General features: G+C 42.7%; 3 protein-coding genes and 2 long non-coding RNA genes across 28 annotated transcripts; 2 read left to right on the top strand and 3 right to left on the bottom strand.

Annotated features, from left to right (window-relative positions):
- Positions 1-5,829: 5,829 nt before the first annotated feature.
- On the top strand, positions 5,830-80,555 carry LOC310699962 (uncharacterized protein). Of its 3 annotated transcripts, none has more exons than XM_083488702.1 (8): positions 5,830-5,983; positions 61,103-61,196; positions 61,831-63,575; positions 69,139-69,235; positions 69,611-69,815; positions 71,022-71,650; positions 74,940-75,085; positions 76,551-80,555. In XM_083488702.1, exons 3-8 carry the CDS (start codon positions 62,023-62,025, stop codon positions 77,344-77,346), a joined length of 3,426 nt encoding a protein of 1,141 aa, XP_083344828.1. In that variant the 5' UTR covers positions 5,830-5,983; positions 61,103-61,196; positions 61,831-62,022; the 3' UTR covers positions 77,347-80,555. The 3 variants fall into 3 exon arrangements, with proteins under 3 accessions (XP_083344828.1, XP_083344826.1, XP_083344827.1); XM_083488700.1 differs by having other exon boundaries at positions 5,839-5,983; positions 61,049-61,196; XM_083488701.1 differs by having other exon boundaries at positions 5,839-5,983; positions 61,049-61,204.
- On the bottom strand, positions 79,474-85,911 carry TSN (translin). The gene is made up of 6 exons (XM_083491432.1): positions 85,742-85,911; positions 84,820-84,913; positions 83,303-83,399; positions 82,874-82,989; positions 81,751-81,830; positions 79,474-81,092 (listed from the first exon to the last, which is right to left on the bottom strand). Exons 1-6 carry the CDS (start codon positions 85,805-85,807, stop codon positions 80,856-80,858), a joined length of 690 nt encoding a protein of 229 aa, XP_083347558.1. The 5' UTR covers positions 85,808-85,911; the 3' UTR covers positions 79,474-80,855.
- Positions 85,912-98,707: 12,796 nt separating this feature from the next.
- On the bottom strand, positions 98,708-100,113 carry LOC310701248. The gene is made up of 2 exons (XR_014522956.1): positions 99,995-100,113; positions 98,708-99,131 (listed from the first exon to the last, which is right to left on the bottom strand). It is a non-coding gene; the product is annotated as an uncharacterized lncRNA (long non-coding RNA).
- A 40-nt stretch (positions 100,114-100,153) lies between these two features.
- Positions 100,154-260,725, top strand: CLASP1 (cytoplasmic linker associated protein 1). 22 transcript variants are annotated; one of them, XM_083488418.1, is made up of 43 exons: positions 100,154-100,397; positions 124,602-125,092; positions 147,748-147,826; positions 149,352-149,455; positions 151,434-151,525; positions 151,775-151,850; positions 157,488-157,585; positions 158,228-158,295; positions 176,195-176,347; positions 177,179-177,252; positions 177,775-177,867; positions 178,824-178,969; positions 179,863-179,998; positions 181,246-181,316; positions 182,675-182,734; positions 185,002-185,079; positions 186,311-186,478; positions 187,592-187,641; positions 189,169-189,222; positions 190,354-190,521; positions 196,414-196,521; positions 198,204-198,230; positions 199,844-200,011; positions 203,337-203,444; positions 208,827-208,889; positions 213,126-213,229; positions 216,480-216,503; positions 218,190-218,434; positions 219,346-219,409; positions 220,144-220,307; positions 222,262-222,340; positions 222,592-222,735; positions 226,196-226,288; positions 228,757-228,900; positions 230,863-230,969; positions 236,153-236,269; positions 243,538-243,688; positions 243,940-244,186; positions 245,145-245,335; positions 247,679-247,807; positions 250,517-250,723; positions 256,579-256,695; positions 258,066-260,725. In XM_083488418.1, the coding sequence occupies exons 2-43, from the start codon at positions 124,898-124,900 to the stop codon at positions 258,150-258,152; spliced, it is 4,851 nt and encodes a 1,616-aa protein (XP_083344544.1). In that variant the 5' UTR covers positions 100,154-100,397; positions 124,602-124,897; the 3' UTR covers positions 258,153-260,725. The 22 variants fall into 22 exon arrangements, with proteins under 22 accessions (XP_083344544.1, XP_083344555.1, XP_083344559.1 ...); XM_083488429.1 differs by lacking the exons at positions 203,337-203,444; positions 208,827-208,889; XM_083488433.1 differs by lacking the exons at positions 198,204-198,230; positions 203,337-203,444; positions 208,827-208,889.
- On the bottom strand, positions 153,789-155,624 carry LOC310701265. The gene is made up of 2 exons (XR_014522965.1): positions 155,487-155,624; positions 153,789-154,397 (listed from the first exon to the last, which is right to left on the bottom strand). It is a non-coding gene; the product is annotated as an uncharacterized lncRNA (long non-coding RNA).
- Positions 260,726-264,348: the final 3,623 nt, after the last annotated feature.

The following is a 264,348-nucleotide window of genomic DNA, read 5'->3' as shown; positions in this document are numbered from 1 at the left end:
GCTCATGGAGACAAATTGGATTCTAAACATGATTTCTCACCTCTAACATAGAGTGGCTAGGAAATACACCTCTCTACCATCAATGTTCTTTTCTTTGTATTATTAAAGGATAGTAAATTGTTACAAATAAGTCCCTTTTTAAAAGACCAAGACAAGACCAAGGACTCAGCTATACAGCCACAAATAAAAGGTTTTAAGTGTGTTTTAAGTGCAATACAGTGGTACCTCTGGATACAAACAGGATCCATTCTGGAGCCCTGTTCGCATCCTGAAGTAAATGTAAGACACGACTATGTGTGTGCGCAGGTAGCGTTTCGCCGCTTCCGCACATGCACGTGGCGTCATTTTCAGTGCATGCGCAAGCGACGAAACCCAGAAGTAATGCACTCCGTTACTTCTGGGTCGCCGTGGAACACAACCCGAAAATATTCATCCCGAAGCTACTTCAACCCGAGGTATGACTGTATACAATGTGACAATAGATGGTGATCCTTATGGAAAATTCAATATATTTTTAAAATGCTTTTTAAAAAAGCATTTTCAGAACATTTTTTATATGTGTGTAGATTCCACCCAAGTTAAAGATTTGATGCATAACGTTTGTTACTACATTGGGACATCACCGCAGCTAATGTCATGAAACAGAGGTGTGGTAGTGATATGATGACACTGGCAGTACAGGACTAATGCATCAGAACAATGAAATATTTCTTTCTAAATTGTATACCTATTGAGAGAGGGTAGCTTTTTATCTCCAGCAAATCCGTAGCTTAGTTACCACCTTAAAGTGAAACTGTGTCAAACTTTGGGCTTTCTCCTATATAATGGACTTATTCCCCCACCACTTCATATTCTAGGCACAGAGTGAATCAGCAATGCTCATTAAAAACAGTGCAGCAATGTGTTCCAAGAGCAGCTTGGAAACAGCTTTGAAGAGCCTAGAGTTTTCCTGCTTCTAGGACATGTGAAAACATTTCAGGAGCTGCTCCTCACTTTGCCCTCGAGGCTCTCTCTGTCTCCATACTGTGTGCCATACCTTTTGCACTGGACTTCCTTGCTTTATGAATTTTTACTGCAGTGCAGTGCTCTATACCCAACTCTTCATAATCATCCTCATTATAGCATCTTTTTATCACAGAGAGATGTTCACAAAGGTGTCCTGCATAATGCATTTCCTCTAAAGAAATGAACCCCCTGGCCTGTGTTAAATAGCTGGTGAATTATAGAGCTGTCTCACCAAAAGTCCATTCATTGTCATGCTAATGGCCTCTGCCACTTACCACCATTGAACTAGATTATGAACTCCCCCTTTGTAATATGCAGTTTGCTAGATAATAGGATTTCCATTTTTAACCCCCCTTTTCAGTGGCTGATTAAAAGTATCTAAGTGTCAGTGGAGTTCACCATACAAGACTATTTATCATCAGCATAAACATGGTTCTACTTCTCTCCAGGGCTGTGTGGTCTCTACTACCATTTTATCTTGGGATTCTGCTCCTGTAAGATACCTCTTTTAATGGATGAAAACAGCTTTCTGCTACCAGCCAGAGGGCTGGGTCAGGGTTGGTTTACTTATGTTTAAGTACAAACACATTGGCTTTTGAGCTCTGCAAACCTCCCAGTACAGAATTCCAACCATATTTCCATTGTTCAATGTATGTATTTTGGGGCTCTATTCATGCACCCCATTTAAATGTTGAAAATTTTAATTGATTTGAGTGGGATTCTAAATTTAATCTTAATGAGTGGTCCCCTGTGAGAGAATAGATATCACTGTAAACAATCTATGTACATATCTCTGTCCAAGCAATGTTTTATCTGTTATTTGTTTGCAAGAAAACCACTATTGAGGTTCCATCATATCACAAAACAATTTAGAAGTCACCTCATTTTTCCTTTAAATACTGTTTGCTGCTTTAGAAAGACTACTATCTTTTGAGAAAGCCGTATTTAGGCCAGAGACCTATTATTAACATGCAGTTTGTAATACGCAGTTTTTACTATAATGTCAGAGTTACTTTCTTGGTCCTTGCCTTAAAGAAGCAGTGAGGAACCTATGACCCATGGACCAGATTTGGTCTGTAACTTATTTAATCAGATCTGAAGCAATATGCATTTTTTGGGCTGCTTAGTCACCCAGTTTTTGGTTATATGCTACAGTTGCCTAGCCTTAAATGATAGGATGCATTGATGTCATTGTTATTTTAGTGACATTATAATGTGACTACTGAAAGTAAGCCTTTTTCTAGCAGGAACTGTGAGAAAGCCACCCAAGTCCAGAAAGAGTGAGGCTATCCAAAGAAGAGTGGAATATAGATGAAAAGAGAAATGAGATTGTGCCCCTTTCTCACTCTGCATTAACTCGAAGTAATAGTTTATCACTTTCCTAGTTCTGAAGTCACAAATCATCAATGTGATTTAAGAATAGTAGATTTGCCTGTAACCTAGTATGAATCATGGAGGGCAGATTTCCTGTTTGGGTTTGGAGTAAAAATAATGCAAGAACGAGTAATTGGCAAATATTACATGATCTGGAGAAGGTCCTGGACCAGTGTCTGGGTGTGTTGGTTGGCTAGATGAGGTGTAATAAAGCATGTTTGCATCCTGGCAAGATGGAGGCTCTGTGAGTGAGAGGTTCCCAGGTCCAATAAATCAGTACAGTGGTACCTCAGGTTACATACGCTTCAGGTTACATACGCATCAGGTTACAGACTCTGCTAACCCAGAAATAGTGCTTCAGGTTAAGAACTTTGCTTCAGGATGAGAACAGAAATTGATATCCGGCGGCACAGCGGCAGCAGGAGGCCCCATTAGCTAAAGTGGTGCTTCAGGTTAAGAACAGTTTCAGGTTAAGAACAGACCTCCAGAACAAATTAAGTACTTAACCCGAGGTACCACTGTAACTTGTCTGTCCTTTATGGAGTTCCACTCCCTGAAAGATCAGGTACATTGTTTGGAGTTGGTCCTACATCCAGCTTTGCCACTGAACGTACAGATGTCCTTAGTGGCTAGGAGTGCCTTTTATGGTTGCTCCTGGACTGGGATAGCTTCACTACAGCTGCCCATGCAACTGTTGAATTACTGTAATGTGTTTTATGTGGGGCTACCCTTGAGGTTGGTTCAGAGGCTGCAGCTAATGCAGAAGGTGGTGGCCCCACTGCCTATGGGGGCAAACTACCACCAGCATATACCACCTTGTTTGCAGGATTTGCATGGGCTGTCAATCAGCTACCAGGCCAAGTTTAGGGTTCTGGTACTGACATCTAAGGCCTTAAACAGCTCAGGCCCAGACTGCTTGAGAGACCACCTTATCCTTTATACACCCAGTCTTTGGGAGAAAAGGCCTCTGCCATCCATGTTGACTTTGTATTTCGTGTTCAATTATTTTTGTTCTGTTTTCAAAAACCATTTTTAGCTTTTTGTGATGTTCGTAAATAATCTTGGTGCACACGTTAAAAGTTATTCATAAATTATCAACAATAAAAGCAGCAATAATAAGGATTTATTTGAGGGTCCTTGTGCAGAGGTCACCCAAGGAGCCCATCAGAGGCCAAGAAAGTTCAGAGCAGAGGCTCTGTCATCTCCGATGCATTCACCTCGGAGTAGCACACATTCTGTGAGGGAAGGGAATAAGCCTGCTGTCCAAACTGGCCCATGAGGCCATTTTAGATTTATTGTACAATTCTGGAGTTTTGATGAATTGAAACAATTTGTTGAATCACATCCCATCCCATCCTACCTCCCACCTTAAGATAATACTGCTTGGCTGGGGCAATGTTGTTACAGTCGAAGGATACAAATTAGAGAAATAACAAATAACAGCCATTCATCTGCACACAGTGCCTCAAGCGACAAAACGGCCACAGAACACATTTGGAAAATTCATCTCGATAAGTGGGGAAGCAAAAGAGTCCTATACGTCACAGGATCCTACAGTGGAGAACCATCACTTTAAACAAACAGGCAGATTATTGTCCCTGAACAAGCAGAATCCTGACATCATCTAGTCATTTGCTCCTGGTACTTCCTTCCTAATAAACCCTGTTTCCCACCTTAATTCAGACCTCCAGTAACTAGAGAACTGTGGTGACAAAGGGCTACCTGAAAAGCAAAGTTAGCACAGGCAGCAGCTTATTTTAACATATCTCAGTGGGCTGTCAAACTGATGTCAGTAGGTTCCAAGCCCAAACGATCCTTTCTCAGCTATTGTGTGAATAAATGCACAAAGCTTACTGAGAAACTACTGGTGTTTTTCTTCTTCCAGGAAACAGAATTAGGTGTATTTATATATATTCAAAGAAATGAAGGATAGATTAGATGTTGTGATAACTGCCTTTGCACTGACAGCAAACTGGACAAGTCACATTGCTCCATTAAAAAAACACATATATTCTGTTTTCAACAGGTGTTTAACACATGCTGTTCTGACACTAATCCATCTCGAGTCTTGTAAATGGGGTAGAATGGATGCATAAATAAAATATTATTCATACTGGGCAACAGTGCCTTGTTTTTGAACAGCCCTGTAGTAAATCAGGCATTATAAAATACAATGTTTTAAAAACACAGTATCATTTTACTCCTGGGGTCAAAGAAAGTATAGTGTTATCAATTGAGAAACAACACTTGGGTCAGGATCGGTCAAAAGACTATGCAAAGAGCTGCATGTGCAGATTTTTTGTGGAGATGATGACACTAAGAATCAGAATTGTAGAGTTGGAAGGACCCCCAATGGTCATCTAGTTCAACCCCCTGCAGAAATGACAGCTAAAGAATCTCTGACAGATGGCCATTCAACCACTATTTAATAACCTCCAATGAAGATGAGGCTACTATCTTCCAAGGTAGTCCAGGCCACTGTCAAACAGCTTTGTCAGAATTTGTACCCTATTTGGGGATTACCTACATTGCTCCCTTTGGCCTATTATGAACCTATTGTGAACCGCCCTGTGATCTTTGGATGACACAAACTTAATATAGTAATAATAATTGCACTATATTCAGGTATATTGGGTTTTTTGCAGAACTGGAAGCTCAGCTGATATGGAAAATAAGACTAAACCTTGACCTAACTCTAACCTGTTGGCAATTCTCTTCACTGAATGTCAGCTCATTCGGTCCCTCATGAAAATCCCATATGACCTTGGCCCTTTGGGACTCCCAAGTCCCAAAAGCATCCATAAACAGCAGTGGTAGCACCTTCAACTTTGAGAATCATAACAAAGAGTCTTGTGGCACCTTAAAAGACTGACAAATTTATTCTGGCGTTGGCACAAGCTTTCTGTGGACCATATACAGCCGCTCCATCAATGCTTATCCTCTTGCCACAGTCAATTTGTTGAAGTCTCTGAGGTGCCACGAGACTGTTCCTCGTTCCCCGCTGCAGCAGACCAACACAGCCCCTCCTCTGGAAATATTCAAGAATGGCATTCTCTGCGCGAGATAACATATCCCTAAATCTTTTGTCTGGCGTTATCTCCGTGGTCATAAACCTGCTTTCAGGGGGGGGGGGGAATGCGTCGGGAGCAAAACGAGCATTTGGCTCAGCGAAGCCCCTTTCGGGCAACCTTGCCCTCCCCTTGCCTTGGAAGCACCCCCTTCGCCCTCTGGAACAGCAGCTCCGTGGGATCCCAGCAGGTGCATCCCTCACGCTCGCCTACGACACGCCCCGGCGAAGAAGCGCCTTCCCAGGCCCGGCCCCCTTCGCCTCTTTTGCATATACGCCGCAACTACCCAATCAGCGCGGGCGCTGCTCCTCTCGCGCGCGCCTCTCGCCGGGGGTTGCTGTGGCGACGGACTAAACCAGAGGCTGTCCGCCAGCCTGCAACAAGCTCGGCAGGGGAGGAGGAGGAGGGAGGAGGAGAAGGGGGAAGAGGAGGGCTCGCTTATCAGCCGCGCAAGGTGCTGCAGCGGCTGGAGCCGAAGACGGAGAGCGAGCGCAACAAAAGCGGCGAGGCGAAACATCCTAGCCGAAGCGCTCCAGGTAAAGGAACCGGGAGGCTCAGCAGGGGACGGCAGGGGAACAAAAGCCGCGTGTGTAGAGCTGGGGCGGGGGATGCAAGGCGAGAAAGGGGTGAGGGGAACTTGCCAAAATGGAAGCGGGGTAGACTGTGGCGTGTGACTTGCTAGATTGTGGCGTGGATGGGCGCTCCTTCTCCGTTTGGGGTTGTGGTCGTTGCTTTTATTTTGTGTGTGTGTGTATGCAGCTTCCTTCCTTGCCTCTATTGTGCGCGCACTGCACACAATCAATAAGGCGCATCCAGGCTCTTGCGGATTTCCCACCCCCCACCCTGCCAAGCGACGGCTGTTTGGTGCGTGAAGGTTTGCAGATCAAAAAAAGGCATTAAAGTTTGGGGACGGAGTTTCATCCGAACTGGGGAGCGAGGAAGCTGAACTGGCAGAGGGGTTGGTGGGGCTGGGTTGTGGAGGAAGGCGTGAAGGCGAAGAAACTTCCCACTTGGGCTTGAAGGCTGTCGGTCGAGTGCTTTGCAGGGTTAAGTTCTGTATGCAGATACTCACGGTTTTGTGCCCGTTGTGTGAAAGGTGCCTGATTCATTTTAATTTGTAATAATATTAGGCTACACCAGAGAACTGTGCATGGGGTTCTTTGGAGTTCCGGCTATCCATGGTGGTTTATGGGACTGCGGTGTTCTGGAAAAAGAACACAAGCATTTAAAATAAGGGCCACGGTGTGTAAAAGGAAGGGGTGCCTCAGAACCAAAGCTGCAGCAACCACTTGTCAGTTGGGGATTCCACAATCATCCACCGGTTGTTTCTGCTTGACTCTGCCATGGTTTTAAGAATGATTTCTGGAAAAGAAAAAGCTGCCACCTTGCATAAACCAGACATTTAGTATTCAATTTAAGAGTCTCCTTGAGTTACTTCTCAGAACGTTTTTCTTTCTCCTTACAAATTAGCATCCATTTCTCATTTCCATGTGATAGTATCTCCACATTTTATGTACTTAGAGATTAATTTATTATTATTATTTAGAAATCCTCATTCTGCCATACCTTGTCTGGTAGGGATTTCATCAGTGGGGCTAGTTGTCATAAGAAGACAGATTTGTGGAAGTTTGGGGGTGATTAAAGGAATAGCTTTGTTCAGAAAGACTGTGTGGAAGGAATTGGTTTCCAAAGCAAACCTGGCTATACTGACCCAAGCTTGCAGGGCTGTAGCATAGGCTTTGCTACAAAGGCAAATGGCTGCGTAGAGTGAAAGGGAGAGCTACAAGAGGTTAGTGAGCAGGCAGTGCCTTCTCTTATTTGCCTGTGTTCTGGTCATCCCTCACTCCCTTGAAATAGCAAGTAAGAACATCATTAAATAAATAGAAACCACATCTTACATTATCAGAGGATCTGCTCTGGTACACAGACCCAATCCTTTTGCTACTAGGTCTGTTACCTGCCAAACAGCCAGCCAGAGCTGCATCCATATCGGAATTGTCACATTGCAGAGGCAAGGCATTGCTTCCAAAATGCATTAACTCCTTTCCTGGCTGTGTCTGATGCTCAACAGACTGTTCCTACAGTCTGGGGACGACTCACCATGCCTTTTTGATGTACCTATTGTCCTCTTATTAATGATTTCTAACATTAATGATAGGCTGAATGAAAGTATGAATTTTTAAAAAACACCCTAGAGGTAAAACGAAGATACTATACAAAGGATGAATTTTCACCTCCTTGTGGAAATTTGCATGCAAGGGTTGTTTAAGTACATGATCATCCATACTGCACTCACCAATGCAAAAAGCACTGTTTCTGTTGGATATATTGAAAAATAAGATTTCCCTGCTTTTATAAAGATTTGAGGGAAATCCAAACACTTTCCAGTTTATTATTAAGATAGCTCAACATCTGTAGTAGGCAAAAATGCTAAGCGTTCTCAGAGCAGTGGGGCAGAAAATGCGTACATTTCTGGATGATTGTTTCCCCATCTGGGATAGCTGATTTCATACTTCTTGTAACGGGAGTTTAAGTGTTCTTTTAAAAAGAAAGAAAAGAGAGCTGCTTAGCATCTCACCCTTTGAATCAGGAGGATGTGACTCATTTTTCCGTTCACCACTCTGATTCATAATATATTTCCCTCTTTCTTTTATACATATGGATTTGAAGCCCCAGAAGGCATTGGCAAGGTCATCTGTTTGAATGCTTGTGGGGAGTTATTTCATTGGATTATTGGAAAATGTCAAGTATAAATAGAATTCCAACGTGAATCTATAAATAACCAGCCAAAGCCAAATCTACACCTCTTCAATTATAATTACACAGCAGAAATTTAATTCACAATTGTTCCTTCAGGCTCGGGTGTTCTTTGCATTTATTTGCTGTGGCACTCATAGAAGAGGGGAACAAAAAGTCGAGGAGAGCCTAAATTCAAATATCATGTCAAAAATGGACTTCAGTGCATTATTTGTTGCATAGGAATCACTCAGCCTTGCCTACTTCATGGGGTTGTGGTGAGCCCTGTGAAAGACTTGGCATGGTAAAATGCCCTATAAACAGCGTTAGTAACAACTTCAATAACAATCATGCTTTGTACCAGTTGTATCTTTGCTGATACTGCTTTTAGATATAACACAATGCATGGCACAGGATAGCGAGAGGTTGTTCTCTGGAATGGGCATTGCACTTGCATAGAGCTCAGCTGTTGTTCCCAATGCAGGTACCATAGCTCAGTGAGAGCACACGCTTGGCATGCTGAAGGTCCCAAGTTAAATCCTTGGCATCTCCAATTGGAAGAATTTGGTAGCAGATGATGTGAAAGACCCTTTCACTTCTGTCAGATGATAGCAATGAGGTCATCCTTGGTAGCTGTGCCCCCCTTTTTTTTACCAAGAATGAGCACCTTGTAAAGTTAAACTTTACATGCCCCCCAAATAATTACTACAATGTCCTATGTGCGTTCTAAAGAATGGGGGTGCAGCCTTGCAGGTGTTGAGGCTGCAAATCCAAGGCCAACAGGCATTGTGGTATCTCTGCATTAGCCTGTGTTATTGCCATTTCCACTGATTCTAAACTGCGGGTGTGGGGAATGTGCACATGAAAATGGCATGGGCAAGCTCACATCATGTCATCCTTCTGAAATAATCGTATATCTCTTATTTCTGGGTCTGACCTGGGTCTCTGTTTACGTGGCATTCCATATTCTGCACTCTTTGAGAACCTGGAAACTGAAGATGTTATTTTTTAGCACAGGCCAGCACAAATACAAGTTTGCATGCCAGTTATAAAATGTGAACACAATTTTCTAATAATACAGTGGTACCCCGGCTTACAAACACCTTGGGTTACAAACACTTTGTGTTGCAGACTCCGCTAACCCAGAAGTAGTACCTCAGGTTAAGAACTTTGCCCCAGTATGAGAACAGAAATAGTGCAGCAGCGGGAGGCCCCATTAGCTAAAGTGCTTCCTCAGGTTAAGAATGGTTTCAGGTTAAGAACGGACCTCCGGAACGAATTAAGTTCGTAACCAGAGGTACCACTGTACTTGGTCTGCTGTGGAGCTTTTAGGACCATTGGTTTTAATGTGGCTTGCTGACAGGGGCATCTCACATCAGATGGAAGTGGGAAGTGCAATATGCGTGCTGGAGGAAGCATATGCTGATGTAGGAAAAACATACTAAGATCTTTTCCCCGAAGCAAAGTGATGGGAAACTCAGAAATCAACATATTTACTCAAAGGTGGGAAATGTTAATGTGAATGAGATGCACAGAATGTTTGAAAGAAGAGTGATTCAGAGCAAGCCAAGTTAAAGAGTTTGCCACCTTATAAAGCATAGCTAACTGGATGACTAATTTATGCAGATAAGAACAGGTGGGTTACCAGTTATTGGGGCCATAGACTAAACATTATTCTGTACCCCTCAACTTTTATGCCCAGTTCAGATGCAAACCCTGGTTTGCCACCAAGCAAACCAAAGCCAAAGCGATCAGTGGATACAATGATATTGAGGACATTTAGCAGGTTTTCATCATTCTTAAAGCTGTACTTTAGAAAAGCGAAAACAAACCCCCAGAAGTATGATCAGCATGGCTACAGCAGATGCATATATTTTGGTCTGAGAGTATTTATTGGAGAGAGACCTTCACTGTGTCCTACTACTGAAGAATATCTATCTGATTATGTGTTCATCTACTCTTCTAAAAATGTGGGGGGGGGGGTTGTAGCTTTATTTGGTTGTGTGTGTGAAATTGCCTAGACTATTAATTGCTTGTAATTGTTTGAATTTCCTATTGCCTTTTAATTATGCAGCCCAAGAGGAAATGGCTGTAATTAGGAAAACACCAAACAGGCTTCTTACACCCTTCAATGAGGCTTTTGCCTTCCTACTTGTGTTGGTAAAGTTATGAGGCTACTGATGCTAGATCAACTCTTCATACTAGAATTGCAGTAAGGGGGCAATAGGTTTTATTATGCAGCAGAGATGATCGTTGATACACAGTCTCAATGGAAAGCTTTTGATTGCTATGGTCTGACTACCATATATGGAGTCGGAATGAAATCTTTCTCCAGATCTGTTTCTTTGGAAAACTTGTAATTTTCCTTAATTTCTTAACCTTGAAACACCTGTATTAGTTTTTAATTCTCACCTAAATAAAAGCTTCTTTCCCAGGACTAATATCAGCTTTGGGGATATGGACAGTTTCTGCAGACTGTGGCATACAGGGGAAAGGGTTTGTTTTATTATTATTAAGGAAAAAACCCTACTCATGCACTGTGGTATTGATTCTTTCCCCAGCCTAATTTTCAAAGTCTTTAATATTTGCATGCTAAATCTTATATGCATTTAACGTCATATATATATTGGCCTTGGGATCAGGTTGCCCTGCAGGCAGTTTTCTGCAGTAACACACTGTAGTGTGCATTGTAGAGGTTGACTTTTGAGGAACAAGAACTTTCATGGGCCCTTCTTTGGGGGAAACAAATGAATCACTGACCTCTCTTACACTGTGCAAGCCTGTGGTTTTCTATTAATCCTTTTTTTAAAAAAAATTCTCATTGATTCCAAAGATCAGGTGACCATTGTCTTAAATATATATGAAATCACTAATGGCAACAGGTCAGCACAAATAGGGGGAAACAAGAAAAAAAGGTACAGAAATATGCGAAACAAGTTTCGTCAGTTCTTTTTTGTGTTCAAGCCTAAGAAAGGTGATTTAAAAAAACCCTCACAAGTTCCTTTAACGACAATTCCATATGCCCATTGTATGTTGGGGGAGGACCTACTTAATCATATAGTTGCACATTTTAAAGCAGTAAATCAAATGATGTGCATCAAAACATTATATATATATAACTGAAAAGGTGTTATTAAGTTGAAAAGGACCTCAAGGGTCACCTCTGATGAAGGACAATCCACTACTTTTCAAGCCAGCCTGCCCTATGGTTGAAAAACTGATCCTTTTGGAAAGCTCTTTCTAAGGTTTTGTAAATCCTTTGCCTTGAAATTTGAATCAATTGGTTTGGGTCCTACCACCTGCAGCAGGGGTCAGCAAACTTTTTCAGCAGGGGGCCGCTCCACTGTCCCTCAGACCTTGTGGGGGGCTGAACTATATTTGGGGGGGGGATGAACGAATTCCTATGCCCCACAAATAACCCAGAGATGCATTTTAAATAAAAGCACACATTCTACTCATGTAAAAACACCAGGCAGGCCCCACAAATAACCCAGAGATGCCTTTTAAATAAAAGGACACATTCTACTCATGTAAAAATCTGCAGGCCAGATTTAGAAGGCGATTGGGCTAGATCTGGCCCCCGGGCATTAGTTTGCCAGCCATGACCTGGAGGGAGAGAAAATAAATGTGGCCTATAAACTATATTACAATCCTTCTATAGTTGAAAAATATGATCATTTTTTTTATATATATATAGTCTCTTCCTGGCCAAACATACCCAACTTTTTCAGCTTTCCTTGTAGGATTTGGTCTCCAGACAACTCACCATCACTTTCGCCCTTCTTTTGACATTTTCCAGTTTGTTGATACCCTTTTAAAACTTTGGTGCCCAGAACTGGTGTCCTAGGTGAGAATGGAACAAAGCAGAATAGAGTGATACTGTTACGTCTCACGATCTGGACCCTATAATTATCTTAAAGGAACCTTTGCATTTTTACTGTGAAACAAGTCTCACTTACTTCCTAGTAGATATTTTATGTAGACAGTTGTGTCAAATCAACAGATGCATGTCAGCTTTCTGATGGAAAGCTAGGCAGATAATTACACAAATTCTAATTAATGCATATGGCACAGAACTATACAGTGTTTAAGAAAATATTAATTTCGGTCATGATGAAGTCACTGCAAACCATTCAGTTATTTTGTTACATTAATACATAGGACATGTAAATCTGACATATGTTTTAATCTGTAATTTTAGTTTATTATGTATACTTATAATCTATGCTTTTAACTGTTGATTTTATTCATTCTGCTTTTTAAACTTGTTTTTAACATTTTTTGGTAACAGTCTTAATGTGTGTATTTTATATTTGTGAATTGCTGAGAGGTTTTCTTCAGAGCTAAGTTATATTCAAATTTTATTAAACAACTAAATAAAATTAAGTTAATAAAATTCTGTATAATATAATAGAAATTGCATGCACAGGAACAATAAAATATATTGGCAGCCTTTTCTAGTGCTCAGATTTGTAAACCTTTCCTAGTGTGAATTTCACTAGGTCTTGCCTTCACAATGATCTGGTTCAGATGTAATGTTAGACTTGGCTTAGCATTTCACCAGTGAGCCTTGGGCTTGTGTGCCCCCCTTCCCTTGCCTCTTCTCTGATGCAGCCACTTGTAAAACATGAAACCACAGTTTAGATTACGTCTGAAAGAGGCCAGCATGTTCTATCAGAATAAATCACCTATGTCCTCATTGAATTTTTTCTGGAGGCAAAGACACTACCTGATGGTACTTTTTGCCACTCAGGTAGTTTAAAGACTATGGTTTAATATGGAGCCAGCAATATATTTGCCTGCAGAATCACCTGTGGGTAGCAAAGTCAATTTTAAGTGCAAAGTGATGCACATTGGGGCAAAAATCCCTAACTTCCCATATATGCTCATGAGAACTGACCTGGCTTTGACTGACCAGTAAAGAGATCTTGGGGTTGTGGTGGATAGCACAATGAAAATGTTGACCCAGTGTTGTTATAGCTGTGAAAAAGGCAAGTTTCACATTAGGGATAATTAGAAAAGGGATTGCAAAACTGCCATCTATGGTGCAGCTGCACGTGGTGTACTGTGTTCTGTTCTGCTGGCCACGCCTGGAAAAGGACATCGTAGAGCTGGGAAAAGGTGCAGAAAAAGGCAACCAAAATGATCAAGCAGCTACAGCAGGCATAGGCAAACTCCGGCCCTCCAAATGTTTGGGACTACAATTCCCATCATCCTTAGCCAACAGGACCATTGTCAGGGATGATGGGAATTGTAGTCCCAAACATCTGGAGGGCCAGAGTTTGCCTATGCCTGAGTCAGAGCAACTACTCTGCAAGGGAATATTATGGTGTTTGGGATTTTTCAGTTTGGATAAAATGGTGTTTCACTGGCGAGGGCATAATAGAGGTCTATAAAGTTCTGAATACTGTTGAGAAAGTGGATAGAAGCCAGTTTCCCCCCTCTTTCCTGAGATCACCCATTGAAGCTAAATGTTAGGAGATGCAGAACTGACAGAAGGAAGTGTTTAAACTCTGGAATTCAGTGCCTGCAAGATGTAGAGATGGCTATAAAAGTTGATTAGACATGGACGATAAGGATATGAATGGCTACTAGTCAAGATGGCTGTGTACTTCCGCCAGCCTCAGAGTATGCCTCTGAGTACCAGTTGCTGGGGCCACATGTGGGAGAATGCCACTGCACTCAGGTCCTGCTTGTGGGCTTCCCATGAGCATCAAATTGGTTGCTTTGAGAACAGGATTCTGGGCTGGATGAGCCTTTCGCTTATCCAGCAGAGGCTCTTACGTTCTTATGAACTCATCATTCTGTAAGCAGTAAACTGCATAATGACATTTTTAAAGACAGAAATGGTGTTCACATCAGGAGCAGGGATTGGAACTAACAAACAAAGTCCAAAAGCCACTTGAGCTTTCCCCCCTCAATAAAAGTATTGGCAATCACTTGCGTATGTTAGTTAAGGTCACAGTTTTGCAGGCCAGGTTGTTGTTTCATTTAGGGCTGAGTGGCTTTCTGGAAAAGGATACTGCTTGGGGGCCTTCATCAGGGTGCTGCAGTTGCAGCTTCCTGTCACATCCGATTAATTCTGTGCCCTGTTATCACTCACTTAGCCAGTGATGCTAATGCAACATGATGGACTCATATTATTGACTGGATTATTTTATTTACAGTCCCATAATTTAGTTAATTGAAATGGAGCGTCTGATTATGAAACCATGGAGTATTTTCTTTCCTCCTCCTCTTCCTAAAGCATTTACGCCCTCTGTCCTTGCAAAGCCCAGAAGACTTTACAATGATGTGTTTTGGCTACTGAGGCTACAGTCTTGTACCAACTTACCTGGAAGCAAGTCCCGCTGAATGCAATGGGACATACTTCAGAGCTGACGTATATAGGATTGTACCGTGAGTGAATTTAATTAAAATATTAATGGTGTGATCTAAAACTAGTTTATACACATGTGCCCTTTTTTCTAGGGAGGAACTCAGCAGTGGCAGGAGCACTTCCATGGAAAGGGGTTGGGCAGGTGAAATCTTCTGAGCAGAAGTGAAATGTTATCACATTTGTGGGAATTAGAGCCAGCTCTGTCATTAGACAGAGTGAGGTAGTTGCCTCAGGTGACAGATAGTTTGGGGAAGCAAGGAGTGGTGGCAAATTGTGGAGGGCTGATCTGTGTGTGCAACGCAAGCTGCTCAGCACCAACTGAGCTAACCTGGGTGTGGTGCAGAATGCTGTCTCAATGCCAGTGTTGACATAAGAGTCAACTGCCCATGTGTTTGGCCTGGAGTGGCAAACTATCTTGGGCAGCCCCTTAGATTAGATCTAGCTCATTTAGAATGAGCTAGTGCTATGCTGGCATTTTATTTTTGTTTGGAAGTGCCCATCAGGGCAAGCTCAAAACATATTGCTGCCTGAGGCAAAATACAAGAAGAAAGCTGACTGGGCTGGCAGTTACCTTTTTTGACTTCAGTACTGGCAATAGGCCAGTGTCATACACCACACCAAAGAGAAGCAGACTAGTTTAAAAGGTGCAGGATAGACTATGTGCCATATACAACTCTGCTTTCAAACAGAGGAACTTGTGGCTGGGGGCTGCCGCTGATAAGTCCTCAAGCATCTGCTGCCTGGTGTGATCACCTCACTCTGGCTAATGGTAGGGCTGGCCCTGGTACCTTTTCCTGCTAAAAGAGGTTTCTGGTGCCCTTTCCATCTCAGGTTTCTGCCACTGTGTCTTCAGATACTCTGTACTAGGAAAACCCAAATGCTGGGTGTAGTTGTACACAGATGTTGCTGAATTTGCATTATGGCATAAAAATCACACACATAATTTGTAAAATTTATTACAACAACCAAGCAGTCTAAATGTTATTCTGACACCCTATAACCTGTAGCAGTACCTGCAAAGATCCCATTGGTCAGCTTGCCTTTGGCAGATGCTGCCAATCCATATTAGAAGTTTCTCTGTGCAAAAACAAAGTTATGTGTTTTCTTTGATGACAAACATATTGAAATTCTTAGGATGCCAAAATCCATGTCCCCTGCCATATTATGTCTTCCTGTAAGTCTTTGGTTGTGTAGTAAGACTTGGGCTGTGACAGTGCAATACTCCATCTAAGGATATCATTTCATAATCACAAACTCAGCCACTGCAGAAACAGTGCACTGAAATATAAAACCTGAAGTTAAAGACAGTTTGTTAAAGGGTGTGTAAAATGATTTTATGAGGTCCAGAACTTATACAGTTTTCTCCCAGTTCGGCATTTTCCCAAATTGAGTACCTTTACTGAGTGACGGTTGACTTGTCCAACCTTTGCCTTTTGAAATCAATACAAGACATAATAACAGCCCTCCTAATGAATGCTGATGCCTATAGTACCTTACTTGACTTGTAAAGGATTTTCAGTGAGTAATTTTGGTAAAGCATCATCTTCTGAATGAGCAATTTGTTTACTTAACAGAGCACGCGGATTCTTATGTCTTAGCAATGCTTGGGGCGTATCTCACAAAGAGCTCCTACACTCCTGATTTGCTGTTTTAGTATTGATGTGGAAGTGCCAGGAGAGCAAAAATCCCCCATACACAGGACTGACACATTGTGCTGACTTTGCTCCCCTGTCTGTACAGAGCACCTGCTGTGCAAGCCCTGCGCTGACAGACAGATGCATGCATGACTGCAGTGCAGATGAGTGGAATATTGGTAAATGCTGAACACAGGCATAGCATTGGTGCTGAGGGGTTTGGGTCAATTCCGAGGAGAAACGCACAGAAAGATGCCATTAGATGTGAAATTTATTAACTACTATATTACTTGAGAATTGTCAGTTGCGTGGAAATTATTTACACTTAGAGCAAAGCATCTGAGATCCTGTTAGGATCTCCAGATATGCTAGGATCGTGTCCCGAGGATATTGGTTATAAAAGAGAAAAGATTTCAGGAAAGGTTGTTTGTGGAATGTGACGCCATCATCACATTGGTTGCTAAGTAAGTACCTGGTGATTGGAACACACCCAAGTAGCAGAAAAGCTTCTGGTGTTGTCAAACACTGCTCAACAGCTGGTCAACAGATTAGCACAGTGAATTCATAGCCCTTCGGGACCAAAGGCCTTCCCATACCAAATGCTGGTTGACCTTGAATCCTGTGAAGGGGTGGCCCACATGTTTGTCATGAGCATCACTGATCATTCCATCCAGTGCCCATGTTCAGCACCAAGACAGGAAAACAGCACCTAAACCATAATCAATTCCATGGAGGGTGTGTTGCGAGACACTCTACTTTCTGTGGACATTGGTATAGTGGGGAGTGAAGTGATCTCTTCCATGTCCGTTCATTCTTGTCTGGCGGCGTAGGCATGGCTATTTAGTGCACGATTCATTGTGATGAAAGCTTCTCTGCCTCTCGAAGGAACCAACTCCGCATGAAAATGGTGCAAAGCACTGCTGAAATTGTCTCTCTCACTGTGTCTGTTTGCAGTTGGGAAGGTTATAACATTATTAAAATACATTAGCTTTAGCAAAGCTCCTTGCTTGTCTCAGTAACATTGCATTAATGTTTGTCTTGGCTTTGGGACGTAAGAGGGTTTTTCTTTTTTTAAAAAAATCCCCTCTTATTACTTTTATAGACATTTAATTTTTATCAAGAGCTGGAACCAAAATCCCTAGATTCCAAATGACTCTGTAAGAGAGCCCTCAGGATCCTGTAATTCTTCAAAGAATCCCACAGAGTTCAGTGGCCTTTCACGCTCACTTTGCATGAATCTGCACTATTTTGGCTTGCAGCTTTGTTAGAGTTCTGGGTAACAGCTCGGTACTGGGTTGTGGTTTTTTTTTGAAGTTTCTTCAAGCAGCACTAATTCAGAAAGCTGACATTTTCTGTGTGGAAGAAGCTTAAGATTTTGAGCATTGCAGCCCTCAAGCGAAGGCTGCCTGAAGGCACTTTACTATGATGGTTCTCCACACTGGAAGCATAATAATTAAAAGTCATTTACTTCAATGTATTGGCCCAAATATGGGCAGTGCCTCCATGATAGCAGATGTAGGGGATGTGCAGTGGTGGTACAGATATATTTAAAGACTAGCGCAGTACACTGTAGCTCAGTAGCTTAAGCCTAGCATGCTTACCAGGTTTTTGCCCTTGGGATTGTGAGTTTAACCCCTCTGATCTCCCTTGCTTTCCTTAGGTGCCATAAACCACTGTTATTACACTATGAGTAAATGCACGTTATGTTCCTACATGTAGAAAATGAGTGTATCGGGGTAAAGACTGACTTCGACATCTCTAGCAGGGATTTTTAGTATGGGAGAGCATTCAGTTGCATTCAGTTTTATCATAATATGATGTATTTGTCTAGGGGACCTCTAAAACATTGTTCTTTGGCCTGTGACTCCACGTTCCAGTCCCTGAGGCTCCGACCCCTTAGGCTCAGGGATGATTCTCAGAAGACCTGCACTATACACTTAAAGCAGTATCATGCCACTTTAAACAGTCATGGCTTTCCGCCAAAGAATCATGGGAAGTGTAGTTTGTTAAGGGTGCTGGGAGCTGCTCGGAGACCCCTGTTCCCTTCACAGAGGTACAGTTCCCAGAGTAGTTTAGCTATCAGTCCCTTTTCCCAGGGAACTCTGGAAAAACAGGGGCAATTGGTGCTTCAAAGGGAAGCATCACCTGGTGTCAGGTGACTGACAATGGGTGGTTCTGCCTACCTGCCAGAAAAAAGTTCCCTACCCCTGGGCTAAGTAGTCATCCGAAAAGGTAAGGGGAAGTGGTCCCTTCTGGTCTTCATGTAATATGAGCACAATTTTTAAACAGTGGGAAGAAAGCACAGTGAAATATAGGGACATTGCATTGGATGCCAGCACGTTTACACAGTTTCAACCCTATGGGCAGCATTCAAACAGGGATAGTGGACGGATTAGGAACTATTTCCTAACCACTGCCCATGACTCTTCAGCTTAGCAAATGTCACACATTTGAAAACCATGAGTGTACATGAAGGAGTGACCAAATAATATTTTGAATATAGGCTGCTCAAAAATCAATGCTTGATTCTGTCTGTGTGAGGAATACGTATTATCTTTCTCCTAGAGTCCAGGCTTTAAAATGACAGAGTAATTTACCCTTCACATTTAAAACAAAGCTTTTGTTTCTAAAATGAAAGGGAGCTATCATGGATGGGTTTTCAAAATTACTGTTTCCAAATAGTTCTCTTACGGACTTGACTCCCACTTGCACCTGATGCTCTATCAGCACCAAAGACCAGTTTCTGCTTGGCTTGCTTATATGCACAGCCATCTTTGAGAGCCGTTTTGATACTTGATACCCTACCAGCATTATTTAACAACTGACAATAAAATCTACATTTTTACACAGGTACATAGCTAATCAGCTTTTTATAAGGGAAATAGCACCTATGGTGTATTGCAGGGATGGGGCCCCTAGACGTTGTTGGACTCCTTGCATTTGTCCCTATTGAATTTCATTCTGTTAATTTGGGCCCAGTTCTCCAATCTGTTAAGGCCACCTTGAATCCCCATTCTGTCTTCTGTGGCAATAGCTACCCCTCCCAGTTTGGCGTCATCTGCAAATTTCATGAGCACCCCCTCACTTCCTTCATCCAAGTCGTCGTATCTAAAGATGTTGAACAGCAACAGGCCCAGACAGAACCCTGCAGCACCCCACTGGTCACTTTTTCTAAGGATGATGAGGAACCATTATAGTGAGCACTCTGGGTCTGGTCAGTCAACCAGCTACGAATCCGCCTAACAGTTACCTTGCCCAGCCCACATTTTACCAACTTCTCCACAAGAATATCTTGGGGGACTTTGTCAAGATACACTGCATTTGTTCTGTGAAGAAGTTGTTTGGCTGTTGCTTGTGCTCAGTGTAGCTGATCAGCGAAGGAAAAATGCCAGTGTGAACACATTCAGGGAGCTGAATAAAGAGGACAGGCCACAAGGACTGAAGAAAACTTTTGTATGCGCTGTTCTGGCAAATAACTCCTGGCAGGAGAGGAATGAAGGTTTTTTTTAAAAGTGTCCTTGTATAAGTGCCTGACCATGCAAAAGCAGGCCTTTCACTGCTCTGGGTATGTTGAGTAGGGGAGGATAGGAAGAATAAGATCAAAATACGGGAAACCTGTTGCCTAACTGGAAGGTTGCTGGAATTGCTTAATTTTGGCTGTGGCGTCTGGAACAGAAAGCTGATTGCTTGTATTCATAGGCAATGCTATCCGAAAGCTTTGGAGCAACAGGTGAAGGAAAATCAGAGATGGCCAGTTTTTGTATTCTTGGGGACCACGATGATCTGAGAGCCAGAAATGTACTTTGTTACACTTACGCAATTTAACTTTCAGTGATGTGGGGTAATTTCCTGGATACCCTTTTTTCCATTTCATAAGCTCATTAGTAACAATGAATTGATTCTAAACTAGAAGAATGGTTGTCAGTTGGGTTTGCGAAAATAAACTTTAGTGTGTCAATGGTTTTCAGTGTCTTCCCCACTACCTTAAATTTAAACAATGTAAGGGAAGGGCATGCTATTGTCTTTATTTGTACAAGCATTCCAATGAACAATACTACACAATATAATATTTAAACCACATTAAGTGTGCTTTAATTCCTCCCCCTTTCAAATATTTTAGGTCAAATACTTGTGTATTGGGGCAAAAAAATGAACATGTGGCACTTTTTTAAAAAAAGAAAAAAACTTTTTTTATTAAATATAAGTAAAATAGACATGCTAAATTAGCTCTCACTATGGCACCAGAAAAAAATCCCAATGCAAATTACCCTGTGCAAATTCAAAACGTTCCAGAAATCTCATATCACTGCCCTCAACACACAGTCAAAGTCAAGCAGCACCACTTGGAACAGGCCCACCCAACTTATCATACAAAATGGGCTGCAAGAGTACTTTAACATGGAACCCATGGGCTACACGTTGTCCTGTTGCATGTGTGGAGGGAGGGGGGAGAGCAAGCTCAGAATTTGACAATTGCTCCCCACCCTTGCCTTGCCTTCCCAAAACTGGCTAAGAAATGCCCTAGGTGTTGGGATGGAGGCATGAGGCTCTTGGGGGAATGTGCCTTAAAAGTGACGTGTTAGTCATGAGAAATGTACCAGGTGGTTTTTCTATTACAGAAAAACTAATTGAGGGAAAAAATAGCACCCCATAGCTGATAAATGTGGTGCTAAATATTAGTAGTGGAAAGATAACAAGCTGAAGGAGGAAAAAAACTGATGAAGTTGACTCTTTATGGTTGCAACTATATGGATTTTTGGGTGGCATTAATTCTCAATGTGTTTGTAAGTCAGATATTATCATTGCATATAATAATAACATATATCATGGTTAATTAGAATGATCAGCCTCTGGAAAAAAAATCTATATCTCATGTCATGAATTATGCAAAAGCATGCTTTAAAAAATAACGGTAATGAAGTACTTGTATATTGATGCTTATCCCATACAATATTTATTAACAAGTGTTTAGCCACACTGACGTCAAAGGGGAAACTTTCGAGATAAGGATACAGAATATAGGATAAGAGTTAAGACACAGACCCGCAAAACAGATTAGAGAAGATCACTGTGACCTTTGGAAAGCAAAAACAATTCATTTTGGATAGCAGAAAATACTCATATTAACTCAGATGATTGCGAATGGCAGCCTGTTTTTAGAAAAATGCAATTATAGCCTCACCACAAAAGAACATTATAGTGCCTTTTAAACCAGTTGTTCCCAAATACTTATGAGGAATCACCAGTAAATGACATAATTTTGCTTTCAGTGCACATAAAGGAAGTCCCCCTGGAAGTGATGGGACTTGACAATGTTCCACTGTTCCCAGAGAGAACTGTATGACACAAAATGGCCGTCCTCGGTGTTTACATTGAAAGCAAGGTGGCAAGGAGCCCCGTGCACTAGCTGCATAGACTTTGGTTAGCTGGGTTGTATCCAGTTCTTTTTGTGTGTGATGATATTCACTAGTGTGGAGTACTGGCACCCCACCCCCAGCACTGGTTGTACACAGCAGTCATCCAGAAATTACTTCCAGAATACAGTGGTCCCTTGGGTTACATACGCTTCAGGTTACATATGCTTCAGGTTACAGACTCCGCTAACCCAGAAATAGTACCTTGGGTTAAGAACTTTGCTTCAGGATGAGAACAGTAATTGTGCTCCAGTGGTGTGGCAGCAGCAGGAGGCCCCATTACCTAAAATGGTGCTTCAGGTTAAGAAAAGTTTCAGGTTAAGAACGGACCTCCGGAACGAATTAAGTACTTAACCCAAGGTACCACTGTAGTTGGGTACGTAGAATCTTCACATGATAGGGAAAAATGCATCCCTTCATCACCTGTACCTCAGTTCGGTTATTTTGCAAAACAGAACAAACTGCTCTTCACCCACGAAGCATCCACGTGGTTGCCACCAGGCTGGCCTTCTGTTAGACCTCATATGCTCTCATTAAGCATCTGCTACTTCCACAGCTGTCCCTTAGCAACACTGTTTCCCCGCTAAGAACTGCCTGATTTGCTAGGCATGGGGTGCCACCCACTGTGAAGGAGGATCTATAGCTCGTGGCCTGCAAGGTGCTACCCCTCGCTGAGTAGAAGGAAGTGCTGAATCCAGCTGAGGTGTTTCAGGGTGTTGCCTGGTGCAGAAGCTGGAGGTTGGGCGATTCACACCAACAACAAGCAGAGTTTTGAAAAGGCTGTCCTCTCCCACTGTCCATAGAAGGTTGTGCTACAGGAATGGAAACCAGCATGGGCTGATGGGAATTTTAGGCCTAAAATACACTTGATGAGCCACTGCTCTACAACCCTGCCAATCAGTCCCTGTTCTCCATGCATCTTTACTCAGATTTCTGCAGTGCCTCCACACCCAGCAGTGAGGTAAGCACATATTCTGGTGCATGGTGCTGCCATTACTTCCCCTGAAAAACTCATGATGCAAAGACTATCGTTCTCCCCTATCAACCTCTATAGTGTAAGGTCCATGTTATGTCTTATCTGAAAGATATTTTATGAACTGTTGCCATTTCCCTCCCAGGGTCTCCATTGCTGCCTGCTGAGATCAGGAAGGGACTATTTTTCACCACCTAAGATCTTGGAAAGTTTTATTTCTCTTTCTAGAACAGATAATGGGGGACCTGTAGCCCTCTAGATGTTGCTGGACCACAACTCCCATCATCCCATGATCATTGACCATTTTGGCAGCAGCTGATGAGAACTGGAGTACAACAGCATTTGGAGGGCCACAAGCTCCACCTCCCTGTTCTGCAGCTGTATGGATTGTCCAAATTGGCAAATGGATGTTGGGTAGTTTTGTAATCTGGTATAACTTCCATTTGGGAGTCTTGGTGTCTACTCTGGAATCTACTGATCAAAAATTAAACGGAAACAAACTGAAGTTTTGAGTTGTATACCAGCCCAAACTGGTGTACAGTGATACCTCTGGTTACGAACTTAATTCATTCAAACTTAACCTGAAACCGTTCTTAACCTGAGGTACCACTTAAGTTAATGGGGCCTCCCGCTGCCACCGTGCCGCCGGCGCGCAATTTCTGTTCTCATCCTGAGGTAAAGTTCTTAACCCAAGGTACTACTTCCAGGTTAACGGAGTCTGTAACCCGAAGTGTTTGTAACCCGAGGTGTTTGTAACCCGAGGTACCACTATATTCTACTTGTTGTTGGACTCCAGCTCCCATCATCCTTGGAAGTTGTAATCTAATGACTTATGGAAGCCACCACATTAAGGAGGGAATCTTTTCCTTTTTTGAAATTCAGGTGCTTGAAGGTAAAGTAACCATTTTCTTTGCATTCCCTTCCCAGGTCCCACTTGGCTTGCTTGGGGTGGCTCAACAGGCTGTTGTCATTCGTTGCTCATTTTAACAACTTGTGCAGTCTGCTGCCTTGTCCTGAAGTAGCATCTAGGCAGGTATAGGTTTCATCCCAGGTGATGTTGGCTGTGGGCATGTTACCATCTCAAAATGCAGCCAGGGTGTTCTTTTTCTCCATTTGGCTCAAAGCTGGTTTGAGGGAAAACATATCAGAATGCAATATTTCATACGAAATGGCAGGATAGCTACAGGATAACGCTGCATGTACACCACTTCCCAAACCAGTGGTGGGAGTGCCCTGGATACAGAATAAATGGGAGTGTGTACACTGCTGTTCTTTCTGGTTCCTCAGTTCCATCAATGCCAGCTTCAGAGAAAGCAGTAATTCTCCAACACTGTGAGAAGCTTCAACAAAAGTTTGAGGCACTGACCAGTAGGACAGTTGTTAAACAAGAGGGCTTTGTTCTTTAGAACAGTTGCTTATTAACACATTTTCAAGGCCTCAAGCTCCTCTGGGAAGCTGCTGTACAAAGCCAAGTAAGTCTCAAGCACTAGGTTCTTCTGTGACCATTTAATGCGCATTAAAAACATACAACCATGCTTACTTGTGAAATATATTTTCAATGCAGGTTCTATAATTATATATTTAAGGAATATTCGGATTGTTCGTTCTTTCCAGGCTCCAGCCAGCTGATTAACAGGAGGTTGTAACCTCCTCTTTGACACTGTAAACTCCTTGGGGGCAGGGGCCTGTCCTCCATGCACATCCGTGGCACTAAATAAATAAATAGAGTTGAGGTCTGTTGGCTTCTGAGGTCAGCCAACACAGAAATTCTGACATAACATAGGGCCCATCTAGACAGACTGCTGTTTTATTTCATGTGTATTCTGCAACATGTTCTTAACACAAAAATAGTGCATTGGTGGTCCCTTTTGTTCTGCAGTACTTCCCCAATGCTACCACATTATTGCTGTCCCAGAGGGGACTACAGTACAACAAATGCAAGCCAAAAATAAACAAGAATATTTGTGGTGTACAAAGTTAAAGGCTTTCAGCAGGAAACAACGGGATAGGCACTGATTAGGAGTGAAGCAATCTGACTGCCCTCAAAAGTTTGCTGGCACAAACAGTACAGAAAGCAGGGCTTCTCTGACTGACTGTGACTCTCTAGTGGGTCTTTCAGACTGCGCTCTCTTCCAAGCCCTTCCTGGAATTGCTTGGGATTGGGACCTTCTGCATGCAGAGCAAATACTCTGCCACTGAACCATGGCCTTTCACACTTTAGGAGCAGAAGAGTTTCTCTCTCGAGACTTTGACCAGTTGTAAATAAATTTGTCTCTGTGCTGTTTTTGTCTCCCTGTTTTGCTGTGGCTGGATCTGCCATTGCCTTGTGTCATTTTTAGACTGAAGTTTGGGTTTTCTTCGACGTTGAATCGAAAGCCAAAGTTTAAGACCTGGTAGTGGGAAGGGTATAATTCCACCCCCCCCCCAATAATGAGTATATAAATAAGAGTGATTTCGCTATACATCAAGTGTTGATGGTGTGGGAAAATATGTAATAAAGGTGGCCACCCAGGGTGAAGGATATATTGGAGGATGTGGCATGAGGTAGATCCAATGAGGAGGGCGCACAGCTGCATGGGTGGCTGTATAGCACAGACATAGGCAAACTCGGCCCTCCAGATGTTTTGGGACTACAACTCCCATCATCCCTAGCTAACAGGACCAGTGGTCAGGGATGATGGGAGTTGCCTGGTATCAGTGGCGTAGCGTGGGGGTGCAGGGGGGGCCAGCCGCACCGGGCGCAACATCTGGGGGTTAGGGTTAGGGGGCGCAAATCCACGGGTTAGGGGGCGCAAATTACTTGCCTTGCCCCGGGTGCTGACAACCCACGCTACACCACTGCCTGGTATAGCAGAAAGAAGCCTAATATTAGGCAAAGGTTTGCATGTCTTTTGCCAAGAGCTGTGAAGCAACACTGCAGCCTTTCTGAAATACCAGTGTGGGAACTCAGCATGTAAATGACCTGAGCTCCTGGAAGATTCTTTCCATGGAATACAAAAGCATCAAGGTTGTGGCGGATGGCAGCAGCCACTCTAGTCCATGTGCCTAGCAGGCAGGAGTTAACGACTTTGCTGTTACATAGAGGCTTCCTCGCTCCTCCTCCTTTTGTTGTTGTTGCTACTGCTGCTGCTGCTGCCCTATTCAGCTACAGCACAACAATTAACATAACGAGGTGAACTGATCTCTGCTGAACCTCTCCTGGAATCCATAGAGTTATTCTCAGATTGAATTTGGCCTGTGGATTTTAATTATCATCCAATAGAATAATGGCAAGGGGCAAGAGGACTGTGATGATTGCATATTCTTTTTAATTTGCAGCAACGCTCTGGGTGCAGATTAGCTGTCCCTGCTCCATGTTTACTATTGATCTGCTTTTGCTCTGCCTCTCCTCTCAGGGGGAGCAGCGTACAATGTGATAAATGGATGGCGGCTTTCACTGCAGCTTTGCTTCAGTCTCTTTGTGGGACGAGGCAAAAATCCAGATTCTTCCACTTGGACTGGTGTAATTCTCCTAGCACTGCAGTCAATAGGTCTAAAAAGTATTATTTGAGTGTATTCATATACTCCCAGCCCAAGATATGCATAGGATTGCACTTGTAAGACTGCTTGATTTTGGGAGATCCTCATCCATGATAACCATTCTCTTTAGCATCACATATTTACATTTGAGAGAGTGGGCAAGGCAGTTCAGCAAATATTTCTTTTTAGAAATCTGCTGATTAATGTTCTTTAAAAGTGATTTTTATATTGATATGATATATTGGTGTTACTAAGACGCATTATGGGTTGCATCATGCTAGCTCCTTGTTTTGTTCACACTGACAGTTTAATATAAATAAAACCTATCTAAAGCTCTGCGTGTACACTGAGTACGTGCAGTAAATACATAAATGGAGGAAGTTGTTTCATACCTCCTGGCCCCATCCCTACCCACCCCCACCATGTACATTCAGAACCACATTGGCACAGAGCCTACACGTGTACAAATCGTACGTTTGTGGGCTTTGTCCACACAACTGTCCTCAAACTGATTGGGAACTTTCCTTCTCTAGTATTCATTTCATAACTGTTGATCACCTCCTTCTATTATGTTTATGCTTCATCTGCCAGAACCAGTATATACATGGCCCATTGTTCCTCCAGATATCATTAAATTTTGTAATTGCACCATGCCACATCAAATGTGGAGGGAACACCAGTTGCCTTGTGTAAGTGTGTGATGTAACTGTCACACAGAAGGCCACTCGTGTCTTTGTTACTATTATCATTATCACAGAGTTTTCCCCTCTACCCATGGCCATTGGTTCCTTGATTTCTACTATGCACAGAACAATCACTGCAAATGTAAAATGTTTGTTCTCTCTCTCTTTATAAAATGCATGTGTGCTGCTCATGTTATCAGTCTGATAAGGGAGATAGAGTGTAAATATATTATTGACTTCTGGTGTTTTGGTTGTTGATTCCATCGTACAACTGACTTTATAATTCAAGGCTTTCTATCCAATTAAAACAGCCTCAGAAATTACAACATTTAAACACCACTGAGACCATTTTATCAGCTGTGATAAATGGGTTTAGTTGTAGCTTTCCCAAAGCTGTTCTGTTTAACCTAAGCCATGGAAGCATGCACATAGTTGCACCTGAAGCTTGGCTTTTACTCCCCTGTTGCTAATTAACTCCATTCGCTTCTGTCCTTCCAGTCACTTCTTTCTCAGAAGAAATTATTTCCCTCTCCCTATTTGCTTGGTTATTCTCCATTATCATGTTCTCAAAGGTATGAGTTCAAAATCCCATGAAACTTGCTTCCTGCACTGCATTTTGGGGTTTGTATATCCTGGACTGGAAAAAGCGAAAGGATGGTTGGCATCTGTAGTAGGTATACTCCCCTAGAAATAAGAAATTATACAAACACCAAGCTTTGTAAACTTTTGTGCCCCAGGTCTACACATGTAGGCTGAAACAATGATTTCCCTCTGTCATTTGAGAGATGAAAATTATCCCTTTGTTTTCCTTTAATAAGCGCCGCTCAGAAAACATGCTTGTTGTCATGAGGCAAAATGCCTCTGTAAATTTTCAGTGGTTGTTTGTTTTCCATTTGATATTCAGCTCTGCGTGGTGAAACAGATCCAGACAAAGAAAATTCACTATTAGGGCCTTTCCACACAGTTTGCTGCGAAACAAATGTACACAATTCTTTTATTGCTCAAGCCACTAAGCTGTTGTGGAGATATTCCCAGCATTCTGCTGATTTCAGAGCACCCTTAATGCATCTGGCAGTTGGACTCTTGGGGTGGGATGTCTTGGTGAGAAATTGGTGCAATTTGAAAATCTGCTTCAAAACAAAACAAAACTCTGTGACCTTGTGTGTGGCAGCTGTGAAAGAGGTGAATTCCATTCTAGAAGTCATTAGAAAAGGGGCTGAAGATAAAAGTGCCAGTATCACAATGCCAGTATATATATTTAGGGTGCAGCTGCACTTGGAATACGGTGTACAGTTCTGGTTGCCTCACCTCTAAAAGGATATTGCAGAGTTGGGAAATGTGCAGAAAAGAGCAACTGAAATGACCGACGGTTTGGAGCTGTTCCGCTGTGAGAAAAGGTTGCAACATTTATAATTTTCATTTTAGAAAAAGGGGCGTGTAAAGGGTGGGGGAACATGATAGAGGCATTTACAGTTGTGCAGGGTGTCGAGAAAGTGGACAGAGAAACATTTTCCCGTATGTGTCATAGTATTTAGGGCCGTGCAAGTAGATAAATAGGTACCGCTCCGGTAAACGGTGTTTCCGTGCGCTGCTCTGGTTCGCCAGAAGCGGCTTTGTCATGCTGGCCACATGACCTGGAAGCTGTACGCTGGCTCCCTCGGCCAGTAAAGCGAGATGAGCGCCGCAACCCCAGAGTCGTCTGTGACTGGACCTAATGGTCAGGGGTCCCTTTACCTTTTTTAATGAAACTGAGTGTTGGGAGATTAAGGATGGCAATAAGCCTCTGAATACTGAGAAATGCAAGTGAGGAGAGTGCTGTTGTACTTATATCCTGCTTGCTTCAAGTTTCCCATAGGCATCTCCTTGCCCACTGTTAGAAATGGATGCTGACTAGTTGGGCATTTGACCTGCATCCATTCTTAGCTTGAAGGTGCTTAATCATTTCCTGGCCAACCACCTTTTCCTGGTGAAGCTTCTCCACCAAGTTGCTTTTACTCTTGCCAGACCCAGGTCTTGTCCCTGCAGTGGTGCAAAAGTGGCTAGGGGGAGGGGAGAAGAATTCCCCCCCCCCCAAAAAAAATGGCTAACAGAGGAAAGGTTAAGCACCTACTTATTTCATACCTTCTCTGCCTCAAATTATTCCATTTTGAGGGCACTTGGCAACAGGTTGCACCCGCCCTTCCTAAAAATTAAAGCAATTATTTTAACTAATTGCTTCTTTTACAAATTTCCTTTTCCCTAAAAATGCTTTAAATTTAGGATGCTATGAACTTGCCTTCTCAAGTGCTGGAGTGCACTTTGCTGACACTTTATTAAATGTGGCAAACAGCAGTAAGGTAGATATCTACCCATCGCAAAGTATTCTCTTCATATTGTGTACATAATGGGATACAGGCTGTAAGAGACTTGTGGAGGGAGGCTACCATGTGGAACTGTTGTAATATAACTGGGGCATATATTTATTGCTTATGAGAGAGAAATAGAGAGAGAGAGAGAGAGAGAGAGAGAGAGAGAGAGATATGCTTCAATGAATAAGTTTACAGTGCTTCCATCCCCCCTTCAATGCACCACATGGTGGGATACATTTATAAGGGCATGAAACCATTGGGGAAATTACAGAGATTTTCATCTTCTTTTGACATTTCTCCATAAGACTCAATCACTTATATTACAAGTGAAGTAAAATTTTGTACAGTCTTTAGATTTGTTAAAATTGTAGACCTTTCAGTTGCAAAACTTGTCCAATTTTGCTGCTGAAATTTTAGTTTGGGGAATACTTAAAAAAAAAATCCTAGCCACTAGCTCTCCATTTCAAGGAGGGGGGGAACCCAATCCTTTAATATGTGTAGACTCCAAGCACATTTGCAAAGGGTTTATAGAAGCCAGCTGTGATATCCATAAGACAACTTTCCATTCCATGTACCATGACAAACTCCCCTCCTCGCTCATATTATCTCGTACTAATTTATTTCTCTTGCACTGTAACGTGTTAGCTGAATAACCCTCTGAGAGAATTGCTTTCCAGAACACTCCCCCCAAACAACTCATTTTTTTATACACAAGCTGAACTTCCTTTTAACAGTGTCATCATTAGTCCTCAGTACTTGAAGAAAAGTCTTAAGTTACTTTGAGTTGTTGCTTTTTCTTTCATGATCAAAAATGTCTGCCTTTTCCAAACTATAAGCTCCTCTGATCATTTCATTATGCCCAGTTGCCCATGATTTGAGGGATGGCGCCTTATTGCTCAGAGGACATGCTGTAAATTATTGATGACTTCCTCTTAGGGGGAAGAAACACCAATTAAATTGTATAAACAGTAGCATTACGTCATGGTTGTATATGACTGATGGGAAGTTCATTGTCTGGTAAACTGGCACAAACACTATGTAAGAAAGATACACTAAGGGGCTTACATCACTATGGATCACTGAGGAGGAATGTTTTCACTTATTGTGAAAACAGAAAGAGAAGAAGTAGGCATCACTTACTGAATTCCTAATCTTCTCATAGTACTCATTATGAGTCAGGAAGATACGTTTCATTTCTGTACTTTGTAAAAGTATTGAGTCATCAAGGTGCTGACATCATACTTTCCTCCCATCACCTAACAGATGTTGCTGAAGTCCAGCTGTCATTGTCTCTGACCATTGGCTGCGGTCGCTGGGGCTGATAGAAGCTGACTGCAGGTTCCCCATCCCTGATCTAAATGCTACACTAACCTTTTAACTCAGTTCAAAGTAGGTATCAGAAACCTGGTGCTGTCCAGATGTTCCTGGACTACAGCTCCCATCACTCCTGACTACTGGGATACTGGCTGGGGCTGATGGGAATTGGAGTCCAACATTCAGATGACCACAGATTCCCACCCCTGAGCTAAAGACTTGTCTTTTAATTCCATTTTTAAAATGATAACCTTGATCCATAGCTTTTCCCAGCTTGGAATAGATTAAGATGTTTAGAAAATGCACATGATACACCTTGGTGAGTGTGTCACAAATCTGGCTGGTCTCACACATTTTTAAAATGTGCTGCTTATAGACAGTGGACATGTTGGAGTAACATTATCCCCAACGTGTTGACTTCCATGTGCAGCAATTTTTTGTGTTTGTGTTTTTAAAATGAGAGCATTCAAATGTTCATTTAAACCAGAAATTGCCTGGAGGTGTGTAATTTTGAAGCAGTTTACCAAAGCAGCAACGATGGTGTATTGGTAGAGGGAATTTGTTGATCTTGGCTCACCGTTTGTGGTTTGTTTTGGGGGAACAAACCATAAGCGCTAGTTCTTCTGTAATACTAAGCCACTGCTCTGGCTTGTATTCCTCTGGCACGGTATAGGGAGGAGAGGGCAGGTGAGCAATGGTTTGTTTCAGACTATGGCTTACCTTTAATTGTCAACTTGGCCACTGCCAGGTGTGAGAGCTCATCATTCTCTGTTAGGAATCCTTAGCCTCTTTCCGTATTATCAGACTACAATTTCCAAGGTTACCTAGGAGAGGGAATGACCGTTAAACCAAAATGAATTTTATAGCATAGCTGTATCTAAACCAAATATTCTGTTGGTATATAATAACATATCCACTGAAAACCTGGTCTTTTATGATGCCTGTTGATACGTTAAAGCAACATCCAATATCTTTGTAGACTTCTTTCTTTTATGTAAGTTGGTTTTGGACATGAGGCAGCCTGGCATAGTTTCTTGAAGTGGTGACTTGCTGAGCTCTTATTACCACAGCAGCTGATGATGATAAGCAGTGAATTATTTAGGAACTGGTTGAACTCCTCATTAAATTTAATAAGCCCAGAGTTTTCCACAGTGCCCTTTCAGGCAGGCTAGGACCACTAGCCGAGGCACCAAGAGGTTCATTTGCCAAATGCTGTTGTGGGCTTTTCGTGGAAAGGGGTAAGGGATTGTAACTTAGCCATAGATAAACAAGATGCAGACCACACCACCACCACTACTACAGAGCTCTAATGAACACTGGTGGTGATCACAATGTGTCTAACATAGATTGATCTAAAAGTTAGCACAGGGAGTTCTTTTAAATTAATAGCATCATTCTGGGCTAAAACTGCAGCTAGCGTAATTGGATACAACTTCCCTGAAGTCAATATAACTTTTATTTCTTTATGGCATTTGTATGTTCTCTGGGTGTTCTCTGGGTGGCTCACAATATATATTGCATTTGCTTTTTGCATATTAAATAAAACATACAACCGTTAAAACAAGGTGTGTGGGGGGACGACGACACACACACTACATAAGTACAACAAAACAGAACTCGTCACACCACCCAAAGTAAAAACAGACTTTGAAAAATGGAAGCCCAGATTATCTAAGTTACAGATAGGTAGCCGTGTTGGTCTGCCATAGTCAAAATAAAAAAATTCCTTCCAGTAGCACCTTAAAGACCAACTAAGTTAGTTCTTGGTATGAGCTTTCGTGTGCATGCACACTTCTTCAGATTCAGATACAGAAGAAGTGTGCATGCACACGAAAGCTCATACCAAGAACTAACTTAGTTGGTCTTTAAGGTGCTACTGGAAGGAATTTTTTTATTCAGATTATCTAAGTTGGTTAAAAGGTCTGCCCAAACAGAAGGTTCTCCAGACCACAACAGCCTTCTCAGGTGAGCCTCCCAGGGAAGGCTCTTCCATAATAAAGGTGCCATTCACTGTTATGCTATTTATTTAGATGCTTTGCTTATGCTGGTCTGTGACTGTAATAAGGTAAATTCATTCAAAATCAGGTGCCATTACTGCAAAGGCCAACTCCCTAGGAGTTACTGACCTCACTGTTTGGCAGGGGTACCCAGAATAGGTGCATGGAAGAGGACTTTAAAGTTCAAGTAGATGAATGAAGAGGAAGGCAAACTTTCAGTTAGCCTGATCCCTAGCTGTTTATGCAGCTGGCAGTCCTACTTAGTTCAGGCACTTCCTCTGGAGCAGGAAGAGCTGCTGTTCCTCACAGGGCAAGTAACGTTCAATTGCATATTATCAGCAAACTGAATCTCTGCTCTTAGCATGACATTCCTCAGGGGCCCCTATATTTATTGTTCACAAAGTGAGCTGCAGATTGCATCTCTGAGGGATGCTACATTTTAAGCATCTCTGGGATGATGAATAGCTATCCATCACCACTGATTGACTCTCATCTTGTGCCTATGACACAGTTGTGGTCATACCCTGCAATGTCTCTCATCTGCTGAAACAGCAACCCATGCTCAATAGTATTGAATGTGCTGTGAGGTCTGCTGTAACCACAGCTGCCATCGGTCCTCAGTCTGAAATCATTAGCAAATAAATCATTTGCAAACCTGACAAGTGCCACATCTATCCCACAGGAGGATTGGAGCCCAGACTGGAAAATGTTTTTGGAATCTGTTTCATTTTTATTTAATTTACACCCCACCCCTTTCATCAGTTACCGATCCCAGTCTAGATGCTGGTGCAGGAGTATTGCTGCAGCTTTCTCAGCAAGTTACCCTAAAAATGTGAGGTTAGGCCAGAATAGAGACTGGATGATATTTTGTACGTATTGCAATGTTGTGTTAAGGCGTCTTTCAGAGGAGGCAATCTCCTACAGAACCACTAAAGCAGTGTTTCCCAACCGGTGTTCCGCGGCACACTAGTGTGCCGCGAGACGTTGCCTGGTGTGCCGTGGGAGGGAGGCGGGCGAGTCGGGCGGCGAGAGGCGGGGCGGCGGCGGCGAGGAGAGGCCGCCCAGCGCGGGGCTCTCGCCGTCTGGCTGCCTGCGTGGCGCTGACGTCACGGGGCTGTAACGTGCCCCACATAGGCACACGCGGTGCGGCGAGCGAGCTCCCTCCCACATCCCATCGCCGCTCGCTTCGGCCGGCCTACTGGGCTGTCGCAGGCGGAAGGCCTGCGCATGCGCAAGGTTTTCGCGCCTTCGGGATTGCCTTCACGCCTTCCTCCTCCCGGGTCCTTGAGAGCGCGGGAAGCGGCAGCGCGAGACCGGCGCTGAGCCTGGTAGGTATTGCGCTTGCCAAGGCAGTCATTTGGGAAATGAAAACTTGCAAAGCAAGCAACCAGTTCAGTCTGAGGTACGTGTATGCTTAATATCCTGTATCTGAAACCTGTTCTGCCCCCTCCCCCACACTTGGTGCCATTTTCATCTACACATGCAGCAGAGTAAGTTGACCCAGAATAGTACCAATTCAGATGGCAGATGGGAGAATGACAGTGCTGAATGCTTTCCCATGTAGAACAGTCCCTGCAAATAAAAACCTAGCATATTTGGAAGAGGGATGCTAGCCTAACCATTACCTTCTATGCTGTTACTATTTTTTTTTTTTTTTTACATAAGTAAAAAGTGACCTTTCCCCATCTGGCATGGTGGTGTGCCTCAAGATTTTTTTCATGAAACAAGTGTGCCTTTGCCCAAAAAAGGTTGGGAAACACTGCACTAAAGCACTCTTAGGGTCCTGAGCAATTTTGGGTGCCACAGCAGAAGAACATGGGAGAAAAAGGATAATAGGCACACATAAAAATGGGGGGGGGGGCAGGAATGCAAGAATCAAGAGGAGAAGAAGCTCCTGTTCCCCTCTGCATGCACATTTAGCATGGTGCATGCATGCCTCACTTTGGGAAACACTGTTCTGCAAAAAGCTTTGAATGGATGCAATTGGGCAGTGACCCCCCGCCCCAAACTCTTGAGAATAAAGTTCACATTGCAACTAGGCTGAGACAAGCCTTCAGAAAAATAATGTTAAGCACTTAATATGTTACGTTTTGCAAATGGCTTCCAGAATTGCTGCCAAGGATACCTATGCATGTAGGTTCTTATACTTGTACAAACATTGCACCCAGCTTGTGGATGTCAGGCAGGACTGCCATGCCCAGTGGGCAGCGAGGGCACAATTCTGATCCTACACACAATGCATGGGGTCTATGTACTTGGAGCCTTGTCTGAACTTCCCTTTTCTTTTCACTGTGTGAAGGTAAACTCTTTCAAAGCTGCATGGTAGCTCGAATTACCACCTGAAAGCTGATACCTAAGAGATGAAACTCTCACATTGATTTTCCCCTTGGGCAGTCTTTGTTCAAATTCACCACTGGATAACACTATTTGACAAAAGAGCAATGTCTGTAGCAAGGTTTCACAATACACTGAGAACAATGCTTGGCGTTCATTGCAAGGGGACAAACAAGGCAAACAATGACTATATTTGGTACCACCATGGATAGCAGTTCAAAATAAAATATTACATAGTAAGCCATCTTTAGGTCAGAATAGCTGATGATAAGCAGTAGACCAAGGCTGCAAACCTGTGCACAGGGCTCATGCACACTTGCTTGATCAGTATATTGATCATATTGTGTACTGATTAATTCCCCTGAGCCCAACAGCTTTTCTCATTGTTCTGCGTCTGTACCTTGAGAAAATCTGATTTTACCTGCTGAACTGGATCTTATCAGATGTGTGGGAAATCCGAAGAGAGACTTTGCTTAACCGAGCTTCAATTTAGTGGGTAAGATCAGATTTTTGCATGGCACAGCCATAGATGGAAGAAGAAAAGCTCTCAGGCCCAGGGAAATGAATTGGTACACAGTAAGATCAAAATGTGGGTCAAGAGAAAGTTTGGATGAGCCCACAGTCAGTTGAAACCAAGGGGAGTTAAGAAGTCTAAGGTTGCAATCCTAAACACACATTCCAAGGAAGAAATGGGGTTTACTTCTGAGTAAATACATGCCTTGGGTTGCATCGTAATTGTTGGCAGCACCCCAAGGCTGCAAAACTAAGCATGCTTACCAGGAAGTGAGGGCTCATGGACCCATATTTACTGCTGCATTGGAAGAAACATCAATTGGGTTTTCTGCGGATTGTTGTTTGTTCCAACTCAGCAGTAAACAGTGGGTTTTCACAGGGAAAGCAGTGGGACAAAAGAATAACCTCTTGGACCTGTGCCTAGAAATCACGGGACAAATGGGGGGAATATTGGGATGAACGGAAGTATGGATGAACCCTAAATCCTGTTTAGGTCAATGGGATATGCTGTTCAAAATTCCTACGTAGGAGCAGGCTGTTCATGTTAATATAGCAGCTCTTTATCCATGCTTTATATACACCATGTGAGCTGTGAATTGATGTTGAAGCTACTTATTTATTTATCTGTCCATAACCACCATATGGGACGCAGGTGGCACTGTGCGTTAAACCACAGAGCCTAGGACTTACCGATCAGAAGGTTGGCGGTTCGAATCCCCGCGACGGGGTGAGCTCCCATTGCTCGGTCCCTGCTCCTGTCAACCTACAAGTCTGAAAGCACATCAAAGTGCAAGTAGATAAATAGGTACCACTCTGGCGGGAAGGTAAACAGCATTTCTGCGCGCTGCTCTGGCTTCACCAGAAGTGGCTTAGTCATGCTGGCCACATGACCCAGAAGCTGTACGCCGGCTCCCTCGGCCAATAAAGCGAGATGAGCGCCGCAACCCCAGAGTCGGTCACGACTGGACCTAATGGTCAGGGGTCCTTTTGCCTTTATCCGCCATATGCCATCTGTGCACATAGTTCTTCACAGAGTTTCTCAACCAACGAAAAGACAGGTCCCTGCCCTGAGTAGGTCACATTCTGCATTTTTGCAGGGGGCTGCCGAGGAGTGGGTGGGAAAGGAGAGGCAAGGTAATAAGAGATGAGTCTTGGCAAATGCAGTTACACCTGCATGTAGTGGCAATCCTTTGCATGCTTACTTGGGGTAAGTGCCACTGTTGCTGTGTGCAGGCTATACCCCAAAGCATTCCCCCTTCAAAGAATTCTGGGCACTGTAGTTCATGTCTTACCATTGCAACCTGTAGCAAATTGCAGTGCCCAGAATTCTTTGAGCAGGGGCCGGGATTGTTCTTAGAATGAGCTTTGAAGGTATAGTGTGTGCGTAGCCTGTGTTCCGCTGGACTTAATCCCTTGGCTGATGTGTACAGGAGGGAAGCATTAAGCTCTGTTTCAGCTGGAGCAGGATTAAGCAGGTAGCAGATCTCGGCAGCTCACACTGTTTTCTTGTTTCTCATTTCGAATTGTGGCTTCAAACCATCACATTGCATGTGGGAAAACTGAGCTAAATTGGGCCCAACTAGACATGATACTAATCAGATGGTTAGCCCTGGTGTGCGGGGTTCTTTATAAAAGCAAAACAAAAAAAAAAACTAGTATGGGAGGCATGAGGGTGAGCTGGGAAAGGACCCTAGAGAAGAGGGGTCAGGATTTTCTACCTTCCATGGAGCCAATTGGAATCCCATCCCGTAGCCCTTCCATTCCCCAGGAGGAGAAGCTCTTACTGCCACTTTCCTCCCATTGTAAGTAGCAAGCATGGGGTGTGTGGTCTGGTTCTGATTGTGACCACAGCAGGGGATAGATGGACCTCTGATCTAATCCAGCAAGCTCTTGAGTTCTTACAGTCACAGCTGCAGCATGATGACTATAAGAAGCAGAAAGAGTACAGCACCCTTTTTGGTGCCTACTTAAAAGCATTTTTTTTTAGGCTATCCAGACATTTAATATGTTGATGTTTTTAAATCTTTTTTGCTGATCATTTTATTTGTTTTTAATGTTTTTAACTGTTTTATTGATAATATTTCTTGTAGACCACTTAAGAGGCTTTCTTACAATCAAGCAGTATATAAATCTTGTTAAATAAAATAAATAAAAAGAAAGAGAAAGTGCAGAAATCTGTGCTTAAGTCTTGGCAGGCAGGAGGAATGTTGTGGGCTTGAGAGAATTTAAGTATTTGGCGCAAAACATTTAGATAAGTAGCCACATTGAGTGTGAGTCTTCAGTACCAATCAGTGATTTCCTCCTGAACACTGTTAGGAGTTTGGGGTGGGGTAGGAAGTTGAGACCCTTCTAACCCTGGACCCAGCAAGTGTTGAAATATAAGCCAAGCTAGCTTCCTGATGAGGTGATTGCCTGGGTGATGGGCCAGTAAGAGAACAAAGGAAAGGGGGCTCTGTGCGAGACGACAACTGGGTGGGGGCCCACCCTTAACTCACAGATAGTTGGAAGGACAAAGCCTGCGTTTAGAGTTGAGTTTGTAGTGATATGGGCCAGAAGCAAAGCAGCAAGCTGGAAAGCAAGAGAGGCAGCAATGGTTCATTTCTCTTTCAATCCAAGGCTGTGGCTATGGGAGAAACAAGACCCTTTGGGGGTATGCATCCCTCCATCGTAGGCTCAGACTGCCTATATGTGTAAGTAAACCATATGTCCTAAAGACACCACAGTCTCCTCTGTGCCTTATTCTTAAAAGAAACAGAAACCCTGGGTTTGTTCCACAAACCTGGAACCCTTGGGATCTTGCACCAATCAGAGATTGGGGTGATGTGCAACAATATTTAACCTACCAGTGGTGTGTCTCTGGCTTCCATTCCAATGGAAATATGTCATCAAGGGGAGCCAAAGTGGAGCAGCTCGCCTGCAGACCTGACAATGGGGATCTTTTTGGATGAATTTCTCAAAGACAGACCTTGCAGAAGGGGCTTTGCCATTAGGGGAGTTTTTATAGTCTGGCCTCTGGGAGCAGCCCATGGAAGAAGACTACCATGCAGTGTGAAATATAGTCATGTCTTCAGCAATCAGTGATATCAGTAGATCTTTATAAAGGAAATGCAGGAGGAGGAGGAGGTCGGGTGGAAGGAGATGCTGGCTCATATGGCTGAACCTTTAATTAGAAAAGGCTTGCCTGTTTTATTAGATCTTTGTCATCTGTATGGAGGTATGAGTGAGAGCTGAATGTGTAAGAGCTGGCTCATTTTCTAAAAAAAAAAAAACATAGACTTTCATAGAGATTTGAAATGACAAGGACTGTGCTGAAAGGAAAGAGGTTTGGAGATTAAATGGGGATTTTAAGAAAATACAGGGATGGGCAACTTGCAGCCCTCTAGATGCTGATGGGCTCAGATCAGCTTCAGCCAGTGGGTGGGGACAACATCCCTGGAGGGACCTGTAGTCCAGCAACAACTGTGATATATAAAATTAACATGACTGGGGGGGGGGGAGTGATGCCCTCCAACCCAGCTTCCACTTTTACCTACACTCATGATGTCATTGTGCTTAGGATGTTGGGCATCCTTTTCGTGAGAGAGCATACCTTATTCCGTGGCTGGATGCCACAGACATCTCCCCACAAGGTTTTAATTGTCCTGTGGTGAGTTTATAAGCAGCTTACGCGTGGCTAGGGATGGCTGTCTGTACCTGTGTTATGTGTGAGATGAGTCTATGCCAGTCTAATCTCACCAGGTGTCATACCATCTTTGCCCTTTTTGCTGTACCATCTTAGGGTCAGTCAAGTCTCTCCTCCTACATACCTGATCCAAACTCAAGAGCTATGGAAACCTGCCGAGACCTGTGCAACCCTAGTTGGAACATATTTGCCTTCCAAGATATTTGTTCCAAACATATTTGATGCCAAGAAGCAATTAGGCATCTTATTTGGTAGTAACTTCTAAAGGCCAAATGACGTATTACATGCGGCCATGTGTATCCATTATTTAACTATGTTTTTCTTTTTTAAAAAAATTGAATGTAGTCTTCATGCCAGTAAATCTTAGAATAGGAGTTTAGGGTCAGGAACAGAAGGACTTTGTAACTTTGTAACTCTTTCCCTCCTGGCTGCTTTATTCCAAATTTTCCCCAGCTGCTTTTTACCCCATGGAGGAAAAGATATGCCTTGTATAGTTTTCCCTATAAAACAGAAAAAGGAAAAAGAAATCTTGCTGTCAGTTTTGAGTCCAGAAACAACTAGAGCAAAAAAGTTAAGAAACGTCTTGTTCCCTTGCCTAAAACACACAATTTTTGAGGCTTGTTTCAGTTAAAACAGAAAGAAAAAGATACACAGATACATATAATGCATCATTTGATCCCAACATTATGATTTAAAGGTCAATTCATTTGAAATATTTCAAGATAAAAGCAAATGGATTGTGCCCAATTTTTATATTGTTTGCCAAGAAAAGCCCTAGTGGTCATTATATTGCTTGCCTCCTTAAATTGTGCTTCCTATTTTGCACAGTTGCTTGTACAGTGGTACCTCGGTTTACAAACACCTTGGGTTACAAACACTTCGGGTTACAGACTCCACTAACCCGGAAGTAGTACCTCTGGTTAATAAGCTTACCTAAGGATGAGAACAGAAATAGTGCGGGGCAGCGGCAGCAGGGGGCCCCATTAGCTAAAGTGGTACCTCAGGTTAAGAATGGTTTCAGGTTAAGAATGGACCTCGGAATGAATTAAGTTCATAACCAGAGGTACCACTGTATTGTGCCATAAAGCATATTGTAGTCAGCCTCCACATCAGCCAAAGAGCTGCTGTGAAATTTCACGTGCTTTCCCCACGTATGTGAGGAAATAGATGGGCTTGAATGTCACTCTGCTCTGTGGAGGGGAAAGCTGGAAGATGGATTGCGCTGGCTTTCATCCATCCATCTGTTCATCTGGCAGGCCTAATGTTCAGTTCCTCGTTGTCCCAGTTGCCTTAAATAATGCTGACCTACAGGATATGGGATGACAAAGGTCATGCAACTCATTTTCCCCTTGCCTTCCTTAAGTGATCATTAAGTTCTCTGAGACATCGTAACTACACGTAGTGGTGACAGCCGGATGGTATTTACAAACAAGGTAAAATCTCTCTCTGATGTATAAAGGTTAAGTTAGGAGCTGCTTCATACACAGGGTTCATCTGCTCAGTTATTTGCCTGTGGCATCTATGCACAGAGATGTGCTTTAAAACAAAACCACAGTCTAGTATTTTGCACTAGGGAATGCTGAATTCTCTGACAAATTGTGCCACAAATTAATATTCATAAGGGTACTTGCCGATTTTGTGTTTGCCAACTGTAGAGGGGAACAAGGATCTATGAAGGACACCACAATCCTGAGATGTTTGCTTTTATATCTCCTACAGTGGTACTCTGCAACAGCCACTGAGCAGAGGCCAAGCAGGAGGGGGACCCACACAGTAGCAGTCAGTGTGGTGGGACAGAGCCTTCTTCCCGACACAGGCACCGCTACGGTGTATCTGGACAGGAATGGGGTTGGGCAGGGTTACCCACTCTGGTCCCATCCAGATGTAAAAACCGTGTTTATTGAAGACAATCTTACTCGGCTACGAGTGATCGCCAAAGAAGAAGAAGATCCAGGTGTACTCTAGCGATGCTGGTGTTTGAAAGGGCAGCTCTGTTCCACCACACCAATAACTACACTGGTTCCTACATTAAGGTTGTAGGAGATGTTGATAAGTGGCAGTGGATTCAGGGAGTGGTTGGTCAGTTGCAATCAGAAGTGGAAGGTGCTGCACCAGCAACATCCTATACCTGACATCTGTATCTTGCTGTGCTGTTACTGGGTGGGCACCTATTCAGCTCAGAGCCAGCCTCTCTCTGTTGCTATTGCCACGTCTCAGCCCCCACCTATAAGAACATGCTGCTTCCCTAAATCCCTGTGGCCAAGTACTACTCCCTCCTCACCTCACCAGCTGCATCTCCCATTGTATCAGGTAAAAGTAAAAAGTATGTCCAGGTTGCCCATCTGGCAGCTATTACCCAATCCTGACCAGTGATGTGAGAAGGCATCAGATTCCATCCCACCCTGTGTTCTCGTAACACGCAGCATTGTTTCTGTTCCACTGCAGTTCATCTTCCGACAAAAACTACATTATTTATCTTGCTGTCCATTATGGTGAAATGTTACATAATTAATTATGCTATTCCTCACCATTCATTTCAATTCAGAAGAAACCCAGTGTAAACTGGGGGTAGGAAAGTCATAAATTACATAGCATTACATACTGTTTGTGGACTGAAACCAACAACTGCAGTGGAGACCTTTCCAAACATTTTTGAGCTTTTCACTCTGATGGTTCAGGGAGATTTTTTTTAGGAGCCAGACAGTCTATACAATGGTAGATAACGTCAGCAGCCAGCTCCCACAATCTTATTGCTGAATTAAAAGGGTGTCTGAATATGTAACCGCAAACAGTGATATCTCTGGAAAACTGAAGGGCAATTTAACATTGGTTAGCTTTGTGGTCATCTCTGAAAGCAGATTTAGGCCATCTATCGTAAGGTTCCCTACATGAGTAAGTAGCTCATTATGCTTAAGTTTCCAAGTAAGAAAGATCACAAGCCTTCTGAGTTCTGGCTCACATGAGCAATTCTCGCCTTACCCAGCAGTGGAGTCATGGAGTTTTTAATTAAATCATGAAGCTAAATAAAATAATAGGAGAGCCGCAGAGCAAAGGGACTCTTGCAATTCCTATTACTCGTTTAGTTCATTGCCTTTGCTCATTCCAAACAATGCCATTCATCACCATTCAGGCAAAAATTACAGTTTGATTGCAGCAGAAGGCAGTTGTTGTTTTGGAGCAAAGGGATCCTGTGCTTAGAGCTGCTTCTGACACTGCAAAAAGGAGCAAGTCTACTTTCTATTTTTTCTACTAGTTTTCCACCTTTTCGTACAACATGAACTAGGTGCAGAGTTATAATCCTTCAGAAATGTTATTGTAAGTGCTCACAAGTGCCAAGAGGGAAGCTTAGTTCTTGGTTGTACCCCTGTAGGTAGGAGCTCCCATGACTGAGATCACCTCCAGCTGACTGTCACTATATTTTGCAGGAGAGATTGAAACACAGGCTAGAAATATAGGTTTGCGCAATTAATGGGGATTAAAGTGCTCAGTCGTCCTGGTGCAACAAATCCATCTTAAAACAACACAAGACTTTTTGCAGTTCGGAAAGTAAAACTGTGTGGTGAATGAAGATTAATGGGAAGATGTGTAACTACCACACAACAAATCAAAATGATGGTGAATGCTCATTGTTGCATAATCTCCCCACTCAAATTGAGCACTCAAATGAAGACAGAGCATATTCTAACTGCTGTGCAAGCTTCAAATTGGGATGAACGCTCAATCGACAGGTAGTCTGGAGGAGTGCTAAGTGTTTCCTGCATACAGAAAACTAGATGTTAGAGAGGAGGAGTCTAGCCTGGCTTTTACCCTGACAGACTAATTTTCAGCATGCAGGAGTTTTATTTATTATTTATTGACAGTGCTGAGGAACATTCTGTCATGGGAGCTCTACCAGCAGTCTAAAGAGGTACAGCCCAAACACACAGGTTTTCCTGTCAGAAAAGGACTGTTGAAACTGAAAAAGCAGTACGTTATTGAGGATTTTTTTTTTCTTGGAGATTGCACTGAATCAGCCTCACCCCATTGATCGAAATATTTGTTGCTCCATCCTATGGCTGCCAATAATTTTTGACTCTTTGCTGTGTGATGTAATGGCATCACAAAGCAGTGTGGGTGTGGTTACTGCAATGCAGCCTCTCGTTTATAAGGCCGATGTTTTCATAGGTCCTGATCCAGGAGATCCTTTGCACATAAATCTGCATGTTAAGGAACTTTTGAATAGCTGCTGCAGAACCCTCACATCTCACAGAAGGTTCTGCGGTGCCTCAGACTTCAGCTCATTGTACAGCAACCTGTGCCAACCTGGCACCCTCCATTAATTTTGGACTACGACTCCCATCAGCCCTTGACTGCCATAGAAGAAGATACTAGTGGACAAATTTGTTTCCCATTATCGGTCTCAGAGGAACACTTTAATAAGGACCTTTGCTTTGTTTGTGATTGATGAAGTTTTCTCCACTAGTTAATTGCAGATGGTGAGGTTTTGGAGTGGGGGGAGGGGAGGAATATTAAAGCAACTCGACTGCACCATGTATTCCAGCAATAAAAGTGCATCCATAGATTTTGGAAATGATATCCTCTGAGGAAAAGCCTTTGATTTTGTAGGACATGAGCAGCTTTGCTAGTGAAGGGATATTGTCAGACAGCTTTCCATCCTCACTAGCCGGCCTTACTTCCTTCCCCATCCCCTGCCAATAAATGTGTAAAATCTATTCTTTTCCATTCTCTTGCTGGATCTGAAAAGAATAGGCTTTTGCCTCTATTCTCTTTTACCTGCTGTAGGCCTAGCCATTGAATTCAGAGATAACCTGGCTCTGTGCTGTGAATTTGAAAAAGTTTCTTTTGTGGCATGTCTTTGGAAGGCTACGATAACTGCCCTCTGATGGACGAGCATGGGAAGCAATACTGGCTTAGCATTTGGCAGAATCGAAGCGGATTCCCCTGTCCTCTTCAGATGCAGGGTTTTTCCATCTCTTGGATCTGACTGCTACTGATTTTGCATTCAGAGAGAGTGCCACTGCTACGAGGGCGACAGCGAAATGGAAGATGTGTCCAATATAAATTGCTTCCCGTTCTATTGCTGCTCTTTTTATTAATTTCCATGCTGGCTGATTTTATAGCTTTCTGAGCCTTTTATTTCCTTTTTCTCGAAGGACATTTCTAAGTATGGAACCTTGTTTCTGATTTCTTTTAAAGGAGCATTCTAGCATTCTGCTGCCATGGCTGAAAGCACAGGAATAAAACAACCCCCATATATTGGAAAAGAATATTGCAGAACTAGCTTTGTGCCTGCCAGCATGTGATGCATTTGCATCAAAAACGTGGGGAAGGGTTGTACTGAAGGAGACCTGACCAGGCCCAAGTATATTTGTGCTCCCCTTTGGCAGGAACCCAACCCACCCTCGAGCTTTTAAAGCATTCATCAATGCACATTTATCTCTCAGTGACTGCTGCATGAAGGGATGGGCATGCATGCATGCATGGGCCATATCACAAGTTGAATACCGTGAGCAGAACTTTTACAAATGCAGTGTGTTAGCTTCTGAGTGACTCTTCTGTGAACAGAAGGGTTCCTATCAATCTCTTGGGACTGAGGTCCAGTGGAGGCTCCTGCTGGAGGAAGGAGAGGAGAAGGCAGAGTGTTCATTGATTCCCATTGCACCAGGTCTCCTCCAACCCTCAACCCTCCACAGCAAATATACAGGAGGTACAATGGGAAGGAGGAACCAGCAAAAATCACCCAATGCCTTTCTTCCAGCAGGTGTGTCCTCAGAGGAGTCTTGTTCGTGAGAACGCTGGATCCAGTGTAATGTTTTACGTTAGAGTGGGTCCACACATTTGGGTGTCAGTTATTAACTAGTACGTATTCAGTAAACAAGTGTAGAGAAATCACGTGCATGTGTGCATGCATGTGTGATGCAATCCACTCCACTCCACTCCACTCCACTCCACTCCACTCCACTCAGGGCTGTCTTATGCATATGCGGTGCTGGGGTGCAAAGATCTGCCCGCCACCGCCCCCCCGGCTGCCCAGTCCCAGACGTGCAGGAGGGCGGAGCCGGCTGGCTGCCTCAGCGTCTCATTGGCTTGGTTGCCCCCGAACTCGCAGCGCAGAGCCACCTGCAGCAGAACAGCCTGCCGCAGTTCTCCGACTGACGGGCTCTCGGCCTGGTGCCCCTGAGAACCCGGCGCCCGGGTGCCCTGCACCCCTAGTGCCTATGGGTAAGATGGCCCTGAATCCACTGTTTGCTTAAGGCTGGGTTCCACACCTCTTTTTGAATCAGGCAGTTTGAGTGCTGGGTTCTTTCAGCATTACTGTTGGGCAGCAATGGGGAATCTCTGGCTCACCAGGCCATTTTGTCCAACTTCCCAAGCAATACCCACCACACTGCATCTGTGGGCGGGTAAAGATGTGGCTCTCTGTCAAAAGCAGAATTTGAAGGCGCTGCTGATCAGCTCATGAGTGTGTGCAAAGGCACAGCAGAAATTTGCAAGCCTTTTAATCCTCACCATAGACCTCATAGCATAGGAAGTGACAAGAAAAACGTTGCAGCTACAGAAGTGGCAACCAGATACCTCTCATCCTGGGACTTGGCTGCTCTTAGGTTGTGTGATACCTGTGTTTTAAGTATCCCTCAAGACTTAGAGCTCAATCCAAAACCAATATCTGCTGGGATGAGGGAGTTTGAATTTGGCAGATCTTGGGCTCAGCCAGTGGAACTTACGCCGGTTGTCCATCATAAGCGATAAACTGCAAGAGCATTAGAGAAGAGTGGATTAAATAAACGAATAAAATAAGTAAATAGCTACTGTGGGGGAACCTTGGGCCCTCCAGATGTTACTGAATGACAATTCCCATCAGCCCCTGCAGGCATGGCTGATAGCCAGCTGTGATGGGAGTTGCAGTTCAGCAATATTTGGAGGGCCATAGATTGCCTCACACCTGTTTTACTAGTATGCGCATGCACACACCCCATGTGCCTACCTGACTGTTTCTCATGCCCCCTGTCACAATCCCTTTTCTATACCTACAGGTTTGGACATTTGCTGAGTGATACCCTTTTTTAAAAAATGACAAAAGTAAGCTAAAAGGCAGAGAGTATCTTCAAAGGAGTTTAGTTAGTCCTTTCAATCCATCTGTGTGCAAATACTGGCCTTTCTCAAAGGGTCCCTGGCTTTTATGATGGCTTCCCTGGAACTTCCCTCTTTCTAAAGTCTATGGGTCAATACAGTGGTACCTTGGGTTAAGAACTTAATTCATTCTGGAGGTCTGTTCTTAACCTGAAACTGTTCTTAACCTGAGGTACCACTTTAGCTAATGGGGCCTCCCGCTGCTGCCGCACCGCCGGAGCACGATTTCTGTTCTCATCCTGAAGCGAAGTTCTTAACCTGAGGTACTATTTCTGGGTTAGCGGAGCCTGTAACCTGAAGCATCTGTAACCCGAGGTACCACTGTACAGTGGTACCTCGGGATGCGAACGGGATCTGTTCTGGAGCCCCATTCACATCCCAAACAGAACGTAAGACGCGACAGCACGTCTGCGCGTGCGCTGGTCGCGTTTCGCCACTTCTGCCAATGCGCATGATGTCATTTTGACCTGCCCATGCGCGAGTGGCAAAACCCGGAAGTAATGCGCTCCGTTACTTCTGGGTCGCTGTGGAGCGCAACACGAAAATACTTATCCTGAAGCGTAATTATCCCGAAGTATGACTGTAATGTCATAGCAACAAGAAGTCATTAAGTGGGACACTGCCTATGGGGAAACCCAATTCTGCCAAGTCTTGGGCTCCTGTTTCAGAAATCCTGAGCTCTTCTGCTCCGTGATCTTCCCAGTTAGCAAAAGATCCTAAAGTCCATCAGCTGTCATAAAGTAACTGTGCAGCCATTTCACAGAGCCATGCTGCTTAACTGAGGGTTGTTTTCCCCCTTTCTCTCTCCTTAGTTCAGGCTCAGGTTTAGGGTGCTCAGTTCCCAAAACAGGCACAGCCACCGTTACACGTAGTGCTTGCCAAAGCAGATAAAAAGCTGTAAGTTTTTCGGAACAGTGCAGAGCTGGGCAATGTGCCACAAAATATGGTTCCTCCAGAATAATTTCATTCAAAACGTTTTCATGTTTAAAAGTAAAATTATGTTCTAATTAGGAGGCAGAACACTTGTAAAGGTTAGGCAGGATGGCAGAATAAAATTACAATGCATGTCTTGCTGCTCCATTTAACTTCTTGCTCCTGATCTTAATTAGGGAAGGCTGTTTTCACCGGCCACGTTACTGGGGGTGATTCCTAGGATCTGGCATAAGAGGCTGCCAGCTGGCATGCCCTCCTGCCAGGAACCCCAGATCAGGCAAAGGGCACGTGGCTTTTTTCCTTCCTGCATCATCCTCAGCCACCAGGACAGGAGGCAGATTTCGCAGTGAGAGTCAAGACTGCATGGTGGTTGCTGTGGGGCATCCTGCTAGCAGCTTCCTTTCCTTATATGGTAAAAATGGCAAAAGAGGAAACAGGGGGGAAGGACGAAGGACTCTTCCTCTTCTCTCTCTCTCTCTCTCTCCTCTTCCCTCCCCTTTCTAGACCAATTTTATCAGGCCACACCAGTGACATATAGATTTAAATGAACCAATTGCAACTCTCCTTTTTCAACAATAGGTTTCTCCTGCCACCTGTACAGCAGACACGTGGATGGGGAAATACGCATTGTCAAGAGGCAGTGACTAGCTAGCTAGCAACGCAGTGTTCTAGGAATTGTGCCCCTTGTGCATTTCACAGCTCTGGCCCCACAAAGTCAACCAATGGGCTTCATAGCTAAATGGGGATTTGATCCTTTTCGACCAGTTCCTAGTCCAGCGCTCTAACCACTGCACCATGCTGGCAACCACACTTCTCTCCCCACAAAAGAAAAACCCTAGTAGTAAGCTGAAGGGCGTGTGTGATTTTCCCCATGCCTGGTGTGTGTATGGAGGGAGGAGAGTTCTTGGGAAGAGCAAAATCTCCTCCCAGCACTGCAGTCTTGATAAAAATGCGCTTGCACGCTCACTCACTCATACACAAACTTTTACTATTCATTTTCTTTTTAAAAACCACACATGGTTTCTAATAATACCGTTAAAGTAGCATCTAATTTACTCTTTTTAATTTCATGCATCAGCAAAACCCTTAAAAGCTTATCTTTACTGTCATACCAGTGTTTAATAGACTTTGGGAGTGATAATCAGTAGGGGAACGGGCTTGCACAATTCTTGATTTGTGTTACCTTAATATTTGTGTGCTGCTTTTTCTAACAACCAAGCTGAGCCTAAAGCAGTTTGCAACAGTAACCAATCCTTAACCAAATAAAAAGCAGCATTTTGATTGCAATAATCAAATCAAATATGCGGTAACATATTATAAATAAAGAATAACATTTCAATAAAAGCAAATTTAGTTCTACAAAAAACTGGCACTTGCTTGCATTTCTGTCATTTTTTGTTATGGTCAACTTTACCCATAGATAATGTCCAAAATAGATCTTTTCCCATTTTTAATTTTTTTTCTCCTTCTGAAGAATTTATTTAAAAATAAAAAAATATTACATATTTCAGCACAATAATTTTAACAAAAATATATCATCAAGCCAGATTTTTTCATAGTTGTTTTTATATAAGTTTATGTTTCTTGATGTTAACCAAATCCCTTGATACTTAACCTTCCTTCTGAAGACTTTGGAGCTTGCAGCTTTGAAGTAATAGCAAAATCTATTCCCACCAAAAGCAGTTGGGTGGATGGGGTTAGTTCGGGAAATCCAAGAAAAGTTTCTTCCAGTAAAACGTTCAGTCTCACTTTTGGGTATTTTTTTAGAAAAAGGGTCAGGTGGATAGAGAAAGATGCACCCATCTGTGCATAAAATCTAGCTGGGTCTTTAGATAGCACCTAGGTAAGCACTGAGAGGAAGACCTGGGATCTTGCTCTGGGGTCAGTCATAGCATTAAGGTTGTCAGATTTTCTGCCAAGGTTGCGGGGGGAGTGGGGGAGTGTAAACTTAGCTGGCTGTGTTCATGTGCCCATGCCTGATATGCCTTTTCTTGAGTCACAGATGCAGAGAGCTTAAGCAGACTTAATTTGTAGGGCAATTCGGATTGTATCAATGATCCTATTGCCAAGAGCACCGATCTATGGCGCATCTCCCAGGTAAACTGCTTAAGGGAGAAAAATACAAGAATGCTGGTGAGTTCTGCATTTCATTAAATTAAACAGCAGCATGCTGATCGAGGTAATCAAATTTTGTGATTATTTTACGATACGCCCATTGCAATTTAAACAAATCCATTACCCAACTTGTCAGAAGGTTTTTTTGTGCAAACAAGCTCCCTTGCATGAGAGACATTTTGGGGAGACCCGGAAGGACCAAATTATATGTGATGTAAAACACTTAATTTGGTGGGTATGTATTTATTTATTTCTAAACCCAACAGCAACAACTGTAAACCATAGCTACCAAAAAGGGGCAGACTAAGAATCGCAACTGCAGAACTCTCTTCCCCACACCATAGTCCCAATAAAAAAATCACCCCCTGAAGCTGCTATTTGCAGTTGTTAAAAGATAAACACCAGAGGTAGCTGAATTGAAGCCCTCCAGATGTTGTTGGATCACAACTGTCATCAGCCTTAGACAGCATGGGCAGTGATTAGGAATTATGGAAGCTATAGTCCAGCAGCATCAGGAGGACACCACATTGGCTACTCTTTATATGTGCTATGCCAAGCTGTGCTTTTAATGTCACATTTAGTTGTCCCTAAGGATGGTAGGGTACCACTTTACCTCATATTTCACCACACATCTGCCACTTATCATTGGTTTTTTTAAAAAAAAATAATCTGTAACAGAATGGTACAGGTGACCACATTCACCCCAGAATAGTTTGACTATCTGTACAGGGTTTTTTTTAAATAACTGCCACAATGTTGGTGTTGTTAAGTTGTGGGTTGACATAGCAGCCGGCACAGCGATTTCTTCAAGTAGCTCTTTATTGTGGTAAGCTGGAATAGAACTGACTGAGAACAGCTCAGCCGGCCTGTATTTATAGGCAGCCGGCTGTCAACATTGTAACCACCACAGCCCAGAGTTCCCGCCTAAAATAACTGCCGCGGACCTGAGTGAAAACTATCTACAGACCTGAGTGAAAACTATATACAGTATCCCCCTGTTGGCCCAGGGTGAAACTACACTACATAACACCCCTCCCCACCGAGATAAGGCGTTAGTTACAATCGTAATGGTTTCCTTATATACAGCACTACGCGTAATGGTTCAAATAAGCACAAAAGCATATCGGTTACATTTCCCATACTTAGACCAACAGTGATACCTGTCCAACAACATAGTCCTTTAAATACGTTGGGCGCTTGGAAACTCTGCCAGACCGCCGGGGACTGGTAGCCAAGTCCGGAGGGCCACACAGTTCTCGCTGAGGCTGTGGTGCGACCCTAGGCGGCATTGGAACCAACTCCCCTGGATCCGCTGCTGTGGGTGGAGCCTCCGCAAGTGGAGTGGTCTGAGTCTGTTCTGAAACGGCTTGGTTCGGCTCTACGCTGGCAGTTCGCGAGGGAGGTGTAGGTGGGGCCTCGCCATCTGTACGTGTCTCTTCTGGAGCCGCAAGCGCAGTTGGGGGCACCTCGGTAGTGTCCAAGTCCCCAACCCTGCGCCTAAGCTGGTCTATGTGCCGTCGCCACAAGCGTCCGTCTTCGAGTGCCACCTGGTACGAGCGAGGTCCAGTGACTCCCACTACTGTGGCTGGCACCCAAGGGATGTCCCCCACATAGTTCCGGGCAAAGACCTGGTTTCCTGGGACAAATGACCGTGGTGCGTTGGCACAGCCTGGGGGTTCAGCCACGGCAAAGTCTGGGTGTAGCCGGTCGAGCGGTGACCTGAGGCGGCGGCCCATAAGCAGTTCAGCAGGACTCCTCCCTGTGGCCGCATGAGGGGTGATGTGTTGCACGAACAAGTATTCGGCGACCCGCTCATGCCAGTCTCCCCGGTCCAGGCGCGCCAGTGCCTCTTTTGTCAAGCGCACCATTCTTTCCGCTTGCCCGTTGCTGGATGGATGAAAGGGTGCCGTTAGGGCATGGCGGATGCCCAGTCCCAAAAGATACCGCTCAAACGTGCCTGACGTGAACTGCGGTCCGTTGTCAGAGACAAGGACATCAGGATACCCATGCGTTGCAAACAGGCCTCGCAGCACCCGGATGACAGCTTCGGTAGTGGTGGAGGGCATCAGGGCGACCTCCAGCCATTTGGAATAGGCGTCCACCACTACCATAGAGGTCCGGCCGTGAAAGGGACCAGCCAGATCGATGTGCACCCTCGACCAGGGTGTCTTTGGCGTCTCCCAGGTGTGTCCCTTAGCTGCCGGTGGTGCAGGCCTCGACTCCTGGCACGCTTGACAGGCGGACACCCAGGCAGTGATGGCATCGTCCATATTAGGCCACCAGACGTAACACCGAGCCAACGCCTTCATTTTGACAATTCCCGGGTGGCCAACGTGCAGAGCCTCCAGGACGCGCTGACGGAGTCCCTGGGGAATCACGACGCGGTCTCCCCACAGCAGGCAGCCGCGATGAGCTGAGAGTTCATGTTGTCTGGTTGCGAAGGGCTGGAACTCCGATGCAAAAGGCCCTTGTGGCCACCCCCTCCACACCCAGTTGAGCACCCGGCTGATGGTGCGATCCTGGGCAGATGCGGAGGCCACAGTGGCAGCCGATACAGGCGCTGCCGGAAGATCCTCAATCAGAAGGAGCGATGAAGCTGGAGCCGGGTCTTCCACAAATGCTGGAAGAGGGCAACGGCTGAGGGCGTCGGCATGGCCCATCGATTTCCCCGGGCGATGGATGAGCCGGTAGTGGTAGGCAGCCAGGAAAACAGTCCATCGCAGCATGCGTGGTGAGAGGACCGGTGGAGTTGGACGATCACCGGCGAGGAGGCCCAGGAGTGGCTTGTGGTCAGTGATGAGGTCAAAAGTCCTGCCATAGAGGTATTCATGGAACCTCTTCACTCCAGCCACAAGTGCCAATGCCTCCTTGTCGAGCTGGCTGTAATTCCGTTCCGTCGGAGATAGTGTCCTGGAAAAGTAGGCGAGCGGTGCTTCTCTTCCATCTGGAAAACGGTGACTAAGGACAGCACCGATGCCAAAAGGTGAGGCGTCGCAGGCAAGGACCAGCGGCCTGGATTCACTGTACTGTACCAGCACACTGTCTGAAGAAAGGAGAGCCTTGACCGCGTTGAAGGCCGCCGTCTCCCGATGACCCCAGGCCCAAGGCGTCTTAGTGCTAAGGAGTCGGTGAAGAGGCTCAGCCACTGTGGCTTTGTGGGGCAGGAACATGTTATAAAAGTTCAGCAGCCCCAGGAATGCCTGCAACTCCGTTTTGTTCTTTGGGGTGGGGGCCTGCTGGATAGCGCGGATTTTGGATGTGGTTGGATGAAGACCGGAGGCATCGATAAGATAGCCCAGGAACTCTACCTGTGGAACGGCGATCTGGCACTTCTCCCTCTTTACCTTGAGCCCGGCCTCCTGGAACCTGGTCAGCATGGCACGGAGGCGCTCGAACAGCTGCTGGTGTGAGTCTGCAGACACCAAGACGTCATCAAAATATGGTACCACGCCCGGAAGCCCTTGCAGGAGACGCTCCATAAGGCTTTGGAAGATGCCAGGAGCCACACTCACCCCGAACTGCAACCGGCGGCAACGGAATGCCCCCCGGTGGGTGACGATCGTCTGGGCTTCAGCAGTGGCATCATCGACTGGCAGTTGTTGATAGGCTTGGGCAAGGTCCAGCTTAGCGAAGACCTTACCCTCACCCAGGGAATGCAGCAGATGTTGGACAACAGGAACCGGATAAGCATGCTGCTGAAGTGCCTTGTTGATCGTGCACTTGTAGTCAGCGCAGATTCTCACCGACCCATCCGGCTTGACAGGCGTGACGATGGGGGTTTCCCACTTTGCGTGGTCAACCGGCTCCAAAACTCCTTGGGCGATCAGTTTGTCCAGTTGTTCGTCCACCTTAGCCTTGAGAGCAAAGGGAACCCGGCGTGGCTTTAGCTTGATGGGGGCGACTTGTGGATCAAGGCTAAAGGAGATGGGCGTACCTGTATATTGGCCCAAGGTGCCGTCAAAAACCTCGGCAAAGTCTTTGACCAGACCCTCAGTCTCTGCGTTAGAGATGCAGTTGATGCCGGTGACTTCCAGGCCGAGGGCATCAAACCAGTCTAGCCCTAGGAGGCTTGGCCGCTGACCTTCGACCACCACCAACCGGAGCAGGCCCGAAAAATCCTTGAAGGCGATCCGGAACCGGCCAACGCCTACCACGGGAATGTCGTTTCCCTGGTAGTCTCTCAGGTGTACGCGGTGAGAGTCGAGTTGCCTTTTGGACACTCTGGGTACCAGTCTTTTGATGGTGCTCCATGACACGATGGACAGGGCAGACCCGGTGTCGATCTCCATGTCGCATGGAGCTCCTTCAATGAGCACCGTGACGTTCAGCTTGCGTCGCGTAGTCGAGTCGGTTTGGCCAATCGTGGTTCCAGACGGGCAGCGGCAGTTGGTGAGAGCGAAACAACTTTCCTTGGCAGACTGGAGTGAAGACTTGGACTTGCGAGTCGATGAAGGGGGGGTGTCAGACGGAGCCGATCGGCAGACCTTAGCGATGTGGCCCCTTCTGGAACACTTCCTACAGATGGCGTCTCTGAATCGACACTTGGCACGGGAATGGTTGCCTCCGCAGCCAGCACATTCATTCCGGTTGGCCCTTGGACTTCTGTTGGAACTTCCTGCGCTCCCGCTTTGTCTGGTGCACGTCATCGTCTTCACTGGAGGATGCCTCCTCACTGCTGGCCTCTTCATGATGCACCGGAACTGGCTCCCTAGCAAGACGCGGGCTGCTGGACTTGCGGATCTCCTGGGCGGAGCGTTCAGCAGCTTCTGAGGCCACAGCCTCCTCAATGGCTTTCTGTAGCGTGAGGTCTGGCTTGGCTAGGAGGCGCCGTTGCAGATGGATGTCCTGGACCCCGCAGACGATTCGATCCATCAGGGCATCGTCTAAGTCTCGGAATTCACAGTGCATTGCAGCCTGTCGCAGGGCGGTGGTGTAGTTGTTGATTGACTCCCCCTCTGCCTGGTTCCGGTGGTAGAACGCATGGCGGGCAGCAATCTTGGACGGCTTTGGTGCGTAGTGGTTGCGGAGCTTCTCTTGGATCGTGTCCCATGGTGTTGCCTGGACTGCTTCAGGCGCAACCAACGCTCGGGCCGTCTCAAACACCTCAGGCCCACAGAGGCTGAGGAATAGGCCCCGCTTCCGATCCTTTGATACTACTGTCAGCTCGTTGGCTTGGAGGTAGCAGTCGAACCGAGCGAGGTAGGAGTCCCATGATTCAGAGGCTGGCGCAAACGGCGGTAGAGGCACAAGTGAAGCCATGATTCCGATGCCGGCGTGAAGGGCGATGGATGGAACACAGTGCTCTAGCCAGAACAGTCAGCTCTGAATTGGTTCTGCCCAGTGATTTCGCTCAGTGATTTCGCTCTGTGATTCAGCTCAGTGATTCAGCTCAGTTCAGAGGCTGGCCGCATCTGGCTGTGCTCTGATGTCCATCCATCCCACCTTCGTCGCCAGTGTTAAGTTGTGGGTTGACATAGCAGCCGGCACAGCGATTTCTTCAAGTAGCTCTTTATTGTGGTAAGCTGGAATAGAACTGACTGAGAACAGCTCAGCCGGCCTGTATTTATAGGCAGCCGGCTGTCAACATTGTAACCACCACAGCCCAGAGTTCCCGCCTAAAATAACTGCCGCGGACCTGAGTGAAAACTATCTACAGACCTGAGTGAAAACTATATACAGTATCCCCCTGTTGGCCCAGGGTGAAACTACACTACATAACAGGTGTCTCTTTGGAACAGTGCTTAATTCTTAAATTATAGGCAACATATAGGTTCTGCGCAGTAAATGGGAACTGGATTGGGAATTGGGCTCTTTTATAATTGTATACTGGTGAGTCTGGCAGTTAGACATTGTACTTAATATGCTCTTTGCTCACTCCCAGAGACAAACTAATATAGTAGAATGATCCATGGCTTTTCTGGTAGTTTGGTTATGAGATTCCTTTTATGTTCTCAAATATCTGATTACTGGAAACTATACTGAATAATAGGTGATGGGTGGATTGCTGTTCAGTTGCTGACCGGAAGGAGAGGTGCAAGCTACCATCCACTCATCTTAGGGACTCCGATCTAGATTTCTTTTCTTCTCCTGAACATAATCAGTTGTATATGGCACAGTATACATACACACTGCATTGCATCAGCAGGTATGGTAGAATTAGAAGTTTATTAATAAATATCCAGTTTGCTTATACCCGTGGATGTTAACTAAAATCCATACATGATAGTAAATAAAATGACATTTTAAAATATTTTATATTTGCTCACTTAGAAATCTGCATGATTGCCATTTTACTGATAGTATATCAGCAGAATCCTGATAAGTCTCAGCTTTAGAATGAAATACTAAAGGCCAGGGTGGGATGAGGGGCTGAATGTGATCAAACTGCGTAATCCAGTGTCCTACTAGGCACTCAGACTGGCTGTAAGCAGTTTGCACTCATCAGCCGTTTTCTGTTTTTTTGTTTTTATTTAAAAAACTTGATTTCTCTCCCACTGTAAACAAGTGGAGAGGATTTAACCATGCCAGCTTGGGGGCATTTTGGGGGTCTGTGAAGGTGCTAGTTTCTTCAGGTCCAAACCTTACCCTGGTTCACCCCAGCAAACTCCCAAATACTCCCTCCTGGCGCAAGAGTGCAACTGTTTTGCAGACTTGTTTTCCCATTCAGTCTTTCTGAGAAGCTTTGGGGTCAGGCACAACCAAAGCACAGGCCAAACCTCTGTCCGAAATGGTGCCTCATTCCCAGCAAAGAAACAAGCTGCTCAAGTAAAATTCAGATGGCGTTACAATGCTTGGATATGGGCGATGCCAGAACCCTGCTGCCTGCTAACCACCCAGGGATGTTTTTGGAGCTGAGACAATGTCCCTCCTACTGATGTTGAGCATGCTGGAGACTTTGCATGTCAACCGAGAAGCAGTGCTTACCAGAAGTGAAGACTTGGAACTACTGGAGAACTTGCTATCCAAATGGCACAGTCATCTTGCCTGCTTTATCTGCAGTTAAAAGCTAACAGTATCCCCAAAGTGATGTCTGAGAAATGAAAGTCTCATGGTGCTGATCCAAAGGTTACAGCCTCCATATGGAGGCTGCCTGAAACCACTCTTCTGCAATGTTGCTCCACAAGAGTGCTGTGAGCCAGGCTGGTGTTTGGAGCCTGAATGCTTTGGAGGTTATTTTAAGGACTGGTTGCACCCATATAGAACCTGCTCATGCCATAGGATCTGCCTCAGAGGTGCTATTGTTCTGGTTCACAAAGATCAGGCTGTTGGGTACCATGGACAGGGCCTTTTTAGTGATGCGCCTGCATCTCTGGAATTGCTTTTCTTAAAAATGTTTTGTAGCCCCCTGTTAGGTGGTTCTTAAATGGACTCCAAAGGCCTTTTAATTTCAGTGAGCATCTTTTGGCTTCTTGTTGCTTGCTCTTATAAAATCTCATTAAAGGTTACATAAGGCTCCTTACAATCCTCCGCCTACCTGCATTGCTGGTGGTCCTATCTATCTATCGAGCAACACACCGATCAACCCACCATGAAGCAATGTTTTTGCTCACCTTGTGCTGTGATTCACATGGAGTTGTGTTATTCAATGGGTTCAACAGCATGCATTTGCAAATGCACATGGATCATTGATGTCAACTAGTTCCATGTGTATCATACGATGACATGACCAAAATTAGTTTGGGGTGGCGGCTGTTGTCTGCTTGGGAGGGGGAGATGCATTAGGAGATAGGCTTCACTCTGTATAACTTCTGTGTCTTGATATCAGATACTTTAAAACATATGTGCTCTCTCTGCTAGATATATAGGTTAAATATCTAGGAGAAGGGCCATAAAATTGAGGGCTCCCTGCTGGATGCTCTTAAGTGATGCTGTTCCACTGCCAATTTACTGCTGAGATTTGAGAAGCATCAATTGTGGGAATTAGAGAGGTACGAGACCAGGCACACTTTATCTGCCCGCTGCTAGCCAATGCTGCAGCAAAGCCAGCTGCTCTGGCCTCTGCTCCTTACATTCTGCTCCCCAGAGTCATGTTTGGCATTATGTCACAAGGTGCTTTGTTCTCTACTAATTGGGAGCTATTATTCCAGGAAGTAGATGATAGAGGGAGGTGCAGGGTAATGTGCCGTGGAACTGCTCCCGCCCCCAGTCCCTTGGGCCAGTGCCGCATTTAACCATGTGGAATGCAAGAAGGGAGCAGGCAGAGGTGTCAACTGAAGTGGAAAAATGCAAGCAAAGCAGTTTTCTCCCAGGCATGGAGTCAACCATCTCCTCTTTGACAATCTAAGGAACCCGCTCTCCAGAATCAAAACGCTATGCTAGCTAATCCCTACAGGAGCAGAGTGAACAACCTGCGCTGCAGTTTTTTATTTTTGCCATTGCTTTAAGATGTGCCCATTATCACTGGGCGCCTGACATACCAGTTCAGCTCAGGTCTGTGGTGATTTTGTAGGCTGCCTTGCTCCTTTTATAAGTCCTTTCCAATTTGTGCTGAAATATTTCTCTCTCTTTTTCTTTCCCCTCCTACCTCTCTCTTCCTGTCTTGTTTGTCTCTTTTCATTCTCCTGATGTTCCCACTAATTCTAATAAAGCTGGGCCAGGCAGGCAAGCAGGAGGCAGACTTGGGAGGAAATAATTTATTCCAGTGAGGCATAATCCTCTAAATATGTCAGATTCTTTGCTGTGGTGCGGGTGGGGAGGGATTTTGAATAGAATAGAAGATGGGCAGCAGCTTTATGAGCCAGCTAAGTACAGTACAGTGTCACTGGAATGGAAGACATTTAAACCTGTTTCAGTGATTTTGGTGCTGGTGGTGTCAAATCTGTCATGTACTAGGTTCAAGGGGAGATGGGGAAGAAATAGTGGTCTGTGGGCAGGAGTCCTGTTGCTTGCCGAGTGCTTGTCAAAGAACAGTGTGTTTGTGATATGTGTGTGTGTGTGTGTGTGTTTAAACAATTTTTGAGTCAGGCGAATTAGCAAATGTTATGTAAGCAATGAGATTTGTTTCTCTCAGGAGTCACGTGGATTGATGTGGCAAAAAACTCTGACTGGTGTCCACAGAGGCTTATCAGCTCCGGCTAAGCTATAGGACTCATTCAAACCTTCAGTTTCTTAATATTATTATTCCATTTATACCCCACCTTTGTTCCAAGGAGCCCAGAGTGAAATACATGGTTCTCATCTTCCCCATTTTACTCTCAGAACAACCCTGTGAGATAAGTTAGGCTGAGAGGTTGGTGTCTGGTCCAAGGTCACCCAATGAGCTTCATGGCTGGGTAGGGATTTGAACCTCAATTATCTCAGGCCTTGATACAGCCATCTTGCAAATTAGCCCAGGCACAATTGCATTCCATGTGAGAAGCTTACAGAAACTGGGACATAATCTGCTGTGAAAGGGTTCTTAAAATCTGAAATCTGGGGAAATGAAGTGACATAAGAGGTCTGCATGCACATATCTACACCACTTGAATTACCCTCATTTGATGGATCACAGCTAAATGTGCGAACTGATTCAACCGAAAAGAAAATTTAGGTGACCTTTCATCTTCAGTGTTCTGAAAGTTCTCTTGTGTGATGACTCATTCAGGCATGGAGATTGGCTCCAAATGTGGTCCAGTGAGGAACATGAGCTCCAAAGTGCATGGGCAAGAGATGTCTGCAAGGCAATTTGTAAGAAGCTAGGTAGTATTCTTAAACTCCTCAACACTCTGTAAGTTATTAGTGATTAGCCTTGGAACTCTACTACAGCAACAGCAGGTATTCAGCAGCTTTTACAAATTTATTGTCAACTGTCCTTGATACTCAAAGCACAAATCACACAGCAAGCCTTGCCACATCTAAACATATCCAGGCAACTTCTTAGGAAGGTTCTTTTCTGGACCTTCTGGTTAGATGGGGGTTCCTAGCTGGTGTCTAAGCTCTCAGCCCCCTTCTGAATTCTATTGTCCATTGCTTGGTTTAGGATGAAGTCCTTTTTTTCTTCGTTTTTCATTTTATATACACACACAAACATAAAACGTACACATTTACTACTAAATGCAACAATGATGAGAAAAAAGGCCTTTCCCTTGCAAGCTCATTATATTATAAACTCTCCACATGCAATTCATCTGACAGACTGGTGTGGTTTTTTGTCAGGTGTATTCTGCAACATGTCACTGACACAGCAATAGTGCATTAGTAGTGGATTTATATTGAACCTTCCACACATCAATCCCCTGTCCAGCTCTATATGCTTCCCCAATGTTATTGCATTATTGCTGCCTGGAGGGGCACTGTAGCACAACAGTCTGGTTTCATGATTAATTTTGATTGATTTTACCTACTGTATGCTTTTTGGAACGTGTATGTATACGGCTTCGAAAGCTTGGTGATTAAGTGGTGTAGAAATAGCGGAAATAAATAAAAGCAGGACAAAAAAAATTAAAATAAACCAGGACTTTTTTTTTGTATAAAAAGTTGTAGGAAATTTCAGCAGGAAAGTTATGGGACATGCTGCGACTGGGAACAAAGCAGTATTTCCGCCCCAAATCTTTTCCAGGTGCAAACAATGTTAAAAGTGGGATCATTTATAATGGCTTGATACCACAACGAGCACACAAATAATAATGAATGCACCATCAACATGACATCTGGAGCAGCCAAGAATCTCAAATTTATATCAGCAACTAAAAGGCTTAAAATAGTTCCAAACTATATTTCTGTTCCATTTGATGGGTAAACAGCAGGGGTTTTTTTCAACGGAACTGAGTTCCGGCACCTTTCAGGTGGGTGGCAGTGCCATTATAAGAGAAGGAGGGAGGCATTCATGGTGAGTACATCTCTTTCTAGAAAAATAGCACTGATAAAAAACAACCAAGTTTTCTCAAAGTGTTATTTTCTGATGTCTTCCTTCTTTTAATCATAGCATTGCAGTAAGCTCGGTGAGGTAATGTGCCATGTTTATTAAACCACTCTTGTTCAGTTGGCGTTATCTGAGTACACTCACAGTACACTGAGTTGTTAGCTTCTTTTTTTGCTGTACTTAGCAGATTTCTTTTCCAATTACAATGTTCTGGGTGTATAACATTTTTAAGATATCCTAGAAGAATTTGCAACAGACTCACTGGTATATTATATAAAAATCATATTTTGCATAATACTAACAATTCCCCCCCCCTAAACTTCTGATTTTCTTTCCACATAGGCACACACATATAGCCTGCTTTATGTTTCCAGCATGTCTTGTGGCATTTGGATAGATTTTTGTGAGGTCAAATGCCATCAGCGTGACTTCTTATTAAAAATAACTTTTATATTTACACAAAGTGATATGCCAAATTATTTGAAGACAAAGAACAGCAGGATAAATTGGACATTTATAAAGTTTTTCAGACCTGGTATAAGGTCTGGTGGGGGAGTGTAGATTTTCTGTTTGGTTTCAGACTGAATGCTGATAGTGTTGCAGCTGTGTTAAGAATCTATTAGCAAATCACTGTGACAACACCAACATGCCAATTCACATAGTCCCAGGAGCATTATTTTAACGTAGTGGGAAAGATAAACACACATATGCATAAGTGCAAGTGTGTATCTGATTATTATTTTTTTAAAAAATAAATTTAAGTCAGAGAGACCATACGTCCTGACTCACTGACATATCTAGCACTTGGCTTGCTGGTGTGTCTATAGTTTGCATAGCACCAGGTTCACACTGTGGGAGAAGAACTCACAGCGACTGCTTCAGTAGCTGCAATTTGCTGGGAGTAATTTCCATTGAATCTATAGAATCGTACTATGAAACTTCTTCACTGACAGATTCCCACCTCTCTCTATGCCAGTGCTGCTCTGTGGTGAGCCATCTTTGTTCTCTGCTAAACGTTCACCTCTCGTGCTGTCTTTATTCTGTCTTTCCTGGCAGATCAAGTTGTACCCTTTGATCACACAAGAAATGCTTCTTTGCCGTTACCTGCAGCCTTCCCCAGAGAGAACAGCAGAGGAGAAATAATTAAAGCATGAAGAAAATCAAGCATCTCAAAACAAGCCCTCCTAGGCTTGGAGAGGACCAGGTGAGGTTGTGAGCGGATAGGAGAAAACAACCTTGGGGAAAACATGGACATCTTATTCATGCAAACTGGGGATGCTCTGCAAGGCTTTACATTATTATATTATTATTATTGGGGAGGGGGGGAGAATCATATTCAGGTGTAAGTACTCTAGTACAAAATCCATATACATCAGAAAGATCCCATGTGGGGTAGTGGTTCATGTAGTGGGCTTGCCTGTAAGAAATGCACATTCACATGTTTAGCCACAGTGAAGTTTTAAGGTAGAAAATTAAGTAATACTCTGCATGCTTCCATGAGGTTCCTGGGGTGGTGATGGGAGAATAATTTCCCCACTCCTCAATCTACCTTTTCACTAACCATGTGAGGTGGGCTAGTCTGAGAGACAGTGATTGGCCTCAGGTCACCCAATGAGCTTTGTGACCAAGTGGAGATTTGAACCATGGTCTCCAAGGTCATAGTCCAACACTCTAACCACTACACCACACCACACCACACAGAGCATGCTGAACAGCTCCAAAGTCGGAGGTAGTGGGTAAGCTTCACTTTTGGTTACTTCTGTGATCGTTGGCTGCCCGTCTTCTCTTTGGATGCTGTGTCTCTTCTGTAAGCTCCTTTTTCTTCTTTGCATCACCAGGTGTTCTCCATCCGCACGTGCTCTCACAGTGGAGATGCGCCTGCTCGTTGATGTGAGCACCCTGATAGCGCAGCCCTGCTGTCTGTGGCTAGGACTCCTGAACAGCATCTGAGCAGTCCGACAACTCCTTCCTCCTCTTGCCCTCTTCCTTCAAAAAGCATCAGCCTGTTAGATTGTCCGCGTCAATTTGCTATGACATACATCAGCGTTGATGAGAGGCAGGAACACTGTCGGGTAATTTTGAGCTGCCAGAATAATCAGCTGTACGCACAACATGGCTTAAAGGATTTCTCAGTTAGCAGCATGCATCCTCTGAAGAACTTGGACGCTCGCATTTTTACTGGGGACTTTAATCCTGTGAGCAAAGCAGACAGCACTGCAGGGGCACATCTGTATCGAAGTGTGGAGAATCTACATTGGGCCACGGGGGCTGATCCGCATTGCCATCCACGCTATGGAAATGTAGACAAAGAATTTGTCGTCCGTTACAAAGGCACAGCTCATTGGTCAAAGTGTTCTGCAGAAGGTACTCCATCCCCCAGCTCACCTGAATGTTGCCGACACTTCCCTCTCGCGTTGGACAGAATTCCACCTGCAGCGCGAGATGTCGCCCTTCCTCCTTGTGCCAAAGTGCCTCCGTGGCTTTTCTCCTCCGTGGACGGGGATGCCAAAAAAACCCTAAAGGAAAAACTTCGAATTCACAGTAGTAAAGCTGCAGAGATTTGCAAGCCTCTCAGACCTCAGGTTTCCTTGAATGATCTGGTTCCAAGGGAATGCTCTGAATGCCGGGCATGCCAGCAATATAAGAACGGTTGTTCGGTGAACTGTTGCACCATATTTGTGCAGCATGCCACCCTCACTCACGGGCCATGGACAGCTCTGGGGAGTCATCGGCCTTGCTTTTCTCGCCGACTAACAAACCCAGAAGACATCAAGCAAGAAGCTCGGAGAAGATTGCAGATCAGGAGACAGAACAGCTCGCCCAACTTGACTCTCCATTGTGCCAGTGATGGCCAGGACATGGTCAAGTCCCAAACGACTGGATCCTTAAAGGGATATGAGGGGGAAGGAGACACCAAAAGGATTTTGGCGCTGAGCAAAAAAGGGGACTTCAAAGAGAGACTCTACATTCCAACTTTTGAAGAGTTCAAGCGGATGAGAATCAAGGAGACATGTTTTCTCGGTGGCAGCGGTGAAGTGTCAAAAGATGTGAAGGAAGGAACCCAAAAGTTGGAAGAAAAAAGAAACCAGAACCCTTGTTCAGGTGCCCAGCAAGTTCTTGCCAAAGAAACGGTTGCAACGATAGATTATTATGATGATGTGTTTCATGAAAATACCCAGAGCACTTCTGGCCTTGTTGGCTATCAAGATAATTCATCTACATGGGACAGGAGCTTCTGCCTGATGAACATGCCTATGGCTAGGGACAAGCGCTATGAGGTGCCAACTTCAGATAGAATCCCGGTCCCCATTTGTTCGAGTCCAATTCCAAGACCACCTCTACAGTCTGCTGCAGCCCTTAGGGAGGAGGGAGGGAAAACTTTTGCTGAAGAGGAGACTCAGGGATTGAATGCAAGACAACTAAGCGAAGTCCTCCACCATGCTGGACAGCCAGTGGTGCCTGAAAACCAGTCTTCTTGCTGCCCATTGCTATTAGAAGCGACAGATATATCCAGCTATGGAGCTAAGCTGCAGAAAATGAAGGATGAATTTATAGGCTCTGCACTGGACCTCATTAAGAAGAGGTAACCGACTCTGTTAGAGTTCTTGAGAGCAATTTCAGTTTTAGGGTACTTAGAAATGCACTTTCAAATTTAGCTGCATTAAGTAATTTATAGAATTTCCTTGCTGAATCAGTATGCTGCAGAGGTGTAATAATTTGCACAGACACTCACGCCATTAATAGCTTTCCCCCTTTTGACCTGTGGGGAGTTCCTTTCTTTGAGGTATCAGGCAGCTGTAGGGAAAGAGACAGTGTTGGGGCTGTGTTAATTTGTGCAGACATTTTCCCATATGCCACTTTGGGAGAACTGATGAAGCTGGGGTTTTTAACTAACTGCTATATCTGATGTCAGGAAGGAGTTTGCCTAACAATCTAGAAGGGTAGTCTTGGGGATTGTGGAGAGGGTGGGGACTCCCTCTGCCTCGTGGGGGGGGGGTGTTTGCTCTGTTTCTTGAGCCACTGAAATGACTGGTCCTCCTTGTTCATTGACACACATCTAGATCTTCACAGGGTGGGTTAATTATTGACTTTGGGCAGAAGGTTGGAGGAAATGTCAGTCATGTGAATGGAGGTGACACAAAACATAATATTAAAGTCTGTGAAAACTGACTTTCAGGTGACTTGGGCAAATAATTCAAAAAATGCTGCCCTTTGTAAGCTATCAATGGTTATGGAGACCTAATATATTGGTATATTTCCTGCAGTGTGTATTTGGGGCAACGTAACAACACAAATCTTATGAGGGATAGTTTCCATGATGAGTTCAAGGCAGAGACTGAATTCCCTTGTTGGAACCATAAGCTTAGGATTCACTATTTTAGGGTCATCATAGGGGTGACTGAATGGCACCCTTATTGGTTTATATATAAAGATTTATGCTATGCTCTATCACATATACATCCACATATCATGATAAGTCAGATTTTCTGGCAGATTGTGGTTTATTGTAAATGAGCAGCATGCTCAATCACTCCCTCCTCATTCCTCCCAGGCACGATGAACAAACCAGGAAGTCTTGGCTTCCCATTACATCCAAGCTAGGAATCATGATTTGTTGCTCCCTAACAAGTCCACATGTCATAGGCCAACAACTATGGCTTAAAGTTTGCTTGTAATTATGGTTTGTTTGTTTGTTACTGATCAACAAACCATGAACCCTGATTCAGATATACTAGGAAGCCAAGGCTTCCTAGTTTCTCTTTCTGGAGCTAGGAGGGGAAAGAAGCAGTTCACAATAAACCAGAAAATCTTATTTATCGATGTGCAAACATGGGGCAATACAAAATTTGAAAATAAAAGTAACAAACAAGAATGAGAACAAGAAAACCATAAACGCAACAGAAAATACATAATATACAGCCTGGTGAAACCCATCAGAGCAGCAAAAGTCAATGAAAGGGGTATTCAAACATTAAAAACCACACAGGAGCTTGGAGACTGAGAAAATGCAGCCCTTTGGTCTAAAAAAATTGATGCTCTCTTGTCTGACCTACATAGAGATTCCATTGTCCCAAGTGCAGTAAAACACCTCCTCCTGCTCAGGTGAGCCAGCCTCTGCTCTTATAAGCCATGGGTTCTCTAAGTATGGGACTGAGATCCATCGCACAGTGTTATTTTCTTTTGTTCACAACATCCCTTTTGCCATAGATGGACTTTATCAAGCTCAGTTTGCTTACATTCAGAGCTTTCTGAAATTAATTCATTTCTATGAAAAGCACAATGGTTATTTCAACCAGTTGCCAAGCTTCTCATGACTTTGAGTCAAAAGCTTATGAGACCAAACAGTTTCCCTTTGAAACTGTAAAACTGAGAGCCATTATTTGCTCAAAACCCAGCTGTCATTTTCTTCCAGAGCTTTAGCAATCTCATGGAGGATCTGGTTTTGACGATGGGAGTTTCTGGCTCAGCGGCAGGGGTGTCACTAGATTTGAGAGGCAACATATTCTCAGGATTTGGCAGTGAAATGACAGGGTTGCAAGCCTTAGGTTCACTTCAGCAACATGTGGTGTTGAGGCTGCTTGAAATTGGGTCCTTGTGGCAGTTGTTCCATGGGGCCAGGTATACATGTGCCTTGCCTTGCCATGTGGATTTCCCCCATGCCGCATGATTTGACCGAGTGCTTGTTGTAAAAAAACCTGTCAGTAATATGAATAACATGGGGAGATCTGGTGTGAGGCCAGTCCATAAGGTGAGCTGCTGCATACAGTCAATTGTTTACATGGAGCAGCATCCTTTCAGCACATAAAATCATAAGAAGAGCACTGCTGGATCAGACCAAAGGTCCATTTGGTCCAGCATCCTGTTACCACAGTGGCCACCCAGATGCCTACAAGAAGCCCACAAGCAGGACATGAGCGCAATAGCACTTATGCTGTCCAGCAACTGGTAGTGAAAGGCATACTGGAGGTAATATAGCGTTCATAACTACTGGCCATTGATACCCTTTTCACCTATGACAATTTTATCATTTCAGATTAAGTTAGCGTTCATTCATGTGAAGTGGAAGACTTCCTGGGTTATTCTTGTCATTGGCTTCTTAAGATCCTGCTGGAATTTTGTGTGTGTGTTTGAATTACATGCAACACATCTGCCCTTTATTTCTGAACTTTCTTCCAAATGTAATTTACTCAGCACATTTATAAGCAGCTTAATGTTTTAATTCTGAGCCTCTAATTTGTAGTGTTTTATCTTCATGGAATAATCTAAAGCCTGTCATGAATTGTAGAGCATTTTTTTTTACTTGAGCAAAAAAGAAATGGTTGAAGCATGATTGAAAGGAGATCCTGATTTATTACCTGTTTTACCTTTTGATTGTGAATTGTGTTTACCAGGCTTTCTGAGGAATCTGACTTCTGAAGACAGAGAAAGATGAAAACCTAGGGCATTATTAATAGTCATGTCAGTGAATGGGCAGGAAATCAGAGCATCCAGTATATAAGGAATTAAATAAAGACAGGCAAAATTTTTACGATGACAGAGAAAGCAGTTAAGGAAAGAAAAGTCCCAAGGTTAAAAAAATAAAAAATAAAAATATTTGGATTTGAGCATATTAAAGTGCATAAAGTTGCTGGGCAAAATATTGTTTTCTTTCAAGGTCAAAACAGCAGCCAATGTCAAGGATGATGTGGGGAAAGTGAGAAGAGGAAAAATTCAGCCATAACAGAAATGCCCAGCTTGTAGAGAAGATGAAGGAATGCCAGATGGCAGGGTGCCTCAAGATTGAAATATTGCTCACTGATTTAAGAGGTGGATAAAGATGGTTCCATAATAAAATCAAAGATGAAGTTGGACCATTTGGGATCTGCAGCAGTGAGGTAGTAAATAGGGTGGAGCCTTGGGAACAATTTTTTTTTCAGTGAAGCAGGCAAATGGACTACCCTTCTCCAAAAACTGAAGCCAGTTACCATGTCTAGCAGAAACAAAAACAATGCCCACCTCATATACTGATCATCCTAGCTTCATTCGAATTAGGCACATCTCTGATTGAACCACCTCAGCCACAAATAGTTGCCGTACCATTATGTACATTTTTCCCCATCCAGAAATCTTCCATTACATTAATTCCTTGCTCTAATACCATATGGGAGAATTACTCTCACCTGGGAGAAAGAGATAGAATAGATGCAAAAACAGTCGGCTAAGAGGCAGTTGAGAGGATATATATAATGAGTACTAATGTACAGATAAGAGCACTCCAGTATCCAATAAATATGGAACTGTGTGTATATGATTTCTTGAATATAAAGAGAAATAACTTACTACAAAGGAAAATTCCCAGTAGTTTTAATATAATTTGCCATTTTGCATATCACCTGAAATACCTACCTACTCTCTTTCTCTGGAAAAGTGAGGTGGTGTTCACAGTTCTGTTTATTCTGCATCCAGTGTATTTCCACAGCTGGTTTGGGAAGCAGGGCACACAGAATATTAGCCACATCTAAATCTTGTAAACACCTTCCCCGCCAAGCGCCACCCAAAACATGCCAAACTCCACCACAATAGCTCCCTTCAAACCTCCTTTCTCAAACTCAACTCAAAGGTTGGTGCAAAGGCTCATGAGATTGCAGTTGCAAAAGCTCCTGGGATTGCTAGCATTTTTTTCTGCTCTTTTCACACCATTTTTGCAGTTCTTGTGCTCTTTTAGGACTGCTTTTGCCTTTTTCTTGCCTTTTTGAAGTTTAAATCTATTTAATTGTTTCCCTGCATCGAGCATATACATGGCCACGCGAGAGTCGAACATTCGTGAGCGGGGAGATACTTTTACTGCATTTTGATGCATTTCCTTTTAAACCAGCGTCAGTTGAGAAATGGAACAAGCTAGCTGCATTCTAAGCTGGGACTTTGTCCACGGTGTGTATAACATTGTTGGGCAGAAAGCGCTGTCATCCCAGTTAGGCAGAGCCACAGAGTTGGAGAACACCGAACTGGCATGGACTCCAACCTCCCTTTTCTTCTCCACAAGGCAGGATTATCCATGCACCAGCTCCTTACAGATCAATTCAGAACACTGTGCCACAAGCTGAAAGCAGGAGTGAACAAGTCACACACCTCTGAGCTGTCTTCATATCAGATACTACAAAGTGATTCATGAAAGTGAGCCAAGCCACAGGAATAATATGTATATAGATATTATCCAATGTCACTATCCAGAGTTGGTATAGTTACTCTGTTGTTTTGTTAGATGATGTAATTTTTTTATTTTAAAAATGCTATATGAAGCAGCATAGTAACCAAAGATTCACTGTATATTTGTGAGAAAATGTGTGATGGGCCACACAGGGAATATTTATTTTAAAAGATGTATTTTGCATTTTTGTATGAAGGGTTGCCTAGAGGGCAACTATCTAGAATGGTATACAGTTCTTTAACACAGGCAGAAGGATACTGCAGTCTCCTGATGATTCACAAGATCCCCAAATGCAATATATCAAATAAGCAAAGCATGCATTTTTGTGTGTGATTGACACCTGGAAATCTTAAACCCCTTCACCCATTCATATTTGTGTGCCGAGTATAGTGAACACTTCAAGTGAGCTACGTAAATGCTAAATATTGTTTCTGCCACCGCTAATCCTATATGTGGGTGTGACTAGGTTTTGTCCTCTCTCTTCCCTCCCTTGGGGCTTGGATGTACAGTTTCCTCATCATTTATGAATGAGAAATTATTCATGGTATCTGATAATTTAGGGGAGCACTTTCTTTCTGATGACAGAACAGAAAGTTGTCTCCTTTCTTAGTGCAAATAAAACAACTAAGAGGGAGAAGAAGCTTAAAGATTTCATGCACTTTAGATGCTGCTTTTATACAGGAATATTAGGGGGGGCAACCCTTTAAATTTACAAACATGTTTCATTAAAAAAGCCACACACACAACCCTATTATCCGCTGCATCAGTAGAAGTGCATTTATGGAATGGCATATGTAAGAGAAAGAAGATATGAGGTGCTTTTGACTCCGCAAGGTAGAAGACCTGTAGAATAATACATTGTAGCTTTCAAGATGCATTTTCCTCTCAACGCATGGAGTTGGCTCTGGACTGCTGTTTGTGCAGGACATTAATTGGGGTGGTGTCCCTTTTTTCACAGCTGCAGTGGCGAAGCTACTCCTGAGCCTCCCTCCAAAGGATTCTGTGAACTTAAGAAGGATGACCTCACTTTTGTGGAGGACTCGCATCAACCCATCGTGAGTTGGCGGAAGGTTGGCGGTTTGAATCCCCGCGACGGGGTGAGCTCCCGTTGCTCGGTCCCTGCTCCTGCCAACCTAGCAGTTCGAAAGCACATCAAAGTGCAAGTAGATAAATAGGTACCACTCTGACAGGAAAGTAAACAGTGTTTCCATGCACTGCTCTGGTTCGCCAGAAGTGGCTTAGTCATGCTGGCCACATGACCCGGAAGCTGTATGCTGGCTCCCTCGGCCAATAAAGCGAGATGAGCGCCACAACCCTAGAGTCGGTCCTGACTGGACCTAATGGTCAGGGGTACCTTTACCTTATTTAAGTATCTCATATATTGTTTAGTAGAAACTTCTCCCCACAACCACCCCTTGCTTTTCTTCCAGAGCTCCAGCCCCAACTGCCGCCGATCAAGTTCTGACATCTCCTACGAAACTTCGGACTGCACCAAAGCTCAACGGGAGTGTCGGCTGCGGCCTCATTTCAGTGATCCGATGCCAACAGATGCTGTGAAGAGGAAACAACTGGAGCTGAAGATTGCTGCAGCAGCACGGCAGCATGCCCAGAAGCGCCGGCAAGAGAGAGACTCCAGTATGCCCCCCTTGCCTTTTGCTTTGTGTGTGATTTGCAGGGTCTGTCCATGTCACTCATAGTTCTGGGTGTGTTTTGACATTAGGTTAGCAGCCATCATTCAGAGAGATAGCCTCCAAGCATCTCCCACTCAACAGCCGTGGATTATGTTTGCAGCCGGCTGTAGCCTCTTATTCCAGGGTCCCTCCAGAGGAGAGGGAATACAGTAGCAGCTCCTCCTCCAGTGTGCTTTCTGTCTGTACAATTCATAGCAACAGCCAATAGCCTGGATTGGGCCCATACAGGACCAAACTGGCTCTTGGCAAATGCAGGAAAGAGGGTATGCAAAGGTAAGGCAGTGTCATGAGCTAAGCTTCAATCTAGTGCTTTCTTTGACTTCATGCATGATATAGCAAAAGGTGAGTAGAACCTGGAACAATTGTTCTGCAAGTATACTGAGCAGATGGAGCCGTCAATAGGTGGCTTCCGCTTGTTCTTTGCATAGTTCATTAGGACAGGCTTGTTCCTTCCAACACACCTGGGCCAAATTCTAAATGAGAGCATCCTTCCCAAGCTGCTGAATTAAAGAGAGAAGTGTAACTCAGAAGCAGAATATGTTCTTTGCATATTGTCAGGTAGACCTGCTAGCTTGTGGCCCATGAGACTAAACACAGTTGTGCATTGTGGCCCACCAGGAATTTGATAAACCTCTACTTTTGGGGGGCTGCAAATATATAGAAGCACCCAGCAAGCAATGTAGCCAGCGGGATATATTGGTGGGTCAAGAGTTGTCTAGGTCTATTTAAAGGATCTCAGCAGGCAAGGCTGAGGAAACCTTGACCAAGGCTTTGGAGATAACATTAGGCTAGATGGACAATTTAACCAGTACAATACAAGGAGGGTTTCTGTGTATTTTTATTTTTTTAAAAAGATGACCTGCTACTGTACCTTTAAGAGCATGCTTAGCGATCAGGTCAAGCTTTTCTTAGCATGAAGAAAAAGAAAATCTTTATGTATGTATGAAAATGCCAGAACGTAGCAACATATCAGTAAGAACTAGGTTCTCCCTGTCTCTGTATTCAGGTACTTTGCAGAATCCTTCCTAGTCACAAGGAGAAAAACACAACAAAACAGGACAAGCTTTTTACTGTTGGATGAACAGGGCTGAGGAACAAAGCAATGGGAACGTTCCACAAATAGATTTATTTTATTTCCCCCCCTGCTCAGGCCCAGTGCTGACGAAAGCCAACCTCAACTACAGCAGCAACGTTGATGAGAACCACGGCATTCTGGGCGGCTCCTTTCGTTCCAAACACCGCTGGAGCAACGTCAGCAGTCTCAGCGCCGACAGCGGCATTGTGGGCGGGAGTGACGAGAGGGACAGTGCCGATGCCAGCAGTGGAGGGGTGCCAAGGATGAGGTCAGCTGAGATGGAGCGGGCGGACAGCGGCATCAGCCAGGTGCTGAGTAGGAAGTGGAGGAGCAAGGCGTCAGAGACGCTGGCATCTCTGCAGGCCTGGGAGGCCCACCAGCCTTGCACCGACTGTGGGGGCAGACACTTCCCGCTGGAGACGGATGTCCAGAACCAGAACAAGAGGCGGGCCATCCTCTGCGAGAAGTGCCTGAAGTGCCGGACGGAGCGGAAGGAGTCGGTGCTGGAGTTTGTCAACACTGAAACCAGCTACGGGGAGGACCTGCGCATCATCAAGGAAGAGTTCTACCTCCCCATGCAAGCTGCTGGCCTGCTAACACAGGACCAGCTGCTGGTGGTTTTCGGCAACATACAGGAGCTCATTGACCTCAACGAAAACTTCCTGGAGTACCTTCAGGAAGAGATTGAGCAGGCCTTTGAGCAGGTAGTGTGTGCGTGTGTGGTCTCAGATATCTTCTCCGTTTCCCTGTGCAGTTATAATGAGCTACTTTTGCCACTGTAGCTTTGTTACTATGGCACCCAAAGGTTGTGCCACTCATTAGAAAGGCACAATGCCTAACGAGCAGGTAAGGGAATTGAGAATGGGTATGCCTCTGTCTGACTCATTTTAGCTGCTGAAAGAGGGAAGGGGCCATTGCTGAGTTTAAGAGCATCTGCATTGCGTGTAGGAGGTCCCAGGTTCCATCCCCACCATCTCCAGGTAGGGCTGGGAGAGATGCTACCAATCAAAGAAGACAGTACTGAGCTAGTTGGTCTGGCTTGGTATAAGGCAGCTTCCCTGTGCTCTTGTTCCAAAGGGCACCAACTTTTTAATTTTTTTTTTTTGTCATTTCAATTGTGTGAGAAAACATCTGCCTCTAGATTAGGGAAGAAGGCCTCAGCTCTGATTGGATGCCCGCAGTCTACCATAAGTCGCCTGTGTTTCTTTGTGATTGACAAGTTACGTGAATTCAAGACCACTTGGTGGATAAGCATCTCAAAAATCCTTTGTGCCTTGTAGAATCACCTAAGAAAGCCCCCTGCAATGCATGCATCCCTATGCCAACCTCCCCCAGCCTGGTGCCCTCTAGGTGTTGTTGGACTACAGCTCCCATCAGCCCCAGCCAGCATGTCCAATGGTAAGGGGTGATGGGAGTTGTAGTCCAAAACATCTGGCAGGCACCAGGCCGGGGAAGGCTGCCTTACCCCGTGAGTCCCTTTGCCCCATGTGCTCCTGAACAGACCAGTCTGGGGCTAGCTTTATGACATGTGGAATTGCCCCTTTAGCACTTTCAATTTGCTGCGCAGCGAGGCCTACCATCAGTTCCAAATATTACCGCATTTCCATTGGCTGAAGGGAAACAATGCTGGCAGGCAGACGGTTGCGCTAGCACCTCAGCAAAGCGAATGGCATTTACACGCCGCTGTGTATTTATATTATGGCCTGTGCTTTATTAAGGGCTCTGAAAGAAACAAAACACCCTTTTACCATGAAATTAATTTTTACAGCAGCATTCAGAGAAGCCCATCTTGCCCACAGGAGAGCAATTAAAAGCGGCTTTGGCTGCCAACAATTGCCGGTGGCCAAGAACAGGCGCAAGGCTAGTTAAATCCTTTAAGTGTTATTTGAGCCACGCTCCAAACTGGCTCTCTTTCTTGAACGTACTCAAGGTTACTTATAATTTGCTGGAACAGCAGTTCTTGATGGTTCATTATTACAGACTAGCACCCTGTGTACGGCACACGGCTCTGCGCCCTGTTTCTGAACTTTGCAAGTCAAATGCGGGAGAGAGTATTATTTTGAAGGCCGGATAATCGCCTTGGGGACGGGCCAGAGCTCAGCAGGAGAACACATGCTTTTCATGCAGAAAGTTCCAGGTTCAGTCTCTGACTTAGCCATTTTTAAAAGGGAGGGAAGGGGAAGGATCAGACAGCAGGTGCAGTGAAAACCCTCTGCCTTAGAGGGCCATCAGAGAAGACAGTACTGGGTATATGGACAAGTAGGCAGGAGAGGGATTTTTCCTGGTGTCGGAGGTCATGTTTTATATACAAAGGTTCAAGGTTTGATCTCTGGCATCTCCCAGGTAGGGTTGGAAAAGAGTCTTGTGTGAAACCCTTGGGGGTCACTCCCAGCCAGCCTGGACGAGGGTCAAGGAACCTTTTTCAGTTCAAGGGTTGTATTTCCTCATAGCTGACCTTCCAGGGACTGCATGCTGGTGGTGCAAGCGGGCAAAAGGTTTGTGTCTTTTTAAGCCAAGATATAATCATCCAAAATGGGGAAATGTGATAATGAAATCCACTGCGTCAGAGATGTAGTTGAACTTTTCAAGATGCTGGGGAGCCAAGGAGGGAAATCAAGGATAATAGAAGAGCTGGGGAATAAGACCAAAGGCGTAAAAGAGATCCTATGAGCCATTTCCAGCTCTGCCAGTCACAATTTTTAAAATTAATTTAGAACTCAAAATCATATATGCAAAATTTGCATTGCACTACTTCGTAGAAATCTGTGTGCATGGATGCAAATTTTAATGCAGTAAGTTTAAAGGGTTCAGATGTTGAGCGTTCTATTTTGACATATATGGGGTTGAAATTTTGGGGGGAATAGGGTGGTACAGTCTCCAGTTTCAAAACCTCAAAAGTGCAGATTTAATCCATGAAATTCAACTGAAATCCAGTTTAACTTACAAGGATGCTGTCTGCTAATGGATTTCAGCAAACCATTTAAGTTGGATGGCATGTTTCCTTAATTATGAATGTTTGTTTTTGTTTCAGCAATAGTGTAGTACTCTGTGTCATAACTGAGCCTCTGTGCTACAGCACCTCATGCTGGTAAAAAAGGGGGAATGGTCTTGCAATAGTCTTTTGTGAAATACTTTTATCTTTTTTTAATTAGGAATCAAAATGTAACAGATTCTAAAAATATACATCAGTAGAGTAAATCATTAAAAGACATGGAAGGGAATAACAACATGGTTGTCAAGCTGAGATTAATCACTTTTACATTGTGTTTGCATACACTTTTAATGTTCTACCAGAGTCAGTAGAAAACCATAAAAAAATCCCTGCTAGATCAGACCAAAGGCCCATCTCACCTACCATCTTGTCCTCACAGTGGCCAATGAGATGCCCATGGGAAGCTCACAAACAGAAGCTGAGTATAACAGCATTTTCCTCCCTTGTGATTCCTAGTGACTGGGCTTGGGCCACTGTTTGGAGAATAGAGTGCAGAAGTTAGCAGTTCCTGGTATAGGTTCAAGGAAAAACGTGTAGCACTTTTGCTTGTTTTCAGTGCGGAAAGAGCTTAATTATTCAGAATGCATTCAAGCTGTAGTTTATGGGAAATGTGGCCAATAGAAACTCACTGTTGAAACAGCTATCATGAGGTGTGTTGCTAACATGTAGTCCAAGATCACCTTGTAATTATATTAGCAGTTGCAGTCAAGGTGGTAGGTCTGGGCTGCATATTACCTGGGCAGGGCTGGGACGGGGCAGGGCGGTGATGCGGTCAGGGCTGTGTGGACACCAATCTGTTCCTCCTGCTGGCATGTCCACACAGCCCTGCCTTTGTTGCTGCCCTGACACACCTCAGCTCCATAAACTGCAGAGACACCAATGTCACCAGCTCCACTCCAGCACATTCGCCACAATTGAATATTAGGCAGGTGGCTTTTAATGGCCTCTGGTACCTCCACGTCTCTGGCTGATGCATTGCCTTGTGTGTTGTGTGTCGGCAGGGCGATGATGACCTCATGACTGTGTGCATCGGTGAGATATTCCTGGAATTTGTCAATATGCTGCCTGCCTTCCAGACGTACTGCCTCCAGCAGTCATCTTCAGTGAACATGCTCAATGCACTGGAAAAAGAGAAGGAGTTACTCAGGTGAGGAGACCTCTTAATCTTGGGTTGGTAGCAGGACCATTCAGAGCTTGTATGAAGCCCAGCATGGAAGTCTTGTTCTTGACATGACACCATAAGTCCTGCAGGCCCCTGGTGGAGCCCCCCAGTCATCCTAGCCCTCCAAGGCCCAGGCCAAGTGTACCCAGCTGTCCCCACCCCCTTGCACAGGCCTGGTAGGGAGTATATGCCTTGGGGCATAGACTCCATATCTTTTCCTAAATGCACTGAGCATTTCTGGGTAGGTAATGTATTCAAGAGATTAACTGGGTGTGTGTTGGAGGGGCGTGTCATCTGGGCAGTGGCGTAGCGTGGGGGGTGCAGGGGGGGCCAGCCGCACCGGGCGCAACATCTGGGGGTTAGGGTTAGGGGGCGCAAATCCACGGGTTAGGCGGCGCAAATCCACGGGTTAGGGAGCGCAAATTACTTGCCTTGCCCCGGGTGCTGACAATCCACGCTACGCCACTGCATCTGGGTTAGTAAGATACAAATTTGTGGAAATAAATGAATTTGAAATGATTGTACCTAGAGATAATAATGAATGGGGGCAATTGTAAGGGGATTAAATGGATTTGGAGAAGGATCTTTTGGGAAAATGAGAGTTAATTAATTGAAGAGGGGACAGATCTGGAGTGGGGTGCAAGATAATTGAACATATTTGGGGTGTCCAATGGGCTTGTTGTCTGTAATATTAAAATTCTGAATTTGCATCTGTACATATTAATTCAGATATGCAAAAAGTTTGTCTATGAGCCTATACTTTTAAGTACTTAGCAACACCCCTTGGAGCAAGTATGCTTTGGGGAGGGGGGGGTTCATCAATGACCAGGCACTTACACCAGGATACATGGCATCAACTAGAGCTGAGGAGTTTACCAACAAAGGCACATCACCAACTGGGGCTTTATCAGAACGATAGAAAGGCCGTGCCCATCCACCTGTGACATTCCCAGTACAGTGTCTGAGTGCTCCCTGCACCTCCAGCCTCCTCCCCAAATCTGTTCTAGAGGGCTGGGGGAACCCTCAGAACAGATTGAGGGTACAGAGGACACATAGGACAAGGAGAGGGTGAAAACATTCCCTGCACTATTGCAACTAATATGCTAGATACTGCCCTGTGTCTACATTTGCATAAATTTAGTAATATTTAACAGCTAAGATATCAACAGCAATTCTATTGAACCTTACCTTAGTGATGCATTAAACAAAGCCTGAGAATGGGAAAAAAATTAAAAATGTTCCTGAGTCTAGCAAATCAAGTAAATGATTTTTCAGGAAAGCAGTATATATCAATAATACTCTGGGATCTTAAGTCATAATTACTTTGTAAATGTTAATTAATTAAAGATAACAATGTCTCATGTGTATGTAAGAATAAGACCCTCGGTGTAAGCTTTTCTGTTTTCCTGTACCTGTTTACAAAATACATTATTTTTTGACCTCCCTGCAGGATTTTCCTCAATGTTTCCCAGAACGACAACACAGCTCTTCGCCGCATGAATCTGCGGTCCTTCCTCATGGCTCCACTACAGAGAGTCACCAAGTACCCACTTCTGCTGAGCCGCATCATCAAAGCCACCACTGAGTACCACCCAGATCACAGCAGCCTGAGGGAGGCCAAAAGCCGCATTGAGTCCCACCTGGAGCACATAAACATGAAGACCAAGCAGGAAGGAAACTCGTGGACTTTGCGTTCCTTCCGCCAGGACAGCAAGAAGAACAGGGAGGTCATTAACATTGAAATGAGGGAAACCGCTATCAAGACTGTGGGCTGGCTGCGGGAAGAAACCCGCTTTGTGATGGAAGGCCCCTTGCAGCTGGCCCAGCCTCCTGATGGGCAGTGGGTCAAAAAGGGCAGCAAGACCTTAAAATTCCAGAACATGCAAGTGCTCCTCATGGTCAACATCAGACGCGCCTCTGAGTCTAGCTTTGAACCCGGAGAGCCGGGGCCTGTGAAAGATGCGGTATTGGTACTGATTAGGGACAAAAACAATGGGAAGTTCAGCTTGCTCAGGGAGCCCTTGAGACTCAGCAACTGTGTGGTCTCTGTGGATCCCGACTGCGACGACACGTTTGAACTCCTTGAGATCAGGCGGGAGTCTTTTGTGTTCCGAGATGGAGACAAGGCACGGACTCACCACTGGTTCAGGCAGATACGGAGGTACTCTCGGGAGCTGGGCTCCTGGAAGAAGCGGCGCAACGCCTTGCCCAACATCATGATAAGCGCATCGCACAATAGGCCATGAAAGGATCGCTGACTGCAAAATGACTTGGCTAAGTAAGCTCAGAAATTTCCTCACGACCTGCTTTGGGTTGAAGATCTCCTTTTCAACAAAAATTGCACCAAGGATGAACTTCACCTGGCCAATTAGCATTGGAGCTATCCATAACGATGTCGTTTTCTACTGAGAATTCATTTGTGACGAGTACCACTTAAATAAGTGTTTCTCAAATTGAAGGAAAAAATGTGCCCCGTTTTTAAGCTTGTTAGATCTTCCATACAACCCAACTTAGAAACCTCATTGGGTGTAGCTACCTGGCTCCTTGCTCCCAACTGAGTGGTTCCTACACACACAGTTGCTCCCCTACCTCCGCTACTCCTCTTCTCAGCTGCTCCCACAGTCCATGGTCTCTAGCTTCAGGTAACCCACAGCAGTCTGTGACTGACCATTCCACCCTTCCGTCAGCAAATCCATGAGGTAGACACTCAGATTGTGGAAATCTTTATAGACCTACTTATCAATAAGACTTACAAAATGCTGCCCCCTCTGTTGTAGGTGCCCCACAAACCCTTCTGGAGGCCACATTCCCCATTTTGAGAGGCATTGCCTGATGAGGTGATAAAGTGAGGGCCCCATGGAACACAAACTGTCAAAAAGAGGCTGTCATCTTGAGAGGAGGTTGGTGTAACTGACTGAGCTGGTAGCGAAAAGGAAGAGTGTTGTTAGTTTGAAGACTGCCTGTTAAGTGTGGAGTGAAAGTTAAGCATGAGCTGTAGGAACATAAGGAGTTAATCTGGCTAGCCAAAATAATCACTTCAGCACAACTTGGCCTAAGGAGAAATCAGAGGAGGCTCGTAAGTGGTAAGAGGAGTGAGATCTAGATTCTGGGTAATGGGAATCTTTTGCACATTTTGTAAATAGGTATAACAGTGAAGACAACAAAATGTGTGTTGTCTGTCTGAGGGCAAATAGGCTTTACCCTGTGAAGACTTGCTCAAGGGGGGCAGGGCGGGCCCTTCAGATTTGTGGCCTACTTGGGATGTCTTCCTCTATGGTAATTAGGGGTTATTGGCACCAGATCATGAGGAGCAGGTCTCTAGAGAGAAAATATTGAGCTAATATTGTTAATAATGTGGGGATCAGATAGGAGTGTGAGATGTCTGACACTGCATGATTGTGCTGGGAAAAAGGAATTTTGACCATATATGATAGACTGGTTTCATTGTGCATATATTATAACAGCATTAGGCAACATCCAGTCAAATTTAGAGCAGTATTAACACAATAAAGGAGAATGTTTAGACAGTATAATTAGCCTCATTTCAGCTTGCTCTCCCAGGAAACATTTAATTCATCCATCTTTTGTTAGCTTATCAGTTTTCTACTTCTACCCTCGTGCCCACGTAGGAACCAGTTTACCGAGTTTTACTTTGCACTGAATGCATGTAACACGTAAATGGAAAAGGAAGCCGAAATATATTCAGAGTTCACTCACAAACATTCCAGAATACCTGTATAATCCTGTGGATAAGCAATACTCTCTCCCTTTACGGATCACTGGATTTGTTTGTAAATGGTTAAAAACCCATTGTAGAAATCCAAGGAATGTCTTAACATCAGAAATCGTTCTGAAATATGCTTCTGTTAACAAGGCTCAATTACCTCTTCTAGTTTGTGATTATTTAAATGATGTAATCTAGTGTATTTCAAAATTTTAATTAAAAAGGAATCCGTTACATTATTGTAGATTAACATAAAATGTTTTAATAATTATGTTTCCTTGCACTTTAATTAACTTCTCTTTTTGTTTTCCATACCAGATCACTCCTATCCTAGTGACACATGAGAATAATAATAAAAAAGAACTCTGTAGAATACTAGAGAACAAAATATGTGGCAGCACTTTTCTATTCTATAGCCGACAGGAAAAGAACTGTAAGAATATTGTTTAGCAAGGTTTTCTGCGCCAGTTGTGAGCCCTTTATCATAGCCTTCCTCCCAAAATGGGCGCTGTAGAATCGCAGTGTCTTGAAAGAAGGGGTTTTCGTTAAAATGAAGAAAATATGACACCTGTATACTAAACAAGTTAGTGTGAATTACAGGGTGCAAGCTTGTAAGAAACATACAAAACAAAATCACAGAAGCACAATATTAAAGAACAGTGTCTTTTATTTACCCACGTTAACAAAGGAAGAATTTGTTTTTCAATGAACTTTTCCCTCACCCATCCCAAAACATAACCAGAAAAAGGCAAAGATTTACAAACAAAAGATACTTACAGCCACTAATATTGTAAAGTACAAATATTTTTCTTATCTTTTGGAGGTGATATTTGTCAAAGGAAAAACTTTAGGGCAAGGGGGAAAACAGATCCTATACAGCACACAATATGAAAAATGCTCAGACAAAACAACACAGTATATTGCAGAAACAAATTTTGCACATATAAATGAGATTCAGAAGATGGATGTTAAATACTAATACAGTGGAGGTAGCACACACATGGAGGTGAAAGAAGAGTGATTTGCACCTGCACCCTACATACAAAAGCTGTGCTCCTATGCACAAAGCAACTCGCCTCCATGTACATGTGTTTAGGATCAAGGTAAGTGTCACCGTTTTTTGTTAAGGCCAAATGCATTCTTTGCTGCATGATGGACCAAGAACGTTATATAAAAAAGATACAATACAAAATGAAGGAAATGTGAACAATGTGTTCAAAGGAACACAAACACCTTCGCCCTGTTATGTAACTACTTACCTCCTTGAAATCTGTGCTCCTCCCCCCACAAAAAAATCACCTAAAACATGTTCCAGGATTTGCTTTTTAAAACTTATATATATACTTGGAAAATGCCCACAAGCAACTGTTCGGCTTCAATGACTATTTCACGTCTCTTCCCAAATGTAAAAATCAGCATGTTTAAGGATACAAATATATGTGTATTATAGAACAGTGACTATTTGAAAACATACATTCCCAACAATATGTCTACTGAACTGATCATCCTAGTTCTGAACTCTTGATTTTATGCAGCAATCTATCTGGTTTACACAGATGAGCAGAAAATGAATGCTTTTTGACAAGCTGTTTACACATCAGCTGCAGCCAAGTACTGAAGTTTTATTTATTACAAAGGAGCCCAGGGCAGCAGTCTGCATAAACTGCTACATGTAAATGACGTGGAGATCCAAAAAGGATGAGGCTTGAACAAAGGCTGTGACGCAGGGGGGAAATAATCCCCATACTTGGTTCTGCAGGGATAATGGGATAGCAACACCTGTAATTCAGAGATGACAGTTTGCTTACGCCAGGGTGACTTAGGACTCCAAGCAGTGCCTGCTAGAGGGGCTTGGGGGGGGGGGAATGAGTGCTTCTGCTTGGACATACTAAACATTCCATTAGGAAAAAACAACAGTGGTATGCAGCTTTGTGGTTCCTCTAAACTACTGCTGGAGAGCTCAAGTTAAAGCTTCTCCTTCATTGGCAGCAAGACTGAGGTAATGATTGCTTCAGTTCAACAAGCCCTCCTCTATTTCTCCCCACCAGCATTAGCAATTGAGTCCTTGTTGAGCCCTCGGATTGACAGGTCATAAACCACCTCCTCTATTTTCTTGACATCGTACTTGAGGCCATCGTAGCGCTTCCTCAGGGAGTCATTCTTCAGGTTGAGAAGGCGGAATCCGGAATCCAACTCGTTGATAAAAGCAGAGATGCGGAGGGGACGGGCGTAGTCTCCAGCTGTGACACTGTTCACTGCCAACCTAGCCTATGGAAGAAAGCAGAATGGTGCAAGATAAGCAGATGTGCACAGACCAAATCGGGCTAGGTAGGCCTTACTGGGGGCCCACAGCAGTATTAACATCTGAACAGGTTACTCAGCACTTTGTCTTCCTTCCAGAGAATAAATTATACTGGCTTTTAGAGCATATTTGATGAAGAAGCCGCAATCTTGCGAACCTTTACTAGTAGTAGAGTCATATGCAACCATAAGCCTCCCTTTGCAGAAAAAGAGCAACTAGAAATTCATTAAAGAAAGAGCCATGGTAGTGCCTCGCAAGACGAAATTAATCCGTTCCGCGAGTCTCTTCGTCTTGCGGTTTTTTCGTCTTACGAAGCACGGTTTTAGCGGCTTAGCGGCTATTAACGGCTTAGCGGCTTTAAGAAAAAGGAAACAAACTCGCAAGAACTCGCAAGACGTTTCGTCTTGCAAAGCAAGCCCATAGGGAAATTCGTCTTGCGGAACGACCCAAAAAACGGAAAACTTTTGTCTTGTGCGTTTTTCGTCTTGCGAGGCATTCGTCTTGCGAGGTACCACTGTATGTAACCTCTAGTTTTGTCCACGCAAGGCCCTGGATATTACTTTCAGTCCAACTAGGTAAGTAATGCTGCATTAGTTCTAAAACTTCTCAATACTCTCTACTTACCAGCTCACTAGCCAGAGTCAACACCCCAGAGAGGTAATCCTCAATGTCCAGGTGAAAGCCTTTCTCTCTTTCAGATTCAACTGCAAAAAGAATGAACGGATTTGGATTCAACTCTGATAATACAAATCATCAGGGTTAGAAGACTCCAAAATGAAAGGAGTGCCAATTCAGGTTAGGCCTTCCTTTTAGGTTAATGGTTAGTTAATTACACCGATCGATTCAAAAACAATTCAAATATAAAATACTAAAAGTGTTCATCCAAAGAAAAAGTAATCTGAAACAGCACAAAGCATCCACGCCCTTCACACAGGATGTATACCCTGGTAGCCACCAAAAGTTCCAATATCAGTGCTGCTGTCAAAATGCCTGGGAGAATAAAACTGAGGTTACCACTGAAAAGGCCCATTCCCTCATTGCCACTCTCTGACATCTCTTGGTGGGTGCACACAGAGAAGTACCTTGGATGTTAATCTCAGACTCTAGGAAGGATTGTAGGGTTACATATCTTAGCCCCAAATCCAAAGCACAGTGGCCGACCACATTATTTACATGCAGAAGGTCCCAGGTTCAGTCCCTAGCATCTCTAGTTAAAAGGATTTTCAGGTAGCAGGGCTCATGGGGAAAACCTCTGCCCAAGATCCTCATGAGTAGCTGCCATTTAGAGTCCACACTGCTGGAGTAGAGCTGTAATCCTAAACATTTAGTAAGCCTCACTGAATATGTGTGGCTTACTTCAAAGTAAATAAGAATGTATAGAAGCTTCATACAATTAATGTGTACACCTAATCTTCCCACATTCCCCTGTCTTTCACTGTGGACTTTCTACCTTTCCAGGGAGCCTGCAACTCTGCCAACTCATAGCTCTCGAGCAGTGCATATATGGACTCCTTTTTTTACTAACAGTTACTAATTTTTTCAGTTAAAAAAGGAACCTTGGCAGAGCTGAAGCAGAGGTCTAGTCTTTATTTCACCGTCAAACTACGTCAAAAGGTTTTAGAAGGAAAGTGACATGTAGAAGCTTTCTGACATGCCAATTTAGGTTAACATTTTACTGAATTTCTTAGACAGGGAGCCTTGCTAAAGCCAAAAGTCATTGCGTTTAAGTGGAAAAACAATTCCTTACTTCCAAGTATTTCTGTAGCAGCTTCCCGAGTCACTAAGGTTTCTGTCTCCAAGTAGACAACAAATGCTGCTAAGAACACCAAACGTTGTAACACAAATCTCCAATGTTCATTAAATCTGCATGGGGGGAAAGAGAAAGTGATTCCTGGCACTTTAAACAGAAGACTCCTGCTGGATCCGACAAAATGCCTATCTAGTCCTAAATCCTATCCTTGTGGTGGTATAATAGCATCCGCCCCGCTTGTGATTCCTAGTAACTGGTATGCTGAAGCATACTGCCTCCAACAGTGGAAATAAATCATAGCCATCCATATTAAAATGATTGGTTTAAAATTGCTCAGTAACAAATGTAACTTTCTATATGGAAAAAAGAATAAAATATTATAAAAAAAGACCACAAAAGGCAGGAGGAAAGTGGACATTTACTAACCTGTAATATTGATCTGCAGGGAACTTGTTTTTCAGAGAGGCCAACTGTGTTCTAACAGTACCAAAGTGTTCACGAGCCTTCTGACACTTCTTTGGTACTGAAATTAAAAACAAACAGCACTTAACCTCGAAAACAAAGGCTAGTTATTGGTTTTTGAGTTTCTTTAAAGAAAACACCCTTTAGGCATAGAACCATGAGCAAAGACAATACTGTGATACTTAAAAGAAACAGGTTTCTTATTTATTTGCTATCTATACCTCCCTCTGAAGAACACTGGTTGTTTACAACATAAAACACAAACATATGCACTATAATAATGAACAACAACCCCAACAGCATTTATATATTTATTAAATTTCTATTAAGTTTGATTCACTGGATCCATCCATAGGACACCACAATCCTATGCATCAAAACTAAGTTCCATTAAGTTCAATGGGGCTTATTCCTAGGTAAGTGGATACAGGACTGAAGCCTAAGTTAGTCATGGTTTAGTCCCACTGAAATAAGTTCATAATGACAGGAGTGGTTCAGCTGCAGCAATAGGTGCCTGGAAGCCGTCACTGTCATTTACAGGGAAAGACTAGGTGGGTGGGTGAGTTAGGGTTCTGTGGATGCACTGGCAGAGGCAATCCAGGGCTCCTGCTAGCTAGCTCGTCTGTACAGCCCTGACCTTCACACCACTTCCCCCTTCCCACCCTCAAAGTAAATGGCAATGACTCTGCTGTGGGAATGTTATTGCAGCCGCTCTGCTCTACTGGGAGATTCATTCCTGCAACTGGGTAAGCTGTCAGATGAGTAGAGGTGTGGAAGCAAATGTGCTAGCACTGCCCACCCCCAATCCCCATGAATTGGAGGGTGGCAGTTTGAAGCAAGAAGCCTGCTTCTACTTGTTTAGGCTCCCCACACCTGGAGTGAACAGAAGGTAAATTGTGACTGAATAGTAATTCTCTGGGTGATCTGAAGCAGATCAGCAAGGATTTCTTACTCAGATGTGTTTAACACTTGCAACAACAAAATGACCCACTAAATTGTACTGCTGAAATGGGGAGGGAGTGGATTACTGTGTGGAAAGACTGTGTGCTTTGCTTAGTTCTGGCCCTTAAAAATTTTCCAGGTTCTGAATTCTTTCATTCTAATATTATGTCTTTTGTACCAGGCTCTGCTCAAGCAGAGTAGAACCCACAAGCTGCCCTGCCCAGTGTGATAGGATATAGAAACCAGACTTGTTTTAAGATTTCACAGCTGAATAAGTCTTTGTTGACTAGTTAAGTGCCCAATAATGAAACAGTCAAATTTAGTGTTATAATCTACAGGTATTGTACATGATTCACTTTCCTGCATTTCCAGTTCACAAAGAAACTGGAGTAGAAAAATGTTTTTCACAAAACACATAACCATTTCACTTTTACGTTACTGAGAGGCATCTTTTATCCTCATCTTCTGTAACCATCCTTTATGCATGTAAACATGTTTGTGACTTTTTTTTCTCAATAGGCAAACAAAGCATGACCTACTGTCCTGAAATCCAGACCCCTGGTGGACTCCTTGTAGCACTGTAAGAATTTCCCGGGCTGTTTGCTCCAGAGTTTGAACAACTTTCCTGATCTCCTGTAAACAACAATAAAATACTCAGAACATGATTGTACAGAAAAATATGCAATGTTAGCACAAAACTGCTGTTCAATTTTGCCTGTCTTTCTCTCTAGTAAATTTCTAGACCTCTGGTTCCTAATTGGGGGGGGGGGGGTCCATGGACCCCAGTAATCCACTCAGGAGATCTGTGGCACCATTCACGTAACAAAAACTACCATAGAGATATCAAACTTTTTAAAAGTAGTGGGTCCATAGCTTGGCTTTTGAAAAACGGGGTCTGCACTACTTAGCTAACTAATGGTTATCTATGAGGCAATTAGGTTGCTACTATGATTCTGTTCATCATACTGCTACTTGTGATGGGTCAGTACCCCATAGTGGATCACACCTTGACCCAAGATGGGTGGCAGTGCTTGCAATCATCACTGGTTGTTGTTGTTGTTTCTCTGTTCAGCTTTGACAAAGAATAGGCGCAAAGGAGAACAAGATCTTTAACGCTGGTGATGCAGGACGGAAAATTTCAGCCGATGCAATTTCTCTCACACTTAGCGTAACAAGCAGCAACAACTAAATTTCCCTCTCCTGGGCCGTTATGTAAATGTTATTACAGGAGCCACAACAGAGACACATAGGGCGGTTTGGGGTTTACGTGACAGAAATGGGTCCCATGCATTAGGCATGCAGTTGTTAAAAGGTTGGCTCCCGCGGTTTGGAAGGTAGGAAAACCAAGGCTCTAGTCCCCGTCATCCGATGAGCAGCGAAAGGGATGGGCAGGAAAGGGATCCCCCTTCCGAGCTCGGGGGAAGAGTCCGTGGTCCTCGCACCGGCGCGACCCTCTCTCACCTCGCGGATATCCTGGTCGGCCGTGAGCACCCCTTGCAAAGCGATGAACATCTCGCTGACGGACATGGCGACGCCGCCGAGGAGAAGCTGCGAGTCGGACGGGCTGCGGGCACAGCGCTCTGGGCACTCCCACCACTCTCCGTGCCGCCAAAGGGACGGGTCCTTCCACACTGCCGTCGCGGGGCTGCCCCGCTCGCTGCCTGACAGGAAAACGCACCGCTCTCGTCCGTGTCCCAGCCCCAGCCCCTAGGCGTCGTTCTTCGCAGGGCAGTCAGCCCCCCGTTAGCTTCCGTGGGGGCAAGTAGACGTGGGCAGAGGCAGCTGCACAGCCTAAGTGGAGAGAGTAAACGGCTCCAAGGTGCTTACTCGTCGTCTTGGCCACATTTTACATATCGCTTTCTACCTGGGGGGGGGGCCGTATAAACAGGGCAGTTCTACGGGGGGGGCGGGGCGAGTCAGGCTCTTGGCCCACCTCTCCAGGATTTCAGGCAGGAGTGCTAAAAAATTGAACGTAGGACCATGAGCGCGCAAGGTGGGTGGCTCTAGCAATGAGGCCGCGGTTCGACAGAAGTAACGGCTTTACATAGAAGTAGGTCCCCCAGTGTTGGGTGGCGCTTGCAATATTCCCCATTGCAAAGGAAAAGCGATGCAAGGGTGGGTAGCTTTTGAGTTCAGCCCCTTCAGGCTGCAGTTCCTATACATGTTGACCTGGTATTATATAGCTCAGTGGGAGTAACTTTGCTGTTTAAACTGCCCCTTGAGCCTCCGTTATTATATATCGCCTTTGCGACGAAAAGAACCCGAAGCTAAATGACCACGTTAGGACACGCTGTTTTAAGACAAACCAAACCTGGCTTGCAGAACAACAAACCAGGCTGGGCCCCCGCTTCCCACCCCCTATGCAGCTCTAACCCTTTTGTGGGGTAGTTGCCTCTCGGGCTGCACGTGAGTTTATTGCTGCCTCGAGATGGCGGCTCCTTGTTAAATTCCAATTTGACGGATGAAATCCGTTCGCTGGATCGATTGAGCAACAGCCGCCCCCCCGCCTCTTGGTTCAGCTTCTACTTAGTCTCTGGTTCAGGCTCAACCGCAGCGAAAGAGAAGGGGGCCTTTCCCATGGCTGGCGCGGGATACACTTTGCCTTATTGAATGAAATACCTTTTCGCATGTTTTGTCTTAAATTAGCAGTAGCAGCAGCCTAAACAGCATCCCATCAGAATTCAGTACATATGTAACAACAACAACAATAATAGCAAGAAGAAGAATGAATTTGGGAAGGAGGCGCTGCTTTCTTGGCTGGCAAAGATAGGAATCACCTCCTTCAAAACACTGGTTTTTAGCTCCAGGTTTGGGATTGCGCGATCGGTGCAATTGACGAGCTGCGGGGCCAAAAGCGACGTCCTCTCTGATTTCTTCTAATAAGAGGGGTTCAGGGGCTCACGGTTGACGTTAGGCGATAGCGAGGGGACGCTCTCTCTTCAGGAGTACCCCTTTCTCCCTTTTGTTATTACAAGACCGCCAAAATGCCGGCCGTAATTACTGGGGATGGGGATAGTGGTGTGGGTAGGCTGAAAGTCTGGCTAGAAACAAATATAACTAATAAAATCAATAGCTCTGCAGAAGAGGGCACTGCAGCAGATGTAGCTTGCATGACAAGCCATGCCTCCTGAAATTCCATTTTTCTACACAGCTCTTAAGGGTTCAAAACCTTTGTCTCCTTTTGCATCAGGCCACCCAACATTTGAACACATATCGATTATGTCAGCTAAAAGCTTGCTTTGTTCTTACAAGCCGAGAGTCTTAGGAGCTAACTTTCTGCGCATCATGCAATGACTGTACAACATATTCAGGAGTTCTTAATTCACAAATTATAATGAGAATGCAGTACTGGATCCAGCTACACTATTATTATCACAGTTTTGCAAGACATAATATTAGGGAAGCTATGTAAATGCTTAGCATTATCACCTCTTGAGTTAGTAGACTCCCTAGTATGTGAAATACCATTTTCTTTTGATGTCTGCTGATCTCACTGAGGCATCTTAGCTTGGTCACAGTGTTGAGCTGGGGCAATATTTTTACCTATTCAATAGTAATTGCTACACTGCACATGCCTTTGCCTTGCAAGTACAAAAAACACAGAGCATGTTCATACAATGAATACCATATTAGAGAGAACTGGCTTGTTTGGTTTCTAACCATTAGCCAATGTTGGGGTCATGTAATGTTACCACCTAGGATGGAGATATAGATCCTGAGCTTAAGTGAATTCAGACTGCATTCAACAGCTTTTAAGCAATTCATAGTACTAGAAAGTAATTTCTACTGATTTAAAGGGTTGCATCTGATAAGTCCTACTCAAAGTCTTACCCTATTATTATAGCCAAAGATGTCATACCAATTTCACAACTCATTGTTTTTTTCTGTTATCTGACATTAAATGTGTTGAGCCAAGTATCTGAACAGGCTGTCACAGACCCAGATCCCATGTGAATCACAAGTAGTCTGTTGTGGATGTGTTGATAATTTTGGGTGAAGTGATCAGAAAACTAGTTTACCATCATCAAATTTAAACCAGGTTGATAGTTTCATGTAACAAAACTCTATTTTTTATGTGAAAGCCGTTGCCAAACAGAAAATCAGGTTCTTTACTGTGAGCATTTAGGTATGTAGCATGTTCATGCAATCTCTTGGGAATTTAAATTAATGATCAAACCTTGATTTTCTACTGTGTACTTCAAAATTTATTTTTAGTATCACAAATCTATGCTGTTGCTCAAGCAATGCTTTCTTTAATCATGACAAATCTGTGTTTTGCTATATGTTATGAAGTGTGCAAAGTTCCAATTATTAAGTCCTTATAATAGGAGAGAGAAAAGCTAGTCTCCATCCATGAATACATTGATACACTAGGGGGCAGCAAGTTTACCAGTTTACATACTTTCTGCACAAATTTTTAATTTCAGTTTTTTTGAAAATGGTACACATCTGTTTCTCATTTGCAGCACGTTTTCTCACAAACATAACTTTGGTAAAAAGAATTCCCACATTTTCTCCTAAGTAATACACTTTGTACTAGAGGGAAGTGTGCGTCTCAACAACAGTGCAGATTGTGGGTGTGGGAGGATCACAAAGTTGTTTGGGGAGCCTGCCAAGCTTCCAATCTCGACATGTTATAAAAAGTTATGTTGCTTCAGGATCTCACCAACAAGGTGGTAATTGATTCAATGTACCTTTGCAGCCTCCCAATTTAAGGTGTTCATATATGTTCTCAAACACACCCTTCATCCAGGCTCTTTTTGCAGCTCCAGCATGCCCCTACGGAATAGTTTTCTGGATTACTCAGTGTTGTAACCAATATTAGTACTACTCGGAGTAAACCAGGGATGGGGGATCTTTTTGGACCAGTGAACCAGATCCTTATCTGACCATAACCTGTGGGCCAGCTTTGACAGGTGGGCTGGACAACTCACTTGTCAATCACTTGGCATCATTATGTCAAGTGCCTGACAGCCAGTTGGCAACTGGGAACCGCAGAACAAGGGTCTTTGCTAATCCTGTAGTGCCCAGCAGGTTGCATTGAAGTGGAGGGGGAAACCTGTTTTAGCAGAAATTTTAATGCAAACTGCTTGGTGCTCTCAGAAAAAGGTACGCTCCCTTCATCCATCGTCTGAAGTGCACCATGCTCCAGCAAGGAACAATCGGTCACTCACTTTACACTCCTGATTGTTACTTTGTAGCCACATTGGTACCTGCCCCAGACCTGACATCTTATACGTCAGGTGTGGGGCAGGTAGGCCTGGTTTAAGAAAAGCAGCCTAGCAGGCCAAATGGGGAGGTTTGCTGGGCCTGGTTTGGTTCACAGGTCAAAGCTTCCTTACTCCTGGAGTAAACCCATTGAAAAGAATGGACATAACTAACGGGTCCATTAATTTCATGGACTCTGCTCTGAGTATAACTTGGTTGGATACAACCCTCAGGCCTCAATATGGGTCCCCACTCTTTGGTTTATCACACGCCTTACTGTGTTGTAGCTAATTTAGACCATTAATCCTTCTGGTATCAATTTATCTTGGTCTAGAAGAGATTCCACATTCTTCTGGCAATATAAAAACAACAATAATTAATACATTGCTCAGGCCAAGCTGTGGAATGAATTTGCTGGCCCATAAGGGAATTGCTTTGCTGTTGTAGTCTTTAGGCTGCCTAAGTTATAAATATGCAGCGCTTCCTTGCTAAGCACATGAGCAGAAATCTGGACACTTGATACTTAACCAAACATAGTTTCCATAGCAAGTGAACAGGCATGCTGTGTCATGACTTCTGCTTCAGCCACTCATAGGGAGATTTTATGCTCGGGACTCTGCTCATCACATAAAAGCCCTTCCACCGAGAATCTAAGCCTATGCGCCATTACTTGTAATAAATCTTATTATCTTCCTAAGGAAACATGTTTAGGATCAGGGTAAGTCACAGTCTTGTTCAGATTTGGAGAGGGATGGTGGAAGATAGAATAAGGTTGTCAACTGTCTTCCATCATGGTTACTTAACAGGTGCATGGCATGTCAAAATTCATTAATAAGGTTTCCCAGGCAAAGCTTCACTTGCATCATTTTTACTACGGGGGGGGGAGGGGAGAGAAATAAATAAAAACCTCTCAACTCTGCTGGTTGTATTTGCACACTTATAGACAGAAAGGTTAGCAACCCTTTTGCTGGCATATCTCGTTTGCCTTTAACAGTGCATGATGGGCGGAAAATTCAGTAGATGATTCTTCTTTGGCATAGTGATGCAGTGCAGGAAGGAAAGATTTGCCAGATGAATCTCTGCCAATTATGCAGCTCTTACAAATCAACCCAGCCACGCCAGGAAACACTCTGGTGACCTTAAGCGAGAAGATAGAAAGAAAGCTTTGCAATTACTGTATATAAACAGGAGGCATGGCTGTGTGAGGAACGAGAGTGTTTAAAACTGGCAAATATTAGGGCAGATGGGTTAGAATAACTTTTGAGCCATTTTCAATCATATTATTCATAAAAGCTACAGTGAGACTTCAGGGTAATGTAACTGATGACCTCCAGAAAATTTACTTTTAGACTAAGGCATGTAACATTGGACTAAGGCTTCTATCTGTGCCTTCAAATGCAGATTACGTAGAAGGGGAAATTGTGCAGCTTGGTGCCACAGTGGTAGAAAAAGCAGAATCAACCCAAATTGTCTCTCATCTACAGCCGTTAAAGAGGCATATCAGCAGTGTCCCATAGTTAACTTCGAAAGGGACCAGAAATGACTCTGTTGGCACCTATCCTTCTTTTCTTTGCAGCATGCTGCAGAATCCAGTTTACTGACAAAATCTGTTAGCTGCTGTAATAAGGGAAACTGTTATTGAACCCTAAGAGAGTGAAGTGTCAGCAAAGCCTCTTCCCCGCCTGGAGAATGCTGAGCCCCTCTTCTGTGCAGCCAGCATAAGAATGTGGAAGGAGCAAGAGCTGTCAGTTATTCATTTAGCCCTGGGAACTGGAATGAATTACTGTCACACCTGCTTTGTCTTGTGGAATCAAAGCCCTGACTTCATCCCACAAAATGCAGCATGCTTCTATACTTCCCAGTGTTTTCAAACAAACAAACAAAAATAATAGTAGATAATAATAAAAATAATGAAAATAACCTCTCTGATTCCGCCACAACTGCACTCAAAAGTCACCAGTGGGTTGTTGCAGTGTTTGGTTTTTAGTCAGAACATGCTTTTATCTACAAGTATTAAAAAGAGATGAATCTGTTTAGTTCTTGTTGTTCCAGCCAAATAAGTCAGATTAAGTGAAAGCCCTGCATGATAACCTTCACATGCCCAAATTCCACAATGCTTAAAGATGCAGGATCCTCTTCTTGACAAAAAACACAAAACCTTATTCCTATAGAAGTGAGGAAGTTCAGGAAGAACACATAGCCAGGAGACCTGCTGTTTGGATTAATGTGTCCAGATACAGAGAAATACATAATTATAAAGAAGAGAGAATTCTAGAAGGTGCAGCTTTTCTAAACTCTCACAACAAGTTAGGCCAGTCAAAATGTACTGCTCTGCTCCTTGTATTCAAGATTCAACTCACTCCGTTTGCCAGCCTTTTCCAGAACTCCCATCTGCCGCAGCCAGCGTGTGATGAGAGTTGTAGTGCAAAACACCTGGAAGGCACCAGGTCAGCAAACATTGCTGTATATACCCTGTTGCAATTCATTTCACCCATAAGTATCAGTAGAGAGGTGACATAATGTACGAGGAGTAGGGTTTGGGGAGGCTAAGGAAGAGAGAAAGGGATAAGCTTCCAGCTGAGTTTTGGAAAGGCAGAATGAAAGAGAAACAGGAATGTCATGCAAATCATGCAATCAGATGCAGAAATGGGCTGGGTGCCTAAACATTTCCTAATTGCGCAGAAGGAGAAATTTCAGCATGCTCAGACTTTCCTCCCTGCTACTTGACAAGTTGGTTTCCCCCGCAAAAGCTCTCCATGTACTTCATTATTTAAAAATACAGGTTTTTGTCATCCTTTGCATTGGGACACACAGTTAAATTCCGATTCCAAAGCTCTAAGAAATATTTAACTGCCATACAGAAATAAGTCAGCAGGTGTCTCTAAACCTGCTTCAAATTCTAAGGGTTGTGCAGCTGATTGATTTTCACAGACATGCAATGGCTTTCACCCCTTCTTTTCCCGAGCACATTATATGCACAATAATCTTTTTTCCTTGTATCGCCGTCACTGGAATTCTACTTTGAATACATGCGCGCACACAACTGAAAGACTAACAGATTTATTGAGGCGTTTCACTGTTGCATTGCATTCATAGCACTTTGGGAAGTAGCTGCAGATCGAAAACCACTAATGTTCCTCTGCAATGTATGGAAGGCCACTCCCTTCCCTACAGGCCCTTTCAGGTGTTCAGATCAGCAGAAAGGCCCCCTTGGTAGTTTGATCGCTCTTGGAAGGTTGTGGGGGGACAGCCCAGGAAAGGGCATATTCCCTGAGGTAGCCCATTCCCTGGGATAGATTTAAGCTTCCTCTCCACAGAGCTGCATCTGGCAACATCTTTTTTACCAAATGCTGAAGACACACTTTTCCATCCTGGCCTTTGACAGTTTAGATAGATAGATGTTTATTCCACAGATTTTGTGTTGCCATAACCTGCCCTGGAGCCTCATGGTGAAGGGTGGGTAAGACAGTCCATAAATAACTAAATAAATAAATAGACTGCCACAAGCAGTGGATAGCAGATAAAAGCTGCTCTTTCATTTGCAGCAATGCCCTGCCATGAACCTTAAGTAAAACAAAAAACCTCCCCATCCCTCCGTGAGGGATGTGCATGCCTCCTTTCCAGCAATTTCGGTTTTCTCTTAAGGGGCAACTAATGATACTTGTGGTGACTTACAAATCCAGGAGGGTAAAGTCTTATGTGCTGTTTTGGCCTAACCGGCTCTCTCCATGTACACCAAGCAAGTACCTTGGAAACCTCTGCAACATCAAAGCAGATTCCGAAGTGGTTTGACACCTGCAGTAGGGAACATTTATACGACCTTGTTCCTGCTGCGGTTGTTTATTCTCTGCCTCCTCCTACCCAATTCATTTTTGCATTTATCAATACAGCAGCCGGACCAAGGCAAAAATAGCATAACAGTAAGGGAGAAGTTGCTCCTGTTCCCTCTGGAAAAGTGAGCCTCTGGAAGGGGGTGGGGCGCATCCTTAAGTAAGCTCAAGATGAACACAGGCGGGGCATAAACAAATTAGAATTCAAAGCATATCCTCTCAGTGGATTTTTTAAATAGGATTACATGTGTAATTAATTAAGGAGGCAGGCCACTTAAAGCTCAATAGCATCTTGCAGACCCCTTACGTGGAAGGGGCTTAGTGTTTTGGGACTGGGTTGATTTGCGTTTTGTGTACCTGCAGTGAGAGAAAATGCACAGCGTTCTCTTTTGAGATATCCTGCTCTTTTTGCTGTTGGAATTCTGGGGATATTCCAAGATTCAGAGCAACATATAAGGTATTACATAGTTAGAAATGACCCATCGATTTAAGTAGCTGCCTCTAAAAAAAGAAATTTTGCCTCCATAATGCGAATTTAAAAGATTAGTCCAGCTTGGTGAGATCATTTCCCAGAAAGCTAGAAGGCTATTAATAATAATCCTGGTATCCCACCCCCACCTCGTTCAAAATCAATTGGTAGAGCCAGAGTCTGGATAGTTCCACCCGCCCTGGAAGCTTTTGCATATCCTAATTTCAGAAGGTTTGCTTTGCCATATTGTCCCTTAAGCAACTCTTTAAAAATACTTCAGAATTGATGAGTTGCTGACTCATACATATAACCACAAGGGTAATGCTTTTAGAGACATGAAAATAAAGACATTTTGTCTAGCAGTTGTTGTCTTTGTTAGGGTAGGGATTTTTTCCCTCCACGTACTTCCACAGTGGAAGTTAAAGCAGCTAAAACGTACCAAAAGTGATAAAGATAAAAGCAGTAAAACTTGCAGAGTCTTCTCACGTGATCAGTTAAAACACACCCTGCTTCTGTTTGAGCCTTTATGCTGCGATAGTTGTAAGGAACCTGTGGCCCTCCAGATGTTTCTGAACTACAGCTCCCATTGGTCAATGGGAGTTGTAGTTCAACAACATCTGGAGGGCCATAGGTTTCCTACTTCTGTGCTAGAAGCTGGTAGCTGCTGTCCTCTGGTTCAAATGCAAACTTTCCAGTTGCCAATCCAAATTTTGCCTCCTTTTCTTTGCCTTGCCAAAACCATTCTATACTCAGTGTTATGGAGGAATGGGTAGGGAACAGTGACGGCAGTGTCAGTGATGGGGAAGACTGGAGCTGGGGGCTTGCTAGTGGGCACTCTGAGAAGTTGGGAGAGGAGCATGACTCAGCTAGCCACAATGCAGCTGCCAGCTAAGATTCTGTATAATTCTCACTTTTCTATGCCAACAGCACTATTTACCTTCCACGTGGAATAGATGGGTGGGGTGCAACCTTGCTGCAGGAGGTTATTCCAAAGTAAGGATACATAAAAACTGAACCTTATCTATTAGAACTATATAACACCACCATAAGAGCCCATATGTTGCTGGTTTTTTCTCTGAGGCACAAAAAAGTCTTGGGCCATCTCTGATTTTAACGTCTCAGCTCCAAATGCTCCTTAGACCACAAGCAAGATTGCTTAGGATACGTCTGGGCGAAACATACACGCTGTAAAGGAAAGTGCAACATTTAATTCCTTAATTATACCTTCATTGCAATGTCATGCTGTTTTGATGTATGAACACTAAAAGCTTTTGTTTAAATGTACATTTAAAACGAATGAGTTTAATAATGTTCATGGATAGTAAGGGTTTTCCCGTTGCAAGTTAATGAGAGATGAAAACAGTAGTAAGGGTTTTAATTAACCAGATGTTTTTTTTATAAACACAATAAAAATGCTAGACTAAAAATGGCTTAACGGTAATCTCTCTTGTTTATATATACAATTTATTTACCATTTTGCATATCTATTTGCTTTTAATTCCTGTTTTTTTCAAACTGCTCTTCTGATTTTTAACTTTCTTTTAAAAGTAGTAGGTCAGCTAGGAACTTACCGGTAGGTACAGAGGCTGCCGATATTAGGAGGCTAAGAATAAGAACTTAAAAGCCACCTGGTTCAGGCCAGTGGCCCATCTAGTCCAGGATTCTGTTCTCACAGTGGCCAACCAGACGCCTGTGGGGAAACCAGCAAGCAGGACCTGGGTGCAACAGCACTCTCCCCACCTCTGACAGTAGAGATAGAGCGGCTGATCTTACGCCATATCAGAAACTGCTCTTGAAATTCCCCTCAGAAAACCTCATGGATTCAGATAACTAGATACACAGTTCTGTGGAATGAAACCTTAATGTGTGTATTATACTACAACTAGGAGTTTAGATGATACTGACATATAAAGGACATTTTTGCAACTTCAGTTACAGCTTTCCAGCTTTTATTCTGTAAAACTATAGCACTTTCCCCCTCAAAATGGTCAGTTATTGTCTTCCTATTGGCCTCCATCACTAGTCTATGCCTCTCTACCCAGAAATCTCATTAAGTTCAATGGGACTTGCTTATTTTTGTTTGTTACATTTACATCAACATGTTCCATTTTAAAATTCCCAGTGTGGGAAAGAACAATACAATCCACAATAGAAACTAACCAACCCACATAACGTAACAAGCAACAACATGATAAAACCATATAGAAATAGGGTAAGAGCAGATAAAAATGGAAACAAAATGGCAGCCAGCAGCCGAGAAGAACAAATCACCTCATTAGTCCTGTTTAAATGAAAAGGGACTCGCCTGTGTAGATAAACAAGTCCCCCTTCATCTGCCCATCTTATTAGAGAAGATGGTCCTTTAGGTAGTATGGTTCCATTGAATTCACTATGACTTCCAAGTTAAAATGCATCAGATTGGACTATACATAATGTTGTTTGCATCTGTCTGTCTCTAGAGACAATGGACTGCACCTTCTGGTGTGAAGTCAAACCACTCTGTTAGCAGAACCAAAGTGACTTTATTGGGGTGCAAGCTTGGGCAGTGTGTATGGAGGTCCTAGGCTGCCCAGACAATCAAACCCCACTTTTGGCCTCACTGATGGTCCAAAGAAAAGCAGAGCAATATGTTTGGCACCAGCTTGACTGCAGGAGTTGCTGGAAGGAAGCATACAAGATGCCATCCAACTATCTTAGGAACTCCACTCGGGATTTGTGTAGGGTTTACTCCTTAGCCTTTTCTTCTCCTGAAGGTATCCCACAAGGCAGCAGAGGTTTAGGATCAGTTTTCCTTCCCAGGGTTGACAATCTCCATCTGCCCCCCACTTCCACATGCAGAAACTGTCTTCTTGACCCTTGGACCCAATGTTGGTCTCATCTGCTCAATCCTTCAGAGCCTGGCTTTGCAAACAGGGGAAGTCCCTAACTCACCAAGAGTTTGAGACCCATAGGCTACCCTCACCTGGTTTAGCTGGCCAGTCGAAGCCATTCCTGGGATGTGGCTGCTGTCACATGCCAGCAACTTTTAGGAGCCACAGATGAGAGCTGAGTGCAGGATAGGGACCAAAGGTGGACAAACTACCCCAGAAGGAGTATGATGTGTCCCCCACCAGAGGTAATACCCCAATTTGTTGCAAATGAGCAGGTCAGCAATATTATAACATTTCTTGCTGCTCCCCTGTGGAATTCCATCATTTTCAGTGAGACTTATTCCCAAGTAAGTATTGCTAGGATGGCAACCTTCATTGATTTTGCACAGCCTTTCATACAGAACTAGCGAATCTCCCTTAATGTGAGCTTGTTTCATTCACAACCTTAAAACTCCCATCATATTACAGCAGGCTTGCCGTTAGGTGGAATTAATATGGTAAGTGGGCTTTTAAAGTGTAGGAATAGGACTTGAAGAGATTATGGTGGCTTGCTGTGTACGACTGGTGAGAAACATGTTAATAAAGGAAGAGGAAGAGCGGGGGAGTGAAAGGAAAGGAAATGAGGTGTGAAAGGAAACACGCTATTTGTGTGTATTGGAAATATATGCAAAGTAGCCTTTTACATTATGACTTGCATGTGTAAGTTATTCCCCCCAAGGTCGGTCAAAGATATGCATACATAGTCCTTGCATTAGGATTAGTTTATAGCAAACTGCAGAGAGCAAAGCCTCACCCTATGCAGAGCAAGCATCGGTCACAAAGGCACCTCTGCTTCCCTTACAGGGTCAGGGGGAGCTTCTTCGTATTCCCCTTTCATCACTGCTGTCTTTCTGCACAGACCTTCTGCCCTTTATGCTCTTCAGCACAGTGAGGTTTAAGTATACCTGAAAGAGGAAGAGAGATGTATTTATTCAGAAGTCCCCTCTGTTCACACTGGATATTGGAATCAGGCCTTTTCCATCCCACCATAGACATGAATGGAGTTGAAATGGGAATATCCAACCATGCCTGCCCCCACTTTGACCATTTCCATTAACAGTTAATGGAGGATGTTTATATTCTGGGTTATTTATATCTGATAAGTAAAATGGTAGTCCACTGTTGCTTTTTAAATAGCTGCAGTCTTCTGTACTGATATTTTTAGGGCATTATCCACCATGATTCCAACATCTCTTCTTCTTCTGAGTAACAGAAGTTATTTCACAATCTGACAGTGTGACACAGCAGCTGAAATTGCCTCTTCCAAGGGGCACTTGATAATACTTTTGTTTAGACACAAATGAATTTCAGAAATCATTCAACCGCACTGTCTATGGTTATTGGGATGTGTGTAAAGGGGATGCTCGGTGCACCATTCACACCATAGTGACATGTGGACTATGAACGATATGGCATAACAAGATTTATTTGAATCCATGCTTTCTTCATGCTGTTGAGCTTGGAAGTTGTGAATAATCAATACACCGTGCTTTGTAGTGAACTGTTGAAAAAAGCTAGGGATGTGTGAAAATATTTTAAGGGAAAAAGTGTACTTCACAGCAACAGGAGTCCCATGATAGAAAAGTGTAAAATTCAGCATACTGTTGTCATTCTAGGGTTTTTTGTTGTTTTTTTTTTTTGAGCAAGGGAGACAGTACTTGCATTTCTACAAGGAATCTTTTTGGCCTTTTCCTCACGTATCTCCAACGTACAGAAGTTGCACAAACGAACACTGCAAACCTATGCATGCCTCCTCAGAAGTAAGTCCTGATTAGGACTGTTGTTTAAATGTTACTTTTTCTGCGGTGGCAAATTACACAATGGGCACAAGGTTATGGCCCTTCTAAGTTAATCACCCATTCATGCAGTCCTCACTTACAGAGATCTGGGCAGAGGATATTGTTACACGACACCCTAATTTCTGAGCAGTGCAAGATTCCAGGGGTATCAGGCACACTTAGCAGGGTCTGTGTTTCTTTTTGGACAATGAGGCACAGCAGAGACTATGACATCTTTATGATATATGGTTTATTTACACATACATACAACCTGAGCCTAGAGTACAGAGCATTCACATGCACCCCCACCCCCCGTTTGCAAAATTGACACTTTTCTCTGTTTGGTTACATCATTCCCCACTGCAGACCTGGAAATTCCCTCCTCCTCTCTGGCATCCTCCATTGCTAACTACCCAGAGTGCAGGGTGCAGGATGGGGCACATAGTCTTAGTCTTGCTGATGGCTTCTCTCTCTGTCTTTTGTTAGGACAATGACTTGGCCATTGCAGTGATTTCCTCTTGATGGTTCTTTTTGATGACTTGGAGCAGAGTCAGCAGAGAGGCAGGCAGACAAAGAGCAAAATGGAAGCATTTTAGGATGCCTCTCTGTGTGAGCAATCCTCTCAGTAAGTTCCAATCGGCAGCGGTACCTCTTAACCTGGCAAATGATGGACAAGGGCTACCATCAAGGAACACATTGCAACCAAGTATAATCACAGCTGCCTTATTATATCATTTAAATGGTTAACTGCTTATTGAAATATAAATTTAAACTTCAATCCATAACTGTTCTTCACTTTTGCAGAATGGTAACGGCAAACCAAATACAAACAATGCATATTTTTTACAGTGAAGCTTCTGAGTAGACATGTATACACATTTTGCAGTTAATCTTTAAGGTGCCATAAGATTCTTACTCCCGCTGCCCAAATACACACAAACAAACACACACAAATAGAAATCTTTTAAAGGCAATACCACTTGAAATGTCTTTGAATGCAGTTTTGTCTGGAGGAGCAGCCTCCCTCACTATTCCTGCAATAGGGCTACCTTCTTTTCTCCTGTGCGTTTAACACTAGGACAACAGGCAGAAATTCAACAGGTAATCAGGAATAATAACGGGGAGGGAAATATTACTTCCTTAGAAGCTTCCCTGTACAGTGTGTGTCTTTAGGACGCAATCCCGCCCCCACCCCTTTTCCTAATTATTTTGAAATAATACTGCATTGCCTTCTTATGACCTTTGACCCCGGAAGGCGAGACCGGCGCTCTCAGACTTCATCTCCAATCCGTAGCTCCGCCCCCTCTCGTCCTCTTATTAATATTAATCAAGGAATGCAGCAGCCGTTTTGTGCACATACGTCATTACTAGAATACGGCTGGCCGACGCATGCGTACAACGCGCGGTGAGCTCATCGCCTCAGCTACACACTTTGCATCCCTCCGCCCCGCGCCTTTCAGTATCGGATTCACGTCACCATAGAGATGCCCCCCCTTGGTTCTATCTAGCCTTTGACGGACCTCTACGACTGTCGGCGGGAGCGTCGGCCAGGGAAGAGACTCGGGCAGCACATGCGTGATGGTCCCTAGAAGAGCCAGGACCAAGAGGCGCATGCTCACCGCATGCCCCTGTGCTTTGGTCTACGGCGCATGTGCAGCACCGCCCCCCCACTCCAGTCTTTCCTAGCGAGCGGCGAGTGCGCCTGCGCGCCGAGGTTCCATTCTTACCAAGCCCAAGCTGCAGCTTTATCGGCAACACAGGGGCGGAGAAGAGCATCAGCCATGCATTGCAGCAGCAGGAGCAGCAGCGGGGATTAGAGGCTTCTGCTGCTCCCATTCGTCTGAATGCCTCTTTTAGGACGTGCAGGAGTCCAAATATCTTTGCGCCCGCCTCCAGTGTCGGCGCCACAGCCTCCGCCGCCAGGTATTCACACCCGCCCGCCCTTGCACTGTCATGTTGCCCGGGATCTGCATGGGCAGGGGGCTTGGAGGGGGAGGGGAGCGAGGGCGAGGGCGGTGTGCGGGTGGGGAGCGGGAAGGGAGAGCATTGTCTGGAGCTGCAGAGCTGGCTGGATGGCGAGCGGGGATGATGAGCGAGAGGGATCCTCTGTAGGTGAAAGACTATGCCAGGGTGGGCGGGACAAAATTGCTTGGGCTTCGCATCTTGGCTCCTTTCTTTATTTTTCAGAGGTCGCGCTTTCAGTCTTCTCCGCATGTAGGATAGGGGAAAGATCTCCAGCGCCGGCACAATGGACGAGCATGATAGTTGTGGGTGGGTAGGTGGGAGGAACTCTGGTAAGAAAGTGACCTGCCAGAGGGATATCCCCCCTGCCCTATTCCCATCTCTCTGAGATTTATATTCGAACAAAGCAAATTCGTAAGGATTAGTGCAGGGCGGGTACATCTATATAGGCTGGGAAGGGTGGATTGGGTGACCTATGGAGGAGCCTCTGAATTTCTCCATGTGTTTGTAATCTACATTGAGAGAAAGAAAGACCAGAGAAATGCAGCTTTTGTTTTATCCCCACCTCTCCCTATTGTGCTTAAATGTGAGTTTAAGGCAAGCCTGTGCTGCCATATAAAAGGATGAATTTCTGTTTCCACCTTAGTCCTGGATATCTTTCCCTAACTGGCTCTTTGGAGATTTTTGTTTGTCGTTTCAGTTTCTCTCTCCAAAATGCGTAGGTATCTTTGTCCTATTGTTGCAGCCTTTATCTGTGTGTGCTAGGTATGTGGATTCATAAATGTGGTGTTACCATCGATTGATAATTCCCAGTTTTATGAAAATATAAAATGAAATGAAACTTCCTGATGCCTTCAGTGGGCACAGCACAGGGGTCAGTTCTCAGAGCATTCATCTCAAAACTTGATCAATTCAGTTATGTGGTTATCAGTAGTGCCTAAACGAAGATGTTGCAATAAAACAATTTGCAAAAAAGTTTAGTTTGGTGAGAGGAACATGGGGATGATTGTGTCTCTTATTGGGCCTCTGGTGTTTCTATCACAGAAACTACTGACACTGTTTTGGAGCCTTTACAGATGATCTGCTTCACTTGCTATGCGATTGGGAGAACTATACCTCTCTCAGGAAGGTAGATGTTTGATCTCTCAGCTGGTGTGACTGTGTATATATGTAGCTTTTTATAGTTGTCAGTTTTGGCTCCCTTTTTTTGTCTATCATCCTTGAGCCATAATGTTTCCAAAATAAGATCTCTTGACTGTCTCCACTCCCCCCATCAACTATAGTAGTGAACACTGTGTCACAACTGTACAGTACAATATACAGAAATTACAATAGCATCTGTTATATAGACCTTTTTTACATCTTTATGGATGAGAAAGATGGCTTCCTCTGCCATGCCATGTTATATGTGTTTTGAAATGATTTTTGTTTCAACTCTGTAAGAGAATAAGTGCTTCTTCAAAGTACCACTCAAACGATAAACACAAGAGATGCTACTGTCTTCCAATGTCATACTATTTAAATTAATCTTAAGAACATTGTACTCCTTTTTCTTCAGTGCATATAACTCCTTATTCTTTAAAAAGAACAAACCTATGGTTCAATGGTGGTGATGGTGGAGTTCCTCTTGAGGCTTACAGCTACCTAGTTCCACAGCAGTCCTGGGTCAGCAAGGCTAGCCCGCTTCCCAGATAAAAGATAGCTGCCCTTTCCCCTGCAGTTCATATGGATTGGATAGCTTATTATTGCCTTTGAACTTGTTCTTGCAGAAGTATCCTATAATCTTACCTACACATCATTGAGTTCATAGATGGAGGGCAGACCATTCTTATTTGTCTCCTCTTAAGTGCAGGGATGGGGAGCTGTAGGCCTCCACATGTTGCTGTACTACAACTCCTGTCATCCCTGACCGTTGACCATGCTTCTAGTTACAGGTAGGTAGCCGTGTTGGTCTGCCGTAGTCAAAACAACAACAACAACAACAATAATAAAATTCCTTCCAGTAGCACCTTAGAGACCAACTAAGTTAGTTATTGGTGTGAGCCTTTGTGTGCATGCACACTTTGAAAGCTCATATCAATAACTAACTTAGTTAGTGTCTAAGGTGCTACTGGAAGGGATTATTTTATTTTATTTTAATTTGTTGACCATGCTGGCAGAGGCTGATGGGAGTTGGTATCCAACAACATCTGGAGGGCTACAGGTTCCTACTCGCTGCCCTCGTGGTACAATTCCAGGCACTTGTTTCCCTCCTCCCCCTCCCAGTCAGGCTTATCTGTGGGCCAGCCCTTGAAAAGAGAAAGGGGTGGGGGGAAAACAGATGGGGTGCAAAGAGAGCTGTGGGAGTGTGAGGAGATAACTGATATGCAGCAGCAGGAGGAAACAGAAGGTTATGAATTAGGATGCCGAGAGAAGAGAGTGAGTGTATGCTAGACATGGTGCACAGAGGAGGAATCTAAGCAGCATGGGTTGTAGATAGGTGGAGAGAGGGAAGAGGTGAATAGAGAATGGGTTGTAGTGTGTCACAAATAGTGTGTGTATGTAGTTGAAGCAATGATGCAGATTTCTTGCTATATTAGCAATGTAGAAGTGGCTCTCAGAGTGACTTGAGTCATGCTCCTCTGCCACAAAGCCTATAATGTGGCTGGGCACACATTGACTGATCATCTGTGTGTGGGAGAGGGTGGAGAGGTTGAAGACAGCAGTGGTGGTCAGCCACCCTACAAGAAACACCCTCTACTCCTTTCATTCATGTTAACTGGGATGGGTGAATGAGGTTGGTATACATGGGCAGGAGGAATCTGGGAGACCCAAAGAGCCCTGCATTTCCCCTCCCCAAATATTTCAGGTGTTGGGGGTCAAAATGTGGAAGAGTATAGGGAAGGGTAGATTATCTGGAATGACTTGTATCTGTAATTCCTGAAAGGAACAACAGTTTTGTCCTCCACCAATTCTATCTCCTGCAGCAGGTATGTCAACTTTTGGGGCTGTGTGTGTAGGAGTGGGCTTAAAATCCTTTCTCAGGTTGGGCAAGGGGCTTAGTTTATAAAAAAAACAACTCTGCATGTGTAAATGTTAGCGTGACACTACTCTTCCCAGCCTGTTTAGGGAGGAGCCTCACCAGAATTGCACTCTCCTTTGTATTTACAGTGGACCCTCTGGATACAAACTTAATTTGTCCCGGAGGTCCGTACTTACCCTGAAAAGTCCATATCTGGAGGAGTTGCTTCTGCTCATGCACGTGGTGCGATAGAGCACTTATGCACGTGCAGCGAAACCCGGAAGTATACACTTCCGGGTTTGCTGCCTTTGTAACTCAAAATTACATCACCTGAAGGTAACGTAACTCAAGGTACCACTGTATTTCTTGCACACCTCTCCTAATCATGTTTCCTCGGAACCAATGTACTTTGATTCAAGTAGGCTTTAGTGTCTGATACGTTTAAGATTGCTGTCTTAGGGGTTTGTTGTGGCAGAAGTGCTTTCCCCCTCTTATCTTTCTTTTCCTGCAGGAATTGAAGGTGTTAGGGTAGAGACTATTCTTCTCATGAGCACATGAAACATATGGAGTTAGACCCAGGATTCATCTAGCCCAGTGGTTCTCAATTGGTGGTCTGCGGACCCCAGGGGGTCCACTTAAACCACCCAGGGGATCCATGGCACCATTCACCTAACAAATACTATCACAGAGATATTAAAATTTTCAAAAGTAGGGGGTCTGCAGTAGTTAGCCAATTGGGAACCACCAATCTAGCCCATGATGGTCTATCCTGGAGGTTGGGAATCTGTGACCTCCAGATGTTAATGAACTCCAACTCCCAACAGTCCTCATCAGCATGGCCAATGGTCAAGAATAGATGGGAGTTATAGTCCACCACCATCTGGATCTTTTGCCCACAAGGCATGTTTATGTCACCGAACTGTGGCCTGTCATCTTATTGTGGAACATGCATCATGACCATGATCGTGAGAATTTCCACTCAAAGCCCCCTTGATTTTTCAAGTTTGGGTATATAGTGTTATATGAGCAATAATTGCTGCAGAGTGGGACAAAGCCGTGTTGAGTAAGTTGTTGGGCCGGAACTAGTGCATTTGATGATTTGAGACTTCTGAATGAATGTGTATCTTTGTGTTTCATGGAGGAAAGGCTTCCTCGATTACTCGAAACACATGGTGGGTTCAGGTGGCTCCAGCATTCCATGGCTCCTTGTTCCACATGATCCATTTTAGTTGGTGAATACTTAATTATGTATCTTTGAGTGATATATTTGCTTGGTTGCATTCAAGTCAAGTTCTGGAATCTTTCATGAACCCTTTCTTGGCTCAAAATCTGTCTCAAATATTGCCTTTTTTGTTACAGTAAACTTGATTAATTGTATTGTGATGTTAGTGTAAAAAAAGACATCTAGCAAAGGTAGCTAACAATAATAAACATTCTAAAACAAGTCCCATTCTAGCTCACGTGGTAGAGATACTCTGGAAGAGTGATCATAGTGGGGAGACAACTGGAAACGCCCACCCTTGAGTTGCGGTTCAGCAGGGATTGGGAACCTATGGCCTTCCCCTCATCCCTATTCTATTAGCCATACTGACTGTAGCTGATGGGAGTTGGTTGTCCAATGAGATCTGGAGCGCCATAAATTCTCCATCCTTACTGTCAAGCACGTAAGCAAAGGTAATATGTTTTTATTCGCTATAAGTAATATTGGAACATAATGTTACTTGTGATAGTCAACCCTTCCAGTTACTACAGTCGAACCTTGGATACCAAATGCCTTGCGAGTCGAACGTTTTGGCTTCTGAACGCCGCAAACCCGGAAGTGAGTGTTCCACCAATCGGAAGCTGCACCTTGGTTTCTGAACGTTTTGGAAGTCAAATGGACTTCTGGAATGGATTCCGTTGGACTTCCGAGGTACCACTGTATTAGGCTTTTCAGTGTTTCTGTACCTTTAGTTGTCATACTGGTATTTCTCCTCAGATTGACAATAATACATTGAATTCGTATGAATTTAATCTCTTTTATATAGTATATCTAGTGTCCCACTAGCATTTATCAGGACTGATATGTAATGGAAACATAGTTCGTAATGCAGTAGGATCATCATGCGTGAAAGAAGTCAGTGGAGGGAGGGATGGGGAATATAAGGAATGAGCTGTCCTTCCTGGGAAGGACATATATAGGATGACAATGATCTCTAGAAGAGTAGCTAGCTTTCCGGTACAATCCTAGACCTGTATACTCAGAAGTACCGTATTTTTCGCTCTATAAGACGCACCAGACCACAAGACGCACCTAGTTTTTGGAGGAGGAAAACAAGAAAAAAAATATTCTGAATCTCAGAAGCCAGAACAGAAAGAGGGAATGCTAGGCAGTGAAAGCAGCAATCCCTCTTGCTGTTCTGGCTTCTGGGATAGCTGCGCAGCCTGCATTCGCTGCATAAGACGCACACACATTTCCCCTTACTTTTTAGGAGGGAAAAGGTGAGTCTTATAGAGCAAAAAATACGGTAAATCCTGTTGCGTTCAGTGGGACTTACTGGTAAGTGAGCATTGTGTCTGTTGCAGCACAAAGAACAAAAGAATCTTATGACGACCTTTGAGTCAGGGATGAGGGGGACTGGACACCTACAAATGTTGTTGGACTTCAGCTCCCATCAACTTCTGCCAGAATGGCAAGAAGTCTGTGATGATGCGAACTGTAGTCCAGCAATATATGAAAAGCCACAGATTCCCAATTCTTGCTTTAAAGGCTAACAAATTATTGTGGGATGAAGTTTCTAAGAGAGGAAGCCTATTATTTATATTCATTGATTTATTACATTTTAAGCAGTTCAGGGTAGTGTACACAGTCTGTGTTTTCCCCTCCCTGCCACTTTATCTTCACAACAGCTATCCTACGCTAAGGATAAGTGTGTGCAATCCTATATGTGTCTGCTCAGAAATAAGCTCTGCTGAGTTAAGGGGGAAATGCGTCTAGGTTCATAGTCTTAAGTGAGTGATTGGGCCACGGTGATCCACTGAGCTAAATAGGAATTTAACCCAGTTTCCCCCAATTCAGGTCTGTCACGGCGCCCACTACATCATGACGGCTCCTACTTCATCCGGTGCATGAGTTCATAGAAGATGACACCCAAGCGTGCTGTGGGTTGGGGTATCTTATACCAAGTGAGATTTAAAAATGAAAAGTCAGTTCAGCCTCTGATGGTTCTGTGCAACACACACACACAGATAAAATAAGCATAGTTGACCGTTTCATGGCGATTGTGATTTTGCTGATAACAGCACAGCTACAAAGATTGTGTTAACACTTGTATGGTTTAACCAGCTTACTGGCATGGGTTCTAATAGATGTACTAATTCATTCTAGATGTACTTTAAAAACTTTTGCTAAAATGGATAGCGAGCAATAACTTATCCATTCTCATTCTATGGTAGGAAACTATTCCCATTTTACAACTGGAGAAGTTGTGGCTGCAATGCTGTGCCTGCTTCCCTGGAGTGCAGTGGTGCTTGCTTTTGAATAAACACATATGCCAGGGCTGGGCCACATGTGACCCTCCCTATGTTGTGGACTCCCAACCCTCATCAGCACCAGCCAGCTTGGCTTCCAGGTTGATCCGCACAGGAAGTGGCAGTTGAACTAACATGATCAGGGATGACAGGGGTAGTAGTACAACAGCATCTGGATGGTACTATGTTGGCTACTCCTGGTATATAATATTAATATGCAAGATGTGCAGAACATCTTGTCCAAGGCCATGCAGTAAGTCCATGGGTGCACAGTGGTGTCATTTTGCCTACAGAATGCTACCTGAGGTGTGATTGGACCCTGGTCTGGTGCAGTCGGCCCCTCCCTAGCTATATATCTCATTGAGGGTGAAAGGCAACATAGTGAACCTTCAAATTTCTATTTAAAATGAAATGTGGGAACATTGTGCACCAACTCAAGGCCCTAGGGGTAGCACCCTGGTGTGTATAGTCTCCCTCTTCTAAATCTTTTACCCTGTCCATTGTTTTGTGCCACTTTTCAACAACTAAGGAAACTAGCTTGGTTCATTACAGCAGAAATTGAACAGGCACTAAAACGCCTGGGTCTTTCTCACAGGTAAGTGTGCACAGGAATTTGGCTGCAGTCCTGCGTACACTTTCCTGGAAGTAAGGCCCATTGAACTCAGTGAGCTCTACTTGTGCGTAGATTGCTATGAGCTTGTACTGTAAATAAATATATTGTATTTCAGGTGAATGGTTTTAGAGCTGGGGCACAAAATACAGTACAAGGCCTCTTTATACTCCAGGCTGCCTAAATAGGGCTTGAGACATAGATGAAATGGTTGAACATTAAAGCATATAGCTCAAATGCAGTGCACCAAAATAGACATTTTTTTGCAAACTGACCAGTAATACACTTTGAAAATGTGAGACAGTGAAGCAAAATTAGAGCAGTGATGAGTAAGTACTCCAGAACAAATGGAAAGGATTGTATGGAACAATCCTGGCCTGACTGTAGTGGCTGCCAGTTAATTTCTGGGCCAAAGTGCTGATGCTGACCTGTAAAGCCTTCCATGGGTCAGGACCTCATTGCCTTAAGGACCAGCTCTCCCCATATGAACTAACCCGGACCCTGTGCTTGTCATCCAAGGCCCTTCTCTATGCCCCCCTTCCCCAAGCAGTTTGGAGGGTGACAACACAAGAACGGGCCTTTTCTGTGGTGGCTCCCTGTCTGTGGAACATTCTCCCTAGAGAGGTTCACCTGGTGCCATCATTACATATCTTTAGGCACCTGGCGAAAACATTTCTCTTTACCCAGGCCTTTGGCCATTAAATAATCAATGACTTGTTAAATGTGTGTGCAGCGGCGGGGCTGCTGTTACGATTATTTTATTATTATGTGTATTATTATGCTGTGCATTTGGGTTTTGTTTTGTTTTTGAAATTTGCTCCATAAATTATGTTCTTAACAGGTCCGTGCAGCGGGGTGGGGGTGGGGGGCAGAAGCTGGGTGCGTTTGCCCCAGGCCTTGGAGGGCAAAGCTGGCCAAGGGGGGGGGGCGCCAGGGGCTTGCTGGACTTACACTGGCATGCCAAGAACAAGCCAGGGGGCCTCAGACAAACTCTGCACAGGTTCTTAATGTTGAACACAGCCCTGAGATCTTTGGATAGAGGGTGGTATATAAATTGAATGAATAAATAACAACAACAACAACAATAACAATTGTATGAAACAACATGCTTGTTATTGGGGTTGATAGCAGATTTTACTGTTGTAGAAATATCAAAAAGATCAACATTTTAAATGGTTATCTAGATGGACAGAATAATCACCTGTTCAAAGGAAAGCTATATTTCAGCCCTCTGTCTGTGCATTTAATGGTGAAGAATAGTCGCCTGGAGTCTTTCTCTCCTGTTCAGTGTTCCAGTCAGGTTCTTATGTGTTCATCTATCACACTGGTATCTAAGGGTCTGCTTGGTTGCCTAGCACTTTTACGGTGTTGGGGGTATTTGTCTGTCTAGCAGACTAATATATGGACAGCCTGCAAAGTCATCTTTTAAACCTCTTAAATCTGCTGTTTACAAGGGAGTGAATGCCCAGTGGGGAGATTACACAGAAAGTTGCTAACTAATTCTCATTTTTTAAAGTGGCAGGACCTTTGAGGCCTGCTTATAAGTCTTTGACAAATTTGTGATAACCACAGTGCGGCCAGAGCTTATTTTTGTTTGTGACATTACTTAACGTGTATGGAGTACTGGTAGAACTTTTTTCTTTTTCTTTCTTTTTTGCTGGCCAGGGTAGTAGTGACGCCTCATATTTTAGTAGAAAAAGCACTGGGTACAACTGTTGAACAATTAAATTAGCCGAGCCCAGCATACATTTTAGTAGTCTGTGTTATAATTGATCAATCTCTTTTTAAATTGTCATGAGGCATCACTGTGGTTATTTGCTCAAGTGCGCACGAATAATACAGGATGGCTGCTTAAGTCTTGGGAAGCCAGGAAGCTTGCCTGGAAAATGCTTGAGCAGTTTAAGTCCTGGAGAAGTCAGTTTTGATAGCCCTGCCTAAAGGGTTCCCTGAACTCTTTTTTTTTTTTAATATTATTTTATTGCAAATTTTAAACAAAAGAAGATCACCAGACATATACAATACCTTCACCAAAAAGTAACAAACAAAAGAAACATAGGTAGACAGAAACATAAACATAACATAAAAAAAATCATAACTGTTCATACATCATTTTTTCATAACTATTTGGACTTCCTCACATCTCCCTTTCCTGCGTTCTCCGTAATGAAATTATAGGCAGCAAATTATTACCTTATTTCAGTTCTTATTTTCTAATTCTCATATATTATGCCTTAGACTTTAAGTATTTTTATCAAATGCCTAACAGCTTGGTTTAGACATAACATTACTTCATGTTTCATCTTTATTTATTAACTTCCACTTATTCTCATATATCCTTCAACTAAATTGCTGGTGCCATGTTGTTTTCTTTCGTGCACTTTCTTAACATTCATACAGCTTATAGGGTTCCCTGAACTCTTGAAGTACCATATATACTTGTGTATGAGCTGACCCGAATATAAGCCGAGGCACCTGATTTTAGGACAAAAAACTGGGAAAACTTATTGACTCGAGTATAAACCGGTTCACCACACCACAAACCTGGTGGTGGCAGCAGCAGAGGAGGAAGAACAAGCAGCCTGAAAAGCCTCCTTTCTTGCCGCTTGTCCCTCTGCCTCTGCCGCTAGCAACAGCAGGCACAGGAGCCTGGTTGGGAGAGGCACAGTGCAGCGCCTCTCCCAGCCTCTCCTGTGCCTGCCCTTGTGAGAGGCGGGCAGCGGCGGAGGGACGAGCTGCTCGCCCCTCCGCTGCCGCCGCCTCACTCAAGGCTTATATTCGAGTATATACGGTAGTCTGCAGACATGTTTATAGGGATGTGTATCTCAAGCAAGTATTGCAATTGTACAGTGGTGCCCCGCAAGACAAACGCCTCGCAAGACGGAAAACCCGCTAGACGAAAGGGTTTTCCGTTTTGGAGGCGCTTCGCAAAACGAATTTCCCTATGGGGTTGCTTCGCAAGACGAAAAAATCTTGCGCGTCCCCGCGGGTTTTTTTCGCTCCCCCCCCTTTTCCTAAGCCGCCTATCAGCTGTTCCGTTGAAAAACCCGCTTAACAGCTGATCACGGAAAGCCGCTAGACCGCTGTAGCGCTAATCCACTAGGCTGTCAATGGGCTTGCTTCGCAAGACGAAAAAACCGCTAGACGACGAGAATCGCGGAACGGATTCTTTTCGTCTTGCGAGGCACCACTGTACAGTCTTCCTTGGTTGACAAATGCCTTGCGACTTGAAAGTTTTGGCTCCCGAATGCTGCAAACCCGGAAGTGAGTGTTCCGGTTTGCGAATGTTCTTTGGAACCTGAACGTCTGGTGTGGCTTCCACGACTTCCAATTGGCCACAGGAGGTTCCTGCAGCCAATCGGAAGCTGCACCTTGGTTTCTGAACATTTGGAAGTAAAACAGACTTACAGAACGGATTCTGTTCGACTTCCGAGGTACCACTCTATTGGATTAGCTGATGTAGACTTCACATTGGGAATAAGGGCAGCCCTTCAAGAAACATGTATGCATGATGCAGTTTCCATCAGGTCTCCTCTTTATTCAGTGGAACTTTGCTGCTTTAAAAAACAAATTCTTAGCAAAGAGATGATGCACGTGGAACTACACAGGAGCATAACAAAGCAAAATGTAAAGTGGGAGAAATATGCTAACAAGAGGCCTGCCATCGGATCAGAAGACACTCTCTGAATGGCAGCATTATTGTGTTAGTTGATTTCTCTGGCCACTTTTTCTCCTTCTTTGAATATAAATTGATATGCAAGTAAGTCATGCTTTGGAGTAAGCCTGCTGATTTCAGTAGGCCTACTCCGAGCATGGCTTGCTTGGATATTGCTCATATACTCGGCAAAATGTGAGCTTCCAGCAGCCCACGGAGGATTGTTTTGAAAAACTGCCAGGTGCCATTGCTATCTCAAGCGCCTCTGGGAATTTCCAGGCTGCAACCTTGGTTTTCTCTCTGTGTGTTTTGAGAAGATGGTTGCTCTTGTTTAGTTTCTAAAAAACAACAACCCAGAGATACAGGAGCTCAGGATTGCCTTCTGTTTTCTACATATGTGGGGATAGCCTATGGTTACTGAATAATGAGGGGGAACTCCGCTTTCCTTGTTCTCAGCTACTTTATTATTTTAGTACCACGTCAAATAATTCAAGACGAAGTCGTGGCTTAAATTAAAAACTAATTTTCTCGCATACAGCCTTTTTGGGGTGGGGTGGGGGTGGCAATGTGAACTATGAAAATTTGTCTATGTTGAGCTCCACCCAATGTCGTTTGCAGCATGGTAATACTTAGTTCCACTTGTTCACACTAATCTATGGTGCAGATAATTAGGTGTCGGATATATGTTACAGATTTAAGCACTACTGCAGCTGTGACACTAGCAGCTAGGAAGTAATTACCATGCATGGAGCTATTTCAAGTCGCTCACTCCTTGTGCATAAGGTATGCTCCTCCAATAGGTCTCATTTTGTAAAAATTCAATTACAGTATGTTGCTAAAAGCACTTTCCTTATGCAGATTTGCTTAGCTGAATAAATCCACACAGGTTATAAAATTCTGCATTTATAATGCATAGTTGTAGGCTTGAAAACCATGGGGTGGGAATGGGCCTGTGGGAATGTCAAGCTCACACGTTCCCCCTTCTTCCCTCCTCTGGTGTGACCATGAGAAAGAGACTGGAAGACTTAGCTTCTCTTTTAGATTAACTGCAATTTCTTATATCCAAACTGACAAACTTTGGCTAACCCTAACTATGCTTTCGTTGAAATAAGGCAAACTAGAAACAATGGATTATGAAGCTAGGCTATTTCAACAAACCATTGTTGAGACTAACCATAGGATTAGGGATTGAACATAATGATGATAATAATTTTTTATTTATACCCTGCCCATCTGGCTGGGTATCCCCAGCCACTCTGGGCAGCTCCCAACAGCATTAAAAAAGCACAAGAAACCATCAAACGTTAAAAACCTCCCTAAACAGGGCTGCCTTCAGATGTCTTCTAAAAGTCAGATAGTTTTTTATTTCCTTGACATCTGATGGGAGGGCATTCTACAGGGCAGGCGCCACTACCAAGAAGGCCCCCTGCCTGGTTCCCTGTAACCTCACTTCTCGCAGTGAGGGAACTGCCAGAAGGCCCTTGGAGGTCGTTCAGGCTGAATGATGGGGATGGAGACACTCCTTCAGGTATACTGGGACAAGGCCGTTTAGGGCTTTAAAGTTCAGCACCAACACTTTGAATTGTGCTCGGAAACGTACTGGGAGCCAGTCTAGGTCTTTCAGGTGTTATATGGTCTCGGCGGCCACTCCCAGTCACCAGTCTAGCTGGTGCAGTTAGTAAAAAATGAAAGCGATCTCCTTGTAGCTGTGCTGGGAGAGGAGAGGGAAAGCTCGTACAGGATCATTTCAGTAATGATAAACCATGGCTCATTGTCATGTCTAAACACAGCCATTGATCTTGGTTGTACATCATGAATTAGCAATCTATGCAAAAGCTGGAATAAGCCCAAGCAAAAACTCATATTCATGTGCTTCCTCCTCCAATGCAACTGGGAAAAGGTAACATATAGACATCATGGCTGTCAGTGTCTACTAGCTAGTCATGTTGGCTATATATGACCTCCAGTACTGGAAACAGTATGCCTCTGAATACCAGTTTCCAGAGGGCATGAGCAGGAAGGTTATGTTGCACTCATGTCCTGCTTGTGGGCTCCCCATAGGCACTGGTTTACCACTGTGGAACAGGATGCTGTACTAGACGGGCCTTTGGTCTGATCTGCCAGGGTTGTTACATTCGAAAGAAGCCAACTTCAAACCATGGCTTATGAAGCCGGTTGGTTTATTTTATTTTAGGCCACAATCTCTGGTTCGTACAACAGTGACAAGCTTGAGATTACTTGAAAATGGAAATTATTGCTGGTGAAATCTTGCAGGCTGAGCAGAGGCAGGGATGAGAGAGTGCACAAGACTCATTTGTGGTAGTTTTAACTTGTGCATAAAGTGCTAAAGCATAGTTTAGTGTTACATGTGAGAGGGCCACTGTGTCAGACTGTAAATAGGGGCAAAGATGTTGTGTTGAGTTTATGGGAGGAGAAAATACCTATGGGAAACATCAACAAAATGGCTTTGTTGAGCAGAAAAGCAGAGTCGTCCAGATGGAAGGCCACAGATCTGTCTTGGGAACCTTTCTAGAAAACAAAGCTTATGGACAAAGCTTTCCTTGAAACTTCTGACTTTTAAAGAAAAATAAAGAAGTAATCATAGCAGGCAAAGTATTAATACATTTGAAGACCCACCTGAGGTTCTACTTTATTCATTTTGTTTGGGCTTGTTTCATAATCTGCCAAAATAACTGCAGTACTCCGCTATAATTAAAGTGGAGAATGTTGCAGAGGAACAATTGTGACATTTGATATCTATTTAAAATGTAAATGCTTTGTAGCAAGAGGCAGTTTTTAAAATCTCTGCATAGCATTAAGGTACAAATAATTTATTTTCCAAGAAGAAGAAGAAGAAGAAGACTTGCCCTCTCCCAGGGATATAGTGTCTCCTATCACTGTCTGGGGTGAGCACACACATGCTGAGGTGGGTGGGTGCGTGCTGGGAGTGAGTGGGGTGTGCCTAAAGCAAAATTGGTAACCCCACAAATTTTGGGCCGTGGCAGCAAAAATAGAATAAAAAAAGGTAGACATGGTGCTGGGGTAGGCAGAGAGGTTCAAACCTCTCAACCCACCACCCTAATAGGACTGCAAGTGGCCTCATTCCTGCAAATTGGTATGGAGAGGGGGCAAGCAGCCCACCTTGCTAGCTGATCTGCATGGGACTATGTCCCTTGTGCATTTGAGAATGTGAAGTGGTCACACCTGCTTTTGGCCACATCCACCATGTAGCTCCTGGAGGGTTGGCCAAGAGTGAGTGTGGCACTTATGCCGGAAAAAGTTGGCCATCCCCGTTACAGATTATTTTTTTGTACAGTGTATTGAACTTCCTGTTACCAATTTCAGACAAAACTTGGATTCTGCCAGCTAGCTTTGCAAAGTTCTTTGTGGTCTTCATGACAGTTCCATGATCTAACCAGTTGTGGTTCCTGCTGCGACAGCAGGAAGCAGGATTTCAGTGCTAGCCAGCTGGCCCATCAAGTGCTGTCAGTTGGCTTCCATCAGATGTTGTTAAATTTTCCATGAAGTCAAGAATGCCTTGTCCGCATTCTTGGTTGCAGTCTGTGCTAGGGATGGAGAGTCCGCAAATTGGTTTGCTATAGACTCTGTCACAAGCATCCTTGCCCTGTCTGGTGAGTGTGACAATGAACATGACAGGGATGAACCCATTTTCCCAACTTGGAGCTTGGGAGAAGGGGCATGGGGCTTGTCCCTACGATTGCACTTAGCTTTGGAAGAGTTCACAACAAAATCCATGAAATCCTGGTTAGCTGCCTGAGTTGTTGTTTTTCTTTTTAAATGAACTGTGGCAATAATATATGCCACAAATGCTTAGAACAGTGTTTCTCAAACTTGGGTCCTTGGACCACAACTCCCATCATCCCTGACCACTGGTCCTGCTAGCTAGGGATGATGGGAGTTGTAGTCCAACAACAACCAAGGACCCAAGTTTGGGAAACATTGGCTTAAGAGTTGACCATGAGTTGTCATAACTTTCTCTGTTTTGTTATTAAAACTACATATGGCTATTATCTGACTGGTCAGATCCCAACATTAGTGGGAAGGCAAAGTTGATAGACAGGCTCCTTGTCAGATATTGGAACCTGACTCCTGTGTCCTAAACTCTGCCCCCTGGAGCACACAGTCTGTTGCTTAAATCAAATGGCTGGGAAGAAAAACCTGGACATGTGTCTGAAGTTTATGGGTGGGATCTGTACCATTTTACATTGCACACAGGTGCCCGACTTCAACATGCCTCTCTTCTGCAGGTCAGGAAGTAGTGAGTGGAGCTGAGGAGAGAACAATAGGGACTAATAGAAAATGGAGAAATATTGTTTTAATTGCAATAGACTTTTCTGTAGGGGGGGAAGGCTAAGTTATTTGTCTGGTTCGAATTAATATTGCTTCATATGAATTGCTAAACTTGAGATCGCAAGTCACATATTTTTGGGTTTTGTTCTTGCTACAAAATTCTCTGTCTCTGATTTGCAATCGCTTATTACAGGGTTGGTGAACCCAGGATCCTTGAGATGGGCTTGGGCTGGCATGGCCAGACAGCAGGAGGCCTGGGCCTGGGAGTTGAAGTGCGGCAACAACTGTAGGGCCACAGGTTCTCCAGCCTCATCCTACAGTGTTCCTTCCGGGGGGGGGGGAGTGTTGTTTGGCCTGCTGTTGGAAAAATAGCAAGTGGGGCCTCTTAAGGCTGGTATGGTGGCCATCCACAGACCCCAGGGTGTACCATTCACACAACTGAAACTACCATAGAGATACCAACAATTTCAAAAGTAGGGGGTCCATAGCTTGGCTTTTAAAAAACAGGGGACTCACAGTACTTGGCTAATTAGAAACTATTGGGCTAGTATATTCATTGTTGCGTAAGCTTTTGCCAGCGCACTTCATCAAATACATGAAGTGGGCAGATGTACAAGAAAATGGGTTGTGGGGTCTGTGTTTTAAACCGAGTGAGGTTTGAAAAACAGTGAGTGCTTCATTATAGATCATCATATAAGATGCTTAAATATACTTTTCCCCAAAAGCCTGAAGAACTATTGCTAGATTTGATGGGAGAGGATATTAAGAAGACAGACAAAAGACTATATTTGTATGCTACGACAGCAGCTAGAGTCATGATAGCTCAAAAGTGGAAAACACAGGAGATACCGACTGTAAAGGAGTGGCAGACAAAGTTGGTCGAGTACGCAGAACTAGCAAAACTGACACATAGAATTCGCAGTCAGGAGGAGACAAAGTACCAAAAAGAATGGAGTAAATTTATGGTTTATATAAGTGAGAACTGTAGAAATCTGAAGACGTTAGCAGGACTGAAATAAATCTTATGTCATGGTTTAGTCTTTTATTAACGAAACTGTAAATTAATGATTGGAATAAGAAAACCTGCGGAAGGGAAGGAGGGAAGTCAATGGCTCTACGGAGCATAAAGTAGGATACATGTAAAAAAACTTGATGTTTTTGGTTTGTTAGTGTTGGTGTATTTAAAATGAAAACTTAATAAATAGCATTTAAAAAAAGAAAGGAAAAAGAAAAAAAGTGAGTGCTGCTGATTTCAACGGGGTAGTTGTTTACTGTATGTATATATTTCATGGTTTTATTATAACCCACTCTGGAAAAGCTTTTCCAGGGAATGGCAGGGTAGAAAAGACTTTTTAAAAAAGAAAAAAAAAGAGTCCAGGAATGCAAGAGGAGCAGGTGCGCTCACAGTATCATGTGGAACACTGTGCATCCGATAAAATGGGGTTTTATTTATTTATATATTATCCCACCGCACCCTCACAAATGCGTGCCACAATAAATCTATTGAGTCTTGAAGGTATTGCAAGGCACTCTGTTTTTAAGGGATTACTGCATGTCAAGAAGTATTCTCCACCCAGCTCTGTAACCAGCCAAATTCATGCATGGGTGGAGCGGGTTTTCCACCAATTTGCCTGCGCCGCAGTAAAAACAACAAAGACTCCTGCGGTACCTTGTGGTGCCACAATAATCTGGTTGTTGTTTGTTGTTGTTGCTGCTGCTGCTGCTGAGAGAGAGAGAGACTTTCCTCACAAACTGTGACATGGTGTGTCCAATAATAGTCCATCTGGCTTAGGGCTCATATCGCGGTTTTTAAGTGCAAGTTATTTCAGAGAAAAGTGTTGAGTAGGAAGGTCTGTGCTTCCAATCCTTGTTTCCAATTTTTGGCAGGCAAATGTTTTTGGGGATTGAAGCTCTTGGCGAACCTGGTTTGATCCTATTCTCTATGAAGTTTGACATTCTAAATAGAAGAGCCTGCCAACCAACCTTGATGCTTATTTTATCCAAGATCACAGCTGGGGTCGCCATGGGGAAAGGACTTTTGCATGTGCATGCTGAGTTCTTTTTCTTGCTTTCTTTTTTGAGTGGTTTGATGCTTTCCCTGCTATTCTCTGTGCTTTGGTCCAGGAAGCCTATGCACTAAGCAGCTAATTATACCTTTATCAGTGCTACCCTTGGGGCTATTAAGTGTGCACTACAGTCCTTGAACTTCTGGTCTTTCTTGTTTGCTTCTCGGATTGTTTTTTTTTTGGGGGGGAACATTATGGAGGATTTGTAGAAAAAACAAACAAAAAACACACCACCTCCAAAACCATTATGTACAATAGTTACATTCCTTGGTCTGCTTATTGTTGCTATGACAATATTATTAAACTGATTGGGTGCAGCAATGGGTGGTGCATGTGTTTCTCTGAGGGGCATAGTGCCCATCTCAGCTCTTTCCCAAATATTGGTGACTCCCCACTTACGCGGGGGTTATGTTCTGGGCCTCCAGGTGCATAAGTGAAGCATGTGTGAGTGGGGAGCCTGTTGCAGTACATACAGCTTTCTGCCCAACAGCTGTATGTTGAGCAGGCTAGCTCGATAGCAGTGAAATCTCCTGTGCGCCATTTTTTGAACCCTTGGAGTCTTTCTTTCTGAACTTTTGGCTCACTGATGCCCTCTTCGGGCTCTGGGGAGGGGCTCCTTGTGAGCCACAAGGACTTTCCAGCTCTCTTCCTCCATTCCAGCTTAGAATTAGTTATTGATTTCCCGGTGCTGCGCGTATACGCCACCACGTATGAGTCGATCGTGAGCAAGTGGGGGACGGGTGCCAGTGGTAGAAAAGCCCATGGAAACTGAGCATCTTTGATGGTGACCTGTTTAGTAATAGGGCCCATCTGCACTATACATTTAAAGCAGTATCATAGCACTTTAAACAGTCATGGCTTCTGTGGGAATGTTGATATATTGATGATTAATATCTTTCCTAACTTGCACTAGCAAGTTTCTTCACTTAGCAGAGTGCATTCCCCCTTTACGTAGCAGAAAACTGGTTGCAGACTTGTGTGAGCCTCTTAAGACAATAAACAGTTCAACCTGGCTTGCCCAGATTGAGATATGTTCTGTTATTCCTGGTAAGACCCCTTTGACCCCCTCCCTTAAAGAATAAAGACACAACAGTCTTATTCATAAGTAACAAAAAGTAGTTTTACTCATGATCAGGCAGAGCACAGTGTGATCCCTGAAGGCAGGCTTTAGGTTTAAAGTTACAAAAATGTACAAACAGGTTTAGCCCATATGGAAGATAACCTAGGGGTGAATCAGTACAGACCAGGTGACTCAGGAAGTTCGCAGGACGAAAGAGAAGATCAAAGAGAGGGAGGTGGCTGCATGACTTGGCCTTTTACCAGGTCTGGAAAGGTCACGCCCACCTACCAGTCACATGCAAGGAAGGATGCTCCAGACCAGGTGTAACAGGAAGTTCAACTGGCTGGACCAAACATTCCCTTGCATGTCCACTCTAGCAAAACAAGGAATGTTGCATTTGACTGCTCCCAGTGGATTACATCCCACAGCTTCCCCCAAAGAATCATGGGAACTGTAGTATTTTTAAAGAATGAAAGAAAATGGACACAATCCTGGGGTGGGGGGGGGAGAGGTTTCAGCCTCCCAGCCCAGCACTCTGATGGGGATCCAGATTGCTCCCTCTCCTGTCATGAGATTTATTAATTGATGATCAGGGAACAGAGAGAGATCTTTGAGTATCATGTGAGAATGTGGGTGGTCATGTCCACTTTTGACTGTACCCATTGCTGGCCTGCAGCCCCTAGAGAGTTGGCGAAGGTTTTTTGCTATTGGGCCAAAAAATGGTTAGCCACCCCTGCTCAATGTAAAAAAGGAAGAAGCATTGGACACCCCCCCCCCCCGGCAATGCAACAAGCATGCTATGTTAGATTTCTCTTCACTCCGAAAATAGCATGGCACCTTGCCATAAAATTTAAGGCAGTTATTTCGCCTTACCTTTCCCACCCCCCTCTTTCTTTCTCAGAGCTACTGTCTCTTGTTGACAAAATTTCAGACTTAATGTACCCCTGGAAAGAGTCCTCAGATACAAAAGCTATTGTGTAAACAGAATAGGCGAAAGAAAATAACTGAAGCTGGAAGGCCATTGGCCTAATGAGCTCAATACAAGGGTTGTACTCAAGTCCTGTCCTAAACAATGAGAGATTCTAGTTGAACCTCCTTTGGCTAGAGTCACTGAAACGGTCCCAAGCAGCCTTACTTGGAGAGCTCTTCAAAGAGCTCTTATTAATCAAGGATGCTTTAGGCCTAGATGTCCACAGTAAGGCTTTAAAGGACAAATGCAGAACAGTACCCGATATTGTCCCCCAGCTCCTGCCCCTGCTTCTTGGGGGAATCTTTGCAGAAGTGTTGCATAACCCATTGGCAGAGTGTCATGGCCGACTCTTGAAAATCTGACAAAATCTGATTTGCAAGGGGTAGCCAACATGGTGTATTCCCGGCTCCCATTAGCCCCAGCAAGCATAGCCAATGGGAAGGAATTAGAAGTAGTCTGGCAACATCTGCAGGGCACAATGTTGACAACCCCTGGGATATAGCATTTATCTGCATCAGGTCATCTTGCCCCCCCCCCCACCTGCAAGCATTCTCTGCTTCAAGAGGTTCCTCTGTTATAGGTTGTGCCACAGCCGCTTAAAACCTACTCCTATAATCTACTTTGCTATTCTTAAGGTTCTTTCCACAGTTTGAATTCTCAGGAAGACAAACACTGCTGTGTTCAGCTAACAAATCACTGGATTCATGCAGCCTCCAGCTAATTTGGTACAAAGTCATAAAGGGATAGGAAGGATGGGAAAACCAGCCCAGTTGTTCTCCGGAAGCAGTGGATATAGATATTGGGGTGGTTTTCTCACATTGGCCCAACCATCCTGAACATACGTTCTTATTAGAAATGAAGGGATAGCTCCCGGGGCAGTTTCTTCCTTGACACGAAGCCCTTGTTTGTGGTCTGGTGACTATCAAAGGGATCCAGGTAGTTGGATGATGTAATACACAGGACAGCCTCATAATGTAAGGTGCAGGCCAAAATTAATGGTTAAGATATTTGAGGTCCAGCTGTTGACAGTAGGCTTTGAGATGCTCTTTTTGTTTATTTATAGTTGCGCAATTGACTGTTGTCTTTTTAAAACAACAACAGTTTTTTATTGGTTTTATATAATTACAAAAGCACTGCCATTTGGCAGTAAACCGTCTTCAAAAGCAACTAGAATAATTATAGGTACTTTAAACTCAGTGAATAATAATAGTCAGGCATGCCATGTAAAGTCCATAAAGTACGGTCCAGAGTAAAATACATAATGTGCTGACTTAAGCCAACATGACCCTCTTTCTGTTAAAAGTAATAGTGTGGTCTTCTCAGTATACCTAACATAACACAAAATCAACAAAGGGATCCTCTATAAAAGTCTGTATCATCCACATCCATTGATTTGCCGGCATCTGGCATCGAGCATGCTCTCTCACATCAGTTTATGTCACCAAATCATATCATGTACTAATAAATTAGTCTTCTGTGCTTTGACCTCCTATGACTCACATTTTTTAATGTCTGTTCTTCCATTATTGCTGTTTCCCAAACCATCTGTACCAGTAGGTAAGATTAGCATTTGAAGGATTCTTCCAGAAATGTGCCATAGCTGATCTTGCAGCCTGCAATAAATGACTACTTAGGTTAATATTGTGCAGATTCCTGCCTCTCTCTTAATTTTGTGTGTGTGTGTGTGTGTGTGTGTGTGTGTGTGTGTGTATTTATGGTTGTCAGAGGATTTTGTCTATGGCATGGGGGGGGGAACCTGTGTCTTCTCCATATGATATTCGACTCCAGCTCCCATCATCCTTAACAATTGGACCTGCTGGCTAGAGCTAATATGACTTGGAGTTTAACAGCAGCTGGAGGACTACAAGTTATCCATCCCTGACCCATAGTGTTAATATCTAGAAAAGGGTGGCTGTGTTCAACTTTAAAGTTTTATCTAAGCCTGTTGTACAACCTTAACACAGTGAGAGAGACTGGCTGGGGCTGATGGGAGTTGTAGTCCAGATTTTCTGGAGGGATGGCTGGCCTAATGGCTGTATTATGAGCCTCATTTTTTCTAATAAGAAAGCCCTTTACCCTTCAAGTTACATTTCCCGAACTCTTATAACCCACAAGTAACATCTGCATCATCCCTGTGTGGAGTACTGATACACTCACTCACCACCATTTTGATGTTTTTGCCCACTTGTCTAGTGCTCTGGGACTTCGTTTTGTGTCTTAGGATTCAGCGAGGGACGTTTGTGCAGAGTCGGTATTCTTTAAAGAAACAGTCTTTTTAGTGAGCCAATTGTTTATGGAGAAGGGTATACATTATCTTAAAGTCCAGCCTTCCCGAACCTGGAGCGTTCCAGATACTTTGGACTGCAGCTCCCATCAGCTCTAGCCAGCATGGCCAATGATCAGGGATGACAAGAGGTATAAGTCCCAACACATTTGGAACTCACCAGGGCAGGGAAGGCTGTTTTGAATAGGCAACGTACAGGCCCTGACTGCTGGAGAAGTTTTGTCATTTCACTGACGGTCGGTGCTCTTTATTTAAAAAAAGGAAAAGAGAACTGCAGCAATGATGACCTAGAAATACAGTCTGTGAGGAAAGACACTTTACTGACACTCTGCTCTTCAGATAAAAGTCAATTAGGATGTATTATTGTACTGTATTGTTTTTGTACTGGGTGATGCCTGTAGGTTTGCCCTGATTGTTTACTTGGCAAGAGATGTGCTTTACAGCTGTCTGATTAACCCCCCCCCCCCCCCCGCTGGCCGCCCTTCTCTTTTGAACTGAGCTTGACCTGTTTTCCTTCAAGTATGCCCTACTTTCTATACATCCAGGAGCTTCAGATGTTATCATTAGGCAGCTTATTTTTCTTTACATTAAAAGGCACCTGCAAATAATAGTTTTTAGGATGTGGGAGACTCCTCCGCCCCATTTTTTTTAAAACCATCCAAGTGGTACTTTTCTAGCCGCATAAGCAGGGCCACATGGGAGACTGAAGTTGAAGGGCTGTGGGGGTTGTGGTGGTGAAGCGAGGAGTGTGTGTCTGCCAGAATTAATGGAGTGTGTGTGTGTGTGTGTGTGTGTGTGTGTGTGTGTGTGTGTGTGTACTGTATTGGAATATGTGTGAGCAAAGATTCATTTCATTATGGAGGGGGAAGGGAACATAGAGCCTGCAGCTGCTGGTAAAGTGATACAGAAGAGTTGGCAGCATTGTCACGGGGGGGGGGGGCGCTCCAGTATGTGCTTCCTCTGCTTCTCTTTAAAAGTCCTGTTTGAAAACACAGGAGTTTTTGAAGACACTGAGACTTAGAGGAGGGACTGCATTTCTGTGTTAGGGGCAGAGGAGGAATGAAGTGCTCTGCCTTGCTTCAACCAGCCTGTTAACTTGCTTGCATGGAATTCCTTTTCCCTATACCTGCCAGGCTGATACTTTAATACAAGGCCGCATTAGAAACAGATGCATAATAATTATAATAATAATAATAGTCATGCTTATAATTTATAATAATATATTAATTACCTGCCATTTACCCTAAGGTCCCAGGGCAGTTCACAGAATAAAATACAGGATAAGAACAAGTAAATAATTAAAACAAAACAGCAAAACAATAATCACCCCTTCCCACAGACACATTTTAAAGGCCTGGTTGAAGAGGAACATTTTTGCCTGGCACCTAAAATATATACAGTGGTACCTCGGGTTAAGTACTTAATTCGTTCCAGAGGTCCTTTCTTAACCTGAAACTGTTCTTAACCTGAAGCACCACTTTAGCTAATGGGGTCTCCCACTGCTGCTGCGCTGACGGAGCACGATTTCTGTTCTCATCCTGAAGCAAAGTTCTTAACTCGAGGTACTATTTCTGGGTTAGCAGAGTCTGTAACCTGAAGCGTATGTAACCCGAGGTACCACTGTATAATGAACCTCCATCTGGCATCAGCGGAGACCTTGCAGATACCAGATTTCTTAGGACACTTTGGCAATTTGCATGACCACTATCTTTGGTAGCAGTTTTAAGGCTGCAGTTGTATACACCAAGGAGAGGGAACCTCTGGCCCCTGTCATTGCTGGACTCCATCTCCCATCATCCCTGATTGTTGGCCATGCTGGCTGGAGCTGAAGGGACTAAAGAGTCCAACAGCATCTGAAGGAACACAGTTTCCCCATTCCTGGTATACATACTAACCTGGGAATAAGTCTCATTGAAATCTGCGGGGTACACTTCTGAGTAACCCTGTACAAGGCTGCACAGTTAGTGCATTCAAACATAGAGGTTATGTTGCGGTAATTCTTACATGAATAATTTTATTGGGATGCGGAGGCCAGGATATGGGTAGCATTCTGGAGGATTGCATGTTGAAACTCTTGACAGTGCGGTATACTTCTCAAAGTTGCTGCTAAAAACATGAAGCTGGCTTCCGGGAGTCATCCAGACTTGCTTTCTCATCCAGACTTGCCCTGTGCTATCACCAATATGCAAAACCTTGCTGTCACTTGCTCTGTGTGTCTGATGCGCGCACAGACAGAACAGGAGGCGACTGCTTCTGTGGTTCTTTCTCCAGCGTTTTTTCTCTTTCTTTTGGTCGTGTCTGATTTCAGCAGACAGCACCCATGGCAAAGTATCCGTCTCTCCATACAGTTGACAGCCAGAAATCCATATTATAATTTGTTGACTGCATTTTTGTTGTTGAACAAAATGTGGGTTTCTTTTTTGTTTGTTTACGTGGTTTTTTTTCCTTAGCAGTTGATGCCCCGTATAACAGGATTAGCTCCTTTTTCTTCTTTGGGGCAGACTGCAGTGCTGTGTGAGACATGAGAATAGTTGCAAGGAATGGTTGCAAGGGAACAGATAGATAAATTACTACTTTTTTTAAAACACGCACACTCAACATGACAGCTTTAAGTATCTCAGCTGGGACTTTATGCTGTTTGGCTGTTTGCTTTCTTCCTAGTTTGCCTCTAACTTTTCCCTCTTTTAAAATTTTCTTTCAGGATGGACTGCTGAACAGAGAAGCATCACAGACCTGGTCCTACAGCACGGCTGGTCCGCTCCCAGCTTTATTTATCTATTACTAGTTATTTTGAATTGAACTTTTAATAACCTGCCAGCTGCTCTTCAGACACACATGGTGCATTGTTGCCATTCCCAGAATCACGTCTTTGAAATCCAGGCCCTTGGTAACCTTCATCGAACAAAGAGGCGACCTAGAGGAGACATCTGCAGCAGGACTTTTCAAACCTGCTGCCCTCTAGCTTCTCCACTGGCTGTGCTCTTTTCCTAGCACAACATGGAGCCCACCATGGAGGGTTGCTTGGTCCAGGTTCTGCAGAAGGATGTTGGGAAGAGACTTCAGGTTGGCCAAGAACTGATAGACTATTTCTCAGATAAACAGAAATCTGCCGATCTGGAACATGATCAGACCATGCTGGATAAAATGGTTGATGGCCTTGCTACCTCGTGGGTAAATTCCAGCAATTATAAGGTAAGACTGATGTGCAGAGATGGGATTGCTAAGTTCAAATGTTGCTTCAACTCTGGCTGGTTCGTTCGCGCAGGCTTCTGTCAACAGTTATGGAACAGAGACATCACTCTTCGCTTTATAGCTTGCAAATCCTCTTGATCCCGTGCATTTCTTGGTGATCTGTAGCCGATGTAACAACACGTTTGTAATTTTGTGGCGTTTCGTTTCTGAAAATGTATACAACCCACACTGCAGAACTCAAAATAAATTAAAAAGAAAAATACACACACCCCACTTGTTACTGATGGGAATAAAAACAGGATCTTCATTACTGGGTTGGCTCAGGGTCCTTGCTTGAAATGGTGAATATTTGCTGGATTTTCAAGCTCCTTTAGAGATACCCTGTTGCTGCAACAAACAGCAACTTGGAAAGAGCCTATGCATGAGGGCATAATTTAATAATGCAAGAAATACAGGAACATCAGCCCTGTGTCACACTCTCTCACCCCACCCCCTTCCATAATGTGCAGAATAACTTGCTGTGGTCCTTTTCCTGGTGTTATTACATGGTGGGGTTTTTAGACACTGCTTTAATTGGGCTACACATTATGGAAGGGCCAGCTATTTTTAGTGGCAGCTTGGTATAATCATCCTAACCCAGCCTTCGCCAGCTTGGTGTCCCCCAGGTGTTTTGGATTACAATTCCCATCAGTTATATTGACTAGGAATGATGGGAGTTGTAGTCCAAAACATCTGGAGGGCACCAGGTTGGCAAAGGGTATTCTATCCTAATCAGCATTCTTCAAGGCCTTCTGCAGGTCTTTCCCATCCCTACTGCAGTTTATTTTAACTGGAAATATTGGGGCTTAGACCCAAGGCTTTCTGCCTTCAAAGCTTTCTGCCTTCTACCACTGAGCTATTACCCCATTTAATGTTGACTAAATACTTGAAACTCACAGCTGAATCTTCTTGAGTGTCAGTTTGTTTTATCTGAGATATTGTCTGAAATGGTTTCATTAGCAGGAGCCGTGGCCTGACTTCTGCACATCAGCAGTACAGTCCCAGGTCAAATGGGGTTCTAGATTGCGTTTGTCTACATTTCACATACCCTACTTTTCACCCATCAGAAGATGATGGTTATCTGGCCAAAGGTTTAAGCCAGCCTTGCCCATGTTGGTGTCCTCTAAATGTTGTTGGATTCTAACTCCCATCAGCTTCTGCCAGTATGGTCAGTGGTCAAGGAATGATGGAAGTTGTAGTCTAGTGTTATCTGGAGAGAAAGTGGACATGGGGAAAGCTGCTGTGAATGGCTTTCAACATGGAGCTAACCAGTTACATCATAAGCCCAAGAGTAGTTCAGAAAGAATAAAACAGGTGGAAAAAAGTGTAACTTTGGGGCTGGTTGTTGTTCATTGTTACCTCAGTGGAGAGATAACAGGATGTGGATCTTTAAGTATTGGTCACTGCCATATGGGCCCTATATATAACTTCTTGGTTATCTAACTCCTGGTGGCAAGTGCTACAGTTGTTAGCAAATAGTTCACATGTGGGTAGTTTCAGTGAAGCCTTAAATAGTCAGTATGAAGAGAGCATGATTTAGAGATGGTATCATAGTTAAAAGATATTCTGATAACAAAGAACATTATAAGTAGCCCCTTTCTTCTATCATAAATTGGAAACGGGGGCTCTCATCTCTTGAGTTGAGAATTTTTTTTGAGGATGTTCAACCCTGAAGGCTGAAGAGAGGTAGCCATAGACACCTCTCCATGTTTATCCTAATCTGTGACAATGACAGAGGGTGTAAGGAATATCTGAAGCAGAGGAAGGTTAATACTGACTAATATTTGGATTCTGTGTTTAACTAAATGATGCAAAATTAAAATAGTGGTGTTGTAGAAAACGAAATTGTTCCATTTGTGCAAGGACTTCCATTTGCACAGCAGTACTTCCCCCTGTTCTCCACCAAGGCAGATTTACAGGTTGTGTGGCAGGAGAGGAGAGGGAAAGGAAGTTCTGTTGCACAACCAGAAGTCTTTACTCAAATTGGATGGCTTCATTGGATACAACCTATGCATTTTAGCTGCCCCAAATTACCTTGTGAAGCGGTCCTTAGAAGTGTATCACTATAAACTACAGTCATATCTTGGATCCCAAACTCCTTGCGAGTCAAAATGTTTTGGCTCCCAAACGCCAAACTGAACGTCCGACATGGCTTCCAATTGGCTTCCTGCAGCTAATCAGAAGCCGCACTTTGGTTTCCAAACGTTTTGGAAGTTGAACTGAGTTCCGGAACAGGTGCCGTTCGACAACCAAGGTACAACTGTGCTCTTAATTCAACACTTCTGATTAAGCTGGCGGGAAAGAGTGCATTAGAGAGATACTGTTTGAAAGAGACTGGCAGGAAATGAAAAGCAACAGCTGATGATAAAACAGAGCTGGGAGAATTATTTCAAATTCCTTGGATTAATTGTAGCCTATCACACAGAGGGTGGTTGCGAGGACAAATGCAGAAGAGAAGAGAAAGCACTCTGAAATTTATAGTTCTACTGAATTCATTTCTAGAGCCACACCTTTGAAAATATCACATACATGTAAATCTACATAATTTGCTAACAGCATTTTCTCCAAATCATATCTTTCCCCCTTTCCCCTTCCCACATGCTCCTTATTAGTTTGGTGATATTTCTGTGGAGACCTGGGATAAAAAGACTTTGGTTATGGCAATCCTAATTAACTTTTTTCCTCTTTGGCCTTCTCTGAAAGTATTCTGGTTGTTCTCAGGCTCTTGTCATTTTCTTTAGCTTGCCCGCTCATACCCTCATGCCAGTCTTTGCTTGCCCTTTCCCATCACTTTCAACTTAGTAACATGCACCCTTTCTTTTTTTACACTACATTCTCCCTTAACCACACCACAGTTGGGTCAGGGCTGTTCTGTGCCTGCACCTACCGATGCAGCTGGCGATACTGTGCTATAGTTGTGCATAAGCTATGCGCCATTCCCCAAGATGGCTCTCACAGCCATGTTTTTCACTCCCCTGTGGCCTCATCTCATCATACTTTGGTAATGTAGGAATGCAGAGAGGATCTGGGACACGGGACAGAGAGGATCAAGTGGATAAATAGTAATAACAAATGCTTTTCCCTCTCCCTCCCCCCCCCCCCCGATTCTGGATTCTGATGATGAATTTGTTCTCTGCAACACGAGATGCTACTAATGCCCCATGAACGGTGGGGGGGTTGGGGTTGGCGGAGAACGTACATACAGACAGAAGCAGATTGACATCTGCATTGTTTGTTACGGGGCATTGCTGGAGGTTTATTTTGCTTTGTATAATTGAGGGGTGGAACAGATGGCTTGAACTTAGTTTAAAGTGGGGTGTCTGTTAAAATTACTCGTATGTAGCAATCATTCAGCTGCTTTAAGAAGCAGATATGCTTTCTGAAGCATGCTTCTTGTTCTGTTGAAGTTCAGTGGAGGAAAGGAAACATGGAATTAGCTTGATGATGATAATGTGAAATGGACAGTGTTGACGTGTTCTTCCGCTAAAGCAAGCTATATGATATATGAACTTGATGAGACCTAGGAAGGAAAGTAGAATCAATGTTGACAGCTGAATAGGACTTGTTTGTTGTGTAAGTTTGAATGGATGCTCTCTTTTATAGCACTCTCCTTATTCCAAAGTATCACAATCTAATAGGACATGGCAAAGGCCCACTATTCCAGTTGCCCTTCAGTTGGACTCCAGTCTCAAAAGTATTGTAGCCCCATTTGCCAACAGTTGTCATATAAATAAATGTAATTTATTTAAGGTCTGCTAACAGGAGGGGGGGCGGGGGGGAACCAAGTTACAGAATATAAAACACATAAATTTGTTGAATGGCATGGGAGGGAAGCATGTTAACGTGAAATAGATACATTTAGGTATTTTGCCCTGGGAATTAAAAATTGGAGCTCCCTGTTGGAACAATCAGAAGAGACTTTGGAGATTGACCAGTGAAAGTCTGTGTAATGGGGTAAATCAGATTTTCTCTAGTCCCTCCTGATACAAAACCAACAGGTGTGATACCACTAAAGCTCAGTAGTTTGTGGGTCAGATATGTTAATATGACCAAGCAACACAGCTGCTATGGGCTGTGTTGCTTTTGTTTATATATGCATATTTTAAGGAGTGAAAAATAATGTTGGTCAATAATCAGGTTAGAAAGTCAAGGTTTGCCTTGTTGACTTAAGTTATTTTCACTTTTCCCACTTTTGTGGCATGAGTAAATCTTTGCATGGGGGAGACAGAGGTTAAGTCAGGTGAGAAATTCCTGGCCAGCCTTAACCTTCTCCACATTTGTGCTGCTTAGCTGTGTGTCGCTGTACAGGCCTCTAAAGTAACACCTCTCTGAAGATGTTAGCACAGCTTTTTTGTTTTTGTGTGTCTGAATTTAGCACAGATGTGCCAGTGTGATTTGCATTTGCGGTGTCTTCTGCAGGGGCTCCTGACCTACATTTTTCCACGGCAAGCTTTTAAAGGTATAATGAGCAAAGCTACATCAGATTTTGCGACAAGAAAACTCCAAACCTTATTTGGGATGCATTTTGATGTTAATGTAGGTAGATTTGCACAAAAGTACTTCATTTGTTTCATTCAGTTCCCTTAACCTGTCAAATATTTGGGAAAGGGGGGGGGGGAGAAGGAAGTGAGAGCCATGGAGTAGGGCAGCTAGTGTACAGGAGCAGCCCTTCCTACAGAAGACCTCTCCTCTCCTAGCTGACTTTATTTCCTGTAGAGAAGTGCAGGGCCAGCTTTCGCATGAAAATTATGCTTTTGGTAACAGATTCTCAAGTGGGCACCCTACTGTGTATGGAAGTCCTGTCATTTTGATAGCTTTTTTGCCTTGGGTGCAAAAATATCTAATGTTCGCCCACTTAATTTTATTTATTCATAAGAGTATTTCTAAACTGGCAACACCCTCTCTCTCCCTCCTTCTCTCTCTCTCTCTCCCTCCCTCTCTCTTTCCTCTCTCCTCTCTCTCTCATATCATCTATCTATCTATCTATCTATCTATCTATCTATCTATCTATCCATCCATCTATCCATCTAACAGCAGTACAACAACAGCATTAAAGCTATATAAAATCATAAAATGCAGAACAGATGACCATCGCAGAACTAAATTAGTTCTCTGAAAATGCCTCACAAAACAGGTGAGGAAATATCAAAATTGTAGGTGCTCGTCTGCTTTCGATGGCAACAATGTTCCCAAGTATTGGTGCCACTACGCCAAAAACATTAGCTTGTGTGGAAACTAAACAAATATTGGACGACTGCGGGATGATCAGGAGGGCTTCTCCAGATTATGGCCACGATCTGGCTGGTGTCTAAGGGACATGGCGGTCCTTCAGGTAACCTGGTCCTAAGCTGTTTATGGCTTTATACACCTTGAACATAGCCTAGTAAGGTACTGGGAGCCAAAAGCTGGGCCACCCACCGCCTTCTGCAGCACCTGCAGTTTTTGAACCAGACTGCTGCTAGTTTTCTGTGGTTTCGATTTGAATTCTGTGTTCCCTAATCCTTTTTCTGATTATGATGTTGGTTTTGACTTGTCTGTTGCTTTGCTAGGTCTATGTTACCCAATATCTAGATATTTTCTGCAGGTACACTGGTATTGCCAGAAAATGAGTATCTCTGGGAGGGGGAAAGGCAAGCAAGTGGGGTTAATGTTGTTCCAATCCCCCCTCATTTGATTTTATTGAGCTGTAAAGCCAACCTTTCTCCTGTATTTTTGCATTGTGGCAAATGTGAACAACGTTGCATTTCTGCAGTTGCTTATGGCAGGGAGTGGGTGTGAGGGAGAGTCAGGGTGGGAATGTTAACATTTGGTAGCTTTCGGATATTCATAATAGAGGAGCAGGGTGGTGGGCAGAATCATGCTTTTAATAATGAGCAGGCCAGACAACAGTATCTTTCAGCTCTTCCCAGTGGCTTGCCAGCATGTTATGAAATTCTAGCCTGTAGGCCACGTATTTCTGAGGGAAGGACAGGAAGGGAAAAAAGAGACCTTGTGTGGAAATATTTAGACCAAAATGTGACCCTTGTTTGCAGTTTTTAATTGGGGAGTGTGAAGAAAGAACACCTTTGAAAAATGTATTTTTAACCTTTGTTTTCTATAAGACGCAATGAGAAGTTCTGCAAGAAAAGGAAGGGTTTTTTTTCCTTTTCTTTTTGAGTTTTACTAATAGAGTTCACTTTCTCCAATGAAAGTGGATTTCAGCTTAGGCGAGCTGTTTTGAGAATATTTATTGCCTTCTGCGTTCCTGCTAGTGACTTTGACCTGTATTGTGCTGTTTTGTCCAAAGCTGACATAAGTGCCTGGAAAAAAATCCTGCCATCAAAACAAAATTGCTGGGGCTTGAGTTTGTTTGCTGTAAGTTTGCCAGATGAAATATGCTTCGTATATAAGTGTAGTGTTACTCCCTCACAATGCTAATCCGGCCTGTGAATTTTTTTTACAGCCAGCTTGGTTATCACCATTGCAATTCTTCTGTGAACTTTAATTCCTGTTTTGCAGAACTCAAGGACAATTGGTATGTGGGCAGCAGCATAAACATAGCCTTGCTGGGATAGACAGAAGGGCCTGTCTAGCTTAGTAGATCAGTGTGCTATATACTAGTTTCCCCCTAACCTGGTGCCCTCCAGATGTGGTCTGATTATTTGAGCTACTGACCGTCTGAATTTTATAGCTATTTACAGCATTGAGATATAAATGATCAGAGATAATAAATAGATTATATGTGCATACCTGGCTGGGGCTGAGTTGAAAATCTGGTTTCCTTGGTTTTTTAAAATAGAGTTTAAATGGATAATCTTACATTTGCTTCTGCAAGTGTTGTTACTACTACTCTGAAATCCACTTTTGGATGAAGGTGCAGTTTTAGAAATTCAGATAGTAAAAATTCAATAGCAGATGACCAAATCAGCAATTATTCTTGTCAAACACAATGAGAAGCACCAAACAAGGTGGCTGGATAGGGTTTTCAACAATAGGGGAAGGGAGCTATCATCATGTTATTTGTCAGGCTTAGGTGCTGATTTAATGAAAAATTAAGGAAACTTCTTAAATGATGTTGCAGAATCACATCTGCATGTCCTCAGAGTTATGTCAGCACAGGAGTGGATATCCAGCACTTCTTGAGAGCTGCCACATATATGATCCACCTAAAGTGGGATATAAGGGATAGTCGGCTATGAACGTGGTTCTGGCATCTTGCATGTCTTACCTGTCTTGACACTGCTTGTTTTATATGAAACTGCTGTACTACAAATTGGACTCCCCATAGCATGCATGGATTATGTGGGCGAGTGAGTGGAATTAACTCTTGGAGAGAGAGACAGCGGGTGTGAATAGGACAGAGTGGTCAAAGGGTAACTGATCCCTGTTAGATGATCTTGAATATGTGTCCTATAAGAAGCGCATGGAATGTAGAAGGAATGGAACAAGTGAGGAAGTGCTGTGCTGCATTTGACTCACAGCCATGCTTTGCTCTTTTTGTTTATATCCCCTTTCAGTGGCAGATAACAAGAGTTGCCTTGTAAATACTATAGTATGTTCCGGTGGAGGCTGCCCAGCCTATTGTCTCTCTATTAAATCTGTTACTTTGATATGCTGAATTTTATTTTATTTTTTGGTAATGCTATCTGTAACATTATCATTCACTGGCATCCCTCTTAATTGGAATCATTTACCTTTGAATCCCATTGTCTGCAGAACTAGTTCCAGGGGTGGAAAAGACTGGTTTTTAAAGGGATAATTATGATAAATCTAATAGAGTTTCTTTCTGCTGTTGTCATAGAAATCAAAAGATAAGGGTTTCTTGTCCTTCTCTCAGTTTTGCTAATTGTTCCTTAATGGAAGACTTTGAATGGCTACCTGCATTGTATAATACAGAAAAGATCTCATCCACATGTTCTGTTAGATAAGGAAGGATATTATTAAATATATATATGCATATATAGTGGCAGATTACCTTTTTTCAGAGTAATCAGTATTTAGAATTATAGCAGCTGTTGGAACACCAAGAATATTGAGGTGATGGAGTGGACGAGATCAATACTGGGTTCAGTGGTCAATGAGGGTAGTTTTTGCATGTGCTGTAGAGGGAAGTGAGGGGCAGATGGGACTCCTCAACCTGGGAAGCTAGCCCATCTAGGAGAAGGTAAACTTTGATCCTAAACGTCCTCTGCCTTGTGGGATATCTTTGGGAGAAGAAAAGGCTAAGCAGTAAACCCTACACAAATCTGGAGTGGAGTCCTTAAGACGGTTGGATGGTGCCTTGTACGCCTCCTTCCAGCAACTCCTGCACCTAAGCTGGTGCCAAATATACTGCTATGCTTTCCTTTGGACTACACCCACGAGGCCGAGAAGGGGGTCTTGTCGTCTGGGCAACACAGGACCAGCCTTGCACCCCAGGTACTTCGGTACTGCTAACTCAGTGGTTTGACTTCACCCCCCGGAGGCACACTCCCTTGTGTCTCGAGTCAAATGGATGCCAACAACAGCAACCCCATGCCCTTTGGTTGCTGTTGAGAAGAATTGGAGCAGTTTAATCCTGAGCGAGCCCTTTTCTTTGTTGCTCATGGGGCACAAACTTTGGGTGCTGCACGTCAAAGGAGTCTTTCTCCCATGGCTGCTTCAGGTTGTGGGTTGCCACTGGTGCCACAGGAAAGGTTGTCCCATTTTGTGGATAGCTTAGCCTGCACTGCCCACGTGCCTTTTCAATGGAGTACAGTGGTACCTTGGTTTACGAACTTAATCCGTAAATAGGAAGCAGTCCCAAGACCTGAAGCGTATTTGCTTCATTGAAAACTGACCAATCAACAGTAACCAGCCAGCATGGCCAACCCACCATTTAGCAATTAAAATCAATTACAAAATCCACAGATTTAACCACAATAGCAATAAGACAATGCACAACAACTGCAGATTAGAATAAGGAGAGCAGCAAGTAATAAAACAGGCTAAACAATCTGCTTCTCAAAGTACAGTGGTACCTCAGGTTACATACGCTTCAGGTTACAGACTCCGCTAACCCAGAAATATTACCTCGGATTAAGAACTTTGCTTCAGGATGAGAACAGAAATCGTGCACCGGTGGCACGGCAGCAGCAGGAGGCCCCATTAGCTAAAGTGGTGCTTCAGGTTAAGAACAGTTTGAGGTTAAGAACGGACCTCCAGAACGAATTAAGTACTTAACCTGAGGTACCAATGTACTGTATCTCCAAGGGGATAGAAATAAAGATGCCAAAGATGCTCAAAAACTAATAGTGTTCCTCTCTCACCTGGACATCTAACCCTCGAATTCCCAAATCTTTACTCCTACCAATGGAGTACCAACAAACTAGGCTTATACAGTGGTACCTCGGTTTAATAACTGTCCGGTTTAAGAACGATTTGGTTTACAAACTCTGCAAAACCGGAAATAGTGTCTTGGTTTGAGAACTTCACCTCAGTCTAAGAACGGAATTTGAGCGGTGGAAGGGCACCAGCAGTCGGAGGCCTCATTAGGGAAAGTGCACCTCGGTTTAACAACGGTTTTGGTTTAAAAACGGACTTCCGGAACAGATTAAGTTTATAAACTGAGGTACCACTGTACAATGATTTGGCTTTCCCTGTTTGCATTTGCCCTGCCTATAGTGTTGGTATAGATTACAGTTGAAAATGGTTTTTCAAATTATAACTTAAAATACTACTTCTGCTCATCAGAGCAGCTGCTTAGGCAGCAAATATATTCTCAGTTGTTCTGACTTTGACCAAATGTAGTTGAATGCAAACTTCTTTTTAAGCATTAAAGGGAAACCCATTTATAAAAATAAGGTTGGCTGGGTACAATTGGGTACATGTTGTATACTTTGAGCTTGTCTATAGCATACAGTAGATTCTATATAGCTGAATACAGTTATTTTGGAGTGGCTCTGAATCTCCATCTTTTCTGTTTGGCCTTTAAACCTGCATGAAAATGGCATGTTTCCAACTGTTACAGAAAACCTTCTATTGTTATCAAGTGCCATGTTCAAATCTTTCGGCTTCCTGCTTTTCAGTACCCGGGAAGGTCCTGATAATTCAACAGTCAGTCTGTGAGCATTTAGAAAAGGATGCTGTGATTACTAAGACCAAGCATGTGTTTCTCAAAAATAAGTCATGCCAGACTAATCTGATTTATTTTTTTTTAATGGAATTACAAACTTGGTGAATCCGGAAAATGCTGTGGACATAATGCATCTTGATTTCAGTAAGGCTTTTGACAAAGTCCCCCATGATACTCTCGCGAGGAGGCTGGTAAAATGTGGGTTAAACGAGGTAACTGTTGGGTTCGGTCAGTCAATCAGCTACAAACCCACCTAATTAGTACTCATTAATGGTTTGTCATCATCCTGGAGGAGCGCTTGAAGGAGCTGGGTATGTTTAGCCTGGAAAAGAGGAGACTGAGGGGAGATATGATAGCAATCTTCAGATATCTTGAGGGCTGTCACATGGAGGAGGGAGCATGCTTGCTTTCTTCTGCTCTGGAGGGTAGGACTCGAACCAATGGCTTCAAGTTGCAAGAAAAGAGATTCCGACTAAACATTTGGAAAAACTTTCTGGCGGTAAGAGCTGTTCAGCAGTGGAACAGAATCTCATGAGAGGTGATGGACTCTCCTTCCTTGGAGGTTTTGAAGCAGAGGTTGGGTGGCCATCTGTCAGGGATGCTTTAGTTGAGCTTCCTGCATTGCAGGGGGTTGGACTAGATGACCATTGGGGTCCCTTTCAGCTCTAAGATTGTATGATTCTAAGAGTATAAATTTTCAGTTCGTGCACTAAAAATTAATGAGCTTCAGTTGTTGCACTCCTCAGAGCAAAACCTGCCTTTAATCTGGCATATAAAGACTGATTTTATAAAAATGGATTTCTTCTCATGCCTTTAATATTCAGCGCACACCTGTAATGAAGTATGCACTTGTCACGAACTTTATATGCGTTGCATGAACGTTACATTTGAAAAGTAGACTCTGTGTGGTCTGATTGGATAGCTCAGGGATACTTTAAAAAATATCCTTCAGATAAACGTGGCTCACTACTAACAGTGGGATATCTCTACAAACAAACAACCATAATAAATGAGCTGTATCTTCCAGATTTGCAGTGTTAGCAAAGGGGGGCTACAAGAGCCCTCCTTTCCCAACCTTGTGATCTCTGGTTGCTGTGGGACTCCAACTCCCATCAGGCCCAGTCAGCATGGCTGAGGTGGCCAGTCCATAGAGCCTCTTCTTATTCATTAGCCATGGCTATTGAATCTTGCAAGCTGGCAATGTGGTTGAGTGTCCCCAGATATAAAAGTTTGCATCACTGAAAAGCTACCTCAGACCAACTATCCTTCCTTCATTTGTGACTTAAGGAACATGGGAAGCTGCCTTTATTCCATTGGTTCAACTAGGTCTGTATTGACTGGCAGTAACTCTCCACTGCATTAGACAAGGACCTTGCCCAAGCCTACCTGGAGATACCAGGGATTCAACCTGGGATTGTTTGCTTCTAAAGCTATGGCCCTTCCCTTTTTGTCCAATGTCAGAATATCTGTTAGCCCACTATTGTCAACTCTGGCCTGGTTCATGCATCACACAAAACCATAGTTTAAAGCAAACTATGGTTTAATGTGAACGAGCAGCACGCCGATGCATGCTGCTCAAAAGTTCCCATGACGCTTCTCCCTCCACTCCTGCTGCTGTCCTGCAGACAAAACAAGCCAGAGTCAGGGGGAAACAAACCATGAGCCTGTTTGTTCACGCTAAACCTATACTTGGTTTAAAACAGCAGCTTAATATGATGTGCAAACCAGGGACTGGAAGCAGCTCTACAGGATCTTAGGCAAAGGTTTTTTGTCCAATACTTTCTTTTTTCCTGTAGATGCAAGAGATTGGATTGGGAACCTTCTGAATTAAAAGTATGATTTCTGCTACTGATTTCCCCATAAGGGAGAATAAAGGGAGGGAACTCAGTTATTGAATGCCGGGAGTAATGAAACTCCCGACCTCAATATGCCATAAATCCTTTTTTCCCCTTTTGAAATGTTCTTGCAAAGTAAGCATTTGTTTACTGTATTAAAAAGCACACGCCCTACAATTCTAACTATAAGAGTCTGTTCACCTAGCTCCCATCACAAACAGACTTTCAAGTTTTTATACATCTTTGATGCTAGATCAAAGGAAAAGCAAGGAAAAAATGCTTTAAAAGGACAATGCTACTAAAAAATATATGATTATTGCTATACAGGATATGTTATGTGTATGTAGTGTGCATATGTGCCTATGTTTTAGGTGGGAAAAGTATACCTTTGCCATCAGATTACATGACCACTATCTAGGGATAGAATTGGGGCTTAATCAATTGATGGCTAGATTGATCCTAAACAGCGGTTGTATTGTGCTTTAGATCAAAGCAAGCCTGCTCCTATTGTGCTCCTGGGCCTATATAGATTAATGCACAGCAGGGGTGTACAAGAGGGACCTGAAACAAAATATTGCAGTGCATCAGTCTCCTCCTGCCAGAAAGTACTTCTGCTCAGAGTTCCAGCTACTCAACCACAACATCCTTCAGGAGTCTGTAAAAAGAGTCACACAAAGTGGCTCTTTTCTCTCTCTCCTCTCCCATGGGTGTCCACAGGAAAGGAGGTAGTGAGAACGATAATCCTCAAATAAGCCATAATCCTCAAATTCTCATTTTTTTAAAAAAGAAAAGACTGTGTTTATACTGCTGTCCCCTTTCAGTGTTTTCATTCCCCAACCCAAGAGAAGTTCCTTCATTTGCTCACACCCCACCAACTTTTCCTAGGTTTCTTTTTCAGCTGCTAACCAACTTCCTTTCCTTGCTTTAAAGGATTTTGTTTCTACATGCTGATTACTTCAACCAAGCATGTTGATACATCCCCCCCCTTTTCTGTCTTTTCAGCACTCAATCACCTGAGTTTGCTATTAGAGGGAGTGGTGATGATCTGCCACTGAATGTTGGTGACAGGACTACTGGTTCTTTGACAACCTGCACTGACCATTCAGCTGCAGCAATGGGTTGCTTGATTACCATGTTCTTTATAAATGTGGTATTATACACACTTTGCACATTTATTCATGCCTGCATATATTCTGACTAGACCTTTCCCATTAGTCTTAAGCTAAACTCTGAATTGCTGAATGAAATACCCTTTTGATTGTTTTGTGGTGAGAAAAGTCCAATTGGATAACGTTTAAGAAGGGACCCAGCAAGGGAAGGAATGGACCATGCCCATAATATTGTATACAATAAGCCCCCAGCCTATGTTCATTTAACTTGTGCACATTTAGCTTTATGCTCTTGGCAACTGAAAAAAAATTAAAAGGGGACGGAACGGAGGTAGGCTTCTGGGGGAAAGGATTTTGGCAATCCTGCCTGCCATTACACCCAATATGTTTTGACTACACGCAATTTTGGCTTTAGGTGTGAATGTCTTTTAACTAGTTCTCCTGCATTCAGTCTTATGCCTGCTTATGTGCATGTGTTCATGTGCTTAAAGTGTGATTAGCCAGATGCTGCTGCTGTTGTTTTTCAAACTTACTCACAGATGCTTACTGTGTCCCGATCAATGAAAGGAACCTATCTATTCCACCTCTTGTCTTCTCATCCCTCAGCTTAATGCAGAAGGTCAAGAAGGTTAAAAATAGACACAGTCAGATTGGAAACTGAAACCCGAGTATAGATTTATTAAAGCAGAGCAATGTGTGCCAAGGGAACAACCCAGCTTCTCATCTTGTCGTCTGTGTTGGGGGCTTTCCTTCTGCATAGTCACTGTATTGTACAAATGAGTGCATGCTTTATTTGTTGTCCACAACCCACACCCCTTTCCCTCGAAGCAAACTGGGCAAGCTTGGTCCATGGTCCAATTTCAAGTGGGTGACATGATGGTAAAGGTGGTAGTAGAAAAAGAGAGAAAAGAGGTTTGGGGTGAAGATAGAGAAGGGTGTGGGGTGGCTGGGTGGGAAAAGAGGGCAGGGTTCCTGCACTTTTAATGGTTTTGTATAGGAGAGGATTTCAGCAGTTGCCCACCTGGTTGACAGTTTCATCTAGGACACAACTATTAAAGGTGTTCTCCCCTCTTTCCCCACTCATCCATCTTAAATGAGAGGCCTCTGGCCTTGTCGGCTGATGGTAGGCAGCCCCTGACAGATTTCACCTGAGGGCATGTGGCCCTTAGCAGAGAAAAAGATCACCCAGCCCCATCTTATCCTGTATTCTACCACAGTATTTTGTAACTGATGAACATGATGATGTTGTTCATTGCTTGGTATATTGAGCTACTGTTAAGCTGCTGTGCTGAATGTGGTGGCTTGGTTGTCAGTGGTTACTGACAAGGGGCATAACCCTAGCACCTCAGTACCCCTTATAAAGCCTTGCACAGTTATTCCCCTTCTCTGTATTGTGCAGATGTTGTGGTATCCCAAGCCATCTACTGGAAGGGCTCTGAGTCTTCTCTTCAGGGTCAGGTAAATGAAGGACACAGCAAAATGCATTGGTCAGAGAGACAAGTTGAGGTCTGTTCCTAGAAGGAAGTCTGGACTGGTGAGCTTTGGAGAGAAAGAGTGTGAGCTGGGAAGGAAGACTTGGGGAACTGGGTTTTGAGGAACAAGAGTACAAACAGAGCAGGGAAGAGGGTCTAGGTAGGAGCTGGACCTGGAGAAAGCCTATGAACTGCTGACAGGAGAGGGGAGTTGTACAGTATAAGGGCAGGAAAGGGCAAACAACCTCAATACTATTGGGGCCCAAGGCTTTTTTAAAACTTATTTTCTTACCAGGATGCAGTGACAGAAATAGCAGAGCCCCACCCTAGCACCCAGAAGGGCTGTGCTTGGAATTCATACGCGACTAATTTCACCTGACAGACGCTATTGTCAGCCGACAGAGAATTGAGAGAGCATTGTACAAAGGCCAAAACGAAGCTGTGGCACACTTCAGCTGAGAGTGTGCAAAAGACCCTAAGTTGGCTCAGTCGCCTATAGATGCCGAAACGATTCAGCCTGTGAGTTTGTGAATAAATATGTAACATGGCAAAAGTAATTTTAGTTGTTGGTTCCTTAAACATAAAAAATCAAAAAATCAGGGTTCAGAAATAATGACTGGGAGATCATAAATAGGCAACTAAGTCAAGTTTCAAGATTGTGCCAAGGCTGTGCCAAGGCTTGGACAAACTGTAGAAGTAATAGTGAGGTCGGTAACGGGTCTCCCTTCTCGTCTCTATCTCTCTTGTGCACTGCTGCTTTTACTTGTTCCACCACAATGCTGCTCAGCAACAGTGCTTCTTGGCTTAAGTATGCTAGCTGCTGGAGGCTAAAAGGAGATTGAGAACCAGAGCTGCATTCTAAACAAAGGGCATTGCTGATCTGGCTGCATGTCTAGCTCTCCTACTGCTTATTGTAGCATTAGAAAAGGAATGTGCACTGGATGAGGACCTGTAGACTGCAGTAACTCTTAACAATAAGCATGCTCCAGAACTGCCATTGGGCCAATACCGCTGGGATACTTTTCTCAGCTTCAAGCACTGCAATGTTTTGCTCTCAAATGCAGTTTGTCACATTTGCTGGAATCAAATATGAATAGAGTGACACACAATATGGTTGTCTCTTGAGAGCTTGGAGGAATGGCACAGCAGAAAGGCAGTGGCTCGGTGACATAGGCCTCAAATAAGTAGATATCTCCAAAATAGACATCTAGTGTGAATTTCTGAACTCTCCTGTCTGAGATTTAAAAGTCACATTGTTAGGGAATTTAATTGCGCTAATGACATTTCAGCTCCTAAAGCAAAAATGTTCTCAAAACAGAGAGGCTTCAGGCTTTATAAAGAGAACTCCACTGACTGGTAAACAGTCAGTTGTATATCCCACTGGTATTGCTTACCCACCCCGCCCCCCATCCTAAATTACTCTCTCTGCACTTCAGTAAAGAATTAAGGGTGATGGAAGACCCTTATAGCAGGGGTAGTCAACCTTTTTATACCTACCACCACTAATGCATCTTTCTTCATGGTAAAATTTCCTTACCGCCCACCAGTGCTTGATGGAAGGAGGATTCAGCTTGTGCCGTAGAACCCCCTACCGCCCCCCTAGAATCCTGAAACGCCCACCAGTGGGTGGTAAGGATCAGGTTGACAACCCCTGGCTTATAGTGTACAAGGCACTCTTATAGCACTTACTGACACTTCCTTCTAATGTTGGTGCTAATTGTTGAGACTCCAATTTTTCTGTATATAATTGTGTCTGGCAATCTTTCCAAATTTGTTCACGTGCATGAACAAAAACTTCACAACAACGCACACTTCCACAATATGTTTTGGGAGAATATTGAGGTGAAGTGGGAGGCGATCCTTTTTATCACGATCCGTTCCCAGATGCTCACGGCTTTGGATGTTCACTAATTGGAAGATAAGCTTAGGAAGGCTGGGTAGATAGAAGAGGCCCAAGTATACTACTTGATTAGACTTAATTGACAGCCTGCATTCCTGAAGTGGCCTTGATTTTAGGAATGTGGGAAACAGCCTTATAACAAGTCAGACCAAACCTAGCTCCATATTGTTGACCAGTGACTTGCTTCCTCTTTCAGGCAGCAGTCTTTCCTAGCCCTACTGGGACTTTGGGTATGTGTGGCTTCTGTTTTTCCACTAAAGCTGCAGCCCTCCCATGTCCTGTTTTTCCTCCATGTATACACCCTTGCTGTAATTCTCTTTGCCCCGCCTCCCCCAACCCGCCTGTAAGGCTGCAAAAAGGGGCCACTTAGCCCAGGTCCTTGATGTGAGTTGTAGTCCAAAACATCTGGAGAGGGTACTAGGTCCAGGAATTCTGACTTTCATTTCACGAGCTAGTAGCAATATTTAAAAATTGTCTTCAATTTTGAACAGTGTGTGAAAGAGCTGAATTGCAAACCAATCAAGGAGATGTTATGCTAACCGCAAGTATTTTAGCCTTTTCACTCTGCACTGTTCGGTGGTAGATTTTTAAAAAGAATCTCAGGAGCCAAAAGATCAAGGACCTGTCATAATAAGAAGATAAAGACATGACAGATCATTCAGGTGAATGTATGTTCTGTTTTATAGTGAGGAATAGCTAGACCAAGCTGCATATTAGCCAGAATTCATTCTTCTGCTATTGCACAAATGTGGGTCCTGTTCTGATTTTTTTTTAAGAGTTACCCCTTAGTGGCAGCTGGTTTGTCACAAGGGCTGAAAATTCAAGACATAGCACATCTGACTTGCTTACATCAAATGATTTCTATCTAATCAAAAAGCCCTATATATGTTTCCCCCCCCATTGTAAGTATATAGCTTGGATTTCTTCATGTGGCTTAAGGGGTGATTTAGCATATTTTGCACCCTATAGGACGCACCGGCCCATAGGATGCGCCTAGATTTGGGGGGGGGGGAATAAAGGGGAAAAATTTATTTCCCCCCCCAAGCGCGGGGCTGGGGCGGAGGGAGCCCGAGCTTCCCCCGACCCCAGCCCCCAGAACAGGCTGTTGCCCACAAGCCTTGCGAGCCCACGGGGAACTCCCGCCGGGCTTGCAAGGCTTGCAAATAGCTTCCTGAAGCCTGGAGAGGGAGAGGGGTCGGTGCACACCGATGCCTCTCGCTCTCCAGGCTTCAGCGAAAGCCTGCATTCGCCCCATAGGACGCACACACATTTCCCCTTCGTTTTTGGAGGGGAAAAACTGTGTCCTATAGGGCAAAAAATACGGTATCTACAGATGCTTATTTTTAGAGCGCCAAATATATGACTTTTGTGTGTGTGTGTGTGTGTGTGTGAGAGAGAGAGAGAGAGAGAGAGAGAGAGTGTTATGGTTAACCCAGTGTTGGCCGTAGTTACACTAATGAACCTGCCTTTTGAACTGATACTTTTTGAGACTGCTGTGGACTCAGTTAGTGGCCTGTCAGTCTATTCTCGATCTTCACAAGTGAGACAATGGTGCTGTATCACTCTTACCTCAGGTTTTGGAAGTAGCTGGATAATTGCTGTGATAGCCTGACCCCTTAGCTAATTTTAAATGCTGATTAGTCAAGGAAATAGCTAAAAAGTCTTAGATGGCTTAACTGTGTCCCCGTTGTCTGATCCTAGAAGCTGGGAGTAGATTTGGGAATTTACCGTAATTGTTTTTATAATTAGACCCTGGTAGGTTCCGCTCCTGCTCTACTGAACTTGTGAAACAGTCAAAGACCATGGCTTGGTACAAATGTGGAGGCTTCTGGGGAGATTGAGCCAATGTCACACTCCTTCCCAGTAAGCCATTGTTTAACCAAGTGTGAATTACCGTAGCGCTTTCCCTTAAACTCCCTGCAAAAAGAAAGCTGCAGTAGAACATTTATCTCCATGCTGTGTTAGTTTTGCAATTTTGTTTGATAGGCTTTTGTTTTTCATGTCACAATGCATTCAGAAGCCTCCCTCACCTGTAATCTGAAGTGCTGCTGTCTACTCAGCCAACTCATTCTGCTGCATGCATAGGCTAGGCTTTATCTAAAGGTCACCGTAGGGGTAAGTGCACCTATTTCCAGAATCTTGATATTTCCAAACATGTGAGATAAACGGTAGTTTGTTACTTCTCCAGCAGCGGCCCTTGATGCAACTTGAAACCTGCATGGCACCAAACAGAGCCTCTTTTGAATGTCTGCTGCCTCCTCCCCTATTCCACCTTAAGGCTGGGACCAAACGCAGACTGCAGGGTTTCACAAGCAGCCAGCTTCCCCCAATGCACACTTCGTTCCCCATCTTCTAGTCCAGTGTTGAGGAATGTTTATCAGCCTTAGAGCCATATTCCCCCATGGGCAACATTCCAGGGTGGGGGGCCAAGGGCCAAAAGGGCAAAAGGTGTAGCTCCTAACCTTTCTGCAGCAGGCTGCATTCCAGCCGCCTTCAAGCCACAGGTTTCCGTCCACACGTATACACACAAAATTCAGACAAGCAAGAGATATTATCACAGTTCACTCTTTTGTTACATTTTTGTTGGCTAGTATGGTCCTGCTCTGAGGGACGCGGGTGGCGCTGTGGGTTAAACCACTGAACCTAGGACTTGCCAGTCAGAAGGTCGGCGGTTCGAATCTCTGCGACGGAGTGAGCTCCCGTTGCTCGGTCCCTGCTCCTGCCAACCTAGCAGTTCGAAAGCACGCCAAAGTGCAAGTAGATAAATAGGTACCGCTCCGGCGGGAAGGTAAATGGCGTTTCCATGCGCTGCTCTGGTTCGCCAGAAGTAGCTTAGTCATGCTGGCCACATGACCCGGAAGTAGTATGCCGGCTCCCTCGGCCAATAAAGCGAGATGAGCGCCGCAACCCCAGAGTCAGCCATGACTGGACCTAATGGTCAGGGGTCCCTTTACCTTTTTATGGTACTGCTCTAATACAGTTCTTGAGCACCCCAAAAACTGCTACCTCTGCTTTTTGTGCCAATAGTGACTCACTTTGCTTTATTAATTCTGCCCCGGGCTTTTCTTACTATATTTTTTTCATATCTCCCCTGAGCTTTTCCAAGTCTCTTCCCGCCCTCCTCTACCCACTTCATCATTACCAAAGCATGTTTTTGAATTTGCTTTTCGAAAAGAGTTCCAACTTTGAATTCCTGAGGGGATTTTTTTTATATATAAAGATGCGGCAGTGCTTTCTTTGGTTGCCTTTCTGCTTGAGACTAGTGTGGTTGCTCTTCCAGAATTTGACTTGATGTTTATTTATTTTTATTATTATTTTGCAAAGATCCCTGTTCCCTTTTCAGCTGAGGTTGAAGTGGCTTTTCTACGCTCTTGAAAAAAACACACGGCCTTATAGTTGGTTGAAAATCTCAACTGAACATTCATTAGTTGAGGTACTGTGAGCTGTCGATTTACCAAAGGAGGGATGTAAAGGTTGGCGACTGGATGATTGGAGGTGTGTGAGGTGTTTCTCTTCATGGTGGCTCAACATATTGAAGCAAGGGATGTTAATTTCCTTAGACTCAATTTGCTCATGGCTTCAAAATCTTGAGGATGAGGAGCGATTCCCTCCTTAAGTCCCTAGTAAACTTGAAAACTGAAAGAGGTAAATGCAGGAACAACCTGCATTTGTACAGAAATAGTGAAATAAGGAGTGAAGCAGAAATAAATTTTTAAAAAACCCATATGCTGCTGGTGCTTATAAACAAAACAATCAATTATGATTGAAGATTATGTTTTGTTTTAGTTTGCTTGGCCTCAAATCCTCCATGTAGTTTCCCCCTTCTCCAGCCTTGTAAAAATGGGTCAGGCATTCAATTCCCCTTTCAGAAATGGGTAATTCTAGGCTGCTGTTTGGCCATGGATGATAAATGTGTTGAAAATGACTACATCACTTCTTGCTAAAGCTGCAGAGTATTTTCCTGCCCTTGCAAATGGAAGTGGATTTCTTTACCCCAGAGGGAGGCAGAGTAGCCTGTATGGTTGAACCTAAAGATTAGATCAATGCTTTGCAAGCCTGAAGTTTTCTCGTTTGCCAAACTGCTCTCTGCTGTGCAAAAGATAATTGCAATTAAATGAGGAAATGGTGCATCTTTTTCTGTCATGATTAAGCATTCCTCATGCTCATAACTCAAAATTGGCGTTGATTTGCTAATTCTGGCTCATAGACTGGTGTCCTCCAAATTGCAAACCTTGAACAGAACAAATGCACCCCATGTATGTTGGGAACACCAATAGTGCACATATTTACAAGAATAATTAATTATAAATATTTCTTGTAGCAAAGGTGCTTTTTCTAACAAAAGATTTTACAAGTGATCTCTAGCATCATCTAGTGGCAGCATTTGAAAACACAATAAAAACGAAAATGCGTGCTGTATTTTCTTTCTATAAGTAACTTTCTAACCATATGGTGAAATGTGAAGAGTTTTACTATACTATTAAAGCTCAAAAAATGCACGAAACTGTCGGGTTCCACTATTCTTTAACAAACTTATAGTAAGAGAGGGTTTGTATCCCACAAGCTATAAATTCTTATTTTACTACTAGACAGTAAAGGTTCCAAAAATTGCACCTCAATGGGGTAGAAACCCCAGGGATGCTCATGTGTTGTGTAGGTGTTAGCAGTACTACTCTCACTAGACGTTCATTGAGCAGTAGCGCAACCCCAAGATAAGGACGGTTAGCGAGCGAGCGCTGCGGCGATCTGGGCGGGTAGCCGGGAAACCTCTTGAGGTCATGGCGAGCGGGTGTGTGCGCGGCTGAGGCCAGCGCGTCGGCGGTCGCCTCACTCGGATGCGGGGATGAGGCTTCCGCGGGGTCCCGGGTTCCGTATTGCAAAGCAAGCCGCTCTTGAGGCCGGTGTTTCCGATTGCGGACTGATACCCACAGTGCATTGCAGCGCTGCTCATTTGCATAGAGGGATTCGAAAGCGACATGGGCGGGGCGGGGGAGGGAAGAGGCGTCCTTCGCTTCCGCTCGTGGCGAACAGCCGGCAAAGCCTCTTGCAAAGGAGGGCTTTTGCTGTTTTGCAGAGTTAGTGCAATCGCATCGTATGCTGAGAGTTTTGGGGTTAATAAAATAAAATACTGCAGTCCACAAACATATTTCTTTGTCAAACCCCAGACGCATATTTACTTGGAGGTAGCAAAGCTAAATGGGCGTTTACTTGTAGATGCATAGGAGGAAAACACGCTGAACGCAGCCGGGACTTACTTTCGAGTAACATTGTGAAGGAATAGTCCGTAGATAAGTTTCCTGCTGCAAACACACAGAAGCCTCTGTGGAGGCTGCATGAATTTGGGGTCTGATGGTTTTCTCAGTTAAGTCGAAGGCTCATTCCAACCCGAGCAGACTTCTTGCGAGGGCTGCCTTTATAGAGTGACTTTCCAGCAATGTGATTTAACAATGAACGGTAATGCCGAGAACTCACTTTTATAGGTTGTTTCATATATGCAACAGTTATTTGTTCTACCCTCTACTAACAGATGATGTGTTAGAAAGAAGCCAGCATTCTCTCAATAAACTGCCTTCCCCCTGTTGGAACTGTTAGCAGCATGATATGTCTACTTGGATGTAAGTCCCATTGAGTCACGTGGGGCTTACTCCCAGGAAAGTGGGTGTGGGATGGCATTCTAAACAAGTATTTTGGTCTAGTACTTGCATTCTTTTTACTATTATTTACACTTCTTAGCCACCTGTTAGCCTCATCCTCTCTGTGACACACACCAAGTCAGTCACAAAATTAGAAACAAAGATAGCACATTATATAGCGCATTAGATAAAAATACAAAACAACAACACAAAGACAAATGCAAGGCTGTACGAACACAGGCAGTAATATAGCTCCTTTAGTTACATAATAACATAATAACTACTGTCCGTAATTATAACAAGTGCCTTATGTCAATTTTGCAGATGGTGAGCAGCAGTTAAGAAATGGTGGTTTGCCAAGACCACCTTGTGAATTTATTAATTTAAGGTGAACTTTTCAATTTGGGGAGGGAGAGGCAGACATTGCCCTACACCAGGCTAAAAATGCATGGCTGTTAATTTACTACTTCTAAATGTTCAAAAGTAGTAGTGTGTAGCAATGCAGCAGCAGGGAGCCTTATTCCATTGTGCTTAACTTTCATGTTCAGTTTGCATGCTTTATGTTTACATCTCTCTCTCTCTCTCTCTCTCTCAGGTTGTCCTGCTGGGCTTGGACATCTTATCTGCGCTGGTGTCACGGCTCCAAGATAGATTTAAAGCCCAAATTGGAACAGGTAAGGTCATTGGGACTAGCTGAGCCAAAAGATGTAGTATTTGATTGCATGCTATTCTGTAATATTCTGCTGGTATTATTTTCCAGCTTGCAGTCCCTTTTCTTAAATTGTTGCAACTATGAAGAAATAGCAGTTTGCAACAACTGTGATTGTGAAGTCTGGGACTTGACTGTCTGCATGTAGACACACCAGAGCATTTTCCTTTTGAGCCGCAGCTATGTTGACAGGCTGTAAAGTGTTAACTGGAATCTGGATTCCAGGTTATATATTTATTTCATAAAATTTATACACCCCTTGAATGTATAATAATAATATTACTAATAATAAAACCTCAAAGCAGTTTACAAAAAGATTAAAACAACAAAATCAAGATTATTTTTTTTGCAATACTTTAAAACATACAAAAGTTAAGATACTAAAACAGATTAAAATTCACACTAGTATTTCTGAGCTGTTGCCTAAACAAGAATATTATTGGCAGGTGCCAAAAAGAGTACAGTGAAGGCACCTGCTTCACAGGCAGGGAGTTCTAAGTGTAGGTGCTGCCACACTCAACAATATAGTTCTTACCAATGCAGAATGGTTATTATGTGGCACTTATACGAGTGCCAATTCTGCCAATCGAAGCTGTCAGGTGGGTGTATATGGGTTCAGGCTTTCTCATAGGTAAACTGGTCCCAAGTTGTTAAGGGCTTTGTAATAATTGTAATAATGACACCTTGAACCTGGACCAGTAGCAGATTGGCAAGCAATGCAGATCTCTGAGCACTGGTGTTATATTCTTTGCTCATTCTTTCTATAACATTTATTGTGTGCCATGGAGTTTAGAATCATTAGTTTGGTGATGTTCCTTTAGAAACTGCTTAAATTGGAAAGCCAATTTATCATTCTCCTGTTTCTAAGCTTATTTTTAGAACAAAGGGACAAGAAGCTGGGTTTCTTGTTGTGGGGGCATTAAATGAAAGCTGGATTCTCAGATTCTAAATTCTGCACCCAGTGTTGCATGTGGAAGTGTGGAAATGCACATGGGTAACACTGATTCTCCATCAGTGGAGCAGATTATAGACAGGGGCATAAGGCCTTGCGGTCTGTGTAAGACCTGCTTTGAACATGACATGGACCGGGGGGAAAGCACTTGCCCATGGCTGCTTCCCATGTGTATCTGGTTATATTTAAAGGCACTTGCTGGCCAATTCACAGGTTTACTTCAGCTGCTAATGTCTGATCATTAAATGCAAATGGGCTAGCACATGTGGCAAGTGCATGTCAATGTCACTGGGAAGTTGGGTAAAGTCACAGCATGCGCATCTATTGATGAGAATGGTGTGGTAGCCTTGTCAGTAGCCTGTTATCCTTGGCAAGTGTCTGTTCCATTAATGTAAGTAGCTTGCCAGACCCACTATTTTAAGACACCTTGAAATATGTGGGAAGGGTTGGGTTCTCATAGAATTCTTCTGTACTTCCAGCTCCGTCTTTCCATACCCCTCCCTTTCCCCCCCTAATCAGCCTTGCTTTTTGCCCTTAGTACTACCGAGTTTAATTGACAGACTGGGGGATTCGAAAGACTCGGTCCGAGAGCAGGATCAGGCACTGCTGCTAAAAATCATGGAGCAAGCTGCTAGCCCTCAGGTGAGTTCCTGGAAATAATCAACTTCAGTATACAAGTAAGCAACTCCCGAGAAAAGAATCCCTTTGAGGTTTTGGTTTATGGTCATTTAGAAAATGCTGCTTTTCAAATAGGCTGAGTGCTACGTATCCATCGTAGGCAGCATCCTGCAGACTGAATTGCAGTGGAATTGCAGTTGTGGTGGCAGCATTTTTGCTCGGCACCCAAGGGCAAAAGCTTTCAATGAACTGTCATGGTCTGCTGCTTCAGAAGTGCAATAGTTAATAATAAAATTACTAGAGGAATTGGAATCTAGAATCTTCACAAAATCTGTATGCAGTTTAGGGAATACACCCAAACCTGTGAATTATTTTGAACCACCTACCTGCCCGTTTTGTTGTGAAAAGCCTTGAAATAAATACGTTGCTGCAATAGATTCCTTCTCCAATTGCTTTCAGCAATATTGCTTTTAACAATAAAGAATGTTAATCCTATATACACTCATTTGGAAGCAAATCCCATTAAAACAAATTTAAAACTGATTTTTATTTTTATTTTACACTCAGTTGGGGGCTATAAATTCCAAATAGTTTTCCTGATTTGGGACCAAGAGGTTTCAAAACAGTTTTGTGGAAGCACCATGCAAAACAGCGGTGAATAAGTTCTGTGTAAACGGTGTGTAAGAAATCAGGTACAATGTTTTTTGGAAAACGCTTGTTCCTCACAATTCACTCCTCAATGAAATTGTTTATAGAGGGCAGGTATATTATATTCTAAATTTAATTATGTTTTGGCCCTCTATCACATTTTGTTTGAACAACTGGCCATCTCTCTACTGAGGTAATACTTTTGGAATCTGTCAGCAGCAGCAGTAGTCACAGTTCGAGTATCCCATTTTAATTCCTTGGAAGGTTGATGGGGAGGAAAGACATGAATATTTACAGTAGTGTATTTTAAAATAATGGTCAATGCACATGTTTTAATGGAAAATAGCCTATTACAGAGAAACAGTGTACACAAAGTAGATACATACAAAGACATTCATCTCCATACTTTGAGAAGACAAATATTTAGCATTTAATGGAGCACGCCATTCTAACTTTAAGGCCCCCTTCATTTGTTACATGTGTGAAGCACAGCTTAGATCTCTGGGAAGGTTCCCATGCGCATAAGCAATCTCTCACAGTTTTTGGTGCTCAGATATCAGGGGACTTGCCCTGTGGTGAGTGGAGCAGCTGCAGAGGCCCATTCTGTGCCCCTTGCAGAGACAACCCCGCTTTGTGTTTGAAACCCTTGAAAGTAGCTGAGAGCTATTAAACACATAAATACAATTTTTGGAGACAGCTTTATCGCTCAGAGTTCAACGGATGCACCACTCTTAAATGACCTACTAGAGCTGTCATCGCTGATGCATCAGTGTTAAATTGGTGGGGAGTACAAAAATCAGTTTTAGGTTTGTTCCAGTAGATGCATCCTGTTTGAAACAAACAAAACATTAGCAGTTCTTTTGGCATGGAAAGCTATTCTCTATTTAAACCAACTAAGAGAAAGTGGTTAACAGACAACTGAGTGTTCCTGTTTACCTAATCTACCTAAAGGGCTGTACTCACTGCATTTGAAATGCTTATTTTATGGGCAACCAAATGAGTCCTAGTCCTAATTGTCTTAACATACATTCAGCTCCCCTTTTGTGGGTAGATGTTCAGGATAGGACTTTCTGGAGAATCACTGTGTGGTGGTTTTGCGTAGTTAGCTTCCTAAGGCAGTATGAGAAGGGGCTACTCGCCCACTCGCCCAATAAAAAGGAGTTATTAGAAAAAACAAAAATTAACAGTTGACTAGTCCCACTCCCATCAATGCCTGCTCAGATGCATGCGAGTAGCAGCCCACACAACCCCCTGACACTCTTCCTTGGATTTTACAAGACTCAGAATCGCAAAACGAAAAACTGCAGCCTGTGTAGGTTAATCTTTCTCTTACTTTCTTGTCTCTCTGTGGCAGTATGTATGGGACAGGATTTTGGGAGGATTCAAACACAAGAATTTCCGGACTAGAGAAGGAATTTGCCTCTGCCTTATTGCAACACTCAATGCGTAAGTTGGAGCTTGTAGCATATTTTGCTGCCATGGGCTACTTTGGGAGAAAGGGCAAGATATTATTATTATTATTATTATTATTATTATTATTATTATTATTATTATTACCCCGCCCATCTTGTTGGGTTTCTCCAATCCACAATTTAATAATAATAAATAATAACAACAATATCCACATTCAAAATCATTTCAAAATACTTAGCACATATTTTGTTCTCTCCCTCCCCCTTCTCTTTATGTCTTTAGATCTGGAGCTCAGAGTTTAACACTGAGCAAGATTGTGCCACATATATGTAATTTACTTGGAGATCCAAACAGCCAGGTGAGTCTGCAATGAAACAAATTTGATTAAATATATTCCCCCAGGAGAAAAAATGACTGTGGTGGATGGAGAAGGTTTTCTTTTTATTTAATTTTTTTTCAGATACAGCCTTTAAATTGCGTGCAATAAATTTGTCCAAGAAATGCTTGTGGTTGGCAGGTGTGTGGAATTGCAAGCTTTGAGATTTCTCATTCATGGATCTTGGAGCGTGATGTCTACCCCTGTGCTGAAGTTGTTGTGCCAGTCTTGAACATGCTTATATAAATGAATATCTAATTGCCTTCAATGAGGGTTTGGTTTCATTTCTGCATGTGGTGTAATTTTGGCTTACGAATGGTGCATTTTGGGAGAAACTGCAGCTTCCTAATGTTTCTGCAGTGCCATAAAACTGGCTGCATATAGTTTTATGGGGCAGTGGGAGAGATCTCAGCAGTGAGAGACAAGGGGACCATGATGTTACTAAGATAAATAATGGAACTCCATGCCAGGGACAGAATTGTGGAGTTTACTCAGTAATCAAGCCTCTAAAATGAACTCACTCAGTATACTATCTGCCTCCATATTCAGATGAGGTAGGTATGATTTTTGTCAACATGTATGGGAAGGATTTGAGTTGCTATGCTATAATAGGGTTGCCATATTTCAAACAGTGAAAATCCGGACAGAAAGGTTATTGAGGCTTCCCCCCCCCCTGGCCAACTCTTGCCCATAGAAGTGGCATAGTTCAGAAGTCTATGAATAGTTTAAAAATTGGCAGTGCTGGTTTTCTGCCTCTGACAGAGGCAGCGGGGCAGATGGAGCACCTGTGGGAGCTTCTGCTGCCTGAGGCAGTGGCCTCACCCTGCCCAATGGCTGGACCAGTTCTGCTAATAGTGCTCCCCCAGATGATCTCAGTGATTGGCTTGGGTCATATCTGGTCCTTATGGTATCCTGGGCCTAAGTTGTTCAGGGTTTTGTACAGTAGTAAAAGAATATTAAACCTGACATGGTAGCATATCGAAAGCTCATTATACTTGAGATAACTTCAGGAATCGGTACCTGAATTTGCTAGGTTTTCTCTTCCCTCCCCATTCCCTTTTCCTTTGCTGTCAGGAGCTATCCTATTTTTTTAAAGAAATCTTTATACAGCACTTAGAAGTTAAAAGGGAAAAACACAACTACTACTAACAGCAAACACAATAATTAGGCATATATCCACGCTCTCACACCTACTAGCTCAATAGTGGACAGATGGTCAACAATGTTCCCCTCCTTTTCTGGCTCTAACAGAAGTGTATCTGAAACATGAGTTTCCTTGTTACCACTCCTCTCACCACTTCTGTGCCTGAATCCTAAGTTGTACCCTTAGGCTAATAGCAGTTCCCTAGAAATGATCTTATTACTTTCCTGCTACTGCCATATGAGAGCCATTTAGGTTGTGTATTTCCGGAAATAAACCACTTGGCTGAAATTAAATCAGTGTTGTACCAATTAAATACATAAGCACTTCTTTGAGCAAGGATTACAGCTGGCCTTTGCCAAGGGGGTTGGACTCAGTATCTTATCAGATCATAATCCATCACTTGCTGCCTGTTCTTGTTGTAGAGTTATAGCATCAAAGCTGCAGAGAATGGAATTTGCATCAGTATTGACCTCTGACGGTTGAAACAATTAAAATAGAAGGGGACCTTGATTTTCAATTGGTTCACTTTTGAGTTAAAGTCGCACTATGCTCCATGAAGGGCTTCTAATCAAGAAATTCAGGCGAAAAGTAGCCTTGGGTTTACTGAGCAGTTTCTTTGGATCCTGGCTATGGCATTTCATAAAACCCTTGCTTTGTGTCCAACACTGGCTATATTTAAAAGGCGACAAATTTAAATGGCCGGTCTTCTATTTTTAACTGCAGATAGCCTATTTTTAGCTAGATAGCACTTAAAAAAATGCTGTGGAGTCACTCCATGAAATATAACATGATTTTAATGACTGCTCTGGTCATAAATTGCACAGTGAGGAAATGAGAAGCCCTGCAGAATTTCTCTTTAGTTCAGTTCAGCATCATTACACAAGTTGCTGTTTCAAACTTGGCTTCCTTGGACTTGAAACATCATTGCTTTTTAAAACAGCTTTCTAGAAGATCTTATTTTTCCCTCTCTCCAGACTGTTTCACTTGCATCTTGTTGTGTTTTCTGTTCAGCCCAGCGGCAAAAGCTTCTTTTTGACCTTGCTTGTAATGGGAAAGAGATTTTCTTCAACTCCATAAAATACTCTGTGCTGCTGCTGCTCAGGAAATGAACTCTGCTGTGCTGTTGCAGGCACAGGATGGATGATTAGGAAGGTGAATCAGGGGAAGAGATGTAAATTTTTATTCTTAATTTATAAACAAATCAGCCGAAATCTATATGCTCTATCATTCTTCCTTTTCTTTTACTGGTCCAGTCAAAGGATGGTCATTATATGTCAGATGTGGGCTTAAAGCAGTTAGGCGGCAACTCTGAGGGTGCTGTTTTATATGTCGTTGAAATTTCCCCCCATTGATTCATTAGCCTCCTTTTTTAGCCATTAGTCCAGCTGTTGGGTAGAATTCAGGAAGTGTTGATTAGACCCACTGACAGCAATAATTGGATTTAGTTGTTGTGATTGATGACAATGTTATTTATATTAGCTGGCTATGCCTTGATCCAAGAGCACCTAGTATAATACTTCATAGGTAATCCTGGTGAAGTTATGGAAGTGTGGGCCTGACTAGGGCCTGACCCCTGGGAGTCTCATATAAGCCGCTTCTCTCAAAAGAAGAGTTAGATGTAATTAACAAACATATTAAAAATCCTTTACGTTTGTTTTCAGTTCTCTTAGTGGAATTTAATATAAACGTAGTGTGTTGATTAACAAACAGTAACAAACGGTAGTGGCGCCCGCCCTGCGGAACGCCTTCCCATCAGATGTCAAAGAAATAAACAACTTCCTGACATTTAGAAGACCTCTGAAGGCAGCCCTGTTTAGGGAAGTTTTTAATGACTGATGTTTTAATGTATTTTTAATCTTTTGTTGGAAGCCGCCCAGAGTGGCTGGGGAAACCCAGCCAGATGGGCGGGGTAGAAATAAATTTTGATTATTATTATTAGTAGTAAAATTTGTTTACATTTGTTTTCAGTTCTCTTTAGTGTAGTTTAATATAACTATTGTGTGTTGATTAACAGGGGGGAAATCCCCACACACTTGCATAAGAATACAAGATCCAGCATTCTGACACCACAGATACCTACAAGAACCCCTCAAGCAGGATATGAGTGCAATACCACAAAGTCATGTTCCCCAGCAACTGATACTTGGAGGCATGCTGCCTTTGATATTAGAGGTAGTATATAGTCATCATGTCTAGCAACTGGTCTCCATAAACATATTTGGAGAAAGATGAAAGAGAGTAAAGTCAACCAAGCACCGCATGTACTTGCTAATGATGCAGAGAGGAAACTCTGGCACCCCTGGCTTTTAAAAATGCGGATGTTTAACGGTCACCTGGCTCAGAGTCTGGAACGATGTAACTCTTTTTCCAGTACAGGACAGATAGGGTCTCTTCCTGGGTGATCTCCAGTGGTCTTCAAAATGGTGTTGCTCCCCAGTTATCACGGGACACAAAAAGGACTATAGTCTCTTTACCTTCAGAGCTGCCTTTCTGCTCTGGGGCGACTTGATTTGCTGTTTGTTTGAAGAGTTAGAAGAGTGCCTCACAAAAGACGGAGAGGTTCATGTCCTCTCGCCGTCAGAAGTTGGTGGAATGCTTATGGCCAGTTGTAGGAGTCCAAGTTCCAGAACTCTGCCGATGAGCAGTTGTACTCTTAGGCAGTGGCAGTTGAAAAGGCATAGGTGAGTTATTTGGGCAGAGGGGAGGGTCCACAACCCTGCCTCTAGGTTCACTCCCTGAGTCTCTGGGCTGGCCAAGAGGCAGAGTCTTCTTTCTCCATGGTCTTCCAACACAGTGCTTCTCCTTTACCCATTGTTGCCATGGAGATAGGGAGATCCCTGAGCCATGCTTGGTCAGGGGGGTAGAAGAGGAGCAATGTAGAAGAGCTGGCATGGGGGTAGGAGGTAAATATAGCTGGTGGGATGGATGTGGTTTAGGCCTAGAGGGATCAAGGAAGAATGGAGGATTGGTTTTCGAAATGCAATTTGCTGTGGAAAGGAAGGCTAGAGAAGGAGAGGTTAGATCTAGTAACACAATTTTTTCTTAACATTTTGTGTGCATAATTCCCTGATTCATTTTGGATCTTAATCTGATCCTAAGATAGGGCTGTCCCTTTGAATGAGTGTTCAGGTCTTTGAAAGAGTGTTCAGTGCTGGCCAAAAGCAAGCAGCCGTGTCAGTTTGTTACAACAAAATTAACATAAAATGAGCCTTTTTATTAAAAGCAACTGCAGTGGAACTGCTGCTCGCTGTGTGTCGTACAAGCTTTCAAGTGACACCAAACTCTTCCTCGAGCTGAAAATACTCGAGAACATCTTTTAAATGGATGGAGGGTGGGAATACATGCTTCATCGTCAGGACTTGAACCTGCTGAATATGAGACCTAAGATACACCAGGAAGGGATTTAAACTGGTATGCCACACCAGTGCCCTCTTGATATGGAAGAAAACCGGCTTCAGGGAGACCAGCAAGGAAACCTTTTTAAACCAGTGGTTCAGAATATAACTTGACTGGTCTATGTACCAGTTTGCTCACTAGTCTTTGTAAACTGCTGCTGTTCCCTGTGATAGATTACTTTTGCTTCTGACTTGCTTGGCTTTAATCCCACTCCAAATTTAAATGAATTGAGCCCTGGTGATTCTTCCTCCGTCTGCAAGAGGTGATGAGTTCGATCTACCTGTAAGATTGAGAAGGATGCCAGCCAACCAAAGGATTGAGAAACTCCAGATTTTTTCTCTAGCGTGAGCCTTTAGGAGACTATCTAAAAGGGGTGGGGGTGGGTATAACACCAGCGGCTCTCCATTTGCTGTTGAATTGCAAGTCCCATCATCCCTGACCATTAGCTGTGTTGGATGAAGCTAATGACAGAATCTATCAACTTCTGGAGGGCCATAGGTTCTCGAACCCTGATCTTGCCATAATATGACTTTAGAAGCTTGTGCATCAGGCTCTGGGTGAACGTACCAGGTTGTGTTGGCATCTGTGTTGGTGGCCAGGTAAAATACATCAGGATGCTATCATATGGAAAAAAATATGTGTTCCTGTTTATATGACTCAGCTGCCAAAGTGGTGGCCTATTATCTACCAGATTTCTTCCTTTGGAAAGTTCAGAGGGGTTTGTTTTCATAACTGTGTGAAAAGCTTTTGTTCTTAAAAAATTGAGGTCAAAATTAGACACGGTCGTGGTCTCTGCTCCTCTCTTTTCCTTATGGATTAGTCATATTATTTCCCTGCTTTTCTGGAATCAGCCAGTGACATGGAAGAGGTGCATTGGAATGAAACAGATAAGTATGAGTGAACATTATTGGGGGAAAGGGGGGGAATTTGACATGAGTCAGGTGCATCTCTATATGTAATTTTGCCTAGACCTGGACAGCAATCTTGACAGTTATATAACAGTATTGTTAGTTTTCCTTTATGGATTAATCTAATTGTGTGTGTAAAACTTTCCCCCTATTCTTTTCTTGGATCTTTAGGTTCGCGATGCAGCAATAAATAGCCTAGTAGAAATCTACAGACATGTAGGTGAACGTGTAAGGGCTGATCTCAGCAAAAAAGGATTGCCACAGTCTCGGTGAGTGAAGAGTTTCTGGTTTTGATGTTCTTATTTTCCAGCGCTCTTCAGTTTCTTCTGCTGCTAAACTCTGAGCATCCTTTGCTTCTCATCTGCTGAGTGTTATAACTGGTTGGACCTGATCCCTAGTGTTCAAAAGCCTTGAGCAAATCGGAAAGATTGTAGTTTGAAAATGATGTTGTTTTGTTCAGTTGACTATAATTTGTACATTACTTGTTTTGTCTGGTAGTCTGACAATCAGGATGAATAAAGAAAATCTCAGAATTATGATGTGGACTTGAAAATTGTGAGATTTGAAAAGGTAGCATCTTTGGGAACATTGTCAGCTGTGCTTAACTATAAGGACTGCACACCTGCTGTTTTAATAATTGAGAAAGCTAAGATTGTAGAATGTACTGAACTTTTTCTGGAATAATGTAATTCACAGCTTGTGTGCCCTTCTGAGGTGTACCCTTTTTTCTTTTTCATTTAACACCTATATCTGACTAATGAAGGAAGAGTTTTTTTCTTTCTTTCATTAAAATTAGCGGCACAAATATAGTTTGGTTGATATCAGCGAACCTTTGCCAAAGTCTGCATTCTCAGTTGGAAGTTTTGCAATGTTGATTGTTCAGTTGTTTTATCTTCCCTCTTGCAAACCAGGTTGAACATCATTTTTACAAAATTCGATGAGGTCCAGAAATCAGGAACCATGATCCAGGGATCAGGTGGTGAGTAGAAATATTGTTTTTGCTTTCTTATAAGATGAAATCAGTGGTTTAGAAAAAATGTACCCTTTATCCAAACTTCAATAAGTTGTGGTTAAGACCTGTTTGAAATTATGAATAACAAGTAAATGGGTTTGTGTTTTTATTTTGTGATTGATGTATTCTATTTTTTTATTGCCATTAAAAACAAAGCATGCAAGTTGCTTTCAGAACTACTGAAAAGGAAGATGGTGTATTTAAAAAAGCATCACATTGGTTAGGCTGGGGCCAAAGCGGTTTTGAACAGAAGCCTGAGTGAATTTTCATTCTGAGATTAATAGCTCTATATGAAAGCAACAAGACACTTTGTGTTAGCATTCATATACTGTATATTCCTATTTTGTGGCTGAAAGTTCTGCAGCTGTAAAGTTATTGATTCAATATTCCTTTTATTTCATGTGTTGTTGTAGCTTTCAGCCAGCCTGGCATAGTAGCAGAGCTTGTTCTTTCAGTATCATATTATTAGGGGATGTGGTCAAATTCTAAAGTGAACACTGGAGAAGCTATGTTGCTAGTAGCCCATTGCTTTCGCCTGAGAGGAAGCTGGACATTGTTCAGAGGTCATCATACGGCTATGTCTGGAGCAGATCTTCCCAGCTTGCGCCTGTTTTCGGTGTAAAATGCAAACAAGCATTATATTGTACATAGTGTTGGTGTCTGATGCAGTCTTTGAATGTCAGTAGATATGTGTGTGATTTAACAATTAGTTTTTTGGGCAGCTGTCAATGTGGGTTGACAGTGACCAGAATCAAAGAGAGTTTAATGCAGTCATTCATGATGTCTTTAGCTCCAATAATTTTATGTTAAAGAACAGAAATATTGCATGCCTTCTAATAAATAGACCGGGTGTTCCTCAGATTTTGGGACCTTAATCTTTCATTTTCTCATATTTGCTGCTGATACTTGCCACAGTTTGTGCTGAGATGCTTTACTTCGCTGTAACATTGAGAATGCAAGTAGCTTTCATCGAACAGGATCTTCTGAACCTCTTTACACCAAGCAGCAAATAGGTTGTTGTGGTTGTTTTGCTTAATGAAGAAATATATTTGCCATCAAACACAATTTTTGGGTTTGAAGGGTCAGCTTCAGACTTTTACGCTTCCATGACCACTATAAGTAAGCTTCAGATCACAGCTGTTTTATACTTGAGGCACCCACAGATTTGGATGCCTTCCACTTTTCCAGAAGCAGGTTCTTTAATTGTAGAGGGAACATGAAGTAGTCAAGATTCCATTGTTATATTTTGGAATGTATTTATCCTCATTCTCTTACATCCTCATTAGAATAATGGTCCAATTAGCTTGATTTACTTTGGAGGCTTATGAATTCATGGGGGTTCAGAACTCAATGGGGGATTATCTGGTGTCTTTGAAGGTCACCTTGGTGAAGAGGTAGCTAACTTGAGAAACAGTAGCTTTCCTTGGACCATCAGTGCAGGCGAATACAGGTGTTTCTCCCCTCTGCAGTAGATCATGATGCCCTGGTTTACAAAGAACATGAAGGGTATATGTATGGTGGCATTACTCCACTCAGATGAAACCGACTGACTTCAGAAGATGTCATAGTAACATGGTGATAGCTCCTTTTGTTCCCTTTGGTGCCCATTGAATTGAATCAGATTTATATTGGATCAGTACTTAGTCAATTATGTACGAATCTCCTCGGGGGGGGGGGGAGTAGCCGTTCTCCCCTTTGCAAAGTTATATCAAAATCTGAACAGAAAGGCAGTGATATGCGGGCTTGTTCCTTATCACTGTTTTTTTCCCAGCAACAACATCCAACAGAGTATCCAAAATCCCAACATAGGTTAATTTTTTTCCAGAAACAGTACTTGAAAGAAAAATTAAAGCAATGGGCATCAAGTAGCTCCTGGTGTGATGTTACTAGCACCAGAGAGTTTAGAATTTGGTAACTGTATAGACTTAGAAATGCTGTTTTCACTGAACAGAAGCTTAATTTTGATCATTGCACCTCTAATATGAAGCTTGCATCTTGGTTTTGTATAAACTAACTATTTTGCTGAGAGAGAGATGGATGTTATATAAACACATCCCAAGTTCTTGGAACTCACCAATACAGTGGTACCTCGGGTTACATATGCTTCAGGTTACAGACTCCGCTAACCCAGAAATAGTACCTAGGGTTAAGAACTTTGCTTCAGGATGAGAACAGAAATCGTGCCCCGGTGGCGCAGCAGCAGCAGCAGGAGATCCCATTAGCTAAAATGGTGCTTCAGGTTAAGAACAGTTTCAGGTTAAGAACGGACCTCCGGAACGAATTAAGTACTTAACCCAAGGTACCACTGTAATGGAGAATTTGCACCCCCCCCCCCCCGGGAATGATGTTGGACTGTAACTCCCATCATTCCCGTCCATTGGCTATTCTGGGTCTGGCTGATGGGAGTTGGGAGTCCAACAACACTCAGAGTGCCACAGCTTTCCCACCCCACAAACAAATGACTCGACCATTCTTTAAATATGAGAGGTTTTTCCCCTCCCTCCTTCATTCAAGTCCATCAGCATTTTCCTTAAATAGATCTTAAGAAATGCCAGCATTAAGTTCCTTATCCACAGGGGCTTTGTTTTTAAGCTTTAATAGTATTATGAATAAAATGCCAGTTGGTGGGGGTAGATTGCAACCTGAAGTGGGCTTTACTTTATATAAGAGGAAGGAGGATTTCATCTTGTGGATATGCTGTTGGTTGCTAAGTTACGAGGAGGTCTTTTCAGTCCTTCGTAGCCAGAAAATGGAGCAAAGCGGCACATTGGATTTCTCAGTGGTTCTTAGCACTGTGCATATTTGTGTGAGTGTGTCTCTTGTTTTACCTATAATTAATCAGTCTCCGGAAGCAGAAATTGAAAGTTCTTCCTTCACCTCAGGGTTTCAAAATTCCAGGCATGCCCATTCCTGTGATATAGTGTGTGGATCTTTAATTAAATATAAGATGCAGGAAGGAGTGTCTTTGGTTATAAATTACTCCATAGAACCAGTCCCTTTCCATGTGAATATAGTTTTAAGGTTGCTGATTCCCAGTCCAGTGAAAATGAAGCACAGAGCAGACACTTTCTATTGGACTTGATGGTGGTGATGATGTTTATGTTCCCAGCTTTAGTTGTTAGTTGTTCTCTGTGTGTTAGCTTTGTGGTTTTGACTCATAATTCAGTTGTGGCAACTTATTTATCATTTTCTCTAGTGCCCCACAAGGCAGCACTCCTATTAGGTGTGTGAGGTAGAAGTGAATAGCAGGACATTTGAAATGCGGTATAATTCATGCTCCTTTAATCAAGAAAGCAGCTGTTCAATGCCAAAGCCAGATCAAATAAGTTGACTTCACTATCCAGAGCTGCAGTTCCAACATAGCGAGAAACAGGGATGATGGAGGTACATTCTTACTTTCAATTTGATGCTGCAACTTCCCCTTTCCAATTAAAAAGAGGCATTTCACCAGTTTCTCCCATTATGTCTAAACCAGGAAACTGAGCTTTGTTTGTTATGCTGATGTGTTGAGTGATGTGTGGAGGCCACACCTGCACTGTAACATTTAAAGTAGCACCATACCATTTTAAACAGTAATGGTTTCCCCCAAAGAATCATGGGAAACATAGTTTAAGGTCCTGAGCAGGCATAGGCAAACTCTGCTTTCCAGATGTTTTGGACTACAATTCCCGTCATCCCTGACCACTGGGCCTGTTAGCTAGGGATGATGGGAGTTGTAGTCCCAAAACAGCTGGAGAGCCGAGTTTGCCTATGCCTGATCGTGAGAGTTGTTTGGAGACCACTGTTCTCTTCACAGAGCTATAATTCCCAGGGTTCCCTGGGGAAGAGGGTTTGCTCGTTAAACCACTCTGGGAATTGTAGCGTGATACAGCTTTGGAATTACAGTGCAGATGTGGCCACAGTCCTCCTGGTTCAGATTTAACAAGGAACTCTGGCTTACTGCAAACCAGGAATGGAGCAGCAAAGATGGTACGCAACAGGAAGAAGTAGCTTGAGGGGACTGGTAAGGGAGGAGGGCTCTGCCCAAATGGCTGTTCCTGGTTTATGAAGCCGGGAATGATAATCAGAACCAGGCCCATTAGAAATTTCAGCATAGGTGGCACATCAAAGGCCATACTCAGGAATGGGATGGAACGCCTAAGGTGAGACAAAGAGAATTTGCTTGCTTGCCTGTACTGACTCTCTTGCAATGTGGAGCTAAGGGAGTTCCTGTGTCTTACAGCCCACTCAACACAAAACACCAGAGACATAAAGCAGGAAGTTAATGCCTGGAAGTCCCACCTTCCCCTTTTGGTACAGTTTGGACCAGGCATAGGCAAACTTGGCCCTCCAGATGTTTTGGGACTACAACTCCCATCATCCCTAGCTAACAGGACCACTGGTCAGGGATGATGGGAATTGTAGTCTCAAAACATCTGGTGGGCCAAGTTTGTCTATGCCTGGTTTGGACTGTGGTGGCTGCAAAACAGTCCTGATTAAAACTCCATTGCAATGTCACCAAACCTCCATTGCAGCACCCAACTTTCTGGAAACCGAGCCCCTCCCTCCTGCATAACTTCCAATACACCAGCAGCGGGTATAACTGAAAAGGTGACTGTGGTTGTTTTGTATCCGTTAAAGCAAGCCGCTTATAAACTCAGAACTAGAAAACAAAATTGGATACTTTTAATTTTCTTGTAACAGGGCAAAAATGTTCTGCTTAGGCAGAGAGGTGTGTAGGTGTGTCTCTGTTCTGGATCTTGCCATGGAATTTATGGGATACTTATTTGGACTTCTGAAAAAAAGCAAATACTAAAATATGCATAACTTAACACTTTTATTGAAAGATGCCTATTTTTTGGGGGGGGCATACTCAGTTGGAGAACTGTGTCTGGTTGTTGTTGTTTTCTAATACAGGATTACCATTCCTGAATGCATTAGTGGCTTCCCTTTGAGTTAAAATTTATTGAGATTTAACTTAATCAGCCAGTGACGGGAATGGTACCCAGAGGGTTCCTTGTGATCTGCATCCGTTGAAATTGGTTAGGCTTTCCAGTGCTCTGGTGAAAAGCATCATTATAAATAACATGTTTTAAATCCCTCTGGTTGCTTCTGCTGGTTTTCTGAACAGAGATGTGAAAGAGCTGGGGGCGGGGGGGGGGGGGGCGCGGGGAGAGAATGCTTCCGTTCTGTTGAATCCTGTTGTACATGCAGAGAGAGATTGTGCTGAAAGGAGCAAGCACCACTTTTCCAACTGCAGAGGAGGCTTTTATTTTGGAGGAGTGTAGCAGTTGTTTCTCATGCTGGGTCAAAGAGGGTGGAGAGTTAACTCCTGTTTGAGTTGATTCTTGCACTGTAGGACTCCTTTCAGATCCATCCCTTGTCTAGCATCACAGGACTTCTGCAGATCATGACTGCCAGCAAAGGTAGGCATTTTGCTTAACAAACAAGCAGGCAGCGTGTGTGTGTGTGTGTGTGTATGCGCTACAGACGACTGAGCCTGTTTATGCCATCAGAAGTTATTTTCTCCTGACAAATGGATTTTTCCCTGCCATCCCCCCTGCTAGAGGCATTATCACCATGTAAAAAGTTTAGGCAAATGGCATCTCTTCATTAGATATGGAAGGGATTTTTTATGCTATTTTTTTTTAAGTCTCTGTATAGGAATACAGGTAAACTGATCTGGAATATTGTAATCATATTTCTAGGGGCAAAATGCCTTGTAATATGTGTGGATGCTTGTTGGTATGTTTGTATGTCGCACGGGCATTAGAAGACAGGCAGATTTGGTTAGGGGAAGAAAAGAAGAAATCAGTAGTACAGTAGCTTATGGAAGGCTAACGGCACATTCCTACTATACATGTTTATTTGGAGGCAAGTCTCACTATATTCAGTGGGACTTGCTTCCTAGTTAAGTGTGTTTAGAATTGCAGCCTTCCTTGCAATAATTGTTTAGGTGCAATACGTTTGGGAAGCAAAAGTGAATGACAGCTAAGAGCCTGCTTCTGTTTTCCTAACAGTCTAATTCCGCAGCAGCAAGAAATGTATGTTGAAGTGGGATGCATAGTAACAGAGCAGAGATGGGGGTTGGGGGTGATGCTGAATCACCTGCAATCTTGTGAAGCATTAATTTGCAGGGAGACACAGACCGCTGCTTTTCTCTTTGGGGGAACCATTTGCATTAGCCATCTTTGACTTAACGGTGTTTGTGCTGTTCTCTCCACACTCTTTCCAAAGACTGGCAGGTGCTTTTCTGTGAAAACAAGGCTTTCTCTGCTGCCCTTAAAAGAAATCTTCTTGGTAAAGCATGATTCACTTGTGTTTTAACAGATTAAACAGGAGGGAGGAACTGAAGTATTGTGGCTGATAAGGGATGCAAGACACAGAACTTTGCTGCCTATCAGTTCCTTTCTGTTGCCTATTTTATCTTGAAGGGATCTGCTCTTAATGTTTTAAGGAGATGTAAACTGGAGCTTCTAAATTGGTTACAACTCTTATCTGTTAACTGTTACCCTAGGCAGTAAAATTATATGATTACATTATCTCAGTGCAGGTGATATTTGAACCTGTTAAAGTAATGGTAGTTAGCTTAATGACGCAGGAAGATAATGCATTCAGGTCCATTGCTTGAAATGGGGGGAAAAGGTTATAGATTGTTTCTTTTCAGCAGGATTAATAACACTGAACAGTTTTTCTAGTATGATTAAGAATCTAGCAGTATAATTAGCTATGAAATAGCAAATGTATTGTTTGCACCAATCACTTCCTTTATTTAATTCCTAGTACAGTATAAAGCTGCTCAAGTATTATGTTGGGTAAGACTGCTGTTAGAACAGGGAAGTGATGGAAATATTCATGACCCAGAGGAAGTTTGGAGAATAAAATAATTAGCATTGTAAACCTTTTGCTTTGCCACTGCTTCAATAACGGTCTCTTCCATCTCCTCTCACTGCACGGCTGCTTTCTTAGGCTGCAATCCTGTGCATGCTTATCTAGTAGTTGACTCTCCTGAACTCAGTGGGACTGACAATCTCTAGGATTGCACAGTTTGCATTTAAGAACAAACCCGACCCTACCTTCTGAAACATCCTGATATCGTAACTTTTGGATTTGCAACCACAATTCTCAGACACAATGCCCCTGCAGAACTGTGTTTGGTGTTGTAAAGCCTATTGGAGGTGGTTCTTTCGTGCTTTCCTGGTTGCCAAAGGATTGGTCGTATGTCAGTGGAAAGACTGATTTCTGGGACCCCCCCCCAATTCCTTATATCAAGGGATATCCATTTCTGAACTGTCGTCATTTTGATGGCAATGCCTTGCGGACACTTTTCTGCCATATGGAAAGTTTATACTGGGGCAGTTAACAGCATAAAAACTGATGAAACCATATCCAATAATCAAAGTGACAGTTATAAAACCAACAGAGCCTAACCATACACTTCCCATTCAAAAGAGCTGGACAAATAAAAATTTGTCCACCTAAACACGTCCAGAGAAGGGGCCTCATGCCCTCTCTTGCACTTGCATCCTCCTAGCTGTCCTCAGTTGTGGGACCATGAGAAGAGCCTCTTCCCCCTCATCATAAACTGCAAGTTGGGACTTAGGGTGGAAAGTGTTCCATCATCCAGTCCTTGAGTCTCAGATCATCATTTAGGGCTTTGTATCCTGGTACCAGTAACTTAAATGGAGCCCCAGAGCTCACCAGCACTCAGAATAGGAGTGATGCGAGCATTTCACTGTAGGATGGCTTCACTTGTTGCAGTTTTCCTATACAGAGCTCATCTTGATGAAGCAAAATGATAACACGGGAAGCCCCTCTTGGTCTGTCAGGCAATACGTAAGAGAGGCACAAAACATCCTGTGAGTGTGTATGTGAATGAGTTAGCCAAACATGAATCCCAAGTATCTTCCTTTTATGCTTCCACGGATTCCAGTCTCTGATATAACCCTGTTTATTGCCATAAAACGCATGTGTACACCACAGTATATTTTTGTTCACCTCTCAGTGTTGTCTGCTTCATCATCTAACCGTCCACATATCATTTAACGTACATCTCAAGCAGAAATGCTTCAGCAGACATGCCTTAGTTTCTACCTAAAAGGCCCATAAATAGTTGGTTTGCTTCATACAGGAGCTATCAAAATAGAGGTCTTATTTTCCCTATAGCAAAGTTGCCTACATCAGCTGTCAATAAAATAAAGTAAAATAAAATAATAAATAATAAAATAAAATAAAATAGAGTACTATGCAGGGAATTGGTCAGGTGTTCCCCAAATCCCAGCCTAGACTTTGAACCACTAAGCTTGCAATCCTGTGCACACTTGCTTAGAAGTAAGCCTCAGAAGAGGGATTTACTTCTGAGTAAGAAAAGGAACTAGCTCAAAGCCAGATGTCATGTGCTCATCCTAATGCATCCAGAATAACTCTTTTATAACTATCTACTGCTATGCTGTCTTGTTTGAGCTTTCTTAAATATGCATGATTATTGTTACATGGTCATTGGCTATGTTGTGAATTGGTGCAAATTCCCATTCTTAATGAATGGAAGCCTCTCTTTTATATAGCGCTAATAGATATAAACAAGTACTGTCTAATGGATGTCTTGTTTGCCTACTGAAATAATTAATCATACCCCTCTGTATCACCAGAGGAATCCTATTGCTGTGTTGTTCTAGGCAAAGTGAATCTCTTCCTTGTTTTCTTCTCTAGGACTAGACAGTAATGAATAATGCTGCCTCACTTTATTTGCATGCACAGTCTCTAGTGAGTTCACTATATAATGCAGGACATTAGGGAGGAACACTGCCAGTAATTCAATTCCACTCCCCTCGCTACTGACCTAGTCTAGGCTATGTGACAGCCACGATCCCATTGTTCTGTGTAACATGTAGTCAGCAAGATCTTACAAAATGTACTCAGTAATGTTCAACAAATGTAGTCCTGCTAAGAAATGAGATTTCTCTATCCTATATTACCTTTTCTCGTAGTTATGTATTACCACGACTACTACTACTACTATTAGTATTATTACTTATTAAATTTGTATACCCCTCTTCATCCGTAGATCTCGGGGTGGTTCACAACGTAAAATTACAATATAAAGACCACAAAATGCATAATAAAAATAAGAACAACAACATGTAGCGTCAAGGAACAAGTTCTGTGGGGCAGATCCAATATTTCCTCTGACTCTCATTAACTGATTTCATGAGGATTAATTAATAACGGAAGTACAAATATTTTAGAGCTCAAACCTCCAGGCTGAGGACGATTCATGGTGATGAGTGTCAGTGACAATGATCCACAAGAATGGATACTGTACCAGACAGACATCACTCACTGGCTTGGAGTGGCTCCGAAAGAAATGTGCAGCAATGATTATCAGTCCTATATTCTCCTAATTAGTCTATCATCCTTTATCTTACTTTCAGCAACTGTAGTTTTAAAAGCAATAGCTAATTATTGAAACAGTATGGATCATTTAATGAGCATGGTGTCATAGAGCTACTTTGGTGCTGCAAATGCAGCAAATATAAACTAATATATGTTTAAACTGACATCTATGTAGTCGTTTTTCATTCCATCCATTGTTGTTTCTGTAAAGTGCAGTGCTATATTGATGATGATGATACTTTTATTATTTATACCCTGCCCACTCTGGGCGGCTTGCAGAATATCTTAAAACATAATAAAAACATAAAGCGTTAAAAACCTCCCAATGCAGGGCTGCTTTCAGATGTCTTCTAAAAAATTGTGTACTTCTTTATTTCCTTGACATCTGAAGGGAGGGCGTTCCACAGGGAGGGCACCACTACTGATAAGGCCCTCCTCTTGGTTCCCTGTAACTTTGCTTCTTCTGCTGGGCAAAAATAGCACAGAATTCACAGGTCTTGTGGAGCAGGTGTAGATAGACCAAGACTTTATTTTACTGCATAGCCACAGGGTAAAATTTATAAGCAGAGTTAACGAGCCCTACTATGGAGGTGCTGAAGTAGATGACTGATAAAGCCCTTCCTATGCACTCCGTAGACCCCAAAAGTAGAGACTTCACATACTTTTAAGACAGTAATCCTCAACACTCCCTTATAAGATGACGAGTCCTATTAAATTGAGTGGGACACAATTATGGGTAAGCAGATGCCTTCACTGCTGCTTTAGTCATTAACATGGGACGATTGCAGATATTGATCAGTCTAAATAACACTTTTATTTGGCAAATTTATAGAGTTTACAGCTTTCAGCATCTTAGATCTTAAGCTCACATGCATATCTTCAGAATAATACAAATGTGAAATGTCTGAAATGTGGGGGGGGGGGAATAATTCAGTGAGCTCATGCTTCAGCATAGCCTCCCTGAGACCAGTGGCTTTAGGTAAATATAATTGGTTACTGAATTTCCCATGTCTTACTATTTAAATAAAATATTTTCTCCTCGAAGGTTGGCCCTTACCTATTTTTTTCCTGGTTCTTGGAGCATCTGTCTACTGGCTGGAAGTTCATGATTACTGTTTGATTCTGTGGTAATAAGCCTAACTTATCATCAGCTCAGGTTGCACTGAAGTTGCATATGGGTCAAGGCATTTGGCTGGAAGGTCTTGTAGAGGTCTGGCTATTGTGATGCTGCTTCTGGTTCTGGTTTCTGTTTTTTGTAATTATGGCTTTTACATTTAATTTTAGTGGCATTTATGTGCTTGTTTTTAAATTATGTTGTGCATTGCCCTGAGCACAGAGTGTGCACAAGTTGGGAGTATTTTACATAAATAAATTTGACAGAATAAAGTCAGCTTCCTTGTGAGTCACATTTTTTTATTTCCCATCACTTAATATATATATTTTTTGAGAAACAAAAAACAGCACACAGGCTAATATATGCAGCCTGATGTGGTATGCTGAATCTTCTGTGTCATAGAGAGGCTGATGCAGTTCTGGGTATGATTAAACCTTCTGCTGTTTCATTGCTGTGATGGAGTCTACTTTATTGTTATTATTTACTTAAAACAAGCTACTAACAGAGAATCTGACAGTGCCTACAACTTTTGCTCCCATAAAGCTACATCTAAAATCAAAGTGCTCTTAACCATCTGTGTTTAAGTCTAGCAATTAGTTTTATGGCTGAAATATGCACAGGAGACAGATTTGTTTGAGAGCTTCCTAACTTTAGTACAGCTTGATGCATTCAACTGAGAGTGGAATAATTGGGGTCATATATAATGGTGCTATGCTATACAGTGGTACCTCAGGTTACATGCACTTCAGGTTACAGACACTTCAGGTTACAGACTCCACTAACCCAGAAATAGTACCTCGGGTTAAGTGCTTTGCTTCAGGATGAGAACAGAAATTGTGCTCCGGCGGCGTGGCGGCAGCAGGAGGCCCCCTTAGCTAAAGTGGTGCTTCAGGTTAAGAACAGTTTCAGGTTAAGAAACGGACCTCCAGAACTAATTAAGTTCTTAACCCAAGGTACCACTGTATATGTATTTAAAAGCACAAATGCTGACCCTGCGCACAAAAAAGCACTTGGTACCGAAGCAGTTTCTTTGGTGGGTTGTACTAAACTATTTGCATTTCTTCAAGATGGTTCATGTTTAGGGATAATCAGTTATTCTACATCTAGCTAAGTCTCGGTTGAGGACTTTATGCCATTTGGGAAGTATGGCTGCTAACATTGAAGAGGCAGTTTCCAGTGGTGATCACACTGCTTAAAACAGCAGTAAAGCTCACTGTGCATGTATAACATATTAAAATAATTAGATATGCCCATGTTCTTCTTCCTAGAAAGCATAACCCTTCTAGTTCCTTCCTGTGCAATTTAGTTTCATAAATTGCATGCAGGACCGGGGGTGAACATTAATATTTCAAAAGAGAACTGCAATCACTGCATTATCAGAAGTTGTAAATGCCATTTATTATGTTCATCCTAGGGAAATGCTGGTGTCCATTTGGTCCTTTTAAAAAGGGAACACAGCAGTATCTTATACTCATCCTTCTCCCCTTCCGCCTTTGCCCTTAGAACTGAAAAAAATTCTGAAGCCTCTCCCCCGCCCTTACATGTATTCAGGGAGAGTTGGTCCAAGTTGGAATGCAATTCTCACAGACCAGGGATGTCCAACAGGTCGATCATGATCTACTGGTAGATCCCCGCAATGTTTTGGTAGATCACGGTCGATCTCTGGCTCCCTTTCATCTGCGTTGGTAAATCTGATTCCTGTCCCGCCCTCCATTGTTGTTTGAACTCAGGAAGGGAAGATGGAGCCCCCTCTGTTTTCATCCATAGTGATGTTTTTGTGAGTGTCTTAACCCCAACTTCCCTTGCCTCTCCCCCCCCCCATGGATCTCCTCTCCTCAAAGAAGCCTGCACCTTAACCCCCCCAAAACAGGGCTTTTCACCTCCCAAAAAAGCTCAAAAACCTTTAGCTGAACCCCTAAAAAAACGGGGGTAGATCACTGCCAGATTTTAATTCTGAAAGTAGATCGCAGTCTGTTGGGAGTTGGCCACCCCTGTCATAAACACTTAGAGGGAAGAAGAATAAAGCATGGCCTTTTAAATCGCCGTACTCTCTGGAACCCCACCAGTCTCTCCATCTCCTCACCCGAGAAGGAGGTATTAATGACGAGGCAGTAGTTTTTGTAAACCCCAGGGTCTAGGGTGGGATTCTTCAAAAGTGGATGTATTACTGCCTGTTTAAGGGCAGTGGGCACTCTTATCACACAAGAAGTGTTCACCACACCCTAGTGCAACACAATCGAGCTCCCTGCCTGCTGCAGAGAGGGGTTACACCCTTGCAAGCGTCCTCCCCACATCATAAGGCTGCAATAAACTGAAACTGATCCCAGAACGAATCAGAAGGCCCTGCGCTGGACTCCTCAACCAGGGTTTCAGCAGCTACAACATCCAAGGCACTGCAGGGCCCAGCGGTTTTGTTTTCATAGGTCCATGTAAACAACTCACAACATGCAAACTGGGTGTTGCAAAGGTCCACCCACTACTTCTAGTCTGACTAGCCTCTGGACCATCCGAAAGAATTCTGCTGGACAGCTCTTGGGGAGGTTACAAAGTAGTTATTCTGCACCTTCACTGCCTCTTGCTAGGTTACATGATTCTGCCTGCCAAGTGTCTGGCCAGGTTCAGAGTGAGCTTTCCACTGCTTGCACTCTGATCATCTCCCAGCCTGCTTCATAGGCCACAGCTCCATAGTAAACCAAGGGAGGGTGTGGGTTCTGCAGCAGTGGGGCAGACCCTTGGGAGGTCTCATGCTCTCTCTCCCCACCCCCACCCCGTCTCACTATCCCAAGGTGAGACCAGGAAAAAAGGTAGAAACCTTCTGCATTTGAGATAGTGGAGTCTGTGCTTGCTAGGCCATTTAGGCGCAGCTGCCTACTCCCTTTCCTGCACTGAAAGCAGCTTGCTGAGTTTGGTTGAGGTCATTGAGGCTTGTTTCCATACAATGTACTTGCCCAAAAAAGTAATTGTAGAAGTAGACTTGTTTCTGAGGGGTTAGAAGACACGGCAACTGATTGCATCGGTGCTGTAATCCAGAATCATGTAGCTGGTTTAAAGTAACACCTTGGGTGTTAATTATTGAAAAACTTTCCTCTGTATACCTGCTTTTAGGATTAAGTTAGCATCATGGGATATTAATGTCCATTTCACTGTAAATGTATGGAATTTTTCTCCTGGGTAATTTGGAAAAATATTGTGTAGTGCTTTTTGGACACATTTTTCAAGGTTTATCTTTGATAGGTAGAAGATGATAATATGAAATATTTTCTTCCTATCAGGAATATTTTTTTCTACATTGTGAAGTTTTAGTGGTCTAGCTTATGTGGGAGTGGACAATTTTCCTCAGTGCACTAGAGCTTTTATGGCATGTGCTCTTTATTCAGTAATCCAGGAAATATGGTGCTAAGGAGCCAATGGTTTGTTTTCAACTTGAAACAGTCGTACTCAAAACCCTGATCAGCCACAGTGGGGCATATTAGTTTACTTTAGACAAGCCCCATTTCATTCTAACCTAACCAGTGGGGTTGATATAACACTAAATGAAAAACAAATTCACAAGGCATTTTGTATGCTATGACAGGCAGGATCAATAATAAACCTAGCTCTTTGTGGAAGTGCCATTCTCTTAAAAGCCTCTTGTGGAAAGCCGCTGCTATCATTTCCAAGATTTTGATTCAGTACTGAATCTGAGCCTGTTAAGTGTGCCACAGCAGTTACGAAAATAAATGTGCCTGTGAGAACAGGCTAATATTTTTCTGATATTGTTGGCATGTTTTCACTGTGTTGTTTGGAAAACAGCTTAGGGAATCCAGTTGTTGAAACAAAAGAACTCTCCCTCTCTCACCAGAAAATGCATGCGCAGATTTGCATGTGCTCTTCACCAGCCTTCCCAAAATTGGTAGCTTCCAGATGTTTTGGACTGCAGTTCCCACCACCCTTGACTATTGACCATGTCGTCTGGGACTGATTAAAGCTGTATTGCAAAACATCTGGTGGATACCAGGTTGTGAAAGGCTGCTCTACACGTTGCTTTAGGGAACAAATCACATTTCTAGCAACAACGTATGTTGAGTCTTTGAAGGTGGCTGCTTAGATATATTTGTTAGAGATGTCTACTTATTGCTCTGGGAAATTTGTGGACCTTTTATCCAAAATTGTTGGGCTAAGAGTCACCAGCACAATTGTTAAATAAACAGATTGCTACAAAATTGCTTCTCCTGAGAGCTCTTGCTTTCCACTGGAAATGGGGAACACAGCACAAAGCCATGGTTTTATCTGAAGAGCAACATATTTAGGACTTAGGTTATGAAAACCTAACCTCTTGCTTGTTAGTTTGTTCTTTTGTTTCAAAGCAAACATTATTTAGAAGCCTCCTGACGTGCCTTTATAGAATTTATAAACCTGCGAGAGGGGCAGTTGTGTGTCCCGTCCCCCCATTAATCAGCATAGATTCTTGGAATTCCTGTCATAGCATCTCTTTCTTCTGATTTTGCCCTTGACACAACCCTTCTTTTAAAAACTAATAATGACAAATGTATTTGTCATGGACAAATGACGAGAGCTGTTGAGACACTCCCATTAACCTTCCCAAGGGATGATACTGGGCTACTGCTACTTCTTGGTAGTCAAGCCAGCCATAGTAGGACTGCCTGCTGCAGCTGCCTCTCAGTCCTAGCCTGTTTCACCCCATTGGAAGGTTTGAAATTCACAAGGATTGACTGTGGGATGCTCTGTCCTCCTCTCAAGTCTCAGTGCTGAAGCCTGGGCTGTTTAACTCCGCGTGTGAAAGCAGAATGCCTAATGAACACAAGGGGCAAGGATTAATTATGTCCTGGGCTTGAAAGCTGCAGTGGTCTGCAAGACAGCGTTGCATCTCGGCTTGCTATGGAAAGCATGAAGGAATGTTGAGGAAGATTATTTGCAAAAGGATTTGTACCCGTAAGCAAATTTATCACGATTTCCTCCTTTTATTTAGAGAAAGTGTGAGAGGGTTTTGTAAGCGTTTTATTCTTCCCTAACAATTGAGAGCAGACAAAGGCCTCTTTACACACAAGACATGTGTCTGCATATTGCTAGTCATCATTCATACCCGAGCCAAAGAATCAGCAGTGATAGATAATCTCTCATCACAGAAAACCATTCACTGCCTTGGTTTATGGCCACTGAAGCCAGTGGAAGTAAAGCTTGTTTGGACTTTAGTGTTATGAACTGTAGAGCCTGAGTGCGGAATCTAACACTTGCTATAAATTATCACTGCATCACCCAACTGTTTTAACTGAGGTTGGATATGAGTTTTACTTTACTGTGTTGATCTGACTGCTTGCATCTTGTTTTCACGAAGTTCCATATTCTGATTTTTGTCTTATTCTTTGTTTCTCTTTCTGCCTTGTGCACATGCTGCTTCAGAATTTGGTGTCTGAATATGTCAGTTTATTGAAACTGAAGGGGAAGCTGGGAAATGTTAGTTTATTCTGGTTAGTGGGCAGAATGAAATGGGTTTTCAGTCTAAGTTATGGGTAAATGTATTTTTGTAACTTTTCCTAAGGGTGCTGGATTTTTATACATTATGTATAAGGAGATATCTTTTTTTATACTGCAATCTTTTGAAAAGCGGTTTCTCTTTATGATATGTATAAAAATGAAATGTGCTTCTCTAAAGAGAAACGTGGACATCAAGCTTTTTCTTGTCCATTTAACGCTAAGGTATAATAAACCACACCCTTGATGAGTGTAGTGTGTGTGTGTGTGTGTGTGTGTGTGTGTGTGTGTGTGAAAGAGAGAGAGAGAGAGAGAACAAGAACAGCAATGCAGTCTTTCTGCTTTCAAGCACAGGTCTTTGCTATTGAAGTATCTGTTTTCGTTTTATAATAAACACGAACATTTCTACAGTTACTTAGTGTATAGAGCAAGGTCTGTTTCTAAGGGGTGGAAGGATGACACTTTCACATTGTTGACGATGTTGGAGGCAATGAAAGCCTGAGGGAGTGCCTCCCTTCATAGGCCTCTATGTCTCTCACATTTCACTTCAGGTTTATTCCAGTACAAAATAAAAGAGCACATTCTTATGTTGTCTACTGAATGAGGATGGACTTAAGCAGATGTATTTGAATGGAACCATTGGCAATGGATGATAAATGTCAGAACATTTTTATGGGCTCATCAAAATAGTTTCACCACACGTTTCCAGTATCTGGGCTCCAAAGACTTGTGAAACTATTTCTAGAAATTGAGGTTAACTAGGCCTTCATTGTCAAGCTATGGGATGAAAACCTCAGTGGGGGGGGGGAGAGAATAGGAGGTAGGGCAGTCACTTCCAGACACCACCTGCCACCTCCAGCCTCCTGGAATGTTTTGAAGATGGGGGTTTTGGATTTTTTAAAAATGAGATAAAACCTTCCTCGCTACTACAAGCACTAAAACTTCTAACAGCAGCAACAATGAGCAGTCACCAAATGTTTGACAGAAGAAGTTAATGCTAGTTTTCTGCAATTCATTTTGGAGAGCCTTCTATATCTGAAAGGAGATCTGAGAAGGTTAATCCTGTATCTGGGGAAAACAATGTTTAATTTCTGGTTCTGCTGAACAACTTGCATGGACTCATCCCCTAAATGTAATTTAAATTGGATATAGGGGCTAGAATAGTGGAAAAAACAAGGATCACTGTAAGTGATTTGGATAAAATTGTGTGAGGAGCTGTTGCTGCTTTCAGACAGGACAAGAATGGGAAGACAATGTTGTTATGTGACAGTTTAAATAAACAAATGGAGTTTTCTCTGCCTTTGCTTAGCTGTCTTTGTGAGAACTCACAACCACAGGATATAGTGTTGGTCAGTAGCAGTCAATTTTAAAGAACATGGAGAGGTTAATATGAATTGTATATATGGTCCAGGCCTGCATTTTCATGATTACAATATTTCTCAGCTGCAAGTCATATCCAAGGAATAAATATTTCTTTGTGCCCTTGAACACTTCGAGCAGTTAATCACAGCCTTAGAGAGAAAGCTGTGCATGATTACTAACCAATCTCTCCTCCTGGTTGTCAGAAGAAATTTTAGTGAAGGAATTATGTTTAATCTCCACATTGGAAGAGATTAGGGTGATAGAATGGAAGGAATTTAGGAGATCGGGAATTCCCCTGAAACAAACTGTCCTTCCTGTAGTTTCTGTCATACGCTTCACTGAAAAGGTAACATATCCCTCTTTTTAAGAAGGTTTTGGAAATTTGGATATAATCTTGGAACTTGAAAGGCCAGCCTTCTGGCGATCGGGTCTGTCTTCTGAATTCTTGCAGAGTGAGTTTGCTCCAAAATGTGAGGTAGAAGCTATTCACAAATTCCTGAATTTCATCTTGTGCCTTTTTTTTTTTTTTTTTTGCTTTTTTTGCAGATAAAAACTTTGATGATGACGACTCTGTGGATGGGAACAGGCCTTCCTCAGCCAGCTCCTCAACGTCTTCAAAGGCTCCATCAAGCTCTCGAAAAAGTGGGATGAGTTCTGCTCGCAGAGTTGGAACAACAGCTCTGGTCTCAAAGGCTCCAGGTAGGTGGAGGCCTTGATAAATCATAAGGCTGACCTAAAACCCATGGCCCTAAAAATAAAATGTGTGTTGTCTTATTTTCTGTTTTGAGTGCCCATCTGAATTTGCTTGATGGACTATAACATTTTTAGGAGGCTGGCTGTCTTTCATAGTTTTGAGAACTATACAAAAGGACTTTTCTTGAATATGATGGGATAGCATCAGGTCAGCATGGTGCTACACAACTAAATTGTTCATAGTATTTCTACAGATTTTCTCCCTATTAGCAGTGCAAAATCAGAATTGTCTTCAAATCTTCATTCATTTGCAATTTGTAGTGGTTCCTATAAAGATAGCACTTTTTCATATCTTGTTTTCCTGAACTGCATGAAAACCAGAATAAGAGAAAGAAATAATTAGGAAGCTGGTTCCAAATGGCACCTACAATAAGCTTTCAAGAGTTTCTGTGCTGAACAATAGCCTCAGCTAATTAATGTTTTAAAGATTTTCCTTCTTCGGCCCATCTGTCCATCTTCATTGTATGTTCCTGTCAAGAATACCATACTTTCATTAATTATGCATGGGTCTGAATCCTTTAAGAGAAAAGGCATCCCTCTAGTTTAGGTAATATTCTGTTATATTACCAGACTCTGTGTGTTATGAGATACACTTATTCTTACTACTTCTAGGTTTCTTTGCTTTTCTTATCCTTAGTAGAATAAGAAATATTTACATGCAGCTCCTTGCACGTCTTGATGGTTTCATCAGCTTGTTTTGCCTGTTATTTTCTAATTTTGTTTTAATATTGTTTAACAAGAAGCATTAAAGCACTCTTTCCTTTTGGCATCTGCCAGCGACTAAAGAAGGAGCTGGTGCCGTCGATGAGGAGGATTTCATTAAAGCTTTTGAAGATGTCCCAACAGTTCAGGTAATAATAATGTGGCTTAATACACACACACACACACACACACACACACACACACACACGGTCCTTCAGCCATAGTCAAGGCTGATGGACCCAATCTTTCTTATCCATCAGTTATGTCTTCAGCAGCCCAGGTCTCAGTATTGTTACTTAGATTATGCTGCCACTGCTCCCAAATACTTTTCAGCCAGCTATGGGAAGGGCAGTGGGTGGAGCTTACTTCAGCCCATGGCCAATGCAAATCCTCTTTAATATTTTCTTTGCAGACAAGATGGAGGGGGGCGCTACCTGACTGTATGTAGAGCAGGGGGCAGCCAACATGGTGCCTTCCAGATGTTGCTCTGAGGCCCATCAGCCGAATCCTGCATGGCCTGTGGCCAAGGATGTTGGGGGTTGTAGTTAAAGTTGGCGTGGATGACCGACTGCAGTTGTTGTAAAGGTTCATCAACCGTAGGAGTTGAATATAAGCTCAGCGTTTATGGAAATAAGCCTTGTATCTTAAGAAATGTCATGTATACTTTCCAGATTTATTCTGCCCGAGACCTTGAAGAATCCATAAACAAAATCAGAGAAATCCTGTCTGATGACAAACATGATTGGGAACAGAGAGTAGCTGCAGTGAGTATTTGTTGGAATTCTGTATGTATTGCAACTTATCTGGCTTGTATTTTACCACTCTTTTGTGTCTTATGTGAGAGTGGACACCTGAAAGTTGTCACTCTGTGGTATGGTGGAAAATAGCAGTAGTCCTTTTATACATACATATTTATGGAAATCAAAACTTATCTGTATGTCTTGGCTCTCAGTGGACAAAGAACTCGGAGTATGGTTTCTGGCCTGGCAAAATCTTTAATGCTCAGTCAGATCAGGTGCTACACATGACTAAGCAAGCTACGGTGTTGATACAACAAGAAACATGCCCTCTTGGGTCCCTTATATGGGAATGGAGTCAGTACAACTTCAGCATGGCAAACCGGCAAGCAAATGGGAATTACTTCCAGAGGGCTGGATCTAAGGTGCCTGTTAACACCTACCTGTACACTCCAATGACTCTGGTGGTGCTGGAGGGGATGCTGAGATTGGAGGTGAACCTGGCACAGAGGTTGGGAGTGAAGGAGGTTCGGTGCGCCTGAGTAACGTGGGGACAGAACGGAGCACTAAGAGCCTGTGTTCTGCTGGAGCCCTCTCTGGTATCTGACACCTCATCCGTAGCTCCCTCCCCTTCTCAAGCCTCTGATACAGCCTGTCCCAACCCCTAGGTCAGCTCCTCTGATTCCCGCTCCCCACCCCTGGTCCAACCACAGTGTCTCTCCAGGACTCATGTATTCTGAACCATTATACCTCAGAAATTCTAGTTTTCTTTCTGGGGAGTGTGTGTGGGGGGAGGGAGGATCTAAAGAAGAAAATTTAGCTTTCAGTTCTCAGGCTTGTAGAAAGAAGTTTGAATAAGCCACATTCCTTGGTGGTTCACACGTCACTTTAAAACCCAGCCAGGTGGGTGGGGTATAAATAATGAAATGTTATTATAAAACATGGTTCATATTAATCTGCAGTTTGTTCTTGTTACCCAACAGCTAAAAAAGATCCGGTCTTTATTGCTGGCTGGAGCTGCTGAGTATGATACCTTCTTTCAACTCCTGCGCCTGCTCGACGGAGCGTTTAAACTATCTGCTAAAGACTTGCGGTCCCAGGTGGTGCGAGAGGCTTGTATCACATTGGGGTAAGGAATACAGTCTACATATTCTTAGCTGTCTTGATAACTGTTGTAACAGGGATTGCAGTGGTTTGTTCGCAGTCCTGCCACTTCTGTTTTGGCAGGATTAGGGGTGCTCTGAGTTAGATTGCTTAACATCCAGACCAGGGATATATGGAACCTCCATATATTATTTGATTCCCAGCTCCCATCATCTCTGACCATTGACTGTGCTAGCTGGCTACAAATAAGGAGGACATTCCTATTAATGTCATTTCTAGAAAGGACGCAGTTCTTGGTTTAAGTGCCTAGAAGCTTATTTTATATTGTTCTTTACGTTTTACCCCTAAGCCAAGTGCTACGCCGTATTATGAACGTACCAGAAGCAGAACTTCTATTTTTTTAAAAAATGGAAAGCTATAATATTGCTTCTAGGTTCAACCAGAGTTCAAGGGGAAAGTTCAAATCGTTGCTTTGGCCTGCTCATCCTGTTGGTGGTAATTCTACATTGGAGTCTGCTGGACTCTAGGGCACATTTAACAGCGCCACTGAAATTTACGAATGTCAAGACAAGATGGAAAGCTTATGAAAAGAATGGGCCTGAAACCGACAGTACTGGAAAAGAAAGCAATTTAGCTATGCCTTCTGGGCTGTTCCCCGGTAGTGTGACAGTGACCTGCGCTAACTCTATCGCTTGTTAAAACACATACAAAAAATAAACCACATTATCTGTTAGAGAAAAAAATGTGAAGTGTTTTGTTAACCCAGTTTCTGGTTATGGTGTTTGTAATGTATTGATGCAATTGAAAGCTGCTGAGAGCTTCTGCTTCTAAGTAGCATATGATCATATTGAACTCCATTTTTTTGTTTTACTGTTATGACATAATTCTCGTGTTGTTGTTTTTTTTGTTTTGTTTCAGGCATTTGTCATCAGTCTTGGGTAACAAGTTTGACCATGGGGCAGAAGCCATCATGCCAACAATCTTTAATCTCATTCCCAACAGTGCCAAAGTAATGGCCACCTCTGGTGTGGTAGCTGTTAGATTAATTATCCGGGTGAGTATCTCTCAAAGCAATTGTGAATCGTGACACCAGGGAATATTCTTTATTTATTAGAGTTGTGGGGGGGGGGTATAAACATTTGAAAAACAAACCAATTAGCATGCTGTCCAGAAGAATCCTAAATGGGACAACATTTGGTAGACAAGAAGACTGTGTGTGTGTTTGTAGACAAAGCGCACAAATGTGCTAATTTTCACAACGTTCCTTCACGGAACATCGCCAGACTGGAAACCAACAAAGCCTAAGAAATGAAGTGATTCAACGGTACCCTCTGGGCTACCATCTAATAGTATGACAGTGAGCTATGCTAAATTCATAACTTGCACAATTCTGATGAAGAATAAGGCATATCATTTGTTGGAGACAAGGAGGGATAGTAATCGTTTGTTGGTGATCAGAACTTGCCCTGAGAAAGCAACCATGCAAACAAACATATTTGAATTCCTACTCTGTGTCTGAGCCTTGTTGATGATCCCCTGCCATTTTTAAATTCAGTTTTGGTTTTCAGTACCTGAAGGAGAAACAAATAAATCCATATCCAGTTCTAAGAAAATATCAGCATTAAAAGACACATAGTTGTATCATCACAGATTCTGTGGAGGCAAAACTAGAAAACTTTTTTAGTATTTTAAACTTTTGTATGTTTTAAAATAGAGTTGTAAATCTTTGTTTTTGTAAACAACTTTAAGTCTCTTCCCCCCCAATCAAGTGGTGTATAAATTTTATGAAATAAATAAAGCAAACAAGCGCAGGGATGTAACTCAGTCCAGTGTATTTTTTTAACAAAAGCATGTGCCAAGAAAAACTGATAATAAATAAATGAATACAGTTTAATGTTCATGATTTATACATTTAAATCCCACCTTTCTTCCAAGCATCTTGAGCTAGCTTGCATGATTCTCACCACAATAGCCCTGGCTGAGAGGTACATAGGCTGGCCCATGGTCCCACAGTGAGCTTTACTGCTCAGGAAGGCCTTGAACTTTGCTCTCCCCAGTTGCAGTCTGACAATATAATCACTATACTACACTGCATATAATTGTTTGTTTTTAAAATATTTATTATTCTTGTAATGGAGAGGAGCAGAGGGACATGTTTGGCACTGAATCCATCCTCTGTGTGTCTGATTGAGTCAACCACAATCTTTTCATTTTAGCATCTACACTTTAGGAACAGTTTTGGGTTTTTTTTTGCTTTCAACCTCTCTTAAGATTTCCCTGTTGTTGCTTTTCGTTCCGTAGCATACACACATCCCTCGACTAATCCCCATCATCACCAGTAACTGTACCTCCAAATCTGTCGCAGTTAGAAGGTGAGTTGTGTTTCCCTCCCCCTTTTCTTGAACTGGTGGCTTAGCAAAATGAAATTTAGTGTTAGAATTGTAGATTTGGAATGTCCTAGAGACTGCCCACAGGACAGGGAGAAATCTTTTTCACTGTTTAGCAGAGGCAGTTTTAGGGTAGTATGTTCGGTTCAGCCACACTTGAGTGTCGGCCCATAGCAGGTGCTGCAACAGTGAGCACAGGAGGTGGGGAGCATCAAATTTTAGCATCACACAGGGTGCTGCTGAAATTTGAGAACCCAAAGTCTGCCACTGCTATTGTTTTATTGCTTAATGTTCGGTGTTTTATTATTTTTTTATATGTTTTGGAAGCTGCCCAGAGTGTCTTGGGCATTATTATTATTATTATTATTTATTAAACCAAGGCCAAATACATGAATTTTAGTTACCAATAAAAAGCTGAAGACCCCTCTCCAAACACAGTGGATACAAAGTCTCTCTCTCCCCCACATTTAGCCCAAGGTCCAAATGCAAATCCAGAAATACGCCAAAATTCTGCAGATCAAATTAACAGTGGAGATGCCCCTACTTCTCTTCCTAGAGCCCTCAATATATTGCCACAAGAAGGGAAATCAGCTAGATCTCTGTAACTGCCAGTTTCAGAAATCTTTAAGCCTTCTAGACACTAATTGTTTCATTCTTATATTATGTGTAGCACCTATCACACAGTAGTTGACAATTGTTAAAAGCATCCGCAGTAAGTTAAAATAAAGTGACCTGAAATGTTCAAAAGTTGGTATTAGCTTCCAACTGGCTTGGATAGAAGACTTCAGTCTTAAGGGTGCAGGGTGGGGATGGAATCCTATCACTTCAACGAGGTAACACACTTAAATTAGTATAAAAAACCCCAACCCCCAGTATTCCCCCCCCCCATCCTAAACACCCATTCCGAACAAGATTTCTGCCCGCATTTGAAATGCTAGTTGATCCCAACAAGGGACATGATCCTCACTTCAGCACTGTATGAAATGTTGCGTGTGGTTTTTGTTCTGTGAGCCCAAGACTTTGGTCGAAACATACAAAAATGTGCTTTCAAGGCAAAAGGAGAACCTTCCACATTCTATGACCAGCCGGAGGGACCCACTTAAAAATAAAATCCAACCACATAGTGATAGGCACACAGAATATTACAGTGACTGCATCACAACTACAGAACTCACATTGCCCAGAAATTTGCAAAAGCCTAAGTATTTTCCAGAAGCATATATTCTTTGGTAGATGTGGCTTTTAGTGACCTTGGGTTAGGCAGTTATGAAGTTTAATGTGGTATGTGTATTTATAAAGATAACCTAATTAATGGTAATTTCCCATATTTGTTCATACCTTAGGCGCTGTTTTGAATTTTTATATTTACTTTTGCAAGAATGGCAAACACACTCCCTAGAAAGGTAAGATGTGTGTATTGTAATAGAGGAAGCATGCTTCCCTCTAACCTCACTTCCCCCCCTTTTTTTCTTTGGTAGGGAGGGAATTCTCTGATAGACTTGGCAACCTTTGGGAAGAGTAGGCAGTCTCCATTGGGCTCCTTACTCCCGCAGATATCATGTGGCAGCAGCTATTCTAGCAGAGGGATTGATGAGAAGCAGGGCCACTCCTTCAGCTCTGTGGGAAGACCAGTTCCATTTAGTGGAACTCTCCCTGAACTGTTCTGTTCCAGCTAGTCCTTAAAAGAACTGCATCACTTTAAGGATTGGTGCCTGAGTTTCCTTGCTTTCCCCTTCCCTCTTTATTCCTTTTCCTCTCTGCTTGTATTACATTTTTTGCATTGTAAATCTGCAGACTAGGTGTGTGTTTATTTATCTTACGTAAGCTGTTCTTGAAGCATTTTTGGCTGAGGAGCACAGTAAAATATTCTAAATTAACAAATAAACAAAAGAGGAGAGAGAAACAAGGGAGCAGAGGAAATCAAATTTAACCAGTGTGTGTTCTAGCACCAGGCCTATAGGATCACTGTTAGGTAAAACTGCTGAGTAGTGTGATATTTAAAGATTTCCAAGCCAGCTTGGTTACAAAGAAGATTTTTCTTTGACCACGTTCAGAAGTTGAAAATAGTTCATGAGTGTTTTATGCTTAGAAGCAAAAGGTAGAGTGCCCAGGGCAGAGAGGAATTTGGTTGCCAGAGAACTGTGTTACTTATGTAATAGCTTATCCTTTTCAAAACATTTGCAGCTAACTTGAGTATTTAGATGAGAGCTGAATTATAAGAATCTGCAGGGGTACAGAGCATAAGGAGATTGTCACAGTAGCTAAAAAGACGTTGCAGTTTTCAGCCAAGTCAGTGAGACAGCATCCACACTTCTTAGCCTTAAAATAGTCCCTAAGGAGATGAGACAGCTTGCATATATTGTATTGTGCTGACAGAATATGTATCTGTCTCTGGGAACTTTAGGCGAAGCTTAGTCTTCTGCTGTCTAATACCTTGTGGCAGGAGAGCTCCACTTTTCAGGGCAGGAGGGGAAGAATCCTAATGCCTTTCTTAGTTCTCCACATGCTGGGTTGAGAGTTAATTTAGCTAAATTTGATATTGCCCATCTGGAATGAAAAGGAGAACAGATTGCCTGGGAAATACCACGCTTACAACTGAATATGGTACGTCTCAATTCACCCTTTCTCAGTGAGGAAGGAGAATGAAATGCATGGAAAAGAATAATTAGGCCTATATTTCCTATCACCACGGCTATATTTTCCACACTGCAAAGGATATTTCACTGGCTCCTTGTCGTATCCTACATCACCCAAATCTGTCTCTAGAGATTTTGTGATGGTTTAATCTCAACCAAACTGACCACTTCCCTTTTCCTCACAGAAGTTGCACATTAGACTCGACCTCATTCCCATGTAACATTAAGCCAAACTATGACTATTAAGCCAGAGGAGCAAATGTGCAGGCTCCTGGAAAGGAGATCACGATCAGCATGTTGCTCCTCTGGTTGTTCTGCCACTGTGCTTTCACTTAGCTAAGTCATGGTTTGGTTTCACACACACTGTCCAAATCCAGGCTCGTGATGTAGTTTTCCAAGGCAAACCATGATCCACAGGACAAACCTAAATCACAATCCTATTTTGGATTACATGCTAAACTGTGGCTTAGCTCAGCACAGAACCAGAACAGATGTAGGAGCGAAGCAACTGTGATCTGCTCTGTGGGAGCTTGCACAGTTACTCATGCTGCGTGCAGACGGGACCACCAAATTGTTTTGATAGCTTTGTTCCCTGAACATTTTGTGCTGTCACATTATCTTAACCAGTTGGTGTCGCAAGCACGATACAACATAGATTATGGTGCCAAAGTTGTTTGTTCCGCTCCCGCCAGCAAGTAAACCCTATTGATTCCCAAATGGCTTCAGCGGCATATGCACATTTTAGCATCTCTATACTTTTATGCTTCTGTGGTTTCCAAGTAACTCAGGATTGACCTCTGAAGAATGTTTCTTGGCATTTTGAATACAAGAGAGGCAAATGCAATAAAGCTGACTGGCACAAGTAAGCAACCACATCCTCAAAAAGGATATTGTGTAGAAATCTGGGCTTAGCAAAGCATGCTGTTTTTATTCTGGCAAGATGGACAAACTTTTTATGGCCCCAAAGTGCAGTGGCGCTGGAGTATCTCCCCCCCCCCCCCGGCCTGATAAATGATGTTGTTTTCTAATCTCAGGCACATATCAGTATTGGCTGAAACACTAAAGAAGGGAATCCACGATGCTGACTCTGAAGCACGGATAAAAGCCAGAAAGTAAGTGGGTGTCTTTTTCCCTCCATTGCAGATTCCATCAAGGAACGTTGTTGTGTGCTATGCAGCTGAATTCAAGGCTATTAAAGTCTGCAGCAGTTTCATGAAATTTGATGTCACTTAGTGAGGGGCAGAATCATGCCTTCAGGAACTCACATGCAAAAGGGAGAGAAAGAGACTACTGTAGGCATGCTATTGACTGTATTGTTCATAATAGCTTTGCCTTGTTTTGGTGTAAGTTGTTTGGAAGATTCATCTATTTTCACAAGAGAGTTGTGTCAGTTTCAAAGATCTGTTTGCTCAGTGGCTCTTTAAAGATCAGACATTTGCATTCTAAGACTTGCTGGTATTTTCAGAATTGCAGTTTGTAATGCCTTTCTCTCTTGCCACCCACTATTTTTGAGGACTTCACTAGAATTCAGTTTTCCCTTATCAATGCTTGATCCCTCAGCCTTCATGGATTATTGCTTGCCTTAGCTGAAACTGCAAGAAAAGTCCAATCGCAATGGTTAAACCCAGTGTAGTGACAAAGTGGTAGGCTATGTTAGTGTATGTTGTACTCCCCATTGAGATATATTCTTATTTTGCAGTAGGAAGTGCAATTATCCCTGAATCTTTATTCTCATTTCCTGTTAATTTCTTTTCCTGCCGGGAACATTAGAACTAGTGTGAAAAGCTAGTGAAAGTTTAAATGTGAACAAGATGCAGGATGCTCATAAGTTGTTGTTGCTGTCATCCTCCCCTAGTTCTGCAGCTGCCAGGTTTTTCATGTTGTCCAAATCTGGGCTCATGGTTTGTTTTGCTGCAAACAAACCACAAGCGGAAGCCAAGGCTTGTTCTTGGCTTACCGCTCACAATTTGTTTTTGAGGAGCAAACCATGAGGCCTGGTTCAGATGTTGTGACAAGCCAGACTCTGCCTCATTTCCCAACAGCAGCGGGGGAAGACCGGAGGAAGAACTTGTGAGCAGCATGCATCTTGTTCACAATAAAGCACAGTTTGCTTTTAACGGTGGTGTAAAGTGTGATGCATGGACCAATGTGTGGAGGCATAAATAATTTATGTGGAAATAAATGGATGTAAATATGCTGGTTTTGATTCCATAAGTTGATCCCCCCCCCCCACCACTGCCATTTTAAATTTTGGCTGGAATTTCAACAGAGCAGCTTCTCTGGAGCTAAAGTTCTGTTGCGCTAACGTCGTGTTCAGTGATTGATTTGAAATTTTATCCTCAGGTGTTACTGGGGCTTCCACAGCCATTTTAGCCGAGAAGCAGAGCATCTGTTCAATTCGTTGGAGTCCTCATACCAGAAAGCCCTGCAGTCTGACTTGAAGAACTCTGACAGCATAGTGTCCTTGCCTCAGTCTGACCGCTCCTCTTCTAGCTCCCAGGAGAGTCTCAAGTAAGCTGTCACAGTGTTAATACTAACAAAATATGACCTTTCCCCATTTTCTTTTTAAACATTCAGTTTCATTTGCTGAATTGGTACCGCTTCTGGATTCTGAGAATTATTGCTTGATTTCATGTATAGGAACTTGATCTAATTGTTCTGATTTCACATGCAATCCAAAATTTAGCTTGTTTGTTCATTTTAGAGTTTTCTACCCTGCTTTTTTCTTCATTAAAAAAATAATGAAGCGGCCTGCAGTAAAACATTAAACATTCACATGATGAACACTTTTAGAAGACATCTGAAGGCAGCCCTGTTTAGGGAAGCTTTTAATGTTTGATGCATTACTGTATTTTAATATTTTGTTGGAAGCCACCCAGAGTGGCTGGGGAAGCCCAGCCAGATGAGCAGGGTATAAATATATTATTATTATTATTATTATTATTATTATTATTATTATTATTATTAACATTTATTCCAAACAAAACCATAATCCAACAGTGTGCCTCTGCCTCTTATCACAGCAGACAGGAATAAATCCCAGAGTTCATCAGTCTACCCCAAACAGCTCCCTAAAAGGCCACGTTTTAATGAAGCATTGAAACGTTGAGTCCATTTTAGCTTCCTTAGGGAGAGCATTCTGGTGTTTAAAAGGCCCTGCCCCCCCGAGCTTCATTCTGCAAGGGAAGCTGGAGTGGGATTGGACCATGTGGGAGGGAACATGTGAGAGAAGGTGGTCCTTGGAATTGCTCCACTCCCAGGTGCGCAGGGCTTTAAAGATGAGGGCCAACACCTGGGATCTGATGAAAACAAAATCCCAAGGTGACACTTTGGTCTGGATCTTCCTATGACCTTTCTCAGCAGTTTCTTGTAGAAGTTAAAAAGCATGGGAGATGGAACCTTCTATAAATAGGGAAGGTGGGCGGAACGCTTTTTAATGTTGATGTTCTTCATCTGTTGGAATCTGTGGACAGTGCAGGCATGCATTGTTGTAATCAATTGTAAATGAATGTGGGGAGGGGAGGGAGCCGCCTAAGCCTCCGAGATAACAATTTTTGGAAGTGTTGCCATTTGTGGATTCAAAGAAAACCTGTTCTTAAATCCATTCTTTCTCCTCCTTTTTAGTCGTCCGCTGTCTGCCAAAAGAAGTCCAACTGGAAGCACTACATCGCGAGGTGAAAATTGAGAGGACTGGGTCTAAAGTGGGAGTGGGAATGGGGCGGTATGGGAAAGGTGAAGCACCACCTTCCCTGCAAATGCTCCTCGTGTCAAGCCGACAAGAAACAGTTCTGCTCAGTGACCCTTGTCAGGCACTGCTAGACAGAATAGGTAGTACTAGCTTAATTCAGTATGGGAGCAGCTGCTCAGAAATGCTGCTACCTTTCATGAAGCAGTCTCAAAGTGGGAAAACATTTTGGGATAAATGGCAACAGAACTCGGAGAGCAGATTAGTCTCAAGATTTGTTCTGCAGGAGTTAATTCTCACTTAATAACTTTGAAGCAACACTTGGCAAAATATTTGAATTATGTTCATCCATGAAGGCATTTTGAGCCAGACATTGTTTTGATAAAGATCATTCTTAAGCTCCTTAAAATCAGTTGGGATGTCTTCGTTAGATTGGCCTCAGTGCTACTTATGACAGACAGCAACAAATCACTAATATATGAAAATTTATGACAGGCATGATACATTTTGCATTAATTTCTAAGTCATCCTTTACGAACCAAGTGCTCTCCAGATACTTTGGTTACAACCTCTCACAGCCTAGCCAATGTGCCCATTAGTCAGGGATGATGAGAGTCATAGACCAAAACATCTGGGGGCCACTAGGTTGGCAAAGGCTGATCTAGACAAATCTTTGGATTCCATATTCCACAAGTATTAAGGGATGCCAGCAGCCAGGCTCCTAGGGACACTGTGAATACTGAGAGTAATTCTCCATTGGTTTCTGATGCAACTCACAGTACTTCATGTCTGCCACCCTGTCCACAAAACGGGTTTCTTTTGAGAATGGAAGAGCTTGAAGTCTTCATTCTAACTTTTCCTAGCTTCATAAACAAATGCCTTATTCAGGTGCTCAGAACTGCAGATGAATGAATGAAAAACTTTTAGACAGAATTATTACAATTGTCAGAGTTTTCCATGGTTTCTTCAGTTTATTTTGAATGTGTTGTAGATTCGGACAGTACAGGACATGCACTACAGTACACACAGTAAATATAGTAACATCATTAGATATAGTAAGCGGTTAAGTTTATTTATACCACTCTTCATAAGAAAACTGCAATCATTTGCAAGCAAAATATTTTTTTAAAAAATGCAACAGCTAACACCCACCACATTCTTCTAAAAGCGTTTTAATCATGTATTGTCATTGCAACAAAAGCAAATGAGGCCACCTTTTTATTTATGTGCCTGTTTCTGTTTGCCAAGAGAAATTCGGTCGTCTTGTTGCAATTTTTGTAAGATTTTTCAACTACATCCTTAAAAATAGGGCCTGCCAACAAATAGGGAGATGAATCCTCAACTATATCTTCCCCACAAATATACTGCCTCAAACTGAATTGAGTATTCCTGTAGTAGCCATCCAGAACGGCAAAGGGTATCTGCAGAAGCCTTATTCTTTTAGTAATAATAAGCTGTAGTAGCAATCTAATAGATAGGTAGCATTAACTTACTCCGTCAAATTTTCTTCTCACAGAAGCTACATCAGAGCAGCAGTATGATTTAGTTCAGAATAAAGATTTGAGTGGAGGTAGGAAAACCTATATTTTAAACAGAACAGAGTCCGGATGGTTCATGTAACTGAGAAACCAAGGTCCACCAATCTAGACCAGCCTTCCCCAACTTGTGGCCCTCTGGATGTTGTTCGACTACAGCCCTCATCACCCCTGATCCCTGACAGATCCTATGGGATCTGTGGTCCAAAACAATGGTCACCACTTCAGGGAAGACCTTAGATTTTTGGTGAGTTTCTGGTTAACACACATATGGTCTGGGTTGGAAGGACCTCAGTAGCTGAGGTTACATACAGAATAGTTAAAACAACACTGGCAAAAGAGTACCTGATAGGTCCTTGAAAGGGCCATAATCATGTTGCCGTTTCTCTGACTGAATGTGAGGGAGATCTTTGTTTTGCCAAATAGGAAGGGAGAGGAGGAAGCTGGATAAAGAGCACAAATATGTTTACTTTAATTTGGTATGACACATTAATTTAAAAGACGTAAAAAGTTTGATTTTAACACAGTTTATTTGTTAAATAAGAAGACTTCTTGTAATAGCAACCACAAGAATTACAGTGTTGTTATACCTCTCTCAGTCCGTTGTTTTTTGTTTTGTTTTTAAGAGGGTGAATTTTGGAAGAGCATTGAACAGATTGCTTGTTTTGTGCTTGTGTGTTGTATTTTATGGCTGGTGTTTATCACTGATTGATTTCTAGCTTACTGTTTTATTGCTGAATTGCTGTATGTTATTGTATGTTTTCATTTCATGTATTCTATTGCTGTGTGTCAGCAAGAGAACAACAAAAAACTTTATTTAGTAGAGATAGAACAAAACATTTTTCAGCTGAACTTAAAACCAAGCTGAAAAAGAGAAAGCATGAGGCTTATTTAAAACCACATTAGAATAGTGAAGGTGTAGAGTTTCATTTCGAAGCGAAGGTTCATATAGTACTTTTCCATTTTATTGGGGGGAAAATTCTTAGGATAAAACTTACTGGAGCATTTTTGTGCCTGAAATTATTCTTTGGGCGTAGGGAAAAGTCTTTAGTCTTAGCACCCCAATTCTCCTGGCAGGAATGAAAAAGACTTGTGCTAAACTGATCTTCCTGAGTATCCTTATCTTTAACGGTGCGTATCTCTCTTCCCACCCCCCTCCTCAAAAGCTTCTACAGTGAGTGCAAAATCTGTGTCTGCATCAGGGTCCCTCCAACGTTCTCGCAGTGACATTGACGTGAATGCAGCAGCCAGTGCCAAATCTAAAGTCACTTCTGGATCAGATGCCCCCTTCAGCTCGGCAGCGGCCTTGCCCCCGGGTTCATACGCATCTCTAGGTAAGCTTATTTGCTTTCCCATAAAGGAGATGAGTGATTTATGTAAGGATTTAGTAGAATAAATGAATGCGTTTCTTAGGGAGTTCCAGCCTTACAGAGAAATAGTTTGGAAAATGGTATATACTGTCCCATGGGGAATAGACTCGTGGATTGTTTACAGAAGTGTTAGCTAAGGGAAATAGGTTTGGCATCTACGGCGCCTGAGCAGTTTATGGAGTGGCGGCGTTTTATTTGACATGATGGCTGTCACTTTCTTCGGCAAGGCTTCTGTGAATTCTGTGAGCAGCCAGACAACTCAGACTGAGCAGCATGAGGAACAAATGTTATTCTCTGGAAAGAATGCAGTAGCTGCAGTCTAGGGAAAGTGGCCCTATTGGGTTGCATTCCACTAAGTCATACTCAGAATAATCCCATTTTCATCAGAGTATAGGACTAACTTCAAATCCATTGATTTCAGTAGGTGTGCGATTGGTATGATGTTGCAGAATACAACCTTTTCTAATCTCTAATATACATTTGTTAGGATTCAGTGCAGATCAGGGGAAACCGCCTCCCTTTTTCTCATAAAGATTAGGTTATTACAGCTTAGTGTGGAGAAAACCTTGTTTAAATGAAGATCAATATAAGTGAGTATGTGGCAAGTCGGGCCAAGATAAAACAGCCGCTAAGTTTCACCAGTGTAAAAATTTGGAGCAGCTGCTAAATTTTGCCTAACATTCTGGGGGAGCAAAGTTAAAACAAACAAATATGACTTGTGAATGTTAAAGGCTGCAGGAAGCATATTTCCGGCATGAAACAGACTAGTTTTTCCTTCAGAGAATACCCTGAATGACTCTATGCTTTAAGTGATCGTAGTATAACTAGGTATTTGTATCCCACTTTTCCTCCAAGGAGCTCAGGGTGGTGTACATATATACTCTCACAGCAGCCCTGTGAAAATAAAAAGATACACTCAGTGTATCTGAAGAAGTGTGCATGCACACGAAAGCCCATACCAAGAACTAACTTAGTTGGTCTTTAAGGTGCTACTGGAAGGAATTTTTTTATTTTGACTATGGCAGACCAACACGGCTACCTATCTGTAACAGCAGCCCTGTGAGATAGGGTAGGCTGAGACTGGTGACTCGCCCAAGGCCACACAGTAAGCTTTGTGTCTGAGTGGGGAGCGGGGATTCAAACACTGGTCTCCTGGGTTCCTTGTCCAGCACTCTACCCACAACACCACACCGTCTTCTATGTGTCCTCCTCTGTTCTTGATTGGTTTGCATGTTGCATTCTTCAAGTGGAAATCTTGTCAGCATGAGCCAATAGTGCCACCACAGAATCTCTGTCAACTTTTGTGGGTATATTTGTTTATTCAGTTACTGCTTTTCCTGCACCTAATCTTACAATAATCCCAATCATTTATTTTTTAAAAAAATTATTCAGTTTAAATGGCAGACTACTTTCATTGACCTTAGCAGGCTGTTCCTTTCAATTGGTTTAGTCTGCACTGCACTCAAAGGGGGCAATGTTCTTCTGATAGTACTTAATCTGTGACTAATTTTATTTGACAGCATCCAAGTAGTTACGACACCTACGACACGTGGGGCTACCTTTGAAGGTGACCCGGAAACTACAACTAATCCAGACCTACATTGGCTCCCAGTACGTTTCCGAGCACAATTCAAAGTGTTGGTGCTGACCTTTAAAGCCCTAAACGGCCTTGGTCCAGTATATCTGAAGGAGTGTCTCCACCCCCATCGTTCTAACCGGACACTGAGGTCCAGCGCTGAGGGCCTTCTGGCAGTTCCCTCACTGAGAGAAGCCAAGTTACAGGGAACCAGACAGAGGGCCTTCTCGGTAGTGGCGCCCTCCCTGTGGAACGCCCTCCCACCAGATGTCAAAGAGAACAACAACTACCAGACTTTTAGAAGACATCTGAAGGCAGCCCTGTTTAGGGAAGCTTTTAATGTTTGATGTATTACAGTATTTTAATATTTTTTTGGAAGCCGCCCAGAGTGGCTTGGGAAGCCCAGCCAGATGGGCGGGGTATAAATAATAAATTAATAGTATTAGTATTATTATAGAGTGCACATCACCTTACCATGGTCAGTTTCTGCAGAAGGGCTCTCTAATGACCAAGTATGCAATGCCTGCATTTCCACAAGCACCTTTTTATTTAAGAAGAACTTGCGGGCCCAGTATTAGGGAAACACAGAAGCAAAGACAAGTGGTTCACAAACAAACTAGTTCTGTATTACTTCCGCTGGTTTAGAGAATTACATTTTGACAGTGTCCCCTCCTCAGCAATAGGCTAATTGTATTTCTTCAGTATTAAAAAAGAGTAGAGCACACACTCTAGTGAAAAGACATCAAGCTTCTCTTTCTTCCCTGCTATACTTAAGTGCAAGGGCAGGCAGTTTCCTTAAGAGCCATTCACACAACCAGCACAAGATCGCTCATATGCACACTTGTGTGAACGAACCATAATGGGTGATATCCAATGCATGTCTTCCTCCGCAGCCCCCCTCCTTCCTCCCCAAATCTGCTACGGAAGGAGGAGAAAATAAAACAGAAGTCCTATTGTGCAATCAGGTTTCTGTTGTGCAAACGGGAGCGTTGGGAATAACACTGGATGTCACCAATTAAATGTGCTGAAAGCATTATGGGGTTATTTGTCAGCAGGTGGAGCTATTGTCATAACGATCTCTGCTTTAAGAAGCAGTCTGGTTAAACGAATGACCAATTTTTTTTTGTTTGTTCATGGTAATTGTATACTCTGGTAGTATAGGCCTCTCTAACAGGTTTACATGAAGTTTTAAAACAATCTTATCAACCGTGCAACACACTTAAAAGCCAGGTGGCAGAAAAGGAAGCAAACTAAAAGCCTGATGAAATTGAAAGGGGCGGGGGGAATCAAAAGAAAGACAAACCCAAGTGAAGACTAGGAAATGTCATAAATGTCTGAGGGTGGTAGCAGCCTTGTGCAGTTACCCATGTATGTATTACGATAATTCCGGCTTCAGGTGCACAGATGTTGCATTTCTGTTTAACTAACATTATTCATTTAATTCAACTGAAACTTATACCTTGTTTTTGTAGCTAACTACACACTGCCCACTTCTGCTGAATATTACTAACTTTCCCTGTTAACCCTCTCATTTTTTTCTTCTAAATTTGCTTAAAGATGGTACTACCAGTAAACCTGAGGGTAAGCAGTCTCTGTGTAACTGAGGTCTGTCTCTGGCTCTTACACCAGTTCTCTGTTATCACCCAAGTGGTCCCTGATTTTCATCTGTGTTCACTGGTGCCTTTGCATGACCTCTTGCATGGTGTTCTCCTCTTACTCATGCTGCTGCTGCCGAGTACCTTCACCTTGTCTCTCAGCTCACCCTTGTCATTAGGCATAATACTTAGTGGAACATTTTGCTTCTGAGTAGTTCTGTGAACCTAGCCTAATGTGTTGAACACTTCATGAATATCACCGCACAACTGAGGGTTTACCTGGTTTTTGTAACTGGAAATGTTGGGCTCTTTCGTTTCCGTAGAAAAAGCTTGCTTAAAAAAAGAAAGAAAAGGGCATAAAAAGGTTATTCTGGTTCTTTGCCCAGTGGCTTTCCTAGGCCTCTGCTTTATTTATTAATTGTGTAGAACTACAGTGGTGCCCCGCAAGACGAATGCCTCGCAAGACGGAAAACCCGCTAGACGAAAGGGTTTTCCGTTTTTGAGCTGCTTCGCAAGACGAATTTCCCTATGGGCTTGCTTCGCAAGACGAAAACGTCTTGCGAGTGTTCCGATTTCCCCCCGCTTCCCCCCCTTTTTCTAAGCCACTAATAGCCTTTTAGCCGCTAATAGCCGCTAAACCGCTAATAGCACTAATAGGGTTGCTTCGCAAGACGAAAAAACCGCTAGACGAAGAGACTCGCAGAACGGATTATTTTCATCTTGCGAGGCACCACTGTAGTAACATTTTAATGGCTAATAGTTTGTTTCATTGTACAGTTCCTGGCAACCTTGAAATTTATTAGCTATGACTGCTTTACCTGTTACTTGATTTTCTTAATGCTTTTACATATTTTAGATGTTTTTAATTGTTTCTAAATTTCTTAAGTATGTTTTTGTTTTATTTTTAACAGTACAAATATTATGGGATTGTTTTAAATAGTGCTGTTTTCTGTTTACCTTTTCATGGTGTTGGAAATAGTTTTGTTATTGCGAAAGGTGTGCTTTCTGAAATAGCGCTGGACTAGAAAGGTAGAAGAAACAGAATGTTTGTTGAAAAGAGAAAGGGGATCCCCTTGGGAAATATAACTTTTTATTCCTTAAAAAAAATCTATCATATTTCTAATGGCAACTGCAAAAATGGCTGACTTTGCTGAATAGCCAAAGCCAGACTGAGCATTTGCATTGAATTTGGTTATTTTTAGACTAACCTGTAGCTTAAAGTGAAGATAGTAGATATAATTACCTTGTGAGGTAGGACAGACTAAGACTTTTAGAAGACATTTGAGGGCAGCCATGTATTGGGAAGTTTTTAATATTTGATATTTCACTATGTTTTTATATATGCTGTAAGCTCCCCAGAGCGGCTGGGGAAACCCAGCCAGATGGAGGTGGGGTATAAATAATAAAATTATTATTATTATTATCATTATTATTATCATTATTATTATTAGCAGTAATCATGGAGTAGCCAACGTGGTGCCCTCCAGACGTTGGACTACAATTCCTGTTATTCCTGATGATTGGCTCTAGTGGCTAAGGGGGAGTAGGAGTCCAACAAAGTCAAATGGTCCAGTGGTGCTGGTGGGTTGGGCTCTGATGGGATGCAGCCTATGAAGGAATGGTACATCTGTTGGTGTCATCTTCTGTTAATTCACACTTTCAGGGCAGCTGAAGCAGTTATGCTGATAATAGTTGAAGCAGCTTTTTCTTGCTAGTGAAGGGGAGGGGGAATAATGATAAAGTTGTAAAGTTTAGTATGGTACATTGCTGTTGCTTTCCTTGTATTATCATAGGAACTTTGGAAGCTTCCTTAATATTGAGCCAGGCCATTGGTTCACCTAACTTAGTATTGTCTGCAGCTCTCCCTGGCTTCAGACGTGGGGCATTCCTGTAGATGTTGGGGACTGGGAGCCTCTCTGTGCAAAGTAGATGCTCTACCACTGAGGTAGAGTCCTTCAGGATTTGTCAGAAAAATTTGGATCATCGTGCTTTGTGCTTACTGATTTTACTGGCCATAACTGGGCTGCAAAACCATTCTTGAAAAGTTGTTCTGCTAGAACATTCTGGAGACACACAGGGACTTCTTCATCCTATCTGTAAAGCAGGAATAATATTACCTAGTCTTATTCAATAATAATTTTGAAGATCAGCCATTAACACCCAGAACCTCCTTATCTCCAGCTCTCTCCCCTAATTTAGGAATGAACTTTGTTGTTTTCCTTTTTCTTGTGACATTTTGATGCAAATTGTTTTGGGTGTTCTATATGTACCCTGTTAAATGCAAAGGGTTGTATCCAACATCATATGTGTGTAAGCAGAACAGGCTTCCACTTGAACAACAGAACTTTACTAGCCTCTCCTCCCCACTGGAGTCCTCTGTGTGCCATCAAAAGTTTCCCCAGAGGATTGTAAAAGCCTCTAGGGCAGGTTTTGGGGGCTGTAGGAAGAGGAGAGAGGTGAAGTCCCATTGGGTTGCACCTAAATATTCATTTCTGGTTTTGATATTGCGGTTTTAACCATATTTCTAACACTAGTAAAATGGGATGCATTTTCATTTTAGTACAAGTATTATGATTATTATAGATTTGTTCATCCCAATTTGAATGTGTCGGTGAGAGGTTAAGATATTTAAAGCACAATCACTTGGATTAATTAACTGCTGCTTCTTTCCCCCCTTTTCCCTAGGTCGGATCCGCACAAGGAGGCAAAGCTCTGGAAGTACCACCAGTATCACCTCATCACCTGCTGACACTCGAGGCCGCAGCCGGGCTAAAGTAGTTTCACAGTCCCAGCGTAAGAAGCCATTTAGCTTTGTTTTGTTGAGGAGGCTTTATATTTTTCCAGCTCGTTTTCATTGCCTGTCCTCGTAGGAAGCACGTATTCCATTCACTCCAGTCAGTTTTGTTCAGTATATATCATTTGTGTGGAACAGCCTTATCCAAGGCTAGGACTCCAGTTCATTATAAAATGGTACACAGATATAGAAATATCAGGATATTTGAGGGCTCTAGGTAATGGTTACCATCCCTGTGTACATTCCCATCCTCTTTCACTATGATCACGTACATTTATCTCCTAATATGCTGATTGAATTGTTCACTTGTGTTTCACACATTCATGAACTCCTTTGTGCTAAGCATGGAAGAATACTCCTTCATTAGAAGCTGCTTCTACTCTGTGGTGTCTGCCTGTCTTACTTGTAAAGGGCTTTCCTAGTCTTTTTACCCCAGAGGAGGTCCACTAAATCAGGCCCTAGCCATTTCTCTGGGATGTCTTGTGCAATTCATCCTGTAATTCATTCGGCATCATGGGAGCATGTCTTTCGGAGAGAAGGAAGGTGGGACTTTGGCTGGATTGGTTGAGTGCTGACACTGTGCAGAAAGGTCTGCATCTGTGATGACTGCTGAAGAAAATAAAATTGATTCCTGTATGTCATAAATAATAGCTGATCCTTTGTTACTGTACTGTATGATCTGCGATTACTGATCAGTTAAGGGGAAGAGCATAGGATACTTGATAATTTGCATCTTGTTAGTCACTCCGATTCCTGATCACCTGGGGCATCTCTCAATTAAGCTGACATGCTGGGTGTGTGAAAATAATTCTAAAGAAGGGATAATGTAGAATGTGTAAAATAGTGATTAGGTGCTTAATGTAGTGTATTTGCATAAAGAGAAAAATGATATTACCAGTAGCATATTCACAAGTTTTTTATGTTGCATGGTATGAGCATTCCCACTGACCCTGACAGAATGCCAGTTCTCCTGATGTTGTGTTTTTTACATTGATTGTTAGAGCCCTAATCTTTGAATCTTGCAGTTCTTTCATTGGGTGCTTGGAAGTCCAGTCTTACTATCCTGCTTGTGAAAGTTGCAAACCCATTATAAGGGATTGCTAGTGAGCAATATAGCTATTGGGGCTGCTCTTGGTTTCTTGATCATTTTTGTTTTCTTACTGGTATCTTTCTTTGTGTTCTAAATCCTTAACAAAATCAATACATTGTTAAGGGGACAAAGTGTTTGGGGTGGTGGAATGTGCTGAAGAAGCTGGCTTTCGGATGATTGATGTGCATGTTGGATCATTACTCATGGACCCACTAGTTATCCCAGTGCAGACATGCTAGTAATTTGTCTGCGACCTGAAACAGCTTTGCATGTCCTGCTACACTGCATCTAATTGCTGTGCAAGGCCAGCTCGTGATACCACTGATGAAGGCTCTGTGCTGGCACTACATTTCTTTTTGCTTGACCCCCAAGTGGTCATTTGCCAGCTCATAAGTGCAGGTAATAGGTGTCTCTGTGGACATGCTGGCAAGAAAGGCCTCTTGTGTAATATACTGCATGGTGCAAGCAGTGATGTGTCTGTCAAAAAGCAACTGGTATTGTGTGCAACTAGCAATGCTTCTTGAACTTTGTATTGTCTCGCTTTCTCTAATTCACTCTCTGCCTGTCCTTTGGTCTGCTCTCATAATCCAGGATCCAGATCAGCTAACCCTGCTGGTGGTAAGGAACCCCTTCTTTGTTTTTTCACTCCTGTTTCCATGTCTGTGCTGTCTTTCACGCTACTGTTTTTAACTATTTTAATATTCAGGATACTTGCCCTCTTTAATCCCCCCAGTGCCCCTAAAATGAGAATTCAGACTTGGACTGCTTTTGGTATACACATTAGGTACTTAGAATACCTGTGCATATATAAAAACATTTCATACTTTCAGCTGCTATGACTATTAAAAACTAGGTGTTCTTTTTTATCCATCAGCATAATTTAGGCTGTAATCCTAACACCACTACCTGGGAGTAAACCCTGCTTAATTCAGGAGGACTTTCTTCTGACACAGCTCTGATTGGGCAGCTTAGTCTTGCTGATGCGTGTGAGATTAAGTTCAGTGTAAATTTTGGAAGGAAAAATTGGAAGTAAGATTTGGCATTTTTGTCTTGTACAGTAGACTATAGAGTGAAGATAAGGTACAGAGACCCATATAATCAAGAGCCCAAATCTTCTGAATGTACATACAAATCAGGAATGTTGTTTTTTATATGGTCTCCAGGTAGTTTGGCATGAATTAGCAGAACAATCTTATGCATGTTTACTCAGAAGTAGGCTCCACTTTGTTCAATGGGGCTTGCTCCCTTTTAAGTGTACTTTAGGGCTTCTGCTAAAAAGACCGCAGGGCTTTTGGTCACCTCTTCAAATGTTCAAATGGAAAACAGAATGCTTTGCGAACAACCATGAATAACTCTTTGCTGGATAGAGGAGGTTTAGAAGTTCTTAAAATAATAAAAATGAAATGTTTGCTGCTTGTTCAGACAACAGAAGCAGCAGCACTGGTTTAAACTGTAGTTCCTAGGTTGGGAAAAACATTCTTAATTGTAGGTTCAATTAAACAAGTATGCAAGATGCCTCAAGATGTATAGAACCTACTTACTAGTAGCAAGGCATTTAAAGATGAATTCACGATCAAAGGATCTTGCATCTAGTATGGTGAGTTCAGTTGGATTTTTATTTTTTTTAACAAGAGCCCACTTCCCAGCATTGCAAAGTGCTTTTGAAACTGAAGGGACTTTTAAAAGTAGGTTGTGTGGTAACACAAGGCAGCCTGAAAGAGTTTTTAAAAGTTTTTTTTTAAAAAAATAATAATAATCCACTGGGCTGCTACAAGACCCTTGTGTGAGCTGAGCAGTTCTTTGGATCCCTTTCTGCCTTTATAAAACCATATTTCCTGATTGGACATGCAGGGAAATTGTGGTTTAAGAAATCAGGAGGTATCCTCTAGTCTGCAGCCTGGGTGTATGAGAGTAGAAAAGAATGGGGGAGATGGAAACAGGGGGCCCTTGAGCTTTATTTCATGCACAAACTGTGGTTTGTAGGAGGGCCTCATTATGTGTGAACCGGGTAATTGTTTAAGGAAGGTACTTCCTCTCAATCCATCATAATTTTGGAAATTCGTAATTCAGAAGTGATCAGACATGTTTATTAACAAATGGGCGGCTTCTGGGTTTACTTTGCTGTTTTAATTTTGTTTTTGATATATTTTTTAATTAAATGGAACCGGGCAGATTTAGTCATTTTGGGTTAAGCTGAATATTTTTGTTTTATATCTGTGGTTCCTGTCTAGCTGGCAGTCGATCCAGTTCCCCTGGCAAGCTCTTGGGAAGCGCATACGGTGGACTGAGCAGTGGAACAACCAGAGGACACCCAGCGCCATCCCCTGCTGAAAAACGCAGCAAGGTCCCTCGAAGCCAGGGCTGCAGCCGAGAGACCAGTCCAAACAGGATAGGTCTAGGTAAGATTTGTATTGGATTCGGTGCAGAACAAAGAGACTGAAGAAACACGGCATGGTACTTGGTATTACCACAATAACATGGTGGCTATGTTGGCCTTATTTAAATGTGCACCCTAAGTACTTTATTAGCGATTTGCATTCTTTCAGAGTCATGCTGACATGTCCACAAAGTTCTGTGACTCCAGAATGAGGAAAGAGGAATCTCTTGAGAGAGCACTTTGAAATGGCAAGGCCATCTTTTCCACTGAATCAGTAAAACTACCACCTAATTCCACACTAGTAGAACTTTAGGTGAAGCCACCTTAGGTGGAGGTTGCCCAGGTTTAATCACAACATTAATCAGAAAATAATACTTTTTTAAAAAAAAAACCAACAACAACCAGTTGCCACTCTCATGATTTAATTCCATCCTATCATTTCAAATGTACTGTCAAGAGCATTAAGACAGAATTTAGCTACTTCATAGTTCATGTTGATGTTGGTGAATGCTAACATTTTCTTTCTCTACCTTCCCTTAGGAAAAAAATATGTATAAATATATATCATGTTGTTGCCTCTGCTTGAAAATTGATCCTATTAGTGCACTGTTTACCATTCAAGTAACTATTCAACTTATTCTGTAGCTTCCCCTCCCCACAAATGAACATATGTAGGACCATTGTGCACATTCCATGGCTCAGTAAAAGCAGCTGTCCAGTTATCAGAGACATCTGATGTTCAAGCCAGGCTGCCTGCTTTCAATGTAAAAAATATGGTAGCCTTGGCAGGTTTTATTTTGAAGGTAGGAGTTCTGGTTTACATTGTAATTCATCAGCATAGAATCATGTCCTGCTGGCCAGAACTGCAATTGAGACCTCCAGATAAACTAGCGGAGTAGAACTGGAAACAGTGACTTTAAAGTCAATATCAGAATTCCAGTAGTAAACAGGCAAGAGTGGAATTGGGAAAGCAGGTGGGACTGGAGGGGGAGACACATACAGGGTTCAGAGCTCAAGATACAGGATAGAATGACAGCACAGAAGGCATACAAGATCTGAGCAGAAATTTTAACCAGATTTATGAGATGGCAAGTGGGGTGAGTGAGAGAGGGAATCAAAGCCTTAGTAGTAATGTGGGATGTGAGGTTACCTCTCTAGAAGAGATCTGGGGACAGGCTTTCTGGTTTATGCACAGAGAAGGAAGGCAAAACACAGACAAGGGAAACAAGATAAAGAAGGACATAGCTATTCTTAAGAAAATAGCAGAGGACATCAATACCAAGCTGATAACCAGGGCAGTCATCACAATGAGAAAACTGTAATTTTGTTGAGAGTCAGTTGATCCAGGAAAACAAACTAGATTCCCATGAACCCAAATTAAGACATCTGTTCAGAGCAGAATGAACTCCAGAGGAAGGTCTGAGTCCTCTTTGGATACAGTGTTACTTTTGTTGTGGTGGGAAAAAAATACATGCAATTGTTATTTTTGCTTATATATTACATTTTCATTTAAATACATGAAAAAATAGATTTATCTATAGGCTAGCAATGAAGCAGAACTTTTTTTAAAAAGGCATTTCAGCCCATCTTAAAATTTGGTCAGGTAGTGGCCTTATTTAAATGTCATCTGTGAAGAATTTAGTATATAGGCAGTTTGGATGATACCAGAAAGCTGAAAATGGATGCCTGTGAATACTCTCTAATAAGCCACGTCCTCTCTAAAGCCATATGGATATTTACAGTGGCATTTAATCAAGTCACCCATCATAGTGCAATCTATATAGAGTGCACCTCCCTGTGCATTTTTCTCCAGCTGCTTATTTTTGTCATGAATAGTTCACACTTGGTGGAACGCTTTCTGCTACTCAGGCACTCTTGTTTATCTATTTATGAACAGAATGGAATTTTTATAGATTTGCAGATTTGTTTCTGCTTTCTCTTGCTGCATTATGAGAATCACGTGTTACAAGCAGATCCCTATCCCTGATCACGGGCACATCTAGGATGAAACTAACGAAGCTTAAGCTTCAGGGCTCCTAATCCCAGAGGGACCCCAGAAGCAGCTATAGTCCACATTGCTTTAAAAAAGTTAATCATGCATGTATATAACATTTCCCTCCCATAACTCGAAAACTATCAGGCATAGGAAATTTTTTGTTCACACCAGTGATTTTAACATGTGAGATATTTCAGCACATAAATTTTAATCAAAATCTGAGGCATAGAAGTTTTTTTTTTTTTTAATGTGGTGATCTGTCATGGAACAATCCCTAAGTTGAAGAAGATCATAGTGGTTACCTAGACCACAATGCTGGTTCCGAAGAGCCCCGCATAACAGTTCAAACCTCAGGGCAGCAAAAATGTAGGTCTGCCACTGTCCCTGTTTGGAATCTGGTTCAGTCAAACTGCACTTCAGTTCACAATTTTATGATTCAGCCTCAGTATTCAGATCATTGTTTCACTGAGCCGGTGGACTGATCCAGAGTTTGCAATAACAGGATGGGTTTGTGGAAGCAAATGATGCACCAGTTGTTTGGTTTTCAGCTTCAGTCCATATTCTTTATTCTCAAACTGAAGGGCTCTGTAGTGTCATACATGACACCTTTCAGTCTTGGTGGTCTCCAGGTGCTTATTTGTATTCTTCTCCAACAAATAACTGGATTTGGGCTGTGCTGTTGAATAGAAACCCAAAGGAATAGATTCCACTTCATGTTTGAGTAGGCATGCCGGATTTTGATGAGAAAAGAAGGGCAGAGAGGAGAGGGAATCCTGCAAGCGTGCCTGCAGCAATGCTGACTGATCAGGGAGATCATCATAATAGCATATTTTGAGAAGGTTCTAGATAGGTAAATGTCCTGCTTACCCTCCTTTGACATTATTTGTCTATTAGTATGACAAGTCTTTGTAAAAGACCTTTTTTTCCCTTTTTGTAAAAGTGGCCTTTCTTTAGTGGTTCATGGCTAAATCCTTGTTGATCTGGTTATCCCTCTAAAAGCATATCTCTTTCCCACAATGTTTCTTTCAGCCTCAGCAGTTTGGCATGATCTCTGTATGTGTAAAGTCTAACCCTCTCTTTTTCCAACTAAGACCTTCTGTCCCTTTACCACTTACACCAACCGGGATTGCCTGCCAGGCAGGCCTCTCAGGTGTGCTGATTTGCAACACAATAAAGCGCAACTTGGCATGCACTGCGGTTGGTCTGTGGCCAGTCAGAGTTGGCTGCTGCCCATGATTTTCCTTTTTTACTAATGTCAATAATGACCAGAAATGTGACTTTCCTGTCTGAGCTTTGTGTCCTCATTAAACTTGTGTTCACCTTCTCTGAAACCCTCCCTGCTGCATGCTAGCACGGAGCAGCCGTATCCCCCGACCCAGCGTGAGTCAGGGGTGCAGCCGCGATACCAGCCGTGAGAGCAGCCGAGATACAAGCCCTGCTCGGGGCTTCCCTCCACTTGGTGAGTACCTGCAGGCGCTGGAGCTTCTGAGGGCCCTTCCTTCTCCTCCCCCTTTTTCGTGGCTTAGTCAAGACATCACTAGGTGGAATGAGCTTGTTTTACTCTCTCTCTCTTTTTTAATTGCAAAACAAAAAACAAAAAAAACCTTCCCAACACTCCCTGTTTCCGACCCTCACTTTTTTCTCTTCCCTTCTGCATGCTTAAATCCTGCTGTCCTTTAGTAGGAAGATCCTTCTGCCTAAAAATAATAATCATTATGTTATAGTTTCCAAGTTCTTTTAACAGCATTTGAGCAACAATGGTTTTGACAAATCCAGCACTTCCGAAAGCAGCCAGCCTTCATCACTTCAGGGAAGAGTGATGCTGCCTCAAAGCATGAGCTGGTGGCATTTAGATCCAATGTAATATTGGCTTTCCCGGGGTGGGGGGACTTAGAAAGTGTGTTCACATTTTCTTTCCCCCTCTTCCAATATGCACTCCATCCTGTGGCTTGCATGCATGCAATAACAAGATTGCTGTCGCAGGGTAACTCCATCCCCCGCTGTAATTGCGTTTAAAATGCCCTGTATTTATAGGGCATAATGGATTCATAATTTCACAGAAGTTCCACGGTCTTGCTTTTAAAATTATGATCCAACAACCCTAGCCCAAAGAAAAACCTGTGCTTCCAAATTAGTAGTGCAACGTCTTGGTTCTTCGTAATGAATGCTTTTTATTGTATTATTAGTTAATTAGTTGTGCGAGATGTTCTGAAGGAAACTGAGCATCCTGAAGCCTTGAAAGGCATCAGTTGATTTTGTACAAGTATTCAGTCTGAATATAAAATCCCATTCCAGTATATTCTACAATGTATGGTACTTGTGACTTGCTTAAAGCAGTCAGGTAGTTTGTGATCATGTACCAAGAGCTGGGTGGTGTTCAGCTAAGTTTTATTCAGAGTAGACCAGTGTGTCGTAGAGCAGGCATAGGCAACCTTCGGCCCTCCAGATGTTTTGGACTACAATTCCCATCATCCCTGACCACTGGTCCTGTTAGCTAGGGATGATGGGAGTTGTAGGCCAAAACATCTGGAGGGCCGAAGGTTGCCTATGCCTGTCGTAGAGGTTGGAGTGCTGGACTAGGAACTTGGGAGACCAGGGTTCAAATCCCCACTCGGCCTTCACGAAGCTCACTGGGTGACCTTGAGCCAGTCACTGCCTTTCAGCCTAATCTACCTTTCAGGGTTGTTGTGGGGATTAAATGAGGAGGGGGAGGACCATGTACAGGCTACCTTGAGCTCCATGGAGAAAAAGGGTGGGGTAGAAATGAACGTGACTAAATTAGGGCCATTGGTTTCAATAGGTCTACTCTGAGTAAGACATAATTGCGTACCACTCTCTGTGTTTCACATTTTAGCACTATATACCCAACACTCATTGGGATTTCATAGTGGAGGAAAGCAAGTGTTATGGACATGATACTGTAACCCTGCTGTGTGTGACACTTGTAGAGGCTAGTTTCTAACATTGCTGATGGGAAAAGGAGTCTTTAAACCATGAGCTTTCAGATCCACATCCAGAGCACAGCTGTAGGCCTCAGACATTGGTGACGATATCTTTTAGAGGTGTCCAAATGTGAGCAGTTTAGAATGGTTCAGTCTGCCATCTTGATTCAAAATGGCATCCAATTGAATCCAAATTTAGGGGAAGGGAAAACGTTCTCCTCACTCTCATCAGCCATCATGCAAAAATTGGTTACTGTCCTGCTTCAGATCTAGTAGTCCTAAAAAAAAGAAAGGTCTGGTCACAAACCAGAAGCAAGGTCCAGAAGCAGTCCAAGGACAAAACACAGGAAGTCCAGTCAAGGCACATCAAGGATGTTGTTCCAGCACTTCCTTCCAGAAACTGGAAGCTTTAACGCATGAACCTTCAGAGCCTTCAGGCACTCCAGCTCACTAGGTCTACACTTAATAGGCTCCAGAGCTTCCCTGGACTCAGTAGCAGCTCAGCTTCTGTTCAGGGGCCCTCTGTGTCTTGTGAAGGGTGTTGGGATGGCTTGAACTCTGAAGGCCCCAGATCCAGCCTGCTCCTCTGTAGTATTTGCTTTGGGAGGACCAGGTCCTTCTCTGAATAGAATTCTTGCAGAAGGAGCCTGGCAGTTTTTATATCTTCATATATGTCCAAATCAGTGTTGTTTTGAAAGGTTCAGTCAATCCATGTTGATTCAAAATGGCATCTGGTGGTTTCCAAACATAGACCGAAACCCGCTTCAGGAACCATCATGCCAATTAAAAGGTCTGAAAGCTTAGAGAACTAATGGATGGACAGACGTCACACAGCTTTCAAAAATATATAGTAGATAGAATGACAATATAACAAAAAACAAAAATTTATTCTACTTGATAAGTGACTATTGCTGCCATAGGTGAATCAGAAAACCTTTCTACTCACTGTTGATAATTAAAATTTCTCTAGTTCAGTGATCTATTACAGCTAAAACAAGGTTAGGGATTTGTGTGTTCAGGAACCATCCTCTCTTCTTTAACTAAGATTTATTAATATTAATCTGAATTCTGGAATGTTTCAGATAACTTTCTAAAGGATGATTAAGGAATGGCTTTAAAAAGGTCTGAGCAAAAACACAAACCCCGGTCTTCTTAGCACCGCCTTGCCAATGTTTAAATAAAAAATTCCTTCCAGTAGCACCTTAAAGACCAACTAAGTTTTAAAGACAGCTCCACCTTTGTCTGCTTCTTTAATTATAATGTCTGGGTTGTTTCTGAGATTATTTATGGCTCTCCTTTCAGCATGGTTTAGATTTTGTTGTAAGTGATGGTGTTAGTGTAAGTGAAGGTGCTACTGGAAGGAATTTTTTATTTTGACTATGGCAGACCAACACGGCTACCTATCTACTACTTGCCAATGTTTGAGAGTGTTTACCCATTGGGCTAGGAGAAGGGGGGCATTTGTTGCTGCATAGCCTGGCAATGATCAATGCAACATGTGGAGCACGGCAGGGAAATACAGGGGAATCTCTATGCATTGCTTAAGCATTTGGAAGACTCTTCTCTTTCCACTGTTGTTCTGTGACTCAGTTCTTGGGCTGCAAAGTTTGCAAAGACACAGAAAACATGAATTTAAAGGAGCAGTTGCGTTCTCTGTGTGTGTGTGTCTGATATTGGAACCAAATATTTATGTTGTTTTTTCCAGTCATATACTGTAACTGAAAACTAAAACCCAAAGACATCTTAGTGGTGCATGTGCATGTATCAAATGTACCATTTTAGAAACTTTTCAACTGTTAATGCAAAGCTGTATGCTTTTCTTACTGTCCAAGTATACAACTGGTTGTACATATTCCTAGCATTTATCATATGCAAATTTATATTTTTTCTTCTAGTAAGGCAAGATAAAAAAAATACTGCTACTGGAAGGAATTTTTTTATTTTGACTATGGCAGACCAACACGGCTACCTATCTGTAAAAATACTGCTGTTAGTGATAATCTAAATCAAAATTCAATTTTAAGAATTTAATAGCATTTTATATAAAATGCAACTATAGACTTTGAAATAGATTTGCTAAATAATGTTAGTACTACCCTGGCTCATCTCCCAGTTTTGCACATCACATTATATTAATAGTTTATTTGGGCAACACAGCAAGCCAGACTCTGACTTGTTTCATATGCAGCATGGCGGCAGCAGAAGGTGGGGAAGAGAACTATGGGAACTTTTTAGCAACAATTTTTCATTTTTCATGTCACATTTAATTTGTATACCACTCATCTATATTACTATGCACAGGGAAGTTTAACAAGCTGAAGGAACAACAAAATATACAAGATCACAGATCTTATAACCATTTATTCCAATAAAATAATTCATAATCCTTTTTTTTATATAACTGCTAGTTCACACAAAGCCACAGTTTGCTTTACACTACGTATAATATAATGTGACATGCAAAATGGGCCCACATATAGATATCTAAAACATCCAAGATGGGATCAAATGGGAGAGTATATGAAATGCAAAAAAAATTAGCAGGGGTTATCCTTGCCATCTCACATCAACCTCCAAATTCTCTGCTCTGTTATTGCTTAGACTCTTTTAGTTGTTAAAGAGAAGGGTGCTCTTTCAGATCCAAAACTGAGTTCAGAACTAGTGAAAGCATGAGCATGCATGCAGTACAACTGCAGGTTGAGCAGCTGAATAAATAAGCGGTGAAAGTATTTAAATGACACTTTCCCCAGCCAAATCTGCTTCTTTCCGCAGCATAATGTGTGACCTCTTTGATTTTTGTATTAATCAATACATCATTATGATACAAACTCTTCATTGTCTTAGATCCAAAGGTAAGTATACTGTGACCAGACTGCTTAACTGTATACGGCTCTATTGGCACTTGTGAATGATTTAAATGACTATTTGTCAGTGCTGGTGCCTTTTACTTTTTGGGTGCTTGGATGTTTTCCAGCCACAAAACTGACCTCAGGACTCTATATTCAGAGTAAAGCCTGTAACTAACATTAATGATTCAAATCTCCTCTCAAATCCAGATTTGTTCTTTTCCATACTGTAGCTGTATGTTGTCCAGACCATATGGTACCCTAATTAGACGCTTGACAGAGCACTTGCTTTAAATGCAGAAGTTCCCACATTCACTGCTAATGGATTCTGGGTTAGCAGAACTGGGGAAATCGCTCTGCCTGAGGAATGGGAGAGATGCTACCCCGTAAAAGGGAGCCTGAATATGTCTATGGTAGCGTCATATGTTCAGTTTTAATACCTGCTTTGTGGTACTGGGGATATAATTTCTGCAGCAAATATATGTCATGAAAGTTATTTCCTTATGTTGTCTTTCCGCTCCTCTCCGGCGCTGTCGGTTTGTCCCTGAACTACAAATTGTCTCTTTATTGACCATCGGTTCACATCTATGAATGAAACTACTGAGGTTTAACACTTGCAAGCACAGTTTCTAAGGATTCATTGCGATTCCGCCATAGGATTTAGACGGACCACACCTAAATCCTATTGCTTCCAAGTTGATCATTCCATGTTTTCACCAGTGATTCTCCTGAACCCGGCAGGTGATTCATGTTTCTCAGCCTCTGCTGGACTGCACGTAACTCGGAAGTCTCAAAAGGGGTCCCTTCTGTTTTTCATGCATCATGCCCCATAGCTGGAGGGGGAGGGTGGGGGGAGGGAGCTTTGGGTGTTGGTCCTGCTTGTGGGGCTGGCACTCGATTTATATGTCCATTCATATGCGATGCCATTTCCTTTTCACTGTGTAACGCCAGTGTTGGTATTAATCATGTGCATCCTCTTTGGACTGTGGCACTTTTCTGTCTTGAGTACATGTGTGTTAATCCTGTGGGTGTTGCCATTCCTTCTACTTGCAGCCTCTCGACGTCATTCCAGGTCCACTAGCGCTCTCTCCACTGCTGATTCTGTTGGGCAGTCAGGTGAACAAGTGCTAACTGCATGAGTCTGCTTCTTAATAGTGTCTCTTTTTATTGCCATTTTAACATTTGCAGTCACGAACGTCGCTATCCATTTAGCATGTGCTTCTTCTTCTTTTTTTATCATCATCACCACCACCGCCGCCATAGGTTTTCTTTTTTTTTCTTTTAAACATGCTTTCGTCACTTTTAAGTTTTGAATGCGTTTTTTTAAAAAAGGTGGGTTGGTTTTTTTGGTTTTGCATACTGTTATTCCTGGAAAGGAAACAATGTTAAAATGGCGATTCAGGGCTTTGTTGATGTATCTTCTATGCATTTGTTCAGACAGATTGCATAGTATTTTGGGGCATGCTGAACAGCAGCCACAGGAAGCGCATAACATCACTTGGAGCTGCAATTTTCTAATGCTCAATAAATAAATGGCAGAGCTGACCAGCAGCAAGGATGTGGCTCAAAATTCAGTTGTACAGTGTATCTCTCTGGTGTGCAAATAGCAAAAGTCAGTTTAATATTCTTTGGTAAATACAATTTTTTTAATGATGTTCTATCCAAGCTTTATAAAACTCTTATTTACTGAAAGGCACAAATCAAGCAATTAGAAGCTTGGGTTTTTAAGCTGGACTGGGTCTTTACGGATTTGCATTAGCTTCTTAAGCCAAGTAGTATAGATTTCTATAGATCATGATTTACAGTGGTGCCCCGCAAGACGAAATTAATTCGTTCCGCAATTTTTGTTGTCTAACGAATTTTTCGTCTTGCGAAGCACGAAATCCCATAGGAATGCATTGAAAATCAATTAATGCGTTCCTATGGTCAAAAAAAGTCCAAACAAAGCCAAATTTGGTACAACAACAGTTTATTAACTGCTCTTTAAAGTCACACATACTGTAAAGAGCAGTTCGAAAATTTAAGGGAAAATAAATTAACTTTATAAACAAAACATGTCTTTGTTTTTAGTCAAAGAAAAAAAGTCGCGAGACGTTTTCGTCTTGCGAAGCAAGCCCATAGGGGAAATTCGTCTTGCGAGGCAAATCGCGAACGGAAAAACCTTTCGTCTAGCGAGTTTTTTGTCTTGCGAGGCATTCTTCTTGCGGGGCACCACTGTATTTGAATTTGTGCTATACATTTGAAAGGCGGCAGATTTGGTAGAATTTGTCTCAAAATGGGTGTCATTGAAAAATTATTTGGGATTTGCCTTGTGCTCTTCTGAAACTTTACTGGAGAACTTCATTCATATCTTTGAAATGGGCTTTAGTACACTGAAAACATACTCTTCCGGAGTGAGGGTCTGATAAGCCCAGAACTTGTCCCAATAGAAACATGTATTGCATCGTCACCCATCTCATGGGTTCTGCCCATTTGCTAAAAGTAGGGCATATGACTGCATGCCACCTTGTAACTTAATGTGAGTTTAATTTAGTTGTTTCTGCTGGGTATTTTAAAGGCTTATGACATGATTTATTTTACCATTCTGATTATCCACATCTTTTAAAAAACTATCTTCCCTTTTCTAATGCAGTCTTAATTTTGCTTGATAACATGTGACAGATAGAATTCAGTTCTGGTTTTTATGAAAATTGTGAGCATTTCAACTGGCACTGCTGGAGCTAGATTTTCACTCTTTACCAACTTACACAAGTAATATTTTCACTTGAAACTTGATTCCCCAGTGGCATGCCTTTTTCCTGGAGGGTGGCCATAACCACACTTGGATGCAAAGATTTCTTTTACTTCATGATTTGTCAAAGAATTGTTCAGTATTGGAGCTCTTGTCAGGGTGGGTGGGATCCTTATGTATTAAATCAAGTTGGTGATTACTTTCTGGGCAAGAGTTCTAGATTTATGTGTGTTTTCTGGAGCAAATTTGGTTGCACATACCTCTTTGATCACCTTCTTCATTCGCATGTCACGAAATTAGCCTAGTAAGCTGCATGTGGCACATTCTGGGGCCAGTTTATCATGTATGAAAGTGCAACCAGTTCCTTGATTTTGGGAGGCAGGTAGCAATAGAAATAATGATTTGCTATGTCTGTGGGGAAACGTCACAGTCCCAAAATTCCTATATACCTTTCAATGGGGCAACACTATGGCAGTTCTATATTTCAACTGTGGATATTCCACAAATAGTAGAAATGTTACCCTAATCCATGACCCAGCTGAATTTCAGCACTTTTAAACCCCATTCAGATTAGTGGTTCATTTCTTTCATTGAAACAAATGAAAGTGGTTAGTTTGGCTGGATCATACACTTCATTTTTTACCTCTGCTGTTACTGAAATGTTGGAAGATTCAAATCTAGGGGTGAAATTCTGGCTTTCAGTGAGACCTGAGCAATGCCACCAGATCCAAAGACATTAAGACATATTTGTAGATTCTCTGAAGCCTCCTACTCAAATAGTTCCACTGAACAGTGGAAGGCTTTAACAAAGGAGGTAGGTTATGGAACTATGGCTATTATATTGCACCAGATACTTATTGATATTTACAAAATTATGGTTGACTGGTACAAATCTTCATAGCAGTGCATTTGGCTTGTCACTTCATATACATTGTCACATTTCCACCAGGTCTTTCTACTTGAAGATCTACTTGAAACAAAACTGATGTTTGAAGCAAGTATTTGTGCTGCTTCTGCAACTAGGTGCATTAAAAAAGGGAATAGTAATAACATGCAGTTTTTATTTCCCTGTAAACATCATCAGTCAATTGCTTTCAGAAAAAGCTTTCCATTAAAAAACGTTTAATTTTCGCATGTAGTCTACTTTTATTTTTAGAAAATGTGCTTGTTGTAAATTTAAAATGCCTTATCTTGGTAACACATTTTGAAAAATGAAAAACTTCTGGTATAATTGCCCCAATGCTTAGAAATATATTGGTTTTGGCCTCTTAACATCGATTCTTCCTTTATGCCATAGTTGATCTGATCTTGCTTGCCTTCCTGCAGACTCAAACAAATATCAAATGCAAAAGTTGAATGCAACTTTTATCTGAGAGAAGATTGCAGAGTTCACAGAGCTCACAAATGATTTTTCCTGTTGAACTTACTCTGTTTATGCCTAGGTTCCTGCGTCAGTTATAGAATCTGCACACCCCCATTAAACCTTGCAAGAAATTCCTATTCATTGGAGATGAAAGCATGGAGCTACTTAAGCAAATACTGTTTCTAATTAGTGTGCCCTAAAATATTTGCATGTAAACCACCTTTTTATCACTTATTGCACAGTTGCAAATTATATGGTTCAGTAGTGCAGATTATCACTGTCCTGATCTAGCAAGGGAAATATGCAAAGACGCAGCCTTCTGCTGTTGCAGGTAGTTCAGATCCATACACTCATCCACTTCGTGATGCTGATTGGGCCCCACTGAACGGACTAGGGATATACACCACTATTCGACATCAGTTGTTGTGCACGGCTAATTGCCTACAACTAGAGTAGGATTGGCATGCCATGTTTCTACGTTACTGTTGCTTTTAAAAAGCTCAAACACTGTGATTTTTATTTGATTGATAACCTACGCTAGCTGTTGAAAAAAAAATCCTTTTGAAATTCATTCTTTCATTATTATTATTATAGTCTTTGTTCTATAAGGCTGTGAAACCCAGATTCAGATGTAATGCTAAGCCAAACCATGGCTTACCTCTGTGTAGCTCATCAACAGTAAGGCCACAGTCTTTACTCTGGAATCCGCATGTTTGCTAGTTCGTGCTAAGCCATGTCCTGGGCCACTGTCAGAGTAATTGTTAGCTATTCTAGAGTATTTTAAAAAGTACACATTGCAGGACCTGCAAAATAAAGAAAAGAAAATTAATAGAATACTAGTGGCAATTTTTCTCTTAAAAACACACAAAACACACGCACACTCGAAAATTTTGTTGTGGTACTCCTGCGTCTTCCTTTGAACAATGAGTGATATCCAGAGGTTGTTTCATTAAAAAGACACCATAACAGAGATCAACTCCCTCCCCTCCGTTTTTCGATAGGAAAGTATTCTGGTGACTTGTCCAATGCTACATCTGGGATCCTAGCTAGCTATGTAACAGGACTCTACATTTTGACAAGTCTGTTGTGGTGCTAAAGAGGTCTGATCATAACAAAACAAAACAGTGCCTGGTAATAATTAAAGCCATGGTGAGAGTTCCCTCTCTGTGTTGGTTCATTCCTGTCCAGCAGCCTTATTAATATTCCAAGGGACTGTGAACTCCCCTAATGATGTCTTTCAATATTGTCTTTTGTGCAGACCGGTTTGGGCTCGGACAGCCAGGCAGGTTGCCTGCCTCTATGAATGCAATGCGAGTCCTCAGCACAAGCACAGACCTGGAGGCTGCTGTGGCGGATGCACTGGTAAGAAGGAAAACACAATGCTACCAACACCAGAAACTGACTTAAAGCTGCCTATTGTACGTACATTCTCCTGTTTCTTGTTTATAACTGTTCCTTTTTAATGTGCATGACACTGCCTAAATGTCTGTCTGGGAGTTTGGCATATATGGAATAAAGTTAGTTAATGCACAGCCGTTCTGCAGAAGAGGCAGAGCTGTTGTGATTGCTGGCATTGGAGCTGAGAAGATTGACACTAGTAGCCTCAGATAGAAGTGAAGAGTTGCAAGCATTAACTGTTTGATCCTAACTACCCTTATGTGGAAGTAAGCCTCATTTATTTGGATGAGTCATATTCCATCTAAATGCACTTAGGAGCACAGGCAAAGTCTCTGAACTGCGGTCTGCTTTGTTCAACAGTTATATGTCATGGTAGATGAGCTGCTTCAGCTGTAAGACATGAAGGACTTGTGTCTCTAGTTCTAGATACAGTGGTACCTCTGGTTACGTACTTAATTCATTCCGGAGGTCCATTCTTAGCCTGAAACTGTTCTTAACCTGAAGCACCACTTTAACAAATGGGGCCTCCCGCTTCTGCTGCGCTTCCGGAGCACGATTTCTGTTCTCATCCTGAAGCAAAGCTCTTAACCCGAGGCAATATTTCTGGGTTAACGGCGTCTGTAACCTGAAGCGTATGTAACCCGAGGTACCACTGTATTTCAGGCTTGATTTCCAGCACAGTAGGTGTCCCTGGTGTGGTTGGTATCTGGGGTCACCCTCAAATCCCCCACTGATGCTCACCAAGGCCTCTGCCCCTCCCTATTTTATTTTATTCTTTTTACTTTGGGGGGGGGAGTGTTTGGTTGGGAAGTTTCCTGAATTTGGGGGGGGGGGTGTTGCCTGCTTTTTTTGCTCTGTGTTTTATGTGTTTGGGTGTGTGTTTAACTCTTTTTGGGGGATGGATGGATGGATGGATGGATGGATAGATAGCTAGCTAGATGGGTGGGTCTGAGTACTGCTGTTACTTCTGTGAAATGGGTATGCTGCAGTTCCTACAACAGTTCTTTCGATTTTCAAATGTGCCTCCAGGCCTGAGAAGGTTGGGAATCTCTCCAGAAGTGTTAACAAATTTTGCTTGGCTCCTGAAGGTTGCTTGGTGCATTTGGAAGGCAAAAAATGAATCTCTTTTCCAAGGGAACTCGTGAGGATTGTAGCTCTGTGAGGGGAATAGGGGTCTCCTGACAACTCTCAGCACGCTTAACAAACTACAACTCTCAGGGTTCTTTGGGGGAAGCTGTAACAATTTAAAGTGGTATCATAGTGTTTAAAATGTGTGGCGTGAATGTGGCCTTAGAAGTGCTCTGCTGGAAGCTCCTCATTTCCAGAAAATCATCCATTAAGTGCATCTTAAGTACAATGCTTTCTGCTATGACTGACACTGTGGGCTTGATTCTAGCTCCTAGACTATGGGTCCACCTATCTCAGTATTTTTTTACTGAATGAAAATGTTCATCCATGACTGACTTTGTTTTCTCACCCACGACTGGAGAGCTTCCATTAGAATGGATAGCTAGCGAGGCCTCCAGTACTTCAGTACAAGCTGTCTCTTGTGTTTGTTAAAGTTGACAGGGAACTACTGGCCCTGAGGTGCAGCTTGTGAATTATACGCTCTCTCTCCCATGCCTCAGTAAAATCATAAATCCATAAAGAAAGGGCTGTAGTGAAGTTGGGGCCTGTATTTTTTTCCAAAATAAATTTTCAGATTACCCTGTCAGCTGAAGCATACACGCGTCAGTTATTTTCATCTGTCTAAAGACTGATAGGGAGAAGGGTCCTGCAGTCTCTGCCCTCAACAAGTATATCATAAAATCAATTCTCCACATGGAACACAGAGACAATTTGTTTCTACTTCAAGGTAGTGGTATTTTGCATCGCCGACTAGCAATGCAAGCCCAATCCAGAAAACCCCAGAACTGGTAAGATAGGGCCTTCTCATACTGAAGATATGCAGAGCAGCAGACCAGTCATCTGACTTATTGAAACCCTGTTTGACAGATACCCAGGTCCAGCTGATGTTGCAGTAGAACAAGAAACCCTCCAAAGTCTATTTCAGTTGAATCCATGCTGTTTTTCTTCTCGTTACTATTGTGAAAAGGCAACTGTTTTACTTTTGGTAGCCAGTCTCCTGCCTTTCTCTGTTTCTCACTGAAAAAAATCCCCTAATTTCTAGTAGTCTTTCTCACAAAAGCAGCATTCTCTGCTCCCTGCCCCTCCACCTTGGTATTTGAGAAGTCTAGATGCTGCTCCAAAAAGGCTTTATCCCACCAAACAAGATTTCAAACAAAGCCCCGCAGGTCAAATTCTGTGTCCTGGCACACACTAATTTCTGTACCTGTAAAAGGAGACAACTGAACCTGGTCAAAAGAAACATCTTTGTTTCTGCCTAGCAAAGGTGAAATCCGTGTACAGAACCAGTCTTGTTGATTTGAAGGTCAATGAAAAACATTGGGATAAAGAGATTTCACATTCAGGGGAAGAAGTAAGTCCCAGCTGGCTATGAGAGAGGGAGGGAGCTCTGGGAGGCCATAGTGCAGGCATAGGCAAACTCGGCCCTCCAGATGTTTTGGGACTACAACTCCCATCATCCCTAGCGATAACAGGACCAGTGGTCAGGGATGATGGGAGTTGTAGTCCCAAAACATCTGGAGGGCTGAGTTTGCCTATGCCTGCCATAGTGTATTTGAACAACTTATCGCTGACTAGCAATAATAGCTAGAGAAAAAATAGCTCTTATTTATTTGGTTTTCTGTGAGGTTAGAGAGCGTGTTATCTCTTCCCTGTCTTGGATTCTGTGTCTGTGGGCTGGTAAGAGATAACATGTCCTCAAATGCCACCTTAAGGAGAACAGAAGCTTAGGAGTGATAATCAGGACTGCAATTCGTTGTTATTGGAGTTGTATAAAAGTGTCAGAATGGCATAGGATAATGTTGGCTTTAAGTGAAGGCAGAACGCTAAGTGCGCATCACCTATGCTTGAATTGAAGAGGACTTAGGTTGCATTGGGAAGTGAGATCAGAAGAGCAATCTGTTTGGTGCCATGCTCTGTGCCCATTTTAATTTTGTGTTTTGCTTGAAGTAAATCTGCCTCAACTTATATTTTTATTTGCTAAGACACATTTGCTTGTACATTTTTGTTGCAAGTGCAATCCCTGCATAAGCTTCTGACATAATTCTCTTATGCTTTCTCCCGCCCTTCAACCTTTTCCTGCATACAGCTCTTAGGAGACTCCAGAAGCAAGGTACTAGTGCCTGACTTTTTGACTTTTTGTTGTTGTTTAGTTCTTTTCCTTTTTTTCCTTTTTTTCCTTTTCCTGTTACAGAATTCGTATGGTGCTGTAATTATTCTGATATGTTAGAGCCCAGGTCTGGAGTCCTACCTATCAAGCTGCGGAATTGGGACCTCAGAAACATGTTCTGTATCATTCACTTAGTGTCTGTGTGTGTGTCAAAGAAAACAAGACTCTTTAATGAATTATGCAAATAAAACATTACTATTATGTACACGTGTATATGCATATATGCTAAATTAAGTAGAGGGTGGGAAAGATCAGGAAATTGGGTGTAATACATAGCTCTGAAAATAATAGTTATTTGATGTTGCGTAGCACAACTGGGTATTTCTAGCAAGGGTGGGAGCATATTCCATAAAGTTAACATTTTTTATTTTTTTTCCTGTGTGCCGCCTTTCCACATTTCAAAACATTCTCAAGGCGGCTTACAACATGAAAAGAATACAGAACCACAACATAGCAAAAGTAGTCATAAACAATAAATAAACTATTTTAAAATACGCAGCCAAACTGAACAGTTTCCACATAAATCGCAACAGGATTTAAAATAAAGATATAAAAAACCAACAGCAACAACCCCCCCCTCACCAAACAACACCCCAGCCCAAGAGTGTTCAGTTCAGCTGGAGTCACTCAGGGCTCTGCACTCCCAGGCCAGGTGGGGAAAGGCCTGCAAGGCAGGGAGCAGGTCTTCCAGGAACACACAGGCAAGATGGTCTCTCATTGGGCATATAGCTGCTATTCTTCATTTGGCATTGCCATCCACACACATTATATGACAATAAGGACTACGTCCAAAGTAAGTATGAATTTTCAAAGTAGCCTATTGCACTCTAGTGATAGCCTCTAGGTTTCCATAAATATACACAATTCCAAAAACAAGAACCTCTCCTAATGCTAATTTTTGGACACCTGGATCTTATGCTGATGCCAGCAGGTGGGGGGGGGTTCCCTGTGCTCGTCTTACACATTTTCTTGGGATTTGAACTTCATTGGGACTAGAGGGAGTGTGCACATCTTTCCCCAATGTATACTTTGAGTAGCTTTTATGGAGTGTGATGTAATCATTTCAGAAATTCATTATCATTGCTAAATATCTTATTTGCAAACCTGGGCTTTCAAAACATTGGTTTTCACTAAACGAAATTTGTATTGGCATAATTATGACTCTTGTTTATTAATGAAGAACCAACAAACACTTAAAACCATAAATATGGCATACTATATAAAATCTGAATTTACATAGGTAAATTTGGAGGCAATCCTTGTTATTTATTTACAAAACGATATCAGCAACAGAATATTTCTCTTTTTCCAGTTTAAATCACTGGCTTGTTAGCTACATGTTTTATCTCCGCAGTTCTTTTCTATATTAGTATTTATGATATCTCATTATCGGTAGTTTCTTCTTCCATGGGGCCTTTTCTGTTATCACTGCTTATATTTTGTCCTTTTTAGGGCAGTCTATGCCACTCTTCACTAAGGCTCCTGATGCAGTTTAATTGTGGTTTAAATGTTTTTATGCCATAATCACCAGCAGGGTCAAGCAGGCTCCTTTGGTGTTAAATTCCTAGTTTGTGCTTCAGTGTGATCATGTGGAGCCCACTAAGTTCAGGGTTAATTTCCCCCCACCAGAAAAAGCCGGTGAGACGAAGGTATGAGCCATATGGGATGTATTCCGATGATGATGCAAACAGTGACGCATCAAGTGCTTGCTCAGAGCGCTCCTACGGTTCCCGAAATGGAGGTATCCCACACTACCTGCGGCAGACGGAAGATGTGGCCGAGGTCTTAAATCACTGTGCAAGTTCCAACTGGTCTGAGAGGAAAGAGGGGCTAATAGGTCTACAAAACTTATTGAAGAGCCAGAGGACACTGAGGTAATTGTTTTAGTAAGTTTAAGAGAGGTATTATTTATTTATTTATTATACTGCCCTTTATTTTTAACTCAGGATTAAGGAATGCCCTTGAGTGAGTGAGTGAGTGAGTGAGTGAGTGTGTGTGTTGTGGAGGTTTCTAAGCAGAGGTTGGATGGCCATCCGCCATGGATGCTTAAGCTGAGAGTCATGCATTTCAGGGGGTTGGGCTAGATGTCCCTTGGGATCCCTTAGAATCATAGAATTGTAGAGTTTAGTGATAATAAAAGGTCCTGCAGCAGAAAAAAAACAAAAGAGGAAAGCCCGATCAGCCATATGCCAAAGAGCAAACAAATAGAGGGGAGGTGATCACCCTAAACTTAAAAGCCCACCGGAATGGCATTTGCAATCTCCCTAAAGCAGGGAAGAGGCTACGTTCTCCTTCTGAGGGAGTGCTGCAACCAAGGGAGCGTTGTGCCATGTAACCACCTGGCGTACTTCTAATACTGGTGGGATGCAAAGCAGGGCCTCCCCAGAAGATCTCAGTGGATGGAGAAGACATTCTTTGGAATATTCCAGCCCCCAAACATTTGTGGCTTTCAAGTTGGTAACCAGCATCTTAAAACTGGGGCTGTGAAGTAAAGCAGTGTAGATTAAATCATTTTTTATTAATATGGTCTTAATTGTGGGCCCCGTCATCAGGCTGGCAGTAGGAGGGAGACTCATTATACTCAACTATCATATAAAATTGGCATATCCTGAATTAATAGCACCACATATTATATTGTTTGTAAATATGACCAATCTTAAGAACTGTATTTCATAGTACCACACATTTTATGGTCGGACAGTAAGTGTAAAATACTTCCTTTCCCGCATTTTACAGATACTTTATGTCAGATCTAAAACATTCTCATTTGGGTTTTGTGTTTCAGCCGAGTTGAGTTGAAAAGACTGTGTGAGATCTTCACACGCATGTTTGCTGACCCGCACAGCAAGGTAAAATCTTAAGTAGATCTTGTAAGATAAACCTGTAATATTTTGTGAATGTACATATATTTTTAAACATTTTGTTGGTATAAAACAAGCTTATTATTGAAACCTTGGTTGTCTCAATCTCTTGACGGCGTCATTATGCTCTGAAACAGATTTGACTTTGTGTGTAATATGTTAAGGCTTCTTAGTGAAGGAAGTGGGGGTATAAAGAAATTATCTCACTACAAAATATTTGTGCATTTCTTCCTGAAGCTTGAGCATTGCAGAAGTAGGGCTCATTTAGGGCAGAACATCTCCTTAATGTGCAGTAAGAACGGTTGTTTCAAAATATGTTACTTGCATCAACACTTAACTCTAGCCTATAATAAAACAAATGTCTCAAACTTTATGTGAATGCATATATTATCTGGGTATTGGGGGAAACTGCCCTAGAGCAGTTGGCTTTGGTTCTCCGTATCTATGTACTAATGAATGGTTTGTTTTGTTGCATGGCCTGTTTTGCGGTGGAATTCACTACAGAGAGTAAGTGTATTCTCTTTCCTCCTCACCCCCACCCCTCCATGTCACCTCTTTTATATGTTTAATATGGCACATCCTGAAAGTTTACAGTGCTAACATTGTTTCTAAAAGTATTCCGTATCTAAAGTAGATCCCCCTTTTTTCTTCTTCTTTTGGACATGTTTGCGGTGTTATTATAACTATTATTCCCCCCCCCCTTATCTCTATATTTCTTATAGGTTTTCAGCATGTTTCTTGAAACCCTGGTTGACTTCATCATTATTCACAAGGATGATTTGCAGGATTGGCTTTTTGTCCTCCTGACACAGTTGCTCAAGAAGATGGGAGCTGACTTGCTGGGCTCAGTACAGGCAAAAGTGCAGAAAGCTCTGGATGTAACAAGGTAGTGTGTCTGCAAATAACAGTGGATGACCTGTGAACCTACCAGCAAGGTGACTTCACCAGACATTTAGACATAATGGTCTGCTTTGGATATAACATGAAATCGTAGTTTAACATCACAGGAAGAAGCCTACTTGGACCCCGTGCACAAGCACACGCTACTTCCTGCTCCTCTGATGCAACCACAACGAGGAGATCAGCAGAACATTTCTTGATTTAAACTAACCACAGTTTGTTGCTGCATCTAGACCATTCTGTGATTAGTTTAAGCCATGGTTTATCGAAACAAGTTAAGATCAATTTGTGGTTTTTGGCTTGTTTTAGTAAACCAGGAATGGGGAATTTGGGCCTCCAGATGATGTTGGATATCAACAACTAGAAATTTAATAAATGAATAAAATAAAAACGATTAAACAATTGATGACCGTTTAAACTGGGGGGGGGGGGGAAGTATTGTTTTTTTATTATTATATGTCTTTTCTGTGTTTTTATATAGTAACCCCCCCCTGTGATCCTCTGATGAAGGGCAGTATAGAAATAAAATGCTCAACATCCCCAGCTGTTGATCAGTCATCAGAGATGATCAGAATTGTAGTTCAACAGTATCTGGAGGTCCAAAGATTTTTGAAATAAGCCACAGTTTAAACTAACTGCAGTTCCTAGTTTGGATGTAGTAAGAGACTACAGCTAATTTCAACCGGGACGTGGATGCTTCCAATAAAATTCTCATGGCTACATTGGGAGAGGAGAGTGCTTACGCTTGAATCTCGGGTAGTCTTGTTTCTCTAACAGTAAACTGGTTTAGCAGTATATCTAAACCACACCATTGTAACACCTGGTACATTTCAGGAGAGAAGCTATTTACTTTAATTTACTACTTGAAGGAACCCTGCCATTCATTGAAAACCAGCCTAAACATTTGAGCCTAGAGGTCACACCCACACCATACATTCAAGGCACTCTTGTACAACTTGAATAGTCATGGCTTCCCCCAAAGAATCCTAGGAGCTGCATCTTCTTAAGGACTCAGAGAGTTGTTGGGAAGCCCCTCGCAGAACTACAATTCCCTGCACCCTTAACAAACTATAGTTCCCAAGTTTCCTTGGGCTAAGCCATGACTGTTAAAGTTGTACAAGAGTGCTTTAAATTATGACAATGGATTCTTGACAGTTTTTCAGCAGCCAATAGTTAAGGTCTATGCTTGGATTGTATAAGTTGGAAGACGTCGTTCACCAAGCACCACACTATAGAGCTTCCCTCCCTTTTCAGAGGGCTTCCATGAAAGCCCAGGTCAAAGAAACAAGGGCTGCATGTAGCAGTGCCGAAAGAACCATCTTTGCATTTTTGCAAAAAATTTTGCATGTTTGCAATTGAGACTCGTCTTTTTTTTGTGTATATTGTTTTTTGTGTTCCATCGCCGAGGCTGTGAGTGGTAAGTGCTGCATCATTTCTCCATCTGAGACAAGATCTTACAAGAAAAGGAAAACTGAATGAAACAGAAAGGGGGGGGGAGAAAACTATCTTTCTAGAACCTTTGTTATTGACTGAACATTAGCCATGTCTGCACACCTCAGTAAACCATAGGTGAATGCAATATGTATGAACAAGAACAAGACACAACACGCCTGGAAGTCACCCTCCCCCTGCTCCTCATCCCACACAGCCTGGAGGATGACTTCAGAAACTCTCATTTCCACTCTCAATTAATTGGTTTCCCATGACATCCAAACCTGAAAGTGGCTAGTCTTAACTATGGTTAGTTTAAATAAGCCAGCTTCAGCAATTATAATTGCAAGTTGTTTGAGATTAACCATAGTTAATCCACAGGTTGCTGATCTAAATACTACAAACCGTGGTCTAGCATCATGTGCAAATGTGGCCTCGTGTGTGCATAAATGTTGTGACTAGTAATGGAATTTGTTGTCATGCTTGTTTTTTTTTTCTTTCCACTCTAGGGATTCTTTTCCATTTGATCAACAGTTTAATATTTTGATGAGATTTATTGTAGATCAAACCCAAACACCAAACCTTAAGGCAAGTAAAAGCTTTTGCAGTAACATTGGGAAATGCTTGTATCTGAGAACATAGTACTTAACCACAGAAAAGTGGGGAAGGTGGTATTTTGTCCAGTGTTTATATTTTAGTGGTGTTCAGAAAATCTAGAGATGACTTTTATATAGCAATTAGTGACCCACAGATCCTTGAATAGGAGCAGGGAAAGATCTTGGGGTTTGGGGAATTTGCAGTGTTCTATCTTACTTACAGAAGTATCCCACACACTTTAGGTAAAAGTGGCCATCCTGAAGTATATTGAGTCCTTAGCCAGACAGATGGACCCCACAGATTTTGCAAACTCCAGTGAGGCAAAACTTGCTGTTTCTAGGATCATTACTTGGACAACAGAACCAAAGAGCTCAGATGTGAGAAAGGTGAGTTAAAGCAACGATAAGGATTAAGTGTCAGAATTTTCTAAGTTAATATAAACCGTTATAAACATTGTGAAATTGAATAGGTCAAGTAATTTGATTTTTGAAAGGCTGTATATAAATCTGTCACCTTAGATAAAGTTTATGGCTACTTGACCATCCATTTTTGTCTTCCATAGCATTATATTAATAACCAGAAGAACTTTGAGCCCTTTTTTTAAATACATCTGACGGATCAAATGGTATCTTACTTTGAAAAGAGAGAGTCGATTATTCACCATCCACAATATTTACATTCCTATTAGATAATAAAAGATTCCACTCCCTAGATAGAACAAAAACAGGATCTAGAAGCATATTTTCGATGAACCCTAAAATTCAGAGAACTTGCTTGCTTGTTTTGGAACATTTCTGCACCATCCACCCCCTTTATCACTTGGTCTGGGATGATTTAAAAAACATTAAAACAAATTAAATACAGCCAGCAATAATAACAGATCAAACAGCATAAAAAGTAGTAGCAACAATAGGAGACAATCTTCACAGAGTAGGTGAAATAATTGTAAGACCTGGGAGAATAGGAAAGTCTTTGTCTGGTGCCTGAAAGATAACAAGATAGGTGCCAGGTGAGCTTTCCTAGGAAGGAAGTTCCACAGATGGGGTGCTGCAACCAAAAAAGACCCTTCTCTGGTCACTACCTAATTCCCCCCTTAACAGTGGGAGGACCCAAAGGGCAGTATGAACAGATGTTACACACACACACTTTCGGTTCATACATAATATTTATTTCATATAATTACAAAAGAGGCACTTTGGAATTGTCTACAATAAGTAGAATACCTTTCTGTAAATATGTGCTTTGCATTACTACAGTATTATGATGTTCTGGCCCCCACCCCCATACTTTTGCACCAGATGTCAAGACTTAAAGCTAGATTATTTGGATTAATTAATAAGATTTCCACAGCAGGGCAGTGTCTGGAACTGTGTGTGTGTGTGTGTGTGTGTGTGTGTTTGAGAGAGAGAGAGAGAGTGTGTTTGTTGTGCTGCCCATCCTTAATGGGCTAATTTACTTGTCTCTGTGTGATAAAGAAAGAAAAATATAGTTTTAAAGCAACTTGCTGGTGAAATACCATTTTAGCAAGGTCTAGGAAGTTTCCAGCTCTGCCAATAGGTGTCACCATTGCTACACACAAGTTGAGAGGAGTCTCACCTTGTTAAAGTTTAGATAAGAAGAAAAAGATACAGCCTGTGGATGTTAGGGAGGATAAGGCAGCAGGTGATAAAAACACAGCGAGAAACTGAAGAGAAAGGTCCACTCAGAAAAACCTAAATGTCAGTGGAAAAATTACTTTATCCAAACACAGATTTCATACAAAAGGCAAAATAGGCATTTGCATGCAAATACAAAAAGCATTAACTGCATAATTTTCACATGGGAAGGAAGCAAATTATGGCTATTTAATTCAATTATAAATGATCTGAAGTCAGTTTTTGTTGTTAACACCAAATTAAAATCAGAAGCAGACAGTGAAGAATTCTAAAGGCGTCTCTTCAAACTGAATGACTGAGCAAAAAAATGTCTGATTAGATTCAGCACAAGTAAGAGCAAAGAGATAGGGGTTATGTAAGGAGGGCTCTTTAAATATACTTATTCATAGAAAAGCATTCTGGAGAAGTAAAAAACTTGCACTTTTCAAAAGAAAAGGGGGGAAAGGAGCCTTTAAAAAGCTCTTTCACACTGGTATTTTAAAATGTCTTTGATGCCATTAGAACCTATAAAGATCTCTCTGTTCCTAAGCCTTGTTTCCAAAACAGTGGCCATCAGTTTTTGTTTGTTTTGAATGAGAAGCTCAAGAGCAATTTTGGCCAGTACATGCGTTCTGAGTTCTGCAAATAATAGTTTTTTTAAAAAATAGGATGAGTGTTGCTTGGCAGTAGATTCTGGGCAGACAAAAGAAAATACTTCCTCACATGGTGCGTAATTAATTTATCTAATTGCCTGTCACAAAATGTGCAGGTCTCCAGTAGCTTAGATGGGGTTTTTTAAAAAAAGGATTAGGCAATTTCATGGAGAATGAGTTTTAAATAAAATGGCCAATGTGGTGTTTTCTCCAGATGTGATCTATTCCCTTCAGGACCATCCAGCATGGCTAGTGGTCAGGCATGATGGAAGTTGTAGTTCACAACATCTGGAGGGCAGCACATTGGCTACCCTGATCTAAGAAAAGCTGTTTACCGTTATATCTGAGTGAAACTTCCATGTTCAGAGGAACTAGACCTTGAATACTAGTCACAACAAGAGAGGGCTTTTTCCTTCCTGCCCTGCTTTTGTAGGCTTCCTGGAGGCATCTGACTGTCCACAGTTGGGAACAAGGTGCTGACAATATGGATCCTTGGTCTGAATGAGCAGGGCTGTTCCATAAAAGTTCCAACGGGGTTTTGTTGGACAGTGTATGTCTCTTGGACAAGTCATCCATCTGCCATTGTAGCTTTCAAAACATGGCAGCTAAATGACAGTCATGGCTGGTACGATGGGAGCCCCACCAATGCATCCATGGAACCCTGACCATGGCCCTGTGAATGCTGAGCCACGGACCTGATCCATCAGGCTCTCCTTACATTCTTATCCAGGTAAGCTGTAGTCTAGCCAGTGCCAGGGGGACAGCTCCGTGGCTCTCCATCACTGTTCTCAACACTACTGCTAGGTGAATGTGCTCTGGAAATTCACGTACCAGGCTTAGGGTGGCAATCCAATCTGCTAGCACTATTGCAGCGAAAGGCTATCTAATCAACGTTCAGGCAAATATGTGGTGTTGCTGGAACACCATTGAGTGATGTGCTGCTTCTTTGCTGCCCCGGACTGCAATCCTATACACATTTACCTGTGAGTAAGCCCCACTGAAAACATTGGGACTTCATAGACATGTATAGGATTGCGTCGTTTGACATACTTGCAGTTTGTATTAACATAGCTCTTGCCTAATACTCTGAGGTTCCTAAAGCTTCTTAAAGCTTGCTTTGGTTTTAGGAGGGAAAAGATTTGTGAGCAATCGATTTGAGAGGTGCAGTATAAAGTCCATGCGCTTTCTCTCTCTCAAAAAAAAGAAAAAATGAAAAATAATGTTTAGCAGCAGTTATTAAGGTGGGAGTAATTAAAGTCTGATAGTACCTTTAAGACTGCTGAGTGCTGCATGAGTAACAGAGGAGAATTCAGATAGAATCCAATGCCACTAAAATAGTAGATGAGATCCCAGCCAAAATAAGATGCAAAAGATCTTAGTGATCAAAAAGCAATTTAAATTTTACAGCATTGGTCTCAAGTTTGAGAAGCACCACCTGCTTTTGAAAATGCAGCCCTGGCAAGAAACTAAAATATGCAACTGCTTTTCTGTATGGGTCACTGAAAATATTGTGCTTGCTTCTACTAAATCCTGTCCCCTTTCCTATTTGTTGACCTCAGACCATGCATAGTTGGGTAGGTGAGGATATACCAGCTAGACCATCAGCCTCATCAGGTCCTGGTGAAGGAAACTTGGAAGAGAAGTGTAAACAGGTAGATTAAAAAGTAGTGTACACTAATCATAAGGTATACTCTCTGTTTGCAGTCCAGAGTTCTAATCTAGTCTACATCATCTGTGGAGAGAAATGGAAGCCTAAAATAAATGTGCAGTGCTGACTGTGTGTGTCTGTGTGCGTGTGTGCAAATAACTTGGCTTGATGTACGTTTCCTTTCACTCAAGAGTTTGAATTAGATGAAGTGTAATCATTACTGTTTAAAAGAAGCTCTGCAGTTAGTTGCACTGCATGATGAGTTCACATCTCAAGGTTGGGTGGAAAGGGACTGAAGGCTCCTGGCGCAAAGTTGGGGTGTGCCTGCTTTTACATCTGCATGCAGCAGGCACACCCTTTGGGTATTAGCCCAACACAGCTCCGCCCTATTACAGGAGACAAAGGCAAAATGACATTTGTCTACGTAGAAAGACAACTTTGGTTATGCCCTTCAGTGGCATTTGAGGAATGGCAATCTCGAGTGCAATAAGCTCCTTTACTAGGGAGAATTTTGGATTCAAATAGATGGCATTGTAATTATTCCTGGGGGGGGGGGGGAACAGACCTGCAGTAGAAACTGGTAGGAGCCTGCTTCAGAACTGCCAAGACAACTGAAAGGAGCAGTCATTTTCCTGTGGCTTTAGGAACAGAAGAGTTAGTCAATTCAGAAATGAGTCAAGAGGTGCTTTGAATCTGCTCTTTTCTAGGACTTCACAACCCTGAGATCTTGCTTGCCTAGGTGCACTACTGACTGCATGTAGGCATCCTCCGACAAACTAAAATTCCAGCGCTTGGATCTGCATGATCTGTCCCGAGTGCTTATGTACTTTGGCATGATTTCCTGCTTTTCCCTATTATTTTATTGCATCTTTGATTTGTCATAATATTTTCAGTTCAGAGAATGTTCTTTTGATGAATGTTCTTCAGTTCTGTAGAAGAAGATGGACAGGAGTGATTTCCGCCCTCTTTCTGGGTACAGTACAGTCAGATTCTCTACACAGCTGGAAGATGCTCTGGCCAGTGGAAGGAAACTATTAGGCCTCTGTAGACAACAGATGCACATTTTCTCTTCTTCAGGTGTGACAGTTTGCTTATGGTGGATGGAAAGGATCACCATTTAAGGACTGAATCTTAACACACCTTTGAACAGCCGGTTTAGACCCTGACAAGTGACCCTTAAGGGCTGACTTCATGCCACATGTAAACAAGAAACGAGATGGCAGTTGGATAGTGAGTGCTGGATGTGGATTCTCCGCTCCCTCCCCAATCAAACTCCAGCACCTGTTGGCTACCGTATTGCCCAAGTTTACTGAATACATCAGCTTTCAGGCCAACTGAAAATGTTCTCATGACCAGAGTAGTCAGAATTTGTAGTTAATGTGTTGAAGCAGCAGTAGCATTTTGAGGCTACTGCCCTAAAACACACACACACACACACACACACACACACTCTTACTAGGGAGTAAAATCCATTGAGCTCAGTAGGATTTACTTCTAAGTAAACATTCTTAGATTGCACTGTGTTTATATCCACATATGATAAGTCTGTTACATGGGGTTTTTTCTTCTATTGAGATATTTCAGATAGACTTCATGTGCAAAAACTGACTGCTCAGTAGTTCCACTGGAGTGTGGAGTGTAAGATGCTGGTCTGGAGTTTAGCTTGTTAAATGCCCTAAAAGGCTTTGTAGGGATTAGTAATTTTTGAAGGTGTGTAACATGAGATATGTATCTCTACTAGGAAAAATACAGCATTGCTTGGGATGTATTCAGTGGTGCCCCTCTACTTATGCATGACTCTTAGAACCAACAGAGGTCTCCATCACCATAATGTGGAGGGAAGTGATGTCCACCTATTTTCCCATCCTCGCTGTGCTTCCCCCAACCTCCAGAGATTTGGGGGGACCCTTTGGAACAACATGGGAGATGGCGCAGACAGCTGCACCAGGGAAGAATTGGCAAAAGTCGCCTCCCTCCCTGTTCTACTGATGGAAGCTGCCATTGGATCCAAGAGCCTTCTATCAAAAAGCGACATACAAGTCTATTTGATAAACATTCTTTCGATGTGCTCTTTTATTTAAAGCACTGAAGCTCCCCTTTATTGTTTGACACCATGGTGGATTAGGTAACCCTGTTGTCTGATGCAGTAAGGCAGTTCTGAAGCCCCAAGGCCAGATAGCTGAAACAAGATATTTCATTGGACTTGGGAAGTAATTTGTGCATACACCTTTGATGCAATTCTTGCAAAACTTCAATGGATTGATCTCATTGTTATGGATGTGCTTCATTGTTATAGATACTGTTAATGAATGTTAATTCCATCTAATTGAAGCTTGTCACAAAACACCATATGTATTAATGGATCTTAATTGCATCCCACATTATTACTGGTAAGACCCTCCTCAACAGAACATACACAGTTTTTAAAGATTGCCCTGGTGTTGATTGGTGGGTTTTTTTATTCCTTCCTAGGCAGCACAAATAGTCCTGATTTCTCTGTTTGAACTGAACACTCCTGAGTTTACCATGTTACTTGGTGCCTTGCCCAAAACATTCCAGGACGGTGCTACCAGGCTGCTACACAACCACCTCAAGAACTCCAGTAACACTAGTGTGGTGAGGCTGTGACATATTTTCCTTAAAAGTCAACTGAGGCATTGATTTATGTTAAGCTGTTGATTAGGCCTGGCCAATGTATCAATATATAGCCCAGGACCAGTATGAGTAGCATATCATGATGTTAGTTACACTTGCTGGTGAAACCACCGTGCTCCTGAGTTCCTCATCTAGCAGCATCTGTTGGAGGGAGTTAGGAGTCTCCAGCTGAGTGAAGCCCGATGCTGCTGAGGTGTTGGGGCTTGCTCAGCTGGGTGGGGGGAGCCCTCCCACCCCCAGCTGAGCAGGGCCTGATGCATTGTCCCCAGCCTGCGAGGCGCTGGGGTGAAAGTGCCTCAGCTCCCGCCGTGAGATCAGCAGCAGTTTCACACTGCGTTTTGCCGTCTGGGGCCAATGCAACTTGCTTGGCTGGTGATACATTGTGATGTTGAAAACCTAACATTGCCCAGCCCTACTGTTGATCTGTTCAGAGCTAAAGCTCTGCCCTAAAATCACACAGCATTTGTTTTACAGGATACAGTCAAACCTCAGTTGTCAAACGTAATCTGTTCCGGAAGACCGTCCAACTTCCAAAACGTTCAACAACTGAGGTGCAGATTCTGATTGGTTGCAAGAGCTTCTTGCACTCAAACGGAAGCCGTGTTGGATGTTCAAGTTCCAAAAAATGTTCAAAAACCAGAGCATTTACTTCTGGATTTTCGGCATTCGGGAGCCGAAACGTACAATAACAGAGGTGTTCGGGAACCAAGGTTAGACTGTAGTACAAAAAATACCTTTTGACAAAGTAGGTATACAATTGTACATAATTGTACAATTGTACAATTTTTCAGTTTCTTTAAATATGGGCTCATTAGTTGTGAGCTTTTATAAGAAGCTTGGCATTGTCTAGATCAGTGGCATTTGGTATGCTTCAGACATGGACTACAACTCCCATCTGGCATGACAAATTATCAGTGTTGATGGGAAGTGTAGTCCACGACACCTGAAGGCTATCACATTGGCTATCCCTGGCCTTGGGTTTTGAAGAATGGCTTCTAAAAAGCAGAGGTGACGACAAAGCTTGTTGGTGCCCAGGCAGGGCTGTGAACTTTAGGGGATCATAATGGTAACCTCAGTAAAGATTTTGGAGCCAAATTATATTATTTGGCTCAGGTTAAAGTCCACGTTGGAGAAGAAGCTTATCCTCACCTTCCACCACTTCCATTGACAGGTGAGGTGGGCAGTCTCCTCCTCCTCCAGCATTCTAATGCATTGCATAGCAGCATGCCAGGACAAAAGACCACATTGGCCTTTGGGTTTTCCCCAAAGGATACTGATGTTGGAATAGTCCTGTTGGAAAACTGCAGTTCCCAAGGGCAAACGCAGTGGCATTTGGCCATTCACTGGAGAGAGGAGGAGAGACCTTCCTCTTTCCCTCTTCCATAACTAGACCAGAGTTTGTCACTACTCCTGTCAGGTGGGGGAATGGGCAGAGTGGTGGATTGTGGTAGGCAATTTCTGAAGCTGGATTGTCCCGAAAAAAATAAGCCAATCTGCTTCTGATTTTTTTTTGGGGGGGGGAGTAGCTTGGCTTATTTTATTTAGAACATATGCATGTGTATATGCAGTGCTTTTTTTTCTTTAAAAAATATGTTTAGGGGTACTCTCATTTTGACTCGAAAAAAACCACCATTTTATAGTTCAGATCAGGAAAAATAAATACAGTAAATGGACAAAAGTACAAAGATTCACAAAATGTTTAGGGGTATGTGTCCCCCCAGAAAGAAGCACTGTGTATATGTATGTGTGTGTGTTCCAACACAAGCCCAGGAGTCATTTATTCCAACAACTTAATTAGAAAAATTAATCCTATTTAAATGACACATTATATGAATGAGGACAAAATGGTTCCGTATTTATTCATCTTCTTGTTGTGCCACATGTTATTTGCCCCTTATCCTCTTTTTTTGCTTGTACACTTAGGGTTCTCCTAGCAATACTGTTGGCCGAACTCCTTCACGTCACCCTAGCAGCAGAACCAGCCCCTTAACTTCACCTACCAACTGTTCTCATGGAGGACTCTCCCCAAGGTAATACTGCAGCTTCATTTTAAAAAAGATTGATAGGTGTCTGAGCAGCTTTTCTGTGTGAAACATGCCTGAAAGGTGACTCCTCAAGAAGCGGCAGTGTAGGAAAATATGTAACACATTTGCCCCGCTCTGAAAGTGGGTCAGGAAACGAAGCTTGTGTCTGTACCTTAATAAAACCCTAAACTTGTCCTTATATGACAGCTTTTGCACAGAGTACAAAACGCTTGTTTATAATAAGATGTCTAAAAGCTAATATAGATGTGGCAGACTGAACTATAGGCTCATACAAATGCACATGCTCAAGTATACATCACAGCCTTCTGTAAAGGGGATTGTATTGTATATTTTTTTCCTACTTCGCTGTACAATTGAATTTTAATAATGCATTATCAGGTTCGTATCAGAGGATGTTACACTGCTTGTAGCTGTAGGTGCGACTGGGTGTGTTCCTTGTGCATTGTAACAGAGAACGTTATGAAAGCTGTGTAACATGGTAGAATTTTGTTAGCGGAAACTATACGCACATGTCCTGATCTAATGGCATAGCCTTCAAAATGTATTTTATTTTACTTTTTATTGCATTATTCCTCCAAGGAGCTCAAGTTGCTGCAGCTCCCACCTCCCCAATCTATTGGTGAGAATCTGAGGTGAGATAACCATGTAGCAAAAGTTGCCCCCAGGTTCCAGTCACCACACAGAGGCAGCTTAAGGTTCACAATAGATTACTGCAGCATATATAGGCTTTTGCAGATACATATATGTACACAAGCAGAAAGTATTTCTGTTGCTACAGCAATTCAAGATGTAACACAGGCTCTGACTCACTTCTCAAGACTGACCCTGACACTACAGCACAATTCCCCCGACTGATGAGCTGACATGCCTTAATCATTTATATAGTCAGCACTGGACTGTTGCTGTAGCAGCTGGCTTGGCTTTCCCCGCTGCTGTTGGCTTATCTCAACCATGTAATAATTTGCGCTCATGAAGTAAATTAACACCTTCCTCCAAGGTCCTCCCAACATTAATATTCACCATAACCCTGTGAGATAGATTAACCTATCCCACTATCATTCAATGAGCTTCACAGGTGAGTAGGATTTAAACCCTTCTCTCCCAGGTCTTAATCCAGCAGCCTAATCATTTCACCACACTCACTGAAGGGGATAGCTGTAACTTTGTTTCCTGGGTTTGGGGGTTTGGTTTTTTCTATTTTAGAACAGGGGAGCTGGTAACACACAGGCTTGAAAGGCTGGCAAATAATTACCAAGCATGGCTGGCAAATAATTACCAAGCATCTGTGCCACAACGAGGTCTTCAGAAGTAGAAGGGTAGACTACATAGATCAGAAGTAGCTGACATGGCGTCCTCTAGATGTTGTTGGACTTCAGCTCCCATCATCCCTGCCAATTGGCCATTTGGATGGGAGTTGGGAGTCCAAGCAACAGCCAGAGGGCACTACTTTGGCTACCCCTTGCGGTAAGTTGTTCCTGTGCTAGAGTGATACAGGGGATAGTGATACAGTCCCTGCAAAGCTTTATAAATAAAATACTAATAAAATGCAACCTTTGTTTTAAACAACACAGTAGCATGGGTATCAAGGGGGAAGGGAGGAACAGTATCACTGTTGTATGCATTAGCCATTAGGTTCCTGTGACACCTGTACTGTCACATTCCACCTAGTAGTCATCACAATTGCAATCTGGGGGGGGGGGTCCTCTTCCTCCCCCCCCCCCCAGCAACCACAAGGGGAAATGTGATTTTCCTGCAATAAAGGTGCTACCTTCAGGACATGTTAGGCTGAATAGCTTGAGGAGCCTAGCCTCAGCTTGAGGAACCTGCATGGCATATTTCAAGGATTTGAGCAAAAAGGCCAGGGACAGATTAGATCGGGGAAAGCAAAGGGCATGGTTGAATATACTTGATGTTTAGATTAGGGGATGTGCTATAGCTTATTGGTTTAGTGCAGGCTTCGTATGCATAAGGTCCCAGATTCATTTCCTGGTATCTGTAAGATTCCTGACCTAAAAACACTCATCTGAGGCCCTGGAGAGCCAGCTTCTTGATGTTCATAGAATACTCCTTTTCCAGTGAAATAAAATTTAGGGACAATTTAGACTAAAAGCACACGAATGTCATAAAGGGCCCTGAGGTAATTGACACCAAATTTGTACTAGAGACCAAATGATTTGCTTCCATAGTGTTCATCACAATACACTCATAGTCAGAGTAAAGTGTTGCAGCTCAGTATTTAGAAACATTTTCAAAAAAGTTTAATTGTCCAAGATGCACATTTTACGCAATATAGATGCACTGAAGAAGCATTGCTAGATATCAGTAAAATGGACAGTGTTGATATTTGCATCATGATGTCACTTGGCTATGCAGTTCTTGTTCTCCTAACCACACACATTTCTAAGTGTGACTCTGCTATTGGGTAAAGAGCCTAGAAGGCAATGCTTTAGCTCAAACATCTTATTGAGGGTTCCATTCTGTACACATACCAGTAGATGCACATCTTTGAGCTGGATTCAAAAAACATATTAGATCAATACCTTTATTAAGGCAACCAAAATATCACCAAACAATGTGCAAACTTCTTCAGGTTCTCCAGAACTCTTAATCTGGCTAGATAGTAAGCAGAGCAAGGGTGTTGCAGAGAAAATCATGGCTGATGGGGTTTCTGGTATTCAGCCAATTATTTGCTTTTTATTTCTGGCCATTTCTGTAGCTTTCCTGTTCATTTTTATAGCTTTCATGTTCAGCTCTCTGAAATGCTTGCTGCATTTTTGAATTTATTTACTGTTTATTTATTTCTAATTGTGTTCTTTTTTATTTTTGTTGTTGATGCTGCTGTCCTTGAGTTTTAAAACAGACAAAAAAGTAAAATCCTGCACCTAGGTCAGAAAGTTGACATAGGAACACAGCCTTGAACTATGAATGAATGAATGAATGAATGAATGGTTTGTAGTAGTGGGGTCAACGTCTTGTATTATTCTTCCGATGCTTTGGGGCTGATAATGCCTGAGAACACTCTAACAAATAATTATTCTTCTGTTTGAAATGTTATTTTCTTGATAGGATGTGGTATTTTTGAATTATAAACCTGTCCACTTGCATGGCTATAAAGTGACAGGATTGGTGGACACTCTCTCTCTCTCTCTCTCTCTCTCTCTCTCTGTGTGTGTGTGTGTGTGTGTGTGTGTGTTTCAAAAGTTGGGATTGAATGACTTTGGATGATTCCCTCACAGGTAGGTGAGATTGGCATCTGTGGAATTTATTGCCCTTTCTTTTCCTTCTCTGTGAACCAGTATCTGCAAGCATAACTGCTCTTCTTATCTCTTTTTCTTGGGTGACTTTCCTTATTCTGCTGCTCAGAAAGAAACTGCTGTGACATGCAATAGAATTATTTCTGACTTCCCATTTCCAGTCTTGTAGCATTTTTCATACACCAATGTGATCTTTACCTTTATAACGTATTTAAAACTCAATAGAAACAAAGTGACGGATTGAATATTCCAGCAACTCCAGAAGGAAATGTCCTGAGATGTTAGGTTCTAGCAGTGATTGCAGGCTCCATATCTAGCCTTCTCTGACCTGACAGATCTCTGTGATCATTAAAAAATGTCTAGGAGACCAGGCTGGAACATTGTGATAATGTTAACCTAACACCACTCCTAACTATGCTTGACTTAGAACGAACCATGGCTTTTAATGTATTTTTAATCTCCTATTGGAAGCCGCCCAGATTGGCTGGGGAAACCCAGACAGATGGGTGGGGTATAAGTAATAAATTATTATTATTATTATTATTATTATTATTATTATTATTATTATTATTATTATTATTATTACTTTATTATTATAGAAAAATATGCACTGTAGTTTTGAAACTACAATTTGAAAACAGAAAGGAGAGGGAAATTGAAAAGGAAAAATGAGGAGAGAAGGAGGGTGATTGAACCCACGAGGTCCTTGCAATCTCCCAACTATAGTTAGGAGAACAGGAATTTTCCATCTGTACTGAATCTCCCTCTCTCCTGCCTTTTAACTTTTAAATCACACAAGATGGAAATGCATATTGGCTTTGCAGTGCAATCTTATGCAGTGCAATCTTGAGTTCAATGGTATTGGGCTGCAGCCTTAGTCTTCTCAAAACCTTAAAGAATCATCATAACATGCATGAGAAAACTCAGCCCAAAAAACTACGTTTAGTCAGCAAAAGTTGATTGGGTGGAGATGGAAAGCAGAATGTAGACCACTCTGATAGGAGGCAGAAGGATAAGAACATCTTTTTGCTTCTATGTTTTGAAGAGCAATAGCTTTGAAGAATGAAGAAGCCACAGAAGCAATTACCATTCAAACTAGAGTCACAAGTCATCAGTGAAAGCTCCTGCTGTTTATCAGGGCCTTGGACAACCTTTTTTTTTTTTTTTTTACAAGGCCTATTCTACTTCAGCCTGACAGTAGACCTGCTAATTTGGAAGGTGTCTTTTTAAAATGTGCTGAAATGGGGTGGATAAGGAGGAACTGTGGGTTTTGTTCGAAGAAGAACTTTCCAGTGATGACAAGTATTTACTGTTCATATGAGTATTCAGTCAGAGGACCAGAGACATAGCTATAATGCTAAGAAGAAACACTGTCCTGGAAGTTTTATTGGGAAAATGGATTATAAGATTCCTCCCGCTGCCAGGTCATCTGTGAATGTGTACATCAGACCTGGTGACCATCAAGCACTTGGCTAGTTGTGAAGTCCTTCTGGAGCCTACATTCTGTTACCCAGGTGAATTTGTTCCAGATGCATATTCAGAACAGCAGTCACCTCAGTATTTTAATATTAGGTGAACAATTGAAAACCACTTCCAGAGAAAGCCAATGGCCAAATTTTCACTGATTTCAATTGCAGGATAGCATCCTGGGTCTATATTGTGAAATACGCAAACAGAAACAACACATTGACTGTCCTGAAATCCTTAAATAACAACGTTGGTTGATACTAAAGATATTACTGAATAACAACATATTTACACGGAGTGTTTCTGTCCGGTTTGTTTCTATTAAGTTCCTCTCTTGCTGAGAAAGCATGAAAAGACTCAGCCACTCAGATTATAGTTTTGTTTTCTCCTTTTTTCTTTTTCTTTTTCTTCCTCCCTTTCTCTCTTTTCTTCCTGTGATCACTGCAGTCGTTTCTGGGGTTGGAGTGCAGATGGGCTGTCGAAGCACCCCCCTCCCCTTTTTCAGCCTAACTCCATCCCCGTTGCTCCTCCTCACAAGACTTTCAGGCGCTCTTACTCTCCCAGGTAACAAGCTACCTGTTAATCCATCTTGTCTGAGGTGTCACAATGTTATTTACCTTTTGTCTCAGGTAGGGTGCTTTCCAAACAGATAGGTCTTGGAAAGGCAGAGACAGGCAGCAGCTCTTTGCTTTCTACTTTTTATCTGTGGAGAAATCTCCACTTCTCAGTTCCAGAAGCTTTACCTGTTCAGCCACCACACCGAATTGTCAGAAACCATTCCTATCTCTTCCTTCATTCCTTCTGCTGGAAGCACTGCAGTAAAGGCAACGTCAGGCAAGCAAGTTTCCCAGGGTAACACACCTTAGCCCACTTCCCCGTTGTGCAGAAAAGCCTGGGGTAGAGTCTTGCGATAAACCACCCAGAACACCAGAAGCACGGGGAACGTAACTGAAACATAGATGAGTTGCTGCTGGAGAATTACATTGCCTTGACTACCAAAGGGGAAAATGGGTTCCTGGCATCATTGGGCGGTGTTGGGAAATACCATGTTGTCTCTCTGCATTTAGTGTTGTGCTTCCTAGTCTTTCAGCTGCACCGGGACTCAGTATTCACTTGGGTACATAGGGGCTGGATCACACGTTACATGGCATGTTTGCTGCGTGTATCCTGATGTGGGTGGGGGCAAATGTCTGTGCATCTTAGGCATGCTGGTCATGACATGAACCAGCTTGGCCATGGCTTCCTGGCATGTATTCTGCAACCTGTGGAGAAGTATATATCACCCTTTCGCAATTCAATTTGCCATACAAAAGGCAAGCACTGTTTTGCTGCATTAAATGTGAATTGGCCCTAGCTGCTGTATAGACTGTGCATAGTCACTAGCCTCAGTTAAATTGGAACCCAGTAAATAAAGCTGGGATTCCGCCAACTGGGATTGCGGCGGCTCCCTCACTGCTGGAGCAGGCTGGGGAAACGGCACAAACTATTCCCCATCTTCAGCATGGGTATAGTAGCTTCTGGCTGGATCAAGGCAAGTAAGATTAGCATTCTGTTGAGCCCCCTTTTTAACTTGACAGTGCCTCCTCTCAAATTACACCGCTTTCTGAGGATACACACTGAACTGAATGCTTGCCTCAATTGGGGAACAGCCATAGCTCAGTGGTAGAGCATGTGCTCTCTGTGCAGAAGGTGCAAGGTTCAATCCATGGCATCTCCAGTTAGGGCTGGGAAAGTCCCTTGTCTGAAACCCTGGGATGCTGCTGCCAGTCAGTGTAGACAGTACTGAGCTAGATGGAGCCAATGGTCTGGCTTGGTATAAGGCAGCTTCCAAGGTTTCTATAAGCATCCAGCTCTCTTTGCAGAATAAATGAACAATGAGAACACTGGAACAGATAGATTGCATTCCCAATTAGTTTACTGGGCAAAGACTGCAGTAGTACTGTACTACAGATCATCCATTTGCCATTATGATACATTCACAGGCAACAGCTAGGAATATGAATAGCAATGGATATGAAAATGGGAATGAGGATTTTCACACAGGTCTAGATTCTGTCAGCCTGTAGAGAAAGAGAGGGGGATTGTTGATATTTAGAAGAACTCTCCTTCACCTTAGGGGCCAGTCCTGGTTAACTTTAGGGAAAATGTTAAAAGCTCCAGAAACTGGTGAGCTCTGAATCCTAAAGACTGTGTTTGTTGGAGGCTGTGGCAGTTGGGAAATAATATTGTGACATCTGTAAAAGCCACGCATTTCTCCTCATCTCTTTGTTCACTTTGTAATTCTTCCAGTTTTCTGCATGAATCATTGTTTTCTATCTTGTATGATTGATGGGATATATTTGTTCTTTGTAAATGGATGTTGTTCCATCTTGCACTTCTTTTTCTCTCTCCTCGTGTTATCTGTGTATCATACAATTCCTGTACTGCCTAAATGTATTTTATTGCACATGTGGTTACTCTTAAAAAAACAATATTCTAGAAATTGCTTTTCTTCCTTCCTTCTTTCTTCCTTTGGCTATTTTGTAACGATTCATTCTTAGGTTATAAAAATAGGTTCTTCCCTTGTGGATTTTGGATGCCACTGATATTTTAAGGCTGCAGATAAAATTCCATTCCATGATACAAGTTGTATGACATAACCCACACATTTGTGTAACTGTGCTCCACAGATGTTATTGTTTTAGAATAGAAACTCTGTCTGAATTAACTCTATGAGCTGCTTTAGCTACTAAGTGTTAGTAGGGGTGGTTTGTTTGTTTTTAATAGCCAACATCAACCTTGTTTTAAAAAGCCCTACTTCTAAAATAATGTCACCCCACCTACTTTTATTCTCAACAGACTAATAAACGAACTGATGCAAATAGTGTTTCCAGTAGATGCAGGCTATTATTGCGTGCATGTGCAACAGTATAGAATGCGATAAACAAAAATCCTGCCTTGCCCTGAGAGGCTTATAATCTAAATTTAGACCCAAGGAGGAAACATCAGGGAGAGAGGCACATAAGTAGAAAGAGGAGAGCCAAGAGAAAGAGGAGTTGCAAAGGATGCGTGTGAGTGGGTGTCAGTTGCTTATTCTTAAGTTTCCTATGTACTCTATGACTATGGGGGGGGGGGTTATACCAGAAACGTCACAGAAGGAGTGGATTTTTAGCTACAGCTGGAAGGGGAAGGGAGGTGGCCTACTTCTTCACACAGAGCATAGTTAAACTATGGAACAGCCGCCAACTTGGATGGCTTTGAAAGAGGACTAGGCAAATGCATGCAGAATGAAGCTATCAGTGGCTACTAGCCACACAGGCTGTGTTGTGCCTCCACTGTCGGAAGCATTATGCTTCTGAACGTCAGTTGGTGGGTATCACAGGTGTGCATAGTTCTGTTGCTCTCGTAGACAGCTTGCAGGCTTCCCATAGGCATTTGGCTGGCCACTGTGAGAACAGGATGCTGGCCTGATCCAGCAGGCTTGTCTTTTGTTGTTGTTGCTGCAGCTCTGCCAGTGAGTACTGGGGAGGACCGCTCCCCCTTAAAGCCCATTTTCCACCTTGGGCCTGGGGGCAGACCCCATACTCACCGCCACAGCTTATAAGGCTCCAAGGAGGCCTGGGGGGGGGGATGGATGTTTAGTCGGGTTTGGGAAGTTGTTTAATTTTGGTATGTTTGTAACTTTTACTGTTTTTGGTTTTTATTGTTTTTTGTTTTTTGTATAGGTTTTAATTTGATTTTAAGGGGAGGGATCAGGACTGCCTGGGAGCCAACAAAATGGCTGGGGCAGGTTCCACGGGGGGGGGAGGGGTGCACTGGGACAACCGATCTCAGTGACCATGGGCAGGAGGAGGAGTTACGCTAAGACCAGACCATGTCATTACCGAGGAGGCAGGTTAGTCGTTGTTTGAGGACTATCCCTGCCGCTGGGTCTGGTCTTGACTGGACGGATACTGGAATCAGCAAGGGATACCCACATGACCTGAAGGTGCTGCTGTGCAATGCCAGGTCAATGATTCATAAGACCACTGCCATCCATGACTTGATCGTTGGCCATATATGAGAATGGATGAAAAAATCATTCAAATTAGAGACCTAAAGATGCTACAGTTGGAGGAGCTAAGTGTTAAGAAATCATTGTGCCAGTAACAAGTAGAAAATTTCTAGAAGGTTCCAGAGTTTTTTCCTTGAATGTATGGGAGTGGCACTCTGAGCTTAATTAGCATCAGCTAGAAGTGCAAATAAGAAGACCACAGGCATATGCCTGTTCCTGTAATTTATGAGGTGCTGGAGATAAGACAAGACTTTTGTTTGAAAGTGTAGTGTTAATTGCTGTTTATGTTAACAGTTGAAAATATATATTGCTAACGTAATGCTTGTACCCAGTCTGGGAATGAAATCTTCCCTGTTTAGGGAAGTTTTTAATGTTTGAAGTTTTATTCTGTTTTTAATGTTCTGTTGGATGTTGCCCAGAGTGGCTGGGGAAACCCAGCCAGATGAGCGGGGTTGTTGTTGTTATTGTTGTTGTTGTTATTATTATTGTTGTTATTATTATTATTATTATTATTATTATTATTATTATTATTATTTATTATCTCTTGACTGAGACTTCACAGAGTTTGTGCGTCATCTTTGAAACAACAACTTTGACATTGTTCACGACTTCCGTGAGAGAGAAAGAAGATAAACTCTGCTAAACAGTTTAAAAGAGGTTTTACCTAACCACCAGTGTCTGCACAGTGAAAGTGTGTGGACGGTAACCTCTAATATTAAGGTGGTAGTTGGGGTCTTGGGTGTAGAGCAGCCTTGGGTATAGTGAGCTTGTGAAAGCCCAATGAAATCTAAGCACTGAATGCCCAAGCCCTTAGAGATGTGGGACTGGATGAAGGAAGTAGAGATCTGGAAAGTGAGTCTATGTTTGAATGCCATACAATTTGATGAAGCTGCCCAAAGCCAGAACATAGAGAGATTAAGAAAAGTCCCAAGAAAAGGGGAAGGGATGCTGCTGAAAAGTTGTGATGGGTAGGAAGAGAAGCAATCAGCTGTATGAAAGGCAACATAAATCAAGGAAGGTAAGGTCAAAGGCTGTGTACACACCATGCATTTATAGCATACTCCTACCCTCAAAGAATCCTGGGAACTATAGTTTATCCCTCACATACCTTCTATTCCCTGCACTCTTAACAAGTATAGCAATCAGGATTTTGAGTGTGTGCTTTAAATGTGTGGTGTATACGCAGCAAGAATCCAGAGACCTTCAATTTTGCTGGTTAGAGAGAGATGGTGTAGAGACTGCATGAGCAAATAGCACGTTTCAAGACTTTGGAGGTAAAAGATGGAAGGAAGATTGGTTACAGAATGAGCAATTCTTTCAGAACACGGGAAATGGTGGCACATTTGAATATGATAGAGAAATAACTGATGTAGAGAGAGAACTTGATTTTGTGGTAGACTGGATAGAATAACGATGCAAGTGCTATTATAGGTAAATCCTAGATTCAACCATTCCACAAAATCATCCTAGCAAGACTTTCACTGTGGGTGGTGTAGACAATGCCAGGATGAGAAGCCCTTTATTTTTGCCATTTTCAGAATGTAAGGAAATTGATTCTTTTGCAAAAAATGTAACTTTTATGTATCTTCTTATCAGTGAGTTGCAATCACATTTTCAAGTGGTTGAAAATTATGTTGTTGAAACTGATGGTGTAGTTGAAACTGACAGTGCAGTTGAAAGGGCTTTCATATTTGTTTGTTTTTCCACCACCACTGGCAGATCTTCCTTCCAAGTTTTTCTTTGTTCAGAGATTAGGTGTTGCCTTATGCCTGCTTTGCCAAAACACACCATGGACATTCAGTTCTGGTAGTGCTACTTGGGCTGGTGTTGCAGAGTTAGTGCATTGACAGAGGTCCAAGGATTGTATCTGTTCCCAGTATTCATGAAGCCCAGAGAACTCGGGAGACATAAATCTTGTCTTTGGTCCGCAGTTCTTTGAATCCCTTCCAGGAAGAGAAACTTCTAGACAATTGTCAATTGCTGAAACCAGAACGTTGTTCTGGTGAGGTGCCAGGCAAAATATGTTTCCATTTTGCGAAACATCCATTCAGCAGAGGTAATATGTGATGGGAGAATCTATTTGCCAGTTCTTTATTTCAGGCACATTTCTTTGGATTACACTATATGTGAAGGGGGCAGACACTTTTGTTCATTCACAGTGCTGCCCCCATCTTTATATAAAGCATCTTCTATTGAACCCTGACTGGAAACACAGGTAAAGTGGGGGAGGGGGAGCTAGGGTTCAGATCCTTTGCCCATGTGCATTTATTGTTGTAAAAAATGAATACATGTACACTCTGCTTTATAGGTGAACAGCGCCCACCCATGAATGTTTTCCCCATCATGTCTAGTTTGGCTCTATATCTTTCCTAAGTTGAGGCATACCAGTGAAGAGAGAAAATTGCCATCTTTCACCCCTGTTTGGAAACGATGGGATTCAGTTCTCATTCCTTTCATTTTAGCAATGAATAGTCTCCAGCCCAAGAGTCATTGTACATAGCTGGTTCACACACAACACGAAGAGGACAGTATAGTGGTCACTGTGCCTGGTCCAACTACTGTGAGCTAATCCATGGTTTGGCTTAGTGTGTCATCTGAACCTGGACTGGTTGTTTCGCGCACTCCAGACAAACCGTGAACTAAAAGCCCAAGCACATGATCTGGTTACAGATCATGGCTTGTATGAAGTGAGACAAGCCATGAGACAAGGTTTAAATGGCATGCTAAACAAAATGATGACTTAGTTCACACCAACAGGATTGCAGGAAGGTCATTTCCCTTGCCTTGCCTTGCTTTGCAATGTAAGATTGCAACCACCAGTGTGCCCTGCTTTCAAATGATATTCATAGTTACAGGGTTGTTATATGGAATGGTGGTCTGCTGGTGTCCCTGGTAATATTCAGTCACATATACTCTGGTATTTGGGGCCAAAGTTCCCAGTGAGCATTAGGGAAAAGCAGGGCTTTGCTGATAGCTCCCCACATTTCTTGCATAAATCCATTCCAAGTATTATATTGACGCAAACTGCATTGGCATCAGTGATCACACTGGGCTACCTGTGACAGATCTGGATGATCCAAAGATGATCAAGTATCCAGTTGGGCCAAAGGGAAGCTGTTTCATATCTGATACTCCAGTTATGGTAGTAATAGACTTAAGCCAGCTTAAAATTTAGGTTAAACTAGCTTTCCTCTGGATATAATCAATTTATGTTAATTTAGATAATTTGACTTTGGTTTCTTGGAAAGCACAAGTAAAAGCCCAAAAACTAGGTTTGTGTATTTCATACATTGTCCATGGTGCCATAAACTTTTCAGTTTCCATTATCACCGATGTGCATTTTTATTACTAACCATTTACCATACTTCATTTATTTGGAACTAGGATTGACTACATATGCTAGAATGCTCGAACTTCATATGGAAATAATTGATTTTGATGTGCCTTTTGGTTGATGGTAGTATGAGATAATGCTGTTTAAATTTTGGCTGAAATTATTACTTTTAATTATTTCTAATATACAGTGAAATTGCTTCACTGAAAGGGCTGGTTGAGTATTCATGTTTGCCATATAAATGTAGTATCACAGTCAATACTTAGTTTATGTTTGCCAGGTTTATACCATCCACAGCCAACCTCTGAATCCCTGTTTTGGGGTCCTGAGTTCATGCCTTGTGAAAGTTAGCATAAGTTTTGAAGCTGAATTTCAGATCATGTGTCCCCAAGTGGGCTATATTATTGATCAAAATCAAGAAAACCACTCTTCGTTTTTAACATTCCATATGTGTTTGATCTTCAGCATGTTGGATTACGACACAGAGAACTTAAATTCTGATGAAATTTACAGTTCCCTTCGTGGAGTCACAGAAGCAATTGAAAAGTTTAGTTTCCGCAGCCAAGAAGATCTAAATGAACCAATCAAGCGTGATGGAAAGAAGGACAGTGACATTGTAAGTAGGCTTCTGGGGAGATGAAAGGATGATGTTGATGAAAATGGTTAGCAAAATGTCGTGATTTTGAATAGTTTTCCTACAGGGAAAATATTTTCATGCCGTTTGACTTTGATAGTCCAATGCCCTTTCTTAGCATTGAAGTTCAGGAGTCAAAATCTTGCAGCTTTTGCTCTCTTTGCAATCTTAGTAACTGCATCTAATGTAAGTCTTGCTAGTCTTAATTGCCCTTGTTCTCCCTGTTCCCACAGGTTTCTCGAGATGGCTGCTTAGCCTCACCAGCCACTGATGTGCGTGGAGGCAGTGATGTTGTGGAAGGGGGAAGGATGGCTCTTGATAACAAAACTTCCCTACTCAACACCCAGCCCCCGCGTGCATTTTCGGGACCCCGAGCCCGGGAGTATAACCCTTACCCACACTCGGATACTATCAGCGCCTATGACAAGAGTGCCCTTAAAGAGGCGGTGTTTGATGACGATATTGATCAGCTTCGGGACGGTTTGTTTTTGTTTTCTAAATTCCTGGACGATCCCCATTCTTGCTTTAAAATATGAATATTCCTATTTAATTGGTGATGAAATGTACTGGAACTTGCTTCTTGAGTTCAGTTTCCATCACCTCTTAGCTCATCTCTGCTAGAATATGCAAAGACAGTGAATAATATGAAGTATGAAACTATTAATTGGGAAATCCTAGTCTTTAAAACTATAATATGAATATGTTCATTGGGTAAACTTAAGTGTTTGCTTTAACATTTACGGTCTTTCCCCCTCATCACTTTGACAGGATAAGGCTGATGGGGTGGGAATGACAGGAATGTCATTGTTATTAGAGCCATTTCACATTTTCTGACAGCCCCTGGTAGTAGACCAGTATTCCATCTCTGTGTTTTAGCTTCAGCACATGAACTTGCGGGGGAGACAATGCATCCTTAAATAGTTGGGATCATGAGCCTGGAGACTGTACCTGGAGCCTGGAGCCTACAGCAGTCTCTGTGTGTGTTTGAGTCAGGGCCACAGCTCAGTAATAGAGCACAAGCTTTGCATGCAGAACATTGTGGAGCCAACCCCTCACATCTTCAGGTAGGGCTGGGAGAGACTCCTGCCTGAAACCATGAACAGCCTCTTATGGCCATTGTAGGCAGTGCAAAGATGGATGGACCAATGGTCTGACTTGATGAACCCCCAGAACAGCTCAAAGTGGAAGGAGAGGGGAGATTATTCTATCAGGCTAGCAGAATGGTTTGCACTGACCGAAGAACATTTGCAACCGCAATACTGAATTGCTCCCTAAGTATGTTAATGTTATAGATCAACGTGTATTGTAGCCAAAGGATGAGAGATAAATCATATTTATAGACGCTGTGAAGAAACAATGTGAATCTGTCTTATCCTCAACCATTTGCAGCAGTAGGTTCTGATTTGTCCTCATTGTGCTTTTCCTTTTCCCTTCTCAGTGCCCATTGATCATTCTGATTTGGTAGCTGATCTTTTAAAAGAGTTATCCAACCACAATGAGCGGGTAGAAGAACGGAAAGGGGCCCTTTTTGAGCTACTGAAGATTACAAGGGAAGACAACCTAGGAGTTTGGGAGGAGCATTTCAAGACCATTTTGCTGTTATTGCTGGAAACGCTTGGAGACAAAGATGTAAGCTATCAACATAGGATCCAATATCTTTTAGGGATCTTTCAGGTGACACACATTTTCTACAGCAAATGGTGCCAAAGGGTGATGTTTTCCCTTTATATGTGGCTATTGTTTAGATGGAGTGGCAATACTGTGGTGGTTTGCTATCATTAATGTTTCCCAGAAATTCAAAGAAACTGGAACTAGCTGCTTTGGACGGGCTTCTCCAGAATACCTCAGACTGCTTTAAAAAAATGGTCCAAATCTGGTTTCCAGCCCCCACCCCCTTAAAAAAAAAATTATCCATGTGTTCTGAGCAGCACTGGACAGTTGAGTCTCGCTGCTTTTTAAATTTCCTGTAATGCCTTCAAAGTAGCCTCATTCTGGGGCAAGATGTGAAATCAAATTGGCAGCCCCCAGCGTTGCTCCGCACCTTTCTGGTTGCCACCCCTGCTGCCAAGTAAGCCTTTTGGAGGAGGCGATCCCACCAGAGGGCATTTTACCCAGGGCTCCCTCAGACCTGGAGCTGCCCACACAACTAGATAGGAAGCTGAGAGAATAGGGGCAGATCAGTATGAACATGGATGGTTATGAATGCTAGCACTAAGGAATAGCCATGCCTTTTAAAAGCACTGTGTGATCATTGTTGCCCTTTGGGTGAACACAGTTGCTACTGCCATAACTTCATTTGTTTAAAAGATTTCTATCCTGCCCTTCAGCAAAGCCACCAGGTCAGTTTGCAAGAATGAGATGATGAAACAAATAGAATAATAGAAATTTCATTATCCTTCGTTCTATTTTCTTGTTTTATGAGAGGAAGTGGACATTCCAGCCTCTGAAATTTTCAGTTTGGTCATCACATCTTACCAATCGCCTTTGGGTTTCTGAGCACTGTACCAAAGCAATCAATGGAATCATTTCTTAGTTGTTGAGCAAAATGTAGTGGTGTCACCCAGCTTGCCTTGACAGCAGTATAATACAGCAACTAGGTAAACCAAAGGTAGCCAGACTTTAGTTTGTTGCACTTGAGGATATGGTCTGAACTTACAAAGGCCCTTGGCTTACATTTCACAGGCAAATAACTGACAGCATTCAATATTATGCCGGCTGGTTTCCATCTCCCCCACCCCCTGGCCTACCACCACAAAATAAAAACTGAAACACTAGCACTTCACCACTGAACATTTACTCAGTTGATATGAAGTATCTGAAGTAGTGCCCATGGTTTTACCTGTTTGAAATGCCATCAAACTATTATTCTGAAAGCAGCAGTTTGTTGCATGCCAGTTATTGTTTGCTATTAGTGTCTACCAGTTATTGTTGTCATAGATGCGTCAGAAGATTTATTCAGGGTATGAGTCATGTTCTAGCCTGTGAACTGAGCAGGTGAATACTCAAAGCATCAAGATGTACTGAAAAAGTTCAGCCAGGAGCAAGTTAAGCTCAGTGCTCCTCTGTTGAAACCGTAGGCACTGTTTGGAATGGCCGTCATCCAAAAGCATAACTCAACAGTTATATAACTAGAGCAGTTGTTCCTAGCATTCTTGTTTGTAACATCAGTAAATGGCAAAGCTGGGGTGGAAGTACACCAAATGACAAGAACTGTGATAGAAATGCTGGATAGATTTATTGCAATATAAAATAGAACAGTACTTGGGTTTGCTATGCTTAACAATAGTTGTAGCTCTTCTGAATGCAGTGAGACAAGAGGAGTACAAACTTATCTTAACTGAATTTCAGTAGGCAATGTATTGGATTTTATTTTTGGTATTAACATGCATTTAAGAAACATACAGGATCAGAACTTTGCATATCTCTTCTTGAGATTCTCAACAATGGGTAGCTGAGATAAAGTCACCCACAGAATATAGAATCTAGAAAATCCCAGCCTTCATTTTAAAACAGAATCTGCCTCTTATACTTGAGTCAATACATTTAAGAGCATGGTGACAGCTCAGAAACTAAAAGGTACATGAAATGTCAAGTTATTCCCCACCCACCCAGTGTTATGGATTATAATTCTTTTGTGTTTTGTTCAAATGTTTTAAATTTTGGGGGGTTAACAGACACAGAAGCAGAATATAATAATTCTGCATATAAATTGCTCACTGTTAGGTAGCATTTACCTAGTTCTCAGATATATAACTGAATTTTGCAAATGAGTTGAGACCCATGATGTGTGGTTTTGAGGGATCCTCATTGCTAAGCAAGTGCCTCATAACCCTAATGCTCCCCTTTTCTTGGTCTAAAAGATTTCTCCCCAAAATAGAAACTGTGCCAGTCCTAGCAATACACACTTTATGCTAGTCATTTTGAAAAACTAAATGATCTCTTCTTCAACATGTGCTTCTGCTTTTGATCTAGCATTCAATAAGGGCCTTGGCACTGAGGGTGCTGCGAGAAATCTTGAGGAACCAGCCTGCAAGGTTTAAGAACTATGCTGAACTAACTATCATGAAGACTCTGGAAGCACATAAAGATTCTCACAAAGAGGTGAGGTGGCTGTTTTGTTGCTGCTGGAGAAGCTCTGTTGTCTAGGGCTTGTTGGCAAGAGACTCATCTCAGCCCTCTTAATGGTCAAAGCTTAACTTCAAAGGCTGACATATTTCTGTGCCTGTTCTACATAAAACGAATTGTAGTAGACAGGGACCTAAATGCCAAGGAAAAGTATTAAAATAGAATGGGTGGTGGTTAATGCTAATACTACTCAGGGTAGACTCATTGAAATTAATGGAGATTAATAGCAGGGGGTCAACTCTGAGTACAACTGTGTACTGTAGGGTTACTTTAAAGTAACATCTGAGGCATTTTATAGAGAAATGGGGGTGGGGTGGGAATAGGATTCTTGGCCGCAAAATGGGAGTAATAGGCAAACCAGGCTACAGGAGACAGCCATGTAACCCGTGCAGGATTATAGCTTGAAGCACAAGGTGGCATTATCCGGTTAAGCAAGCAACATGGGAACAAAATGTGTAAAGATTGTCTTAAAAAGGAGGACCAGAAAATATTTAATCCGTTTAATAAATCAGCATGTCTGTACTACACTTTCTTGGAACCAGAGTCTCCACATGACACTCATTTTTTTGTAACAGTATTTAACAGCAGTTGTAAACTGATTTCCAGATAAAGCAGCTGGACAAAACATTTTGTTCTGAAGGAGTGCCTTTATTGGCAGGCATCTCCCAAGCACACATTCTTTTTGATTCACCTTGACTCTGTGCCCTTGTTGGTTTCTTTTTCTTTCCCCTTCTTCTTCCCCGAATCACCTCCACAAGTGAGTGGGAAAGCTTGTCATATCCCAAAGCTTTCTCCGCCGGTTTTTTCCCTTTTTGTCTAAAACACTTTTGTACAATTGTGTCACAGAGTATCAAAATTATGTATAGTGCTTAAATTGCTTCAAACTCTTATGCTCTCATTGCCACTTGTGTACATTTGTGAATATATGAAGCACCAACTTTTGAGCTATCAATAAGTATAGACATGCATCCCGCTCCAGAAATCAATGTATGTGTTCAGATGTGCGCAGGCATATCTTGTGGGTGGTTGTATTCATCACAGTTGTGGAAAGTGCAAAGAAAGGTAGCTATAGACTCAGTACTGAAGAGCTCAGTATGTATGTTTAGCTTAGTTGTACCTTTTGTGGGTGAGAATCAGTCCTCCAATTCCTTTTTCCTATGGATTTATGGATTTTCACTTCACCTTCATGTTGAACTGGTGGAATTTGCTAAAATAGTTGCCCTTTTTAAAAGTAAAAAGCAAGTCAAATATTTCAGTTCTGTCACTTGTAAAAATTACGGGTGCCATTGTTTCTGATGAATGTACCTGTCATCCTTACAGGAATGGGTATTTATAGATATCTGAATTACCAAAATATTTAATTATTTTTAATGTGTATTTTTGCAAAATCTTAAACATATACCAAACAGTCTGCACTTTCTTAAGCAAAAAAATGCACGTACAATCATTAAACCTTCATATTACTTTGTCCTATTTGTGTGGCAAACAATCTTAGTTGTTATACAGTGAAATGTACAAAATACAGTGGTGCCTCGCAAGACGAAAAGAATCCGTTCTGTGATTCTCTTCGTCTAGCGGTTTTTTCGTCTTTCGAAGCAAGCCCATTGACAGATTAGCGCTATTAGCGGCTTTTAGCAGCTTATCGGCTGATCGGATCAGCTGATAAGCGGCTTAGCGGCTTAGAAAAAGGGGGGAAAGGAAAAAAACCCGCAGGAACTCGCAAGACATTGTCGTCTTGCGAAGCAAGCCCATAGGAAATTCGTCTGGCGAAGCACCTCCAAAACGGAAAACTCTTTCGTCTAGCGAGTTTTCCGTCTTGCGAGGCATTCGTCTTGCGGGGCACCACTGTAAATGTATATACAGCCTTAGAATTATATTAACCATGTTACAGTGTGACAGTGCAGGAAAACACACTGGTACTAAAAGGTCTGGTATCTTAACTTGAGGAAAATATAATATTGAACAAATTAGTGTATATCTGAAACCATAATTGGTTCTTTTTATCATACATTATTTTATCATACAGCCTAATAAATTTGCTTCAGATGTGGAGAGGATGGATCAAACAAATCATTTTGTCTCATAAAGATACCTAAACTTAATTTGCTTTTCCTCAAACAGTAACATAACAAATTCATTACACATAGCATATCTGGGGCTGTCTTCAAGCCCCAAAATACAGAGTATACAAACCTAAGATAAGTCAGTGGCTTCAGAAAGCTGTGAGGTCCACCTTTCTTCTTATGCTACCTTCAGCTATACATTATCCTGCAGTGTTTGTTTCTTCTGGTACATTTCATAAGCATTAAAATAAAAAATTGGGAAGGTCCTGCCATGTCTAGCATTGTTGGCAACTGTGTGTCTCAAGACACAAGGCAAGAGTGTCATCAGGAGTAAACTCAAACCATTCAAGAGTTACAACACCTGCTGTGGCTGTAGAGACCGATACAAGAGAGACATGTTTTATTGCAGTTGGGGCAATACAGAAAACCGCATTTTGTGACTATCACCAATCTACTACGTGTGTAGATTCAAAACGCAGTCTCTAACATCAGTACAATAACCTAGTTCTAGAGGACTGCTGGGTCATGCTAAGTTTTAGATATAGAAATGTATGGGTTTTCCGTGCAGTACTAATCTGTAAAATGTAAATCTCTCCCCCCCCCCCTTTCCCCCAAATTCTAGGTTGTGAGAGCTGCTGAGGAAGCCGCTTCCACTCTGGCCAGCTCCATCCACCCTGAGCAGTGCATCAAAGTGCTGTGCCCCATCATTCAGACAGCTGACTATCCAATCAATCTGGCTGCTATTAAAATGCAAACTAAAGTCATTGAGAGGATCTCAAAGGAGTCTTTGCATCAACTTCTTCAAGACATCATCCCTGGTCTGTTGCAGGTATGCTACCCTGAATGAACGCATTTAGTCCGCACAAACCAAGTATTATTTAACATTTCTTCTGACTTATGGCAGGTAGTAAGAGCTACTCATTGTATGTTATATATGCATAATTTTTTAAAAACGACTTTCCTCGTTTATAAAACACATGCATTGTCTCTTTCTTCAGGTTGTGTTTTCTATCCTGTTGTTTTGAGTTTGGAGTATATATGGAGCTAGCTGTCAGTTTAGTTCTGTCTTCTAGTATCCCTCTGGCAAAAATGAATCTGCCTCTTTTGTCTTTTAGCACTGTTGTGGCTTTAAAATTCTGTTTCCATGCAGAGTATTATGGCTTCTGGGGACGCGGGTGGCGCTGTGGGTAAGACCTCAGTGCCTAGGACTTGCCGATCGCATGGTCGGCGGTTCGAATCCCCGCGGCGGGGTGCGCTCCCGTCGTTCGGTCCCAGCGCCTGCCAACCTAGCAGTTCGAAAGCACCTCCGGGTGCAAGTAGATAAATAGGGACCGCTTACCAGCGGGAAGGTAAACGGCGTTCCGTGTGCTGCGCTGGCTTGCCAGATGCAGCTTGTCACGCTGGCCACGTGACCCGGAAGTGTCTGTGGACAGCGCTGGCTCCCGGCTTATAGAGTGAGATGAGCGCACAACCCTAGAGTCTGTCAAGACTGGCCCGTACGGGCAGGGGTACCTTTACCTTTATTATGGCTTCTACGTGAGCCTCTCCTGAGCCAGGTGCAACTCTTGCTGATTGAAGCGGGCTTCCTTAACAGTTGCTTCCTTTGGGTGGATTTTGTGCTATGAGTAGAGTCAGTGGGGCGGTGGGGTGTGTGCGCGCTAGAGGGTGAGGGGGTATGGATCTAAGGCAGGTGTGTTGCCTCCAGATGTTGCTGAACTACAACTCCCATCAGCCCCAGCAAGTACAGTCAATAGCTACTAGGTACAATGGGATTCGTAGTTCCCCACACCTATTCTAAATGTCCCAACTTGCCCCCAAACCCTCACTCAGCTATATAGCACCTCCCTGGTTTAGCTTTGACAGTGTATGTTCTTGAACTATGTTTTCTTCTATTAGTCTTTTTAGGGATGTTGTGGCCCATCAGCCCCAGTCAGTGTGGCAGATGGTCAGGGATGATGGGAATTGTAGTCCACAATACCTGGAAGGCATCGCATTACCTGGAAGGCATCGCATTGGCAACTCCTATACAGTCTGGGTCCTGTATATCTTAAGAGAGCCCCTGTTGAACTCTCTCCCTCTCCTTTACGATCTACTGGATAAGCCCTGCTTAAAGTTTCTGAAAACTGGAAGAAACTTATTTTATTGGCTGTGTTATGAATCACTTATCCATGCAGCATACCATAAAGATAATTTAAACACTAAGAATACACAAGGTTGCTATGGTTAAAAAAAAGTTCGTTTGCAGTTGTTGCCTTTCACACATCTCACAGGATAGTTTGATGTCTAAATATATGCTCCCGCCTGATCATTTTCTGGCGCTTTCTCAGATTATTTGAAGATAGGCTCTTTCATCTGCTCTCTCCCACCCTCCCACAGCCAGTAGCCTGAGATGGCAGTTGGTTGAGGGAGGAGCCAGTAAGCTGGAACCACCATTGGGAGCTATAGGTCAGGCAGGTCTCATGACTTTGTTTCTCCTTACCTCAGGGCAACCTGGTTGCTTTTTTTTTAAAGAAATAAGAAATAAAAAGTAAAATAAAATCAGTTGGAGGACTTTTTCTGGTTTTGCCCATGATTTGGAATTATTTAGCTAGAGATACTTATAGGGTCTGGCCTGCAATGTTTTTAGTTTTTTTGTTTGGCCATTTTAAGGTTCTCTTGTGATTTGGTTCCTGAACAATTCAGATTAGTACCATATTTATAATTAGGGTTTTGTTTTTTTATGAGTATAATAAGAATATATCAGCCCAAGTGAATTGTGTTCTCTTGACCCAAGCCTCCAATAGCATGGCGAAGTTGGCAGCTACGTTTTATGGGTTCTCTTTCCTCTGAAAGTTACTAGACACGTTTTTTCTGGTACAAAGTCAGAGGCACAGCCATGTGTTTGAGGCGGACAAGAACCACGTTATAAGCAGGAAACTCTGGCAGAGTTCCACCTGACGCATTCAGCATTCCCCGGTTGTTGTATGGCGCACATGATGTCAAGGCGTATTCAGAAACAGAGGTTCTTCCTCCCTCTGCGCAGCTGACTCTCTGCTTGAAAGATTATTGCGGCAATGTTCTTCCACACCTTTGTGCCCTCAGATGGCACATAACCATCATGAAAGCAGAGTGCTGCTTTAAAATGCTCTACTGGCTCTCTCCCCCACCCTGGTTGAATCAATATTTTGATGTGTATCACAGACACAACTGCCCTCATTCCTGGTATCAGACAGTTGTGAAAACGGGACTGTGTGTTCTCCCCTCTCACCTATCAGTACACTGAAACTGGCAAGTTTTGCCTTCTTGTAAATGTTGGTCACACTTTCTGAGCTCCCAAGTTCTCATGAGTGATTTACTACACCACACGGTTTGCAAAACAAAGGCGCTGGTGCCTTGGGGAGGTTACAGTTCATTTCCCGTTGTGTCCTAAGAGGCAAATTGAACTGTTACATGCAAATATGTGCTGTGAAGGTGATTTTTTTTTTAAAAAAAAAAATCAAAACCACAGGAAGGACAACTTTGAAAATTGGCCTGTGAATGAGAAGTTTAAGTATCTCATGCTCCCCGCCACTCCTTTCACACGGCAACCTCTGAGGCTGCTTTTAATTTTTTAAAAACAGCCACCCTTGGGGTCTTTGTTATACACATTTATGTGTAATATACAGTTTAGCCCTGAAGTGTTCATTCATTCAGTTGGCCTTATCTGTTTCCCCGTAACTCCTGAGATGAAGCCTTCAGTCCAGTTGAAGGGGTGTCTCCAGATGTTGTTGGATTCCAGTTCTCATCAGAGCTGTGATAGCTTCCCAGCAGCCTGAAACAGCCTTTTCATTGGACTGAATACCTCCCTTTTTTGAGTTCATTAATGTTTCAAAGATGCAGTTAAGTTAGGTGGTGCATTTGAGTGAACTTCCCCATCTGGATTTGTTCCCCAGGTTCTCTACTTGTTTTTGTCTGGAGGGTCGTGTTGGTTAGGGTGAGAGCTGCCCCCACTTGGAATTCTTCCTCTAGGTGTGGTGTGTCTTTTGCTCTGAGAGGAAAATCAATGAGCTTTTGGTGTTGCTCATTAAGATTTAAAGCCATACAGAGATTTAAAGCCATACAGTCGGTGTCACTTCCAGTGAGATCTGGCCATATAATGCCTGGCTATTGCATATAACCATGTTCAGTTCTGCGGAGGGCTAAAGAACTTCAGGAGTTGTACCAAAGCCAAAAGACCCTTTTGGCAGCAGAGTGAAGCAGAAAGAAAACTTTCTTGGGTGTTTCAGAAGCTTCTTCTCTTTGCAAGACCTGCGTTAGAAGGCGAGGCGAAACCCGGTGCCTGGGAGAGTCATTGGATTGTGTCGCATCTTTTACAATGTGACTTAAGTTGTTTCTCCTCAGTCATTTTAAAAATACTGTTTCATCATATTCACACAGTTCATGGAATAAAAATGTTTTAAAAATAGCGCAAGGAAGGCACGGAGCTGTATAAGTCAAGTAAATTATTACCTTGTCAAGATGAAGTCAAATGTATAATTATAAAAAAGTTAATTTATAATTAACTTCACCCTTGTTTAGCATGATGTGGCCTGCCCTTTTCTTCAATTGAGGCCAGTTTGTCATTTTCTGGCTACAGCACTACATTGACTCAGACGGGGAGAGAATCTTAAAAGGCCAATATTAACCAAATGGTTGACGGCTACAGATGACCACCTTCTTGCATAGTTTCAGTTGCCGGGCAATAGGATTCTAAGTGCCTACCAAGTGGGTCATCTGAATCTGTCCTAAATCAAGGAGCAAAAAGTTGATTGCAGCCTGGAAACAGGGCCCAGGAATTTAACCCTAATTAGACACCTGCTCTAGAAATGAGAAATAACACCGGTATTTTTATACTTCTGCCTCATTTGTTATGAGGATTCTTGCCTTAGTCTTGCTTCATAAATACCATTCCCCTTTAGTGTCTGGCAACAGGAGAAGGGGTGGGAATATGGTCTGAAGATAGTTGTAGCCTTCTCCCAGCAGAGGTCACTCTGAGCCAAGGGCACAAGCAGACCAAAAGCTCCGTCCTTCTGCCAGGGCCTTTCCAGAAGCTGATTTTAGTGCAATAATTTCACAGCTGTGACTCAGTTGCTGTGTGCGATCCAGGCATCATTCTGCAATGTTTTGTTTCTGTTGAGACCACAATTTTTAAATCCCCCCCACAGCTGGTTTCCTCTATTGGTAAAAAATCACAAATCTTTAAAAAGCAATGGCTTTTTGAAGTGGCTGAGCTCTTCAAATAGCATTAGCTTGATGCTATTCGTTGTTGAGCAGTGTGAGTGATGCAGTGAAAAAGCACATTGCTTCAATAGGAGTAAAAGTTTTTTAAAAGCTAAAATGTAGTGTTCCCCAAATGGTGTGCATATTATGAGGGAGGCGGTGTGTTCTTTGGCACTAGTGATGTTACAGGCACTGTCTTATAGGAAACAAAGCACTCGCAAAACTGCATTTCATACAGCACCCACCTGAAGCATGCAAATACCTCTCTTGTTTTTGGGGGGACTTATTTTGATTGTAATCCAGCCAGCACTTGTCACCAGGGTTCACTGTTAGAAGGAATGCTATGAAGTATAAAGAAAACGTAGAAAAATAAAGAAGCTGGGGGGGGGAGTTAAAGGGGAAAACCTGAGGAAGCAATCTGTCTCTCTTGCACACACACACCAAATAAAGGCAAGTGAGGTTTGAGCAGGCTCAGGGGCCACAGAATAGAAATGTCTGGATGGGGCATGGGATGAAAAACAGTGGGGAGCAGGAATTGAATTGAGTGTCCTGGAAAAGGACATGGGTGACTGGGTGTAGTAACGCACTGCAAGATTTTGTTGCAGGTTTCACCGAGTGGCTTTATTTTTAATTTTCAGTGCACTGTTCTATATCACTGAATTTTTTTCTTTTACAAAAAACCATTTTTAGCGTATTATAACATAATCAATTTATTGGTCAGAATTCGTTCTTGGGTTTTTGGTGTTTTTTTAAGGTTAACCTTCTTCTCTGTACAAGTTGATGTTCCTTTTACAAATGCAAATATAGGAACGCCTTCCCTGTCCCAGGCAAGGATGACTCAGCCTTCTGGGAATTCGTTACCGAAAAGGCTGCTTCCTGAAGTTGAATAACCTGCATTTCGATGGGTTAAGGAAGGGTTAACTGGTACTAGAGAGAAGCAGACCGCTGCCCAGTCCTTGGCTAATAAACCCACAGTAGGAGCCCAACCTTGCATGCAGGGGGATTCTTGGGTGCTGGGTCTACCAGTTCTTTCCTGTGACCCATGGGCAACTGTGAGCCAGGCTGGTAACCTGCTGTCTATGGAGAGCTTATGCAGTTCTTGAAGCCATATGTCACTTTTCCTATTTATTCTGTTAAGTTTTGGGGCATGCCAGTTTCCAAGGGAAGGGAGGAGAGAAGGGGAACCCCCTTCCAGGTTGGAGAAATCTTGTAACAATGCTTGTTTGATCTGTTTTATATTTGCTTTATGATTTTCTTTTGCAGGCTATCTTGAAAATTATCTTTTTTAAAAAAAACAATAATAATAATTGTGTTGGGACTAGGTTTCTCTGTGTCCCTGCATATTTTAATTGTTCTCATTTGAAAGTGTACAACAAACCCACTCCACTAGCTCCTAACCCTGAAGGAAGAGACAACTTGTGAAGAAACCTTTTGATTCTCATGACTCCTTTCGTTGTTTCCATCTAGGGCTATGACAACACAGAAAGCAGTGTTCGCAAAGCCAGTGTATTTTGCCTCGTGGCAATCTATTCTGTTATTGGTGAAGAACTGAAGCCTCACCTTGCACAGCTCACTGGGAGTAAGGTACGTGCGGCCTCTTGATTTTGAAACACGTGCAGTTCCTGCAACTTTAAGCACAGTCAGTAGGCAAAATCAGGAGCAGTTGTTCCCAAGCATTTTGCTGGCTTCACAAACATTCAGGAACTGCACACTCATATATGTAGTTGGTTACTGGCCTTTCAAGAGTGTATTTCGGCTAGTTCAAGATGAAGGAGCATCTGCCATATATGTTAGCCCAGAAAAGAGTCCCCTATAATATAAAATGGCCTTGCTCAGCCACAGCAGCGTTTGGGAGGAATCAATAGTTGTGGCACACACAAAATGGCAAAGTGACAGAATGGGCCTGGCAAGTTGATATGTTCCTCCACTGTATTCTTTTTGTGCAGGGGCCAGCCATTTTCTTCTATTTTTTTATTAGTTGCCTCATAAAATAAATTTGCTATGCGTCATAAAAAACGAAAGTAAAATCATTGGCAATAAAGTCATACGACAGTAAAAAAAAATCCTCAGTCACCTTTCAATGAACTGCTATTCATTGAAAGAGAACAATTTGAAAATGATTCATAGATGGTACTTAACTCTGAGTAGGTTGGCTAAGATTTTTAAGACAGAATCAGATAAGTGTTGGAAGTGTAAAGAAGTGAAGAGAACGTTCTTCCACTTGTGGACATGTAAAAAGGTAAAGGGGTATTGGGAAATGATTTATAATGAATTGAAAAAAATATTTAAAATTACTTTACCAAAAAAACCCAGAGTCCTTTTTGTTGGGGATAATCCAAACTGAAATTCCCAGGTGTCAGAAAAGGTTATTTATGTATGCAACAACTGCAGCCCGTGTTTCGTTAGCCCCAAATGGAAAGTGAGCCAGGTCCCAACTAAAGAGGATTGGCAACTTAAATTGACAGAATATACACAATTTGCAGATTTAACATATAGAATAAGAGCAAGAAGAACATACGTTTAAAGAAGATTGGAAAACATTTATTGAATATATGGAAAATAACTGTGAACAGCTAAAACGCTGCCAGCATAAGATAAATTCAACAGAGTAAACAATTTTTGATGGATGTAAAAGTGGAAAATTGATTTGAATGGTTATAGTAAAATATGCAGGGATGTATGATATGTAAAATGAACCATGGAAAGAGAAGGGGGGAAGTCACTGGATATTTTAAAGTTTGTAAAATGTTTATCTGAAATTGTAAAACAGAAAATTTGGTGAAAATTACAACCATTGGGTGCTTACACTAAAGTCAGGGATCCATGAGTCACATTGAACTCAGTGGGACTTACTTCCAGGCTGACACACATAGGACTGCACTGTGAAAGACCCATTCTGAACTGGAAGCAAATTAATGAGGAGGAGTGGTGTTACTGTGTCTCCTTTCTTTCAGATGAAGCTCCTCAACTTGTACATAAAGAGGGCCCAGACCACCAACAGCAACAGCAGCTCATCTTCAGATGTTTCCACGCACAGTTAATGGAGATCTTTGGACATGCCTGTAGACATAGAAGCCATCAGCTGTGCCTCTCAGAGACCCTCCCCTCATCAGCACGCTCCACCCGCTGATGGAGGCCATGCAGATATTTATTGCAATCAGTATTTTTAGTCCTTTTAAAAGCTTTCTATGGTAGGATATTATTGTTACTGAATGTAAAGGAAGCAAGGCCTGGGTTGCAGTCTTCTTCATTTGAAAAAAAAAAAGGCGATAGAACACACCATGGTTAAACACACTGCAGTTATCCACTGACGTTTTGGGGGTCATACTTACAGTAGACTCGTTGAAATCAATGGGCTTAAGTTCATCATGTGAATTGATTTCAGTGGATCTACCTTGAGTATGACTTCTTGGATTCAGACCTTGGTTTTTTTATTAGGTTGTGCTTGTATCGGTCAAACATTTGACTAGTTCCTCTTGTTCCTCTAATTTCAGGAATGTGTCCTTGTTTCAGAGATGAGGTTAAAATTTAGAATGGCCTCACTTGGGTTTTTTGGGAGAAAGCCCTACATTCTTTAAAAAAAAGGAAAGGAAACTAGGCCCCTCAACTCACTTTTTAAAATTATTACGGGGGGGAAACACCAACACAATCAAATTGTATAGTACCATCATCTGAGTGACACCGGTCATGGAAATTCCCTGGGAGATCTCAGCAAACTTGCAATGGTGCTGTTTATATAGGGCAGATGCACTTACCCTACTATAACCCATTTAAGACCCGCCTCTGTGTAGATGTTTCAATTATCTGATTATTATTTTTAGCACATGCTGAGAAACATTTTTTCAAAGTGAGAAAAAAAAAAGAAAGCAAAGCTATATGCTGTGATATAGTCTTGACTTCTTACTCCAGAGGAGGTTCTACTTACTTGACAAAACTCATTCCTACCCTGTTTTTCATGGTGTTTTATTTTATTTTATTTTATTTAAAAAAAACGGAACTCTATTCTGTTACAGTATTCGCTGGGGATTGAATTCCTTCTGTAATAATTTTATCTAGCTTTATGAAATCTGTTAGTATGCACTGAGCGTGAATGCACTGTAATATCTCTGAACTGGTTAAGTATCAACACTCACTGTCAAAGGAACTGACAACCTATCTCTCAGAAAAGATATGTGAAATGTGCTACTACTGCTGCTGCTTCAATCCTCAGTATGAAATTTGTACTTTTCAAACCTCGATTGGCTTTTGTAGGAGCTGCAACTCAGATAACCAGGCCTTCCTTTCTTAATAAAATACTGCTTTCGTTTGTCAACCAATGCTCCTTAGTGTGACACTTTTTCTGTTGCCACCTCCCCACCCCAACCTTTGAGTACTCCAGGAGTTTGTCACCCCACCTCCCAACAACCACACAATCTGATTTTATTTATAATCTTGTTTTGTGTCTACTGTACATAGCAAATTGTTTCCCTTCTCTCTTAGTATTTCAGATATGACTCTGTTTCATTAGGGTAGTACTCAAAGGGCTAGGTAGTACCCAATCTGCACCAATCTGCTTTCTTAAAGCTATACAGTTGAGGGTGGGGTGAGTGTTTTCTTCCAGGCACAAGAACCTTTTGGCTACCAATCCATACATGCTGGTGAAGACAAATCTGCATGATGTTGGCGCTTAGTTGCCAGATTACGGAGGGCTCCCACCTTTTCTCAGCACTGTCCAAATGTCTGCAGCTGCCTTTTTACTTGCTGCCTCCTTACGCAGGGCTTTAACTTTTCAGACCTTTTGAAAGAAAGGTTTCTTTTTCTTTGTATTCTTCCCCATCTTCTCATCCCCCCCTTCCCTCGCCCCGCACCCATTTCCCTCCTCTTCCCAGACCTTCATATCTGAGAATCCGCACAGAACAACCCTGCCTGCTGTTGGGTTGGGTTCGATGGAGATGTACATGCTGCCAGTGGGGTGCCAGCGTCCCAGGGCATGAGCAAACAAATCAATGCAACCCCTTTCACACCATCTGAAGTACTGTAGGTCTCTTATATAGTCCTGCATCGACTGAGGCATGTGGCTTCCTTTTAAAAGGTACACTATGTGTGCTTGCCTGGATTACAGTACAACACAAGACCTTTTCTATCGCTTCCTAGTAGCTTCTCAATAACCTGTATAAGTAATGTAACTTGCAACGTTGTCATATAAATCTTCTTTCTACCACCCTCCCAGACCCTTTATTTATCAAGTGTAATAGTTCATATTAAAGGACAACAGAGAAATGTTTGTAGAATGCAGCAGGATTTTGCTAACAGTAATAATGTTTTAAATGGGAAGGATGGGCTTATAAAGCCACTCAAAACAGTCAGCCATCAGAAAAGAGTTTGTTGGCACAGTGTTCACGCGCATGTATTTAATTTCTATTTTTGGGTTGGTTATTTTCTTTTATTTCTCTTTTTTTGGGCGCTTTTGTCATGTTACATCCATATCTGTATTTATATCTTATTTGTTTCACTTTTGAGTGTATCATGGCAAGTGTACAGATGTTTTTATGTTAACATTTACATGATAGAATTTGCTAAAAAATAAAATGAAACCTTTTGAGTTTGCCCTAGAATAAATGACAGTTAAATTTAAGTCCTTATGGGAGCCTCTTTGCACTACAAATTGGTCATGAAAGCAGGTGACCTCAAAGATGAACTGTCAGCACTGAAGCACGATTTTTTAAACCCCAAATCACATTTATTTCCACACATGTGACACTGTCCAAGGGTACACCCATTATAGTAGCAGTGTATCCCTGTCCAGACGTTCATAGTTGGGAGAGAGCAGGATCATGACTGTGGCACCAAGTTCTGCCCTCTCAGTGCTCTGAGATGCTTATAGAAATTCTGAAACTCTAATATTGGTCCTTGCTTGCTAGGATAGAAGAGAAGGGTGTACAGGTGTGTAGAAATTACTCTACTGTACAAAGGCAAAATCATTGCATTGCTCACTTTTGCCTCTGGCTCTGCCCATCTTCAGAATGTGACCCACAGAAGGTTGCTCAGATGGGAATTCTGCCTTGAGCTAAAGAAATTCTTTTCCTGACCTTGCCCTACATGCAAACCATGTGATCTACATAATGTAAAAATGTGGTCATGCATCTGTCTCTCTTGGGAGACAATGAAGGGGTACGGCTTGGGGGCTGGCACCAAACAGTTGGAAAGTTGCAGCACTTGCTGTGGCTATAGAGAATGGTACCTGAGAGACATGTTTTGTTGAAGCTGGGACAGATGAAGGTGTCCGGTTGTGCTGCTGCAGATGCACCATGGCGTTTCTTTTCTCTGTGCCGTCATTCATCATCTGGTCACTGCTGTGGATAAGCAACCTGACAAATTGTCTCCAGGCACTGCCATCATCTGCAAGGGATTACCACATGGAGGGGTTAATGTTGCCAGCCTTCATGTCACATTTGCAGACATCTTTGTAATGCAGAGTTAGTCTGCCAATGGGCCTGGGGCCTGAAGCCAGCTCCCTGCAGAGCACATTCTTGGGGATCCCGCCATCCTTCAAGCATACCCTCCAACATGAGTTGCAACCTTAACCCTACTTACCTGGGAGTAAGCCCTACTGAATTCAGGACTTGCTTCAGAGCAGCCATGGAAAGCCTTGTGCAGTAAGTGTACTACACAGGCATAGGGCAGGATCACTCCACACACACACACACACACACACACACACACACGTGCAATTTGCTTGTCACTTTTGAATGCCTGCACAGGACTCTTGCCTTTTCACATTCAAAGGGTTTTACTACTTGATAAAGGTAAAGGTACCCCTGCCCATACGGGCCAGTCTTGACAGACTCTAGGGTTGTGCGCTCATCTCACTCTATAAGCCGGGAGCCAGCGCTGCCCGCAGACACTTCCGGGTCACGTGGCCAGCGTGACAAGCTGCATCTGGCAAGCCAGCGCAGCACACAGAACGCCGTTTACCTTCCCGCTATAAAGCAGTACCTATTTATCTACTTGCACTTAGGGGTGCTTTCGAACTGCTAGGTGGGCAGGCGCTGGGACCGAATGACGGGAGCTCACCCCGCCGCAGGGATTCGAACCACCGACCATGCGATCGGCAAGTCCTAGGCGCTGAGGTTTTACCCACAGCGCCACCCGCGTCCCACTACTACTTGATAGATAATCATTAATGCAGGTTCTAGGGCTTTAGCCCAGATAGACATGAGCACAAGACTGGATTCTTATCATAAGCATATTGAATTCACTGACTTAGCATAGCCAGAAGAACTGTTTCATGCACTGAGATATTCACTGGGTGTCAATATATGCTTGAAACAAAACTGATATTTCATTTTCTATTTGATTGATGCAGTATTGACACTAAACATTCAGAGCTGTGTGCTTCCTCCTCCATCCCAGCAATATCTTATAAATACTTTTTTATTTGTGCTTAACCTGTTAGGACTTGCTTGATGCCCTGGACTGGAACAACTAAAGCAACATTTGATGGTTGGAAACAAAGACTCTTCAACACTTAACAACTGCAGAATTATCCACATCTTAATCTATTCCTGCAAAAATTATCACAAGTCTGTGGCACTTGTAAGGGTAACACGTTTGTTTGCTAGAGCCCACTTGATTTGTTTGAAGCATCTTGGAAAACTGGTCGGTATATATAAAATAGAGATGAATGAAAACAACAGTTGGAGGCAATAAAATACAAGAGACAGTAATAAGTGTGCAACAATGCAATCTCTTGTGCTCATTGTGGAATGAACTTCATATAAATGTAAAAAAAAACCATAGGGGGAAAGATGGAATCTTGTGAAATGGGGCTGAGTGGAGCCCCCGTCACTCTAACTCCTAACCCACAGAGCCAATCCAGGGAAATATAATGACTGATAGTATCAAAACCTTTCTGAGTGGTCCAGAATAATCAACAGGGTTTCCTCTCTTGCTAGGTCTCCCCCAACACAGGCCATCCATAAGGTTGTTTCATTGCCAAAGCCAGTAAAGAGAATGAAATGGGTCTTGGTAAGCAGTTTCATACAACAGAGCCTAAGGTTTCGTGGGGACCACCTGTTTAAGTACTTTGCCCCAAAGTTGATCAACTGGTTGATATTACTATGCTTAAGAGTCCAAGGAAGGTTTATAAAGGCATGCCAGCATGCAGGGCCAGATTTAGGTTTGATGAGGCCCCTAAACTACTGAAGTAATGGGGCCCTTTATATATCCAGCTGTTCTTTGGCAACAACAAATTGTCACTGTTTTTTTTTTTGTTGAATATACGCTATATGGTCATTTATGGACCTAATAGGTATCTAAAGCCATTTGCACATATCAAAATATTTATTTTGGAAATGTACATCCAGGTTTTTTTTCCTTTAATTTTTTGGGGGGCACCCAAGAGTGTGGGGCCCTAAGCTATAGCTTGTTTAGCTTATACGTAAATCCGGCACTGCCAGCATGCTTGTCTCTTTCAAGGGGGCCAGGGCTGCCTGTTTGCACAACAAAGTATTAATGGCCACTCACACCAGTCCAGCGAATCCCCATCTGCTTGATGTAATTAGTCAAGAGAGCAAGGGCTGAGCAACCTAGTAGCAGGCCACACTCCTCAAAGCATGCCTGCATTGTCAGACTGCAGTTCTTCCCACAGAACAGGGTCAGCTGTTGCTCTGGCACATCCTGAAACATGTATCATTACTGTGGTCTAAGGCTAGCTTCTTTATATATATATATGCTCTCTTGTTTCTGTGGGGATGGGATATGTCCGTTTTTTTAATGCTATGCCTTAGGGGGCTTCTCAGCCAGATTTGCCTGTAGATGTGCCAACAACAAATGACACAGTGGCAAAAGTGTCTTGATGGGATCTGCCCGTACTGGGTCAAATTGGTTTTTAGCCCTGAAGTACTGCAGAAAGCTCTGAAGTTGCCGGCATTGCAAATTGCATGTTAGGCAAAACATGATAGAAATGCAAATTTTGAATGCACGTGCTTACTATATAGCCTTTACGATCCCCTTTATATTCAGTTCAGCCAAGTGGCTGTTCTAGACAAAACACAAGGAGGTATTAACTGCAATCCTGCTGTCACATTTCTATGAAAGTAAACAGTGATTTTGATGAAACATCCGAGAGGCCCCAGTAGTACTTTTTAGTTAAGCATGCCCACATGTTGTAAAATATACAGACAGACACACACACACACACAGAGAGAGAGAGAGAGAGAGAGAGAGAGAGAGTGCACAGAAAAAATAATCTGTAAC

The sequence above is a fragment of the Podarcis liolepis genome (genome assembly GCF_965112155.1).
Source record: "Podarcis liolepis genome assembly, chromosome: 1".
NCBI lineage: Eukaryota > Metazoa > Chordata > Lepidosauria > Squamata > Lacertidae > Podarcis > Podarcis liolepis.
Note: the sequence above shows the minus strand (reverse complement) of the source record. Positions and strands in the feature narration are given on the sequence as shown.

Bases quoted from the DNA above. Each gene is read 5' to 3' on its own strand.
- TSN (XM_083491432.1), bottom strand. From the start codon at position 85,807: ATGTCCGTCAGCGAGATGTTCATCGCTTTGCAAGGGGTGCTCACGGCC. The intron at 83,400-84,819 runs GTAGGTCATGCT...TTTTAATTTCAG, and splicing joins GGGGTCTGGATTTCAGGACA to TACCAAAGAAGTGTCAGAAG. The intron at 81,831-82,873 runs GTAAGGAATTGT...TTCTTTTTGCAG, and splicing joins TGCTACAGAAATACTTGGAA to TTGAATCTGAAAGAGAGAAA.
- LOC310699962 (XM_083488702.1), top strand. From the start codon at position 62,023: ATGACATACATCAGCGTTGATGAGAGGCAGGAACACTGTCGGGTAATT. The intron at 69,236-69,610 runs GTGAGTTGGCGG...CTTTTCTTCCAG, and splicing joins AGGACTCGCATCAACCCATC to AGCTCCAGCCCCAACTGCCG. The intron at 71,651-74,939 runs GTAGTGTGTGCG...GTGTGTCGGCAG, and splicing joins TTGAGCAGGCCTTTGAGCAG to GGCGATGATGACCTCATGAC.
- CLASP1 (XM_083488418.1), top strand. From the start codon at position 124,898: ATGGAGCCCACCATGGAGGGTTGCTTGGTCCAGGTTCTGCAGAAGGAT. The intron at 147,827-149,351 runs GTAAGGTCATTG...TTTTGCCCTTAG, and splicing joins TAAAGCCCAAATTGGAACAG to TACTACCGAGTTTAATTGAC. The intron at 176,348-177,178 runs GTAGGTGGAGGC...GGCATCTGCCAG, and splicing joins TCTGGTCTCAAAGGCTCCAG to CGACTAAAGAAGGAGCTGGT.